Below are 288358 nucleotides of genomic sequence, written 5' to 3'. Positions count from 1 at the left end.
TGCTATAATGCATTTTTTAGTAATAGTTTTAGTAAATTTGTAAAAAATCATTTTAAACATTTAATAAAAAAAAATCTAATTCCAATTTAACATTTTGTAAAACAATTTCTTTTGAATTATAAATTATATGATTTGCTTACTTGATAGTGACCTATTTATAGTACAAAATCTGAAAATAATTTTAAATGATAAATATGCAGCTTTGCTTCTCAGGTCAATGTATCTTATTTTAAGGTTACATGTATATACAGTATAATATGTTATTCTGCTACTAAATCATTATGTACCTCCTCATGATTCTTCTTCAGATAGACCAGCTCCTCCTTCAGCCCTTCGATCTGCATGGTGAGGTCTTTTCTGGTGATGTTGAGCTCACCAAGCACCCTCTTCAGGCCGGCAATGTCTGCTTCCACTGACTGACGCATGGCCAGCTCGGTTTCATATCTGTCACAAACATGCTCTTTAAAAACATTGGACACAATACCACCTCCAAACTCAGGTAAAACTGATTCAATGCAACACTCATGCTATTGTATCCATTCTCTAGTGTAGAGCTGTTTTACGAAGCTTGCTATAATTTTTATAAATAATTTCTGCAGAAAACAATTAACAGTTAAAACAATGTTGTAAATGTTATGGTCACAGATATAATATTATGTCAAAAGTTCATGGTATAATATGATACCTTTGGGGTTTAAGACCACCAGCTTTATTTTAGTATTATTGAGATAATATTATAGTTTTTATTAATATTTTGAATTAGTTTTTTCCCCCAGGTTTTATTTTTAAGTTTTAGTAATTTAGTAGTTTTTGTCATTTTTATTATTATTATTTTTTTTTTATGTCTGTATAGTTTTTTTTATTAGTTTTAGGACATCAAGTTAAACTAAATTCAAATGAGAAATGTTGCCTTGACTTCAGTTAAAAATTATTTTATTTTAAGAAACTGTTTTATTATTTTATTTTATTTTACTTTCCTTTACTTCACTATAATAACTGGAGACCACAAGAATAAAATGCTGCTGTTTTGCATTGTTCTATTACAAATTATATTGTTTTGATCTTTGAAGAATATGAAACATTTATTCTATATTCTATACATGTTTAATAAAAATAAATAAATACCAAAATCCTAAATTTCCTTTTCTGCGTACTGCATTATGTTGCTATCATTCGATTTTCTTCTATGCCTTGTGTTGAAAACATGCAATAAGCATTGAATCTGCTGGAAAGACTCACTTCATTTTGAAATCATTCATGGCCAGGCTGGTGTTGTCAATGCTAAGGTGGATTCCACCCTTCAAGTGAATGGCTGCCATGATCTGGACATATACACCCATATATTTGTTTTATATGTATATATATATATATATATATATATATATATTAGCTCTATATTTAGGATCTTTCAAAAAACATAAAATACCTTAGCCTGAAGATCCTGTATGGTGACAAAGTAGGCGCTGTAGTTATGAGCAACAGGGGAGGATTTGCCATCTAAGAACTGACGGATCTTCAGCTCCAGATCAGTGTTGGCCTTCTCCATTGAACGCACTTTGACCAGGTAAGCAGCCAGACGGTCATTGAGGGTCTGCATGGTGAGTTTCTCATTGCCAATGATGCTGTTGTCTGCAGATCCTGACGCACTGAAACCTCCAACAGAGTAAGTGGCCTTGGAGATGCGGACCCCTGAACCTCCTGCGCCACCGTACACGCTCCCGGCCCTCACAGTGCTCACGCTGCTGCTTCCCACGCTAGACGTGGATATACGCGTGGAGCCTCTAGAAGACATGTAGCTGCTGCGGGTGGAGTAGGTGGAAGCCATGTTGACCAAGACTTTTTCCGTCTGCGTCTGCTCTGGCAGGTCAGTAAATGAAGGAAGGAGAACGCCGGCTTCTTTTATAGAGTGAATTTGAATATAAGACACAAAGCCTGGAATTCCATGCATGTCATCTCACTGCATTCACTGGAATGATTCCAGACACCTTAAAGGTCACAGCTAAGGAGAAATGTAGGGTAAAAAACACTGTTAGCAAATCCTCCAGCTTCTGTTTGACTTTCGTGTGCATAAATGGCTGTACAAACACTGATATAAGATAATATATCAATTATAGCTTATAATATAAAGGTAATAAGCACAAATCAGCAGATTAGAATGATTTCTGAATTCAGCTTTGCATCACAGAAATTAATTGCATTTTAAAACATAGCTGTTATTCTAAATTGTAATAATATATCATAATATTACTGCTTTTACTGTATTTTGTTCATCAAAAAATGTAGTCTTTTTTTCTCAAAAGTAAATGCAATTGCTTTTTTTTTTTTAAGATGTTAGATAAATTTACTGGAAAACAATGTTTGTTTATTTTATTCATTTTTATATTTATTTTATTTTATTATAGTGCTGTCAAACGGTTAATCGCGATTAATCGCATCCAAAATAAAAGTTTTTGTTTACGTAATTAATGTGTGTATTCTGTGTATATTTATTATGTATATATAAATACAAACACATGCATGTATTTAAGTAAAATATGTTGTTTATACATTAAATATAGTTATATATAATATAAAACATAAGAATATAAATATATAATTGTATATACATGTAAATATGGTCAAAATATATACAGTATGTGTGTGTATTTATATATACGTAATAAATATACACAGTACACATACATATATTATGTAAACAAAAACTTTTATTTTGGATGCCATTAATTGCGATTAATCATTTGACCGCACTATTTTATTATTATCGTTATCTTTTGCATTGAAAGAAGATAAATAGTAACACAGGATGGTTTTGCAATCCACAAAATGTTTTATTTCACCATAGACACTTTCTCTCCTTTTTTGGATCAATTATTATGCATTATGGTGTTTCCTTTACTTTTTCTTGGTTGTTTTGTCATTGTTTAAAAATGCAAAAGTTGTTGAAATTCAGGGTAAAATTTTTTAGAGACAAATCCTGTGTAGAGAGCCCTGCAGCACAGCAGTTTTCATCCTAGAAACAGGAGTTTATAGACTTGTTTCCATTATTTTCAATAAGACCTAGATAAGACCTAGCATTGCCGCCTCCACAGGCGTGTTACCACAAAAATGAATTCTGCTTACTGACCAAACCACGTTTCTTTTATGGGCTTGGCTGGGCTGGGCTGGCATTTGAGGTTTCCGTATGTACAGAAGCATTCTGATGGAAAGATGAGGTTAATGCAAAGCTATGGTACAATAACTAGATTTGTTTGTTTGCCTTGTTATTTTAGTACTAAGTGAAATTTCTTTCATTCCAGATGAATGTTGATAAATCTTTCATTTCAGGTACCTGTGCAACATATTTGTCAAGATTGTGCAATGCCAACTGCTTTTTCACTGCCATTTTCATCAGAATCAGAATCAGAATGAGCTTTATTGGCCAAGTATGTTTACACATACAAGGATTTGTTGTAGTGACAGAAGCTCCACAGTGCAACAGAAAGACAGTAACAGGACAGGACACAGGTAATAAAAACAAATAACAACAAATAGCCAATAACCAATGTACAAAGCAGCAAAAAAAAAACATAATATATAATATAGGCAACTATGTATGTACAGGTCAAGTATGTGCAAATTAGAAATTATAAAAATAAAAATAAAATAAGTGAGTGTGGTGAATGGATAATGTATTATAGTTGTGTGTTCCACGTTTATTGTTGAGTGTTCATGAGATGTATTGCCTGGGGGAAGAAACTGTTCCTGTGCCTGGTCGTTCTGGTGCTCAGAGCTCTGTAGCGTCGACCAGATGGTAACAGTTCAAAGAGGGAGTGTGCTGGATGTGAGGGGTCCAGAGTGATTTTACCAGCCCTTTTGCTCACTCTGGATAACTACAGAGTGAGCTTGGAGAGTGGGGAGGGTTGTACCAAAGATTCGCTCAGCAGTCCGGACTACTCTCCGTAGTCTTCTGAGGTCAGATTTGGTAGCTGAGCTGAACCAGACAGTTATTGAAGTGCAGAGGATGGATTCAATGATGGCGGAGTAGAACTGTTTCAGTAAGTCCTGTGGCAGGTTGAACTTCCTCAGCTGGCGAAGAAAGTACAACCTCTGCTGGGCCTTCCTGACAATGGAGTCTATGTGAATATCCCACTTCAGGTCCTGAGAGATGGTGGTACCCAGGAATCTGAATGACTCCACTGCAGTCACAGTGCTGTTCATGATGGTGAGTGGGGGGAGAGCAGGGGGGTTTCTCCTGAAGTCCACAATCATCTCCACAGTTTTGAGCGTGTTAAGCTCCAGGTTGTTAAGACTGCACCAGACAGCCAGCTCCTTAACCTCCTGTCTGTAAGCAGACTCGTCACCGTCCTGGATGAGGCCGATCAGTGGTGTCGTCTGCAAACTTCAGGAGCTTGACAGAGGGGTCTTTAGATGTGCAGTCGTTGGTGTAGAGGGAGAAGAGCAGTGGGGAGAGTACGCAGCCCTGAGGAGCTCCAGTGCTGATGGTTCGAGTGCTGGATGTGAATTTACCAAGCTTTACTAACTGCTGTCTGTCTGTCAGGAAGCTGTTGATCCACTGGTAGATGGAGGTGGGGATGGAGAGATGAAGTTTTTGAAGCTTCAGGATGAAGTGCAGTCCCATGTTGACTGCATCATCCCGTTCTTCATTGACATTCTGCATCATCCCATTCTTCATCCCTGACTTCATTGACCCTTTACTGACCCGATGCTACTCAATATCTTATCTTGTCTTGTCTTGTCTTATCTTTGGACCACTGAATTGGACTCATTGCATGGGGTTTGATTAATATTGTTACTTTAGTATAGTCCGTTTGATCTTTTTAGTCATGACGCGAGTAATTGTGATGGGTGTGACTTAATTCTAATACTTCAGTAGAATCAGTTATTAATATTATTGCTTCATAGAGTCAGTGTGAGCACTGTGGTTAGCACTAAATGGCAAAAATGGCATATTTTTGTTTTCCAGTTAAAATATCTGAAAACCTTTAAAACAAGAAAAGTATACTTGATGAGCAAAACTATGTAAGATATTAAGACTTATTTTCATAGATCGTATCTTGAATGTGCTTTATGTTTTGATAATTCTTATTTTTTATTTATTATTATAATCTTATTTTTATGTTTGTATATTTTTAAAAATACACGTAATCCTGGCAAAATATCTACTCAAAAAGTGTATCTTGTATTAGGAGTCTTTATGTGATTTAACTGGAAAACATTTTAAAAAAGAAAATTTAAAAAACCAACAAGTCATTTTAAATTATATTAAATGAAATTATATGAAAGACATCTATAATGCGTCTATATGTACAATGCATCTATAAATACATCTATAAACCATGCTGGTTGTTGCTGGTTTGATGCTGGATTAACTAGTTGACACTAGGGATGTAACGATTACTGGTGTTGTGCCCAATTCTGACCCCTGCCAGATTATTACCCCCCTAGTATTGGTAGGTTTAGGGTTAGGATTAGGCAATCAGATAGCGATTTCAACGAGAGGGGTAATAATTTGGCAGGGGGTCAACGATAAATTATGATAAAATTCCCCACGTTTAGTATCACCGTTTCATCCTTTAATTATCTTCAAAACCGTATTCGATTACCGCGATCTGAACAACTCACGATAAATAAATACTGTCCAGCACAAAGCACAGTTTTAAGTAACGTTAACAGTCTCACGTGCGCACAGCATGCAGAGTAGTTTGAGTGAAAATAGGGCTTTTATTTTCATTTTAGCTCCATGTAAAGGAAGTGTTCTTAATCGCAATACTGCTTTGTCCACGGAGTTCACGGGAAACAGCTGTATTTCAGCTTTTCCATAAGCGCCACCTGCTGTCAGAGAGCGGATTTACAGAGACACATATATTCAAAACACATATATGTGAGATTTTTAATTCCTGCGTGAAATGAATGTTTACTCTCACTACCATTGTTTTTCTTTCATTTACATTTACATATACATTTAGCCAAAAGCGACTTACAATTGGGGACAACGGAAGCAATCAAAAAAAAAAAAAAAAAAGAGCAATGATATTCAAGTGCTATAACAAGTCTCAGTAGACTTAATGCAGAACACGTAGCTAGGTTTTTTTTTTTCTTAATTATATAATAAAAAGAAAACAAATAGAATAAAACAAATATTAGAAAAGCTAGTGTTAGTTTTTTTGTTAAAAAAAAGCAATAGAGTACAAGTCTAAAAGGGAGTTTTTTTTTTTCTAAGAATATTAGTAGAATAGAGAGTGCTAGAGTTAGAGGGTCAAATAAAGATGGAAGAGATTAATAAATAAAGATGGTAATACAGATTACCAGACTTGTGTTTGTGAGAACTAAACAAAAACCTACTGTAACCAAATTTTTATGGCATAAAGTTACCGCACAAAATTGTACAAAATAACAAGTTCTAAAATACTGGACTTGAACAAATTCTCCTACTTACAGTACTAGTTTGCTGAGTTTGTTATTCTGTGTGCGGTTAAAAGACGTGAGACGTGAATTACTTATTTTATCATATTTTTTCATTCAGCAGATTCTGTCATCAGTTTGTTGCTAAACTGCTGGGACATCAATCTTTTGTAGCTTGTTTACATGGTTCATGTTCTGAGCTTAGCTAACCTAGTTTATAATGTTGTTTGTCTGTGTGTGGTTTAAAACTATTTGACAATTTAAAGACAGTCAGCTTTATTTTAGTAGTCGTTTGAAAACATTATACACCTAATGTAATGTAAATGTTTCTCACCTGGATTTAATTGAGGATGTGGTGGGATTGGGATTGTGTTGGTTTCTTCTTCTTTGGATTTGATTTTGAGTAATTTAGCATTACACCACTTGCTCACTAGTGGATTCTCTGCAGTGAATGGGTGCCGTCACATTGAGGGCCCAAACAGCTGATAAAAACATAATAAATCACAAGTAATCCACACCACTCCAGTCCATTAATTAACATCTTGTGAAGTGAAAAACTGCGTGTTTGTAAGAAACATATCCATCTTTAGGCCATTTTTAACTTTAAACTGCCACTTCTGACCAAAATAAGAGTCCATAATCCATAACAAGTCACCCTCCAGTGAAAAAGTCCTGCCTGTCCTCTCGCGTCAAAATCCACAGATAAAACTGTTTTGGACTGTTTTCACTTGTAAATGGTGCTTGATCTACGTATTCTCTCCTGAATCAGACAAAACTACTTTTTCAACGGAGAAAGCAATATTATGGATAGCGAACTTGCATTTTAGCTGGAAGCAACAGTTTAAAGTTTAAAGTTTAAACTTTGTTAATAATAGATTTGTTTTTTTTACAAACATGCAGCTGTTTGCTTCACAAAATGTTATGGACTGGAGTCGAGTGAATTATTTGTGGATTATTGTGTGGATTACTCTCATTCTGACGGCACCCATTCACTGCAGAGGATCCATTGGTGAACAAGTGATAGAATGCCAAATTTCTCCAAATCTGTTTCAATTAAGAAACAAACTCATATACATCATAGATAGATAGATAGATAGATAGATAGATAGATAGATAGATAGATAGATAGATAGATACTTTATTAATCCCCGCAGGGAAATTGATTTGCATAAGCAGCCAAACATACACCATACGACACAAAATAAATACAACATGTAAATAAAATACAATATGTAAACAGGTAATTTCCCTTCAGATTTATACTGGGATAAATATATAAATATACTGGGATCAAATTTATAAACTGGGATAAAAGGTACCTTTGCACCAGAGAGATGTGTTATACAGTCTAACTGCAGTGGGTACAAAAGACCTTCTATACCAGGCATCCTCAAATCTGGCCCACTCCTGCAGAGTTTAGCTCTAACCCTAATCAAGCACACCTGAGCACACTAATCAGAGTCTTCAAGATCATTAGAAAATCACAGGTAGGTGAGTTTGATCAGGGTTGGAGATAAACTGCAAAAACAGCAGACTGGCCCTTCAGGGAAAGATTTGAGGAACCCTGTTCTATGCCGTTCACTATTGCACCGAGGCGAAATCAGTCTCCAACTAAAATTTCTCCGCAATGCCAGAAGCATGCCATTTAGAGAGTGGGTGGTGTTTTCCATGATTGCTAGCAATTTGGGCATCATTCTCTTCTACACAACCACCTCCAGAGGAACCAGATCCTGTCCAATGACAGAACTCGCTTTTTTGATTGAGTTTATTCAGCCGTTTAGCATCACCCCCTTTCATACCAGTGCCCCAGCACACCACAGCATAAAACAGAGAACTAGCAACCACAGACTGATAAAACATATTAAGCATTTTGCTACATACATTGAAGGACTTCAGTCTCTGCAGAAAATACAGTTGCCTTTGTCCCTTCCTGTATATTGCCTCCATGTTTTTAGTCCAGTTAAACTTATTGTCAATGTAGACCCCCAGGTATTTGTAGGAGTCCACAATCTCCACATTACCGCCACTTATACAGACGGGTGAGTTGTGTCTTTTTCCTCCTGAAGCCAATTACCAGTTCTTTTGTTTTTTTAACATTTAGCTGTAGGTGATTAGTTTCACACCACTCCACAAAGCTATTGATGAGTGCCCTGTACTCCAAATCATGCCCATCCCTGATACACCCAACCACAGCAGAGTCATCAGAGAACTTTTGCAGGTGAGAATGCCTTGTGTTGTACTGGAAGTCAGAACGTAAAGGATGAAAAGAAAAGGAGACAGAACAGTTCCTTGGGGAGCACCTGTGTTGCTAACCACCTCCTGTGACACACAGTTCCCCAGCCTCACAAACTGTGGTCTGCCTGTGAGATAATCAGTGACCTAGGAGATCACTGCAGCATCCACTTGCATTCCCTCCAGTTTTTTTCCCAAGTAATGCTGGATGAATAGTGTAGAAAGCACTGGAAAAGACAAAGAACATGATTCTAACAGTGCTACCAGCCCTGTCTAAATGTGGATAGATCCTCTGTAGCATGTATATAATGGTATCCTCGACCCCAACCTGGGGGCTGTAAGCAAACTGCAAAGGTTCCAGTGATGAACAGACCAGTGGCCTCAGGTGTGATAAGACTATCCTCTCCATAGTCTTCATTATGTGTGATGTGAGTGCAACAGGTCTACAGTCATTTAGCTTAGTGGGACAACCTTTCTTTGGAACTGGAATCAAACACGACCTTTTCCAAAGCAGAGGTACTCTCTCTAAACGGAGGCTCAGTTTAAAAAAGGTGCTGAAATATTCCACACAGTTGGTCTGCACAGGCTTTCAGAATCTTTCAGATGGGCTGAGGTTGAGTACATTTTTAGTACATTTTTGTTTTTGGGTGAGTTACTTAAAATGAAACATCTCTAAATTGCATCCATGTACAATAGATTACATAACCACTCACATTTTGTCTCTGACATCAGTTTTATTGCTGTAAATGCTCAGACAACCACCATATTCTGACAGCATGAGAGGAGCTAAAGGTCTGTTCTCCAACCAACATGAGTCTGGTGGGCTTCACTTAACAAGGGATGTTGAAGAGGACGAAACCACCGTCCCACCATCAACCACCTCTTCCACCACAGTGATCGCTGCTGTGTTGGTGGTAGTGATCGAGCTGGAGCCAGATCCAGAGATTGTGAGGCTGTTTGGAAACAAAAACACCCAACCAGTTAATCCTGTACATCTCAGTTTGTACTACAAATGTGGTCTTTCCAGCTTTAAACCACAAACTTCCACAGAACCCCAAACTATCATTTAAAAATAAAGGTTCCCAAGGGTGTTTTCACAGCAATGCCATTAAAAAATAATAATAATTAAAATCCCAAAGAACCTTTAAGTGAACAGTTCTTAAAAGAAGCTTAGTGTGAAGAACATTTTAATAACCTCTGTCCATTATAAAGAACCTTTTGTGGACTTGAAAGGTTTCATAGATGTTAGAGGTTCAATACTAACTGTCAACACTACTGTCCAGATGTTTGGGTTCAGTTAGGTTTTTTTTTTTTTTTTAAGAAATGAACAATTATATTCAGCAAGGATACATTAAATTGATCAAAAGTAACAGTAAAGAGACAACAAGATTTCTATTCCAAATAAATGCTGTTTTTTTTTTAAACTCTAAAATCCCCCAAAATCTATGAATAGTGCAATAAATAACTATAGGTATACGACCTTCTTATATTTATTGCATACAATCTTCTTATATTTATTGCATGTGTTGTTTACAATTATTAGAATAAGAATAATTATTTATGAAAAAACAAATTTATCATTTTATTTATTTTTTCAAGAAAAGAATGCTTCTCAGTCTGCATGTTTGCAAGAATATTCTAGCTTATGGAGAAGAGTGTGTAAGCTGCACAAACGTAGTCTGTGATTTACCTGCCGCTGGCTTCTGCATCCAGCAGTCTCCTGTACTCTGCAATCTCCAGCTCCAGTCTGGTCTTGATGTCCAGAAGCATCTGGTACTCCTGACTTTGGCGCTCCAGATCGGCACGAAGCTGCACCAATTGACCCTCCATTCCACTCACCTACAAGCCCGAAGGGAGAAGACAGAACTTTTAACCCCGGCACAGTTCAGTTTAAAGTCTTGTTAGTGGTTGGCTGCATTAAGAGATCTGTCTGTGAGATTTATGAGATTCATATCCTTATGCTCAGGAATTCTCACCTGTGCCTGGTAACCGGACAGCTGCAGATTGTAGCGATTCTGAGTCTCACTCAGGGTGCCTTCCATGGATGATTTCTGTGAGGTAGGGATAATGAGAGAAAGATATGTTAGCAGTAACCCAAACTAAGAATTAAAAAAAAAAAAAAAAAAGTTTGCCAACCAGAAAGAGTTCAAATACCTTTTCCCTTACTTTTGAATGGGTTTATCATTTAAATGTAACAAATGACTGAATTATTTGGCTTAAAAATTGGGTTTTTTAAAGTGAATACCAGTTGGTTTGTTTGTTGTTGTTTTTTTTTTTTCTAATGCACACCAAACCATGCTTTAAGTGTCACTTATGTGTGCAAATCTTCGAAGATTTTGGGCTGTACATTTCTTCTATATACTCACCATGGAAAGGAGAGACTGAAGCTCAGTCTCTAGTGACTGTACTGTGCTCTTCGCTGTGTTGACCTCAGTTTTTGAAGTCTGCATGGTCTCTGTGCTTGTTGCAACCTCTTGTTTCAAGGTCTCAGACTGTAAAAGAAGTGTTTTAAAACAATCGCTTAATTAAATGCATGCATAAGCCCAACGTAGGGTTAGCTGTGCCAATGTTTATAGACTTAACGGACATACACACTACTTCTCTTCAAAACACAAATCATCTTTGCAAGGTCTGATGAATTATTTTCTAACTTGTAGGTGTTTTGCCTTTCTTTCATGAACTATTGTTATTTTATTTCCAACATATTTGCGGTGGGCTCCTAGAGTGCATATGACTGTGTTTGTTATCAAAGAATCAAGTTATGGACTAAACCAACCTTCTGCTGGAACCAGCCTTCAAGGTCTCTCCGGCTCTTGGCTGTGACGGTCTCATAGTGCTCACGCATCTCAGCTAGAATTTTGGTTAGGTCTTCCTGTGGTGCCGCATCAACCTCCACATTGACCTGTCCACTCATTTGTTCACGTGAGGTCAAGAGGTCCTGAAGATTCATCATATATGATTTTCAAATATCTTCTCATTATCATTTGTTCATTCTTGGCTTCAAATGTCGTGGTAAGGAAATATGTTACAAAACAGTGACATCTAGAGCTTGAAGCTATAAAACACCTGTGTGACCTGACTGTCTAAAATATTTAGCTGGAACAATTCTTAGCCTAAATCTTGTGCTTTACGCTTAAAGGTTTTGCAATGATTTACTACCTCCTCATGATTCTTCTTCATGTAGACCAGCTCCTCAGTGAGCCCTTCGATCTGCAGGTTGAGGTCTTTATGAGTCATGTTGAGCTCACTAAACACACTCTTTAACCCTGCGATGTCTGCCTCCACAGACTGACGCATTGCCAGCTCGTTCTCATATCTGTCCAATAGAAAGGAACATTATACAGAAGAACTGTCTTTTATCAACATCAAGAATTTTGTTGCTGTGGCTGGCTATTTTTCTCTATTATACTATTTATAGGAGTTCATAACTAGTTAAAGAAGATTTTGAAGAATGTTGATGACCAAACAGTTGACAGTAACCATTGACTTCCATATTAAAAAAAATAAATCACTATTCTTCAAAATATGTTATTTTTGTGTTCAGTAGAATAAAGAAACTCATGTGTATAGCATATCTCATTACCCAAAAGCTGCTTGCAAATTAGTTAAGCAGTTATTTGTTGTTGTTTTTCTATAATTTCTGTACATTTCCATAACATATATGCTATACAAATTTATTGAAAAATGGAACAAATATTACTTCATTCTGAAGTCGTCTACAGCCAAGCTGGTATTGTCAATGCTGAGGTGGACTGTGTTCTTTTCCTGCATGGCACTCAGGATCTGCAAAAAATGTGAGCATTTTTTATGTTATTTACTTGTTTTATGGTAATAAAGATTATTAGGTTATGCAATTTTCTTATAGCAGTAAGCACAAAGTATCTAGCTAGACCTACTTTAGCCTGAAGGTCACCAATAGTAGCTTCGAAGGCAGAGTAGTTACGTGCAGTGCCAGTTGGAGAGATTCTGTTTTCAAGGAATTGTCGTATCTTCACCTCGAAGTCTGCATTGGACTTTTCAAGGAAGCGGACCTTCTCCAGGTAAGTAGCCAGACGGTCGTTGAGATTCTGCATGGTGAACTTCTCGTTGCCAATGATGCTGTCATCTGCTCCTCCACCTACGCCGAATCCTCCTCCAGCTGCGGCACCACCGAATCCACCACCAGCACCGAATCCTCCAAAGCCGCTTCCCGAGCCTGCTGAGGCCATGGAGCGAGAGGCACTGGAGATACGGACCCCTGAACCTCCTGCGCCTCCATACACGCTGCCAGCCCTCATGGCGCTGATGCGGCCACCTCCTCCACCTGAAGAAGAGAAGAGTGAGGAGCCCATTGAGGACCTGCTGGAAATGAAGCTGCCGCTGGAGAAGGTGGTAGCCATGTGGACGGTGGTTTGTGGTCTTACTCTGCTCTGGCTGGAGAGTGAGTACAATAGAGCAGATCAGAGTCCTTATATATGCTGGTAATGGGACTGACACTGACAAAGGAGGATGTGCTGACCTTATTTTCATCAAAAACTTGCTGACAGCAAGGAATCAGCTTAAGTGAAAGGTGATGCTAATAAGTAAAATTGACTGATTGATTGTACCCTCAAGTGATAGACGCTTGCATTCCCCCATATACCTTTCCTCAGATAAAAGGAGCTCTGTACATGTTTAAACTTTTATGGACGCTGCTTATTTTTCACTAATGTAAAGCCCCTCACACTCTTAAAACATGTAAGATCATCCTTATTGGCCAATAACTAACTGAAATGATGCACTCATTTCAATATGTTACTTTAAAATCTGAGGTACAAAATTTCAATGCTGAATTTGAACACCAGTTGTATTATAAAGTGATGTAGGTGTGTTGGAAGAAGCAAGTTTGGCTACAAAAAATGTGCAAAAAATATTTAATTGAACAAGATATGAAACTACATGGTATCCTGATCTCATTGTTAATTTAAGATTTGTCTAAAGCAACTTAATATGTCACAATTTTAATTATAAAGTGTGGATGCTTGATTGAAACATCTCATGTTTGTGCATGTACCAGTGTGCACTACACAGAGCAGCAGGATGTTTCCCACCAAGTTCAGCTTGACATTAAATTCCTCCCTAAGGCTGTTGAGCTGAAGAACAGATCTTTGTTTTATCAAGAGATTCATGATACATTTGATTAGTTCTCATGCTGTTAAATTTGACATTAGTTTGTGTCTGTATTTTAAAATTAGGTGAATAATTTTATTTAATAATTATAATAACTATGAAATATAAATGAGAGTGTTTGTCTGTGATGGATTGGCCATATGCTGAAAGAGACTACACAATCTCTGTAGAGAACAGGCAGTTTGGAAAATGGAAATTTAATAACAATAACTGAATGTAACTTGATTAGACAGTGTACCCAAGGATTAAAAACTCAAATTCATATTATTCAGTACATATAATACTTAAAAGAAATTAATAAAGCATTCTTAATATTCATACCCAATTCCATATTCACTAATTGGCATAGACAGCAACACCTAAATGAGTTCAGCTCACTTGAGCTGCAAGAATTAAGTGTCTGACTGCTCCCTATTTTTCATATGTTCAACAAGTCATAAACCATGTATCCATGTTCCATGTATATGCAATATACGCTATTAGTGTTGTCTGAATTCTGTGTGAATAAATTAATTCCCCAAATATGGTTCACTGTTGTATAGCTATAATGCACTCTTTATGGTTTCCACAACCAATGTACACTAGGAATGCTATAGCCTACAACCAATATATTTATTACTCACTAACCTTAAAGCAACATGATTTTGACTAATGCTATTGCTAATTGCTTGAAAAAGGGGAGTGGGGGCACTTGTATAAATTTTACAAGATGGCTTAGTCACAGCAGTACAAAAATGCAAAGATCTTGTTTGTGGACTTCACCAACGCTTTCAACACCATCATCCTGAATATGCTTCTGAATAAACTGACTCAGCTCTCCGTCCTCACCTCTGTCTGTCCGTGGATCACCAGCTTCCTGACAGGCAGGCAGCAACTAGTGAGGCTGGGAAAACTCACATCCAACACCTGCACCATCAGCACTGGAGCTCCTCAGGGCTGTGTTCTCTCCCCACTGCTCTTCTCCCTCTACACAAATGACTGTACCTCTACTGACCCCTCTGTCAAACTCTTGAAGTTTGCAGATGACACTACAGTCATCGTCAGTCTCATCCAGGATGGCAACAAGTCTGCTTACAGACAAAAGGTTAAAGACCCAGCTAACAATAAAAGGTCCCCAGAACATTCCCTGAATGGCCTCAGCGAACGTTCGCTACAGGTCCTTTTAACGTCCTTTAGTGTAAACATGTCATCAGTCAGATTAGACAAAATTTAACTACCCAAGGAATAAACACACAAGCAATAGTACTTCAAAAATACTTTTTATTTTTATAAACAATTTCTCTAGATATATATGCATGTGTGTGTGTGTGTGTTCCAGCGTGTTCCAGTTGCTGCGTGTTAGTTCTCCAGGTCCGATTCCACCCGTTCAGAACCTAAAATAATAATAGTAAAATTTACAAAAATCATGGGTTTAAACCTTGATTCATTACTGACATATACTAATATTCTATAAAACTGAATTGAATGACTCATTATCTATAGTCACTACATACTAGGCTCAAAAATGCACTTCACATGAAAGTGCCAGTACTGTCTGTAGCTCTGAAATTTCAATCAATGGAACCTTATTATGTAGGCTACTTGTTATTTGCCTGTCCACCTTATGTTTAAAGTTTTTTCTACCCCCAAATATTGAAGGTAAACCCTTGTCTGGACAGGTAAAAACATATTTAAATAATATTTAATTATAATAATTTGTTACATTTATTATATAGCGCTTTTCTAGACACTCAAAGCACTTTACATTGTAAGGGGGATCTCCTCAACCACCACCAATGTAATTATATTTAGCTTTGCTTCAGGGACATTGCACCACTCAAGCAGTGTTTTTTGATCCTTAAAGTGATGATGACAGAACTGCAGACTACAAGACTCACTGGATAGATCATCCATTGATAGAAAGTTTATGTGGATATGAAATCTGTTTTGTCCATATTCGCTTTTACTTTTTTTACATTTTGACACACAAACAAAAGGGAATAAAAGATAATAGCATCACTGAATATGAGTCAAATATTGCATATTTCTGTACAAATGAAAGTGTACTCATTGTTCATGAGTGATTATCAACTAATAATAGTATGTCAGGGGTTCTCAACTCTGGCCCTCAAGATCCACTGTCATACAAAGGGTGCGTCTCAATCAGCTTCATAGTTCACTAAGTTGTGAATTAATATATTGTGTACACAAATTCAGGCATTGGTAAGCACAGTGGCTCACTAGTGACTATTTCTGTCCTCATTGTACAACATCACTACTGACATTTATGCACAACAGTATAACTGATATCTTTTTTAATGCTATTTACAGAACATTATGATAAATACTTTGTTACATGTACGTGCAATATTTAAAAAATATTTTTTAAAAGAGATAAAAAATATTTGTTATCTGTCATAACAGGGAAAAATAGAACAGACACTAGACATGGATGAAGCTTTCTAGAGCGCATGTGTCGACTGCCCGAGTTCACGCACAACATCAAATGGAGTATACTTTGAAAGGCTACGCGTTCGACTAAAACAAAGTATACTTTGGGATTTAGTTTGTTCATGTGTACTTAGGGTGATATATCGAACACAATGATCATGCGCAACTCATCAGTAAAGCTGGTTCCGTGATTAGCAGATGAATCGCCTTCGATAATGAACTCGATATTGTGTAGCTTGTCAGTGAACTACGGCTCTGTGTATTAAATGGCGCTCCATTTGAAAACAGGTGATGGAGATTTACTACTAATCACAGAACCGGCTTTACTGACGAGATGCGCATGACAATCGCATTCGATATATATTGCCCAGCCCTATGTGCACTGCACTTGGTTGGAGCAAAACTCTGCATGTAAGTGGACCTTCAGAGACAATGATGAGATCTCCTGCAATATGTTCTGAACATGACGATTCAGAGAGGCAGGATGACTTCTAGATTGATGACTTACAACACTGGTGTCCAGTCCTGGGCATGGAGGACCAACATTCTGCAGAGTTTCTGGTGATCCTTGATCAGCTGCTCAGGTCTGCTTAATTGAGGTTGGAGCTAAACTCTTAAAAGAGAAAGAAGACAACCAATATACTGACACAAAGATCAAATTATTTTCAACGGTTGCTTTCTCGTGTCCATTGTAATTCAGCTCAGGGTTCCTACACATTTTCCATGTCAAAATCCATACTTTTCCAGACTCAAATTTCCAAACCTAATTGCCTAAATAAATGTAACAATTTTGCTCAAAAGATGTACACTTTTAGAAAAAAATGCTTTATTAAAGGTAAAAATAAATTTAAACTTAAATGAAAATAATTATTAATCACTGATGTGAACTGACCACACAGAATATGAAGAATATCAAAAACTGCAGCTGTCCACGGTAGTCAGATATCAGCACAATAACACACTCGGCAAAATATTGTCTAATTATCGTTATTGAAAAATCCAAAAAAATATTGAGATTTATTTTCAATATCGCACACCTCTAATGCTTACGCATTACAATTTGTAGTTTTATATAACCTATTTCCTTTGTGTATCACTGCCATCTTACTGTGAATAAAATGAGAGCATGGATGCATATGAATTAACAGAGATTTACCTGCTCAAAATTTTGCTGTTCTTATGGTAGTACCTCTAATATCAAGGTCTAATGTCCAATTTAACACATCCTCTGTGGTGGTGGAGAAAACATGACAAAAATTGGCTGATGGCATAAAATTTGCCAAGTTCAAGGGCACAGACTGGTACTGTAAAAAAAAATGCTAAATTTATTGTGTATTTTAATTAAATGAATGGTGGTGAGCATAAAATATTTATTTCAAATACATGACAAATCTGACCCTTAAACTTTTGAATGGTAATGAATGTTTGAGGTATTACTTACTAGTCATATGTCTCATAATGTCTAAAGATGTTCTTCGACAGGAGATACGCTCCAACTCTAGTGCACAGCCATCATCGTGGAAGAATCTAGGAACATAAACAATCTGTCACAGAGCCAACAATATGTATTATACAATTCGAGGTTTATTATATATAAACTACAGCAGAGGTGAAATGCAGAAAAGAAAAAGAATAATTTACAGAATATACAATATAAAAATAAATAAGAATGTACATTTTTACGTTTACTTATTTAGTAATGCTCTTACAGTGTTACTTATGTTTGGACATTAAAATAACTAACAAGCAAACAAACACACACACACACACACACACACACACGTGTGTGTGTATATATATATATATATACGAGCAGCCGAATCCTTACTCATCTTCAAGAAATGGCTAAAAACTCATCTGTTCCATGTTTACTTGACCCTCTAACTCTAGCACTCTCTATTCTAATTGTATTTGATCTATATGTCTTTTTATTAAAAAATAAAAATAAATAATAATAATAATAATCTGTACTGCGTTAGGCTAACCAAGGCTTGTAATAGCACTTGCACGTTGTTGCTCTTTTGTTGGTTTTGATTGCTGCTTATGTCCTCATTTGTAAGTCGCTTTTCTGCTAAATGACTAATTAAATAAACACACACACACACACACACACACACACACACATATATACATTTTGCAAAAGAAAATTATAAATGCACTGTGATATATGCAATACATTGTGAAAGATGCATATAAAGTTATTTAATAAGCTTTCTCAGATCACCTGTTTTCAGCAGCTCCCTTCAGAAATGTTTTAAATCAGGAACTTCTGTGTCGTAGAGGGTTTTTTCTGACACTTCTGAAATCACAGAACAAGTATCTATATGTGTTTAAAGATCAAAACCTGTTTTAAGTTTCAGCCCATTTTCACGCTCTGTGTAAGTGATGTATCCGATTAACTGTGCAGTGCATAATTTTAGGTTAATTTAATTAGCTTACTTCCATTCATCCATTGACAAATTGCCAGCAAAACCTTTATACACACACACACGTATATATATATATATATAAACGCTCATCTACACATAAGATGGCATTAAAAGCCCATACTTTCATAAACAAGAGCTCAAGTCTTACATTAACGTTACTTCCTATAGTTAGCCTGTTGCTAACGGACTTTTCCGAAGACACTAAACCATTCCTGTAAAGTAAAACGTGTCATTTACATGAAAGAAAGTGTCAGGAACACTTGTATGTACTATTTGTGTAATTTTAGAGACTAAATTTACCTGAAATTAGTGAAAACAACAGTGAGAGACGGCGTTTAGCTGTTTGACAGTTGAGCTACTGCCCCGTTTCCATGGAGACTTCCTCAGCTCGTGCGCCCATTAAAGCACGTAAGTCACGCAGAATGTACGTAAATATAATGTAATATAAAAATAATATAATATAATAGTTTTAGAAATGGTAAACTTGGCGTAGAAATAACACTGAAAAAATATTGATTAAAAACGCATGAATTCGTAAACATAGCCTATTTACACATGTATCACGAGGAACCATTTTTAAGTTTATATATATATATATATATATATATATATATATATATATATATATATATATATATATATATTAAATATATATTTAAATATATTTAACAGTGCCTCAGATATATGTCAGATCATTCATCACATGTTCATGGCAATATTAGGGCGATGTAGTGCGAAATAAACATGCTTCTGCAAAATTAGACGGACCAAACAAACCCCAATTTTCAACGTCGATTTTTGGTCTAAAATAAGACCATGACCGACTTGATTTAGCCCAAAAAACGACGTCTGGTGCTGGGTGGGGAATGTATGTATGCATGAATGTACCAAGAGCTTCTTAAAAAACAATAAACTCTTCATGTTAGCGCACACTTGGCGAATAAAGCTAATTCTGATTCCGATAACATGTAATAGTACTAAAAGTATGTTTGTTAACAGAGCTCTGCCATCGTTTAGTGGGCAATTTAAGGAAATGTAGGTCAAATCTTTGTAAAAATGCAGGTTATTAGTCTGGAAGCGTCGATTGCGTGCTCGACCACGAGAGAGCGCGCGCGCGCCCGACAGGATTTCTGAAAGTTTTTAGCGAGGTAAGAGACTTATATATACAAATAAATATATAATTTGTTTCAACACAAATTATATCACGTATTTTTTTAATAACGTTAAAATGCCTGTATTATTAGAAATCGTTCATGGGATTAACTTGATTCACTGAAGCTGAGCAACATTTGAATGAGTTTGACTACTAACGCAAAAACAAAACGTTATGTTATAGTCCAAGTGTGTTAAAAATGATAGTCTCTTGAGATGTACTACATTAGTCATGATAATACTTCTATTAAAGTTATAATATTTCCAATACATTTACTTAAATCGAATTTGTGTATTGGCTAATTGTACATTGTGACATTCACAACAGGCCTACTTAAATTCAAGATTCAAGATTTTTATGTGTCACATACACAATTATACAGAGTATAACCAGCAGTGAAATGTAGGTCAGGTCCGCTCCAAGGACAGTGCAATTATATAGAATACAAATATTAAGAAAAAGAAAAGAAGAAAAAAAAATAAAAGAATAAAATAAAAGATAAAAAAATATAAATGTGCAGGTCAGTATGTTGTTGACTTAAATAGTAATAAAGAGGAATGTGCAAAAGAATGTGCAAAAAAAGTTGTACAGGGTATTTAAATAGCAGCAATATGAGGTAGAATAAATTATGAATAGCTATTGATATAGTGGTATATACATGGAGTCATGTGATGTTATGACACTGAGGCCTGGGGCCTGGGGGAAGAAGCTCCTCCTAAGTCTCTCAGTTTTTGCCATCAGGCTACGGAAGCGCTTACCAGATGGAAGCAAAGTGAATAGTCTGTTACCAGGGTGATTTGAGTCCTTGATGATTTTGACAGCTCTATTTTTGCAGCGTTTGAGGTAGATGTCCTGCAGAGAGGGGAGGGCAGACCCTGAGATGTGCTCAGCTAAGCGCACAACTCTCTGTAGTGCTTTGCAGTCCTGATTGGAGCTGTTTCCATACCACACTGAGATGCAATACACTTTCTATGGTCCCTGAATAGAAAGTTTTCAGGATTGCTAGTGAGACCCTGAATTTCCTCAGCTGTCGCAGATGGTACAGTCTTTGCCTGGCTTTCTTAACCTGTGTTTGGATGCGTGTAGTCCAAGTCAGGTTCTCGGAGATGTTTACACCGAGGTACTTGAAGCTACTTGCCCTCTCCACAGGGGTCCCATTGATCATAAGAAGAGTGTAGGGCTGCTGCTGTCTCTTAGGGCTGTCACGGTGAAGGAATTTCCCCTGCGGTAATTTTGAGTGGTTCAATAGCGCAGTATGCGGTATTACCGCATATATATATATATATATATATATATATATATATATATATATATATATATATATATATATATATATATATATATATATATATATATATATATAAAATGTGTGTGTGTATGTGTTACGATGTAATGAGGTGATATTCAGAAACCGAAACTAAATCGCTTTGAAACAGAAAGTGAAGTAAACAGAAGAGAATGACAAAATAACGGTCTACATAACAAAACATAAACATGATAATAAAGTCGTTAGTCTATATAACACTTAGTTCTGATTCTCGAATCTGACTGACGATACTTTTTCTGTTGATATTTGCGTGGACGGGCTGTGAGTCAGTTCAGTTTCATTGTTTCGCCACAAGGTGGCATTAAGAGACTGTCTTTGAGTGAGTCTTTAAACCGTTCATTCAACTACACGTTCAAAAATGCTGATTCATTCAAAGACAGATGTAATGAAACACGCTGTGGCAATCATTTTAACTTTTAGCGCCACTTTTAAAGGCTCAGCTGACCTAATGCATCGATGCTAAGACAGATTTCGCTTTCCTTGGACATGACAACCTGTTTTCACAAATATACATGACTCTGCCTGAAGAACAGACGCAGGTAATCGCACGCGATCAGTCGATCTCTCTCTCATTCGCTGTCTGTTTAGGCTTGTTAAGTGTAAATTTACTGAGCCTCTGTACAAATCAGCATGGTACACATTGTTATCATTACTAATATTCAGTACACATGCACGAAGTGTAAAACAAGAAGGGTGTAACCTTAAGAAAAAGACTGCTCAAAGACGGAAATATCGCGGTTGTTGCATTCATCTGCGGTTGTGCTCGTCAATAGCGCGGTATTGCGATATTGCGGTTATCGCGACAGCCCTACTTGTCTCTTCCTAAAGTCCACGATCAGCTCTTTAGTTTTGCTCACATTCAGAGAGAGACAATTGTCCTGGCACCATGATGTGAGTCTCTCTACCTCATCCAAGTATGCGGTCTCATCGTTGTTGGAGATGAGGCCCAGAACCACAGTATCATCAGCGAATTTGACAATAGATGTGGAGCTGTGAGAGGACATGCAGTCATGCGTGTAGAGAGAGTAGAGCAGGGGACTCAGGACACAGCCCTGTGGGGCTCCTACGTTCAGAGTGATGGAGTTTGAGGTGAACTGGCCAACTTTCACCACTTGAGGTCTACCGGTGAGGAAGTCTTGGACGTGAGAGATGGCATCGTCCGTAGATCTGTTGTGGAACCGTTTGGGCGAAACTGAAGAGGGTCCAAAGTATCAGGGATGGAGGAGCAGATGTGGCTCTTTACAAGTCTCTCAAAAACCTTCATGACTATAGATGTGAGGGCAACTGGGCGATAGTCATTCAGGCAAGAGGGTTTATTGTTCTTAGGCACAGGGATTATTACGGATTTTTTGAATGAGGTGGGAACCACGGAGGTATCAAGGGACTCATTAAAGATAGAAGTGAACAAACCAGAACACGGCCAGTTATCCCATCAGGTCCTGCTGCTTTCCTGACGTTCACTTTCTTTAAAGTAAATGTTTACTTCTATAATATTTAATATTAAAATACAGGCATGACACCTATATGTATTTATTATTACTTTTTAAATTAATTAATTGATTTATTTATTTAGAGTCCTAGCACTCTTGGTGCCAGGGGCGAGAAAACACTGTCCCTTTGTATCAGCTTACTGTAGTTCTTCACATTTTCTTAACGCTTTATAGAACTTGTTAGTCCAGTGGATTAGTTTTTGTTTGATGTGCAATGGGTCTCAAATCCCAACATGTCATCTTTTAGTAGATTAAGATTTACCCTTACCCTTTAAAGTCATCTTGAAAATAACCCAAGGAAGCATCAATAAGGCAGGTCAAGAATTGAATGCCTGGGCTGTTTTTTTTTTTTTTTTTTTTTTTTTGGAAGAGGTAGAAAATTTGTCATCTTGTGAAAAGTGAACAGTAAGGTTGTGTAACTTATATTTGCTTTGGTTTTAACAGCTTTGCTAGTGTTTTGCCCTCTATAGCACAAAGTATAAATGACCTCATAGCATTGTCATTTTCAGATTTTCACATCCTGTTCCCGTACTCAGTAATGCATAAATGCCTACAAATATATGTGTACATGCCAGTGATAGATTTAATCTTACGTTTAGATGGCTGGTTCATTTTATTTATGTTTGCAAAGACATTTCCTTTGTAACTGAACTTAATTGAATGTATTTAATGATTTATTTTACCATTATTTTTCAAATTTATTTTACAATGTATTTTTCCTGATTTAATATATGCCATTTAATGCATCAGCAACTTTTTCTAATTAAAATTTTTGTACTGATGATTTAGCTGTCATTCCTTTTTTGTTATATATATATATATATTTACCTAAACTAGGCTAATACTAGCAGATCTATTCTTTCCATTTAAAATCTTTTTGCATAAATGTTTACATTGTGCTGTAAAATATGTCAAGAAAACAGAAGATAATAAGATACTAGAAATGCATAGTTTGTGCACAGCCAGTGCAGTTTATTGTTTTTTCATCACTCTGAGTTAGGATGGTTTTAAGACACAGTGTGGCTTGTAGACTGGGAGGATGAGCTGACCACTTTGCCGTCCACCACCTCTTCCACAATGGTTACCACTTTGCGTGTAGTCGAGGATGTGCTTGAGCTTGAGGTTGAGACACTGCAGAGGTACAAACAAATAAATTTTACACTACAGAAATGCCAGACAGGTATCCACATCTCACTTTAATTTTGTTTATTATAATAAACCACCACCGCTCATTGAAAAACAGTGATACTACAGTCTAAATGTTGTTATTAAGAGATTGTGTATTGTAGTTGTTGTCTCACCTTGTAGCCTCTCCATCCAGAAGTCTTCTGTACTCTGCAATCTCCATCTCCAGTCTGGTTTTGATGTCCAGAAGCATCCTGTACTCTTGCCCTTGACGCTCCAGATCAGCACGAAGCTGCCCCAGCTGCTCTTCCAGGCTGGTTACCTGGAACTGGTAGCCGGACATCATGGCACCATACCGGGCCTTTGTGTCTGCCAATGTGCCTTCCAGCGATGCTTTCTGTTGAGAGAAACTCAGTTATTCTGTGTTCTATGCAATGTGATGACCAGACTTTACAAGATTCATCTCTGCTTTCTTACCATACTGAGTTGCGACTGTAGCTCGATTTCAAGACTTTGGAGTGTGCGTTTAACCTCTGTGATTTCGGATCGGGATGTTTGAAGGGTTTCTGTGCTCACGGCAACTTCTTTGTTGAGGGCTTCACTCTGTGAGAGACGTTGCAAAGCAGGCTGACTTTTTGTTGGTTTTCAATAAAACATCAATAAAACCCTTTCTTTAAAGACATCTGATGTTACCTTAGCCTGGAACCAGGCCTCAAGTTCTTTGCGATTCTTGGCAGCAGCTGCCTCGTAGTGCTCACGAATTTCAGCCATGATCTTTGTCAGGTCTTCCTGTGGTGCAGCGTCTACCTCTACATTGACTTGTCCGCTCATCTGGGCACGTGCCGCCAAGAGTTCCTAAAGATGCAGTAACAAACCACTGAGCATTTTCATAACATAAATTTCAAGATGATCTACTGAGTGTGAACCAACCACCAACTTACCTCCTCGTGGTTTTTCTTGAGGAAGATCAGCTCTTCTTTTAGACCCTCAATCTGCATCTCCAGATCAGATCTGGCCATTGTCAGCTCATCCAGCACCCTCCTCAGGCCAGCAATGTCTGCCTCCACAGACTGCCTCATGCTCAGCTCATTCTCATATCTGTACAAAAAAGAAACTCATTTAAAAGCTTTAGACCTTTTACAGATGTCAAAAAGGCAGTTTTATGTTGCTAGTCACTTACTTGACCCTGAAGTCATCTGCTGCCAGCTTGGCATTGTCAATACTCAAGTAGATGCCTCCATTTACACCAGTGGCATGCTGAATCTTCAGGGGCACAGATTGAAAAAAAAAAAAGTCAAATTGCATTCCTGAGAAATTCAGTATTTTTCACATTCTCTGCAAATTAGGAACCATTGGATATTGAGGGATATTGGCACATAATGAATAAATGAAAAAGGGCCAAATTTAGATCACTCTTGCATTAATTGAGAAATTCAGTGTTCATCAAATGCTTTGATTATATGGTTTGCAAATGAGGAACCATGGGATATATAGAATTGGTTAATTTTTGTCTAAAGGTAGTTTAATGATTGACTTTATCATCATGTTTTATAGGTAAGTCACGTACCTTGGCCTGGAGGTCACTGATAGTAGCGTAATGGGCGCTGTAGTCACGAGCAGAGGGGGCCGTCTTACTATCAAGGAACTGGCGAATCTTCAGCTCAAGATTAGCGTTGGCCTTCTCGAGAGAGCGTACCTTCTCCAGGTAGGTGGCCAGGCGGTCATTGAGGTTTTGCATGGTGGCTTTCTCGTTCGCAGACACATCAATGGCATCAGCCAGGTTGAAACTACCACCGAAACCAGCACCACCACCAGCAGAGAAGGAACGAGAAGCAGAGGCTCTGGAGATTTGGACCCCGGTTCCTCCTGCACCCCCGTACACACTACCGGCACGCATGGCTGTGACACGACCAGCTCCACCACCAAAGTGGGAAGAACTTCCTGAAGACATGTAGGAGTGGGCGGAAGAAGTAGTCATCATTTTGAAGAAGGCTTGCTGTCGTTCCTCAACTCTGGCTGGAGAATGAGAGAGCAGATGAGTGAGGAGAAGTTGACCCCTGTTCCTTTTATGTGGACAAATGGGGGAGGGACCAGATGGATTGCCTAAGGGGATGGACCATACAACTCTTGCCCCATTCCCTGAGGCAGCAGGTGTGGCTGAAGGTCTGCATGGTATGTTAGCGTTTTAGAGTTTCTCTAAAATTCCTCAATAATTCCTTAAATTTTGCCCTAAGCATGAAGCCATGGATTGACAGAGACATTTTTTTGAGCTAACAGTTTTAATTAATTTCTTTCTACTTTAATGAATTTTTGAGTTAGTAATGCATAGTATATTGGCCATCATATCCTTTGTCTATTAAGTAAAAACAAAATAATATTTAATTAAATATATTCAGTAAACCACTGCTAAACGGGACCCTACAATATGTGTAGTTGGCCTATCTATTGTTAAACACAAGTAAAATTAAATGCTTTATGCTTTAAACGATTTTTTTTTTGTGCTGGACACATTCATTATTCTTTATGTTCTTTGCTCTACGTAGGTGTTTATCATTTCTTTATTCCAGTGGTTAATAATAGGCCAAATTTTAGTAATTGTGGGGTGTAAAAAAATTGTTTACTTTTTTCTACATTGAAAAGCAGTTTCCCTCTACACATGTTAGCTGGTGACACATAAAGCATGCACAAATGTGGACTTCCAAAGTGAGTATTTTTTGTGTGTATAATAATATAAATGATCAGATCTAGGCATTGATTAAAAATCCATTACCTAGTTTGCATATGTTTTATATGAATAATTTTTTTACAGATTGTACATTTAAACAATGCAGTTGTTGCCTCATGTCCTTACTGTTGCACCAAAATGAGCTATATTAAACACCAAGCGATTAAAAGCAGGTTTAGCATGTTTGAAGTGGGTTTCGGATGACCTGCTAATGATAATCAGACTTGTTGTGACATGTTGGAATGTTTATATTTCTAAATGCAAATAGAAAGTTTTATTTTTGTGTGCAGCAAAGTTGTGTTGTGCAACCTTTGAATATTTTGAATGTAGTACTGTAGAGCTAAGCACAGTGAATATTTATATTTAATGTGGTTTCATTCTAAAAATAAATGAATTTATTAAATATATTCCTAACATTTGTAGTTAGAGCTAATTCTTAAGTGATGATTTTTAGATTTAGCTTTCAGTTTTAATTAATTCTGACCAGTATTATGTTGAAGGTACAGAATGAACCCTGCTTTACACCTTTTGACCAACAGGAGGCAATGTCCAGAAACATTGTTGAGTTCCTCTCGGTTTGTAAATGTGTGGTCATGCAACAAAATGTATTTTATTGAACTACACTTGCTGCAGGGACAGTCATCTAGAGCAGTGTTTCTCAAACCTGTTTCTGGAGGCACGTTGTTGAATCAGGTATTTAATGAGGAAAAGTTTGAAAATATGTATTGTTAGTGCTGGCCTAGAGCTACCTGGGGTTATGTCCTTTGCTCAGGGCCACACTGGTGATGACCGTTTAAGGTGGGACCCTGCAACCTTTACCAGCCTATGTAAATTTATTGCACACAAAACTTTGGTGCTTTTATAAGCAAACAGTTTTAAATACACTTCATGCAAATGTTAATATTCATTCTTTTTTTTTCCATCCTGACCTTGGTCTGTTGATTACCTAATTTAATTTGGTGAGGATCAGAGAATCTTAGAAGTAAGGTTCACGAGTTCACATTTACATATATTTAGCACGACAGACTAAGAAGATCTGGCGGGAGCTGGTTTTGAGAAATCGCTTGTATGATAGGTCGAAGTTTGCGTGCTCCGTGGGAGCGGCTTGGCATAGGATGGGTAGGCCCGATCGGCCGCTGGTGGATTGCGTGGTTGGGCGCTCGGTCGGGAGGGCTCAAACCAATGCTCAACAGTGTGCTCACTGGGTTGGAACGAGTGAGCCCTACCGGCCAATGGAGGAGGAGCAGCGTGATTGTGGCCCTGACCAGGGGGGCCCCGAGTTGCCTTGAGTGGAGCGGCTCACAGAATCGGCGTACGGGCCCTGCTGGCCGTTAGCGCCTGCTAATCAGAGGACAGAGGGCGGGTAGCGGACCGAGAGAGCCCATGAAGCCTCTGACTGGAGATTAAGACGTCGGACGAGTGGGTCCTATCGGCCTGACGGGTAAAAAGAGTTTGGGACGTCCGACAAGGAGGACTCTCGCAACATCCGATGGGAGATCAAGACTCACGGCATTGGATGGATGAGCCTCGCTTGCGGGCGTCAAGTATAGGAGCCCAGCCGGGAGAACTCTCACCGACATCTGACGTGAGATCAAGACTCATTTCATCAGACAGGTAAGTCTCGTGGGGCTAGGAAAACCGGACTGGGAGGGCTCTCGCAGCATCCGATGGGAGATCAAGACTCGAGACATCAAACGTGTTAGCCTCGCCAGGCGGGGGAAAAAGATGTGAGGTTTGGCTGAGAGGTTTCGGACCGCGTTCGGCGGGTGGGACGAGACCTATGGCGTCAAATGGCTGGGCCTCGCTGACTGTCGGACGGAAGGTAAAGTTGGGTGGCCGGGAGACTCTCGCCGACGTCCGACGGGAGATCAAGACTTGCTGTGTCGGACGGGTAAGTCTCGCCGACCGTAAAATGGATATGGTAGTTTAGTCTGGCTGGGAGGCTCTCGTCGACGTCCGATGGGAGATCAAGACTCACAGCATCGGACATGTAAGACAGAAAGGTAAAGATGAGTGGCCGGGAGGCTCTTGCCGACATCCGACGGGAGATCAAGACTCGCTGTGTCGGATGGGTAAGCCTCGCCGGCCATAGGATGGAAAAGATAAGGTTGTCTCACCAGGAGGCTCTCGCGGCATCCGATGGGAGATCAAGACTCGCTGCATCGGAATGGTTAAGACTGAAAGCCAAGATTGCTTGGCCGGAAGGCTGCTTTAGCGTTCGACAGTGGTTCGATACTCATGGCGCAAGTAGGCAAACGTCACCGGTAGTTAAAAGAGAAACGTATTCTGAAGGCTCTTGTCGCATTTGATGGGAGATCAAGACTCACGGCGTCGGACAGGTAAGCCTCGCCGGTAGTTGAAAGAAGACCATCTTCGGAACGTTCTTGACGCGATCGACAGGAGTTCAATACTCGTGGCATTGGATGGATAAGTTTAGCTGGTAGTCGGCCAGAGAAGCAAGGTTGCTCGACCAGGAGGCTCTCGCCGGCATTCGACGGGAGATCAATACTCACGCATTGGATGGGCAAGCCTCGCTGTACGTAAGACGGAAGGGTAAAGTTGTGTGGTCGGGAGGCTCTCGCCGACGTCCGACTGGAGGTCAATATTCACGGCGTCGGACAGGTAAGCCTCGCCGACTGTGGGATGGAAAAGGTTGGGGTTGTCTGGCCGGGAGGTTCTTGCGGCCTCCGACGGGAGATCAATACTCACTGCGACGGATGGTTGAGCCTCGCCGGTAGACCGACTAAAGGGCCAAGGTTGCTTGACCGAGAGGCTGTTGTAGCATTTGACGGTAGTTCAATACTCATGGCACAAGTGGGTAGGCATCACCGGTTGTTGAAAGAAAAACATATTCGGAAGGTTCTTGCCACGTTTGATGGGAGTTCAATACTTGCGGCATCGGACAGATAAGCTTAGCTGGTAGTCAGGTGGAAAAGGCGAGGTTTGCTCGGCCGAGAGGCTCTCGCCGGCATCCGAAGCTTAGCTGGTAGTCTCGTGGAGACGACGGTGGTGTCGACCGAGGCGAGTTTGGCGCTTTTGTCGATCTATTGGCCGCCTTGGTGGCTGGAGTGGATTTAGGATTGAGGTTGGTTTGCGCGGTGAAGAGTAGATCGTGTAAATCCGCTTTGTTTACTCTCCGCGAGGACGCTACGTCGGAATTAATCAGCGTTTGCCTCTGGCTTAAATACGAACCACTTTCCGATCGGAGGGATTGTTGGCACGGATGATATTTGCGTCCGAATTATAAAAGGATGGAAGCGACGCCAGTGGAGGCGAGGTAGCCTCGGCGTCGAGCAAAGAGCAGTGGCCGCGACAAAGCACTGGAGCTCGGCGGCCGTGTCTGGCGGAGAAAGACCGATCATGAGGCCGGCAGATTGGCCGGAGGATCTGAAAAATCCTCAGTATAGGTCTCGTTGTTTGGAGTCTGAGATGTAATGGTAAAAGGTGCAAACCGATTGCTGATTATCTGTCAAATGCAGGGTGCGAACTACGGGGGAGCTAGGGGGAGCTCGGCTCCCCTTAATAAGACATGGGCTCCCCTGAAAACGTGATTTGAGAAATTCTGGGGGGGGTCTCAAAAAATATTGACTGTGTTATTTTGACGTGCAATTTCAGTTTTGTGTAATGTGATCATCGCGGATTATTATGTGTAAAATTGCAAAAATAGCATTCATTCATGCATGAGGGCGATTTAAACCTAATTCACTTCAATAAAGATAACTATACATGCTATTCTTGTCATGAGCATCAAGATGTGATTCATTTCACTCATGTTTAGTACGTTAACTCAAAGATTCCTAGAAAAAATTTAAACGTTGGATTCAACATTGGCCGTAGATCTGCACGCGCAGTCCTTGAAATCCATTCTGCAGTTAGCATCATATAGCATCATATAGCCACCATGGCAAAAAGAACACAAGGCAGTTTAATGGCACGACCGATTCACCTGCTGCAAGCCCTGTTAGCACACCTCCCTCCGGGATGACAACGCAAGAAGTCATTGCAAGTCCACGCGCAAGTGCACGAAACCCCCCGGCAAAAGAAAAAAAAGGCAGGCTCCCCCAAAATCCACGGTATAGTTCGAACACTGGTCAAATGAATAGTGGTATGTCAGCTGTATTTATAGCCGTGCATTGATTAACTTGAGTGTGAACCTCCTGTGTTAATTAGGCTAAGTATCTGACGCACTCCTCCCGAACCTTGTTAATAAAACATCATACAGCGCTTGGTAGTAACTGATTACATGCAATCTGGATTACGCAATCAAATTCCAAAAATTGAGTGCTGGTAACTGGATTATATTACTTAGTTATTTAAAATGTTCGCAATGAGATTACAATTACTTTTTGTGTTGTAGCCGTTTAAGAAAGTGTATTTTTATTTTATATTATTTGTTTCAATATTAATTGCTTGTGTTTTGTTTAGTTCAGTTTGTTAATTAAGAAAGAAAATTGTAAAGGTCATAAGGGCATGGTAAATTGGACTGTAGTACGCCGGAAGAAAGGGAATGGGTCAGACATAATTTTTTTGTTTGGTATAATTTGTATTTTAATTTTAATATATATTTTTTGTTGGTCAATTATCTAGCTAAATAAACAAGAAGGAATAAACATTTTGTGGAATGAAGTGCGTTCAAGACAAATCCCGCTACCATGCTTCCGCGGCCAAAATAAAAGGCCAAAACATGGATTACATGCTATTCATATAATGGCAGTAAATTATTCATAATCTATTGATTCTCGTTAATACTGCTTAAGGCTACTTTTTTTCTCTTTTAAAGTTTCCTTTCCAAAAATCTTACTGTGTGTTCACGATATAGAATGTTAATGCCAATAATTTTGCAATCCATGCTTGTGAATTTGTCCCTCAAGCAATTAGCCCATGTATGAAATAAATAATTATGCAAGTTACTAAACACTGGTGATGAATAGCTGTGAAATGTCTTCATCATATCCAGTGACCTTCAATAATTAAGGGCTGAACAAAAATATTTCAAACCTGGAAGACTTAAGGCGTGTAATGTCTTTGCTGTGTTCATGTTTATTAATGTTTGTTCATGTAATGCAGGGATTCTGAAACATTTTTGTCAGCCAAACTTGAAATATCCCTGAGGAAGTTAATATTTTAAGAATTTAACAAGACATTTGCATGTTCACAGTTCTCTGGTGTCAGTTAATGGTCACATTGACATGCAGGTAAAAAAAATAAATAAAAATGTCGGTTTTATAGTGTTCAGGTGTTTTATTTTGATTGATTTGTTTAAAAAAAAAAATTATAATAAATTTATGACTGAATTAATTAGTTTTTTTTAACTCACAAACCCACTGCCGTTCTTACATTAGCCCCAGTTAGGGAAACCTGGTAGAATGTAATGCTTGCATAACTTCATGATGTTGATATCAAATAATGGAATATATTTCTTTGTTATGTGTCTGTTTCTGTTCAGTTCCGTTTTGACCTTATTTGGTAGAACAGGATTTAGTTAATTCGTAATCATCATTTAGTCCTGTCATCTGTGTTTAATTAATTATCTAGTTTGCTCTATTGTTTCCGTTTCCTATATAAGCATTCAGTTTAGTCTTTGTCCCTGTCTCGTCTTGAAGTTTCGTTAATGCTGCTTACCTGGAGTTTTCTTCTGTTTCTTTTAATAAAGTTGGATTTTGTTTTGTATCCCGTGTCCGCCTGTCTGCCTGGGAAAGCATACGTGACATTCTTTTCCCTTGTCTTTTTTATATCAGTATGATATATTTATTGGTAAGTTTAAAACAAGTTAGAAGAGTCATCTAAAAGTAGTCACAATACATTACCTAAAATGAGAAAAAAAAGATTAAGTTGCTAACTATAATTTAAAATAAGTCTCACTTCCTTTAAGATATTTGTCATCAAATGTATTACTTAAAGTTATTAAAAATCAGCTATTTGGTAAGTTTTGTGAGGTCTTAAGATCAGCTAAGTTTATATTAAGTTCATACTACACTTTTATAACAGTCAACTTTTTATTCATGTTATTATAAGATAAACATCAGAGAAAAGAAAGGTGATGTCCATTAGAATAAAAACTAAGTCTGAACTAAATAAAATCTGTTGATTGGGGCTTGTTCAAATCACTTAATAAAATATCCTAATAAACAGTAATCCAGTAAGTCAATGGCTTTCAGAACTGAAAACATTCATTAATTTTGAAAAAACGAAAACCATTAAATGCATGCATGCAGTAATTGGTCACTCTATTTTTTTCTTATTTTAATGCTTTATATCAATACTTGCAATACTTGAGTAAGCTGTGTTACCCTGTTTATGAACAAAAATAGGAGTTTTGTTATGCTAGCTAATTATTGGTTTTCATAAGACTTTTTATATTTGCCAAAATAGGAGCTGATTTTATGCAAGGTGCAAATGACATCAAAACAAGACATACACTTTATTGGTTTTTCATCACTCTTTTGTTGATATATTTTGCTCAAGGGTGGTTTTAAGACACAGTGTGGCTTGTAGCCTGGGAGGATGAGCTGACCACTTTGCCATCCACCACCTCTTCCACAATGGTTACCACTTTGCGTGTAGTCAAGGTTTTGCTTGTGGTTGAAACACTGCAGGGGTAGAATACAAAGATTATTAAATTATGGTCACTTAAAAATTAGAAAGTTGATGTTTAATTTATGTGCTGTTCTTAAAGGATTTTGTTGTAGTTGTGTCTCACCTTGTAGCCTCTCCATCCAGAAGTCTTCTGTACTCTGCAATCTCCATCTCCAGTCTGGTTTTGATGTCCAGAAGCATCCTGTACTCTTGCCCTTGACGCTCCAGATCAGCACGAAGCTGCCCCAGCTGCTCTTCCAGGCTGGTTACCTGGAACTGGTAGCCGGACATCATGGCACCATACCGGGCCTGTGTGTCTGCCAATGTGCCTTCCAGCGATGCTTTCTGTTGAGAGAAACTCAGTTATTCTGTGTTCTATGCAATGTGATGACCAGACTTTACAAGATTCATCTCTGCTTTCTCACCATACTGAGTTGCGACTGTAGCTCGATTTCAAGACTTTGGAGTGTGCGTTTAACCTCTGTGATTTCGGATCGGGATGTTTGAAGGGTTTCTGTGCTCACAGCAACTTCTTTGTTGAGGGCTTCACTCTGTGAGAGGAAATCCATCGGAAAGCAGTCAGGTAAGTCATTTGTTGGATTTGATTACAATCTCTGCACATTTTACAGACTAATTCTCATTTTACCTTTGCCTGGAACCAGGCCTCAAGATCTTTGCGGTTCTTGGCAGCAACTGCCTCGTAGTGCTCACGAATTTCAGCCATGATCTTTGTCAGGTCTTCCTGTGGTGCAGCGTCTACCTCTACATTGACTTGTCCGCTCATCTGGGTGCGTGCCGCCAAGAGTTCCTAAAGATGCAGTAAAAAAGCATTGAGCATATGCCCCACATACGTTTCAAGAGGAACTATTAAGTGTGAACCAACCACCAACTTACCTCCTCATGGTTTTTCTTGAGGAAGATCAGCTCTTCTTTTAGACCCTCAATCTGCATCTCCAGATCAGATCTGGCCATTGTCAGCTCATCCAGCACCCTCCTCAGGCCAGCAATGTCTGCCTCTACAGACTGCCTCATGCCCAGCTCATTCTCATATCTGCACAGAAATGAATCCATTGTAAAGGTTTTGGATTCTTCATAGAATGCTTTTTTTTCCCATAGTGCAAGCATTTAAGTAGCAGACTCACTTGACCCTGAAGTCATCTGCAGCCAGCTTGGCGTTGTCATTGCTCAAGTAGATGCCTCCATTTACACCAGTGGCATGCTGGATCTTCAGGGGCATGGAATGAAGACGCATCAAAGTTACATTTTTAGATCTCTCTTACATGAGTACTTGACAAATGCAGTGTATTTTACACTATTTGAATAGGTTATGCATAAGAAGAATGATGATATATTCACAATTGATTAAATTTTTTCTAAAGGCAGATAATGATTGACTTGACTAAAATGTTCAATAGATTATTCACATACCTTGGCCTGGAGGTCACTGATGGTAGTGTAATAGGCGCTGTAGTCACGAGCAGAGGGGGACGTCTTGCTCTCCAGGAACTGGTGAATCTTCAGCTCAAGATCAGCGTTGGCCTTCTCGAGAGAGCGTACCTTCTCCAGGTAGGTGGCCAGACGGTCGTTGAGGTTTTGCATAGTGGCTTTCTCGTTCGCAGACACATCAACGGCATCAGACAGGTTGAAGCCAGCACCACCACCAGCAGAGAAGGAACGAGAAGCAGAGGCACTGGAGATACGTGTCCCGGTTCCTCCTGCTCCTCCATACACACTACCAGCACGCATAGCTGTGACACGACCAGCTCCACTACCAGAGACAGAGAAGCGAGAAGATCCTCCTGAGGACATGTAGCTGCGGATGGAAGAAGACGACATCTTTTTGATGGAAAGCTTGCTGTCGTTGTCTGCTCTGGCTGGAGAATGAGAGCGCGGATGAGTGAGGAGAAGACGACCCCTGTTCCTTTTATGTAGACAAATGGGGGAGGGACTGTAAAGAATGCCTTAGGTGATGGAGAGTGAAACCATTTCCCCGTTCCTCAAGGCAGCAGGTGTGGCTGAAGACAGATTTGAATGGTATGTTATCATTTAGAGTTTCACAAGAAGAAATAAATCAGGGGTTCATGTGAGTTTCAGCTATTGTTTTGTCAGTCTTTTTGAATCTGCAAAATATATTATACAAATATAACTTGTTGCTTAGTCACTGATGTCAGTTGCATTTTAGGTGGATATTCTTTGTATTTCTTTTCTTTCTTTTTTTTATTAACAACAATATATAAATCGGAATAACAACATATCTCATATTAATTCAACTTACCCCAGACCGCACCCAGCCCCCCCTCCCCCGCGGTCTCTTTAAAATGGGTTACCTAAGGATAGAAAAGTTAACAGAAATCCAAAGTCACAGGAGTATTTCGTAAAATTCTGACAAACAGAAGCCCTAGATATTAAAATTGATGGATTGTTAGAATTTTTAGAAGCACTTTTATTTAAAATGTAAAATTACATTTAAATTAGAACCTTACAAAATGAACAACAGTACATACATAGATCCAGTGTTTGTCACACGTAAAACTAAAGCTTCCTTATCTAACTCTTGAAATGAAACTATTTCAACCCTTTCTAGTAAACTTGATTTTTATCAGATTATACAGAACCTGCCCCAGGTATGATAAACCTCTTTCATCTACTGAATGTGTCAGGTTTTACATCAAACGGGCAGGTTTTCAAATTACATGAATTACATAAAGCCCTATTGGAGATATTCATTTGATTATGAAATCAACAGATCTCAGGGTTGTCCACTCCAGAGCAGATTATTCAGGTGGTATCTGTACATGTGGTTGGATGACAGTACAACAAACACTTTTTATGCGATGTTCATTAGATTCATTACAATGTGGGCCTCTAGTTTTTGTCAGAGAGTTGGACTTGTAACCTGAAAGTCGTGGGTTCGAGTCTCAGGTCTGGCAGGGATTGTAGGTGGGGGGAGTGAATAATCAACACTCTCTCCACCCTCAATACCACGACTGAGGTGAGACCCTTGAGCAAGGCACCGAACCCCCAACTGCTCCCCAGGAGCCGCAGCATTGGCTGCCCACTGCTACAGGTGTATGTTCACTACTGTGTGTACACTTGGATGGGTTAAATGCAGAGCACAAATTCCGAGTATGGGTCACCATACTTGGCCACACACCACTTCCCTTTCCCTTTCCTTTCCCTAGTTTTTATTTCTGTTCATATAATGCATTGATTATATTAACTTAGATTGAATCTGTTTTTACCCAATGTGAAAAATAACATATTAAACTGCTTACACCTTAGCCTGTATACCCACTGGGCAAATAACTCTGACCAATTTAATGACAGATACAAACAAGGAAGTGTTAGAGTTGGTCGTCATTCAAAGTGAACAGGCAAAGTAACTCCAACGGCATTTGAATTATGCAAAAATTCACTAATGATTGTACAAGAAACATCAAAGGTAATCAGTGAATCATAAATCATCTATATATATCGCATACTTTAACTGATTTATTTTTAACAAACTTGTTTTTTCGCTGTAGATCTGAATTAAATATTTACCCTCTAAGCTTTATCAATGCTCTGAATTTTGTGTTTATGATTTCCTTGGTCTGAAATGATATTAAGAATAAATGCATGTTAAACTTTATTTATAATGCTATATAAAACATATAAATATTTCTTAAGTTTTTTTGTAGAAACAATGGAAAATGGACAAAAACACTGAGTAGAGATGTCAGTTTAGAGTGGCAGAAGTTTAAGAACAGTTGTGATTACCTAAAGGAAAAATGCTTGTGGTATCAGATTACAGCTGCCAAACCTGACAAATACCATGCACCTGCACAGATATTCAAAAGCAGACAAGTTGTGATGTTCACAAATTGTATGAAGGACTCTACAAGCCACTACAATGTTACAAACTCTCATGGGATTTTACAACATTGTTCCTCCCAAGTATTTAGCAGTGACCTCTATAGTGAAAAATAAATGTACTAAAATGTATTTGAAATACATTTATTTCATGCTAAGTATACTACAAATATATTTATGTACTTAATAAAATACCTTGCAACTGTACTTTTAGTATACTAAACAGGCATACTTAAAGTCTGCTAAATTGGAACAACTAATTTTGTGCTCAATGCACTTTAATCTGTTTTAACTGTGCATTTGTTGAATGAGCACTGTGCTATGTCCGAACTGACTGCAATGAATTTTAAGTATAATCATTTTCTTTAAATTTATTTTAAATCAATTTCTATATCATTTTAAAATTCCTTGTTTTTATTATTTTTATTTGCATGTTTTTATTGATTTTTAATGTCTATTTCACTTTCTTTTATGTAAAGCACTTTGAATTACCACTGTGTATGAAATGTGCTATATAAATAAACTTGCCTTGCCTAATTGTGCGGAAGTAGTGCTGAAATCAAACTAAAGATATACTGAAGTATATTGGATTGTGCTAAAGTGGAACTATAGCAAGTGTACTTTAGGTACACCTTAAATATCTTGCATTTGAAGACCAATGTTATTCAAAGATCATACAGTCCTCATCCATAGTGACATTAAAACACCATTTTAGGCTTAATATTAAGAAATGTGCATTGTGCACAAGCGATATGTCAGTAAATATGTTAAAAAATTTGAACTATACTTGGTATGAAATGAATTAATTTAAATATACAGGTGCATCTCAGAAAATTAGAATATGGTGAAAAAGTTCATTTTTTTTCTTGTAACTTATTTCAATAAGTGAAACTTTCATATATTTTAGATTCATTACATGTAAAGTAAAACACTTAAAGTTTTTTTTGTTTTAATTTTGATGATTAGAGCTTACAGCTCATGAAAATCAAAAATCTGCATCTCAAAATATTAGAATATTTATATTTGAGTTTCAATAAATGACCATCCATACAGTATAAATTCTGGGTATCTCTTGTTCTTTGAAACCACAATAATGGAGAAGACTGCTGACTTGGCAGTGGTCCAGAAGACGATCATTGACACCCTCCACAAAGAGGTTAAGTCACAGAGGGTCATTAATGAAAGGGCTGGCTGTTCAAGGAGTGCTGTATCAAAGCATATTAAATGCAAAGTTGACTGGAAGGAAGAAATTGGGTAGGAAAATGTGCACAAGCAACAGGGATGACCGCAAGCTTGAGAATACTGTCAAGCAAAGCCGATTCAACACTTGGGAGAGCTTCACAAGGAGTGAACTGAAGCTGGAGTCAGTGCATCAAGAGTCACCACGCTCAGATATCTTCAGAAAAAGGGCTACCAAGCCACTTCTGAAACAGAAACTTCGTCAGAAGCATCTTACCTGGGCTGTGGAGAAAAAGAACTGGACTGTTGCTCAGTGGTCCAAAGTCCTCTTTTCAGATAAAAGTAAATTTTGCTTTTCATTTGGAAATCAAGGTCTGGAGTCTTGTGGTAGACTGGAGAGGTACAGAATCCAAGCTGCTTGAAGTCCAGTGTGAAGTTTCCGAAGTCAGTGATGATTTGAGGTGCCGTGACTGCTGGTGTTGGTCCATTGTGTTTTATCAAGTCCAAAGTCAAAGCAGCCGTCTACCACGAGATTTTAGAGCACTTTATGCTTCCATCTGCTGACAAGCTTTATGGAGATGCTGATTTCCTTTTCCAGCAGGACTTAAGCACAAGAAAGAAACAGACAAATATTAGCGTAGATGCCATTCTTCTTACGATGTAACGAGTACATGTGTTATGGGGAGTGTACCCGGTTCCGGTTGATCTAATTAATGCTGCCTAACAATCCTTTAATGGATTTGAATAATAGAAGTGTATTAGTGTGTTATGTGTAAACCAGGTTAAAGAAATGTGTCTTTAATCTAGATTTAAACTGACAGAGTGTGTCTGCCTCCCGAACAGCGTTAGGTAGATTGTTCCAGAGTTTGGGCGCTAAATAGGAAAGGGTTCTGCCGCCCGCAGTCGATTTTGATATTCTAGGTATTATCAAACGGCCAGAGTTTTGAGAATGCAGCAGACGTGGAGGACTATAATGTGATAAGAGCTCGCTCAGGTACTGAGGAGCTAAGCCATTCAGGGCTTTATAAGTAGTTAACAAAATTTTAAAATCTATATGATGTTTGATAGGGAGCCAGTGCAGTGTTGACAGAACCGGGCTAATATGGTCATACTTCCTGGTTCTAGTAAGAACTCTAGCTGCTGCATTTTGGACCAGCTGTAGTTTGTTGATCAAGCGTGCAGAACAACCACCCAATAAAGCATTACAATAGTCTAAACTTGAGGTCATAAGCGCATGAATTAGCATTTCTGCATTTGAAGTTGAAAGCAGAGGTCGCAATTTAAATGTTTTTGAGATGGAAAAACGCAGTTTTACAGATGCTAGAAACATGGCTTTCAAATGAAAGATTGCTATCAAACAGCACACCTAGGTTCCTAACTGATGACGAAGAATCAACAGAGCAGCCGTCAAGTGTCAGATAGTGTTCTTGGTTATTACATGTGGGGATTTTATGTCCGATAATTAACACTTCTGTTTTTTCAGAATTTAGCAGTAAGAAATTACTCGTCATCCAGTTTTTTTTATATCAACTATGCATTCCGTTAGTTTCTCAATTTGGTGTGTTTCACCGGGCCGTGAAGAAATATAGAGCGGAGTATCATCAGCATAACAATGAAAGCTAACACCACGTCTCCTGGTAATATCTCCCAAGGGTAACATGTAAAGCGTGAAAAGTAACGGCCCTAGTACTGAGCCTTGAGGTACTCTGTACTGCACTTGGCAAGTCAAGCCAAGTCACCTTTATTTATATAGCACTTTTAACAATGTAAATTGTGTAACATAATAAAAAAAACGTAATATTAATATGTAATTTAAAGAAATAGTTTAATTTAGATCAAAGGGAATCGTTTATGATTTTATAGGGATTTGAACAGAATCACTATTACGGCGATTCACTGAACGAGCCGTATAACAAACTCTGCACTGGATATTAAAATCCAAAATATAGTGAAAACACTATTTAATAGCAGAGTAACAAGATCGGCAGATTAAGACATTAACTTGTGAGCACAAAACACAAGATACTTCTCTTTTCAATATAAATCAGATTTTATTTATATAAACCTAAGACAAACTAATATAACACATTAACACAAGCATTCACACATTCACATGTTGCAGAAAGAGAGAAAGTGAGGAAAGGATGAGTTTAAGAGAATGAAAATGTGATATCCCAAGTTTCCAGTAATATGTGCTATTGCATAGACCTGAACAAACATCAATCACTTATTTAACCCTCGCTTTGAGTTTCTCAATGAGGCTAAAATTTATATTAACTGCACCGATTCAGTTAGAATCTGAAGGTACTTGCTTGCTTTGCTAAGGGAATCCCTTTTGTCGCAGTTGTTGCAGAAAAGGGGTTCCCCGAAGTGTCAAATTGGATGAGAGTTCAGTAGTCGTTGAAGTGACGTCTTGGGAAGCCGATGGAGTTGTGGCTGGTAAAAGTTTTGAGGCGGTCACAGATTCGAGTCGGAGACGAGGTGTGGCGGCAAAACTTAACGGAGTACACGAAACTCACAACGGAAAAGAAAATAAATTAAAGTAAAAGAATAAAAGGATGTTACGAGACTAGGTTGGTTTGCTTCTCATTGTGGCAGCAGCTGGCACGTGGGCCAGAGCACGCTCAAAGAGCAAAACGCAGTGGCAAAAGAGAAGGGAGAGAGCCAAGAGGGCATTTTTCAGAAGAAGAGAGAGTTTGATGGTGTTCTGAGTTTTTAAACTCGGCTTTCAGACCGTCCCATCTGGACGTCTTGGCCAATTAGATACTGTCCTTGCTCGGGGTATTGCTTTGTTTCTCCACCCCATCAATAAATCAACATGTTATCTGTTTAGTCAGAGGTCCGAACTTTACAGGCCCTTGCAAAGTATACTTTTGAACATGGTTTCTATAACAAGACTATGATACATTTGACAAAGAATTGATTGGAAGAAACATTTAAAGCATGATTTTCTCATACATACCAAACACGCCTAGGAATCCTTCAGCTATTCAATAATGATTAAAAAGACATACATAATATTTGATTAAAACACGATAGTCTAATATGTGGGTTACAAACATAATATGGGGTTCTGCATAGAAATGTCCATTTTAGGATGATTTTATGTGCATATGAAAAAGAAAGCATTTGTATAGTTCTATGGTGAATGAAGGCATGTTCTTTAGACAAAGCAATTTTGGTTTGGTCTGTCTTCTATGTGGGGAAGAAGTCAGTCTAAGGAAGCTTGTGAATTCAATCGTGGAACACGTGATGGCCATCTCTTTGACAATCAGTCTTGATTATTTGCCCCGAATTTGACGGACTCCTTCCTGAATTGGAATTATCAATAAGTGTTCTTTTGTCTCAAGGTTGTAAGCTGTTCTGTGAAAAAGCCAGAATCTGATTTATGACATTGTCCTGTTTCCTTGGGGCCTCTATGAATTCCAGCTCCTCAGGTTTCAATGTTCTGATGCATCTTAAATTTGTCTGATTCAGTCTCTGATATTCTACAATTGTGTCAAAGCAACTGCACAATATCAAAAAAGGAAAATAGTGTGTCAATAATGTAAAATGAAAAGATTAAAAAAAGATTTTCAGTTAAAGGCATTTCATTATTGAATTCAGTGATGTCATCATCCAGCTCAGTTCAGTTTAAATAGTGTCTTTGCAATCAGGTCGACGATATCGCTGGAAATGAAGTGTCCCCAACTAAGCAAGCCAGAGGCGACAGCGGCAAGGAACCAAAACTCCATCGGTGACAGAATGGAGGAAAAAACCTTGGGAAAAATGAGGCTCAGTTGGGGGGCCAGTTCTCCTCTGGCCAAACGAACCAGCAGTTCAATTCCAATTGCAGCAAAGTCAGATTGTAAGGGCTCAACTGGTTCCATTGGTCTTTCCCGCTGGCAGTCTAAGTGGCGGGGTCCTCACTGGGGATCTGTCTCTGGCGCTCATCTTGGTGTCCTGGTCTCCGCTGACGTTCAGGGCTGTAGAGGCCGTCTCTGGGTGCTGATCCACCATCTGATCTGGATACGGACCGGATCGGGTGGCTACGGTGACTGGGGATATGTCCATGACCGGGGCTCATCCAGGTGTACGGACTCCGCCGACGATCAGGGCCACATACATCATCTCCCGGCGCCGATCCACCATCTGGTCCAGACACGGACTGAGAAACAGAATAGAAACAGACAAATATTAGTGTAGATGCCATTCTTCTTATGATGTAACGAGTACATGTGTTATGGGGAGTGTTCCCTGTTCCGGTTGATCTAATTAATGCAGCCTAACAATCCTTTTACGGATTTGAATAATAGAAGTGTATTGGTGTGTTATGTGTAAGCCAGGTTAAAGAAATGTGTCTTTAATCTAGATTTAAGCTGACAGAGTGTGTCTGCCTCCCGAACAGTATTAGGTAGATTGTTCCAGAGTTTGGGTGCTAAATAGGAAAAGCATGTGCCGCCCGCAGTCGATTTTGATATTCTAGGTATTATCAAGTGGCCAGAGTTTTGAGAATGCAGCAGACGTGGAGGACTATAATGTGATAAGAGCTCGCTCAAGTACTGAGGAGCTAAGCCATTCAGGGCTTTATAAGTAATTAACAAGATTTTAAAATCTATATGATGTTTGATAGGGAGCCAGTGCAGTGTTGACCGAACCAGGCTAATATGGTCGTACTTCCTGGTTCTAGTAAGGACTCTAGCTGCTGCATTTTGGACCAACTGTAATTTGTTGATCAAGCGTGCAGAACAACCACCCAATAAAGCATTACAATAGTCTAACCTTGAGGTCATAAACGTATGAATTAGTATTTCTGCATTTGACGTTGAGAGCGTAGGTCGCAATTTAGATATGTTTTAGAGATGGAAAAACGCAGTTTTACAGATGCTAGAAACATGGCTTTCAAATGAAAGATTGCTATCAAACAGCACACCTAGGTTCCTAACTAATGAAGAAGAATTGACAGAGCAGCCGTCAAGTGTTAAATAGTGTTCTAGGTTATTACATGTGGGGTTTTTAGGTCTGATAATTAACACCTCTGTTTTTTCAGAATTTAGCAGTAAGAAGTTACTCATCCAGTTTTTTATATCGACTATGCATTCCGTTAGTTTCTCAATTTGGTGTGTTTAATATAGAACTGAGTATCATCAGCATAACAGTGAAAACTAACACCATGTCTCCTGATAATATCTGTTATGGGGCTGACGAGACGTGAGACTTGCGGATCCATGTGCAAAGCTTTATTATGAAACATGGTCAAGACAGGCAGGGTCGAATAACCAGCAAACAGGTATGTTGAGGGCAAGACAGAAGAGTGGTCAGTAAACAGGCGTGGTCGACGATCGGCGTACAATATCCAAACAGGGCAAGGCAGAGAGAATAATCCAGGAACACGGGCAGGAATCAAAACACAGGAAAACAACGAGGAAAACTATGAACAGAGAACGCTTTGTAGTGCAGACAGGCTAACAATACTCGGCAGCGAGCAAGAGCAAGTCCCAGGCTTAAATAGTGTGTGTTTGGGTGATGGTGATTGCGAGATGGTTCTCAGGTGTGGGCGTGATCAGTATGAACAGCTGTGAGTGATTAGTGAGTGCAATGGATGGTGGGAAATGGAGTCCAATGTGCTGTGTAGTGTGAAAGTCCATATGGTGAGCGGGTGACCTCTGGTGGTGAGTAAACGGAAGTGCATGGCCAGGATTCATAACATAGCCCCCCCCACAAGGAGCGGCTTCTAGACGCTCCTATACAATCAAGGAGGGTGGTGGAGCGGAACAGGGGGAGGGATGGAGGGCCAGATCCCTGCGGAAGTGGAGAGGCCGGGGATCGAGGCAGAGCCGGCAGGGCAGGAAACCAGGGCGGAGCCAGATGGCACGGGAGCCCACCAGGGCGGAGCAGGCGGAACAGGAGCCCACCAGGGCGGAGCAGGCGGAACAGGAGCCCACCAGGGCGGAGCAGATGACCACCAGACCGGAGCAGAGGACCACCACGGCGGGGCAGAAGACCACCGGACCCGAGCAGAAGACCACCACGGCGGGGCAGACGACCACCAGACCTGAGCAGAAGACCCTAGCCAGGAAGCAGACTGGGCAGGAAACCACGGCAGAGTCTGAGATCTGGGGAAAACAGAGACAGACAACACAGAGAGAGTCCCCATGGTCCCAGGGGCCGTGACAGGGCAGGACGGGACCAGAGCCCACCTGGGCGGAGCAGGAGACCCCCAGAGCCAGACAGCTAACCACCACCACGGAGCAGACAGAGCCGGACCCCACCAGTGTGGAGTAGACAGGGCAGAGGATCTCCACGGTAGAGCAGGCTGTTCAGGAAGCCATGGCAGGATCAGGGATCTGGGGAGAGCAGAGACAGACAACACAGGGAGAACAGAGACAGACGACACAGAGAGAGTCCCCATGGTCCCAGGGGCCATGACAGGGCAGGTCGAGAGTTCGTAGACGGTCTCTATGACCGAGACTGGGCAAGACGAGGATTCACAGACGATCTCCATAGCCGTGACTGGGCAGGACAAGGATTTGCAGACGGCCTCTTTAGCCGTGACAGGGCAGGGCGAGGATTTACAGACGGCCTCTTTAGCCGTGACAGGACAGGGCCTGAGTTCACAGACGGCCTGTTTAGCCGTGACAGGACAGGGCGTGAGTTCACAGACGGCCTCTTTAGCCGTGACAGGACAGGGCGTGAGTTCACAGACGGTCTCTTTGGCCGTGACTCGAGCTACAGGAAGTTCTGGAGTGATCTCTGTGGGGTGCTCAGGCAGCACGGACTCTGAAGGATCGGGAACGGCTCTCCTGGCCGTGACATGAGAACTGGATTCTCGGGGATCTGGATCGGCACTCCTGGCCGTGACTGGAGAACTGGCTTCGGGATCGGCACTCCTGGCTGTGAAATGAGAACTGGATTTGGGTGTAGGTGCCACCATTTCGGGAGGTTCTGCAGCCGAAGCCGCCACCTCTGGAGGCACTGGAGCAGACTTTTGAATGGAAGCGGCCTCCATGACCGTGACAGGGCAGACAGTGAGTTCAGGAACGGCCTCCATGGCCGTGACAGGGTAGACAGGGAGTTCAAGAGGGGGCGCCACCACTTCGGGAGGTTCTGCAGCGGAAGCCGCCACCTCTGGAGGCACTGGAGCAGACTCGTGGACAGGAGAGGCCTCAGGAGCACAGTGTGCAGCCCACACACTCAAAATGGCAACCGCCATAACGGGAAGCACTGAGGTCAGGGGAACAGTCTCTGTAACTGCCAGGGTTGAGGCCCTGGGAATGCCAGCTGCTCGCACCGATATCAGTTGTGGGTCCCTTATACTGGAAACCAGACAGGGAACTCGAAGGACTGACCTTAAATCTCTGGGTGTGACAGACTCTGGCAATCCGGCGGAGACGTGGTGTGACTCTGGCTGGAGCACTGAGACGTGGTGTGACTCTGGCTGGAGCACTGAGACGTGGTGTGACTCTGGCTGGAGCACTGAGACGTGGTGTGACTCTGGCTGGAGCACTGAGACGTGGTCTGGCTGGAGCCCTGAGACGTGGTGTGACTCTGGCTGGAGCCCTGAGACGTGGTGTGGCTCTGGCTGGAGCCCTGAGACGTGGTGTGGCTCTGGCTGGAGCCCTGAGACGTGGTGTGGCTCTGGCTGGAGCACTGAGACGTGGTGTGGCTCTGGCTTGACAGCGACGACGTGAGCAGGCTCTGGCTTGGCAGCGACGACGTGAGCAGGCTCTGGCTTGGCAGCGACGACGTGAGCAGGCTCTGGCTTGGCAGCGACGACGTGAGCAGGCTCTGGCTTGGCAGCGACGACGTGAGCAGGCTCTGGCTTGGCAGCGACGACGTGAGCAGGCTCTGGCTTGGCAGCGACGACGTGAGCAGGCTCTGGCTTGGCAGCGACGACGTGAGCAGGCTCTGGCTTGGCAGCGACGACGTGAAGGGGTGCTGTTGCTGCCGCCATTTTGTGAGTGAGTGAGGTGTCGCGTTCCTTCGCGACACCCACAGTAAAAGAGGAGCCCACACACAGTAAAGCATAGTCCATAAATTGACTGAGAGATGAGCGGGGACCCTCGCGGATTAACCTTGACCGGAGCGGCTGATTAATGCCCTCGCAAAAAAAATCTATAAGTGCATAGTCCGGCAGATCTGAAAAATAGGCGAGGTCTAAGTACTCCTGAATATAATCCTCGAGCGGTCGCGAGCCCTGCTCGAGGGTTAATAACAGTCATGCACAGTCCATACCTGGCCAATGTCCTCTTGAAAAGCCGCTGGATCCTTGTGTGTCCGAGTATTCTGTTACGGGGCTGACGAGACGTGAGACGTGCGGATCCATGTGCAAAGCTTTATTATGAAACATGGTCAAGACAGGCAGGGTCGAATAACCAGCAAACAGGTATGTTGAGGGCAAGACAGAAGAGTGGTCAGTAAACAGGCGTGGTCGACGATCGGCGTACAATATCCAAACAGGGCAAGGCAGAGAGAATAATCCAGGAACACGGGCAGGAATCAAAACACAGGAAAACAACGAGGACAACTATGAACAGAGAACGCTTTGTAGTGCAGACAGGCTAACAATACTCAGCAGCGAGCAAGAGCAAGTCCCAGGCTTAAATAGTGTGTGTTTGGGTGATGGTGATTGCGAGATGGTTCTCAGGTGTGGGCGTGATCAGTATGAACAGCTGTGAGTGATTAGTGAGTGCAATGGATGGTGGGAAATGGAGTCCAATGTGCTGTGTAGTGTGAAAGTCCATATGGTGAGCGGGTGACCTCTGGTGGTGAGTAAACGGAAGTGCATGGCCAGGATTCATAACAATATCTCCCAAGGGTAACATGTAAAGCGTGAAAAGTAACGGCCCTAGTACTGAGCCTTGAGGTACTCCGTACTGCACTTGTACTGCATTTATACAATTCTTCCTCTCCTATAGTAGAGAATGAGTGAAATTGTTCCTCAGGGGATCTATAGTGCACTATCTGATGCGATATTGTAGCTGACGGCTGCATGGTTACAATTTTATCTCTGATAGAATTGATCTTGGAAGTAAAGTAGTTCATAAAGTCATTACTGCTGTGCTTTTGGGAAATGCCAACACCTGTTGATGCTTTATTTTTCGTTAATTTAGTGACTGTATTGAATAAATACCGGGGGTTATGTTTGTTTTCTTCTGTAAGAGACGAAAAGTAATCAGATCTAGCTGTTTTTAATGCTTTTCTGTAGGATAGGGTATTTTCCCGCCAGGCTATACGAAATACCTCTAGTTTTGTTTTCCTCCATCTGTGCTCCATTTTCCGGGCTGCTCTCTTTAAGGTGCGAGTGTGCTCATTATACCATGGAATCGGACTGTTTTCTTTGATCTTCCTTAAGCGTAAAGGAGCAACTGTATCTGAAGTGCTAGAAAAGAGAGAGTCCATAGTTTCTGTTACATCAAGTTTTTCTGCGCTGCTGGATATGCTGAGGAATTGAGATAAATCAGGAAGATTACTTACAAAGCAGTCTTTTGTGGTAGAGGTGATGGTTCTACCATATTTGTAACCAGAGGTGGGTAGTAACGAGTTACATTTACTTCGTTACATTTACTTGAGTAAATTTTTTGAGTAACTAATACTTTTAGAGTATATTAAAAATTGGGTACTTTTACTCTTACTCAAGTACATTTTTAGTGAAAAAACGGTACTTTTACTTAGTTACTGTGGGCGACGCTCCTCTCGTTACTTTATCTTAATGCAATACGTAATAATAAAGATAAAAATGCTTAAATTTATTCCAAACACGCCGTCTACCTTTCTCTGGGCAACGAGCGATGTCCGTTCGCGAATGATTCATTCTTTTGAGTCAATTCTGTTCGAAGGCTCGATCAAACCAGTTGGCAAACCAGTGAATCAGTTCACGAATCTTTTTGAATGATTCGTTCAGTTCCCTGCCGCACGCTGAAGCGGTTCTCTCTCAGATAACAGAAAGTTTATGAACATTAAGAGCGTTGAAGACGTGGCTTTGGATCTACAGTCAGTTGAAAGAAAATCTGCAAAGGCTATGGTTTGCTAGCTATGAAGATCTTCATTAGATGAACACCGCGTGTGCTGTCGGTTCCACAGGTATAGATTCGTTTACAGTACACGAACCACTATGACATTACCAGTTTCTTGTAAACGTACCTTATACATTAAATACAATCTAGAATTAATTCATTAAATAAGCTGTCACAGAGTATGAAATGAACACCCGCCAAACCCGCGTTAGTTCCAGGAGGAATGCCTTTGCTTAGACACAATTAATGTTGATATTTTCACAATATTTACGCTTGCAGAAATAAAGGCCACATTTGTTTACATTTTGCGGAACAGACGGATGAAGATCCGTCATATGCATTTATTTCGTTATGTTCAGATGTTCTGTAGCGGTCATGTGAGGAGATTTCTCTCTTCTCCATGTCAGAGGTTATATACATACAAAATACATAATAATTAATTAATATACTTAATATACTTTAAAATATAATTTAATTCAGTGATGCAAATCTGAATCAGCTGTTACTCCAGTTTTCAGAGTCATATGATCCTTCAGCAATCATTCTAATATATTGATTTATTATCAGTGTTGTTGAAAAAAACCAGCATATGCTAGTTTGGTATGTTTTGAAGCTGTGATGCTGGTTTATGCTGGTCTTTTGCTGGTTTATGCTGGTCCTTAGCTGGTCATGTGCTGGTCTTAAGCTGGTCAGACCATTTTAGGACCAGTTTAAACCAGCATCCCATGCTTCAAAACATACCTATACCAGCATATGCTGGTTTTTTCAACAGGGTTTTGCTGCTTTTTTGGAACGTGACATTTTGTTCACAATTCTTTTATGAATAGAAAGCTGAAAAAACAGCATTGATAATAAATCAAGATATTGGAATGATTTCTGAAGGATTATGTCACACTAAAAACTGGCTTAAAGGCTGATAAAAATTCATTTGCATCACTGAAATAAATTACATTAAAAAACATCTTTTGTTACAACGGCACTTGGGTGTGTGTGTGTGTGTGTGTGTGTGTATTTTATCTAAATATCTATACATCTAAATAAAAATAGACTATATTCAGTATATGATCCAAAGTAGCGAGTAACTAACTACTTGAGTAGTTTTTTTATCCGATACTTTTTTACTCTTACTCAAGTAACTATTCAGACTATTACTTTTACTTTTACTTGAGTAAATATTTCTACAAGTACTTTTACTGTTACTTGAGTACAGTTTTTGGGTACTCTACCCACCTCTGCTTGTAACAAGGTGTAGAATTTACATTTTTAGCTATGGAGTTTACACAAGACTAGATAATGATCTGAGATATCATCGCTTTGCTGCAGAATTTCAACACCACTAACATCAATTCCATGTGACAGTATTAAATCTAGAGTATGATTTCGACAATGAGTAGGTCCGGAAGCGTGTTGCGTCATTTAAAGTAATGTATTCATCTGGTTTTAGCCATGTTTCTGTCAAACAGAGCAAATCTAGGTTATGATCATTGATCAAATTGTTTACAAAAAGTGCTTTTGTAGAAAGGGACCTGATATTCAGTAAGTCAAGTTTTATAAATTGTTTCTCTGTATTGTAAGCATTTTTTATTTGTTGAACATCAATTAGATTGTTACTCTTAATTTGGTTTGGATGTTTTCTGTATTTTCTAGTTCGGGGAACAGACACAGTCTCTCTAGTGTGATATCTAGGTGAAAGAGTCTCTATGTGCTGAGAATTAACTGATTTCTGTCACGCGAGGCGGCTAGCAGACGGTCGGTTTAGACAGTCTGTCTGCTTCCTGACCTGGGCCACAGTTAGTCAAGTACAAACCATATTTCATGAGCTGCAAGCTCTAATCATCAAAATTAAAACAAAAAAACTTTTGAAGTGTTTTACATGTAATGAATCTAAAATATATGAAAGTTTCACTTTTTGAAATAAGTTACAAGAAAAAATGAACTTTTTCACCATATTCAAATTTTCTGAGATGCACCTGTATTACTTTTTTTCTGTGGCTGTCGTATCTCTGACATGTTGTGTTGGATCAACTAGGAGAGAACAGTCTGCAGTCATTAATTATGAGGCATTCTCTTCAAGAAACTATTTGCTATTGTTTCTGTGGTGGTAACTACACTAAGAAAGCAAGCTTGCACTGCTCTGCCACCAGGAGTCATCTAATACTGAACTTGTTAATGAAACTGAAACACATTTTCATGCCATTATTTCCACTGTGTGCTTAAATTGTTAGATTAAGCAAAGGTCTAAATACCCCAAAGAAAGCTGTCTGTTAGCATCCCATTCACTTGCAGCCCCGGAAGCCTTCATTTCAGGGTCACTCACATGTTGCTTGCAAAAACATTGATTTCACCTAATTAAGGTAAGGTTGTCATTTGGGGAACAATAAATCCAGAAGAAAATGAGGATCTACTTGTAAAGTCGTTTATTAATCGAAAGGAAACATCAAGGAATACAGAGAACAAGAAGAATAGGGACAGGAAACTAACACCAAACAATGACTGACCTAAGTTATGTAGACTGTGTCTGCATGCTTTGCTGCCTTATGACTTTGCAGGCAGTGTCTGTGCATGAAGGTACCTCACAAAGCTCATGTCGAACAGGCTTTTTAGGCAGAGTAATGGTTTAATTATCTACAAAAAAATAGAGCAAGCTTTGGTAAGCAAATATTACAATAATAGTGATTTTTCACTATAAATAAGATCAAAAGTGGAAAAAGTTGATCAAAAACAACATACAAACTGACCATGCAGCTTTCAGACGCTATCTTTATTTTTTAGCTCAACTGTTGTGGAATGGCTTGCACTGGATTGTGGGATATCAAAGGTAGTGTAGGATATATCTGTGTTGCCTTAAAAAAAGCTCGAGTTTAATGTTTATTCAATTCAGTTGGATAACACTGTCAATGCTTCAAGATGTGATTAAGCTCTAAAGCAGATCTACAGAAGACAATAGTGCTATCATCCAGCTTAGTTCATTCCAAGTTTTGTTCTCATCTAATAGTGTCAGTGCAGTCATATCAGTTAGTTTGCTGAGTATTAGGTGTCCTTTAGACCCCAACCAAGCTAGCCAAAAGTGACAGTGACAAGGAACCTCGTCTTGTGGCAGTCTTTGTTGAGGATCTGTGCTGAGGCCTTGTTTGGTTGTTGTGGTCTTTGCTGACATTTATGGGCTGTGTTGTGGTCATTTGAAAGCTTAATTTAATTATGTAGGCTACAATGTAACTTCTCACGTGTAATGCATCAGTAGGCTAAGCTATGTAAGGCTAACTTAAAATAAAACATATCAAAGTACCTATTTTTTCTTCTTTTGTAGCTCATACGAAAACACATCACATCCAGTCCAGATTACACTGTGGCAGAGGAGGATACTCATTATGGATTGTATACAGGGAGCTGATTCCACATAGAGGTCTGTATATATATTGACACTGTTTTAATTTCATGTCTTTAATACAGTATGTTGATAGGTGACAAGTATGATAAGCACACATTGTGGATTCTGAGGGACTTGAATGGGTAAATGCACAGCTGCAATCATCTCGAGAGCTGAACCCTGCATCAAACGCCACAAAAGCATGCTCAAATTGAAGAAGCAAGCTCCCCTAAGAAGATGCTGAATAAATCAGCATGGCTAAGTCTTCTGTATGTACAAAGCCAAAGGTCGTCTTTGTCCTGACCCAGTGGTCTGATTGAGGGCAAGCTATCTAGATTGCATTGATGGTCATATCTACAGATAAGGTAGATTTGTAGGTCAGTATCTCATTGCATGAAATTAAAATGTCTGTATTAGGATTGTTAAAACCAAATGATCTGTTACATAAAAGACCTACCTGCACTACATAAATGTGCAGAAGTTGTGTGTCTATTTTTATACTTTATCTACCTCTAAAAGGTGAATATTACTTACTTTATACCCACTCTTTAGGGGTAGATAAATTATTAAGGGGTTTAAGCCGTAGTAGCCCTCAAGTTAACGTTTTTTTGTTTTTTTTGGCAAAACATTTTGTTCATTGATACGAGTGGACTTTCTGTTAACACACATTTAAAGTTTTTTTAAAATATAAATTATTGATAGGCAGTGTTTTGAAAAAAAGTGTAAAAATCTGAATCTGCACACTTTCTCACACCTTGTTTTTGCACACTACTGTTAGTGATCTGTAAGTTTTTTTTGTTTAAATTGTGACTTTAAAATATGAATATTATGAAATATTATTACAATTTACAATAACTGTTTTCCAAGTTAGTCATTACTCAGGTCTTCAGTGTTACATGATCCTTCAGAAATCATTCTGCTATGATGATTTGGTGCTCAAGAAATATTTCTTATTATCAATGCTTAATATTTTTGTGGAAGCCGTGATCTTTTTTTCAGGATTCTTTAATGAATAGAAAGTTGTATATGTGTGTATTATGTATTTAATTAGCTTAATTTAGTTTAATTTTTTAAACTTAAAGTTAATAAAAGCCAGTGTTGCCAAACATTCTTGGCAAAGCTCAAGTTTTGTATGAGGCAAATAACAATTATGATAACTTCAAATAATGAATTTGATTCATATTAAAACATTCAAGAGCAAAATAAGACTCAAACACAAAAGCACATTTAAACCAGTTTATTGATTTTTCATCACTCGGAGTTGGGTTTAGTCATCTCAAGAGTGGTTTCATCTCATGCTGGTTGTTCTTGTTTGAAATCTCACTTGGTCATAGCCTGGGTGGAGGAGATCACTTTGCCGTCTTTCACCTCCTCTACAATGGTGACCACTTTGCGTGTAGTTTTGGATGAGGCTTGTGTGGTTTGAACACTTCCGAGGATGGGGGAAAACAAAGTTATAGACTAATCCGATTCTTAATCTCACAAATCAGGAAATAAATGTCTAAATGTTAATGTCTCACCCAGAAGCCTCTCCATCCAGAAGTCTTCTGTACTCTGCAATCTCCATCTCCAGTCTGGTCTTGATGTCCAGAAGCATCCTGTACTCTTGCCCTTGACGCTCCAGATCACCACGAAGCTGCCCCAGCTGCTGCTCCAGGCTGGTCACCTGCATTTGGTGACCATTTAACATGGAGGAGTAGCGGCCCTGTGTTTCTGCCAAAGTGCCTTCCATCGATGATTTCTGTTGAGGGAAAGTTATTATTCTAAAGGCCATGTGATGCATCAAATTAGCAGATTTCAAGATTGACCTGGTCACCTGCTTACCATACTAAGTTGTGATTGTAGCTCGATTTCAAGACCCTGGAGTGTGCGTTTAAGCTCTGTGATTTCAGATCGGGATGTTTGAAGGGTTTCTGTGCTTGCCACGACTTCTTTGTTGAGATTTTCGCTCTATGAGAGACGATTCACAGTCAGATAAGTCAACTGGTTTTGGTTTTTTTTGACAAACTTGGACTATTGCGATGTTACCTTTGCCTGGAACCAGGCCTCAAGTTCCTTGCGATTCTTGTTAGCAACACCCTCGTATTGGTCACGGATTTCAGCCATGATCTTTGTCAGGTCTTCCTGTGGTGCCGCGTCTACCTCTACGTTGACTTGTCCGCTCATCTGGTCGCGTGCTGCCAAGAGTTCCTAAAGATGCAGTAACAAACCACTGAGCATTTGCCTCATCAGGAAGAATAACGGGTTTATTGAAGACTGTCAATCAAGCACCAACTTGCCTCCTCGTGGTTCTTCTTGAGGAAGATCAGCTCTTCTTTTAGACCCTCAATCTGCATCTCCAGATCAGATCTGGCCATTGTCAGCTCATCCAGAACCCTCCTCAGGCCAGCAATGTCTGCCTCCACAGACTGCCTCATGCTCAGCTCATTCTCATATCTGCGCAGAAATCAATCCTTTAAGTAACACTTAGGCCCATTTGAGATGTTAATAGTCAGCTTTTCTCTTAGTTATGTGGACTTACTTGACCCTGAAGTCATCTGCGGCCAGCTTGGCGTTGTCAATGCTGAGGTAGATGCCTCCATTAATACGAGTGGCATCCTGGATCTTCAGGAGACAAGAATATAGACAAATTAAGACATCTCTTGGGAATTATTTGAGTTTAGTTGTAAAATATCTCTTGTTTGTCATAATAACATCCATCTCTGTATATCTACAAAAGTGAAAGATTTAAATGGTTATCTCGTACAAAAAAACAAAACACTTCTATGTTTATTCTACTAAACTGCATAGAGTCTGCTGCTTTATTTTTTAGCACATTATTCATATAAAGATAAGTTAAAAAGATATATTAGTAGTTACTAATGCTGTTTAAATTTTTCTTTTTGACGGAACCACATACCTTGGCCTGGAGGTCACTGATGGTAGCGTAATAGGCGCTGTAGTCACGAGCAGAGGGGGACGTCTTGCTCTCCATGAACTGCCGGATCTTCAGCTCAAGATCAGCGTTGGCCTTCTCAAGTGAGCGTACCTTCTCCAGGTAGGTGGCCAGGCGGTCATTGAGGTTTTGCATAGTGGCTTTCTCATTTGCAGACGCATCAATGCCATCAGACATGTGGAAGCCAGCACCACCACCAAAACCAGCACCACCTCCGTAGCTGCCACCTCCATAGCCGCCACCTCCGTAGCCGCCACCACCTCCAGCAGAGAAGGACTGAGAAGCAGAGGCGCTTGAGATACGTGTCCCATATCCTCCAGCTCCCCCGTGCATGCTGCCTGCATACATGCTAGACACACGACCACCTCCACCACCACCACTGGACCTGGACATGCGGGATCCTCCCATGGATCCTCCCATGGATCCTCCAGAGGACATGTAACTACGTGAAGACATGATTGTAGAGGAGGCTTGCTGTTCTGTTCTCTGACTGGAGAGGGTGAGAAGTGAGGAACAGATGTCCAGTGATCCTTTTATTTGTATAAACGAGGGAGGGAACGATGGATGGGCGTAGTGAGTTATCCAAGGAGGTGGAGTGGGAAACAAAGGCAAACACACTCACATTATAGGCATTTTGCCATAGTGAAGTCAGTGCCAAAGTAGTATGCATAAGTTTTTGATTTGCACAGCACTGTTCTTGGTCTAATAGCTTATTTGAGAGACCTTTATGCACTCAAATTCTACCTTTTTTGGTCCACCATCAACATTCTGTTGAAACACATTTGATTTTAGTATTCATCATTAGTATATCACACATTTTTATTAATTTTTTTTTTTTTTTTTTAGAAAATTACAAAATTCAAGATTAACTATTTGAACCTGAGTGGAAAACAGTGCCACAAATAAAATAACTAGAAAAGTGAGATTTTCTTGACCTCAGGGTGCCAATACTGAGACACACCCAGAAAACAAGCTGCAGCAAAGTCACGGCTACTGTGTCAGTTATATCATACTACAACAATGCAGTATAAAACATTTCATATCTTTTTATTTTTCATATCTTATTATTTTAGATGTTTAATGTCTTTATTGTTTAAAAAAATAAAAATAATAATTTAACAGGCATTTATATAACTCTTAAACCCAAGCATTCAAAATCCTAGTTGTTTATTCATCTCAAGTGATGCATTTTGTTTGGATTACATCATTTCTTTACACCATGCTTGTATATAGTATAAAGACTTGTTGCCATGGCGACAAGAACAAAGTACAAAAACAAATAAGTAGCAACCAGAACAAAAGGGAACAACTTTTAGTGCAGGCGTTGAGACAGTAAATTTTGATTTGCCTGATATGAGAGCAAAAAGCTTTTTAATGATTAAGCTTCTGCTGATTGCAGGGAGTGTTCTATAGTGAATATATAAAAGTTGGATAAGAATCGCCTTGTACCATAAAAACTGAGCAGGAGGAGTGACCGAGTAAGCAGAATCAGAAGCATTTTTAACTCTTTATTATTTGATATGTTGCTTGATGCATAAATAATTATGCTATATATTCTAAAACAAAATGCTGAATTGGTTTATTTAAAACACAAGCTATTGGATCTTTTCTAATTGAGTAGTTTTCCAAATACGTTTTGAAATGAGTGTGAGAGGTTTTGAAGTGCATTGCCTAAGTTGGTCTACATGCCTTTCCGCTCCCTAACTTCTGCTCCACCCATTTTGGCTCACATTAATTCAGCTTATATGCCAGAAACCACAGTTTCACGCTTCGCAACAGGATTATTTTTATTTTACAAAGACTCGCTTATTTTAAACAAACAAAGAGTTTATGACCAAGGTTGTGTCCGTATAGCATCATTCAGATAGTAAAAATTCATATGTATGGCTACGACTAAGTGTGAAATGTGTAGGAAGAGACTCGCCTCGGAATAAGTATGAACTATTATTGGACTCGATAGTAAGGTAATTTTTAAGTTGTCAAAAAGGGTGGTCCTCTTTCACAAGTTTAGTGTAAATAAAGTACAGGGAAGTGTCAGAGAAAAAGACAAACGTTTGATGATATATCTTTTTATGGTAGCCTAGCACAATTTACTCTAACATGACAAATAGAGGAGTGTGACATAAAGTCTAACGCCTGAAGTGAGACAAATAATCTCTTAAATCAAACACCTGCTTCCTATTAAGTGCAGCACAGTAATTGTATACACTTCGGTAATTTGTCGTTCCTCTCTGAATTATTCAAAGACAGTTATGTGCAGCTGGTAAATAGGGCTTGTCTCTTTGTAGTTGTTCTGTACAATTAAATATTTATGTAAACATAAGTTACTTGAAAATAGAAACACCTGTGTTTTGTTCTATTCATTCAATGTTATGTTTGCAAATTGTTGCGATGATTGTAATATATTGCACTTTGTGAGTCATATATTTGGATTTAATTAATGCATTAAAAATATTAAGAATCTTCTGGTATTGAATTAAGTAATTCAAATATGACTCACATAGTCAACAAAGAACTAAGTTTATAGTTTTGTATCTCTCTGTGTAGCGTTTGATTTAGCTTTTTTCCTCCGATTGAAATGCATTCAAAAGGCATGCTTTTGTTCAATGTGTCTTTCTTTGCCTTCTGTTGAGCTTTTCGTTGCAGCGCTATTGTGCCGAGCCTTTCAGTGAATGTGACCCTTTGTGAGCCTGAACTAGGTGAGCATTTGAGGACAAAGGGTGTGTTATATCAATACAAAGCGCAGGTTAGGTAACATCTAGAGACTAACAAGGGGACAGATTCCTTAATTTTTCTCCCTCAGGGTTTGACAAGTATATGCAAGAATGAGGGAGACTGTGTTCGCAGAGCCCTCCGCCCTCCGCCCTCCTGTCAATCACTCTTGATTCTTTTCAAAAATTCATAAGTGATCTTGAGCAATTCTTTTGTTGTTCTTATGATTGCAATTACATGATATTTTATGTATAGTTATAAGAGCTCATGTGTTCCAAATATTTGTTCAGTTAATATTTTGGTTGGTTTTTATAGATGGAGATCTACAAAAAAGTTCTTTAATTGGAATGGTGTGCTTTATTTGACGTTAAGCTAAAGATATTGTACATGCAGATTTAATGATCTCACATAAATCCAGAGAATAAATGGAATAATCTTACGAAAAATACGTTTATTCAAGCGTGCTATTAGTATACTTTTATTAAACTAAAATAGGAAAGTATACTTTTAGCCTACTTCTCAGAAATATACTTAAAATTACATTTAAGTATACTTGTACTTCGAAAAAGTCTAAATATATTTAAGCTATACTTGTGCTCCTAGAATTTGTGTTTTCATTATTATATGGTAGTACATATCTTCTGTACAGAATTAAAAAAAAAACACAAGTGAAGAAGAAACTGAACCAACAGATGCTTCCACATGTAATCTAACACGATCATAAAACAGCATCAAACCTGTGTAATATTATTGTCGACCAATGAAGTGCTAATAATGACTGTCAAGCTTTGGGGTAATCGATCAACTCCATCTACGTTTTGATTATCATTCTGAATCCAATTCATAGTCTTTTTCAGCTTTTTTGTTCAAAATGTTATTTATTTTTTATTTAAGAAGCTTACCTGCATTCAAGTGTTTAAAAAAAAATGCATGAAGCTGGAATAAATGTTTTTTTTGTTTACAAGCAGATACCCTGTTCTTTATTTTGATGTTTTGTATGTTCAGATATTCATTAATTACAAATTAATACCTAAATAGGGACATAGTAGTATACTTAAAGTATGATGTAAAGTTCACGTAAAGAAAACTTACGAGTATATTTGGAGTATAAAACGACTAAACTAGTAGTTTACTGAGACTATACGTCAAAGTGTACTAAAAATGCTACAAGTATTTAATTAGTAAACTATCAGTATACCTATAAGTTCACTTTTAGTATAGTTGCAGTACAAGCTAAAAACTTTGATGTAAACTAGTTGTGTACTCAAAGTGTACTACTGTTATACTTAAAGTATACTTAAAAGTATATATATATATATACTAGAAAGTGGGCCAATTTAGTCCCAAGGAGTATTGAAATACTTTACTTAAGTATACTTTACTTAAGTAAACTTTACTTAAGTATACTTAATAAAATAAACTTGAAGGATACTACTTTTTGGTACGGGTATAGATAGACTTTAAAAAATTATTTTTCGAAGTTGTTAATAAAAACAAGTTTATTGGAGTACATTTTACAAGGAAATGCCATTTCAGTCTTTCTACTTCAAAAGTTTATTTAAAGTTACTTGCCGTATCTTTCTTTGCAAAATTAGTTTCTGCTCCATGTTTTAGTGTACTTAGGAATATCAAAGGCCAAAAAAAAAAAAAAAAAGAATAACTGAATTTGTGATAAGCCAACTTCACTAAATTATACATTTTCCTTTCACATTCTATCTTAAAATCCTTGTTGAAACATTTATTTCAGTGTTATTTGTCTAGTATGTCTGTATCTTAACTATGAGGCACCGAAGACAAATTTCAGGAATGTGCAAACAAAAACTTGTACAGACCTGTCACATAGCCCTGTGCTTGCTCTCACCCAAGGAGGATCTTCATGTTTCACATGATGTTTCCGACCGCACTGGGAGTTTCAAAGAGTTGTGTGGTTTTCAGAGATTTATGGCATTGCTGAATGGGAAAAGGTATATGCTTGTCAAGAGGTTCATTCACATTCTGCTTGCATGAAACCACCATATCATTAAGCAAAGAAGAGGTTTGGGTGTGTTGCATTGACAAAAGTGTGCCTTCAAATAACAGTATATAAGTCTTGCTCACGTAATGTTTGCAAGAATGTGGCAACAAGTATTGAGAAGTTTTCTATCTTTCCCCCAAGACGTCTGAGTTTAGGGAAAAAACACTCAATTGCTTGATTTTTATTCTTGAGTTTTAAGAGCTTTTCATTTGTAACCTATTACGTAAGTCTTAAAACATTGAGAGTACGGCGTGTTTTGAACAGAGGTTTCAGTTTGCTTTAGTTTTATTGGACCACCCAATCCCCGCCCCACTCCACCCACTGAAGCTCACATTACTGCAGCGTACAAGTCTAAATCTGCAGTTTAACCCTCACTGGGTGTTTCCTCCTCAAGAGTATTGATATTTTACATAGACTAGTTTACTATAGACACGCAAACTGATAATGTCTAAGGTTGTGACCCTGTGCTGGTGTCCCAAATTTATTACGGTATTAAACGGGATATTAAAATATTAGTTTGAAAATTTGAAAATAACCTCATTTGTTTCCTAGACCAATTTTGGGTTTGTTTTAGATGATAGCAGTAATTAAAAACTACAAAACTGGTACCTCAGGTACTTGTTTTATTGTACCTGAATTGGCTGTAATTACATTACAACAACATAATTATAATTCTATTGATGACACCTACGCAATATTCAAAGAGTACAATTGTGGTAAATACAATTCAGAATGAATCAGAGTTACTTCTACAACTGAAAAGAAGATTTAAAAAAAAAAAAAAAAAAACACCCGTGAGAAACTGTCCATGGCATTCGTTCATAAAGTGAATCTTTTATACTGCAGAACATTGAGTCATAACTGAGTCATTTGTTTACTGTAATGGGATCATGTTGAAACAAATGTCTTTTTGTACGAGCAATAACCTTTGTGAATCTCTGCACATCCTAGCTTTTTGTCAAACCATGCAGTAGCCAGAATTTAAATAGTTGCCAATTGTCATATTTTATGTTTTTCATTTGTGGAATTCTGACATTGTCCCTCTGTTTCTTGCTGTGAATGTGGTCTGTGAACCTCAGGTGATCGTTTGAGGACTGGGTGTGTCGGATTGATTCAAAGCACAGGTTGGGTAACATTCAGAGACTAGGGGACAGATTCTTTCATTCTTTCTCCCTCGGGGTTTGGCAAGTAAACAGCAGAAAAACTGCTATTGGTGATCTCCGCCCTCCCATCAATCACTCACCTGGTTTATTCACATACTCTACTATCAGAAATTCTTACAATGTTTTTTTTTTTTTGTGGTTGAATTAAAGCTTTCCGGGTTGATGTGGTTTTGTATCTTTGACTTTCCAGATGTGGTGAATGAAGCTGCAAGCTGATTTCTGCAATTACTATCTTTACCATTTCTGTTTTGTGCTTGTGTCACGTATAGAATACTAAATAAAGGTTCCTTACATCAATGGTTCTGTGAAGAACATTTAGCATCCATGGAAACTTTTCACTGCACAAAAGGTTCGGGTTCTTTAGATTATTTAAAATGTTCTTCACACTAAGAAAAATGTTTCTTTTAAGAACAGTTCACTGGAAGGTTCTTCTATGACATTGCGGCATAAAGCCCCTTTTGGAACCTTTATTGTTTTCCTATGCTGACATCTTTAATGTAGACTGTTTCGATACAAGGCTAAAAATCATCCAAAAGTGGTGCACGTTCATGACGTGCTCCCCGGATTAGTTTCATATCCTAAAATATACTTAAGTAATATTCTTAGAGCTTGTCTCATTTTGTCTGCAGGAGTTAGTTGCCCTTTTAAGGTCTGTTGTTGGAACCGTTCTGCAAGGGCAGTCCAACAGAGGAACGCAAGCCAATATCTCACACATGTGTCCAATATTTTTCACCATAAACCATCTAGCTGCATACTGCTGTTGGGCTTCCAGTTAATTAGAATGAAATGTGGAATATAAGACGTGACTTTTCCACTGCTGTTGCCGGGGAGGGAAAGGAACTGTTGCTTATACTTTCCGAGCATTAAACTGTGAATTTTGTGAATAATGTGTGAGCTCGCAGACCAACAAGCTTGCAGAGCTTGTTGTGATTGTCTGTTGGCAATAAAAAATGACTGCTGTAGGTACAATAACCCCAGTAAGTATTTGAAAATATGAGTGTCATTGCATTACACAGCAAAATATCAATATACACCAACACTAGCAATCAAAAGTTTGGGGTCAGTAAGTTTATTTAATGTTTTTTAAAGAAGTCTCTCATTCATAATCAAGAATACAGCAAAACCGTAATCTTGCGTAATATATATAACTCTTTTCTGTTGTATTTTATATTATAAAATGTCATTTATTCCTGTGATGCAATCATGCTCATTTGCTGCTCAAGAAACATTTTTTATTGTAGAAACAAAGAATCCTGAAAAAAAAAAATATAGAAATCTTCAGAAAACGTGTCTTTACTGCCACGTTTGATCAATTTAATGCATCCATGCTGATTAAAGGTATTAATTTAGTTTAAAAATTCTTACTAACCCCAAACTTTTTGTGAAGACTATATGCAAATACATTTCGTGCCTCCTGTAACATTTGTGTTTTTGACTCCCCATCAGTGTCTGGTTTAAGGGAAAGCTCATTTCCCTATAAGGTGCTGTAGTAATCTCAGAGTTGCAGGAACCTGCCCTTGTCACAACTGATGTGAAGTGCCAAAAGCAGAAAATGCTGTGAACCATAGCAATGCGCAAACAAAGGCTTAGTAAAAAAGAAATAAAACCAAAAATGTATGTTTAACCCTCTATTGCATGCATAATTGAAATAATGGGTTAAAACATAAAGCATAATGACAGAATATAAGAGAATTGGCCTCTAGATTTATATTCAAAATTTTCTTGAAGTTGCATAAATACTCAAAAGGTACCCTTGGTTTGTTTCCCTAAAGCAACATCACGAATTGAAGGTTACGTGCGAGTAAATGGTGATTTGTTAATGTATGCAACACTTGTTCAGACAAAACTCTGCAAAAACACAGTCTCTTCTAACTAAATAAGACCCCACAAGCCCTAATACAAACAAAGGAGCTTATGTGAGGAATCACTTTAAACTTTGGTGCATATCTTAAAAATAATTCTATCATCAAGCTTTATTTTGCCAATGAAATCTGTGCTCCAGCTGGCTTGCATTTGAGATGCTGTTACCAAAGCCTGAGCGGCAGGCAAGCGTGTGCTTTCTTACAGGAGATTACAGTGACACGTTCCTGCTGAATCATACTTGAATGGATTTAAAACCATTTCCACAAGAACAAGCGTACTCTACTGTCATGTACAGTAAAAATGACCACACAATTTGAGATTTTTACGGTTTCGATTTTATTTTCTTCATCCGTACACTTAAAAATAAAGGTTGTTTATTGGTATTGATGGTTCCACAAAGAACTTTTCACATCATAAGTTTTCAATTTTAATGGCTTGCTTTCACATACAATCTCAATGTGCCTCCAGAATGTCTCTTTATCCTAGAATTTTCCTTTCCACTCACCAATTATCTTCAAGTACTCTGAGCTCTATTCCCCTTCAGTTGGCTGTTTGTGACCATATAAACACATGCAGTTTCTTTAGCAAACAATGTGTTGTTTCTCTCAGATAATCCTGCACATAACTATAGCATCTCATTTGTAAAACAAATGCAGGTGCAACTGGGAGTGTTGCCACTGGCTATATCACCCACCCAGAAACATGTGCAACAGCATTTAGCAGCACCAGACATGAGGACTTCAAACTGTGGTCTGAGAGATTATCTTGTTTATTAAAAATGCACCACCTAAGCATTTTTGTCTGAATTTGAAATGTTCTTGCATTTCAGATTTGATTGTCTCTCTTGAGTTGAAGGAATAGATTACTCCAAAATGAAAATGTGCTCACCCTGAGGCCATCCAAAATGTAGACGAGTTTGTTTCTTCATCAGAACAGATTTGGAGAAATTTAGTGTTACATCACTTGCTCATTAGTGGATCTTCTGCAGTGATTGGGTGCCGTTAAACAGCTGATAAAAACACAATAATCCACACATAATACACATCACTCCAGTTTATCAATTAATATCTTGTGAAGTAAAAAGCTGTGGTTTATAAGAAATAAATCCATCATTAAGGCCTTTTAGCTTTAAACTGTTGCTTCTGGCCAAAACACAACTATACTAATAACACTTCCTTCAGTACAAAAGTCACATCAAAGCCCACCAACACATTTGTTTGAGCTGGTTATGCTTGTAAACTGTGCTTGATTTGTGCATATTTCTCCCCTGATTCAGATGGAAGTAACGTTTTGAAGTTAAAAACGTATTTTATGATATATAGCACACAGCGTTTCAATTCACAAGACATTAGTGGACTTGAGTCATATGATACTTCTGGATTATTGTGATGTTTTATCAGCTGTTTGGACTCTCATTCTGACGGCACCCATTCAATGCAGAGGATCCATTGGTGAGCAAGTGATGTAATGCTACATTTCTCCAAATCTGTTCAGATGAATAAACAAATTCATCTACATCTTGGATGGCTTGAGTGTGAGTAAAGTTTCAGCAATTTTTCACTTTTCGGTAAACTATTCTTTTAAGTCAAATCCTCCTGACTCAAACACAATAGCCTTCAGTGTTTCTGAACTGATCACAGTATCATGCCTTGCCTGATGAGTGTAGATAACCGAGTGATCCTGTGATCTTTCCTATCTTTTTTAAACAACTGCTATTGATTTGTTAATGTGGCAGAAAATCCTGTTGCGACCTTTACATGCCAAATTCATAACACAAGATGTTTTCTATCTGCTTAACACAACTAAGCCCCATTGATTCAGATGTTATCCCAAATCGGAGTCTTCTCCATCCCTTTGAAGAGCGAATCACAAAAGATAATCAGCACTCTTAAGGCGATGACAGTTTAGTACTTTATATTCATGGCAAATAACAATTCATAGACACAATCTGTCAACAATCCACCTGGAATAAACAGCAACACCAGGGTACACGTGCAAGAAAGTGGCAGTTTGAGTAGATCTTAACACACATTCATGCACTGATCTCCAGGATAGGTTGTCTTGCTGTGTAAATAACTGCACTCTCATAGAAACTTGCAAGCAAACGCACTTACATCTGCTCCGACCAGTTCTACTCGTTACATGCTGTCCATTCGTTCACCTTCCTCCCAGTTTGCATTTCCTGGAGAGGGTGTCAAATGTGGTTTTATATTTACAAATCATACCAAACTTTTGTCACTCATCAAAAAAGAAAAGAAAGAATGTGAATGCCTGATCTTCTAACTACACCTGTAATAATAATGTTGTCATGGAAAAGAAAAAATAAACACTTTTTCTTTTTTTTTTTTCTTTTTTTGCAGGCGTCATCTCAGCCCACCATGACACTGTGCGGTTTGTTTTCATAAGGTCACATTTCCTCATTGCAGTGCTTTGACCAAACACTGTATTCTTTTAAAGGGATAAAACTTCTCAAAACTTAAAATTATATCATTCATTCACTCATGTTGTTCCAAACTCATGTTGCTTTTGCAGAGCTCAAAAGAAGATATTTTGAAAATGTTTCAACTCCAAACAAAAAGTCAGTAGGGTCAAAAATAACACTGACTTTCTCTGTATGTAAATATCCTCAAAATATCTATCCCTTTAGCTACTCACACAAAGAAGGAAAGTTGCTTGAGTGAGCTGTGCTACGTTATATGCATTACTCATAAGCTCTTGTAAAGATTGTGACAAGGTAGTTTTCAAAGCTTTTGCACTGCATGCATATGTACAGCTGTAAGATGAAAACATAATAGAGACCACAGTATGCGTATACAATATGCATTAAATATCATCTCAGCTAATGCATACACTAGACCAAGCACTGTTAGTGTAAACATTGTCCAACATAAGTGCATGATGAATTAATTCATTAAGTCATGTCACAATCCCTGTTGTTCAAAGCATCTTTAACAAGCCCTAATGTCTTTAATAGCTCTGTAAACAAGCCAAAAGTGACTGTGACAGGGAAAAAAATCCTGGACAAAAACAAATTGAATAAAACATTATACTCACATTTATTACATTTGGCAATCTGAGTGATTTTAGAAAAGTGATTTAGCTTCACATGTGAATATAGGGCCAAAGCAGTTTCTTTTATTTTTATTTTTTACATTGATTTACAAATGCCATTTTTATATTAATCTACTAAGAACCAAACTGTAACTGCTTATTTTAAATAGAAAGTGTCTTCTGGATCAGGGCTTTGACATGACCATTGTGGGACATTGACCTTTTGGTCTGGATCCATTCCAGTGAAAATCTGGCCTTTTCCTAATGGGTGTAGTTTTTTAACAGACAAAAACTTGAGCAACATTTTCCAGTATCCGCTCTTGTATTTTTACAAGATTTCCTGTCCCTTTCTGGTGAAAACAGCTCCATAGCAGAAATAGTTTTTTGCTCGTCTTACAGAATTGAATGCTGTAAAAGATTTTGTCCAAATCCAGACATAGGGTACTTTAATGCAATCTGTGTGTGTGTGTGTGTGTGTGTGTGTGTGTGTGTAACTGAGCTATATTCATGTTTTCGCTCCCTCTTTAACAAGAGTCCTTGTTCACACACACAGAGACAGGCATTTCAAGGGAGTGTCTGATTATTGTTCCTGTGGGTGCTGTTGTCTACACCAGTATTTCTCAATCCTGAACTGGGTGTGTCATATTATTGAGACACCTCAAACAAACACCATTGAGAAACACTGATCAAATGATTAGAACAGTGTTACACACCCTTGATTCATTTATTTACCTATTTATTTCTATAATGTTTCAAATAATTTCTATGTGCACTGTAAGAAATAAATGGGGAAAGTCCTGGTAATTATCTGCTAGGACATTATCTGTGAGTTTACAGACATTTATTTAACACAATTAATGCAATACATAATTCAAAGAAAGTAAAACACCTATATAAAAAAACAATGTATAGATTTTTTATTTATTTACTGTTTTATTGACATTTTGGTGTTTCGTGATTTAGGCTGAAAGATCCTGGTTACCATAAATAGTTCTGCTAATGGAAATACAATAAAAGCACTGTGAAGCAAAAGTTGATGCAGTTAAAAGTTGAATACTCCATGCAATCTTGTGACTTTATCTTGTATTGTGTGCCTTGAGCAAAGTACTCTACTTAGTGATTATAAGGCAGAGAAAAGAAAAGCTATTTACCCCGGACCACATACATGCCATTTTTCTTTTGACTGTATTTTTTTATCAACGAATTGTTGTAATTCAGTTTGGTATATTTTGTAGGCTTTAAAAAGAGAGTTTGAACGCCTGCTTATCACTGTAAACTCACGTAGGCTAGTTTGACAAGATTCATCCATTCCATATGAACAAAGTTTGTTAAGTATTTGTACTTTGGCTTTTCCAAACACACTGATAACTTTGTCCCTCAACACCAGTTTTTACAGGCTGCCATCTACCGACTGAAAGTGTGAAACAAGAACATTTGATTCGGTGCATTTCCTCCCCCTGCTGATTTCACACTATGCGTTTTTTCTCTATATATTATTAACTGGTTGCATCAAGCATTACTCCTTTAGCACCTACTGCTAGATACTGTAACTACACCACTGCTTCTAAAAAAGCATATGCCTTAGCTGTGTATTCTGATGAAATGTTCTCTGCCATCGTATAAACAAGAAATGGATATAAATGATAATATGTAAGGAATAAATCCATAAAATAACAGAAAAAGTACTGGCAGCTCATTACACACGACATTATCCATTCATTTTATGGACATTTCTGTGAACTCTAAAACACAATGCAATTATGTAAAATTCTAAATACTTGTAAAACACCTGTAAAAAATAAATACGGAAAAATTCTAATTATACAGTAGACCTATATTGTGCCTTATTTTTACAGATTTTAGAGTGTATATATAAATATATATATATATATATATATATATATATATATATATATATATATAAACACACACACACAATGGCAATAGCCTATAATGAAATATATATGAGAAATAATTATAATTATATATATATATATATATCACTGATTCTTGAAATAAGGGACAAAACATGTCCCCCATCAAAATGTTACAATCTGCCTTAAAAAACAATAAATTGTTTCATTTAAAAAGGCTTTAAAAGTTGGATATGAAAGACTTGTGTATGTTTAGACCCTTAGTTTTGTATATATTTATATTATTTCATAGTAATTTTATAAAATACCGGCACTGTATTATGAAAGCCCATGCAAATGAACTCGTCCTCTGTAGAGGTCACAGTATCAAACTGCAAAAAAAAGGGTTTTAAAATGCCCAAAATGCACAAATATGAATATGAGATTAATTGGATGGCTTAATAAAATATCACAAATTACTTAAAGTGAACATTGCATTATTTTATACATTAACAACAGCCTTTCAAAATCTGTCATCAATTCATGTCAACTCCGTCAGATATTTTTCAAATTTGAAATAAATCAGGCATATTTTGGTCAGCTTTAACCCTGAGGACCCCCTTTGACTTCTTTCTGTTGATGGATGCAGCAGTCCAACACATGGTCTCGTATGTTTTAAATTTTTTTAAATATTCAGCAAACAAGTTGAAATCCCTGTGGTCACAGCTTTTATGTGTCAACACTGTCTTCAAAGTAGGGATGATTTTAATCAAGAATTTTGAAATAAAAGTTGGTATTTTGGTTTAGTTTAGTGGCAGCTGGCAACTGAGGAAAATCAAAATGGCTACCATCTATTAGACATGATTAAGTTGAAAAAACATGTTGTTTTGTCAACTCCGTCAGACGTCAACTCCGTCAGATATTTTGTCTGACGGTGTTGACATGTAAGCTGACGGAGTGGACAAGTGCTCCAAAATACTCATTAAGTAATGTATAACAACTACATAGCATGATAATATGATCTAAGTATACATGTTGATTGACTTAAAATATCTTAATATATTTAAAATATATTAAGATATTTAAAAATATCTTAATATATTTTATCTGTACTATAGGCAGACATGGCTAGACCAAAACTGTCAGTGGAGGAGCAAAGAAAAAGAAACAGAGAGTACCAGAGAAAAATGAGAGAAAGAATTAACAGTGACCCAGAAAACAGGGTCCAAAACAAAACAGTAAAACAAATTGGAGAATTAGGACCAAGAGCAAAGAGGCACCGCAGAAAGTACTGGAGGAAAGCAAAGAAAAGGTCCAGAGCTATGCAGAATAGACGGCTAAATTAAATAGACACCCCACCAGAAAGTCCTCTGGACCAGTCACAGAAAAACTCCTTTTTTCCTCTTCACTGAAGCCTTTTCAATCACGCAGTGAAACTACACGTCCATTGGTTCGTGCAGTGCGATAAAAAAATGAACCAGTGGTACGGTGGCGGTGATGAGCAAGCCTATGGCTATGCAGCCCGCCAAAGCCCGCCAAAATGGGGGGGCTTCTGGCTATATTAGCGGCCGCTTCGCTGCCGCAACTCAGATTTCTTCGAAAGAAGCGACTGAGGCGTGCAGCTCATAGCACGGCCAGGAACGCAGTACTCGTTCCCATATCTCAAGGAACCAAGGTTACATTAGTAAACGAGTACGTTTCCTGTCGATATTTCACTCGTACTGCATCGTAAGATGCTGTATGGGAACCAATACAATCCCGCTATGCTATGATGGGGAACGACTCAAACATGACTCCCATGGGAGGGCCCAGGGGAGTTAAAATTACACCAAGCACAGGCTGAGCCACCGGGTCAACCATGGCCTATGTGTCGTCCCGAAGTAGACACTTAGTGCTCATAATATGGACCTTCCAAGAGAAGGAGGGCCTTGAGCAGAAATGGTCAAGGAATCCCAGAGATAGCTTATCTAGCCAGAACGGCAAATTTTAAGCAGAAAGGACCCTGGCCTGCAAGGCGGGGGACGTCCAGGTTGTAAAACCTCATAAATATGGACGGCGAGGACCAGCCGGCTGCCTCACAAATTTATGAAATGGACACCCCGCTGGACCATGCCCAGAAAGAGGCGATGCCTCTGGTGGAATGGGCTCTGACTCCAATGGGGCACTGCAAGCCCATGGAGGAGTATGCTAGGGTGACAGCATCCACTATCCATCTGGAGATACTTTGCTTCGTAACAGGGTGACCTTTAGCGCGGTTACCGAAGCTGACAAAAAGCTGTTCTGATCTCCTGAACGAGGCAGAACGCTCAATGTATACCCTTAGGGCCCTGACGGGGCAGAGCAGGAACAATTCCTGGTTGTCCGTCGAGGGGGGGAAGCGCGGAAAGCGCTATGACCTGGGCTCTGAACGGAGTGGAGAGCACCTTTGGTACATAACCCAACCTTGGTTTCAGGACGACCTTGGAGTCGTTAGGCCCGAATTCCAGGCAAGCAGGGTTGACAGAAAGGGCCTGTAAGTCTCCTACCCGCTTAACCGATGCCAGTGCCAACAGCAGGGCGGTTTTAAACGAGAGCGATCTCAGGCTCGCAGATTGCAGTGGTTCAAACGGGGGGCCTCTCAAGGCCCTCAGCACGGTTGGTAAGTCCCAAAGTGGAACTGTACAAGGGCGAGGAGGGTTCAATCAGCAATAGGGGCATGAAAAGCGTAAAAAAAGCGTAAACTTTGACGGTGGATGGGGAACGCTGTTTGTCCAGCAGCCCCTGCAGAAACGAGAGAACCACTGGAACCTCAGAGGTGACCGGATCCAAATCACGGTCTTGACACCAAGCCGAGAAAATAGACCATTTCAGAGCATAGAGGCATCTAGTAGACGGGGCTCTAGCTTCTGCCATAGTGCTTAAGACACGCTCTGGGAGGACAAAAGGCTCCCGTTGAGCGGCCACACATGCAGGGCCCATAACTCGGGCCATGAATGCCACAGTGTGCTGTTCGCTTGAGAGAGGAGGTCCCGTCTCAAGGGAATGGGCCACGGGGCTGCTTCCAGCAGCTGGAAAAGTTCTGACACCCACGGCTAGTTCCTCCAGAAGGGGGCTATTAGGAGAAGCCTGTGCCGTTGTTCCCTGACTTGTCTGAGTACCTGAGGTAGCAGAGCGATTGGAGGGAACGCGTAGAGCGGAAGACTGGGCATCCGTGCTCCTCATAAAGAGATAACTGATCGTACTAGGACGTGGTGTCCCCTTATGTCCCGCAGGAAGAATTGACAGGCACGGCACACTGCTAGCATTTCTAGGTAGTTGATGTGCAGACCCTCCTCGGACCAAAGACCGAAGGCCGGTTTGCCCTCGCACAGCGCTCCCCAACCCTTGTTGGAAGCATCTGTCGTGACAACTTTCCTTCTGTGCGCCGTGTCCAAGATCACACCTCGCTTCAGCCAGAAAGGGTCCCTCCAACAGCTCAGGGCTGATACACAGGCCCGAGTCACCGTTATGCGATTGTGACCGTGATGCCAAGCTGCAAATGGAACCCTCTGCTTCAGCCAGAATTGTATGGGACGCATGTGAAGCAGACCCAAACGAAGCACTGGCGAAGCCGCTGCCATAAGGCCCAGCATTCTCTGGAAAGCCTTGAGCGAGTGGACGGTCCCTTCCTTGAAGGAGACCGCATGGCGCTGAATAGTCATGGCTCGTTCCGCTGAGACAGTTGCTGTCATCTGCACCGAGTCTATCCGGCCCAAACAGGCTGTTGGCTGAAACTGGAGCATCGAGGAAGGGGACCTTATCCGCCTCCATCTCTGTCAGCGTGAGCCACAGATGACGTTCCAATACTACCATGCTGGACATAGACCGCCCGATGTGATTTTCATGTGTGCCTTAAAGATCCTGTCACCATGTACTCTTTGTTTGAAGTTTGATACCCTTTCCCTTGATACTCTCTCCCTTTTCCATGTTAAAACTAGGTAAATATCTTTATTCAGTTTAATTCTCGATTAGTTTGTCAACTCCGTCAATTGTGTGTCAACACCGTTAGTTATGCGTCAACACCGTAAGATGGAGGTTTTTCATTTTTATAAAAAAATGTAGGTTTCATTTGTTCAATTAAGTGTATTCATGCATTTAAACACCAACTTATCTACATTTATCAGTGTCTTGTGTGCACAAAACCATTGATTGTATATATTAAAAATTAAAAAAATTGTAAACTAAATGACGGTAATTTAAAATGGCTAATTCCAAAACAATATTAAATAATATTAAAAGTGTATACAATGCAATTTATCACTTAACCTTGCTAAGGCACACCATTTCTACACACTTAAAGACTTTACAGTGTTGTTGAATTGATCAAACACATAAAAAAAACATTTTTGTGAGTCAGACGGAGTTGACAAATGTCAAGTTACTAAGTGAGTAAATGTACATTTTTTTAAAAAGTGGTTAAATAAAAAACCTGTTCCTTTTCATGGTATGATAGATGAGACCCGTGTTTATGAAGATATCCAATTCAAATTAATGTAGTATGGATTTTTTGTTTGTCACTTTTCAAAAGTACTTTTGTCCCTTATCTCAAGAAACAGTGATATATATATATAAAAGACAATAAAAAAACAGTTTTGTGCATTTAGTATTTTGTCATGTCATTAAATTTTTTAGAGCATAAGAGAAAATTTGAAAAATAAATTTTTTGAAAAATGATATTTTATTCATATGTTATGCCATGTCCTCTCTGTAGAGAACATCGAGACATTAATAGACAAATATTTTTGTTTTAATTAAAAATTTTATACCAAACTTTATATAGATATGATTCTCAACTATGTTATGAAAGATATCTTTAAAAAACATTTTTCTTTGCAAAATGTGTGTAAAATGGCCATAAACGAGTTTTTCCATTATATACAATGCATCTATAAACTGTATCTAATTTGCATATTAATATGTTTTTGGGGCAATATAGAATTAACAAATAAGTGCAATAATGGGCAAGATTTTCATAATAATATCTCATATTTAATAGGAATATTGATATTGATATTTTTTCCCTTTTCATTTGTTGTGTCTCCAAAAATGTGTAATAAACATGCTTTAAGTCCTGGTGTCCTCTACAGTGGTCGTGTATGAAACTAATATCCTGTTTCATAACAGAAGGTCATATTTTGATTTGAAACCTCATAACATTTTCCTGAGATGTTGATTTATGAATAACAATTTGAAAATTAGTCAGATTTAAATTATAATTTAAATGATATCATATTTCATAATGGTGTTACACTAAATTAATGTCAGCCATTTTTAAAGACACGGAGACGGAGTGGTCATGGTGAAACATCCAATCATTTGGTATCTCTGAAAAGCCCTGAATGTGCTCTGAACAGAACATCCAGACTTAAAACTGTGACATGTAATGTCTCAGAGAAATCGCTAAAACATAATGTCCTGAAGCTGGTTGCCTTAAAATTTTAAGTTGGCTCAACTTTGTTTTTTGTTTTTACAGTGTAGTCCACACAGCTTGTGTGTGTGTGTGTGTGTGTGTGTGTGTGTGTGTGATTTATAATAAAATGTAGCCTACTTTAATATGTTGCATATTTTAAAGTCACTTTTTTTTTCTTTTTTCTTTTTTTGAATGGGAGCCACTTGGGAAAGTACACTACTTAATGTACTGTACATCTATCGCTTACACCCTTGTTTTCATTTTAAAAAAGATTATGTCTACCCTGAATAAAGTTTGTAAACTATTTGAGTTCCTTCCTTTTTTAATGTTGTCAAAGGCGTAAATTAGAGAATCCGACCCCAATAATGTAAGTAGCCTACCACAAGCATAATTTTTATGCTGTGATTACTGTAAACAATTCAGCCCTCCTTTTCACCAGGAAATCATATTTTAATATAAGCGTAATAAATATCCATATTTGACCAAACGGTGCCGAAATATTCCCTGTTAGCAGGAGAGGCCTTGCGTTTGGGTGACGTCAGTCGGAGGCGGGGCTAAATAGAGCTGTTTTCCAGCGATTCAAACCCACTGTCGCCATTTTGTAAGCTCGGCAAACAGTACCGAAGCACCGAGTGAGAAGAAACCCCTTCAATAATCAGGCCAGATTCCCAAGAAGCCAAACCCGCGAGACCACCCGTTGTCGTCCGAAAGGAAAGGGAATCTTATCGTATGTCCGCTATCCAGAACCTCCAAACTTTTGGTAAGACTCGCGATCTCTGAAAACGTAACGTTAGTGTTTTATTGTGTGTGTGTGTGTGTGTGGTGGGGGGCACTGATGTCTAGCGAATAAATATTTGGATGACTTTTAAAAAATACTATTTATTTACCACATATCCGTTTAAAAGTAGTGTCGTATTTGAATGAACGTTTTGGTCGTCGAAAATCGCAACTAGGCCTCAGTTTCGTCTAATATCGATAATTCGCCTAATTAAAACACCATATCCGTCTTAAATCCAAGTTCTAAGTACTTTAGTAGATGTTTAGCGTCGAGTTTATAATTTTTTTATCTCGAATTAAATCGAGGTTGTGATTACCATTTTGATCGCCAGCTTGTTTTTCTGGACGAGATACAAAATGGAAGACGCCAGTCGATGACGGCTCATTTTTAGACTTATTTTTAGAAACATCTCGAGCCTTCTTGCGTTTGGATTAAAGCCGAGATTAACGACAACTAACACGTAAAACACAAACCGGTGTTTTATGTGAAAATAGATCAATCCTTTGAGAAATTGAACGGATCCGGTACACGAACGGTTAATGAGCAGCCAGATCAGACCCTGTTTTTAACGGAGATGGTTTGCTTTGTTCCAACATGTTCTTGTGAGGCGCTTACAGAAGCAGATCTTACATGCAGAAATATTTGAGGTGATTGAATTAATTAGGTTAGTTGTCCTTAATTTATGAAGTACATTAGGTGATCTAGTTAAAAGATTAACTTTGAGCTGTTTCAAGCAAAGCAGGAAATCTGATGCCACAGACATTGCTAATGCTGCTTGTTTATCTTTCCAAAGACCCCTTTGCTGATGCAACTAAGGGTGATGATCGGCTCCCAGGTGGGACTGAGGACTACATCCACATAAGAATTCAACAGCGGAACGGGCGGAAGACTCTGACCACTGTTCAGGGCATAGCCGATGACTATGATAAAAAGAAGCTAGTCAAGGCCTTCAAGAAGGTTGTCATTTAAGTCACTCTAAAATACTGCACATTTAATTGGTTTACGGATCGTTTTTAACACTCCCTTATTTGCATCTTCAGAAATTTGCCTGCAATGGGACTGTGATTGAGCACCCTGAGTATGGTGAAGTAATTCAGCTGCAAGGTGATCAGCGCAAGAACATTTGCCAGTTTCTCACTGATGTAAGTATGAACTCAATGGCTTTTGGCATGTAACCGGTCGGCCTTTAAATGGTAGTTGATTTAATCGACCCATTTCCTTCATTTCACAGATTGAACTGGCCAAAGAGGAGCAGCTCAAAGTCCACGGGTTCTAGAAGCTGATGTGACCTGACCCCTTCCCTCCCCCGACTCTTAACCCAACCTACCCTGTTGTTGTTGTTGTTGTGCTGCTGTCTCCCCCAGCAGCCCCCCTCAAGGAAAAAAGCTGAAAATGATTACCTCTGATTTGAGACTTTTTAGTATGGCACCCGTCCTGTTCAAGCATGGACAGATGACAAGGCAAATTATGCGGGATAAATGATTTTTGTTCCTTGTCCCCTCCTTTAGTCCTTTTAGTTCATTTTGTGCTGCTCTCAAGCACAAATTCCATGTAACTTTTTCTTTGTTTTGTACAAGGTGTTTCAATAAAACCTTCAGATGCCAATTTTTGCACAATCCTTAAGTTGATGGGCGGGTTGTAGATGGGGCAGTTTATGTTTTGATATTTTGATTTCTTGGTTCATATTTAAATACCACCATAAAGAATCTGCATATTTATTTCTGATGAGGGCCAGCCTGCTTCAGGGTTACATTGGTGTGCCGTTTCTGCACAAAGCACGGCAACCCCATCTTGTCTCATTACGCGACTCTTAACTGCCTTTTTACCCATGCTTTTCACAATATGCATAATTTCCATTTTCTAAACTTGTAATACCATATTTTGTTTTTGGTCTGGAATAAACGATATCCCATACTTTCGATGTTTGAGTTTATTAAAGTGGAAAATATCTTGAACGCAGTGATTGCTTTGGTTGTAATAGCAGTCAATAACAGGAAACGGTCGTGAATTTTGATTTATGCGGTTGTACTTATGAAAACATACTGTTTTTGATTGTGGATGGCTGGTTTGACCCAAGTAATTTTTTTTACTGGTTTGAATATTTTATTTAATTTCAGTTTAAATGTGATGGTGGCATATCGCAAACAAAACTTGTAGGCATTTTTGTATATAGAACAAGCTCAGAAGTACAGAAGACAAGGCATAACGTGAAGAAAAAGAGGCAACATGATCCGAGTTGTGGGTAAGCCTGCTGAAAGATTAATTTTAGGGGAATATAAGAATGAATCACATTTTTAATATGAACAGAAAATTTGCTTATTCTAGAGGCTAGGTAAATTTGCATTGTGCCATTTTTGAGATTTGTTACGCATTATATACAGTTCAGCTACAGAAAATACTCTTGAGCAACCTAGAAAATCTATATTATAAAGATAAGAAATTTGAATCTCTTATTCCAGTTCAAATGAAGTCTAAGGTAGTTTTTTCACTGTGACAGGCATATTTTGGTTTTATTTGAATAGTGAATTCTCTTGCACTACTCTGTAAATTTAGATCACTTCAGTTTAGACCAGTGATCCTCAAATCTGGCTCGCGAGAGCCACTTTCCTCATCTACCTGTGATTTTCTAATGATCCTGAAGACATTGATTTGCATGCTTAGGATCAGAGCTAAACTTTGCATGAAAATTGGATCTCGCGAGCCAGATTTGAGGATCACTGGTTTAGACTAATGTAAAAGCCTTATCTTAGTGGATAATCATCTTGTCCACTCCCTCTACTAACAAATATAATGTGAAAAACCATTTAAAAGTGTGGCTGTTCTCTCTTTTGCACAGCAGAGGGCATAACAGTAGTAAATATTACTCTGATGACATTCTATTATTTTGACTTCACTTGTGTATCTTGTATTGTATAATAGGGTGATGCATTTAAAATATATAATTGTTTTTATTAATTTATATAAATATTACAGCCCAGCAAAACTTTAGAGGTTTAAAACAAGTAGGCTAAATACACTAAGCAACTGTGTGTGTGTTCATCTATGACAGCAAGTACAAAAACAAGTCATGCAAGTCTAAAAATGAGTAAAACTAATAGTAATGTTCTATTTCTATAAGTAGATGACTAATAAACCAATCCTAAGGGAATCTCAGTCACGCAAAAATCTCTCATCCATGCTCTCTTGATGGTATATCAATACCACATATCTTTCTTGGCAGATTCAGCTGGAGCACTTAGACTAATGACTAATGTTACAACTGGAACACCAAAGTAAATCACACTTAGATAGTATCCATCAGTTTTCCAAACCACTTGTCCTACATAGAGCCGTTGGGATGCTGGAACCTATCCCAGTCTCTCAGGCCGAAGGGAAACACACTGGATGGACGGCCGGTCCATCACAGGTGCCATAGAATCAAGTATTAAATACAGGTTATGAACTGAGTATTGTGGAGATGTGGAGCGCCAATAGTGTAATGCCAATGCAGTTGTTAGCTATGAGTAGTCAAGATATTAGGGTTAGTAAGAGTATATTTATTTAACAGTTAATTTAAGGTCTTGACAGGCGTCGTAAATGATGGTACTAGTCTTTATTTGCACGGTTAGTATTTAGGGTTCTCCTTACTTCAAGAAACTTTGTGGTATGGAACTTTCTGCAATTTTTATTAACCTATGAACTATAAGATGTCCTTATTTCAAGTCGAGTCTAATAAATGATAATAATAATAAAAAAAAGATTTATTTCACTAACAAAATATTTTAATGTGTTGTGCACAGAAAGGTTTAGTAATCAAGGTTATTGATGGGAAATCAACTAGGATATTGACCTGGCGGCTAAATGCAATCAGCTAGTCCAGTCAATTGTGTGGGTTTAACCGGTACTGCTATAAAAACTCACTGTGAATAGCCAATTGAAATCATTATAACCATTTTATTTAATTAAATGGCAAATTAATCTATAATTAATTCTGTGTGTCTGGATGTAATCAAAAACAGTGTATGCTTGCATTGAATTAAAAAATGTGCTAGCCTGAGGAGTTGGACTTCCTCAGCGCAGTCTTAGTTCCCAAGGTTTGTCATCAATGTAAGTTTTTTCTTGCCGTTTGTCGCCTTCGGCTTGATCAGTGGGATTATAAGGGACTATTTGTCTTGTAAAGCTGCTTTGGATACTGTGAAAACAATGAACTGGATTACTTGTTATTCACAACAATATAGGCTATCCCATTTCAAGTGCAATTTTGCAAAGCAGATTTTAGTGGACATTAAAAATATTTTTTTTTACTCATAAGAATGGAAACTGGATAAGGGATTTCCAAACTATTTAGCCTCCACTGATCCACTGCAGGTAACTATAAATCATGTGGATGGCATTAAATGCCGTTGCATAAGCACAATGGAAACCTATAGCCTAACTTCTTACATTAGAGAAGCTAAGCATCAGCTTATCACATATTATCCTGAAATATTTCTCAATGACCTTTAATGTGACTGATCGCTAATCCGTGAAACCGATCGACAATTCACGAAAACGCAAGTAGAGACTAAAACAAAACTGAGTAAAACCGCATTTATGGCGTCAGAAGACTTCAGTAGCTATTCATGGTGGACTTGAAACATTTTATAATTGGATAAGCTAAAGAGTCTCCAAAGCTCGAAGGAACAGAAAAGGATGGCAGGCCTATTCACATTATAGCCTTGAGCCTATCGCAGTGCTCGTCTTGTCACGATGCTTATTGTGTTTTACTTTAGTTGATTATTTTTCTTAGCCAAAGCTAAACTGAATTTACCTCATAAATGCAGGACAGAGTGGATTCTATTAGACTGAAGAGATTTATATCGTTTTTGGCCAAATCTGTTTTAGTGCGTTTGTTTGAAATGGGTTATTGCCTTAAAATGAAGGTAAAATTACAACACCATTCAAAGAGTCATTCTTTAGGCCTATTATTATTTATTATCCTCAGGAAGGCACATCAAAAAAAAAAAAAAAACAGTAGGCCTATAGGTAAACAGTGAATATTGTTACAATGTATTATAAAATTTAAATATTTTCTATATTAATTTTTGCTGAAATATTTATTTTAGTGATGGCAAGCCATTATTCCAGTTTTCTACGTGATTCTTCATAAATACACTAGTCAACATTTGAACTGAATCGAAACCTTTCATCAAAGTTGTCCTAAAACCAAAATGTGTTCTTGTCTTAGGACAACTTTGAGGAACTTTTTTGATCCACTTCACATGTTGACTACTGTAGTAGCCTAATTCTCATTGGCTGATTTAGTGCTTAAGAACAATTTCATATTATTATCAGTGTTGAAAACAGTTGTGCTGCTTCATATTTTTAACCATTATTTTTATTTATTTTCAGGATTTTTTTGACGAGTAGAAAGTTCAAGAAAACGTAAGTATTTGAATTAGTTTTTTTTTTAGTAACAATGTAAAAGTCACATCTGATCAAATGCGCCCTCGCTGAAGAAAATTTACTTAATAAAAAAAGTTCAGATTAAATCAATCAATCAATGTTACAGTAGATTTAAGAAGTTTTACAAACTCAATTTGAAAGAACAACATATTTTTAACAGGAAAACAAAAATACTGATTACGTTTAATTATTTATTTTGCGGTGAAGTGACAGTTTGTTAATTCAGTGATGCTCTTTCATTCGAAAACCGCAAAATTATATCTGTTTAAAAAAAATTGTTTACCCGTCAGAGAACTGCCATAATCTGTAAATTGATGAATACTGTGTATGGAAAATTACAGTTACATAGAGAGCTGCCTCTTGCTAGTGTGTGTGAATTGCTATGCTGGTGTACTCTTTTCAGGGATCATGATTACAGTATAATGACTGCTATCATCATGGTGCAATTAAACATTTTCAAATTCTGGGATCAAAGAGAGAAGCTTCTCTTGAAGTCTAACTGATTCCTTTCCGTTATACACGAAGAGATGAGACGGGCCTTTCATGTTCATATTGCCTAGTCTCTCAAAATTAAACGGATGTCACTGAAACAAAATGGCTCGAGTGTGGGAAACATCTTGAGTTGAATGTTTGTTTGTTTCAAGCAGTGCCATGTTTAGGGCAACATCCAGGAAGCTTCTGTATAATTTTGTCATTGTTCTGAAACTCACTCCCAGCCGGAGAACTGGTGCTCGGCCTAAATGTCGGATCCATTTTGAATGTTAAAGCCACCAGAGGAAAGCCTGTTAGTACCATGGTGACAAAATGTTGTTGATCTTCAGTTGGTTTCGAGAAGCAGTGGGCTTTGTTACCGTGTAGAATCAATTTTTTTGATTGCATCATGTTTTTGCACGTTAGTTTTTGAGCTCTCATGCCAAAAGTTTAGGAATCTTTAGGAATATATGTTGCTTGAAATGAAAAGGTGTTGTGAATTCTGCATTCAGTTGCAAATAGGTTTGCAGATGAATTTACTCAAACATAGATAGATATGCAGCTCAATAGATTCTTTTTACACATGGCTGTTGATTATGTGCACAAATGATGCACAGGATTGTATTCTTTCAGATGCCTCTATACAGCCATATCTTATTTGACATCTTTATAAAGGAGTGACTTATTCCAGCATATATATTCCAGTAGTTTTGGATGGAGTGTCTTACAGTCTAATTTATTCCCTTGGGTAGTTATTAAAATATCTGTCTCCCAACCTTGCAAACACAAACAAGCACGGTAAGAGAACAAAAACTCTCATCCTTGACAGTTGGGGGCCCCCAAAAGACAGTTTGACAATTAATTACATTTCACAATAGCATTTTGATTTAAGTTATACATTCTAGTCCTGAATATGAAAGCATTTCATGTAGAAGCAATAATCCTTAGATAACAGCAACTCTTGAAATATGTCTTGAATTGAGACCATTTTATGGACAGGGTTAGCTGTCACTGCATCCTGCAGTTGGTATAAGTAGTAAAAAAGTGGCTTTGAAAAGTTTTGAAAAGGTGTTTTTATGTGGAAAGAAATTTGAAATAGGGAAACTCGTGGGCTATAGTTGTCACATAAACTAACTTTATTTCAGTAACTACAATTGTGTGTGTGTGTGTGTGTGTGTGTACTGGTATATATGGTTTATGAGGACACAAATGTGTATGACATGGGTACTACAATGTAAATATGGTTTATGAGGACACTTCCTGTGTCCCCGTAAAACAAAAGGCTTAAAAAACATACAAAACGGTGTTTTATGAAATTCAAAAAAAAAAAAAAAATTGCCAGTAGTTTCCTGTGAGGGCTAAGTTTAGGTGTAGGGCGATAGAAAATACAGTTTGCACAGTATAAAAACCATTACGCCTATGGAGAGTCCCCGTAAAACCACAAATTTAAGTATGTGTGCGTGTGTGTATATATATATATATATATATATATGTATATATATACACACACACACACACACATATATATATATTAGTGCTGTCAAACAATTTATTGCGATGAATAGCATCCAAAATAAAAGTTTTTGTTTGCATAATATATGTTTTCTGTGTATATTTATTATGTATCTATAAATACACACACATGCATGCATATATTTTGAAAATATTTACATGTCTATATTTATATTATAAATAAATATATTAATTTATATTATAAATAAATGTATTTAATATATAAACATAATATATTTTTCTGAAATATATACATATCATAATTTCTTCTATAAATTCTGTGGAAAAGCCCATACTAGGTTGTTTAATGGCAGGTTATTGTGACAACTTACCCCATATATACTGAAGCATGTTGTCACAATGTGTTAAATGAACTGTATTTTTGCTGGTATAATTACAGAATGTTTTTTTTTTTTTTGTGCCATGACTCTGAAAAATATTCTGTGGAGTGAAAAGTGTGACAACTCTGCTATATCTATAGTGTGCGCCATACATTAATGAACACATTTATTGTATTGAACGTTAATGCTAGGAGTTGATGCATAGTTTTCCATGCTGTGTACGTATGTGTAAGGCGAGAAATCCATATAAAATGACATTTTATTTTCTCCCAAAGCAAGAGAGCCAAAGTACTTGTTTTCTGACAGCATCATTTGTCATAAACCTTCCCTCCTGCAGGGTTAGAAGAAGATCTCAAACATTTTGTAAAATGTCCCTTCATGCACACTCATTTCAGTCATATGAAAACCTCTCCAGAACAGCACTTTAAATGAATAAACAGCATTCAACAACAGCCTCTATAATATTCACATCACAGTATGACACACTGGGACTGCATTGTAATTGTGGGTGAAATCTCCCCAGCTTCAAAGCGTTTATAATTGCAGTGTCAGCCAATCACAAATAAGCACCGTTAACGGCCAATTGTAGTGAACAGAGTTTGAGTGTTCACCACAATTAATAGGGTGGTACGGTGCCGTTAAGGGTAGAGACCCTTTGAGCTGTGTCTTTTACTGTGAAGGAGCAGATTTTATGTATATGGTTAGTAGGCCTATTAAAGTTCAGTTTTCTGTTGAAGAATTACAAAATAAGATAGACTTGCAACCTGGTAGTGCTATTAGTTTACAGTACATTGTGAAGTGCATTCCCTGTAGGAAAATCCAGCTTAAATGACTAGTTGTGAAGTAACTTGGAACATGGTGACTAGTTTCTAACTGGTCTTTTGTTGGTCAAAGCTGGGTAATTGATAGTCATTAGCAAGAACAAGTTGGTCATTAGTTGGTCAAAGCTGGTACAAAGTGGCCATTAACTGAGAGCTGGTCATGCTGGTCATTATTAGCTGACTGACCAGCTAATATTATTATTACTAAGTGGTAGCTGGTTTGTTGCTGCTCCAAAGTGGTCTACTAGCTTGCACTGGCTTAGACCAGCTTGAAACCAGCTAATTTTCTATAATGGATTGTTAATGGTTGGCCAACAGGTAGTTTCACATCAACCTCACATATGTTTTCACCGTACTTTAAATTTGGATAGAATCAAGTACATTGTTAACAGACAAAGTGGATAGGGTTAAAGAAAATATATTTTTTTGTTACTTTTTGTACACTTGAGGTGTTTGGCAAATATATAATTGTTTTCCTATAATTGGTCATTGGACTGGAAACTGTTAGCTGAACTAGTGTAATGTACAAACTTCATGCAGCAAACGTTCAGGTGAAAGTGTCAACCTGACATATACCTTTCTGTCAGCAGCTCTATCTTCACCAGAAAAGTGCCCGAGGCTCAGTGAGTGCAGCACTTCACCTTTCCTTATATCCATATCTGCACTGCACAATGGCAACTGAATAATTAAGGGTCTGGGGTGCTAATACTCAGCCTGAAGATTTTATCATATTTAGAGGTGAGCTGATGTCATCAAACTGTCTGCTTTACCTTCCCATGCAGTTTTTGCCATATTGCTATATCATACTTTTACGGAAGTCTTTAGAGGCCATGGATTATTATTTACAATAACAATAGTTGTTTTCTTGTTATCACAGTTTAAATTACTTGTGATCTCAACATAACAAAAGTTTTCTGTGATCACAACTTAATTTTCTCGTGATTTTCTTGTTAGTTTTAAAGGGGTCATCGGATGCAAAATTCACTTTACAAGTTGTGTGAACATAAATGTGTGTTGGAAGTGTGTGTACACATCCATCCTATAATGATAAAAATGTTTTTGTTTTTTTTAAATCCCTATTTTAAAATCCCCTTTCTCAAATCAGGCTGTTCTGAGATTCCTGTCAGAATGACATAGTTCTGTACAGACCGCTCCCACGACAAGAACATCTTACCTTAGACCCGCCCTGAGTGAGCTATCATCCGTCCATCATTGTGTCAACTCCGGTGCAGGGGAAGACAAGATGTCTCGGATTAATCCATTGAAGTGTTTAGTTGTTGGATGTAATAATGAATATAGCAGTCATAATTTACTCCTGACATCTGAACCGATGAAGATGTAGAGCAGGGGTTCTCAAAGTCTACATTCAAAGGTCCAAATCTGAATTTTCATCAGTGTCAAAGGTCCGGAACAATTGGTTATTACAAAACGTGTTTTTAATAAACATACATAACATATAACAAATAAACACTCATTTAAAAAAACAAAAAGGTTCCCTTTGCATTCAAAATACTTTAATAACAAGTGCAAAAGTGGCAAAACAATTAATTTAAGTGTCAGCAGTAGAAGTCGACCTATAAAGTTTTTTCTCTGGCCAATGCCGATATTTAGAAATCAGGGCAGCCTATGGCCGATATATGATGCTGATTTTTTGGGCCGATTTTGTCTTTTTTTCCCTTTATATCAAAAGAGAGTTTGCGTAAATGGTTATTGCAGGGCACAAGATAGTAATAGTATTAGTAGCCTAATTCATAGTAATAATACATGGCTCAAAACTTAAGCACCTTCTCAAAACAGTTCTGAAGCATGCTTTTTTGTTTATGTTTGCTGACAGACACCAGTGTTTCCCGCAGACTAGCAAATGCAAGTTGATTCTCTGCCAGCAGGAGGCGCTGTTGGAGCGTGATATATAGCTGTTTCCCCGGTAACGACTGTAATCAAATAAGCGCTACTTTATCAGCCATTACAGGAAAGACCAAATGAAAATTGACATCAAAGCTTTTCTGAAGAAAACGGACGGTTCTTTTAAAAGATACATTCATATAAAAACACCCGCGCAGCATTTTATTTTTGAAACGCGCAGTGCTCAGTTTATTCAACGAAGTATAAGCCTTTTGGAAAATCTATTTGTAGCGGTCAGTTTTGATATTGTGACAAGCCGCCACAAATAAATGTATAAACTGGGCACTGCTATAAGACAAATTGGCATAATATAAGTGATAGCAAAACAAAACAAAAAAAATTTAAATATTAGCGGTGAAATGTCGCCCGATTATGTCAAACGTCATACACTCACTGGATGTCATGATGACAACAAATGTCATGAAGGAAAAGTTTCAATATCTCGCCTGCAATTTCGGACCTTCTCCAAAAGACATAAAAAAATAAGAATAAATAAACAAATGATTTACAAGTTTAACGTGCGTTTATCAAAGTAGGAAATATAATTAGTGTTCTTGAAATATGAAATAGAAGCGGGTCCGGATTGAATTCCCTCCGGGTCCGGATCCGGACCGGAGTCCGGACTTTGAGAAGCACTGATGTAGAGGATTAACGCTACTTTCATTTTGAAGGGAATGCGCTGATCCCCAATCTACATACATGCATCTATGTTCGCCAGAATCATTTGTGATCCAGCTTTATCTACAGAAGAAGTGAGTAGAAGGGGTTTTATGAATCTTTGCAAATCGCCTTTCCTAATAATGTGCTAGTTAGCCAGTTTTGTGGCTGAAGTTTAGTATGCTCCATGGATATATATACCTAGATATACCTATATACCTATTTATGAAGGCAATATCATTAACACCAAGCATTTCTGCAGACCCTGTTGATCTTCTCCTGGAGTCATTTAACTCAAAAGTTAAGAATGTTATTGATGATATTGCCCCGATAAAGGTCAGCAAGAAGACGGGCAAACAAAAATCAATTTGGAGAAAATCAACAGCAGTTCAGAGCACGAAAAGACAATGCAGAAAAGCTGAGCGGATGTGGCGGAAGACGAAACTCGAAATTCACTATAGCATCTATAAAGACAGACTTCATGCTTTCAATGTGGAACTAGCCACAGCTAGACAGACTTTCTTTTCAAACCTTATAAACAGTAACTTAAACAACACTCACACTCTTTTTGCGACTGTTGAGAGACTGACAAACCCCCCAAGTCAGATTCCCAGTGAAACTGTTTAGAAGCTGATCTCTTAGAAGTGGTGAACGCCTCACTTCTTTCTGGGACTTTTCCAAACTCCCTTAAAACTGCAGTTGTTAAGCCTTTTCTGAAAAAGCGCAATCTTGATAACACCATGTTGAGCAACTATAGACCCATATCAAATCTTCCTTTCATAGGTAAGATTATAGAAAAGGAAGTTTTTAATCAGCTGAACAACTACTTAAACTCAAATGGATACCTGGACAATTTTCAAACTGGTTTCCGAGCACATCACAGCACAGAGACAGCACTCATTAAGATAATAAATGATATTCGCCTCAATTCTGATTCTGGCAAAATATCAGTGCTGGTACTATTAGATCTTAGTGCTGCGTTTGACACTGTCGATCATAACATACTTCTAGAGAGACTGGAAAACTGGGTCGGGCTTTCTGGGATGGCACTCAAATGGTTCAGGTCATACTTAGAAGGGAGAGGTTATTATGTGAGTGTAGGAGAGCATAAGTCTAAGTGGACGGCCATGACATGTGGAGTCCCACAAGGCTCAATTCTTGCACCGCTCTTGTTTAGCCTGTATATGCTCCCACTAAGTCAGATAATGAGGAACAACCAAATTGCCTACCACAGCTATGCTGATGATACCCAGATTTACCTAGCCTTATCTCCAAATGACTATAGCCCCATTGACTCCCTCTGCCAATGCATTGATGAAATTAACAGTTGGATGTGCCAGAACTTCCTTCAGTTAAACAAGGAGAAAACTGAAGTCATTGCATTTGGAAACAAAGATGAAGTTCTCAAGGTGAATGCATACCTTGACTCTAGGGGTCAAACAACTAAAAATCAAGTCAGAAATCTTGGGGTGATTCTGGAGACAGACCTTAGTTTCAGTAGTCATGTCAAAGCAGTAACTAAATCAGCATACTATCATCTAAAAAACATTGCAGGAATTAGATGTTTTGTTTCCAGTCAAGACTTGGAGAAACTTGTTCATGCCTTTATCACCAGCAGGGTAGATTATTGTAATGGTCTCCTCACCGGCCTTCCCAAGAAGACCATTAGACAACTGCAGCTCATCCAGAACGCTGCTGCCAGGATTCTGACTAGAACCAGAAAATCTGAGCATATCACACCAGTCCTCAGGTCCTTACACTGGCTTCCAGTTACATTTAGGATTGATTTTAAAGTACTTTTACTTGTTTATAAGTCACTCAATGGCCCAGGACCTAAATATATTGCTGATATGCTCACTGAATATAAACCTAACAGACCACTCAGATCATTAGGATTGAGTCAGTTAGAAATACCAAGGGTTCACACAAAACAAGGGAGTCTGCTTTTAGCTATTATGTGGCCCGCAGTTGGAACCCGCTTCCAGAAGAGATCAGATGTGCTAAAACATTAGCCACATTTAAATCAAGACTCAAAACTCATCTGTTTAACTGTGCATTTGTTGAATGAGCACTGTGCTATATGTCCGAACTGACTGCAATGAATTTTATGTATAATCATTTTCTTTAAATTTATTTTAAATCAATTTCTATATCATTTTAAAATTCCTTGTTTTTATTATCTTTATTCCCATGTTTTTATTGATTTTTAATGTCTATTTCACTTTCTTTTATGTAAAGCACTTTGAATTACCACTGTGTATGAAATGTGCTATATAAATAAACTTGCCTTGCCTTGCCTAGATGCCACATTATGGACTGTTTCTATGGGCCGTGATAAGCAAGCCATCAGCCATTTTTGGAACGGTCTGCAAATCTTTGAGCGCATTGACTGTGTGCGTCTACAACAGCAAGTTATATGCTTGTATATCTTTGAATATTCATTGATTATTATGGTGAATGAGAGATGGCTGACGCGTCAACGTATCTGGAGCGGTCGAATAGGGAATCTACACATATCTATGGTGTGCTCGTCACTCTACAGAAGAGAGGGGCGGAGTCAGCAGAGCTCACTAGCATTTAAAGCAACATGGACTAGAACAGTGTGCTGAAAACAGAGCTGATTTTGACAGGGTAAAGAAGGTGTTTTTTACACTACCATTGAGAAATTTTAACCAAAGTATGTTATAGACTTTTCATTAAGACCGTAAAAATTCATATCAACTTGTGTAAAATGGGCATCCGATGACCCCTTTAATAAGTATTAGACTGAACGCTATTGTGGCAGTGAAACTGTGATGAGTCATGCATGTAAGAACGTAACAATAGATATACTTTCAAGCAAAGTAATCATATTGATTTAAGCATTTTATAATTGTAAGTTAATTACTTGCCAGTAACGAACAAAAAACTGCACAAATTGTAGCGATCGCAAAGAAGTAAGGTCTTCACTGTCCTAAACATGTGCAATCTGGACCTATATGAACTAACACAGTAAGGAGTATATATATACCCCATCAGTTTGTATTCAGTTCTATACTGCCACCTAGTACCGCTGTTGTGTAACTTGGAGAACAACTATGTCGAGATCACAAGAAAATATTAAGAAAACAACTAGTGTCAACAGCACGAGAAAATTAAATCGTGATAATGAGAAAAAAACTTAATTCATGCCGAGATCACGAGAAAATATTAAGTCGTGATAACGAGAAAATAACTTTTGTTATGCCACGATAACGAGAAAATATTAAGTCGTGTTAACGAGAAAACAACTTTTATGTTGAGATCACATTAAGTCATGATAACGAGAAAACAACTTTTGTTACGTTGAGATCACGAGAAAATATTAAGTTGTGATAACGAGAAAATAATTTTTGTTGTGTCAAGATCACAAAAAAACAACTTGTGTTGAGATCATGAGAAAACTTTTATGTCAGGATCACAAGAAAATTAAGTCTTGATAACGAGAAAACTACGGAAGTTCTAAGCGGCCATGAATTATTATATTTTTTCTGTCTTGTTTTCTTGTGATCACGACTTAATTTTCTCGTGCTCTCGACATAACGAGTTGTTTTGTCGTTATCACGACTTAATTTTCTCATGATCTCGACATAACGAAAGTTGTTTTGTCGTTATCACGACTTAATTTTCTCATGATCTCGACATAACGAAAGTTGTTTTGTCATTATCACGACTTAATTTTCTCGTGATCTCGACATAACGAAAGTTGTTTTGTCGTTATCTCGACATAACGAAAGTTGTTTTGTCGTTATCACGACTTAATTTTCTCGTGATCTCGACATAACGAAAGTTGTTTTGTCGTTATCTCAACATAACGAAAGTTGTTGATCTCAATGTAAAAACCGTTTTCTCACGACGTAATTGTAGCTATCGTGAGAAAATAGAAAAAGAAATCCACTATACACTATCAGAATTAGTAAGTCTTGTGTTGTCCTCTTTCTATATATGCTTTCTATATATGTAATTTTGAGTTATTTCAGAGAACTGGCTTGTCATTGGTTGATCTATATTCTCTTCATTAGTGAAAGTCAAGATTCACTTGAACAATTCATGGCAAATTTATAAAAAGTCTAATAGAAATGTGTAGAAAATATGCTTGACAGTTTGACAACTAGATCAACCATTTTGCATTTACCGTAATGATTTATACGATGAACTAATGACTAGATGTTTTGAGGGGTAAGACTATTGCACAGAGAACTATATAATACATTTTGAGCAACATGATATTAGCAACTGAAAATGTAGGAAACCACAGACAAATGTACATAATCATTAGCATTAATGTACCAAAGCAATCGTAACTTGTTCAAAAGAATGAGAAACTGCTTTTATGATGTGCACAAGTGACTAGATGATGTGGAGGTTGAACAAGTAGTTTTGAGAATTTCATTTCTGATCTGAGAAATGCACCAAAGCCACTGAGAAAAACTGTAAGCTGACTTTGGCCCTTTTATCTATCCATCAAAAGTTCTGATTGGTGTGTGATACATTTTGACTCCTAGTGTTTCCACTTATAATTGTGTGCTAATTGAGCTCAAACTGTGCAGACTTGAGTAAACAATATTGAATGCTAGTGCTTTCTAAATGACCACATGGTGTAAGCACTGAGAAATGTAGGGATTTGTGTGTAGAGTTTTGCAGTAACAGTTCACCAAATCTGGCTCATGTGAAAAAGCAGGGGAATAGCGTTTATAGTTCAGCAAAATGGGTGCGCTTTTTGAAAAACGTTTTGAAATTTTAGTTCAAAAGCCTGGTTATAGTGTTTTAGCAATCGAGAAAAACTGTAATATAAGTTATGTAAACATTACAGGCTCCAAAGTTTGAGGACAGTTTGTATATGATCCATAAAGTACAAAGTGCAACGTCCTTATGAGAGACATTTTAATAGGTCTACATTACAGTTTTTCTCGATTTTCTACTCATTTCTATTAGATTTTATATATTTGTCATGAATTGTTCAAGTGAATCTTGACTTTCACTACTGAAGAGAATATAGATCAACCAATGACAAACCAGTTTTCTGAAATAGCTCAAATTTACATTTCATGAACCTTCAATTGAAAAGCATATATAGAAAGAGGACAACACAAGACTTACAAATTCTGAGAGTGGACTTTCTAATTTTTATTTTTGCCTTTGTGCACATATTTCTTTTTCTATTCTATTCACAATGACGTTGTAATGTGTTTTTTTTTTTTTTGGTCAGACCACTAGTAAAAGTGTAACTGTGAATCATATCCAGTCTTTTACAATCAATATCCCACATACAGTAATGTGTACATTTGTACTTTTGAAAGGATATATGACATACATAAGAAGTGCAGCCTTCTGCATTTCAGTACAGTAACTGTCATCCAAACTGTTGCCATAGTTTACATCAGGTAATACTAACAGAGTGCACTGTTATATTGACAACATGACTAAGCATTTTGCCTATCTTGTTTGTGAACAATGACACAAGGACATCAGGCATGCGAGAGGATTTTACTCCCGCTGCCTAGCCAGGGCCAGCCTGTGATGTTGAAGAGGTTCTTTGGCCTGTCCCAGACCAAAGATGGGATACTGGGGCAGAATAATTAATTTTGTTGTTGTTTGCTGTATTGTACTGTACTCTACAGTACATTAAATTGAGGAATAAAACATTTGGGGAGTACCACAAGCAACACTTATTACCAGTTTTTGTATCGTTTCGAATTTATCTCATCAGTGTGTAAAACTGTATTGTAGTGTGTGTGGTTTTGACTGTTTGTGTGTCATGTCTGAGAGCAAAGTTTGGTTTTTCAGCAAGATTGAGTTGTTTTGAGTGGAGAGCTTCATTTTGACCTGAACATAGGAAGTTTGGGGAATTGAGTTAGAAGTTATGGATTCGTGTTTACTGTTTTGAGAATACGAGGCATAGTTTCAAGAAACGTGTTTAAGCAATCGAGAAAAACTGTAAGAGTTTGAAAATGTGAGATTCACCCAACACACACTGTTTAAGCCAGTGTTGTTTTTCTCAATCAAACAGACAATTACGCACAATTTACACAGGCTGTTTTGTAGAATTGCTGAAGAGTTTAGCTTGTTGTGAAAAGACAAACCACCAAGGATAAAGCAGATTATCGCTATGCTTTGGTGATCACAGGTATTTGTTTCTATAAGCTGTAACTGTGAGTTGAGGTAATTCAACAATGCTTTGTCAGAGCAGAATTGGAGTGTATCTGCTATCCTGCTATTCAGGAGATTGTCGTCATAAGTCTCTCCTCTGCCCAGAACAGGATCATACAAGCAACATTTCCCAGTCCAATCGTTTCGTGCCCAGCTACCTTCACAGTTGGTTAATTACCTTCTTTAGAGATCAATATTTAATTAGGAAATGTTTTTGCCCATGGGGCAGTTTTAGACAGTCACCAGTCTGAGAGGGCAATCGCTTCACATTTAATAGAATCTAAATTCATTCATTAGCTGCGTTCGGCTCCTAATAAATTATGCTTTGATCGTCAGAAAGGCCTTCCTTTTCTTGTTAGTTGGGTTTTATGTCCTTTAGTCCAGAAATGATGTTTGTATATACATATTTCATGCTGGGATTATTGTTTCTGGTCTATATGAGGCTCTTGAGGATTTGTTTTACAGTAATCAGTGGGGTCTTAAGTGTGATGTTTGGCTGTTTTCTTCAGGTTCTCTCATCTTTTCTGACTCTAGCACCAGCTGTGTTCCTTGTCCACATAATTTTGTGTGTCATATTTTATTTGCTGTAATGTTTGTGTTTGTCATATTACCCAACCCAACACAATGGTGTTTCTTCAACTAAGGACACTTTTGGCACTGTGGACTTAGAAATGAAAGGGATAGTTCACCAAAAAATGAAATTTGTTACACTTATGTCATTTTGAAGCAGCATGACACCATTCGTTCTTCTGTGGAACACAATAGCAGGTATTCCAAAGAATCGCAAATTTTGCATCAACTAAAAGTCAGTGGCATCCAAAAGACATTGGACCATTTTTCAAAATATTTTCATTTCTGTAGAAGAAAGAACATCTTACAGGTTTGGAACGATGTGAGGACAAGTAAATGATGATATAATTTTCATTTTTTTGTGAATCGTTGCTTTAAACCCCGTCAGTTTTTACATTTAATTAATTTGTGAACTAGACATGGTTGTAAATAAGGTTTATAAACAATAAAAATAAGATTTTATTTAGTTATAAATAAAACAGATATTACTGGAGGATGCTTTAGAAGTAACACCGTTTCAGTTTTTCTGCTTTAAAATGTCACATTTTAATGCCTTTGTAAATGTTTGTGAAATTTATTAGCAATATCTGAGGGAAAAAAAATAGTTTCTACACCCTTTTTTCCCTCAGTGCATGATAAATATTAAATTGGTTTATGCTTATCTCACTCCTAGTTTATCAGAGGTTTAAAATTAAATAATGAAATTTTCATGATGGATTTTCATATTTTGCGAATGAACGTCTGGTGCTGAAATCTGTTAGTTTTAATAAAAAAAAGCAACCCCTGGGACACGAAAGCGACTGTAGCTGAAGCTAAAACACTCAATGACAGATTTGTCTAGTCGGTTTTTCCCTGTGAAATGTGACAGAGCATGGCCATGTGTTTGAATCCTAGGGAAGAGACATGATAAATGATACCCCGAATCAAACGCAAATCTCATCAAAGCAAACCGAGAGCCTCAGACAAAACTTGTGGTCATATAAATTTAAATGCTTCTATGAGGGCACCATGTAGTGGCGTATTTTTGGCATAGTGACAAATCATTTCTTCTGACATTCATTAAAGACTTCAAAGGAAAGCTTTCATCCCCTAAATGCTGCACATGTTCCAACTGGGAGACAAGGCTTCAGCTAAATCTGTGAAATTGCCTTGCTATCTCGGTTTCTGACAGCATGCTAATGTTCAATAATAGATGTGTGAGAACAAGACCCAAACTACATTTGAATGAATTATTCAGCTGCCCCCATTCGCCCCTCATCTGCTGCTTTTCTCTGCCCCTCCTACCGCTTCCATTATGTCTCAATTTTTTTTGTCAATTACGCAATAGCAATGTAGGCACCGTCTTGCAGAAACTGTCCAAATATAAGCTCTCTTATCCAGCTCCGCAGGGAGCTGTCATTATTTTTCCCTTGCCATCTACTGCTTTCGCCTCCTGCACTTATCTCCCTCCCCACACACGTCTAGCTGAAGCCCCCGACAGACTTCAGAAACTTCTCTTATTGCTATGTTCCCTGTGTTATTTCTCTCTCCCACTTTTTTTGTCCTTTGTGACACGTGTTTTTCATCTGTTCTCCTTCACTGGCAGAACGTACACTCACCTACTCATGCGCTTACTCATGTTTGTCCCCTGTTTGATGAGTCGCTATTCTTCAGAAGGCGAGACAACAATCGAAAAAAGAATGCATATTTAGTGTATGAAGGTTTTCAGAAAGGTCATATAAAGTAGCATCTGTTTGGTAAAAACTTGTTGTTCCAGACCTATATGAATTCCTTTTGATGAACACAAAAGAAGATATTTTAAATAGTGTTGTTGGTAACCAAACAGCAGATGGTAGCCATTGACTTCCACAGTATGGAAAAAAATACTATGGAAGTCAGTGGCTACCAAAAACTCTTTAAAATATCATCTTTTATGTTTAACAGAAGAAAGAAACTCACGTTTGGAACAACTTGATGGTGAGTGAATGATGACAGATTATTATTTTTTTTTTTGCGCAATGTAATCTACAGAGTAAATATCAATTTTTCATAATGTACATTACAATTTTGTGATATCTAAATTCACTTGTAGCATTTAAAACGAATAATTTGTAGTTATTAGTGGTTTATTTGAAAATGTATTTATTTATTAGGACAGAATAGTAAAGAATTTGAAAATTGTCCATTAATTGGTTAACAGCCTTAACATGAAAATGATTATCGGCTTGTTGGTATAAACATAATGTGGAATTTAGTTTTATTGCTAATTTGCAATGTGTAGTGTTATTTTAGTATTATTTATATAGTTTTAGTATGTATTATGTTATGTATTTTTCATAAAAAAAATGTTGACAATTTGTTTATTGATTAAAAAATATATATATTTCTATAAATATTCATTTTACTTTTAGTTTTAGCAATTTTAGTTTTCAGTTAGTTCAGTTAGTAAAAAGTAGGGGTGGCTCGATACCACTTTTTCAGAACCGATCCCGATACCAAAAAATACTGAGAATCTGCTGATACCGATATCGATCCGATACCTGAACATTATTTTTATTTTTTTAATCAGTGTTGAATTTTTATACCTCAATATGTGTTGACCTGATCATGACTTTTTTTGTGTTTCACACATAAATATAGACAACTTTATTGTAAAGAAAAACAACAAATGAATGCATATATAATTGTAATCTATGACAAAAATACTATTATAAACTAGGTTAGTGGATAATTCAGTAGCAAAAGTCACTCTAGAAAAATCATGAGTGCACAATTTTATAAAATCTAAAATTAGTGGGAAAAAACATTAATTAGTGGGAAACAAATAAAAGTGAATACACGCAGGACTAAATCTAAAATAATAATGTAAAATGATGTAAATTGCTCTTTGTATTGTTGTAAAATACATTAATGAAAAACAATTTATATATAAATACACTGCACAGTAATGAGGCAGAAATATATGATAGATAAGACGAACAAGAAATGCTATTAATAATTTTTCATTGTGCAAAAGTGTTATGATATGAAAGGCTCTAATTACAGAGGGGCACAATGCACGCAGCGCTCCGCATAGAAAGGTCAATTCATAGCACAAAGTGGAGAGATATTGATGCGTAGTGTATTAAATCTAATGATAGTTTATGGAGCATTTTCTTTTAACAGTTTTAAATTTCAGTTACTGTGCTCGTTAAGAACATAGAGCTTTCTAGTCCTGTGTAGTGATCTAACAGTCACCAACACGATTTTGAGAACAGCACAAAGAAAAAGTCCTGCAAGAAAAAATCCTTTTATGCAAAACCATTTATCTTTATTTACAGATCAAGTATAATATTAGGAACATTTAATAATCTTGCAGAGAGTTTCATCGTCTCGACTCGTAACCGAACGCGACACACAGTTTGAACGGAGGATGACAGACAGCCGCAGCGGAGAAAAGACTTCACGTGAACTTGACTTCAATATTCATCTCTACCTCACATTAAACTATGTAACGGCTTCAGAACACTTTAAATATAGTGCACAAAATCTTTATGGTGTTTTATAATGTCTTTGTGGCTTTTGTGGGGCTTAACAATAACACAGAATAGTATACGCACAATATCGGATTTGGATCGGTCTAGTCTGACCGATACCCGATCCGACAGAAAAATGCCAATATTGGAGCCGATACCGATACAGAATATCGGATCAGCGCACCCCTAGTAAAAAGTACTAGTTAGTTGTCATTTTTGAAGTTTAACTTTTTGATTTAATGTTTATGTTTTATTTCAGCTTTATTTCAATTAACAAATACATTAGCTTTACTTAACAGTAACAACACTGGTAACACGTTTTTGCTACTTTATTTATTTTACAGAGCCATTCACACTTACAGTGATTAAATTTACAAGTTACAGTGATAAAATTCCATTAGATGTTCTAGACTATTATCTGACAATTTAAGAAGGGTTTGCAAAATTGACATTGGCATATAACCAAACAGTTGTACATTTTTGATTACATCAGACACACTTTTACATAGGCTTTTGTTGACCAATGAAAATTTCTGGCAGGTGCGACCAGTTATGCTTTTGAAAATTGAGCTTCCAGCTTCATTTCAGACAGACCTGGGTCTTTCCTCACCCTCAAATCGCATCTTATGTATACGTTGAATTGCAGCTTATGTATACGTTGAACCCTCCATCGGAGCTTTATAAGTACTGTATATCAGTACCACACATACAAACTCATGCATTCAGAGTGCTACATTTGAAGCTTTACAATTGGATTATGATCCATAATTGAGGCCTTATCTGTGGCTAAATTCTCTCTTGGCCTTTTCCTAAGAGCACTTTTTTTTACCTTTCTATGCTCCATTGCTCATTGCTCATCATTGGTAATACGGTTCTCTACAAAGAGCAATCGGTATTGGTGGCAGCGATTTCTCCGAGCTCCTCTAACAGGGAAGCATGACATGCAGAGTGACATGTGAAAGACAGCCTCAGCAGGCATAATATCAGCTTAGTCTGCCCATGTCATCCAAATCCAGACTCCGTTTATCAGCACGGTTTTTCCCCTGAGAGTCAGAGTTCTTATGAATGTGGGTTTCAGCCATTTGGAAGATCAAAGTAATCTCTAAATACGAGTCTACGTAAATCACTTTAGTTTTTTATGGGCTTTTGGAAACTCATCTGCCCATTTGTCCTTGCTTGCATGAGAACAGTTATATATTTAGGTGTTTCACCGAGGCTGAAAAACACCATTGGGAGAGAGAGAAAATAAGAGCTACTGTGCTAAAGTGTAATATCATTTAATTAAAAATCCAGCTAAGCTTCTTCCCCATTAGGCGTGAAGTAACCTTAGCGTGTAGCAAAGAAATTCACCTCTAGCTGATACGGGTTTTAGTACATACCGCAGTCTTAAAGCCACAATTATACTTTTGAATATTTCATTTTTAAAGCTATGGTAGATGCTTTGGGTTAAAAATGAACAAAATTTTGTTATTGCGCAAATTCATGAAAAGCAGTGTTACCTAGGGTAAGCCTACAGTAGTGATTTATATTTTAAACATCATTCATCCATGCTTTAACTGATGTTATAGATCAACAAACTATTTCACTATTTACGAGAGTTCTTTCTTTGTGCACAAAAAGTATTCTCGTAGCTTCGTAAAATTACGGTTGAACCACTAACGTCACATGGACTATTTTAACGATGTCCTTGCTATCTTTCTGGGCCTTGAACTTGGTGGTTCCCTTGCTGTCTGTGGAGGGTAAGAAAGCTTTTGGATTTCATCAAAAATATCTTAATTTGTGTTCTTAAGTTGAATGATGGTCTTTTATTTTCGGGTTTGGAACGACATGAGGGTGAGTAATTAATGACAGAATTTTCATTTTTGGGTGAACTATCCCTTTAAATGCACACATGATACCGTAGTACTATGATTTAACTAAAACCTAAAGATCTATCTATCCATCTGTCCATCCATCTATGTCTGTCTGTTGTTTTCAATGATTTAAATGCCAAAATACCAATAATAGCCAGAACAAAAAAATATTTTATATACAATGAGGGACTTTTAATCATGGCTTATAAACAAACCTGAAACACAGCATATATTTGTATACTGCCTGTCTGTCTATCTACAGTATCTATCTATCCATTCGTCCGTCCTTCCATCTGTCTATCCATCAATCAATCCATCCATCTGTCTGCTCATCCATCCATCTATCATAATTATGGCTTTCTATAGTATAATAGTATTATCAAAAGGTATTAACCATGAAGGAACTGTTCCCGTTTTACCCCTTTAAAGTTGTGGCCTCTCTCTATATTCATACAATTTTGACAGTTTCTCATATGTGAGAAGTTAAGCAGCTGTTAAGGAGGATATTATGTATTACTGCTAAGAGAGCCATGAGTACTTTCATTATGTCTGAGGTCAATATCATTCTCTTTGCCTTTCCTGTCAATCCGTCAACACTGAAAACGCCATTAGAGACTTATGAAATGTTTGCTGTTCTGTAAATGTTCTTCTCTCCCAGAAGATATGAGCATCTCTGCTGTGTGTGCTTGAAGGAAAGAAACTCTCTAAGCCATCAGCGCTGCCGCGGAAAAGAGCAAAATATGTTTTTTCTTTATCATCTGTTGCGTTCCTTTCCTGTGAATCCCTGCAGGTTTACTAATGGTGCTATGTTTAGCAAATGCAAATGTTAACTTCTGCATTATCGAAATGGTTTATGAGTTATCGTTTGCTTTGATGCCATTCTAAATGGAATTTATCAGTATCAGTACACTTATAAAAACACCCAGAGGACCTTAGCAACCATACAATAATGCTTGACAACCACCCACTAGGGCTGGGCGATAAATAATATCCTATTGAGATCGCATTAAAATTTATGTTGATAAACTCTGGACATTTTTACTCTGTATTGATTAATTAACAACAGAAATAAACATGACAACAGTCAGTCATTACTGGTTGTGAGTCTCTGTTCTGTGTGTTTCTGTGTGAATGAATGGTGCAGTTTCATCTGATGCGCAAACTCAAACACACTCAAAAACTGGCGCTGGCAGTGTTTTCAGCGTCTGCGTCTCAATATATGAGGACATGAACTTCATCTCCAGAGCTGCTCTTAGAGTCACTTCACAAGCTTTTTGCCATCTTATTTGACAAAAAATAAGAATGCAGTTTTTTTTTTTTTGTAAATGTATTATGTTTTGATTGCAATACATTTTAAAAGATCGATTAAATGGTTAAAGTTTTGGTTATTTAATTTAATTAGATTTTTTTATGATGAATGTCTGAGCCACAGGAGCCGCTGAAACAGTTCTACTCCGCCATCATTGAATCCATCCTCTGCACCTCAATAACTGTCTGGTTCAGCTCAGCTACCAAATCTGACCTCAGAAGACTACGGAGAGTAGTCTGGACTGCTGAGCGAATCATTGGTACAACTCTCCCCAATCTCCAAGAACTGTACTCATCCAGAGTGAGCAAAAGGGCTGGTAAAATCACTCTGGACCCCTCACATCCAGCACACTCCCTCTTTGAACTGTTACCGTCTGGTCGACGCTACAGAGCTCTGAGAACCAGAACGACCAGACACAGAAACAGTTTCTTCCCTCAGGCAATCCATCTCATGAACACTAAACAATAAACGTGGAACACACAACTATAATACATTATCCATTCACCACACTCACTTATTTTAATTTTATTTCTAATTTCTAATTTGCACATACTTGACCTGTACATACATAGCTGTCTATATTATATATTGTGTTTTTGCTGCTTTGTACATTGCCTGTTTGGATATTTGTATATTATTCTTTTATTACCTGTGTCCTGTCCTGTTACTGCCTTTCTGTTGCACTGTGGAGCTTCTGTCACTACAACAAATTGCTTGTATGTGTAAACATACTTGACCAATAAAGCTCATTCTGATTCTGATTCTGAAATCATAAAACATGGAAACCAGAAAATAAACAAAATAAATAAAAAAAATGGCAAAAAGAATTTAGGGAAAAATAAAACCAATTTCATGGGGCCCTAAATTAAAAGGTAGCTCTGTAGAGTTTAATTGTGAACAAACTATTTTTTTACATTCATTCTCAAGATCTAACAAACATGTGGAAAGCATTTGCTTCCCCATTAATGGTAAATCAATATTGTGATATTGATATTGATATCGTATGATATGGAAAGAAATATCATGATAGTATTTTTGGTCATATCGTCCAGCCCTGTAAAACCCTAACATCAGTTTTGATTTGAGTTTTGCACAACTGAACACATATTCTTCAGAAAATGTTTGCGTCTTTATTCTGTTATCTTTGAGGATTGTTATTAGAAACAATGCTCGCTTTAAAAGGCCAGAATGTTCATGACTCTGCATTCATGCAAATTGCAATACAAACAAAAGCGAAATCCCTATAGTCCCCTTTATCTGCAGCTACTCTGAAGTGAGTCTCAAATGATAGTGCCATATTTATTTTTGTTTCTCTGGTTCACGGTTTTCTCTAAATGCACCATCCATTATTGCCACAATTTGCAGAGAGTGAGCAGCACAGGCAACAATGACAGAATGCTTTCGAACAATAGCAGCACACTTGCAACTTCCATAATGGCTACATGTTTTCAACTACAGAGGCAATTCACTGTGCTGTATGTGTGAATCCAACCTTTTGTGATATGTCGCACTGCGTTAGAGCCACAAACATGCAGTTAGTAATTTGACTCACATTGGACCTGGTCTATATTATCAGGCTCACTGATAGTTTTGAAATATGTTTATAAAATCTTTTTCCATTTTTCCAAATCCCACTGAAGAAAATATGATTGGCATTTGCAACGCAACGCTTAAGAACCATATGATGTTACAGTCTTCTTGTGTTTGCCAGGGTGTTGCTATGTGGTTGCTAAGGTATTTTGAATGGTTGCTAGGTGGTTGCCTACTGGTCCAAGTCTGTTTACATTTTCTGAGGAAAATACAAGTGACTTGGCAATGGAAAACGTGACTGCCAATAGGTTTGATGTTACAAGGCTGTTGCCAGGGTGTTGCTATATGGCCGCTAGGTGGTTGCCTACTGGCCCAAGTCTGTTTAAATTATCTGAAGAAAATGTGAGTGGTGTTTGCGAGTGCAAAACTTGGCTCCTACAACGTTAAGTAGGCTATTTTGGGCAGTTCTCTGGGTGTTTCTATGTCATTTCTGGGTGGTTGCCAAGTGGTCGTTTTTTTTTTTTGTTGTTGCTATGGGATTGCTAAGGTATTTTGGGTGGTTGCCAGGTGTTTGTTTTTCACAATTTCTGGGAAAAAAAAAGAAAAAAAGAATGACATTCATCAATGCAAAATTTGACTGCAGAGATATTAGATGTTGTGGGCTGTTGCCAGGGTGTTGCTATGGTATTTTGGGTGGTTGCTAGGTGCTTGCTTCCTTCCCCAAGTTTGTTTACATTTTCTGATGAAAATGTGAGTGACATTTGCCAATGTAGAACTCCCACAATGTTATTTGTTGTGGGTTGTTGCCAGGGTGTTGCTATATGGTTGCTAAGGTATTTTGGATGGTTGCTAGGTGTTTGACAACAGGCCCATTTCTGTTTATGTTTTTTGAGGGAATTACGAGTTATGTTTGCCCATGGAAAACGTGACTAGATGTTACATGTTTTAACTGTTGCCAGGGTGTTGCTATGTGGTTGCCTGTTCACCCAAGTTTATTTTTTCTAAAGAAAGAGTGGTTCCCATCATTGCAACACCTGACTGCCCAGATGCTAGGTGTTTTAAGCTGTTGCCAGGGTGTTGCAATAGGGTCACTAAAGTAGTTACTTAGAGTTTTTATTCACAGGCTTAGGTTAAAAGAGCCCACCTCTATGATAGTATATTCTCTAGATCTGGCTCAGGTCCATTCTTCAATGTAAGTGTCCTTTGGGATGTTTTTTTTTTTTTTCCACCTGTTTAATGTCTGTTGCATTAATTTAGCTCAATATTTAATGTTAGGGATTTGATCAACCCTTAAACATGTGCAACAGTAGAAGAGATGCTTGACCTGGCAAACACCAGTAATTAGTGCAAATCTTTTGTGTCTTAAATATAATCATAATACCTCCACTGATGATTTATTCATAATGCCAGTCCTCTGTGAGCTTGGCGTCTTTTATGTTGCAAAGATTAGCCGTTTATTGCAAAAAGCATAGCTGAATTGAATTGAATCTGACTAGAAGTGAACCTGATTCTGAAAACAGCGCAGATCTGCATTCACAATAGCATTAGGTAAGCCATAGAGCAAACCAGGCCAATCCTGCTGTGCTCTGTCTATTTACCCTGAAGCCCAGAGGCTGTAACAGGCCTGCATACTCCATAGCCAGAGCTGCTCTATGGCTACAGCAATCTCTCTCGCCACACCATCCTTTGTGCTTTTTTTTTTTGCCTCTCTCATTCTCGTTCTCCCTCCCCACCCCCTCACTGTCATTCTCTCTCTCACTCCTAACTGATTTCATACAACATGCATTTTCCCGCTTTTCGTACATGCACACACATTCGCACTTGTATGCGTGCCATACTTTGCTGCTATACTGCCCAAGTTTATTTAATCTTTTTCATGCCCATTCATTTCCACTTTTCTCTTGGCCGTCTTTGTTTCGTTATCCCTGCCGGGCAGATGAGCCCAGCTGCCACTCTGCAACGTGTGTGTGTTTGTGTTTATGGACATCCAGTATACCTTCCCTCAGCCATTGTCAGCGATGGCTTTTGAGCAGAGGTGGGTAGTAACGAGTTACATTTACTTGAGTAATTTTTTTGAGTAACTAATACTTTTAGAGTATATTTAAAATTGGGTACTTTTACTCTTACTCAAGTACATTTTTAGTGAAAAACGTTACTTTTACTTAGTTACTGTGGGCGACGCTCCTCTCGTTACTTTATCTTAATGCAATACGTAATAATAAAGATAAAAATGCTTCAATTTATTCCAAACACGCCGTCTACCTTTCTCTGGGCAATGAGCGATGTCCGTTCGCAAATGATTCATTCTTTTGAGTCAATTCTGTTCGAAGGCTCGAACAAACCTGTTGGCAAACCAGTGAATCGGTTCACGAATCAATTTGAATGATTTGTTCAGTTCCTTGCTGCACGCTGAAGCAGTTCTCACTCAGATAACAGTAGTGATGGGCGATACCACTTATTTTATTTTCGATCCGATACCGATATTTTTAAGCCCAGTATCGTCGATACCGATACCGATACCTTGACTAAACTGATCTTTTAAATTATTTAAAAAATATAATCAGTAATTATACTCACTTAATATTAGATTTTTTTTTTTTAACATTTCATAGGCTTTTTTGTTTTTGTTTTTTGTTTACACTCAGAAATAAAATAAATTGTATTTCAGCCCTTTACTGGGGCAGTAACCTCAAAGTGCACCTACCCTAAAAGGGAGCATATTAGTACCATACAAGTATGCATGCTTTAAGGGTAAATAACAAATGTGCACCTTTGAGGGTACCTCATGAAAAATAAACATTGTGTTCCATAAGTACTAAAATTATTATTTTTATGATAAATTTGTGGTTACTGCAGTTTTACTACAAATACTGTGGTAAACTGTGGTTACTGTAATAAAACCATGGTTAATTTTTGTAAAAGGCTCCCAGGCTGCTGTACTTCTAAAGGTGAAACTTTAGCATATTTTTTTATTAACAGCAATTACAGAACCTAACACAATCCATTTGAACTTTTAACAACCAGTTTAAATAAATTTACTTGCACAAACTAGCCTATTTAAAATAAATATTACATAAACCAAGTTTGGGGTTAGTAAGATTTTGTAATATTTTTTAAATAAACATCATGCTCACCAAGGTTGCACTTATTTGAACAAAAATACAGTAAAAAGAGCAATATTGTGAAATATAACCATAACCATTAAAATGACTATTTTCTATTTTAATATATTTTAAAATGTAATTTAAAATGCCTTTGTGATCAAAGCTGAATTTTCAGAATCATTACTCCAGTGTTCAGTGTCACATGATCCTTCAGAAATAATTATCATTTGCTGCTCAAGAAACATTTCTGATTATTGCTGCTTCATATTTGTGTGGAAACCGTGATGCATTTTTCAGAATTAATTTTATACATAGTAACAATGATATGTAATGTAATGATGTGGCAATGTTTTATAAAGATCTACTTATGCTTTTGGGAAACGTAGCTCTATTTGAACAAACACTGTGACTGAGCCATGAGTCACGCTGTCTGTGATTGATTGGTTTTGTCTTTCAACATTTGCGTTCCGATCGAGCAGGAGATCACTCTAACACAATTAGACTAACACTTAAAAGCTTATTTATGCACAGAATGTCTTAATAAAATTAGTGGTTTAAAAAAATGCAGTTTAGAATCGATATTTTTATGTGAGGATCGATCCTTTCGATACAACATCAGTATCGAAAGTATCGATACTTTAGGATCGATCCGCCCATCACTAGATAACAGAAAGTTTATGAACATTAAGAGCGTTGAAGACGTGGCTTTGGATCTACAGTCAGTTGAAAGCAAATCTGCAAAGGCTATGGTTTGCTAGCTATGAAGATCTTCATTAGATGAACACCGCGTGTGCTGTCGGTTCCACAGGTATAGATTCGTTTACAGTACACGAACCACTATGACATTACCAGTTTCTTGTAAACGTACCTTATACATTAAATACAATCTAGAATTAATTCATTAAATAAGCTGTCACAGAGTATGAAATGAACACCCGCCAAACCCGCGTTAGTTCCAGGAGGAATGCCTTTGCTTAGACACAATTAATGTTGATATTTTCACAATATTTACGCTTGCGGAAATAAAAGCTACATTTGTTTACATTTTGCGGAACAGACGGAAGAAGATCCGTCATATGCATTTATTTCGTTATGTTCAGATGTTCTGTAGCGGTCATGTGAGCAGATTTCTCTCTTCTCCATGTCAGAGGTTATATACATACAAAATACATAATTAATATACTTAATATACTTTAAAATATAATTTAATTCAGTGATGCAAATCTGAATCTTTATCAGCTGTTACTCCAGTTTTCAGAGTCATATGATCCTTCAGCAATCATTCTAATATATTGATTTATTATCAGTGTTGTTGAAAAAAACCAGCATATGCTAGTTTGGTATGTTTTGAAGCTGTGATGCTGGTTTATGCTGGTCTTTTGCTGGTTTATGCTGGTCCTTAGCTGGTCATGTGCTGGTCTTAAACTGGTCAGCCCATTTTAGGACCAGTTTAAACCAGCATCCCATGCTTCAAAACATATCTATACCAGCATATGCTGTTTTTTCAACAGGGTTTTGCTGCTTTTTTGGAACCTGTGACATTTTGTTCACAATTCTTTTATGAATAGAAAGCTGAAAAAAACAGCATTGATAATAAATCAAGATATTGGAATGATTTCTGAAGGATTATGTCACACTAAAAACTGGTTTAAAGGCTGATAAAAATTAATTTGCATCACTGAAATAAATTACATTAAAAAACATATTTTGAACGGCAGTTGTGTGTGTGTGTGTGTGTGTGTGTGTTTGTGTGTGTGTGTGTGTGTGTGTGTGCGTGTATATATAAAGTTTATCTAAATATCTATACATCTAAATAAAAATAGACTATATTCAGTATATGATCCAAAGTAGCGAGTAACTAACTACTTGAGTAGTTTTTTTATTCGATACTTTTTTACTCTTACTCAAGTAACTATTCAGACTATTACTTTTACTTTTACTTGAGTACAGTTTTTGGGTACTCTACCCACCTCTGCTTTTGAGCGAGAGCAGGCACAATGTACAGACGCATTTATCCCATAATGCCGTGTTCTACTCTGTGAAGAGTACTCTCACATTCAACCTCATCAAAGCTCAGCTACACTCCGCTCGGCTATATTTAAATGCTTTAAACGTACCAGTGAGGAAAAAAATAGCATGGAGAATCAAATCAGGAGCATAATGGAAAGCCAGAAAGTCCAAGTCCAAAGTCCAATTTTTAAAAGCTGCTTAAAAAGACGTTTAAAGTTTTCCTTACAATTACAACACAATTTATTAATTGTATATACATTTGCAGTTATGCAAGTATGATTGTAGTCATGTTACTGTCATAAATTGGCAGTCAGTCTCTCTCTCCTCTCTCTCTAATTAATTTTTTTTTAATGTTACATTTTATTTAACATTTTATATTACTATAAATTATATTAAATGATATTATATTTAATATGTAATATTTTTTAATTTTGTAACATTTTTATACATAGTTATTTTGTATTTGGTGTCAATAGATTTTTAATTATAAATAAAATTTTTAATAAACATTAAATGAAAAATATTTTATTTTTAAAATGATTTTATGTTGTATTTTAAATATTACATTTTATTCATCATTTTATATTAAATAATAAAAAACAATATCATTTTTTTTAATTATTGAATAAATATTAAATCATACATAATTTAGATTTTTAATCAATCAGATTATAAATAATAAATACATTTTTATGTTTTATTAAGTTATAATAATTTTATTTTTAGATATTTTTGTCTTACATGTTACATTTTGTTTAGGATTTTATATTAAAAATATAAATGATTAAATATATTATTATTCAATAATATATATTATATATTATATTACAACATAAAATATACATTCAAAATATTTTTTGAGTTATAAAGATAATAATGTTTAATTTAATAATGAAAAATGTAACAAAAAAGTATCTCATTTGACTTGTTTGAAATGGCACAGTATTCAGGTTTTATTTAATACATATGTCAGGTTCATTGTGTTTTGTTCGTACTGACCGACAGCTGTTACATCAAGAACTACATTTTAAGCTTGTATTGTTTTATAGTTCCAGTAAGTTAAAAGAACAATGCTCTGTTTTATGTAACACATATAATTGACTTCTCTGTCTGTCTCCCCATTTAACACTGTGCCCTCTGTGTCCGTGCGGATAAGTGTTGGGCTGTGGGACATATTCTAGCAGCACTGGAGTCTGTTTTAAAGGGGGAAACTCTATGAGGAACATTGTCTGACTCATCCGGTTTTACCCACAATCCATCCAAAACTGTCACTGTCCTTTTGATGGGGAGGACAAACAAGGTCTGTTCTGTCCTATCCGGACTTGTGCTGGGAATTTTGTCTCTATGTTACTGTCATGTTTATGTCTTCTAAGGATGAATCACTTTCTGCATTTCTCATTTGTGACTCGCTTTGGACAAGTGTCAGACAGTGTATTAAAGCTTTGTGAAGACGCCTTTTTTTGTGTTTATTCACAGCAGTTGAGCGTGATAATATTGTGATAACAGAGAATTACATGCTTTTCCTGTTAAAATGATATAGTGTAAGTCGTGACGTATTGTCAAGTATGGTGACCCATACTCGAAATTGGTGCTCTGCGTTTAACCCATCCAAGTGCACACACACAGCAGTGAGTAGTGAACAAATGCACACACACACACACACACACACACACACACACCCGGAGCAGTGGGCAGCCATGCTGCAGCGCCCGGGGAGCAGTTGGGGGTTCGGTGCCTTGCTCAAGGGCACCTCAGTCGTGGTATTGAGGGTGGAGAGAGCGCTGGACATTCACTCCCCCCACCTACAATCCCTGCCGGCCCGAGACTCGAACCCGCAACCTTTCGATTACGAGTCCGACTCTCTAACCATTAGGCCACGACTTCCCAAAACTTCCCAAAACAAATGTACAGTGCCATCCAAAACTTTGCAAACCGTTTCAATTACGATGTCTTTGTGTAAATGTGTTAAAGACCAGCAATAACTGTTTTCTTTTTGATTACATAATGTCATAATATAAACATCAGTGAGGCATAAACAATGGAAGTGAATGGAGCCAAATTGTAAGCATTAAAATACTAGCGTTTCAGTAGTATTGCCACAAGATGGAAACAATATTGTTAACCTGATTTTAGTGTGAAAAATTGCTAACGTTATATCCAATTTTACAGTACGTTGACATGATAACAGGATACTACAAGCCCCAAAACCATTAAACAACAGCAGAAGTGATGATTTAAACAGCTTTGCAGCTTAAATGATAGCTACAGTGCTTTCATAAAATTCTAAGTGTGATTTTAAATCTTTCAGAAAATTGGCCCTGTTTCCTTCGGTTATAAATTTTCCAATTTTCTTTTAGGATGATTTAAAAAAAAAGAGATTTGGTATTTTTTTATATTCTCTGAATTTAATTAAATATGTTTTCACAGTTATCAATGCAAATTCATCACAAAAAAATAAGAATTTATGCTGATATTGTCCCAAAGTCCACCTTTATCCCTGAATATACATTAATTACAAAATATTTCTGAAATAGTATACTAATACACAAAGTATTATAAATACACATTATCCAGGTTCATATATTTATCATTAATAAATCTGGTTTGTTTCAGTCACATTTTAAGTGAATATTGCTTGTTCCACAGCTAGCCATATTTTAACTATGTTTACGCTGACTACATTTAATTGTTTTCACAGTGAACAGTTTTATGCTGGTTATAAGCAATTTGAATAAAAGCATTCTTAAAATAGGATTATTTAGATAAAATCAATAGATGCAAATAGGAATAGATTGCCCCAAAATTAAACCTCTATCATTTACTCATCCTCAAGTTGTTTCAAACCTGTATGAGTTTCTTTCAGCTGTTGAACACAAAAGAAGATATTTTGAAGAATGTTATAGCTGACGGTACCTATTGACTTCCATAGTGTGGAAAAAATAACATAAAATGGTCAATGGCTACCATCAATTGTTCAGTTACCAACACTTTAAAGGGATAGTTCACCCAAAAATTCTGTCATTAATTACTCACCCTCATGTCGTTCCACACCCGTAAGACCTTCATTCATCTTCAGAACACAAATTAAGATATTTTTGCTGACCCTTTCTGACCCTGCATAGACAGCAACTACCACGTTCAATGCCCAGAAAGGTAGTAAGGACATCATTAAAATAGTCCATGTGACATCAGTGTTTCAATCTTAATTTTATGAAGCTACAACAATACTTTTTGTGTGCAAAGAAAACAATTTCATCTCTTCTGTGTCAGTCTTTGATGTGCATGTAATTTTATGTGCAGTTACAGTTAATAATGCTGCGTTCCAGGCAACCCGTAACCCGTATTTTTCCAACCTTCTACCTGTGAAAGTGCACTGGAACGGCAGTCAAACCCGTGACTTCCCACCCGTGAACTCGTACTATATCGATGTACTTCCAGTTCCGCGATCTGACGTCACATAGCCCGCGAAACAGCAATGGCAGCCCCTGCGGATATACAAATAACGTAAAATAAAAGATATAACAGCTTCTCTTGCCTTATGCGCCATTTTTTCCTCCTCCCGTTTCCTTCAAATAAGCAAGGAGTAAGCACCTTTGGCGATAGAAATTATAGAAATGATTGTAAATGAGCATACGCCCCATACGGTCCGCCATGTTTGGCGTGACTTGCCTGGAACGCTACAAAGTCGTGAGTCGGTCAAAAAGTGACTAAGCGGGTCACGTTATGTAAATATCCACAAATTTTTGAATGAATTAGTGGGGGATGAAATAAATCTACTGCTTTGTCTCCTCTGGAAATGTAGAGATAAACAAATAAAGCACATGTATGGAGACGCGCACAGGCTTTTATGCTCAAATAGAGAGATAGCTGAATGCATGTGCTTTATTTATCCCTGAGGGGCAATATTCACATCCACAGTCAGTCAGATGCATTTCCATTTCAACATATCGCTCTCTTTCATCTACAATCAAACGTTCTCACATTCCCCTGGAAGCTAATTTCCTGAAACAAGGCTTCGCAATTTTCTTTCAAGCTGACATAGCAAGAGATGAAATGTCACTGCCTCACCTTGTGTTTGCCGCTAATGATCTTTTGCACTAAACACATTGTTTAGTAATTATAAAAGAGCATTACATGCTCGCAAGCTGAAAGAGATGTGAACACACAGCCAAAACAAAGTTTGTTTATCTCCCATTGGAGGGCTGCTACATAATTTTTTTACTCAGGTCACTGCAAAACTAGGAAAAAAGTACCCTGCCCATTTGTTAACTAAGATAAATATTCTGGTTAATTTGATATGTTTTGAGTTACTAATAAGCATGTACTTTAAGCTCTATTAAACACACTTTACCGTGTTGAAATCTATTCTGCAAAATTACTTTGCAAATTGAATTTTGTTTTTTAATTTTTTGGAGAAAACAAAAATTCTTAATTTTGATCTAGGCTTATATAATTTCTTTTGAGCCTATAACTTCTGCTTGTAACTCATCCCACAAAGTTTGTGTTGTTGTTGAACTTATGATTTTCAGTTTTCACCTGGTGTCTGATACAATAACTTTGATTTAAAAAAAAATATCATATAGACTTTTTTATAATATCTGGGAATCAGGATACCATAAATGCACTGTTGAAATATTTGAGTCACATTTTATTTTAAAGAAGTTGTTTAGTCAGCATTAAGACATGCTATTTTAGTATAATTGAGATATTATAGTTATTATTAATATTTTGAATACATTTTTCCATTATATTTTCAGTTAGCATTTTAATTTTAGTTATCACTGTGCCTAATGTTTAGTAATTTTTCATATATAGTTTTTAATAATTTTTTTTTATCTCCGTTTTAGTTAAGTACAAATTAAACTAAATTGAAATGATAAATGTGGCCTTCGCAACTGGCTGAAGTAAGTTTATGTAATATATATTTTTTTATTTCCAATAATGAATTTCTTTTTTCTAACATTGTTTTTTGGTTTTAAATTATTTTTGTAATTTTTCATTTTAATTTTTGATTTTTTACATTAGCCTAATTATAATAATCCTGCTTAAGAGAAGAACATTATATTGATCGTGACAATAAAAACTTGTTTATTGTTGAAAAAAATTGTAAATTCAATTTTCTACTAATCAAAGAATCCTTAAAAATATCACATTTTCCCCCAAAAAATATTAGCCAGTACAACTTTTTTAACAACAATAATAACAACAACAACAACAACAACAATCTTACTTCATTAAATGATTTTTGCAAGGATCATGTGACACTGAAGACTAATAATTTAGTAATAATGCTGAAAACTCTGCTTTACATCACAGGAATAAATTAAAATGTAAAATATATTAAAATAGAAAACAGTTATTTTAAATTGTAATAATGTTTCACAATATTACTGTCTTTTTTGACCAAATAATTCAGCCTCGGCCATCATAGTCTTATTTAAAAAAATTAAATCTTACCAGCCACAAAACTTTGAACAGTAGAATAAATGGTGGGCTTTTCATTATTTTTTATTTTATTATTATTTATGATTATACATAATTCACCACCTATAAACACCACCTTACCAACTGCCTAGCAACACCCTGACAACCATTTTCTTTATATAAAATTCTCTACTATATCCTTAATAGATCATCTTGTGTAAATGCCTGACAACATGAAACAAATGAAGAGCTATAATGTATATAAAACTGTCCATCTAATGGTACAGTGCAGATTAACTCTGCGAGCCTGCTGAGTTGAATCGGTTATGAAAGCAGTGAATTGTGATGACAATTGTCTCAATAAGGGCAACTGGTAATTGGAGAAATGTATTAATCATGGAAAGCACCAGGGACGTTTGCAGCATGTGCAGCTTGTGGAGGAAGCTTCTCCTTGGCAACACTAGGCTATGTTTAGGCAGTGTGTGTCAGCGATTGTTCTGGTGATGGTCGATTGATTTGGGTCTCACTGGAAGCAGGCAAGACAACAGTTTTTGTCCAGAATATTGTTTCATTAAGTGCTTGTTTCGGTGTCTTCAGAGGATATACTGTATAGACTATATGAAATTCTTTTGGAAATTCTTACACTCTTAAAGGGATAGTTACCCAAAAATTAAAATTTGCTGTTAATTTATTCCATCCAAGATGCGGGTAACGTTTTTAATCAGTAGAACAGTAAAGAAGATTTTCAGATGAAACTGTGATTTTTCGTGATTCATAAAATGCAAGTCTGCCCATCTTTGAGAATAAAAAAAGTATATAAAGGAACACAAAATTAATAGCCCTGGCTCCTGATGATATATTAATGAAGTGAAGCGATCAGTCTGTGCAAGAAACTGAACTTCCTCTTCAGGAACTCGAGCTGCGTCCAGAGACGCTTTGGGGAACGCCTTCAGCGTGACCGGCTCTGAATACAAATGAAATCTGTCCAATGGATGGGGGGGACGTCACGGGCGAGGTGGCGTAATGACCAGCTGGCATAAAAGCATGTGCAGTGAAACCGGCGTCAGCTTTTTTCTTTCAGCTGGCGCTCTGTATCTCTGTGAGTATTTAGTGTTATCTGTCTAACATGGAAGCGAAGCACAATACGGGCTGTGTGTTCCTCCCTACAAACATTTTTTTGTGTGCGGGGGATACACACGGCTTGTGTGTGCTTTGCTTGGGAGCAAGACATGCGGAGGCGGCCCTCTAGGGGGCTGATTGCCCGCGCTGCGGGAGCCTTCCTCTGCGCGTGCTTTGCTCCCGAAAGGCCCTCCTCTCCAGAGGAGGGTTCTTTCTTTGGCGTTCCCCGCGGCGCTGGCCCCGCTTTCGCTGAGGCGGCGCTTGTGGGGTTCGCGGCGGGATCTGATGGAGGGATCGGAGGCGAGCGAGTCTTTATCTCCATCCTCACCTGTCGGATCCCATGACAGCTCCCCGAGATCAGAAGCCTGCCTTGTGGATACTTCCCCTCGGACAGAGGAGGTTGACACGGGAAACGCCGAGCATGTTGCACCCCCTCTTTCACCCCAATATGAGGAGCTTGTGGAGTGTCATGTCGAACCGCAGAGAGGGTTATACAAGCGTTTTCTGCAGTTTCAGACTCACCTCCACATCAGAGCCTGCCTTTTTTCCCCGACCTCCACACTGAGATGTCGAGGTCGTGGGGAAAACCTTTCTCGGCCTGCCTCTTCATCCCCTCATCTGATTACTACGGTAATGTGATGGGGACGAGTGAGCACGGTTACAGAGCGATGCCGCGTGTGGAACAGATGCTTGCGAGCTATCTATCCCCTGACGCTGCGTCGTCTCTGAAGGCTCCGACCCTGCCCACCAAGCCGCTGCGCTCAAATCGTTAGTGCTGGTGGGCAAGGGGTACGCGGAAGCAGGTCGGGTTGGCTTATGTCTGCACACCATGGTGGTGTTGCGGGCATGCCAGGCTGACTGCTCAAGGAGTTGGATGAGGGCGAGGGATTTAGTGCGGAGGACATTCGTGAACTCTGCAAAACGCTGATTTGTCTCTCCGCACCACCAAGGAGACTGCCCGTGCCATCGGGCGATCTATGGCAGCCCTGGTGGTGGTGGAGAGGCATCTTTGGTTGACCCTGTCGGATTTAAAGACCGCGACAGGGTCTTCCTTCTGGACGCCCCACTTCACCTTCTGGCCTTTTCAGTGACGCTGTTGACTCCCGCTGGAGGCAGGCGGTGGCGTTCCAGCGGTTTCCCCTCGCCGCTCTCTAGCTCATGGGGCTGCTGGGCGAGAGCAGCCCCTGCCACGTGCTGGCTCCTCGTATAGGCAAGCTCGCCTACGCGGAACTGGGGTCGGGACAGTAAGAAGGGTGCGCGGTCAAAGACCTCCCAGCCAATCAGGCGAAGAGGTCTTCGGCCAAAAAGCCCCGATGTGAGTGGACCAGGGCTTATGAGGGTAACCCTGCTGGGGTAGAGCAACGATCACCGCAGCGTACGGTGCTCGACTTCCCCCAGTGCCCTCAGGAGAGCGATCTGCTAACCCTGCCACATATGGTGTTCCAGGGCGCAGCGGTCTCCAGCGAGCACATATCTCAGTCTCTTCCGCTCAGAACTGTAGCGGAGCTGAGATACTCGCCACCCCTTCGGGGGTCTCTGGAGCAGCTAATTGATTAGCCGCTCTGATTACACCAGAGGCCAGTCTCGAGAGACTGGTTCCCTTAGTAGACTATTTTGCAGCGTGGAACTACTGCCAAATGTGTCTCAGTGGGTCCTGTGCACTGTAGAGAGAGGCTACAGAATCCAGTTCGGTTCTCGTCCGCCTCAATTCCAGCGGGGTGAATTCCACGTTAGTGGGCCCCAAGCAGGCTCTGGTAATGGAACAAGAGGTAGATACTTTCTTTGCGGTTTTGAGTAATGAACCAGGCTGGGAGTTTTTAAAAGCCTCAGGAATCTTTTGCAGGTGTTTAGAGTTAATTAGTTGATTCCGATGATTAGGTTAATAGCTCGTTTAGAGAACCTTTTCATGATATGCTAATTTTTTGAGATAGGAATTTTGGGTTTTCATGAGCTGTATGCCAAAATCATCAATATTAAAACAATAAAAGGCTTGAACTACTTCAGTTGTGTTGTAATGAATCTAAAATATATGAAAGTCTAATGTTTATCAGTACATTACAGAAAATAATGAACTTTATCACAATATGCTAATTTTTTGAAAAGGACCTGTATATCATCAGGAGCCAGGGCTATTAATTTTGTGTTCCTTCATATACTTTTTTTATTCTCAAAGATGGGCAGACTTGCATTTTATGAATCACGAAAAATCACAGTTTCATCTGAAAATCTTCTTTACTGTTCTACTGATGAAAAACGTTACATACGTAAGGAACTGGGGTTACATACGTAACCTAAGACGATTGTTTACAACATTATTACCTGTAATCCAGAGCCTCGGGAAAACAGTCCAGAGTGAATAATAAGAAAATAATCAGCAAATTTTCATTTTTGGGTGAACTATCCCTTTAAATCTAAAGGTTCTGTCTATTCCACAGAAGGTTCTTTATAGTGGAAAAAGTTTCTTTAGATAAGAAAAAATGGTTCTTTAAAGCACTGTTCACTGGAGGTTCTTTGGGGAACCAAAACTGCTTTTTTTCTATAATGTTTCTACAAAAACCCACTTTTAGATATTTATTTTTAATAGTTTAATTGATCTGCTCTCTGCATTTAGGTAAAACAAAAAAGAAGAAGATAGAAACAGTACTAATGCAAATAATTCTGTGGCAGAAACATACATCAACTTGTGCGAGGGAGAAAATTGAGTTGCAAAAAGTACAATTACTGTAAGAATTCCAGCTGATTGGATTCGGACAGAAATTTTGCAAGTGCGGGAAAGGGTTTTTAAAGCCTCCGATATCAAAAGGGGCAGGAATTATGGGTTTCACCATGGCAACAAAAGTGGAGCGCTTTCATTATGCCCCAGACAGCTGAGGGAGTTACTTAAATAAGAGAAAATGTGCATTTGTCTCTTAGTAATCACGGAGAAAGCGAAGCATCTCAAAACTGTGGCTGTGGGTTTTCAAGCCGTGGTGATTAGAATAACCTTTAACAGGCTCTCCGACAGAAACTCTTGATATAATGAGCTTTTATTACTGTAATATCCTGGTGCGCTGAAGACTGGATCTCAGATTCTCTTCTTTCAAGCAGCTGAAATCTTGATGCTCAATATGCTTTTTAATTTTTTTAATTTTTGCTTCTTCCAAAATGTGGCATGTTGCACAATCTTGTAATTGCATTGGTTTCAACTAGAGTGAAGCCAAGTGAAGAGACAACGTCTGTCTGATTTGGTAAACATGGGGTCTTGAGATGGGATGTGCTGAATCTGCTCATCCATCCATCCATTTGCCCCCCAGTTCAGAGGAAGAGGTAAAAATAAATCGGGCTTTGATTTATTGGATGTCATTTATTCTGCTAAATGATTTCTTTCGTACTATTTTAATTATGTGGCAAAGGCGAGATATATCATATGTCTTCCTTTGAGTATGGATCAGACACGTTTAACAAAATTAGATTTTAGATAAGAGTATTCATAAGGTCATCTTTCACTCCTTCTGTGACGTTTGTGCAGAATTTAGACATTGAATAGCTTCTATATAATTAATTAGAAGTAATATTTACCTATAATGATAATAAATATGTATTATTTTTAAATGCAACCAAGCATTTTGTCATGTCCCTGCTGGATGTTAGTGCACATGAAACTAATAAAAATGGTCTTCAGTCTACATTGAACCCCGTCATCATTGGCCATGAAAATTTGGGGTCCACCCTTATGAGACATCATTAACCAGAAGTGAAATCATTCTGCCGTTTAAACAATGAGATGCAGAACCAGGCAAATAATATCATTATTTTATATTTTGCAATGTTTATTGAAACAATAGAACAACAAATACACATTAAAGTCCCTCTGCAGTGACTAATTTTACTCCTAAAGGCTCATATATAATAATCAAAATGACATTTTTAGTTTGTTTTTTTTTTCTCGTGAAAAAAATGTCCTAATGCCTTAAACGCTACAAAGTGGCAAGTGGCAATAGGATATTGGATTAATTCAGCCATGTGTTTGAACAAGAAACCGAAGAAGAAGAGGAAGGACAGGAACGTCTACATGGTAATACATTCTATCACTCCCTACAATGTCGAACACATAACGGTAATTGATATCATTAGCCTTTGGCTTGACTACATTATCACACAGCTAATAATGTGTTGCAACAAACCATGTCTTGTTATATGCTGCTGATATGAAAAGCCCCAACCTGAATGTTGACAGGATTAGTTAGGCCTAGATGTTTGTGACAACAGGAAACAGGAATTTTTTTTTTATATATATATATATATATATATATATATATTTATTTATTTATTTATTTTTTTTGGAAGTGATTGCAGATGGTGGCAGGCTGGTGGCAAAGAGCCATGAAATAAATTCAGACATAACATTAGTAAAGCTGTTCTTTTGTCAGTTTGCAAATATCTGAATTAACAGTGACTTTTATGTATTTTTGTTACGTTTGCAAATTATGCAATGCGGACAATAGATAGCTGTAGATTTTAACGTGTCCTTTTATATTTGTTAATAAGATTAGGTTTCAATATAGGCTAAATAAGCAAAACAAAATTAAAGACAATGCATTAAGTGAAAAAAAGTGTTTTGTTGGGGGTAAATATGTGCATAATGTTGTGGGGTATTCAGAAAATTTATTGAATTAATTAAAATACATATAGTTGAATTATTACAAGAGCGCCCCCCCAAAAAAAAATCGTAGGCAACAAGACAGCAGGAATATGAATCTTAAATCTCGCACGATTCTCCTGATGTCTATCTACTACGCGAGCATTAATGGCCATCAGTCGCAATAGATGCGCCATAATCCTCAAATACTTACCGGTGGTGTAGAAACTGACCCGCTAGAGGTCCCGCCCACTCGCTCGCTCGTGCAACCGGAGACTTCACGGAGGGGTCCGCTGCTGTCAGACTCTATTGCTCAACGTTTGCCAGACTTGGATAAGAGTGGACGGAGGGAAGGGATTCACGAGCTGATTTTTTTGGAGACACTAGTCAGTGGATTGTGATCATTCTGTAAGGTAAATAAGTGTGCTGATGCATGCTCGCTCATTATATGATGACTTTGCCCCGGCGACCGAAGCCACCCTTCTCCCGTTAGATGTGCAGAACGCCGTTTGCACATGAAGGCATCATTGGAGTTTGGTGTTGTCATCTTATTGTGCAAGTGTGCATTGCTTTATTTCTTCTTTTTGTGCTCGTGCTCTATAACGGAGCACTTCTGTATCAAACATGACACGGGGAAGCTGGTTTAAAGCCCACCAGAGTTCGTCACACTCGATAGATGCGAAACATCAGGCGATGCTTTATAATTTCATCCCCCAAATTATTGCTTTCATTTATAATGTAGTATTGCTTTAGGCTATCGATTTTTACATGTTCAGCCTCTGACTGAGGAATCTAAACTTTGAGCTCACATTAGTAGGCTAGAGTGCGGATACACATGTTTGTATGAGCAAATTCTAAGTTTATCCAATATGAATCGAGTCTGGCGAAACCAGTTTCATCGTCAACTCTGTTATGCCAATAGAAATATAATTGCGTGAAATCGTAATCGTGTTTGAAATGTGTGAGCTCTTCAGGATCTTTGATTAACTAACAGATCTGACGTGACATCCGAGTTACGATTAACTGCTACGATTAATAGGCGAATATATTTACAATTTTAAGAAATTTAGGCTAGTAATTGTAAAATTGCAAGTTGGGTTGGTGTATTTTAATGTTTGATTCTATTTGAGTTAGTAAATTTACTTAATTTACGTAACCCAAAAGCAGCGATTAAGTCGATTTCTGTGGCAGCGAAGATGAAAATCCGCGATACGCCTCCTGATTTTGTGCATTTACGAAAATCGCTAATAAAAATAGGCTAGTTTCTTTTTTTTCTTATAATTAAACTAAACCAAATGCCTCCTCATACAATTTTTTAAATAATTATGTGTAGTGTAGGCCTACTGTATTTTCATAACTGAGATTATCAATAATTTTGAGCTACCATATACGTAGCAAAGACTTTTTGCGAACGTAGATGTTGTGAGCGACTACAGTTTGTGTTGTATGCTGAAATTAAAGTTGTTTAAATTATGTGTAAATTCTTGTCTGCCACTGTATCCAACCGAATAGTTTGTTTTTATGGATATAATTACTTTGCGACTGTTTAAAAACTGTTCTGTATAGTGAGAATGTGTCTAGTTTGAATAATTTGGATGTACTACATTCACCATGTTATTGTCATGTGAGTACTTTTGCCATTCACATATTCTTTCCTGTGGTTTCAAGGGATGGTAAAGTGTCCATTGGATGCGCACTTCGTAATGCCTACGAAGGTCATCCGCTATTTTGCCTACTGTTTCATGAATACTGTGAATTCGGGCAAAGCCTACAACTCTTTCACATACCGTTTTTCATCTACTATATAGTAGGGAAGTACATATATTCGGATGCTGCAAATGAATTCCAAACACTTTGCCACTTTGTTGTCCTAGTAACTGTAATGAGCATAGGTACTCTTAAGATGTTGTTATTTGTCAGATTGCATTGAGTTCAGGTCACTGTGTTGCTGCAAGTCATTGATGGTGTGAACAAGGTTATACAAGACTATAACCTTTCAGTGCATGCCTTGGTAATGTGCAGTTATTTATTATCAGCATTATCAACATGAACTTCTTTACAGCGCAGTTTCGAGTCAAGTTCACATAATTGATGGGTGGGTTTTATGGCATTTTGATTGACACAAGGCTTAATGGTATCTACTCGCTGCAAGTGCACACACATCCCAGATGCCAGTATTGCTTTCCAATCTTCGTTTTCTTCTTAGGGGAACATTTGCCATAGATGCCCTTAGAAATTCAGACAGGTCGATTGATACTTCTGGCCATGCTTGAGGTTAGATTCAACTTACTAGATGGCTTCTTCATATAAAATGGTATCAGCTTAATGTGTAAAAAACCCTTTTGTTTTTCTAGGTTTCTAATGAAGTCAATGCACGAAATTAAGAAACGACCAACAATTACAAATCACAATTTAGTTAATATCCAAAACAGCCAGTCAAGATGCTATTAATGTTATTAATTTAAACAGTGATGCAGTGGGCTGTATTTCTGATTACATGATTTACAATTATAGGGGTGAATGCAAATTTACAAAAACTATGATTTAATCAGTGCTGTTTTATTAAATAGTTATGTAATGATGAGCCCGGATGACAAACGAATTTATGGATGGAACAAAAATGGAGACAAAAAGTCAAACTTTGCATACAAACATGTTCATGCAGCATTAAAACAACAGGACACTCTATAATGCCAATGATTCCAGTGCTAGGCGACCCATCATTGATTTCTCACAGCAGTTGTTTATGAGGCCGATTTATTGCTCTTTCCATTGCTTGCAGAATGATGTTAAGGATTTTTGCATATTGAGATTGATGAACAGTTTCTTAAAGGAATAGTTCACCTAAATTGAAAATTTGCTGAAAATTTACTCACCCTCAGGCTGTCTGAGATGTAGATGAGTATGTTTGTTCATCAGAGCAGATTTGGAGAAATTTAGCATCACATCACTTGCTCACCAATGGATCCTCTGCAGTGAATGGGTGCCGTCAGAATGAGAGTCCAAACAGCTGATAAAAACATCACAGTAATCCACACCATTCCAGTCCATCAATTAACATCTGAAGTGAAAAGCTGTCTGTTCATAAGAAACATATATATAATTTAGAAATTTTTAATTCACACCATTGCTTACGACTAAAATATGAGTTCCCTCTCCATAATATTGATTTAGGAAGCATTATTATGGATTATGGACTTATATCTTGGCAAGAAGTGATGGTTTGAAGTTAAACACCTTACTGATGGATTTGTTTCTTACATGCATGCAGCTTTTCACTTCACAAGATTTTAATTGATGGACAGGATTATTGTGATGTTTTTATCAGCTCATTTGGACTTTCATTGTGACGGCACCCATTCACTGCAGAGGATCCACTGGTGAGCAAGTGATGTAATGCTAAATTTCTCCAAATCTGAATGTTTATCTACATCCAAGATATAAATTCTCAGCACATATTTATTTTTATTTATATAACTATTCCTTTAATATACACAGTATTTTACCTCTGCATTATGACTATGCATGCAAATCTCTCTAATCCGACAGGAAAACTAATGTAGACTGCATCTGCAATTAGTTGGTTTATCAAAGACATTTAAACCACTATACTCAGAATCGTGTTGAACTGATCCTTATTAATGATGAATGGGTTATGTTGTGCTCTAATGAATGCATGCACAGAGAGCTGCAGAAACTGAGCTATATTATCACGTTGTTCGCCCTCTGAATTCACCTTTATGCCCTCCGTCATAGCTCACATCTGGCATGATTGAAATATAGCGATGCCCCTTCAGACCTCCACTGAGACACCTGCTGCTCTTTACAGCCGGAGCTTGACAGAGGCTTGTGCAGTGGCATCCCTTTGGCACTGATGTTAGTGGAAACCCTGCTGCTCTGGTTCTGTGTGCATTCATTTTCTTTCCAAGACTTTTCGCAGAAAATAGCAATTAGAATCATTCTCTGACAGAAAATAAACCTTTGGACTGTCCTTTTTTTCTGTCAAAGAATGCACTGTTTTCTCTTTTAAAAGAAACACAGCCTTTGTTTCGCTTGTCTGTTGTTCTAGACAGCTAGAAATGGTAGTGAACGTCACAACTTTGCAGTTGCATAATCAAAAACAGAGTCTTCAGTGGGAAGTAATGTAGAGTGGAACTAATTCCAACCCTGTTCTTTGTAAATAAATGTCTCTTTCTTTCTTTCTTTCTTTCTTTCTTTCTTTCTTTCTTTCTTTCAAATGCACATGATGAAATAGAAAGTGAGAGTTTTAATTCCTTATTTATTCCTGTCAAAATGATGGAATTCTTATAGTTAAAACTACAACCATACCAATGTTATATAAAATAACTTAAATGTTAACTGAAATAAAATAGAAAATTAAAAAAACGTAATCTTATTTTTGATGTACACACACCAGATAGTTAGCTGTGATATTAGGGAAATTTATTATGAAAAGGAGTATAGCTCATTTTGAACAAAATTGTAAGTCAACAGGACAGTGCACAGTGGTGAACGTTCTGCTATAGAATAATTTGGTTTACACGTTTAAATTTATGCTTCATCTTTGAAAGTGTCATTGAGAGTTGTAGTTTATTGTGTTTGAGCTGATAGGAGTGGAGGGAAAGGGAAGGTTGGCACGCTACATTAGACATAATGTCAGTGCTCAGAGATTGCTGCCTCTTTATTTAGTGCCCTTAGCTCCTCTTCTTATTCCATTGACCTCTTGTATTTATTGCACGAGTGTATGTGTATACAGCAGTTATAAGCATTGCACATTCATAGCTAATTCTATACGTGTTCATCACACAACCTCTCCAGTTTGAGTCTAGGATATGACATTTACTGATACCATTTCCCCTTCTTTTCCATTTCATTTCTTGTCCTCCTGTGCTTTGCTATCAGGTGGAAATGTTTTCAGTATTTAGCACAAGACACTCAGTGTACATTTGTTGCCTGTAAATGCTGTTATTTATTTGCTATAATTTGTGGTTTGTTTGTATTATGTATTATGGAATTTACAATATTTTTATTTTTTTATTTTTTAAAGAGTGAGTGCTTTGCCTTTTATTTGATCAACTTTATGATAATTTTGTAATGTATACACACAATTTAATAATATATAATATACACTACAGATAAAAATTCATAATTAAAAGTAAATATATGTTTATATACATACACACGTTTTATTGTATGATTTAATAAATAAAAATACATGGTAACACTTTAGAATAGGGAACACTTATTCGCTATTAACTATGACTTTTCCCTCAACAAATTCCTTATTAATACAAACCCGATTCCAAAAAAGTTGGGACACTGTACAAATTGTGAATAAAAACAGAATGCAATGATGTGGAAGTTTCAAATTTCAATATTTTATTCAGAATACAACATAGATGACATATAAAATGTTTAAACTGAGAAAATGTATCATTTTAAGGGAAAAATAAGTTTATTTTAAATTTCATGGCATCAACACATCTCAAAAAAGTTGGGACAAGGCCATGTTTACCACTGTGTGGCATCCCCTCTTCTTTTTATAACAGTCTGCAAACGTCTGGGGACTGAGGAGACAAGTTGCTCAAGTTTAGGAATAGGAATGTTGTCCCATTCTTGTCTAATACAGGCTTCTAGTTGCTCAGCTGTCTTAGGTCTTCTTTGTCGCATCTTCCTATTTATGATGCGCTAAATGTTTTCTATGGGTGAAAGATCTGGACTGCAGGCTGGCCATTTCAGTACCTGGATCCTCCTTCTATGCAGCCATGATGTTGTAATTGATGCAGTATGGGGTCTGGCATTGTCATGTTGGAAAATGCAAGGTCTTCCCTGAAAGAGACAACGTCTGGATGGGAGCATATGTTGTTCTAGAACTTGGATATACCTTTCAGCATTGATGGTGCCTTTCCAGATGTGTAAGCTGCCCATGCCACACGCACTCATGCAACCCCATACCATCAGAGATGCAGGCTTCTGAACTGAGCGCTGATAACAACTTGGGTTGTCCTTGTCCTCTTTAGTCCGGATGACATGGCGTCCCAATTTTCCAAAAAGAACTTCAAATTTTGATTCGTCTGACCACAGAACAGTTTTCCACTTTGCCACAGTCCATTTTAAATAAGCCTTGGCCCAGAGAAAACGCCTGCGCTTCTGGATCATGTTTAGATATGGCTTCTTTTTTGACCTATAGAGTTTTAGCCGGCAACGGCGAATGGCACGTTGGATTGTGTTCACCGACAATGTTTTCTGGAAGTATTCCTGAGCCCATGTTGTGATTTCCATTACAGTAGCATTCCTGTATGTGATGCAGTGCCGTCTAAAGGCCCGAAGATCACAGGCATCCAGTATGGTTTTCCGGCCTTGACCCTTACGCACAGAGATTGTTCCAGATTCTCTGAATCTTTGGATGATATTATGCACTGTAGATGATGATAACTTCAAACTCTTTGCAATTTTTCTCTGAGAAACTCCTTTCTGATATTGCTCCACTATTTTTCGCCGCAGCATTGGGGGAATTGGTGATCCTCTTGCCATCTTGACTTCTTAGAGACACTGCCACTCTGAGAGGCTCTTTTTATACCAATCATGTTGCCAATTGACCTAATAAGTTGCAAATTGGTCCTCCAGCTGTTCCTTATATGTACATTTAACTTTTCCGGCCTCTTATTGCTACCTGTCCCAACTTTTTTGGAATGTGTAGCTCTCATGAAATCCAAAATGAGCCAATATTTGGCATGACATTTCAAAATGTCTCAGTTTCAACATTTGATATGTTATCTATATTCTATTGTGAATAAAATATAAGTTTATGAGATTTGTAAATAATTGCATTCCTTTTTTATTCGTAATTTGTACAGTGTCCCAACTTTTTTGGAATCGGGTTTGTAACATACTTCTAGAGAGACTGGAAAACTGGGTCGGGCTTTCTGGGATGGCACTCAAATGGTTCAGGTCATACTTAGAAGGGAGAGGTTATTATGTGAGTAGGAGAGCATAAGTCTAAGTGGACGGCCATGACATGTGGAGTCCCACAAGGCTCAATTCTTGCACCGCTCTTGTTTAACCTGTATATGCTCCCACTAAGTCAGATAATGAGGAAGAACCAAATTGCCTATCACAGCTATGCTGATGATACCCAGATTTACCTAGCCTTATCTCCAAATGACTACAGCCCCATTGATTCCCTCTGCCAATGCATTGATGAAATTAACAGTTGGATGTGCCAGAACTTTCTTCAGTTAAACAAGGAGAAAACTGAAATCATTGCATTTGGAAAGAAAGATGAAGTTCTCAAGGTGAATGCATACCTTGACTCTAGGGTCAAACAACTAAAAATCAAGTCAGAAATCTTGGGGTGATTCTAGAGACAGACCTTAGTTTCAGTAGTCATGTCAAAGCAGTAACTAAATCAGCATACTATCATCTCAAAAACATTGCAAGAATTAGATGTTTTGTTTCCAGTCAAGACTTGGAGAAACTTGTTCATGCCTTTATCACCAGCAGGGTGGATTACTGTAATGGTCTCCTCACCGGCCTTCCCAAGAAGACCATTAGACAACTGCAGCTCATCCAGAACGCTGCTGCCAGGATTCTGACTAGAACCAGAAAATCTGAGCATATCACACCAGTCCTCAGGTCCTTACACTGGCTTCCAGTTACATTTAGGATTGATTTTAAAGTACTTTTACTCGTTTACAAGTCCCTCAGTGGCCTAGGACCTAAATATATTGCTGATATGCTCACTGAATATTAACCGAACAGACCACTCAGATCATTAGGATCGAGTCAGTTAGAAATACCAAGGGTTCACACAAAACAAGGGGAGTCTGCTTTTAGCTATTATGCCGCCCACAGTTGGAACCAGCTTCCAGAAGAGATCAGATGTGCTTAAACATTAGCCACATTTAAATCAAGACTCAAAACTCATCTGTTTAACTGTGCATTTGTTGAATGAGCACTGTGCTATATGTCCGAACTGACTGCAATTAATTTTAGGTTTAATCATTTTCTTTAAATTTATTTTAAATCATTTTCTATATCATTTTAAAATTCCTTGTTTTTATTATTTTTATTTCCATGTTTTTATTGATTTTAATGTCTATTTCACTTTCTTTTATGTAAAAGCACTTTGAATTACCACTGTGTATGAAATGTGCTATATAAATAAACTTGCCTTGCCTTGCCTTGTAGTTAATAAGGTAGTTGTTAAATTTAGGTATTGGGTAGGATTAGGAATGAATAAATATTCAGCGACATCTTCAAAAGATTTTTTAATTTTGGTGCACATTATTCAGTGTTGATATGGCAGCTAGTAAATACTGTAAATTTGGTTATGCTAGCATGTGTGGAAATATTTAAACCATGTGAGTTACAACTAACCAATGTAAGTTTGTGCCCTGCGCTCCCCTACACATTTTATGAAGTTATTCATTCCCTGGGAATGAAACAGGGGCGGCGCTAGGGGTGGGCTAAGGGGGCTGAAGCCCTGAATGTTTTTATTACCATGCCTTGTGCGCATAAAGATTGAGTTTTCATGCGCATTAAAATAATTTCTATTAAACCAGCACTTGAACAGCAAAATGCAGCTGCTTTAGGTATCTTTAACTTACTGTAGCCTATAAATTCATAATGCCGGTATCCCCATCTGACAAAATTAGATTACTGTCACCGTATAGCAACAAATATGTTTTTAATCATGGTATTATAAGCACTGATTTTCTAGGACACACACACATTTAGAATGACTAGAAAATATGAACAGATTGGTTAGCATTTTGTTACGGGGCTGACGAGACGTGAGACATGCGGATCCATATGCAAGGCTTTATTACTAAACATGGTCAGAAAACAGGCAGGGTTAGACAGGGGCAAACAGGTATGGCAAGGGCAAGACAGAGCAATCTGTGGAGCAAGCGTGGGTCAACGATGAGCGAACAGTATCCAAAGGGGCAAGGCAGAGAGAGAATCCAGAGACGAGAGCAATAATCCAAACGGGGAGCGACCAGAGTCCAAACGGCAAGGCAAAGGGGTAAATCCAGGAAACAAAGGCAGGGTCAGACACGGCAAGATAAACAAGGCAAGACAAGACTAAGACTATGATAATGGCTCTGTAGAGTTGCTATCGCTATGCAAGTGATATACGCTAACAATACTCGGCCCAGAGCAAGAGCAAGTCCCAGGTTAAATAGTGTGTGTGATGGGGTGATCAGTGAATTCAGCTGTGTGATCAGTGTAATCAGCTGCGTGTCGTCAGTGCAATGGATTGTGGGTATTGCAGTCCAGAGAAGTGTGGTGTGAGAGTCAATGTGGTGAGTGAGTGACATCTGGTGGTGATTGTCCGGAAGAGCATGGACCAGATTCGTGACACATTTAATATGGTCTGTGGCAGACTTTACTAAGTGTCAGGGCAACAAAATACAATAAACAAGAAGTTAATATTAAGTGATTTAAATTGTGAAGAAAATATTGTCTTTTTGCTCTATTTCGCAAAAACGGTTCTAAACAAAGCCATGTTGTGCGTCTATTCACACAACAGTGTTTCATTACTGAAAGAATTTACCTTTTTTGAATGCCTTGAATCAGTGATTCGTTGATCCATTCATAAAAACAGTTTCTTCGTTCCTGAATGAATCAGTAGTTTTTAATGAACTGATTGAATAAATGGCTCAGTCATTAAGACAGTGGCTTGCTGCCACTGACTTGTACTTTTATTTGACTTGTATCCCGTGTATTCTGATACATAAATTAATGTCTCTGGGCTAACCCCCGGAACCCTAGAACCCTAGAACTGCCCCTGGAATCAAACCCATTAATTCAGCATTCTAGTACTTCGCTCTACTGATTGAGAATGCATTGTAAAAATTTTTGAATATTTTGAAATTTTGAAATATTTTTACTATTTAAAATAAATGTTTTCTATTTGAATATATTTAAAAATGTAATTTATTCCAGTCATAAAAGCTGAATTTTTAACATGATCCTTTAGAAATCATTCTAATATTATGGTTTGCTACTCAAAAAAACTATTATTATTATTATTATGTTGAAAACAGCCGAGTCTAATTTTTTCAGGTTTACTTGATGAATAGAAAGTTCAGAAGAACAGCATTTATCTGAAATAGAAATCTTTTGTAATTAATGTCTTTATCTTCAATTTAAAGTATCCTTGTTAACTAAAAGTAGTAGCTTCTATACCCCACCCCCCCAAAAAATTTAATCCATTCTAGTCTCTATTCTAATTCTATTTTATCTATCTGTCATCTTTTTTATTTAAAATATTTTTTTCTTTAAAAATGAACACTAGCTTTTTATATTCTATCTACTTAAAAAAAATCTGTATTCTATCTACTTGTTTTCTTAAAAATAAAAAACCTTGCTATGTGTACTGCGTTAGGCTAACTGAGACTTGTCATATGGCTTGCATGTTGTTGCTCTTTTGTTGGTTTTGATTGCTTCTATTGTCCTCTTTTGTAAGTCGCTTTGCATAAAAGCATCTGCTAAATAACTAAATGTAAATATATTAGAATGATTTCTGAAGGATCATGTGACACTGAAGACTGGACTAATGATGCTGAAAATTTAGCTTTGATCACAGAAATAAATTATATTTTAAATATATTCAAATAGAAAGCTGTTATTTTAAATAGTAAATATATTTCACAGTATTACTGCTTTTGCTGTATTTTGGATAAAAGAAATGCAGGCTTGGTGAGCAGAAGAGAATTCTTTAAAAACATCAAAAATCTTACTGTTCAAAATCTTTTGACTGTTAGTGTACTTGCTTGTTTTTGATTTTCAATATGTGTATGTTTTGCCATGATACAAAGTGCCCTGGGGGTTGTGATGATGCCCTTTTTTCAGCTAGTTCATCCTAATTTGTAACTTGTACATGACTTGTAATTTGTACTTTTAAAAAGAAAATGTTCAACAATTAAAAAGAATATTATCAGAACTAATGCTCATGAGTTATTGTGATTTTTATGGAGTGGTAAAAATCATGTATTACAGTGCTGTACCACAATTTGATTGTTTTTTACTGGTAAAAAATGTTCAAACTACATGAAAAACACTACAGCACTGATACTGTAAATGAGAATACGGTAATAATACTGTAAATGAAAATACGGTAATTATACTGTAAATGAAAATACAGTGATAATACTGTAAATGTAAATACGGTAATAATGCTATAAATGAAAATACAGTAATAATACTGTAAATGAAAATACAGTAAAGCCATTATTATACTGTAAATGCAATTACAGTAATAATACTGTAAACCTTTTTTACAGTATTTTACTGGCATCCAGCTGCCAGTAAGTTACTGTAAAATTTACAGTAATCTTTTTACAGTGTAGGGGAGTGCTATACGCAGAACAATACATGGCAATCTGTGAAAGGAAGTCCGTAGTTTAAGTTGGGTGTGTGATTGTGTGATAATTCTCAGGTGAGACAGCTGTGTGTAATTAGTGCAATGAATGATGGGAAATGCAGTCCAGGGTAATATATGACAGTCTGTCTGGTGTGAGAGTCGATTTGATGGAAGAGTGACCTCTGGTGCCGAGCGAATGAAAGTCCATGGACCTGTTTCATGACAGAATTAATATGCGCTTAATTAGTACTAATAAATGGCTAATATTCTAGTAATATGCATGCTGATAAGCAACTAGTTAAGAGACTATAAATAAAGTGTAACCAAATACATTTATGAATATCGAAAGTATTCAAAATATAAATTAGATAGAACACACACACACACACATATATACACTTAAAGGGAAACTCAACCCCAAAATGAAAATTTTGTCATTAATCACTTATCCTTATGTCGTTCCAAACCCGTAAAAGCTTCGTTCGTCCTCGGAACACAATGCGCGGCTGACACACTGCTGGCGTCGAGTGAAAATTCTCCAAAATGGCTATACGCTGACACAGAGGAGAAAAAGTATTCTCATCGCTTCATTAAATTCAGATTGAACCACTGATGGCAGATGGACTATTCTGACGATGCTTTTCATACTTTTATGGACCTTGACACTGCTATCTTACATTGTGTTCCGAAGAAATCGTTTTGGGGTGGAGTATCCCTTTAAAAACTTTTTTTTAAAACACTTTAAAAACTGGTTTTTTTTACATTTATATTTATTTATTTATTTTACGTTTTATTTGTAGAATTTAAGAAATGCTAAATATATTTACAGATATTAATATATACAAAACATAAAAAATATATAGGCTATATAGAAAAGTGTAAACACTGTTTTATTTTTTTAAGCATCCCGACTAGCCCAACAGTCAACCAATGGCGTGAATTTGCCAATTATTTTTCCAACTACTGGAAACCTGCTAATATTCCATTCATAAGAATGTTCATATGATTCTTCAGCAGACTGTAACTCATCATGTGTTCATCCAACTATATTCTCATCTCATTGCTGTTTTTGCTGTTTGTTTTCCTTCTTCCAGTCTTGTGTTCCTACTTGGAAAACTCTCTATTTTTATCAGTTTAATGTCTTTCCTGTTTCTTTGCTCAGAATGCATTACTGTTGTTGTGCTTGAAAACAGAGCGTCTGTTGTTCAGAATATGTTTGTGAGGGGATTTTAGCAAAGCGGAAGGACAGATCTAGAGAACACAGAGGATAAAGGATAAAGTATTTGTGACAGAAAGAGAGAGAGGAGCACAGACAGGGACCGTATGGCTGATGATCATCTGACCATATTTATGAGTTGCATTTTGTAAGTGCCATAGAAACCAAGCTATTTATACTACGCTGGTGGTCTCAACCAGACCGCGCCATTTACATAATGTAAAAATCTGTTCAGCTTTGGTTCGTGTCCTCCTTGATGGCTGAGGCTGACCCAGTTTTATGTTTGATGGTGTGGCAAAACATGGCATTATGTGCGAATGAATTACATTCTGACCACGTTATATATTCTTGTAGTGAGACCCCAGCTGATTTCATGTGTGGATGGTGCGGTTTCACGGCTTACACACATACACAGACTGACACACACACTTACGCAAGCGTACATGCACGGTTCATGTTATCTCAGGCAATAATTCGGCCCCATTGCTTTTACCATCTCGATTGTCAGGAACGGAAAGGCCGCCCCAGAGAAGCAATGGATGGGAAAAAATGGAGAAAGATAACCACAATGGATGGAAAAAGGAGTAAGAAGGTGACGATTATTGAGAATGCTAGGCAAGGCAGAGAGAAAGAAGGAGAGCGAGGTAGATAGCAGCGCATATGAGAGAACAGATGTACTGAATAAATCACTCAGGAAGAGGAACCAGAGATTCACGGCAGCTACTGTACGTATTGGCAGGAAATAGGCTTGTGTGTTTATGTGTGATTGACAGTTACGACAATTGTGATCCAACAATAAACATATTCATAAAACTTGCAGTTAGCAACTTTAGTTCTTGTAATTAGAAAAAAAAATCATCTCAAATGCAAATTGTAACTATTTCTTGAAATTGTGTTTTGCGTTTATTTTTTTTATTATTTCTCATAATTGTAGCTATTTCTCATAATTTGACAGTTAACTATTTCTTCAAATTGCAATTATAATTTTTATATCTCACAATTGTAACTGTTTCTCACAATTCGACAACACAAGTTTGACTAGCTTCTCGTAACTTTTTAGGCAAAAATAATCACAATCGCAAGTTTATTTCTTTAAATTGTGATTGTTTTTGTTTTATATCTCAAAACTGTAATTTAATTTCTTACAATTCGACTTAATATCTCGCTGTTGCAGCTTTATTTCTTGAAATAATAAATAATCACTATCGCAAATTGTAACTATTTCTTGAAATTTTGTTGTGTATTTTTTGTTTTGTCACTAGTGTAACTACTTCCCGTAATTTGACAGTTAAATATTTCTTCAAATTATGATTTATTATTTTTATATCTCACAATTGTAACTATTTCTCAAAGTTTGACTAGCGTAACTTTGTTTCTTACACCTGAGAAGAGATGATGCCAACCCCTCAGAGGACCTCAGAGGATGCCAACGCTCAGACAAAATATAAAATTACCAAATATTGCCATAAATTAAATATATTAAGTTTCTGCAATATATAAATATATCGTGGAAACTTAATTTCCTGTAGAGCTGCTTTGCAACGAATTGTATCGTAAAAAGCACTATACAAATAAACTTGAACTTGAACATTTTGACTTAATTTCTCAGTTGTAACTAATAGAATCACAAATTGCAACTATTTCTTGAAAGTGCATTGTGTGTGTGTGTTTGTATCTCACAATTGTAATAATTTCTCACAATTTGACATACAGTTGCAACTTTATTTCTTGTAATTAATTAATAATTAATTAATAATCAAAGGTTTTTGTGAAAATCGCAACTATTTATTCAAACTGCATTTTTTGTTTTATATCTCACAATTGTAGGTAACACTTTATTTTAAGGTGTCCTTGTTGCACATTACATGTGCTTACTATTATAATAACAAAACATTATGCATAATTACATGCAAGTAACCCTAACCATATAGTTAGTACATGTTGTTAATTAGTATTACTCAGTATTTAAATGTATTATTACACTGTAACAATAAAGTGTAACCCAATTGTATCTTTATTTCTTACAATTTGACTTAATATCTCACAGTTGCAACTTTATTTCTCACAATTAATCAGGCAAAAAATATTTCTTGTACTTAGGAAGATTTGCAATCATAAATTGCAACTATTTCTTGACATAGTTTTTTTTATATATATTTCACAATTGAAACTATTTCTCACGAATTTGCCATATTATTTCTTTTAATTAATTAGGTAAAAATAATAGCAATTTTTGTGAATTTATTTATTTATTTAGTTTTAGCTTAATTTCTTATACTTTGGCTTAACATCTCACAGTTGCAACTTTATTTCTTATAATCAAGTAAAATCTAAATGAATTTGTTGTATCACTCTGAAATATGCAAAACGAAATCCATTTTTATTTAATTAGTTCTCTAATTAAATCCTAGATCACTGCATAAACTATTATTCAATGCACAAAACCGACTATAATTAAATAAACTCGAATGAATGTGAGGTAGTGCTGTGAGACTCATCATTTGAGGTTTTCGTGTTTAAAAGTCGTCTCTGCTATGCCTTGAGTAAAATCTAAAAAACCCCAGCGTGCGGCAGCGTGTTCGGCGATGATTAGCTTTAAACAGAGGGCGTCTGTTTGCTATAATCTCTTAATGCATTGGCGTATGGAATAATTCCATATGCAAAACACTTGAGAATCATTGAACGTGTATGCTTCCAGGAGAGTGATCTGCATAGAAATGTGGTAGTAGTTACTGTGGTCAGATTTGTGTCTTTGAGGAAGATACCCAAATTGATGTCTGTTCAAATGATCATCTCTGTCGGTTCCTGTCACTGTCTCCTGTCTTCTCTTTAAAATCTAAACATGCATTTATGCATTTCTTCCTCAATTAATTCTAATGTATTATCTTGTTGAAACTAGGGGTGAATGTGTATATGTGTGTTACACTTAAATGGTTGTGCATTCTGTGCTATTTTTCAGATGCTGGTTTATATACACGTGCAAACGGCATTTCAGGTTAAAAACAGTTACACTTTCGACTAGTCCATTATGAAAATGTGTAGTTTTGCACATCCCTAGTGGAAACTCTCTTCCTCTCATATTACATGTTTTTTTTTTCTTTTACCGTCTCTCTATTCCAAAACTCACTCCAGCATCGTTGCTTGCACTCCCACTTCCTCTATTGTCTCAGTGAATCAAAGAGCCAGTTTAAAGTGCCTTTTTCGGTATGGCAGCTGCTGCCTCGGTGTCTGTGAAGCTAGCAAGACCAACGCAGTCAGACAACATGGCTGGCACCGTATGCCAACAGACGAGAGCAGCATGCTCTGCAGAAGGACAGATAATGAATTTTATTGTTCAGCATGGTTTGTTGTGTCCTTGCTAAAATTAATTTAAGCAAATAAAATACATCATCCATCCGGTGATTAAAGCGATGCCAAAAAATAGCAGCTTAATTGTCCTCATCATGGGGAACGCATAATGAAAATTGTACCATTGACCTTTTTTATGTTAACAACAAGCTTCAGAATTTAAAGACGTGGTTAAGGACATTCAATATAAGTTAATATTGAATATGATATTGTTTACCAAAGAAGGAGATTTTAGTCTCATGCTTCAGTAGGTTTGTTTACATGCACTAATTTTCAGAAATCCAATTAAATTAAAGTTTTGTTTATATGAACCCTAAACTTCCTTGTTACACATGTTGCATGTACTTACTGTTATAATAACAATAAATTATGCTCAATTAGTACATAATATTGTAAACTATGCTGTATTCACCCAAAGAAATTCAATTTGTCGTGTATTTTCTCCATGGGTGTTCTTGCTTAATAATAAATGTTCATCTTTTGATTATTGCTGTTGCCTATAGTAATTCTGTGTGTGAGTTTTAATTTCCAGACCATTTTAAGCTTGCAATATAATCATTTTTAAACAACAGATGACAAATTAAATAGCCCATCATGGTTAAAACGATGAACCCAACCAGCTGGGTCAAAATAACCCAGCATGTGTTCTGTCCAATATTTATCCAGTGCTGGGTTGCCAAATAACCCAAGTTGAGTTGTTTTTAACCCAGAATTTTTTTAATATTGCCATTGACTTCCATGGTATGGAAAAAAATAGAGATGTTCCGATACCCTTTTTCCCTTCCCAATACCGATTCCGATGCAATTAGAAATAAAACTTGAAAAATGCATATTAGTAATTTTAACTGAACTTAGGACTGGTGGTGGTGCTTTTTTGGTCATTCAAAACTATCAATAATACTGATAAGATAATAATCATACTATGAATTTTACTAAGAACAATATAAAACGCACTAAGGATTAACGAGCTGCTGGATTCAGCCTACGGTATGTCAAATACAGGTGTGCTGCGCATCCATTCAGATGATCTGAAAAATAGCACAGGTCACTTGACGGAGAGTGAAACACTGAAGCGCTCAGTCAGAGTGAAAATATATCTGTGCTTAACTTAAACATAGCCTCTAACTCACACACTGGTGAGTAAAATCTGACCATTTATTAGCCGGTGGCTAATATTAGACATCATTTAGTAGCCCAGGGTGAAGATTTAGTCGCATATGCGAGTGATTTACTGGCAATGTGCTAGCAGATTTGTATTTCTTCGTATTTGTATTTGAAAGAAACGGCAAGTAACACATTGAAATTCTGAAGCAGAAGTTTTTTTTTTTTTTTTTTGTACATTGCACTCCCAATAATCTTTTTTATTTACAACTTTGAAAAATGGACAAGGAAATTGGAAGTAATTACATATACAGATAAGTCTTACTATAAAAAGCACTGTTCATTTCAAATAATTGCATTTTTATTTAATTACAGATAACGTGATGTGTGTCTGAAAACATTACAGTAAGGGGGGGGGGGGGGGGGTGTTTATTGACTGACTGCCTCTTCACCTTTGTTGTAAGCGCCTTACTATGACTGCGATTGTTGCTTTTTCTAAACAATTGAGAGACAAGTCACAAAAAATGTTCTTGTCACAGATGCTGTCAATGTAGCTTAACTGCTGGTGAACCCGTAACGTTGTTTTTTAATAGGTTAACAGAGGCATTGTATGGTGATCACGACACCATCATCTCCCCAGGTGGTGTTGTCTCAGATGAGCAATGAGTAAATATTGCTTTGAATGAAATCTGTCATGTTACTTAGAGCTGCTCATTTAGGAAGAAACCCTGGAACAAACACGATTTTGAAATATTTTGGGGGTTTTCTGTCACTTTAATAAATCTTTGTCAGCTGTTTTCTTTCTGGTTACTTAATGAAAGAATGTGTTCAGAATTGAATACTAGCTTGCTGCTTATTAAAGTGAAATACACTGGGGAAAAAAATTATATAGAAAAAATTTGCTACACTAAAAAATGCTGGGTCAAATACAACCTAGCGCTGGGTAAAATATGGACGAACCCAGCGATTGGGTTGTTTCGACCCCGTTGGGTTACTGCTCAGAAGGTTGGGTTAAACATTTAACCCAACTGTTGGTTAAAAACAACCCAGCATGTGTTCTGTCCAATATTCACCCAGCGCTGGGTTGTATTTAACCCAGCATTTTTTAGAGTGTAGTAAATTTCATTAATAATAACAAAGAAACAGCATGTAGCACATTGAATGAAATGTAACATTTTTGAACTGCAAAAAGACTGAAATGGCATTTTCTTGTTACAATTTTTTCAGCTTTGGAGTTGAAAAGGGTTGTTTTGCATTTTGATAACATTTTGTGTAAAAATGTCTTCATATTTGGCAGCCTGAGCAAACACTGAGTCAATATTGCTTTCATTTGTCACAATTGTAATGGGAAGGTGACGTTAGGAGTGTTGCATTGTGGGATGCAATATTATGCTACTGCATATTGTGATTTGAGGTATATAGTGTACATACTGCAGATGTAGTATGGTAGTATGCAGTTACAAACAGCACAAACTGCGCACACTTTCCAACTGAGCTCCTAGGTAACTGATGGATCTGCTGGTTTCATGTTTCTGTTTCTTAATAAATATCCTCATTCTCTTTTGAGTACATCTCTGTTGTTCACGGCTCAATAACTCTTCTCCTGCTTCCTCTGTACCTTCCTCTCATTTTCTTTCATTATATGTGAACATTTCTATCTCCTCTTCTCCCTCTGTCCTAAATCGTTTTAATTCCAAACCTTGCCAAGAAACTCGCAGCCAAATTTCATTAGCGGCAGCATTTGCATTTTCTGTCAGCGTGTTACCATAATGCTGATTTTTAGCTGAATTAGTGTCGGCCGGTTTGAGAGGATTCATTTTTAAACTCTCTTCCTTGACGACGACTACTTCTCCTTTTTTTTAAGTGTTATCTGTCAAATGTTTTTGCCGAGCTCAATTTGGAGATTGTCCTTGCGGCATTAGCACGGTAGCACGCTAATGTAGTGGAGTGAGGTAAGATAGTGCTAGCGAGAGAGACAAAGTAACCTCTACATCAGCAGAGATCCTCGGCTAGAGATACCGTAAAATTGCCCTTGGCCTTGTAGCTCCAGCAGAAGACCGTGGTGTTTTATAGAAAGCCTTTGAAGGTGATAAGAAGACTGGCACCTGGAAGACGATATGTATCTGTTAGCGAACTCTTCAAGTGCAGAATTTCAGTGAGAGATTACACTTCACCTGACTGGCAGAATTAAATCTGAAATTGATGCCCAGTGCATTTTAAGTGTTTGCTCAGTTTTAATATATAGGTTTAAGTCAGTGAAGTAATGTGTTCTTGAATTTAGGAAATGTGCAAAAAGGCATTTTCAAAATAGACTAGCTCATGAGGTGAGATGCTGAAAAAAAGCAGTGAAACGTGATTCATAGATTCAGTAATATTGTGATTTTTTTTCTATTTTAATATATTTTAAAATTTATGATGCACGGCTGAGTGTGTGTGTGTGTGTGTGTGTGTATACATACATTCATGCACACACACATTTATATATATATAGGGTTATTTTAGTTTAATATAACGGAAATTAAAGTAAAATTGATTAATCGTGATTAATCACATTCAAAATAATATTAAATAATATGATACTACAATAACACTGATGTATCAACATCACTCAGTCAAGTTTTTAGATGACCCATCACTAATTTTATATCCCCTTCTTATCGGTACATTGAAATGCAGTTGATATTTTATCCACATAAGCATGCAAATATAAGCAGAACTATTGATTTAGAAACTTAAATACATATTTTTTTTATTTTATACACTGAATTTCAGAGCACAAGTAGCTTCATTACTTCAAGACCTTGGTATACTGCAGTGCAGTAAAAACAGCGAGAGATGACATTGCTTGGGATTTAATTACAGATAAATAATTCCTTTCTTATAATCATTCGGCCTTGTGTGCTTTTTTGACATTCCTTTTTTAATTAGCTCTGTTTTCTGGTAATTGCAGGTTAGTGTGTGTTGTGTAGTGAAATATGTGATTTCTTCAAAGCGCATTGCATTGCACAAATTCCTCAAAGTGGCAAAGAGAGCAGTTGCCAGAGCCGTAGCACAAGATCAAGACATACTGACGGATATTTTCCACTGTTTGCAGTAGCCTGGCTTGTCCAATATGATCTGCTTCACAGTCCACAGTCTAAGCTCATTTTCTGGTCAATAGAAGCAAGGTCACTGAAGTTTGTTCCGTCTGTGTCCTCATGCTACAGCAGTCATATGCACATCCGCTGCTCACTTTATCAGCCTGTGGTTTGTTCAGTATCTGCTCCTGTCCTGCATGATATCTCCTGCTGCATATGCTGGAGCTACGAGTGACCGATGGGGGAATGTAGCCATAACATTTCCATGACTGATGTGTATGAGTTTGACGAGAATTTCTTTTTGTGAATCACGTTCACTAGTCAGAATTCTGTTTTAAATTTAGAAAAGGATGTACATTTGAAAGAACTTCGTATAACTGTAATCGCCTATAGGCTGCATTTATTTGTTCACAAATACAGTAAAATCAGTAAAATTGTGAAATGTTATTATAATTTTAAATAACTGTTTTCTATTTGAATATATTTTAAAATGTAATTTATTCTTGTGATGAAAAGCCTAATTTTCAGCATCATTACTCAGTGTTCAGTGTCACATGATCCTTCAGAAATCATTCTAATATGCTGCTCAAGAAACATTTTATATGATTATCAATGTTGAAAACTGCTTAATATTCTTTTAGGAAACGGTAATTTTTTTTTTTTATCAGGATTCTTTGATGAATTGAAATACATTTCCGCATTTTTAGAAATGTCTTTTTTGATTGATTTAATCCATACTTGCTGAAATATTACCAAATCCCCCCCCAAAAAAGGCATTTTAGATCAAATTCCACTTCCTGTTGTTCCTATTAAATTACAGTTTAACTTCCTGTGTGATGTGGTCAGTTCAATTCAGACAGCATTCATGAATGGAAAGTGAGTCAATTCTTCAATTCTAAAATGAATGTATAGACAGACAATGTTCTAGTAAGTTATAGGTTTCAGTGGTTTTATTTGTGAATCAAGCAGTGTTTTCTGTTAAATGTCCTTGTTTGGTGTAATGAGTTAAGCATGATGGCATTTAGCTTATTAGGGTGTTTCATTAAGATGAATGAGAGTGCTAATGGTTAGCTTTCTCAATGTATTACAGACCTCCGTGGTCGAGCTGCTCAAACAAACAAAGTGAAGCACAACAAAGCCACAGTGTTTGTGCTTTTCTGAGACACACTTTACCTTCAAATAAAGCAGTTCTGATAGTAAACTGCATCCCAATATTAGGTAAAAATAACGCTAAGCTGTTTTTGTATTTTTTTTGGTGTGCAAAAGTGGTAGAAAATAGGGAATGACACACCAACTCCTTTATAGCATGAATTAGACCGTTACAAATAAAAAAAAACAAGTTTTAAGTTGTAAATAAAAGATTATCTGAGTTTTTACCTGAAGATACTACACTAAAAAACTCCTAACATCTATTTTCCAACTTAAATCATATTAAACTGACTTAAAAATCAAGTTGACTTTCATATAACTTTTTTCATAGAATTTTCACGTTAATTCATATAAATTTTAATTTGAATCTCAACTTATTTTGATGAGTTAATAAGAAAAAAACATTTTTACAGTGTATTTCATTTTTCTACTTCCAAATTTCATGTTTGATTCGATGTCAAGTGCCGTTTTCTATATGTTAAGTGAATAATTTTCTAAGATTAAGTGAAATGTGCTATCAGTTTCTAGGTGAAAATAGTTTCTACACCAGTGCATATGGAAGAAGCCCCCTCTCTGAGAGATTTTAGCTTTTCTGCATCGTCTTTCAATGTTAGTCCTGTTTTTGAGCAAACAATCCCTTCAATCACCAGATTTTGTCAGATTGCCCAATTAGTCCTTAAAAATGAACAAGGAAAAACCCCGCTCAGATATTGTTTACCACCCATCTTGGAAATTTTATTATGGCTCTACGCCCAGGTTTTCCTTTTCCACGTCTCCGGAGCAGCAGGAGGAATCCCTTTTAAATCCTCATTAAGCTGTTTTCCTTATAACTATGGCACAGCTGATTGAGAATTAATTTGCCTCATCTTCAATTTACTTGATCACGGTTGGCTGCTCACCTGGCTTGATTTTCATCGCTGATCTCCGTGGCAAGAGGCTGGAAGGACGTGCGGTGCAGGGTAATTACCTTATAGGTTAAGAGCAAGGAGACTCCTTTATTTTTAAAGGTTGTTTTCGTGAGAAACATTGTGGACTGGCCCAATGCGAAGGCCAGGCCTATATTAATATCTATTATTTGCCATAATTATTATTATCTGTTTTCACTGGTGACTGATGTTCATTAAAACCACTCTGGCATCACAGATTCATTTGTTTGGTCAACAGGCATCTTCACAGGTAAAAGGTGTAGGTATTTTCACCGTCTGCAAAGCTCCCTCTGAAATGTAGCTGTTACTGGCAGAATGACAGAAACACTCTCTGGAAACCTAGGCAACATGCTTTCATAGCCCTGTCAAACCAATCAAATGCCTCGCTCAGCGCTGTAGAAAATGGCGAGAAGTGCTGATGATTTGAGAGCTCCCGGTGTGATCATTCAATGTAGACCTGGTGTCGACAGATTCACAATGATGACGTACTGTGTGCTTGCCAAACCAGTCTTATCTGGGCTAAAAGAAGCTAGAGGCGAGATTGATCAGGAATCAATACGAGACCAGTTGTCCTCTTATTCTGATTTTGTAGAGTTAGGCTTGTCATTTGGTTTCAGTTGTATATTCGGTTCAGTCTGGATGATCGTGTTAATAGAAAACATCTTATGCAACAAGCTGAACAGCATGTTTTTTATTGCGAAAGATTTGGTTTTGAACATTTAAATTTGTCTAGTGCGAGTGTTTTTGAACTTGTTGATAAGGATGCCTAAGTATTATACTGTGGTAGAAAAGAACTAGAAAAGACTAAATGCTGTTTCCAAACATAAATACTTGACTTTTATATTTGAAGTTGTACTAAAACCAAAACAACAGTATCTGGAAGGAATTTATTATTTTAAGTTGACAACATATTATCCTCCACTTGCATTTAGAGTAATGTTAGCTGCATAATCCTGAATACTAACATTTCCAGTTTAGATCAGCTTTATAGTTCTAGTGCATTTCACAAAATAAAACAATAAAGAATGCCTAGGACCAAGAGAAATGCAAGGTTTTCCACCGGTTTTTTTAGAAAGCAGAACGGAACAAAATAATATAACATGCAACAAAATATATTTAAAAATTCTGTTAAATATAACATTTAAAAGTTTTGGGTCAATAAAAAATATTATTATTATTATTTTAAAATAATTAGTTCTTTTATTTAGCAAGGATCCGTTAAGTTGATCAAAAATGCAAGTAAAATAATTTACTGTATAATGCTCACAAAAGATTTCATTTTTCGATTTTGAACTTTTCTATTGATCAAAGAATCCTGAACTGTGTCCATAAAAATATTAAGCAGCACAACAATTTTCTTTGACAATAATAAGCAATGTTTCTTGTGCAGCAAATTAGCAGAATGTTTTCTGAAAGATCATGTGACACTGAAGACTAGAGTAACGATACTGAAAATTCAGCTTTGCATCACAAAAATAAATAACATTTCATAATACATTCAAATAGAAAATAGTCCTTTTAAATTGTAATAATATTTAGCAATTTTACTGTATTATTTGTTTAAATAAATGCAGCCTAGCTGAACATAAGAGACTTTGAATATGCTCAAAAACATCAAAATCTTACCGACTCCAAACTTTTGAATGGTAGTGAATATTTAATTAAGATGTTAATGTAAGCTTTGACAGCCTTTAAAAATATAATTAGCTTCAGTCGGAAACTAAGTGACCAGGCTGTGAAGACAACCTCACCTTTACGCAATTTGAAACTGACCTCAGTTGTTTTCATTGGCACAGTAGGGTTCATCCTTAACAGCCGTCCTGTGTTGGCGCTCGACTGTGTCATATCATTTCAGCCTTGCCAGGGTTGAAAAAGCACCAAGCTAGAGCTTAGTGCCGCATGATTACAAGGGCCTTATGGCAGTCTTTTTACGTTTGTACGTCGACGCTGCCTCAAGAGAGGCCCGCTCTTGCGTTTGCTGGTTATATTCCCATCTAATGTTTGTTTTTTTCTTTAACACGTCATCATAGGCAGACCGGGGGAGCGGGCAATAAGGAAGAACGGCAAATCTCACCAGGCTCATGCAAGGTTTGCTTTAAATAGCGTGTGTCTCTGGCTGTATGCAGACACCGAGGGTCCCTGGTGTGTGTGTGCGACGATGACTGAGAAGGGAGGGATTGTTTTTTGTACATCCACGGTTCAGTGTTTCACAAGCAGCAGCGACGCATCTCCTTCATCTGCGTGTCCGCCCTCTGCTTTCGCTCAGTGCTGCTAATGAGAGCGGATTATGGGGATGTGAGATGAAAGGCCTGTCAGAGAACTTGTGTGTGTGTGTGTATGTGTTTTGAAGGTTTAATAGGTGATCCCGGTGCACCCAAACCGTTTTATGTTTACAGGAGCAAAGGGAAAGCCGGCAGCTTCAACCTATTTGCAGGTAACATTATTAAACATGCCCTCACCCCCTGATTTGGGCTCGACTTTGTATGGATGTGATGCACAGGGTTTTTCATGGAATCATCTCTGTGGATTTTTCCCCAGTTGGGAAATCTTTTTTCTTTGAAGTGAAGAAGCAAGGCAACGCTGTCGGCAGATGCACGTCTGTCTGAGCGCCAGCCTCCAGCTCTATGGGATTTTTATTTTGTGTTTTTAATAGCCTTTAAATAGAATTCCGAATATTTTTCACAGTTTCGCTTAAGCAGCCCAGAAGAGATGAAACCTGTTTTGTGGTTAAAGTGAAGAAAGAGACTTTTAGATCCTCATTAAAAACTGTTAAAAAAACTTATTTTGGAGAGGAAGTAGAATGGAAAATCATTTTTCGTCCATGCGTTTTTGTCATGTTTTCCAAGATCTAAACAGCCTTAAAACAAGATAAATTGAGAAGTAAAATTGAATAGTACATTAAAACTTGTTTTTAGAGAGTGAATTTTAAATAGTTGTTTTTCATAACCCTTTGGCAAATTGTGTTTCTCTTATTTTAAGCATTTACTGAACCAAACTGAGTGAGGTTTATGAAGAAGAAAGCATTTTGCCACTGGGATGAGAAAAATAAACTTAATTCAAGATGCATTCGATGAAAACATCCTCATAAATTATGCAGTTTTCCTTACCAACTCATTTTATCTTGCTTAAAGATTGTGTAGTTATTGTTATTGGAAAACACAACAGCAATAAAAAAAAAGAAAATATTTTTTCTGTGCGTGTCTCACTAAAACTTTTTAAAAATTCTGTTTTGTGGATCTATTTCTTGTTACTTGAAATAAAATGTAATTCACATCTATCTATCTAATTAGGGCTGGGAAGGTTAATACATTATTATCACGTTAACGTGTTAATTAAAGCTGCCGTTCGTAACTTTTGGCGCTCTAGCGGTTAATAAACAGAATTACGTGCATGTTGCGGAAGAACATTGTTGCCGGAGCTACTTCTTTCTATTTATGTCTATGATGAATCACGCAGGTACCGGGGTTACTCCGCAGCGACACCTACCCGAACCAGTCTAAATAGTCTGAATATAAACACTTATTAAAGGTGTACCGTGTATTAAAGGTGTACTTATTAAAGGTGTAAACACTTATTAAACACCGAACCGTTATTCTCCTGCATCACACACACACGATGCAAATTTTAATCGCCAGCAATTGGACACTCACCGGCCACTTTATTAGGTACACCTTGCTAGTACCGGGTTGGACCCCCTTTTGCCTTCAGAACTGCCTTAATTCTTCGTGGCATAGATTCAACAAGGTTTTGGAAACATTCCTCAGAGATTTTGGTCCATATTGACATGATAGCATCACACAGTTGCTGCAGATTTGTCGGCTGCACATCCATGATGCGAATCTCCCGTTCCACCACATCCCAAAGGTGCTCTATTGGATTGAGATCTGGTGACTGTGGAGGCCATTTGAGTAAAGTGAACTCATTGTCATGTTCAAGAAACCAGTCTGAGATGATTTGAGCTTTGTGACATGGTTCATTATCCTGCTGGAAGTAGCCATCAGAAGATGGGTGCACTGTAGTCATAAAGGGATGGACATGGTCAGCAACAATACTCAGGTAGGCTGTGGTGTTTAAACGATCAATTGGTACCAAGGGGCCCAAAGTGTGCCAAGGAAATCCACCACCACCAGCCTGAACTGTTGAGACAAGGCAGGATGGATCCATGCTTTCATGTTCTTTACACCAATTTCTGACCCTACCATCTGAATGTCGCAGCAGAAATCAAGACTCATCAGACCAGGCAATGTTTTTCCAATCTTCTGTTGTCCAATTTTGGTGAGCCTGTGCGAATTGTAGCCTCCGTTTCCTGTTCTTAGCTGACAGGAGCAGCACCCGGTGTGGTCTTCTGCGTTCAGAGATGGTATTCTGCATACCTTGGTTGTAACGAGTGGTTATTTGAGTTACTGTTGCCTTTCTATCATCTCTAACCAGTCTGCCCATTCTCCTCTGACATCAACAAGGCATTTTCGTCCACACAACTGCTGCTCACTGGATATTTTCTGTTTTTCGGACCATTCTCTGTAAACCCTAGAGATGGTTGTGCGTGAAAATCCCAGTAGATCAGCAGTTTTTGAAATACTCAGACCAGCCCGTCTGGCACCAACAACCATTCCACGTTCAAAGTCACTTAAATCCCCTTTCTTCCCCATTCTGATGCTCGGTTTGAACTTCAGCAAGTCGTCTTCACCACATCTAGATGCCTAAATGCATTGAGTTGCTGCCATGTGATTGGCTGATTAGCAATTTGTGTTACCAAGCAATTGAACAGGTGTACCTAATAAAGTGGCCGGTGAGTGTGTGTATATATATATATATATATATATATATATATATATATATATATACACATACATACACACAGTGGTGGCCAAAATGATTGAAATGCTAGTATTTTCACCAGCTAAAAATGGTTTTAAGTCAGTTATTTCTATATTTTGCTGTAGCGTGTCAGTAGGAAATATCAGTTTACATTTCTAAACATTCATTTTGCCATTAATTGTAATAATCCAGTGAGATTTTTGGTTTTCAAAAGGAGTCTGACAACATTGTCATCCAGTCTGTCTGGAATGACATGAAGAAACAGAGCAAATTGAGACAGACTAAATCCATAAGAACTGATCTTGAAGAAAAAAATATAAAAAAATGTACAATATAGACAATTAAAAAAAAAACTATGTGGACAAATTTAAAAAACACTCACAAAACAAAATGACTAAAACTGTAAATAAAATCAAAGTAAAAACAAAAAAATATAAAAAAGAAAATTAAACTCTTAAGAAAAGCTACAACAGTAAATCAGTGATCTTAAAGGGGTCATATGAAGAAAAAGCTTTCCTTTCTCTTTGGAGCGTTACAAGCTGTTTGTGCATAGATAAGATCCCTGAAGTTGCAAAGACTTAAGTCTCAAACCCAAAGAGATATTCTTTATAAAAGTTAAGACTCTGCCACGCCCCCAACACTGTTCCAGTACAGTACAACACAAATATTCAAGTGTGTGCAGCGCATTTTACAGAGGACTACTTCCTGATCCTGGGAGAGAGTAGCCTACAATATGAACACTATGAATGGCTGTAAACAGCAATTCGCTACTGACTATTCAAACGCGAGTTTGGCATTTCTACGATCACAAATGCAAACATGGTGTTATGTTTACGCGACACAACTTGTAAAAAGACCGTATGAGGCATTATAATCAGTAATTATGTCCTCACCGAATGCAACAAATGCCTCGTTTATAGTGGATTTTATTGTTTTAGTCTCGTCGCGCCGGGACCATAGACTGTAAAAAGGCTGGGACACGGCATGACAACATGGGAAGGGGCGTAACATTTCCGTCACATGATTGAAGCATTCAGCCAATCACAATGATAGCTGGCCAATCAGAGCATGCCTCACTTCTCAGAATGATGAGCTTTGTAAAAATTAGCGCATTTCAGAAAGACAGAGCATAGAGGAGCAACAATAATGTACAGTATGTGGAAAATAATGTGTTTTTTGAACCTTGAACTGCGTAAACACATTGCATTACACCAAATACACAAAATAATGTTCTTTTTAGCAGCATCATATGACCCCTTTAAAACAGCCCGTCTTCTGAGCTGCTGGCTCTTTATTTGGGTCTTTAACCTTGAGCTGTCCTCAGGAGAGCTTCACTTCCTGTGCTATTTGCACAAATCTCATTGAGGCCAGACTCATCTGAGTCCAAGCTCGAGGGTCACACCCCGTGATTCCTTCCCTGAGAAGTTTATTGCCATGCTAAGATTTCCAGATGTCTCCACCCTCTGCCTTCGGAAACAGGAAGCTGCGAGCTCTAGTTCCCCTGATGATGTGAGTTACTCTCAGATGCTTGATAAAGATACCAGAGCTGGGTGGATTTCACAAAGATCTGTCAACATGATTGACGGCATAGCACTGCAAAATATTATATTCTTAAAATGTGCCAGCGCTACAAGACCAAATGCAATTTCGTGATATATTTTTCTGAAAACAAGCATAGCAAGTTGTTTCTTATTGGTTTTAATGATTTTTAAGGCATATTTAGCAGAAAACAAGGCAAATTACTTGTTTTTTTCAGATTTTTTAATACAGGTAGTTTGCAATTATATAATTGCATCAGCTTAATTCATACTTTATACAGTATGCAATTTCTGAATTAGCATTCAAAGTGACTGTTTTAATAACTGAAACTTTCTGCATACTTTTTTTATATGATGATATATAAATAATCCACTATATAACCCATAAGTATCTGTGTACATGAGAATGAAGTGAAATTAGTGTTCAAATCCCTAGTGCTTAAATTTAGCATTTTTCAGAGTTGCAAGTAGACCCGGATAGACCCCGACCCTCAAATCCATTTTAATTAACATGCAATATGTTTACAGCTTCCGTTAGAGTTATTAAGCTTTTTATAAACCAGGCTCTTCTGAATTATGCAAATGAGCCTTCTGTGGAATCATCTCCAATTAGAGGAAGCTACTTTACATGCTTTTAAAGAAATATTAGTTCATCATTTAACACTCAGCAATTATAGGCCGATCTTACATCCTTTTTAAGAAAAATTACTGAGAAAATAGAAGGGTGTTTTTCCTTTTTTTTTTTTTTGTCTGTGCAGCTTTAGAAAGTAAACTCTCCCGAAGTACTGCATTCACACTCTGATTGATTTATATACAGTAATTTGAGATGAGAAGAGAAATGATTTGTGGGGCAGAAAAAAATAACAGAATTTTCGTAAAATGCATGTATATGTCGGGGATTCTGATAGAGAGGACTCAAATGCAGAATGAGTCATCACAGTTTATTAAAGGGTAACTAAACCCCTGGTCAGAGCCTACTCCACCCACTGGCAATAGTTGAAAAATGCTGGAAAAGTGGGCAAAGCCCAGCGGAGATAGAGGGGACGTGGTGAGCTCGTGCAGAGGCGTGGTTAGTAAGTGCCATCATACGTCACAGGGGTATGCAACGTCCAATAAGAAAATTCAACTGCAGTAGCACCGTTCAACCTAAACAGGGCAGCACTCAGACGTTTTTACACCATACATTGTAGAATTAAAACACTTTATAACCAAATGTCAAAGCATTTACTCGAATCACTAAGAGAAGGTGAGGAGGGGAGTATGGAAGCCCGTTTCTGCCACTGAATAAAAAATTAGAAAGGTAATTGCGACTTTATATCTCACAATTCTGACTTTTTTTTTCTTCATAATTGTGACATAAACTCGCAATTCTGAATTTTTTTCACAGAATTGAGATAAAAACTCACAATTGCGAGTTATAAAGTCAGAATTACGATTTATAAAGTCACAACTGCGAGATAAAAACGTGCAATTCTGACTTTTTTTCCCCAGAATTGTGAGATATAAACTCGCAATTCTGAGAACATATCAGTCTCCTTTTACTCTCTATTTAAAATAAAATAAGTAAATGTGGTCTCTGTTGAAGATCTGAGGTGATCAATATCACAGCGCTGAACGTCACAGCACTGAAACGGCCCTAATTAAAGCTGTTAATGATCTCAGATCTACAGAAGTGGACTGGCCTCTCAGGCGCACCGTTTTTAATTGGTTTAGATCCTATCAGTCCAGCAGAAAGTTCTTTGTTACCTCATGAGAGCACTGATTAATTAAAACTGATATAGCATGTGAAGTCCCTCAAGCAATGTTTAGCATTTTTACAACATTTAACGAAAACAAAGAGACATAAAAGCCATCAAGATAAACCTTTAAAGTTTGAAGGTTAGGCTGCGTTATGTAATGTCAGAATCTCTTGCATTAGCCTGTTTGATTATTCAAGGAATATAAAACAGTATGTTTAAAGGAACAGTTCACCTATAAATCTAAATTTGCTGAAACCCTCAGGTAGTCCAAGATGTAGATGAGTTTGTTTCTTCATCAGAACAGATTTGGAGAAATTTAGCATTACATTCCTCTGCATTGAATGGGTGCCGTCAGAATCAGAGTCCAAACAGCTGATAAAAACTTCACAAAAATCCACATCCAGTATGTCAGTTACATCTTTTGAAGTGTGTTTGGAAGAAACAAATCCATCATTAAGGCACAATTGGGCAAAAAAACAGTCCATAATGCATAATAACACTTCCTCTAGTCTAGTTTTGGACTGTTTTATAACTGTTTTGGACTGTTTTCACTTGTAAATGGTGCTTGATCTGTGCAAATTTTTCTCCTGATTCAGACAAGATTACTTTTTCACTGGAAAAAGCAATATTATGGATAGAGGAGTCATATTTTTAGCTGGAAGCAACAGTTTGGAGTTAATTATACATCTTAATGATGGATGTGTTTCTTACAAACATGCATGTTTTCACTTGCCAAGATGTTAACTGAAGGACTTGAGTGGTGTGGATTATTGTGATGTTTTTATCAGCTGTTTGGACTCTCATTCTGACGGCACCCATTCACTGCACATTGGCGAGCAGGTGATGTTATGCTACATTTCTCCAAATCTTTTCGAATGAAGAAACAAACTCATCTACATCTTGAATGGCCTGAGGGTGAGTACATTTTCAGCAAATGCTTGGGTGAACTACTGCATTAACATATAGAAATAATATGTGACGTGGAAGTACTGATCATTTGTACTCACTCACAGACAGTCGGATCAGTAGGTTCCTTAGTCTGAGAAAATATTCATAATGTGCATAAATTATATATTCTGTTCCAGTTAATGTTTAACTATATTTTCTTGTACCTCGACCATGGCATATCAAATGCCATCCTGCAGAGCATATTTCTCAACTAAATTGGATTCATATCCAGAACCCAATATCCCATTGTAATGTTTTAGTTCGGCAAAGTACATTTCTGCTGTTAATATCAGAGAAACCCTGAACACGAGAGAGTTGAAAATGACTAGATATTGAAGCAGCAAGAAAAGAGAATGAACTCTAACAGGGAACACTGAACTGTGATCAATGCCATTCAAAGGTTTCGAGTTCTTCCTGTGAAATTCAGTAGGTAATCATTGAGATGATCCAGCACGTCTTGTATTTAAGAACACGGAACATCCCTTGAGGTTTTTTTAGTGTCCCTTTCATGCTATTGAATTACAGTGATGTTGTATTTCCCCCCTGCTGGAAATGTTATGCTCCCGCTGCGGGTCAGTCGCTGCTTACTAAGGTTTAAGGTCCTGTTACATCCATGTGGTGGAAACATGAGTGATAATCTTTATGCGACACTCTCTGCTGGAAGCCATAGAGGTTATATTCAGCACTTTTGTATCATTTCATTTCATGTAATTGGTCTCATTCACTAAAATTGCACATGGGATTCAAATTTGCTCTTATTCTTGTTCAGTCTAAGAAAAGTCTGTCAAAATAGGACCCTATGAAAGAATTCCTATATTCATAGGTGTTTTGAGCTTTAATCTCCTCTTTTTTGAAAGAAATGCATATTTTACTCAAGCATTAAATTGATAAAAAAAAGTGACAGTAAAGACATATTACAAAAAATGTATATTTAAAATAAATGTTATACTTTGAACTGTTTAACCATCAAAGAATTAAGAAAATAATTATTATTATTATTGCTATTATTGCTATTTTGCATTTGTAATTAAGTCTAAAATCATATAATGAGTTAAAGTTGATATTCTCTCCAGTTCATTCACCATTAGAAATGGAAGGGCAGGTTGAGCACATTGCATTGTGGGATACAGGAATTCACATATTTATACGACACATTTTGGCAAATGCACTTTTAAATATTAAGTTTACAAAATGGGATTCCCTAGTGATGCCATAGAAGAACCATTTTTGGTTCCCCCAAAAACCTTTCAGTGAACAGTTTTTAAACTAGCCATTTTAGTGTGAAGAGCATTTTAATAATCTAAAGAACCTTTTGTGTAATGGAAAGGGTCTATGGATGTTAAAGCTTCTTCATTAAACCATCAATATCAACAAAGAATCTTTATTTCAACAAGTTTATTAAGACATCCAAGCTTTCTTACTGTGCATAAATACTATAGGAATGTTTTAAAGTTGTAAAAAGAACAACAAATATTGCATTACCTGAAGATTTCACCTTAAGTTCAATGTGTTACTTGCAGTTTCTGAGTAATTATCAGTTTCTGAGTAAAAATTCTTTGTTTCATTGTGTAAATGTACTTCAGTATAGTAAATATAGGGCCAGATTTACTAATAGCTTGCACCAGCGAAAGCCGTGTTTTGGCGTTAAAATAGTAGGCTACTGTCAGGGTTTACTAAAGACGTGCAGTGAAGAATTAGCGCTGAAAAGTTGTGGATACAGTTATTTTTGCGCCTGACCTTATTGAATATGCATTTGTAGTAGTTTCCCACGCAAAATTTATGGAAGGAAAGTTTTAAAATGAATTACGCAACACGATTTATTAACGCTTGAGCTCGTCTATCGATATATAGATAGATAGGCTCTGCTAATTTGTGACTATGCTAATTTGCGCTGCGCTTGTTTGCCTATATTGTGTTGGTCGAGATGTAAATGAGATTGCATCCGTGTTCTTTTTGGGTTTTTTTGCGAGGGAAATTTTCACGCCCATTGGTGCTGTTTCGGAATTGTGCTCTCACGCTAATCACGCTAATTTGATGGAGTGTAAAAAATAGTGTGGTAACAAAAACCAAAAAAACGTATATAAATGTTGACATTCTCCTATACAAAATATGTAAAATGGTAAATGGACTGCATTTAGGCTATATAGCGCTTTCAACATCATCATAAACATATTAAACATCAGGCATTTACACGTGCATAGGGAAAAGTACTAACGTTACTTCAACAAAAAACAAAAAAACATAGCTAGCTAGCTAGCAAACTCTCGTGTGCATAGACAACCTAGCATTTTAGACTATTCTCTGCCAAGACTGTTCTATGAGATCTCGTTAACTGGGTACAATCTTCACACATCCAAGTGAAAAAAAACGTATTTACAATATTAAATCATACCACTTAAAGAACGATTTAATTGGAAAATCAATTGTAGCAACCTAGCTCTAGAATTGAGGCACACCAGAGTTCACTAATATCTTTAAAAAACACGACACAGTACCTTGAAAACACGACGATTTTTTTAACTAGCTAGTTTTCTGACATGACCTATAAATCATCGACAGTTTATTATTTTTTCTTACCGCTGACATCTGCATGGCGCGTCAAAATTGAAAAGTGAACGACGATACGGAAATTACGTCAATTTGACGCTACGGAAATGACGTCTGCTGTCCATCCACTGGTGTCCAGCCACTGGTGTCTAGCAAGAAGTGAGTCTGCGGGGCTGCAGCTGGATGCCCCTCGACTTCCTGTCTAAGTGTTGGAGCACGGAGTGCAGGTGACTTTGTAATTCGAGTCCTGGCGTGAGGTGACTCTCGGTTGTTATGTGCTGTTACATCGGTATCATCAGCTGCGCTCCAGGAGTCTGGCAAAACCTAGCTGGCTCCTGCAGATCCTCCTGCCAAGCTCCTGTCGTGAATTTGATTTTCTCAGCCCTGCTGAGAAGCTGAAAATATGTGAACGTGTACAGATGTTTCTATCAGCACGGCTCTGTCAAACTGAGAGGCTTTTGAACACAAACCTGCATTTAATTGCCATTTAACATGGGCTTTTCTTCTAAAGCAACTTGCTATGCATTAATTGAAAGGACAATTTGTTTAGTCTTTGCAATCAGCATGAAAACAAAATTTACCTTATTTTCTTTCTTAATACATCTTGTTGTGAATGATTCATTGGTGCAAGATATACCAAAGTAAACAGTGTTAGTCTTTGCAGTCGTTTATCAAAATGCATTAATGACATCATGAATGCACGTTATTTTTCAGAAACCTCTTTTCATGATCCAATCAATTTATGATGGATAATATCAAGCCCCATCACTCATCTTTTTGCTCATGAATTGACGCAAGTGGGTTGTGAGCACCATTTCTGCTGATTTTAATGGTGACGTTTGGCTTGTTTACAAAGTTGAAATTTCTTCTATACAGCTCAGTGTCTTGTTAATTACTTACTATTAGAGTATTTATTCGTATTTTAAACTAGCTTTATTTTTATAATTTCAGTTTGTATTTTAATGTTAGTTTTAATAATTTTGTTATAAGCTTTTGTATTTTTTAATATTTCTATTTAGCTTTATTTTTATTTCAGGTTTGTTTTTTAGTACTCAAGTTTTTTATTTCAGTTGTTACCAAGGCAACATTTATTTATTTATTTGTTTGTTTTTGGCTATTTTCTTTTTTTTATTAAATATTTAAAAACAAATAAATCATAAATAAAATAGAATAAAATAAACTACCACAAACCAGATACTGTCAGCACTGCTTATGAATATTGCAAGTATCAATATGACATACTAACACCATATAAAAACTGAGACAATATTTATTTATCAGAAAAGCAGTAAAAGTGGTTATATTGTAAAATATTACTACAATTTAATATAACTGTTTTCTATTGTAATACATTTTTAACTGCGACCGACTAGTTGGAGTTTTAGTTTTAGTAATTTTATGTGCTTTTGTCATTTTTATTAGTTATATATTTTTATATAACTAATATAAAAATATATTAGTTTTTTTATATTAGTTTTTTTTTTCACTTTTAGTAGTTTTAGTACTTTTCAAATTTATGAAAAAAAAAAAATTCATTATAGTATTTATATTTTATTTTAATTCAGCTTCATTTAAATTGCTGAAAATTATAGTTTTATTTTTTAGTTAACAATAACACCACTGATTCATTTGATGTTTAAGCAGTCCCAGATGTCAACTTCTGGTCAACTAGTCATCTATCAACTGACAAGCCAATTAGATTATTTATAGAGTAGTCCAGTCGTTCAGTCAACCGAATGATTAGTTGATTTTGAAAATGTGTAGTTTTGCGCATCATTAGAACATGCATTTATAGCATGACATTTGCTGCTACATGTAATGAATTTTATTTTATGCATACATCCTCACACATGCACATTCATATGACATACTCTCGCTGGCGGACTCTCAAATGCAAATCTGCCTTGACACTCGCATAATAAACACGAAGTACAGCAGCGTGTCACCGGAAGTCAGATAGCTGCTGACAGGTCTGCTGGTGCTGCAGTGTTCAGTGGCAAGTGTCCTAAAAACAGCAAAGACCCTTAGGTTCATCTGCTCTCTGTGTGTGTGTGTGTGTGTGTGTGTGTGTGTGTCCGGATCACAGGTAGCTATTGTAACACCAGAACAATGGCGACAGTGTAAACGGGCAGTGTGTGATGAACAAACCAGACTGAGATCTTCTGGAAGCATTAATCATCATCAGAGATGTTGTGTTGAGTCGTGGAGAAAGAGATATATTACATTGACTCGGACAGACCTTGGCCTTCTTCAGGACAATGGTCAAAAAATATAGACTTCCTGTCTTTTCCTCACAGCTCTTTATTTTAGACCTTTCCGCTGCAGTTTGTCCCTCACATCCAGAGAAAACATTGTCTAACAATCTGTCTAAAGTCTACATTCTAAATTTTTTCCTTTTTAAAATATTTAATTTTGTTAAAAATACTAAATATGCAGAGACAATCCTTTTATATTTAGTAATCAGGCATGTGATCTGCCAAATACAAAAAGAAGGAAAACCTGTTTTCCTCTCATTTAATATGACAATATAATAATAATAATAATAATAATAATATATTATTAGGGGTTCACGCATGTAGTGCTGAAACCCTATTGTAATTGTAGAGATTATTATTATTATTTTAAATAATAAATTAAATTAGTAAAGAAATATATTACTATTACAATTTTTATAACTTCAACAGTATATGATTCTTTTAATTTTACAGTATTAATCTACTATTATTGCAACAGCAATTTATTTCTTTATTAGTTTAGTTGTTAAAATTTAAAGATTTATTATTTAACAATTATTATTATTATTGTTGTTGTTATTATTAGTGTTATTTCAAATTATAAAAAATAAATCAATAAAAATATAGTATTTAATAATAATAATAATTATTATTATTTTATTTGACAGAAAAAGAAACTAAAATTTGAATACCAATATTCTTTGTTTTCAAACATTAAACCGTAGTTTTTATTTTGATAGGAAAAACTGCAGGGAGCCTTTAAAGCTTTGCATTTTACACAATTCTCATGTTGTAAAATATGCAAAGCCGTATTTATAAAAGTAAAAATAATTTTCCTGAGTAATTCGTCATGTGTAATAATCATATTTAGTTTAGTTTAGTTTTTGTTTTGAGCAGCCTGACTATTAATAGCTTGAGTTTGGGGGACTGCCTGTTTGTTCAGCCAATATCAGCATGTTCAAGAAACCTGTTTCAAATCATTTTTATAACATTTTTCATATGTTTTCCTTTAAACTGGTTAGTTTTCTTCTAGATTTGATGTCAGGAATTTGTCCAGTCCATGTCATTTTTATAACGAAATCAGTACTCATGTAAATTACTCTGAAATTACTCAGCTGTCACTAATAAATTACTGTACAGCAGCGCTTCTGAATGATTTTCATTGGATATGCTGCAAATTTACTCTTGACAAAGACATGCCTATGAAGTCACTCTATATGCATATTCACAAAATATGCGTCACTCAACTCTAAATTAAAAGCTTCAGCCTGGCCGAGAGCCTTTAGAAATTAAATGTCAGTATGTTCTGATTAGTATGGTTTTGAAGAGTCGGAGGGCATTTTTGCTCATATCCCTGAATTTTAAACCGTAGTTGGGGCCCTGTATGCAACATCTCATTTTTGAGATGAAAGCACTCAAGTGTAACTTTCTTCTTCTGCGCTGCCATCCTGATCACATGTGCTAGTCTTTATAAATACTCAAAGCTCACAGTATTCTGTGTCTGTATTCGTCAACACAATATTATAGGAATTGTTTCTGTCAATTCTGTCATTTACTCACCCTCATGTTGATCCGAACAGTGTGACTTTCTTTTTTCTTTTTATTTTGTTCATGCAGCTTTACTATATAGGAGTAGTTCACCCCAAAGTGAAAACTTGCTGAAGATGTACTCACCCTTAGACCATCCAAGATGTAGATGAGTTGGTTTCTTCATCTGAAAAGATTTGGAGTAATTACATCACTTGCTCACCAATGGATCCTCTGCAGTGAATGGGTGCCGCCAGAATTAACAGCTGATAAAAACTTTACAGTAATCCACTCCACTCTAGTCCTTCAGTGAATGTCTTGTGAAGCAAAAAGCCATGTGTTTGTAAGAAACAAATCCATCATTACTGTTTTTAACATTAAATGAGTCGCCTATATGTAAATACACTAGTCGTCTCAGCTGAATCAGGGGAGAAATATGCACAGATCAAGCACCTTTTGCAAGCTCTAAACAAATGTGTTGGTGGATTTTTATGTGAAAGGACAACAGGGGATTTTCACTAGAGGTATGGTTATTATGCATTATAGGCTCATTGTGCCCAGAGCCTAGAAGTTATAATGCCTTATTGATGGATTTATTTACAGCTTTTTACTTGGGTTACTTGTGGATTATTGCAAATTTTTTTTTTTTTATCAGCTGTCTGGACTATAATTCTGACGGCACCCATTCACTGCAGAGGATCCACTGGTGAGCAAGTGATGTAATGCTAAATTTCTGAAGAAACAAACTCATCTGCATGAGTCTTGGATGACCTGAGGATGACTTCATTTTCATTTTTGGGTGAACTTTTCCTTTAAAGTCGTCTGAAACTTTTTTGTTAGGAAATTGAATTCATTGTACAGTAACTTTTGTATCTAATTGGCACAAGTTGCCATCAACGATGTACAACCTTCAGATCAACCTTTTAATTTTTGGATGAACGGTGCCTATTAAGCATGGTAATTTGATGCAAAATTCAGTGGAATAAGGAAGACACAATACACATGTCGTCTTAAGCCTTGTTAACCCAGAAAACTTTTTTTAATTAATCAGTGCATGCATAATTAATGGGTATTTAATGCCTACTAGGCTAAATGTTTTTCCAGTGTCGTGCACAGCTCATTATTTTAGGACAAATTATTTTCTTCAGTTTTAAGGTGTTTTCTGACTGCTGGAGTGTTGCATCTGACTACAGTTGACCAGGCGGACTCGATGTGTGTGTTGATGTCTAGCTGTATGTTGATGTGATTAATGAGTGTGGAAAATGCAGGGCACGTGGTGTCATAACAGCAGTTAGCGAATCCCCATATGCCGTATGGAACTGAGGGACAGCAGCAAACTGTACTCATACTTGAATGTTTTATAAAGAGAAGCTGAAGACAAGAAAAGGCCAGGAACGGACAGAATACTAAACAGAGGCTCCTTTTTAAGCTGGATTCCATTTAAATCGAAATAGAAGGAAACAAAACAAGGTAAAAGATCTTGTAAGATGTGGAACCGTAAGGAAGTAGTTCAAAGAGGTAAAATATATTAAATCTATTAAATATTTAATATATTAAAATATATAAAATATTTTAAATCTCAAGAGTTTTTAAATTTCCTGGTTAAATAAAGGTTAAATTAAATAAAAAATAAATAAAAATGGATTAGTCACTGCTTTTATGAAAGAAATTGTGTCTTTTCTTGTTTCACGTTTTGATGATACGCTCTTGCAGGTGTTTTTATATTCTTATTAAAATTCAAGTCCTTGTCTTCTTTTCTGCATCACTAATACAAGAGAGAGAGAGAGTGTGTCTGAGTTATTTTTGTGCATTAGGATATGAAGATATCGACAGTCGGAAATCAAAATGTTCTTTCTATCACATTGTTTCATAAAGGCCAAGAAGTCATCATAAAAGTCAATGAACTGTATGGAAAAAATATATAATGCCTTCTATAATGCATTATTTTTAGTGGTATTTTATGTGGGGATTTAAAGAAAATTTCTATGAATGATAGGTAATTTTGTGCATTTCTAATTGTTACAAATTATTAATTATATTGTCGCTGTTAATTTTAGTGTTATTAATGTAGAAGCTGTAAGATTTAATAGTAAATATAATTCAACAATACATTTTATTTTAATAAAATTAATTAATTAATAATCATTATATATATATATATATCACTTATCACAGTTGTTTTCAGTGTTATTCATATAAAACTGTATGCTTTAATATATATAACAATTAAATAGTAAATGTAATATTTAAAGTTTACTACATATTGAAATATTTTTGTTTAGCAAATAAAATACATTTATTAAGAATTGCTATATATTTTTAATTGTTATATATCATTCATTCATTCATATTCGGTTGTTATTAATGCAAAAGCTATATGCTGTAATAGTAAATATCATTATCAAATAATTAATAATTATTATTTGAATATACAAATGATATGCTTTAATAGCAAATATTATAATTAAATAATACATTGTATCTTAATAAACTGAATACTTTTCTTAACTGTTAGTTATTTTCAGTGTTATTAATTTAAAATATATGCTTTAATAAATATATTTATTTAAATAAATACAATTCATAATTTATTAATAATCACTATTATCATGTTATTATATTAATTTAAAAAAATTATCCTTTAAATAAATCTTAAAGACAATAATAATTAAAATACTGTATTTTATTTTCATAAATCAAATCAAATTATTTAATTCAACAGCACATTCTTGGCGATGGATTCCAGCTTTAAATGGGGGCTCAAACCCTCCTGGTTTTAATAGTTAAGGTTCAGATTAGTTAAGACATGAATACAGAACTTCTCCTCACTATTTGTTTGTAAGGCTGGTGACATTCTTGTGAACGTGTCATGCATGATTTTTCCATATCGATTTTTCTTTCTGAAATTAAAGTGTTAAGTTCACGGCTCAGAGGCGTTGTTTTGCTCCTGAAGTGGGTCGGATGAAGGTGTCATCTTTATCCATCATGCCACTTGATCGGCCCTCACCTCCAGTCATCTCTGCCTGTAGTCTGTGCTATTTATAGTCATGAACGATGCAGATATTAAAAAACATAAACCTGCATTGAAAAGACTCTTGAGACTCTCAGTTCTTGGTAGGTCCCATCGACCTGCTCTGCTCAGACTGTGAGCTACAAATGAAGCATTGAAATTCCACTTTGGGGAAGCTACTATGATTTGTGCGATCGTTCTATGCAGTAGTTTTATAAATAGCATTGCCTGCTCACTATTTTTAAGTCCCAGTGGTGCTTTTTTCTCTAAACTGGTGCATGCTGTCACTTCACATTGCAGATCACTGCATTCATACTGCATCCCTCCTGTTCTCTATGCAGTCTAAGACTTTTCTCTGTGTTTTATCACAGGTTGAATTAAGGCTGGACAGTAGTGATGTCACTGCAAAGTAAGTTTAATCTTTTAAGAATTGCTAAGTTTCATGTTTTCAAATTTTCTTTTCATATTAATATATTTTCTTGAACTGACCTTTTTGGTTATACCTGACATAGCCTACTATGCAAATGTAAAGTGGCACGTTCAGTAGTAGAATCTAGTAGTCTGAGACCACCTGTAAAAATGCTCTGTTTTGCAATTTAATGTTAATTCATATTAATACAAATTAATAAATGATATTAACAGCATAAAACAATAAGTGAATAAAATTAGCATAAATCTCAATGTCACAGTATTTGATTATTTCATCCTTTATTTTAATAAGAGCAGCACATGAGCTGCATGTAAAAAACATTGATTTCACAAAGTCAGTGCCACTAATTTGCTCAGTAGTGACTCCAAAATAGTAATTAATTTAAGTATTTACTTAACAATATAATATAAACATCAATGTTGTATAGTTTGTTTAATGTTGTAATTTAATTTAATGTGTAATATATTTATACACATTAAATTAAATTAAAACAATTTGATTGGATAAATAGTGAGTGAATAATAATAATAATAATAATGTTATTATTGTTATTATTATTTTAACAGTTCATGTAGCCTTTAATTGTATAATATTTTGATCATATATTTGATAATGCTATAAAAATAGAATATAGTATTTATATTATAATTATACAGTATATTGATCATCTATTTCATTATTATATCAAAATTACAAGCATTATATATAATTTATTATATATATTTTACCAGTTAATGCAATGTAATCTTTAACCTCTTAACTGTCACCCATTCCCTCTGAGGGATGCCTAAATTCACTTCACTATATAACAAATAAATCCTAATCTAATCACAACAAACTATATATCGTTGGAAACAGAGGTGGGTAGTAACGAGTTACATTTACTTGAGTAATTTTTTTGAGTAACTAATACTTTTAGAGTATATTTAAAATTGGGTACTTTTACTCTTACTCAAGTATATTTTTAGTGAAAAAACGGTACTTTTACTTAGTTACTCTGGGCGACGCTCGTCTCGTTACTTTATCTTAATGCAATACGTAATAATAAAGATAAAAATGCTTCAATTTATTCCAAACGCACCGTCTACCTTTCTCTGGGCAACGAGCGATGTCCGTTCGCGAATGATTCATTCTTTTGAGTCAATTCTGTTCGAAGACTCGAACAAACCTGTTGGCAAACCAGTGAATCGGTTCACGAATCAATTTGAATGATTCGTTCAGTGTCGTCTGAAGCGGTTCTCTCTCAGATAACAGAAAGTTTAAGAACATTAAGAGCGATGAAGACGTGATTTTGGATCTACAGTCAGTTGAAAGCAAATCTGCAAAGGCTATGGTTTGCTAGCTATGAAGATCTTCATTAGATGAACACCGCGTGTGCTGTCGGTTCCACAGGTAACGTTATAGATTCGTTTACAGTACACGAACCACTAGGACATTACCAGTTTCTTGTAAATGTACCGATACATTAAATACAATCTAGAATTAATTCATTAAATAAGCTGTCACAGAATATGAAATGAACACCCGCCAAACCCGCGTTAGTTCCAGGAGGAATGCCTTTGCTTAGACACAATTAATGTTGATATTTTCACAATATTTACGCTTGCAGAAATAAAAGCTACATTTGTTTACATTTTGCGGAACAGACGGAAGAAGATCCGTCATATGCATTTATTTCGTTATGTTCAGATGTTCTGTAGCGGTCATGTGAGCAGATTTCTCTCTTCTCCATGTCAGAGGTTATATACATACAAAATACATAATTAATAATTAATTAATATACTTTAAAATATAATTTAATTCAGTGATGCAAATCTGAATCTTTATCAGCTGTTACTCCAGTTTTCAGAGTCATATGATCCTTCAGCAATCATTCTAATATATTGATTTATTATCAGTGTTGTTGAAAAAAACAGCATATGCTAGTTTGGCATGTTTTGAAGCTGTGATGCTGGTTTATGCTGGTCTTTTGCTGGTTTATGCTGATCCTTAGCTGGTCATGTGCTGGTCTTAAGCTGGTCAGACCATTTTAGGACCAGTTTAAACCAGCATCCCATGCTTCAAAACATACCTATACCAGCACATGCTGTTTTTTTCAACAGGGTTTTGCTGCTTTTTTGGAACCTGTGACATTTTGTTCACAATTCTTTTATGAATAGAAAGCTGAAAAAAAAACAGCATTGATAATAAATCAAGATATTGGAATGATTTCTGAAGGATTATGTCACACTAAAGACTGGCTTAAAGGCTGATAAAAATTCATTTGCATCACTGAAATAAATTACATTAAAAAAAAAATATTTTGAACGGCAGTTGTGTGTGTGTGCGTGTATTTATAAAGTTTATCTAAATATCTATACATCTAAATAAAAATAGACTATATTCAGTATATGATCCAAAGTAGCGAGTAACTAACTACTTGAGTAGTTTTTTTATCCGATACTTTTTTACTCTTACTCAAGTAACTATTCAGACTATTACTTTTACTTTTACTTGAGTAAATATTTCTACAAGTACTTTTACTTTTACTTGAGTACAGTTTTTGGGTACTCTGCCCACCTCTGGGTCTAAGACACCTAAATAGATATTTTACCACTTTTATTTTTTCAGGAAAGTAATAAAGTAATAGATTAATTTGACCTTTATCACAAAAAGTATTTTTCCGTTGCCTTATTTCCTATCACGTTTTAGAAATCATAAATAAAAAATAAGATATCTAATTAAATTGAATATATATATATATATATATATATATATATATAATATTTTCATATATTATATATACATATAATTTTAATTAGCAAATAATTTCTATGATAACACATCTGCCGACTCTGTTTGAAATGAAGCTCTAAGCCTTAATCAAATATTTACTAATATTCATGCTCATCTCCCGCAGTGAGTGAGGCAGACGGGGCTGTGAAGGTGGAGGAGTGGCAGCAGACGTTTTACACCTTAGACTCAGGCATTCAGTCAGGAGCCACCACCATTCGAGATGAGGACGAGTATGAGTGCAGTAAGAAGTACAGCGGCATTGCCAGCGCTGGCGAGAGCGCCACAGGTAACGTTCTCTCCAAAGGTCTCCATTCGCCTCTCCGGAACATTTTGATGAATTATACGACCCGAGGGCCTCTGAAATTCCACATTAGAGTCAGTGGCATTGAACCCTTCTGCGAGGGCTGTGACGTTCACTGGACTTGTGCAACATTCGGAATGTGTTCTTTTGTTTATTTTGGGATTCTGCTCTCTTAGACATAAAAAGTGCACAGTCAATTTGAGGCTATGCATTAAAGGGATAGTTCGCCCTAAAATGAAAAATTGCTGTTAATTTGCTCACCCTCAGGCCATCCAAGATGTAGGTGACTTTCTGTCTGCTGTAGAACAGTAAAGATTTTTAGTTGAAAATGCAGTCCTTGGTGATTCATAAAATTCAAGTCAGCAGCTATTGGCACTTTAAGAGTCAAAAAAGCAAATGCAGGCGACACAAAATTAATACCTGTGGCTCCTGATGATACAGGTGCATCTCAAAAAAAAATTTGTAACTTATTTCAAATATATTATTCATATAAAGTAAAATATTTCAAAAGTTTTTTTGTTTTAGTTTTAATGATTAGAGCTTACAGCTCATGAAAGTCAAAAATCCAGTATCTCAAAATATTAGAATATTTACATTTGAGATTCAAACACTTGGGAGAGCTTCACAAGGAGTGGCCTGAAGCTGGAGTCAGTGCATCAAGAGTCACCACTAGGGATGGGTATCGTTAAGATTTTAACGGTATTACTACTCTTACCGATACTGCTTATCGATCCGGTACTTTAACGGTATTCTTATCGGTACTTTTTGTTTTACTTTGTTTCTTTGTTCATATTCTTACAGTATCTTATCTTATGTATATAAAACACTAAAAATGCCTGCACTTCATCAATTTGTAAATGCACCAGTGTGCAGGTATTTTTAGTGTTTTATATACATAAGATAAGATACAGTAACGACATGAACAAAGAAACAAAGTAAAACAAACTGACAAATACAAGAAAACAAACACACAAACGAAATGAAATAAACAGTGCTTTCATTTTTCCATGAAGGTCTACTAATATTAATGTTCAGGTAAGTAATAGTTACAAAAGTAATCAAATGTAAATGAGCACTGCATAGTTTTCACTGTATGTACTGATAGATTTATGTTTATTAAAGCTATAACGTTGTTCAGATTAAGAGCTGTGGGTGATTTTCTCTTTGCATTTTGTTCTTTGATTAACATTGATGGCTCAAGCTCCAGTCTGATACTTTAAGACAATATACTGACACACATCGGATTTTCTCCCAACTGTTCTCGTCCACTTAAAACATAAAAGTGAAGACTCTCATAACCGGCCATTTTGACACATTGTGTGTGTATTTTTTGGCATATTTTTGTGTGTTATTTCGACGCGCCCGAAGCTCAAAGTGTACATTGCTTGTCCGTTTTGGAGCACGCCGCCGCGCAGGCACACGCGCGCACACACATTTCAGCCTGCTAGAAGAAATGCGGCTCTAATCCTTGGAAGCCAAAATCGAAAAAAAAAAAAAAATACTTAGCTTAATATAACAGCCACAGGCCTAAAGTGTGAGCAGATGTTTGAATAGTTGGTTCTCTCTTCTATCAATTAAACAGGACTTTCATGTTGCGTGTGCTGAAGCTCCTCGCGTGAGCGCGATCTGGCTTCTGAATTGCGCATAGCAAAAATGCATCATAGACAAATGTTTGAATATTATTGCACAAAAACAGCTGGCGACATTATTTATATATATATATATATATATATATATATATATATATATATAGAGAGAGAGAGAGCGAGAGAGAGAGAGAGAGGGAGCGCAACAATAAATGTATGTGTGTTTTCTTAATTTCTCCAATACCGACAGAAGTACCGATAACGTCAGAGCTTATCGATACTCCGGTCTTTCATAATTTAGCCCCGAGACCGATTTAATACCGAGTTTCGGTACCCATCCCTAGTCACCACGCTCAGACGTCTTCAGGAAAAGGGCTACCAAGCCACTTCTGAACCAGAGACAACGTCAGAAGCATTTTACCTGGGCTAAGGAGAAAAAGAACTGGACTGTTGCTCAGTGGTCCAAAGTTCTGTTTTCAGATAAAAAGTAAATGTTGCATTTCATTTGGAAATCAAGGTCTGGAGTCTGGAGGAAGACCGGAGGGGCACAGAATCTATGTTGCTTGAAGTCCAGTGTGAAGTTTCCACAGTCAGTGATGATTTGGGGTGCCGTGACGTCTGCTGGTGTTGGTCCATTGTGTTTTATTTAGTCCAATTAGGGGTGTGCGATATGACGATTTTTGATCGTGGACGATAAAAATGTCTCCACGATCTGCTTTTTAAGAAATATCGTAGTATCGCGCTACCGCGCACATTGTCAAATACAGTTCTGGCTCCTCCGTCTCTATATACTGTACAACACGACATACAGCAGTAGAGTTACTCAGACAGGACACTGCACTTATTCGCGATCGCAAAATTACATTATTTGCATACAAGCCTTGCTGGTTAAATGTTTAATTCGCGCGCTGGTCTGGCGTGCGCTTGTTCTGAGCGCATACACCTGAAGCACGCGCACTAAAACGCCTGTCTAACAGCGCCTGATTACTCAACTAAGTTATATTTTGCGCTAATACTGTCAAAACACACAAGGTTTACATACAGACTGAGTTGGTTATCTCTAAAATGAAAGTAAATAGTTAAGAGAGAAACGGATGCGTGCCTGTACTGTATATTAGATGCGTGCAGCTCTTAAAGGGACAGGACACTAAACGTGCTGTCGACTGTCATTAAAGGGATAGTTCACCCTAAAATTTAATTTCTGTCATTATTTACTCAGTGGAAAACCAAACAGTTGCTGGTCCACATTGACTTTCATAGTAGGAAAGAAAAATCCTATGGAAGTCACTGAGGACCAGCAACTGTTTGGTTTTCCACCTTCTTCAAAATAGCATTTATAAATGTTCAGCACAAGAAAGAAACTCATTCCGGTTTAAAACAACTTTTGAGTAAATGATGATATAAAAATACAACATTATGACAGAATTGACAGACAGATGACAGAATATTAATTTGTGGGGGAACTATTCATTTAACGTTAACAAAACAACAAAACGCAAAGAGAAAAATCACTCACTATTCTTGACTGAAAAACTTTAATACAGTTGCTTTAGGAATCAGTCTATGTAGTGTTTTATTTTTATATTTGTTCATTCAATTTCATTGAATGCTCTGCTAAATACACCTATTGTACCTGAAAATAAAGCACTGTTTGTTTTATTTGTATGTGTATTTGTAATGTGTATCTTTGTTCTTATTTTTTAATAAGAAAAATAAAATAATGACAAAGATTTTTTATCTTCGCCCACTTTGGCCTAAATATCTGCCATGCATCTTTGTCTTTCTAGTTTGGCTGTAATGCTCAGACAACTTGTAAAACCAAAATAGTAAAACTAACAAAGAATCGTGATAAAAATCGTGAATCGTGATATTTCTATAAAAAATCGTGATATGATATTTTTGCCATATCGCCCACCCCTAAGTCCAATGTTAATGCAGCCGTCTACCAGGAGATTTTTGAGCACTTTATGCTTCCATCTGCTGACAAGCTTTATGGAGATGCTGATTTCCTTTTCCAGGAGGACTTTAGCACCTACTACAGTGCTAAGTTGTTTGCTGACCATGATATTACTGTGCTTGATTGGCAAGCCAGCATGCCTGACCTGAACCCCATATGGAATCTATGGGATATTTTCAAGAGAAAGATGAGAAACAGTCGATCCAACAATACAGACGAGCTGAAGACTCAATAGTGCCTCAGCAGAGCCACAGACTGATCGCTTCCATGCCATTCCTCACTGATGCTGGAGTTTGTGCTAAAGGAGCCCCGACCAAGTATTGAGTGCAGAAATGAACATACTTTAAAGAACTTGAACTTTTCTGTTTTGCAAATCCTTTTTTTAAATTGATTTTAGGAAATATTCTAATATTTTGAGATACAGGATTTTTGACTTTCATGAGCTGTAAGCGCTAATGATCAAAATTAAAACAAAAAAACTTTTGAAATGTTTTACTTTACATGCAATGAATCTAGAATTTATGAAAGTTTCACTTTTTGAAATGTTACTTTTTTTTAAAACTTTTTCACAATATTAAAATCTTTTGAGATGCACCTGTATATTGAGGTCTTATGAAGCGAAATGATCAGTCTGTAGAGAAACTGAACATTATTTACAACATAATTACCTGTAATGCAGAGCCTCAGGCAAACGGTCTGGAGTGATGTATAGTTCGCAAAACAAATAATTCTTTCAAACCATTTCACCAAATCGGACTGAAGCATGTGAAACGGCTCGGGTTCGCGGCTCGGGCTGCACAGATCTACAAGTTACTCAATCAAAACACATTTTTCGGATGCCTGACAGTCACTCCATCTCGAAATGAGCCAAAATACCAGTGTACATGATCCTATGATGCTGGTTTTTGCTCTCTAGTTCCACCAACAGTCACTGAACTGAGGAAACAGTTCCGTTTGTTCACTTTATATGCTTTAGACATCCACGCTTTACATCATTATTGGTTGCTTTAATAATATAATTGCTTATATGTGATGTCATTGCATGATTGCATAAACAAACTAGTGAATTGAACAAGTTCATAGATGCGAACTATGCGAAAGAATCAGTTCACAAACTTTTTTTTTACCCATTTGCTCTGCATTACAGGAAATAATGTTGTGAAATGTGAATAATGTTCAGTTTCTTGCACAGACTGATCGTTTCGCTTCATAAGACCTCAATATATATATAGTCAGGAGTTCCCTGATATACTTTTTAAAAATTCTTAAAAACCAATAGCCGCTGAATTACATTATATGAATCATCAAAGACCATGGTTACAGCTAAAAATCTTCTTTACTGTTCAACCTCTTTGTTGGTCTGATGGTGAGTAAACTAACAGCAAATTTTCATTTTTGGGTGAACTATTCCTTTAACCGCTGCGTCACGGCTCAGATAATCGTATTGCTTTATCTCTACAAGATGCATTTTAAATGTACCTGTGGTTTTCTCATTATTCTTTGTTGTCATGGTGCATGTCGTCGTTTGTAAATATCTGGGGATTTTAAAATAGATTCTTCACCATGGCAGCATATGTGCTTGCGTAGTTTGCAAGAAAGCTGCAAATTTATTGTCCGCCCAGAGCCAGTGACATTTAGAATCTCATCCAAACAATTCAGTATGTTCACTTTTTATGGTTTGAACGTTATTGCTATCACAACAGAACCTCCGAAGACCCCTTTCTGACGCTCGCGATGCTTCCAGCATGGATTGCACTTTATTCGGAGAGTCACATGCATGCTCCCATTATTCCCACCTCTGGTTCTCTGCTGTCAATCTATTCTGTTATTAAATGTGCCCTGAACCATGTCTGTACTGCATCACTCTGCAAAATATAGTGTGTTACAGCGATAAAATTATTACATCCAAAATCTGATTGGAAAAGCCACGCTTGAGCTCTTATAGATGGTAAAATAGCCTATAAGTGCACACCTGTGACTGCACATTGATTCAATATTCATTTACCAAGTCTACATATCTGCAATATTAGGTACAGTCAGTTATTGTTAGAAGAAGTATTTAATATAATAATAATAATATATTCATTGGTCGAAGAAGTGATACATGTAATATTTAAAAAAAATATATAATAGCATTATTATTATTATTACTACGTGAAGCTAAAGTGTGATACAGAAAGTCCCAAAAAGTGTAGCACTGACTCAGAAACATCACTTTAATAATAATAATAATAATAATTATAAATTATTTGTTGAGAGAAGAGATTATTTTAATATTTTTAATACAATTATAACTATTATTATTATTATTTGACGCTGGAGCATATTTCTGAGCCACACTGTTACACTTTTTGGAACCTTTTTGTCTTAAAAATAGCAAACTTCACATTTAATATACTTTACAAATATTTTTTATGTTTTTTTGTAAAGTTAATTAATTATTACAAATTTTGTCTGTTTACAGTTTTATGCTACCTTTTCATATAATCAGTAAGATGCTTACAGTGATTTTTTTTTTTTTTTATAAAAACACCTCATAACAGTCATGTTGCCATTATTTATATAGCACTTTATACAGTAGAGATTGCTTCAAAGCAGCTTCACAGTGCTAAATAGGAAAGTAAAAGAATCAGTTATGCAGACTTCATTATAAAGGTTCGTTTCATTGAACAGTTTGAGTTTGCCTCTGCTATTAAGCAGCTCTGCAGTACTTGTGCCATTTACTTCAGTTCAGGTTGTTTTTCAATAGCATCAGTGCTGTCGATTCAATGATATTACGGAGTAATAAGTGTTAAAATGATTGTAATGCATCACCTTGAGGGGCTTGTTGGTTTAATTTGCCTCTTTCTTCATCTGTGCTCAGATATCGAGGCTCAGTACAGTCTAACTCGAGCTCAGCGAGTACGTGCGGCCATGTTCCCCGAGACGCTGGTGGAGGGAGAGACAGTGCTCACCTTGCAGAGCAATCCAGACCAGCCCACCAATGTGCAGAGACTGGCCGAGCCCTCGCAGCTCCTCAAAACAGCCATCGTCCATCTCATCAACTATCAGGATGACGCTGAGCTGGCCACTCGCGCCGTACCAGAGCTCACCAAACTGCTGGCCGACGAGGACCAGGTACCATGACAGAAGGGGAAATTAAAATATACGTACAATTATCACATTAAGTCTTTTCATTAAAAATAAAGACCTAAGACCAGGAATTGTGATAAAAGTGCTGAGCTGATATCTTGAATGATCTGGAGTAAAAGTACAAGTTTTGACTTGCTAGCTGTCATTCTCAAAGAATAAGATGGGGAGTGCATGTGATAAAATGAATTACCCTTTTCGTTTTGCAAGATGGGAAATAATCTCACAGGATGAACTAGAAATGTAGAAGGAGAAAGAGGGAATAAAGTGAAAAAAAGGACTGAAATGTGCAATATGATGTGAACAACAACTTTAGGATATGATCTATTTTCCAAGTTAAATTACTGGCTGCCGAGAGCATGCAACCATTGAAAGTCTAAAAATATTTTTAAATATTTTTCAATTTTTCTATTCATGCGGTGAGAATAATTTAGCATATTTTTGCATAATAACACTTTACAGTTTCTTATTTTGAGAACACATTTTCCAATTTTAAATACATTGAGCAATTTTAATACTATGAAGAGTCACCAGTTGTGAAATATGGTTCCTTAAAGGAATAGTTCACCCAAAAATTATTTACTGAACATTTATTCACCCTCAGGCCATCCAAGATGTAGATGAGTTCTTTTCATGGAGAGATTTGGAGAAATGTAGCATTACTCACTTACTAACCAGTGGATCCTCTGCAGTGAATGGGTGCCGTCAGAATGAGAGTCCAAACAGCTGATAAAAACATCACAATAATCCACACCACTCCAGTCCATCAATTAATGTCTTGTGAAGCGAATGTATGTAAGAAACAAATCCATCATTATGACCTTTTTTAACTTCCAACTGTTGCTTCCAGCTAAAGTACGAGTCGTCTATCCATAATATTGCTTTCTCGACTCTCATTCCGACGGCACCCATTCACTGCAGAGGATCCACTGCTGAGTAAGTAGGTTTCAAAAAGAAATAAACTCATTTACATAATAGACGGCCTGAAGGTAAGTACATTTTTAGCAAATTTAAAATTTTAGGTGAACTATTCCTTTAAATAAACTGTACATGATTAAACGGATATATCCAAATACCAGACTTGCTGCACAAAGTTTTTTTTGACATGCAAGCTTTTATTTTCCCATTGCAGGTGGTGGTAAATAAGGCAGCACTGATTGTGAACCAGCTTACGCGGAAGGAGGCGTCTCGCCGTGTGCTCATGCAGTCTACTCAGATGGTGTCGGCTGTGGTGAGGGCCATGCAGAACACCGGAGACCTGGAGACGGCCCGCTGCGCTGCCAGCATCCTGCACAGCCTCTCCCACCAGCGCGAGGGCCTGCTAGCCATCTTCAAATCGGGCGGCATCCCAGCACTAGTCCGCATGCTCAGGTCAGTGTATGCCTGAAGAGTTTGCACATCGTGTTTTACTTCTGTAATGTGACATATTTCCATGCCAGCCAGAATATAAGAAAAAAAATGTGTGGACTAAAACTATTAAGTAAAACATTACTTAATAAAATGTTAATTGTATCTTGAATCTTATTTTATTTCAGCCAGTTGGGAAGGTATAATTTTTATTTGAGTTTATCCGAAGAACTAAAACTGAAATAAAAATGAATAAACTAAATAGACATGAAAAAATTACTGAAACTAACTAAATTTAAAAAAAAAAAGAAAAAGAAAATGACAGTCTGTAACGGGGCGAATGAGACACGAGACGTGCGGATCCATTTGCAAGCTTTATTCAAAGGCGTGGTTACAAAACAAGCAAGGTTCATTCAGTGGCAAACAGGAACAACACAGGCAAGACAAAGAATCCTAGGGCAAGCGTGGGTCGACGATCGGCGAACAATATCCAACAGGGCAAGGCAAAGGGGTAAATCCAGGAAACACAGGCAAGAATCAAAACACTAGAAAACACACAAGGCAAGGCAAGACTATGATAACTACGTGGGCTCTGTAGAGTAGCTATCGCTAGCAGAGTGATATACGCTATACAATACTCGGCCAAGAGGAAGAGGAAGTCCATGGTTTATGTAGGGTGTGTGATCAGTGCAATCAGCTGTGTGTGTCGTCAGTGCAATGGATGATGGGAATTGTAGTCTGAGGTGGCGTGCAACAGTTAGCGTGGTGCAAGAGTCCATATGGTGAGCGAGTGACCTCTGGTGGTGAGTTAACGGAAGTTCATAGACCAGATTCATGACACAAACACATAGTAGCAAATACCAAATGTGTTTTTTATTTCTCTTGGTAAATATTAATATGTACTTGTTTCATGTGTATTATTTTAGGTTTTATTGACTGTATAATATATAATGTAATGACATAATAATATAATTGATTTTATTGTATATATAAAATCTATATTAAATATATAATAAATGTAATTAATATAACAAATATATTAAATTAATTATATTTACTTATTGATATATGATTGAATAATTAAATATTCTTATAACAAAACAGTAATTGTAAAGCATGAAATTGACTATTTCAACTAGATTTTTGCATTAAAATATCTACTTCATAAAAATCGCTGTTTGCTCCAAATTATGTTTTTATGTAAAATGATAAATATTAAAGCCATCTCAGAGAATTTAATATCAAAGGCTAATAAATATCACATTTTTATCTCTGAAAATGCAGATATCCAGTGTTGAATTATGTATCTGTGATATTAGATAAATGATGAATGACAGATGCTTTGCCGGTCTAATGCTTTCATGTTTTAATTAGTCCCTTGACTGTACATGGACAGACAAATGGTTTCGGTTGAATAGTGGCAAGCGTTTGATGGACGCTTGAAGTTCCCATGAGAGCCCTTAGACGGACCGTGCTAGATCATCACCAAACCAGCACTAACCAGCCTGGACTGGCATTGAAATTCATGCTGGTTTTAAGAAATCCTTCCGTTTCTGGTCTGGTCAACCTCCCGTTTTCTTTCCCCGTCATATTAAGCTTGGTGAGCGTGTTTAGCTCTTCTCTGATTGTGGTGCACATTAATTTGCACTGACTTCATTTCCTTACCTCTGGTGCATTTTGATGAACGCTGTGACTAAGCAATGCTAAAGCAGGACAGTGTGTCCATTTTCTGTATATGAAAGCTTCCACTGCACTGCAATGAGGGCTATAGCAGAGCTGTATTTTAGAGATATATTTGGACTGTGATGGGAAATTTACTCTGTCAGAAAGCCCATTTGCAGCAGATGTTGAGATAATAGAGTAGAGCAGGATCTTTATGACCATGCATCCAGGGCCGCTGCAACTTTGACACGGTATCACCATATTAAGTTACAGGGACAGTCTGCTCGCTGCAGTCTGTAGTTAAATGTCTTGCTCAAGGATGATATCTTAAAGATTGCTGCATGCAACAGCTTTGATAGCAGTCTAGATGTTGTGAATTCTCTGGTGTGAAAACACTCTTTTATGCTATAGTTTAATATGCACAGACGACTGGAAGCAAGCTATTTGTAGGCTGGTTTTTCTGTAGCTCTGTGAAAACATTGCTGTAAAACATCCTGATGGCAGGACTGTGTGTTTTTCTGCTAATTCTCTAATCGAGAACAGTCTAATTTGCACTGTAACTGTAAAAGTAAATGTAAACAATAAATATATAGTACTTTTCACATTGTTTTCAAACCGAGGACCGGGAGACTGGGGAAAATTCTGCGCAAAGAATATTAACAAATGCATTTAAATGGTATGAAATATAAAGCAAAAATGTAATTGTTATTGAACATTATTATATTCTAATTTCTATAATAACAATATATAATTGTATATAATAATATATAACAATATAGTGATTATTTATTTGAATAATAAATAGTATTTCATTTTATATAATATTTAATCATTAATAATAATCATTATTGTACAGTATTAATAGTAATGTCCATCTCATCTCATGTTAATTTGTTTTTATTATATAATCTATAATGATATCTTTAATAAAAATGTTTAATTTTGATGTTTTATTTTAAATAATAAACCAATTTTATTTATTCTTAATAGTTAATAAATAATAATAATAATCAGTATAATTGTATTAATAATAATGTTCATCTTTCCTTCCCCACATTGCGAAAAAGGATACATTTCTATTCTATTCTATTCTCTGTAAAATTATAATTTTGATATACTATTTATTTTCTATAATAAAAAATATTTATTAAAAATGAAAAATAAGAAGTATACTTGTATTATGTATTAATAATAATGTAGGCTATTATTAATCATTTTCATCTTTTGTTCCTTCCATGTTTTCAAGAATTGAATTTGTGTTGTATCATTCAACCATCGCCTTTTTTTAAGCAAACAATACATAATTAACTTTTTTAACCTTTTTTTAGTAAATGATACATAATTAACTTGGTAGTAAATATTTTTCAGATAATATTTTAATAACTTGTTTTTCAGCAACATATGATATGAAAGCTAATGAAAGCTTATATTTGAGGAATTGTGTCTCTCGCACAGGGATCATCATATATGGTGGTTCTGTGTGTTAAAATCTGTATGATTTAGAAAATGTTACAAATGCTCTATTCTTTCTTCAGTTCCCCTATGGAGTCAGTGCTGTTCTACGCCATTACCACGTTACACAACCTGTTACTGCACCAGGAGGGAGCCAAGATGGCGGTGCGTCTGGCCGATGGACTGCAACGGATGGTCCCTCTTCTGAAAAAAACCAACCCCAAGTTCCTGGCCATCACCACAGACTGCCTGCAGCTGCTGTCTTACGGCAATCAGGAGAGCAAGGTGTCATAGCATCACTAAACTTGAAGACTTACAGGGTGCTTGCATAGAGTATATTTTAGCCTTAATCTGTGTGTTTTTTTTTCTCTTTCCACAGTTGATCATCCTGGCAAACGGTGGGCCAGAAAGTTTGGTGTTCATTATGAGAAACTACAACTATGAGAAGCTCCTGTGGACCACCAGCAGAGTCCTGAAGGTGCTTTCTGTCTGTCCAAGCAACAAGCCGGCTATTGTTGACGCTGGTGAGTGAATGTGTGTGTTACATTCTTCTTTTTACTCTTTTTTTTTCCCCCTTTGTTTCACATTTATGAATTTAGACCCTAGAGGAATATTCTTATCTCTTTTCTTTCATTCCCAAGTACTGTTCTCTTGGGCGTTTTTGTATAATTTCTCTTTAATATCGCAATCTCCTTCTCATTTTGTCTGAGGATGTTGGAGGCTTTTTGCATATTTTCCCCACTTTTGGGGAACTTTTACAGTCATTCATGATTATTACATTATTAAGTATTTCTGAGATTGCTACGGATGATTTCCATTTGTTTTTCATGTAACAATTTATAAAAAAAAATCAAATTAACCATTATACACTTCGGGGTTGGTAAGATGTTTTTGAAAGAAGTCTCTTAAGCTCACCATAGCTGTATTTGTTTTGAGCAAAAATACATTAAGAACAGTATTATTCTGAAATATTTTTACAATTTAAGCTGTTACTGTTTTGAATATATTTTTAAATGTAATTCATTCCTGTGACACAAAGCTGAATTTTCACTCCAGTCTTCAGCGTCACGTTCCTGATTCAGAAATCATTCTAATATGATCTTTTGTAATGTCTTTAATGCCACTTTTGATCTTGCTGAATAAAAGCATTATTTGAAAAAAACCAAAAAACAACACTAACCCCATAGTTTTGGAAAAACCTTGATTTGCAAATCAATGGCTGATTCAACTTTATGAGCTTCTTTGCACAGCATGGCCAGAAATCACTACAAAATTGCTGTAACGTTTCTTTTTATTACTGTTCCTTGTCTAATATTTTCAAGTGTTTATGACCATGAAAGAGAGTGGAGAGTGCCAAATATTTTGGCGGAGAGAAGGGAAATGGGATTGGGACACATTACAAGCCAAACTTGAATCTGCATCATGAACACCATGACTGGACATATCAGCAGCATGTGTGTTAAACCGCTAAATTAGAGTCTCAACAATACATGATTTAGCTATTGAACTCAACTCAAGTAGATTTTCCATTAAAACTAATATTACTGGTGCAGTTTATGTAAAAGCCCACCTTTATCAAACCCGCCTGTAAGGACTGCTTCACGGCAGTCATGCCGTCGCTGTATGATATTACTTTATTAACGCTGACCTTTCAGCGAATGAATACTTAGATATACAACGACAAAGGTTGCGAGACTAAAATATCTCACTCTATCGTGCCTGCCAGAGCTGATCTCATAAAAGTCTTCACAGTTATGGCATCTTCCCATATGAGGCTTCAACGCTCATCTTTAGAAAGCGCCGAGGATCAGGTAGTTACAACACTGGATGAGAGGCAGTTTTCAAGGATGTCTCCTAATCTCCTTCCCACTTTTTATCTTCCTAAAACATGTGGCTTTTAGTTTATCTGCACAGACTCCAAAATACATTTATCCCTTTGGCAGACAATAGCTAATCCATGGAGAAATACAGCCTTCTTCTTCTTAGAGCAGGTTGTGTAGCTGGGTAGTTTTGTCCTTTCTTCTTTTTTTGTGGCTAAGTCCGATAAATATGGACTCTAAGCCTTTTTCTCTCCATTTGGCAGGAGGTATGCAGGCTCTCGGCCAACATCTCACAGGTTCGAGTCAGCGTCTGACACAGAACTGCCTGTGGACCCTGAGGAATCTCTCTGACGCTGCAACCAAGCAGGTAAAACGAGCTGTTTCAGTCTGTAGACCGTATGTTTGTTACAATGCTGCACTGAACTTAAAGGGACAGTTCACCCAAAAAATACAAATTTACTGTGTTTACTCACCCTCAGGCTATCCAGGATGTAGGTGACTTTTTTCCTTCAGTAGAACAGTAAAGCAGATTTGGTTAGACTTTATTTTAAGGTGTCCTTGTTACAGTTTAATTATTACGACGGCGTTTTAGTGCCACGTTAAAAAATTAAAAAATCTAAAATTACGAGATTAAAGTCATAATCTTTCGAGAATAAAGGCGAAATAAAATGAGAATAAAGTTGAAATGTTCCAAGAATGAAGATTAAAGTTATAATATGAGATATTCTAGCCTTTTGCACATGCAAATGGCCCGGATTGGGAGCACCGGCAGATATTCCAAAGTGTCAGCTTTCAAAATCTGTCAGTTTTATAGCGAAATACAAACAATATGCATATTATATTTTTCACACTCTTTAATGTGGCGTGACAGATCGCTGTATTCGCTTCAGTTTAAGCGGCATGTGAGTCAATCATCTTTCCGATTCCAATAATGAGACGTTATTTTCATTATAAATTAGGCTATACTGTTTTTTTCATGCCTTCTGTTCCTTCACTTTTAAATCTTGCTATAAACTTGAAATAAAGAGGAAAAACATATTTATCATTTGTATTTCATGATAAAACTGACAGAATTTGAAAGCTGTGTTTTTAAAAGCAACAAGGCACAAAATTATTGCGATTACTGTGTGGCTGGCGTGCTACAAACAATGAATGGAAGACGTTAAATATTATGTCCAATCATTTACTGTATTATACCATGAATCAAACAGTTTCTGAATAGTCACAAGCCTATAGGCCTACAGCTAATAACTCAGAAAAGAAAACAATATAAGAAAACAACAGGCTACATCTGAGGAATGAAAGTTTGGACGCCACAGACGTTTTTCGGAGTAGGTGGTGGAATTTTCACAAAGAAATCAGTGTTGAATTGATTCCCATAAATACAGCGATCTGATCATTAAAGAGCTTGAAAAACACATTATTGTAAGACGCATAATTTGCGTTTCGCTATAAAACTGATTTTGAAAGCTGCAGACTTTGTTTTATAGCCTATTAAAAGTACCAAAAGCACAAATCTGATTGCTATTGTGTCGTGGTGATGGCGCAGTGGATAAGACACATGCCTTTGGTGTGAGAGACCCGGGTTCGAATCCACTGTGAGACACCAATGTGTCCCTGAGCAAGACACTTAACCCCCTAGTTGCTCCAGAGGCGTGCGACCTCTGACATATATAGCAATTGTAAGTCGCTTTGGATAAAAGCGTCAGCTAAATGAATAAATGTTAAAAAAATGTTAGTTATTGGGTGGCTGGCGCACTACAAATAATGAGTGCAATGGAAGACATGAAATATTATTTCCAAGCATACTGTCCCCGCGAATATGACACATGGGATGATTTCTGCTAATAATCCCACATATTGTAATGTATTAAAAAAGGGTTAAATAAGAGAGCTACTATGGCGCCCCCCAAAAGAATGTTGATTGAGTGTGTGAGCTGATGTTACAATAAAAATTTGTTCCTCTTCAGTCTGTTAATAAATATCATATTCTTGATATTAAGCTGTTTCTGCGAGTCCTTAAAATTGACTCTTCCTCATCCCAGTAAAATGATGTGGCCTGAATCCTCCTAAATTCCGGTGGCCTGGCAACTTCTCCCTCTGCTCCCAATCCAGGCCATTTGCATGCGCAATAGGCTATACTCTCAAGATATTATAACTTTAATTTCTACGATTTAAATTCTCAAAACATTTTGACTTTATTCTCATAGTATTTCGACTTTTATTCTCAAAATATTACGACTTTAATCTCGTAATCTTAGATTTTTCTTTTTTTTTTCTTAATGTGGCACTAAAACGCCGTTGTAAATTATACATTTAAGTACTGAGTAATATTAATTAACCACATGTACTTACTATATGGTTAGGGTTTGGGTTAGGGTTACTTGCATGCAATTATGCATAATTTATAATATAATATAATTTATAATAGTAAGTACATATAACGTGTAACAAGGACACCTTAAAATAAAATGTCACGCATATTTTTTTAGCTGAAACCGTGGTCCTTGGTGATTCATAAAATGCAAGTGGTTGGTTTTTGAAAATAAAAAAAGCATGTCAAGGAACACAAAATGAATACCCATGGCTCCTGATGATATATTGAGGTCTTATGAAGCGAAATGATCGGTCTGGGCTAGAAACTGAACATTATTTACAACACAATAACCTGTTATCCAGAGCCTCAGTCCAGAGTGATGTTAGGTCTGCGAAAGAATCATTCTGTTGAACAGGTTCTTTTTAATGAACCGGTTGAACCAGTTCACCAAATCGGACTGAACCATCTAAAACAGTCTCGAGCAGCACAGATCTACAAGTTACTCAATCAAAACTCACTTTCGGACACCTTACAGTCAGTCCAACTCAAAATGAGCCAACATACTGTCCTATATGATCCTATGATGCTGATTTTTGCTGACTCATTCAGCGCTCCAGTTCCTCCAACAGTCAGTGAACTGAGGAATCAGATCAGACTCGGACCAAAGACCAATGAGCCGCTGATATGTGCATGTGTGAATCCAGCACTTAAATAAAGGGCCAAAATGAATGTTTTTATGGTTTCTCTTTGTTTGTGTAAATCGTTGAAGACTAGTTTATTCACTTTATGTGCTTTAGACATATAAAACATCCTTGTTTCATTTCATTATTGGGTGTTTTAATAATATAATTCTGTATACATTACATCATTGTGTGATTACAAAACGAACTGGAGAATCAGTTATTTGAACCAGCAACAAACTGAAACGTCTGAAAGAACCAGTTTGTGGAAAATAATCAAATTTCCCCATTTGCCTGAGGCTCTGGATTACAGGTAATAATGTTGTAAATAATGTTCAGTTTCTTGCACAGACTGATCATTTTGCTTCATAAGACCTCAATTGTCAGGAGCCACGGGTATTACTTTTGCGTTCCTTGATATGCTTTTATTTATTCTTAAAAACCAGCAGCCGCTGACTTGCATTTTATGAATCACCAAGGACCACGGTTTCAGCTAAAAATGCTATTCTCTACTATTTTTCTGAAGAAAAAAAGTCACCTACAACTTGGATGGCCTGAGGGATAGTTCACCAAAAAATTTAAATTCTGTAATTAACAACACACCCTCAAGTCGTTCCAAACTCCTTCATTCATTTTAATTTCTAATGCTTTTATAGTTCAGGCGACTTGTGGTTTTCATAATTGTTCCTCACCTCCACAAAATGTGTCCCTCATCACTGCTTCTCAGAATTCAGTGGCCCAGAAAATGCACATTTAATGATAAACAGGTTATCATTTTCGCCCTTATTATTAAATTCAAGGAACAAAAACAACTATTAGCGGCCGAGTCTCCTTCTGCTCGCACCGAAAGTGTGTAGAATTTAAACGTGTTGAGCAGTCTGTCTCTAATCCTTCACAAACTCGCGTACTATCTTATCTGGTTCTTTCACTGCCTTTCCTCTTTCATTCGTTTCTTATCTCAGTCTCATCCTCTTCTATCATGTCTTTCATTTGTGATAATTAGCTGTTATGACTGCCTGATTCTTGAAATATCGTGTTTTTATGTAAATCTTTTGCACTCTCACTGATCATTTATGATGTATTAAAAAGGTGAATGATAAAAGACTATTCTGGGTTCAGTACAAGTTTAACTCAGTTGACAGTTTTTGTGGCTTGATGTTGATAACCTCAAAAATGATTTCACTTGTCCCTCTTTTTCTTTAAAAAAGGCAAAAATCTGGATCACTTGCAATGGATGTGAATGAAGCTAGTTTGTAAACATTGAAACATTCAGTATTTTAATAGTATAGCCACAAGATGTACTGGAAATAAAATGCATGTTAACAGAGAAATAAATTAATACTTTCATTCAGCAATGATGCATTAAATTGATCAAAAGTAAAAGTAAAGATATGTATAATGTTACAAAATATTTATATTTTTAAATAAATGCTGTTCTTTTGAATTTTCTGTTCATCATAGAATCCTCAAGAAAATTACATTTTCACAAAAATGTCAAATCAGCATATTGAATGATTTCTGAAGGATCATGTGACACTGAAGTCTGGAGTAATGATGCTGAAAATTCAGCTTTGCATCATAGGAATAAATTACATCTTAAATTATATTCAAATATAAAACTGTTATTTTAAATTATTATAATATTTCGCTGTATAAATAGAAAACGTTACTTGATAAATATGAACTGAAATAAAATAAAACATAAGAAACTCAAACTTTGTTTTCAGCTAGTTGCCAAAGCAACATTTCTAATTTTTATTAAGTTTATCTTGATATTCTAAAATAACTAAAACTAAAACTGAAATAAAAAATAATAAAAAAATAATAAAAAGTATGTGGAAAATAAATAAACAAAAAATAAGAAACTGATAAACTAATAACTAATAAAAAAAATTACAAAAACACAACAAAAATTAACTACCGTGAAAATGGAAAATACAACAAAATACAAAAATGTGTATATATATATATATACAGTATATAATGTATAATACAATAATACATACTATAATACACTAATATATAAAAATACAATAATGAAAACTAACTTAAATAATAACATATAACTAACTATTAAAAAATGTCAAAAACACAGTATTACAAAAAAATAAAAAATGAAAATGGAAAATACAATAAAAAAACAAAAAAAATCAGACCCAGTCTTGTTTGATCTCCACACAGGAAGGTCTGGACGGTCTCCTGCAGATCTTGGTGAGCCAGCTGGGCTCAGATGATGTGAACATGCTGACCTGCGCTACTGGCATCCTGTCAAACCTCACCTGCAACAACGCGCGCAACAAAGCCCTGGTCACCCAGAGCGGCGGGGTGGAGGCGCTCATTCACGCCGTGCTGCGGGCCGGAGAAAAGGAGGACGTGGCCGAGCCGGCCGTCTGCGCCCTGCGTCATCTCACGAGCCGCCACCCCGATGCAGAGCTGGCCCAGAATGCAGTGCGTCTGCACTACGGCATCCCCGCCATCACCAAACTCTTGGGCCAGCCGCACTATTGGCCTGTGGTAAAGGTCTGTATGTGTTATTTAATGTGTGTGTGTGTCTGAAGAGCTGCAAATTTGAAAGTCCTCTCCACCGTTTAAATTTAAAGGTCAGATTTGAATCGTTTTGGGGCAGTTCTTGTGCGCCTTTGATGTGGAAGAACACTGAGACCTGCCTCTCGTGTTAAGCTGATTTGCTGCCGGATCTTAGTCATTGAGCGACACTCCTACGCTCCTCTGGGGCCTCGGCGTAATTTTGAGGACACTAGCTGGAACAATAAAAGAGCCCTCCAGCATCATATGCAAGGAGCTGCTGCCATACACAGACTGAGAGCTGTAAATCCCTGTATCAGGATGCCTGAAATAATTTTGTGTTATATAATTAAAATTATGAAGGTGAGGAAGTGAGGACAAAGAAAGAAAGGACAGTCACACTGATAGTTTTTTGGTAGTAAAAAGTCATCAGGAGTCAATGATTTTCAAGGAAAGTTGAGCAACAGAGACCATTGGTTATGTAATAAAATTTAGTAGAACTTAACTTTATGCAAATATTATGGTTCTACCAATGATGTGCTTTTGGGGCGGGACTCTCTGTATCAAGGCCAAAGGTGACGGGGGAGTGTTCAGGCACTTTAAAAAAAAGTGTGTGTGTGTGTATTTATATATATGAAATATTGAAGAAATGTTTCTTGAGCAGCAAATCAGCATATTAGAATGATTTCTGAAGGATCATGTGACACTGGAGACTGGAGTAATGATGCTGAAAATTCAGCTTTGCATCACAGCAATAAATTACATTTGAAAATATATTCAAATAGATAACAGTTATTTAATTTGTCATAATATTTCACAATATTACTGTTTATACTATAGTTTTGATCAAATAAATGAAGTCTTGGTAAACATTAGAGATTTCTTTGAAAAACATTTAAAAATCTTACCAACCTCAAACTTTTGAACAGTAGTGTATTACATTCCAAACCTTTGCCCTTAATATTTGAACATTTGAATATAAAAATTAAGCATTGCAGATGGTCAGTTTTCCTTTGCACTTCTAAAACAACTATCACATGCAGTAACCAACCAATTTCTTTTTTTATCTTGTTGATGCCTCCATGCTAGTCGAAGCCCTTGAAGCTTGGGGAAATCAGGAAGGTCGTGGTGGATGTAATTGACTGTCCTCGGCTTTCTGATTTGTGGTGGGCCGGACTCTGATTGTCTCTCTCTGGGCACGGGCTCCCGGCACGCATGATCTCCCGCTTAATCGTATCAGATCGCTGGAGCAGAATCGTGTGTGTGTGTGTGTGTGTGTGTGTGTGCTGTGTTATGTCCGACACGTGTGATTTCTAACAAAATCAACCTGGCCGAATAGGAGATCTTGAAAATATAAGCGTTTGCATTGATTATGTACTCAGCTGTTTTGTGTTGCTCTCCGCTGTGGTGCATTCAGTGATTTGTTTGTGTAGATGTTGTGCTGAGCAATACAGTAGTGCTTTTAGACTTATATTGACAGCATCAAACCGCAATGTTTTTACATTTTCTCTGTCATTGCCGTTGTTGAAATGCAGTCAGGCATTACTGTATTGCTTAAATGAAAATGTCCAATAAAAGGTATATTAACAAGATGATGTGAGAACTGAGAAATGTTAAGCGGCTAATGCGATCTCAACAGGTCTGTCTAAAAACCAAATTGCTTTTATTTAGTTTACTGATATAACTTAATCTCATATGCATGTACATAATTTGACACATTTTTCAATAGCACTATTCAACTTTTTTTTTCAGCTGTAAAATATTTTAAATGTGGAAAACTACTCAGTACGCCTTTAAATAATGCAGGAAACCATGAGAGACAGATCGTACTAAGAAAGAAAAAGCACAAAGGAGATCTTTTTAATATAGTTTTTTCATTTTCAGTTTTGGGATTTGGAGAGATGTTCACTTAGGCCTACTTTTTATACTTTGCTTGCTATTTTTCTCAACAACATCTTAAACTGTACTAAGATTTGCAAAGATACCAAAGTCAAGTCACATGTCAAAATGAAATCAAACATTTTTCATAGAATTCTTATAAAAGCAAATTATCTGAGCTATTCTATTCAAATTAATTGTTTTCATTGCTTTATTTTCACTTTAATGTCATTTTCTTTAAAGGCATTTTAGGAAAACATCAGATAACGATGATATTTAAATGAAACGGAGATCTTTTTTTTTAAAGCAACAGGACAGTTTTTTAATTATTTTTTGATATTTAGCTTTTTATACCTTGCCTCTCATTTTATTTTTTGTTTTGTTGTGATTTATTTTAAATTATTTTCAAATGAATTTTTTTTTTAACTAGCATAATAAAGCAATAGCAATACATAAAAAATACACTAACAAATAGGTTCATGACAATTTTCTGAACAGTACTTAATTATATGCATTTTTTGCACTGCGATTAAAAGTCAAGTATCTTAATAAGAACTTTGTTGAAATTCTTCTAAAACCAAATTAATGAATACTTTTCTAGTAATATAGTTGTAGCTTAAGTATTGTAGTAGTGTGGCCCAATGTTATGCAATTTATAACATTTAGAACCAGAACTATTTATTTTATAACGTCTTTTATGTAGAAACCAGAAAACAGTTCAACAGTTTTACAAATGGAATTGATGCTGTAGTGGATGGGTGGAGAGAACAGAGCACTAATGCAACACACATGAGATCCCAATGTGTGGAATGCATTGCATCATGGTTATTTGGAGGCGTTTTCAGCACTTGACATGGCTTGTCGTCCCACCCTGCGGAGATCTGCTCTATCAGCCGGCGTTCTCTAATCAGCAGAGGAACATTGTTGACTAATGATGCGTTATGAAGGAGGCCGTATGAAATTAAGCATTTATACAGCGCTCTTGGTGCACAGATGGTTAGGCAGAAGTAAAATGACAAACACTTTGCATCAATGCATGACATTTCTCTGAACTATATTGTGGAGTGACATACAGGTGATTTCACAGACAAAGACTCGCATGTGCATCGGTGCATCCATAAACGTTTGAGGCTGCATTCAGTCTCACATCAAGCCTCAACCTAAACTTTGTATTCAGCTCAAATTTGTAATTAAAAAAGCATTATTGCTGCAAGTAACATCGCTCGGTTGCCATCATGTTGATGTCGGTGCCTGGCTTTGAGTCGACAGTCAGCACTTTAGGATTTACAAGAGTGAGTCACTTGTTAAAGATGATGAAAGCTTTGAGGAATGGACTTACAATGAGCTGCACAATGATGAATTCGCAAAACAATTGAGTTTAGGTTCAGATTATGTCTTTTTGAAAAGGTACGGCGCCACAAAATTGGGGCACGGTGCATTGTGTTTATGAGACTTTAGCTAAATCATCACAAAGGAGATCTTTTTCAAAATATTTTTTCATAGGCCACAATAAGATTCATAGGATAGCAAGTGTTTGAATTTCGAGAGACATTTACTTGTTTTTCATACCTTGCTTCTCAGATTTTTCTCATGAACTGTGATCAGCTTTGCCAAAATACAAAGACTAAATTTCTGATTAAATTATTCACAATTATCTGAGCGATTTCAATGTTTTTACTTACTATTTTTTAGGCATTTTTAGAAAAATCATTAGCTAAAGGTCATGTTTCTATGATTTTCATAATATACTTCATTATATTTCAATATGAACTCATCAAAATTCACATCAAAATCTTCCAGAACCAAATTATCTGAGATAATCTGTTCCATTTATTTATTTATGATATTCAGATTAAACATATCAAACTTTTATTTAGAGCATTTTTTTTATTATTAATTTTGCAATCACAATATTGTATTTCAATTATTAGAACTATTAAAAATTTCACATCAAATTCTGAACTATTTTGTCTTATTTATTGTTTGCTCGTTTGTTTGTGTATTTAAACTGTGATTTTTTTTGTATTAAAAGTTTGATTTAATTTGTTTATTTTCTCTGTGTTGAGCATTTAAAAACATCAGCTAAAGGTGATATTTAAAATATATATATTTCAATATAATCTCATCAAATTTTACATCAAATTTTTCAAAAAACTAAATATTTATTTATTAATTTAAATTATATTCAACACATTTTTATATTCAGCAATTTTTATTAACTTTGGAAACCACTGCATTAATCCATTTGTGAGCATATGAAAGCATTAAGAAAATACAACAGTAAACAGTAGTTAATTATATGCTTTTTTCGCACTGTAGGCCACAGTGGGCTTGATTCGTAACTTGGCCCTGTGTCCGGCCAATCAGGCGCCTCTGAGAGAATCTGGGACAATCCCTCGACTGGTCAACCTGCTATTGAAAGCTCATCAGGAAACTCAAAGACACGGCTCAGGGGCCCAGCAGACCTATCAGGTGCGTTTGGAGCTTTTTATACCTGTGCATGAATTCTTCATATATCCTCTTTATTCACCCTCAAAGGGAGGTCAAAATACAATCCAATTATTATCAAGGTCCCAGTCTTTGGCATAGACCAGGTCCCTTAGTATTATAGTTAATGTTTTCTTCACACTTTTACATTTTTTTTCACAGGATGGCGTGCGAATGGAGGAGATCGTGGAAGGCTGTACAGGCGCTTTGCATATACTGGCCAGAGATCCCATCAACCGAGGGGAGATCGCCAGCATGCAGACCATTCCTCTGTTTGTGCAAGTACTGAACCAACTTATGGCAGTCCTGGCAGTGAAAGCGGTTCATCTGTGTGTGTGTGTGTGTGTGTGTGTGTGTTGTGATGTGTGGGTGTTGCGGGCGATGACTGCCGCTGTCGCATGTGTGTGTTTGTCTGTGTTTATATATTACGCTACCAGTGTCGGTGAAGCTGCATTTAATTCTTATTTTTTTTTAAGTACAGTCAAGCTACTCGTTTGAAAAAGTATTTAGCTATGCAACAAGCAAAAAAAAAAAACTTAAGGGTGTGATATATTTTCAAAATACATAACTATCAGATGATAACTTTTGTGTTTAAAGACACATTTTTCTGGCACAACAACAAGCAATTTGAGAGGGGTCCTAGTATTAAATTTGTAGAGATACATACTAATTAATAAAGTCAAATTTATATCATGTATATAGAATAAAACATAATGATAAAAAATAGTATTTAATAAAATATTTCACAAAAAAAAAAGATTAAACTGAAAGCTAAAAAGACTTATGTCCAGTGCTATAGCGTTTATTTTGAATATTACATAAATTGTTTATATACTACATTTACTATTTACTTTTTATTTACTACAGTATTTATTATGATAGTATACTATACTACACATACTATATACTATAGTACACTTTATTATTATAGCATACTATATACCTTGTTATTGTATTTATTTATTTCAATTGACTTTATTATATTTTCATTTTTAGTTGTAATTTTAGTTTTTATTAATAGTATTTTTATGAAATAGTAATGTAGTAGCATTTTGTTGCTATTTTTTGGGAGAATTAGCTTGATACTGAAAAAGCGACAGTTTTAAATGTCACAATACTGAAAAATACTGTGAGTATTGTCACTAATTTTATTCGCTTCCCAAAACACTGTGCATTATGCTACAGTTACTTCAGTACATGCTTTTGTACAAAGTAACTTAAAAAATAGGAAAGATTTACATAAGATGTGCAAGACTGTTTAGAAAATTACAACCTTGTAATGAGATGTAGATGTTGATAAAGCAGTAGTGAAACAACAGAGATGAGTTTTTTATGTGTATAACCCCTCTCGTTCTTTGACTTCCTCTTTCCTGTTAGCTTCTGTACTCCTACGTGGAGAACATAAAGCGTGTGTCCGCTGGTGTTTTGTGTGAACTGGCTGTAGATAAGCAGTCTGCCGAGATGATCGACGCAGAAGGAGCATCTGCACCTCTAATGGAGCTCCTGCACTCTCCCAATGAGGGGATTGGTGAGTGATGCACATCGAGACAAAGTTTAACGCCACACCTCAATACGGCAAGCTGTTTTAACATTTAATGTATAAAACATTCTAGAAAAGCACATTGTTTAGTTGTTATTATGACTACACAAATAAATGTAGCCCCTTTGCAGTTTCAAACAATGCCTTATTCTTATCTGTATTTTTTACTTCTTTTCATGGTCATCAAGAATAAACGTGACAGCACCAGTGCGGTCTTCGACCCCAGGGGGTTAAATAGATACTAGTAGTTACTTATTACATACTAGTATTTTTTCTTTAGATACTAGCTCTTATTATTAGATACTAGTATTAAATTGGTACTTTTTTGATTAGCTTCTAGTTCTTCTTCAATAGATATTAGCACACATTTATTAGATACTAGTACTTACTCCAAATGTTCCTAGTATGTTTTTTTTTTTTTTTTTTACTAGTAAAGCTTTTAAATGAACTCTTTTGTGGCCATTCTGACTAGTCGTAAGACAAGTTAAAAAGCAGATGTGACTAGTATAATAAGATTTTTTTTACCAGTAACAATTACAAAAGGTGCTACTACCTAATGAACAACTACTATCTGTTAAATAGTAGCTAGTGTCTAATGAAAAGTGATAGTATTTAATAAATAAGTACTAGTACATAATGAATACTTACTAGTAATATTGAAAAAGATATGAGTCACTATTTTAATACATGCTTTTGAGAACTGAGTAGTTAATATATGAATATATGAACAGATCCCCATGGAAGTCAATGGTAATAATTTGAAATGTGTTACTAGTAACAGTGGTTACCAATAGTTACTAATCTCTATTGAAATAATTGCAATTATCTAATAAATAAGAAATGAATCAGACCTAGTATTTTTAATAGGGGTGTGTCAGTACACAAACATGACGGTTCGGTACGTACCTCTGTTTTGACGTCACAGTTCGGTATGGTTTTGGTACAGCAGGAGGGAAAAAACTAAACATTTTTTAATTAAACAATGGGTTACTGAACAAATTGCTTTTTCTTTAAATAAATTCTATTACAATTAATTTTTCCTAGGGATAAAAATCCATTTCAGCTCCTGCTCTAAATCATAACAACAGAGCCCAAACATAAATTCAATTTCTATTTATTTTTAGCTATAATAATCAACACTCAAATTAAAAATGTGTATGCAAACATGTAAACTGCACATAATGCAGTTTTTAAATTAACGTCTAAATGATAAAATTTAAATTTTTTTGTTGAAATACAATAATAACCCAGTGGCTTTCATAACTTGTTTCATAAAAGATTTATCTAAACATAAATTTAAATAATTAAGACATCACTAACAGGTAAAGTAAAATATAATGAAGTATATAGTCTTAATATCCCTCAAAATGTTCTTCTCTAGACTTCATTTCTCTAGCAAATAATGAGCTGGGAAAACTGATGAGTTGCCTGTGGTAAATGAAATGCTACAGTACATTTTGTTTACAAGCTGTTTTGTTGACGTCTTTCCACGATTGAAACACTGATTGAGTGATTATGTTATATGTTCATTAATGTTTATGTTAAAACTAGTAATAAAGAGGTAAGAGATTATCTTGCCAATGCTCTCACTCGCGCTTCGCTCTGATAAGGCTTCTATACAGCGATTTGTTGTGCCACATCAAAATACACCAAAATGGCATGTATTGTCTGAATTTCCTGAAAAAATTTAATGATTTGTTCGGTACACACCACCGATATATACATGTACCGTTACACCCCTAATCTTTAAAAACGTAATAGTATCTAAAGATTAAGCACTAGTGGCTAAAGAATACATACTAGTAACAATTGAATAAGTACAAGTACTTAATGGAATAGATACTAGTAGCTAAAAAATAAGTACTAGTACCATTAAAATAGATACTTGTATGTTTTAAAGATTAAATGTTAAAACAGCTTGCCATACCTCATGACTAATTCCATAAGTGTCACTCTTTGTTGTTAAAACACAGAAAAGAGCCATATGCCATTGGACAGATCATAGTTTGTACTGTGCAAACCTTCCCTCTCATTTTGCATCACACTCCAAGAGGAAATACTGTAAGCTGATACAGAAAACTGACATCTCTGAGTTCTTCTGTTTACAGTATCACACCAGCAGCTTTCATAAACCACCAACACTGCTAATGACAGTCTGTGGTAGACAAACACTGTCAGAGATGTCGCAGAATGTCGTTATGTTGACTTTGGTACCACACTTCAATATAGAAAAGGAGCCGAACACACAAGAGACCACAAGTTTTCAAGTGAATCCTCAGCTCGACACTTGGTTTCTCACGTAACGTGTAAAATGGCTTTTAGTCTCACAAGTTGAAATTTTCACTTTCAGGAATACATTTGGGCAATAGTATAGACTAATCTGGGCAAGAACAGTCTTTTTATATATAAGAAGGCCATCTGACTGACATGTGACACTACACATCACTTGATTTGGTGTGACATTTAAGGAAGGCAATGTGTGTTACATTATGAAATGTAATTTTTTTCAGAATACTTTGATGAAAATAAATTCTAAAAAACAGCATTTAATTATAATAGAAATCTTTTGTAACAATGTAAACGTCTTTACTGTCATTTTGACGTTTTTAATTGTCATAAAGTATTATTATTAGTGCTGTCAAACGATTAATCGTGATTAATTGCATCCGAAATAAAAGTTTTTGCTTACATAATATATGTATACTGTGTATATTTATTATGTATATATAAATTCACACATACAGCATATATTTTTTAAATATTTAGACGTTTATACATTTATATATTCACATTTGTGTATTTTATATTATACATAAATATATTTAATATATAAACATAACATATATTTCGTAAATATATACATGCATGTGTTTGTATTTATATATACATAATAAATATACACAGTATACACACTTATATTATGTAAACAAAAACTTTTATTTTGGATACGATTAATCGTTTGACAGCACTAATTATTATCAATGTATGAATGTATTAATGTATGTCTATGTATGTATTTATTTGTTTATTTTCTTTCCACATTTATTAAGTAAATATATTTGGTACATTATGTAAATTAAATAAAAATAACAATAATAGTAATCCATAATAATATGTCAATAATTATCATATCGTATATCAAAAAATCTGGTTGTAATCATTCTCTCTTCCTCAGCCACCTATGCTGCGGCCGTTCTCTTCCGCATCTCTGAGGACAAGAGTTCAGACTACAGGAAGCGTGTGTCGGTGGAGCTCACTCATTCCCTCTTCAAACATGACCCTGCAGCCTGGGAAATGGTGAATATATTTATTCAGGAGTCACACAGCACTCTAGCACACTCTCAGATTAGTGCACATTATTATTAATGAGATAATTTCGAATTATATATGCCGTGTCAATTTTTAGCAATCCTAATGAAATAATTATATTGATACGGCATAACTGACGACAGACCTTTCAATTATTGAAAGTTAATGCAAACCAAGTTGGTAATTCAACCCTGATGTGAAACAGAGTGTACATTTGTTTTCAATAATTCAATGTTTCAGTGTCAATTTAGTTTCTTATACTGCTATCAGTTGTATGATTGTCAAATACACATTGATATTTTTTGGTGTGTAGATCAGGAAAAATGGCTCAGAAAAGTGACGTTAGTTATCAGAGAAGCGTCAATTTTGCAGATACAACTTGGTTTTATATTTTTTAAATTCAAAGACATTTAAATGTCCTTTTGTGTGACTAGTGTCCAAAAGGTTTGAAGTACTTTTTAGGTCAATTGTGTAATACTATAAACAGTTGTAAATGTAAATGAGATGGATACGTATATAAGGAGGCATACAGTATCTCACAGAAGTGAGTATACCCCTCACATTTTTGTAAATATTTTATTATATCTTTTCATGTGACAACACTGAAGAAATGACACTTTGCTAAAATGTAAAGTAGTGAGTGTACAGCTTGTATAACAGTGTAAATTTGCTGTTCCCTCAAAATATCTCAACACACAGCCACTAATGTCTAAACCGCTGGCCACAAAAGTGAGTACACCCCTAAGTGAAAATGTCAAGATTGGGCCCAACTAGCCATTTTCTCTCCCCGGTGTCATGTGACTCGTTAGTGTTACAAGGTCTCAGGTGTGAATGGAGAGCAGTGTGTTAAATTTGGTGTTATCGCTCTCACTCTCTCATACTGGTCACTGGAAGTTCAACATGGCACCTCATGGCAAAGAACTCTCTGATGATCTGAAAAAAAGAATTGTTGCACTACATAAAGATGGCGTAGGCTATAAGAAGATTGCCAAGACCCTGAAACTGAGCTGCAGCACGGTGGCCAAGACCATACAGCGGTTTAACAGAACAGGTTCCACTCAGAACAGGCCTCGCCATGGTCGACCAAAGAAGTTGAGTGCACGTACTCAGCATCATATCCAGAGGTTGTGTTTGGGAAATAGACGTATGAGTGCTGCCAGCATTGCTGCAGAGGTTGAAGGGGTGGGGGATCAGCCTGTCAGTGCTCAGACCATATGTCGCACACTGCATCAAATTGGTCTGCATGGCTGTCGTCCCAGAAGGAAGCCTCTTCTAAAGATAAACTTATTTGGTTCAGATGATGTCAAGCGTGTGTGGCGGCAACCAGGTGAGGAGTACAAAGGCAAGTGTGTCTTGCCTACAGTCAAGCATGGTGGTGGGAGTGTCATGTTCTAGGGCTGCATGAGTGCTACCGGCACTGGGGAGCTACGGTTCATTGAGGGAACCATGAATGCCAACATGTACTGTGACATACTGAAGCAGAGACTGGGCCGCAGGGCAGTATTCCAACATGATAATGACCCCAAACACACCTCCAAGATGACCACTGCCTTTGCTAAAGAAGCTGAGGGTAAAGGTGATGGACTGGCCAAGCATGTCTCCAGACCTAAACCCTGTTGAGCATCTGTGGGGCATCCTCAAACAGACGGTGGAGGAACGCAAGGTCTCTAACATCCAGCAGCTCCGTGATGTCGTCATGGAGGAGTGGAAGAGGACTCCAGTAGCAACCTGTGAAGCTCTGGTGAACTACATGCCCAAGAGGGTTAAGGCAGTGCTGTGGCCACACAAAATATTGGCACTTTGGGCCCAATTTGGACATTTTCACTTAGGGGTGTACTAACTTTTGTGGCCAGCGGTTGAGACATTAATGGCTGTGTGTTGAGTTATTTTGAGGGGACAGCAAATTTGCACTGTTATACAAACTGTACACTCACTACTTTACATTGTAGCAAAGTGTCATTTCTTCAGTGTTGTCACATGAAAAGGTAGAATAAAATATTTACAAAAATGTGAGGGGTGTACTCACTTCTGTGAGATACTGTATATGTCCAAATGAAAGTGAATGGTGACCACAGCAGTCAGGCAAGATTGTCTGTGAAAAACAACTTAAATTTCGGTCTGATTCTCACACAAAGCTTCAGAAGGCTTGAAATATAGTGCATGAGTCAAATGAACCACGTTTATGATGCTTTTATATTTCGTTTTTGGCTTAATTGGAGCTTGATAGACCCAGTCCTCAATCACTTTCTTATATGGACCAGAGCAGCTCAGACATTCTGTTAAATTTCTCCTTTGGTGTTCAAAAGTAGAAAGAAAGTCATCCAGGTTTGAAATGACAAGTGTAAATTAAAGTGTAAAGCCATTTAAAATAGCTGTTTTCTATTTGAATATATTTTAAAATATAATTAATTCTTGTGATCAAAGCTAAATTTTCAGCATCGTTACTCATCTTCAGTGTCACATGATCCTTCAGAAATCATTCTAGTATGCTGATTTGATGCTCAAGTTACATATATTTTGTTATTTTCTGGTATTTGAAAAGTGTCTATCATATCCTTGTTCTATATGAAAGAAACTTTTAATGATTGTGTTTGCGTTCATATTCTTTCAGGCACACGCCGCCATGCCACTCGACCCTGGATATATACCAGATGGTGAGTTGAGAGCCCAGCATATTCACTCACTATCCTTCTGCTTTAGTACGCAACACCACCACAAATTGCCTATTTATCCGGCACATCTCGCTGCATTAGAGCGAAGAGCATTAAAATAAAATGCCACATGACAAATGAGTTATGGCGTGCGTATGTGTGTGAGAGAGGGGTCAAAGACGAAAAGATAAAGAGAGACAGTCATTGAATTCACATTTATCAAGCACAATAGGGGTTTGATTGTGTTGCTGTCAGTTTGTCCCGTGAAATGACAGAATGCTGCGTTCCTCAGGGAGGGAACATTAAGGATGCGATGTGCTGTTCACTCATTCGTCGAAATTGGAAATAAAAAACAACCTACTGAAACCAGATCACCCTGTTTGAGCCTCTTATGCAGATATTTTAAACACTGACTCTGTTCAGCCATAAAATATCTGAAGAACACTCCGCAGTTTGTAAAAATAAGCAAAACAAAGCACTAACAATGAAAGTCTACAATAAATACATTTGTATGGACAACTTAGTCTTTAGCAAGAGACTATAAACTAATTCAGAATGAGAATGTAAGAATGATTCTGTTCATTTAATTATTATTTTATGAGGAATAGTGAACAGGCTGTTTCATGGAATGTTTAAATAATAAATTATAGTACACATTAAATTAAATAATAATAATAAATTAACAGCAACAGTTCGTCACCTTAAGTCTGACTTTGTAAGTCTAACTTGACCTTTTTCACTTCACAATTGTTCCCTGCAGATCTTGGACTGTTTACAAAAATCTACTGAAAATAATAACAGCTGTAATATTTTGTCTTGCACAAAACAAACATCATTTTCCGTGTACTATCACAAATATGACACGTGAAGTTTGAGGATGAGCGTGTTTTTCTACCTGATTCTTGAGGCATTTCTGCTCTGGTCTCAGGGGTGTGTGTATTTCTGTCTGAATATTGGTGTATTAACAAGTGTGACAGTTGGATTCAATGAATTTGTTCCCCCTCGGTCTGTATATATATATACAGTGGGGGAAAAATTATAGATCCCCTGCTGATTTTGTACGTTTGCCCACTGACAAAGAAATTATCAGTCTATAGTTTTAATGGTAGGTTTATTTGAACAGTGAGAGACAGAATAACAAAAAAAAATTAAATCCAGAAAAACGCATTTAAAAAAAGTTTTAAATAATAATTTAAATAAATTGATTTGCATTTTAATGAGTCAAATAAGTATTTGACCCCTTCGCAAAACATGACTTGGTACTTGGTGGAAAAACCCTTGCTGGCAATCACAGAGGTCAGACGTTTCTTGTAGTTGGCCACCAGGTTTGCACGCATCTCAGGAGGGATTTTGTCCCACTCCTTTTTGAAGATCCTCTCCAAGTCATTAAGATTTCGAGGCTGACATTTGGCAACTTGAACCTTCAGCTCCCTCCACAGATTTTCTATGGAATTAAGGTCTGGAGACTGGCTAGGCCACTCCAGGACCTTAATGTGCTTCTTCTTGAGCCACTCCTTTGTTGCCTTGGCCGTGTGTTTTGGGTCATTGTCATGCTGGAATACCCATCCATGACCCAATGCCCTGGTTGGCTTCAATGCCCTGGCCCTGACGGTACATGGCCCCATCCATCGTCCCTTTGATGCGGTGCAGTTGTCCTGTCCCCTTAGCAGAAAAACACCCCCAAAGCATAATGTTTCCACCTCCATGTTTGACGGTGGGGATGGTGATCTTGGGGTCAAAGGCAGCATTCCTCCTCCTCCAAACACGGCGAGTTGAGTTGATGTCAAAGAGCTGGATTTTGTTCTCATCTGACCACAACACTTTCACCCAGTTCTCCTCTGAATCATTGGCAACGCAACGCAACATTTGGTGATGAGTTTGCGGCTCAAGGTCTGCATTTAAAGTCACACCAGAGGTGTTCAGCTGGGATCAGGACTTTGCTTTATGCAGACCAGTCAAGTTCTTCCAAAACTCACTGAATCAATCATTTCTTTTTTAACCGTGCCTTATACACAGAGGCACTGTCATGTTAGAATAGAAAAGGGCCCTGTCCAAACTGTTGCAATAAAATTAGAAGCACACAATTCCCTAGAATATCATTATATGCTTAAACATTAAGATTTGTACTCATGGAAATTACTAAAGTAGTCAAACCTGTTCATTAGAAGGGGGTGACCCAATACTTTTGGCAATATAGTGTATATACAGTGCCCTCCAAAAGTATTGGAACAGGAAAGACAAAATTGCTCTGTTGGCTGTGGAGTCAATACATATACAAATATGAATAAAAGATGAATATCTAACATCGAATATCTAATATCTATGAATATCTAACACATCTCTCCTCACAGGCATCTTCCCCACAGCATTCAAGCAGGCTCAGGTAACCCCACTGATCAAAAAACCAACATTAAACTCTTCTCTTTTAGATAACTACAGACCTGTCTCTCTCCTTCCATTCATAGGGAAAACACTCAAACGAGTTGTCTTCTACCAGTTCTCGCGGTTTCTTTCACAGTACAACAAACTGGATGCTAAACAGTCAGGTTTCAGGAGTGGCCATTCAACAGAGACTGCGCTACTTTCAGTCACTGAAGCCCTGCGAACTGCAAAGGCTGATTCCAAATCGTCAGTCCTCATTCTGCTGGATCTTTCTGCTGCTTTTGACACTGTCAATCATCAGATTCTCCTGTCTACCCTCTCATCACTGGGCATCACTGGGATTCCACTTTGCTGGTTTGAATCCTATCTCACCGGTAGATCCTTCAGGGTGGCCTGGGGAGGGGAGGTATCCAAACCACATCAACTGGTCACTGGAGTTCCTCAGGGATCGGTTCTTGGACCCCTCCTCTTCTCCACATACACTACATCGCTGGGTCCCATCATACATGCACATGGCTTCTCCTATCACTGCTACGCCGATGACACACAGCTCTATCTCTATTTTCAACCAGATGACCCAACGGTAGCTGCACGGATCTCAGGCTGCCTGGCGGACATCTCGGCATGGATGAAAGAACATCACCTACAGCTCAACCTGGCAAAGACGGAACTTCTTGTCTTCCCTGCCACTCCGACTCTACAGCATGACTTCACGATTCAGTTAGGCTCATCAATGATTACCCCATCAACTTCGGTCAGAAATCTTGGTGTAATCTTTGATGACCAGCTGACCTTCAAAGAGCACATTGCAAAGACTGCTCGATCCTGCAGGTTTGCACTACACAACATCAGAAAGATCAGGCCCTTTCTGACAGAGCATGCCGCGCAACTTCTTGTCCAGGCCCTTGTTGTTTCTAGACTGGACTACTGCAATGCTCTTCTGGCTGGTCTGCCATCAAACACAATCAAACCTCTACAAATGATTCAGAATGCAGCGGCACGACTGATCTTCAACGAGCCCAAAAGAGCGCATGTTAAACCTCTCTTCATCTCCTTGCACTGGCTACCAGTGGCAGCTCGCATCCAGTTCAAGACACTGATGCTTGCGTACAGAACTACCACAGGCTCAGCACCCTCCTACTTCCACTCACTATTACGAACCTACATCCCCTCCAGAAGTTTGAGATCTGCTAGTGAACGACGCCTTGTGGTACCATCACAGAGAGGCTCAAAATCACTCTCCAGAACATTCTCGTTCACCATTCCTGGCTGGTGGAATAATCTTCCCACCCCTATCCGGAACGCCGGATCCCTGGCAATATTCAAGCAACAACTGAAAACTCATCTCTTTCGGCAGTACTTGACTTCATCCTAAACTCAAAAAAAAAAAAAACACAACCTTTCCCTCTATCTTTCTCTCCGCTTACTAGCTTGTACTTATTTGAACAATGACTGAGACTTGGTGTTAAGAGCACTTCCTCTGTCTGATTGCCTCTTCAAGATTAATCGCGTTTTGTATTGCCCAATTGTAAGTCGCTTTGGATAAAAGCGTCTGCCAAATGACTAAATGTAAATGTAAATGAATATGAGACAAAACTACAGAATGTCACATTTTATTATTGGGTGATTCAACACATAGATGTTTTTACCAGCTAAGAAGTTCAGCACTTTTAGAGTTTCATCCCCCTATCTGATGTGAGCGTATTGAAACAGTTGCCTCACAGGTCTTTCTAAGTGATCAGCTGTGTCCTGTTGCATTAATTCTTCAGATATTAACAGCAGGGAATGTGTCGTATCAGTTATATCCATTACTTCTGTATTCTGAATCTTGCATTCGATGATGACACACAAACCAGGATGAAGATGAGAGAGCTGACTTTGAGAGAAAAACAAGCAATTTGGATGCTAAAAGAAAAGAGGAAGTCAATAAGAGCTCTAGCAAAAACAAATGGCATGGAGAAATCAAGAGTTTGGAAACCACCAGCGACACCACCAACCAACAACGACCTGATCGGCTGAGAAAACAATAGTGGTTGATGACAGACAAATCATAAAAGCTGTGAAAATTAACCCTAAAAGACGTGTCTGTAAAATCACCAACAACTTCTAGAAAGCTGGGGTGATGCTCTGACAATCTACTGTCCTCAGGAGACTTTGACACAGAATTACAGATGCTACACAGCAAGATGCAAACCTCTGACCAGCACCAAAAATAGAAAGGCAAGATTAGAGTTTGCAAAAAAGCACAAAGGTGAGCCAGAAGAGTTTTGGAACTGTGTTTATGGACCGATGAGACAAAGATGAACCTTTATCTAAGTGATGGGAAAGCAAAAATGCGGAGAAAAAAAGGGAACTGCAAATGATCCCAAGCATACAGCCTCATCTGTAAAGCATGGTGGAGGTGGTGTCATGGCATGGGCATGCATGGCTGTCTCTGCAACAGGCCCTCTCAACTTTACTGATGACTTAATGTATGATGACAGTAGCAGAATGAATTTGGAAGGGTACAACACCATCTTGCCTACCAATATTCAAGAAAATGCCACCAGATTCATTGGGAAGTGCTTCATATTGCATCAGGACAATGACCCAAAACACCCTGCCAGTTCAGTCAAGGAATTTATAAGGGCAAAGAAATGGAAAGTCTTAGATTGCCCAAGTCAATCTCCAGATTTAAATCCAATTGAACATGAATTTCACCAGCTGGAGAGGAGAGTAAAGGCAGAAACTCCCCAAAACAAGCAACAATTGGAATTGACTGCATTAAAGGCTGGGAAAAGCATTTCAAAGGATGAGACCAAGAGTCTGGTGATGTCTATGGGTCACAGACTCACTGCTGTGATTGTGTGCAAGGGATCTGCAACTAAATAATAGCTTTTAATCTTGTTTATCTGCCTTATGTTCAGCTGTCCCAATACTTATGCTCACATCAATGAGTGGGATGAACTCTAAAAGTGCTGTTCTTTTTATTTGGTAAAACACGTTGAAACGGCTAATAATAAAATGTGACATTCTGTAGTTTTGTCTCATATTCATCTTTTAATCATATTTGCAAATGTCTTGACTCCACAGCCAACAGAGCAATTTTGTCTTTACTGTTCCAATGGAGGCCACTGTATATATATATAATGTAATATTTCATTATAAATTTTGTATACATTTCTTTTTATTTATGTACAGTTTTTTTTAACAATGCACCAAATATTTATTATTAATTTTTTTTTAAATAAAAAAACAAAACAAAAAAACAACAAAGACAAAAACAACTGAAATATTTAGTTTGCACATCATTACTGTAACTTTGAATTCTCTCTCTCTCTTTCTCTCTCTATGTAAGATCTGGATGCAGTTTACCCTCCATATGGTTACTCTGATTTACCCATGGATGGCCTCCCGCTGGACGCTGAGCTACATGAGCAATACATGCCAGAAATGACCTATGACCCTCGACAGGTGTACCCAAATCCTCTTTAACACTGCCAGCAGGTTAGCTTGCACACACTTCCCCGACATCCAATTCAGAGTCTCTAGTGGTAGATTAACTCAACATTATCTCATTCTTGCGATTGTTTATTCCTGAATAAACAAAAATAACAACAAAGATGTTCCTCTCAGTCTTCAGGTCAAATGAAGTGGATGATGAAGATGGAGACTACAAACCAGTTTGTTCCCTGTGGAAAAAAAATGCAGAGCAGGGCCTGAACTGTGCAGTGCTCGAACGAAAGAAGAACAAAACACACAACTTGCTTTAGTTCACCACCGGTCTGTTTGTGACGTGAACTCTAAGCACTGCCTAACTCATCTTGTTATCTTGTGCTACTAACAGAGTGACAAAGCCTAAAAGAGTGGTGACGCGATAAGCATGTGATCATAACATGTACATTTTATACTTTATATTGTTTGTCCAAAGATGTCCAGAGAACTCCATCCTAGAAATGTAGCATAGCTAGCTAGCGGCTCAGCCACACGAGGGTTCGTTTTCCTTTGCATTCTGTGTATTTGTGGCTCTGAGGCATTGCTACTGAGTAGAAAAAAACTGAACACAGTGCACTGTTTTCTAAAGGAATGATTAGCATTATAATGATCGCTTTTCCCACCTTGTAGTTTTAAGTCACCCCTAAATAGTTTCCAGCTAGACTTTCAACACAAAATAACCCCATTATTATTATTACGCAGCTCTCTGGAACACTCTATTCTGATTGGTCAAATTATTTTACGATTATGACTGGTCGACTACATTATCCTTTACTTATTTACACCAGAGTATTCACTCTCTTATGCCCTCTTTATATAACATCCCTTAGACTTTAAATATTTTTTATACAAAAACTATATTGTTTTAAATCATTGTATATAGACAGATATAAATGTGCTAATCTTTGTTTTGAATGGCATGCTGAAGTTTGTGTCATATGACTGATTATGATGCAAGGGATCTTACACATGCATTTGAAAAGCATTGTAATTGGTGTGAAGTGTGATTGCTGATTGATGAAATTGCAGTAATTGTCAAATATCATTCATTAACTGTAACTATAGTGGAGAATTTAACTTCATGATTGCAAATCTGCCTGCCATCTGTTGGTTTATAAGGAACATGTATGTGCCAAAAGTTATAGTAGTTACATTCATGAAGACTGTTCTGGTACGGTTGCCCCTGTTATGCTCAAATCCTTTTCAGCGGTGGTGTTAGTATCAATCATGCACTGTAAAAAAAATGATGTTGACTTAACTTAAAAAAAATTGAGGAAACCCCTTGCCTTAAAATGATTAAGTAAATAATAATTTAAAAAAATAAGTTAAGTGAACCTGACAATTCACTTAACTTAATTTTTTTTTACTTGATAATTTTAAGGCAAGGAGTTTCCTCAATTTTTTTAAGTTAAGTCAACTTATCACTTTTTACAGTGTTTTAAAGGAATAGTTCACACAAAAATTTAAATTTGCTGAATATGTCAAGCCGCCCCAAAATGTAGATGAGTTTGTTTCTTCATCTGAATAGATTTTGAGAAATGTAGCATTACATCACTTGCTCACCAATGGATCCTCTGCAGTGAATGGGTGCCGTCAGAATGAGAGTCCAAACAGCTGATAAAAACATCACAATAATCCACTAGTAATCCACACCACTCCAGTACAGCAATTAATGTCTTGTGAAGTGAAAACCTGCAAGTTTGTAAGAAACAAATCCATCAAGACATTAACTTAAGTCCATTGCGTCCTGCTAAAATACGAGTTCGTAATCCATAATATTGCTTTCTCCAGTGAAAAAGTCATCTCGTCTGAATCAGGAGAGAAATATGCTCAGATCAAGCACTCGTTACAAGCAAAAACAGTTCTAAACAAATGTTTTGGTGGATTTTGATATGAGAAGATAACCAGGGATAGTTACTGGAGGAAGCATTATTATGGATTATGGATTTATATTTTGGTCAGAAGCGACGGTTTAAAGTTCAAAATGCCTTATTGATGGATTTGTTTCTTACAAACAGATTTTTGCTTAACAAGATATGATATGGACTGGATTTATGTGGATTACTTGTGGATTATTGTGATGTTTTTATCAGCTGTTTGAACTCTCATTCTGACGGCACCCATTCACTCGTTGGTGAGCAAGTGATGTAATGCTGAATTTCTCCAAATCTGTTCTGATGAAGAAACAAGCAACATCTTGTATGGCTTGAATGTGTGTAAATTTGTCAGCAAATATTTAGTTTTGGGTCAACTATTCCTTTAACTTTTAAGCAAATATGTTGGAGTTGTCCTATTGATTGGCAGCTCAGTCTGAGAAACAGAATAATTTGGTTAGTTACGTGGGCTCTTCATGTCATGGAGAGATTTGTGATTTTTCTGCATATTAAGTGATAATTGCACTCCTGATGATGCTGTCATCAATCATTTCAACATGCCCACCTGCAAGAAAAAGAAAAAGAAAAGCAAACAAAAAACATGCACGGAATGTCAACGGGAAATCACAGTTAATATGCATTTTGATTAGTTTGATTGTGTTTTTTGTTTGTTTTCAAATAAATAAACTGAATTATATTAACTGTCTCAGCTCCTTGACTTTTATTCAAGGTGAAGCATCTACAGTCATAAATTTACTAGCACTGTATATAAAAAGTTCTTGTGTCATAATTTAAATGACTCCTTGACAGATCATATGTTAAGCACATTTGGCCAGTGGCCGAACATAAATGTTATTGAGGTTGAAACGCTGAGACATTTATAGATACCATCATCACACAATAAATGACACACTTATCCAGGCTTGCATTTAGCGTTTCGTTAAAGCAGTTTTAATATATATAGTCAGTTCAAAAATAAAATTATTTGCAAAGAATTCCCAATAATCTACATGGCACTCCAACCTAAGGCCCATCTGGTGCATTTTACTTGCCCCTCTTTATCACCCACATTAAAAAATACTATAGTAATTTATAGTAAATACTATATTGTTTTCGAAACATACTATAGTAAAGTACTTGAATTAATTTGTTGTGGTAATTCTATAGCTGCTGTGGTAATATAAACTAATTACTTTATCCAATACTGCACTAAGTTTTCTACAACTATAGGGTATTATAGTACAATACACTACAGTTTACTGTAGTAAAAACTAAAGTAGGCCTATACTTTATTACATTTAACTATAGTTAATACTACAGTATGCTGTAGCTTCCATTAACAAAAATGTTGTACTAATAGTATACAGTATAATACACTTGGTTCAAAAACAATATAGTATATTATAAATTACTATGGTATTTTTTCAAACTTATTATTCAAAGAAAGTTTGATGTTGTGAAAGTTGTTTGAGCCTAAATGCTGAGAAAGCAATTGTAACGCATTGTAAGTTGAACATAATTTTCTTGTTCTGAAAATGTGCAGTTAATGCGCATATGACTGTGAAAAGTCATATCTATCAAAATAGTTAATCTTATAGCACCACCACGTGTCAGCATTTGGTTTTGGTTTGTGCTGTTTTCTTCCTCGGTATCGTAAAATAGCATTGCTTGAATTAAATATGCACGAGATTCTGCATTTGAGAATCGGTTTTATTGGAGATATTTATGGTAATAAAACTGCAACTGAACTTGACAGCTTTTGCATACATCAGTCGCAGTGACATGATGTTGGGAAGATGATAATATGGCTATTTAATGATCTGTCTGCTTGATTTTGAAGCATCTGAAACAAAACATTCGCACAAAACCTTTTTTTTTTTTTTGCATTGTGTAAATGTGATTTAACCCCCAAAATTATCATGTTCACAGGGTCTTATATACATAACCTTGTATAATATAAATATATATATAATTATAAAAAGGGATACAAACCTACGATAAATTTGAGCGAAAAAGAATATAATAAAAACAATAGGATTTTAACTAAAACAACAGGGTTATAATAGAATAATCCAAAGCACTCAGTTTTTTGCTGCTTTGCGTGCAATTATTTAATAAAGCTTTTTTATTATTATTAAAGAAGAATGATTGGAACATTACAAAAAATATTAACAAATAAATCCAGATACACAAAATATAAGAGCAATCTTAAAGAACAGCGTTTAAGACGAGAAAAATAAATAAATAAAATAAACAAATAACCACATAGAAATAATACAAACAAAACATAGAAACAACTAACAATAGTTCAAGTTTTCTTCTTTTTCCTTAGGACAGTTTCAAAGATTGCTATACCAGAAAAAAAAAAAAAAAATTAAAAATTCTCCATGAAATCAAAAGCTGTTTTTAAAATCAATAATAAACATTTCTCGTCAAGACGTACAGTGACGTAATTTCCGGTTTGAACGGGGGCGTAGCAAAGCAGTGTGATTGACGCGCGAGATCATGTATGAGGGGAAACCGGTTTGCCAAAACATCGGACATTGCGGGAAAAAGTAGGCACAAACATTGTATTACTAAATTACATAAACACGTTATGCCAGGTTTGACCGACGGAATATTTTCTTCACGCACCGTCGGCCAGTAACTTTACGGCAGGAAACGTCTTGACGTGATGGACGCACCTGCCAAGCTAAGCTAAGCTAAAGCTAAAATCGAGCTAATTCACAATCAAAATAAATATGCAAATAAAACACGAGACGTGCATTTCATTGTCATTTGATTAGCGATATTTAATGATTTTGTAGTCAACGAAATAAGATAAAAAGAATATAATTTACGGGTTAAATGACCGTAGCTTACAGGCCGTGTTTACATACTATATAATCTAGTTTCATCTGAATTATCATTGTTCCAACACTAATTTATAGTATAATAAACTGCTAACTTTATTCTAGCCATCATGGGCATCAGAAATGCGAACGTCCCATATACATTTATATGTTTTACAGTAATAATAATTGTAGTTAATATGGTTTACATTCTGTTTTTTTCTAAAACAGCGAAATGATATCGAAAGAAATACTGATAAGACTCCGTTATGAGATGTTATCTGTTGACTTATTAAATAAGAGATTTATGATGTAATGCTGAAGAATATGGATCAGTGTATGACTGTTTGTAATGATAAACATCTGGATTGTCTATTTGGACCATTAACTTGGATAATATATAGTGTGTGCATCAATTTCCAGCAGTTATGAATCATGAAGTACTTAAGAATCACTGATTTCTGAATGTCAGATTTAGGAAATTGGATATATATTCTGTATATATACCACAGTTTTATAAGTTTGTTTTTGTGGAAATTAGTACTTTTAGTCAGCAAGGATGCATTAAATTTATCAAAAGTGACAGCAAAGGCATTTATAATGTCACAATCAATATATTCAAATAAAAACAGCTATTTTAAACTAATAATATTTTAGAATATTACTGTCCTTACTGCATTTCTCATAGGAAAAATTAGTCTAGTTCTTCTGAGTTAACCCTATATAAGCACATGTTGTGTGTGTGTTAAAGTTATAGTCAGTTTGATTGACAATTATTTTCTGTTTCTATAGGTAACTGTCTTCATGAAGTTTTAATTGTCACATACTCTCAGCTGTAAACACCGGACAGAGATCGAAGATGCCCATTCCTCCCCCTCCCCCTCCACCCCCCAACCTTAGCCAGGTAAGTACTCTCTAGTTGGCTGGTAACTTTATTGGGAACCTCAAAAATATTTACAGTATGCTCTATGCAAACTTCATCTGCTTCTGTGAAAACTTGACCTGAACAAAAAGAAATGCTCGGTTTTTCAACAGGCAAACGCAACTCCTCCTAAGCTGAGCCGAGATGAAGCGAAGGGCAGAGGGGCTTTGCTCTCTGATATCTGCAAAGGGACCAACCTGAAGAAAGTTGGCGTTGTCAATGACAGGAGTGCACCTATAATTGAGAGTAAGTGGAAGACACCTTAGAATAGCATGAATTTGATAGGCCAGCAAACGTGGTACATCACTGAATTCTATTCTGGTTTTTCAGAGCCGAAAGGAAGTGGTGGAGGCGTGTCCAGCGGTGGAGGGTCTTCTGCACCGGTCCAGCCAGTGGGAGGGTTGTTTCAGGGTGGCGTCCCAAAATTACGACCTGTAGGAGGTGTGATGATTGTTAAAAATGTTTGTTTTTGGTCTATTTAAAGGAAAATTCATCCAAAACTTTAATTGTTTTAACACCCTCTGTTGTGCTCTATATGCTGTTGGTGCTCAAATGAGAATTTGAAAAATATTCACATTATGTTTAGCTTGTACCAGTGATAAGACAAGCTGCACTCTTGAAAATAAAGGTTCCGAAAAGGTGTTTTTGCAGCTGTGCCATAGAAGAACTATTTTTGATTCCCCAAAGAATCTTTCTGTGAACATTTCTTACAAGAACCCTTTTTAAAAAAAATCGAAAGATCCTTTTTCCACTATAGACTCTTTCATCGGGCGCAAACGCCTGGCCTAAAGTTAACTTCCAGTCTGTGTTTGTTTATCGTTCTGGCTAGAGGCACCGACTACAAACGCAGTTAAAGTTAAGGTAAAGAGTAGTCTGAAGTTGGGCTCAGGTTGTTGTGCTGTGGGATGTGTTTCCCGTACATTGATTTATTTGTGGCGGCCTGCTGCCACAATATCAAAACTGACCGCAACAAATAGATTTTCCAAAAGGCTTTGACTTTGTTGAATAAAAGAGCACTGCACGTTTCAAAATCAAAATGCGGCACATGTGTTTCATATCACTGTATCTCTGAAGGAAACCAACTGTCTTCAGAAAAATTTCGATGTCATTTTCATTTAATCTTGCATGTACTGCCTGATAAAGCAGCATTTTTTTTGTACAACCATTACCGGGGAAAAATCTTTTTCTTTCTATTTCGTGCATACGCAGTAATGTTTATGTTGTTGCCTTTGAAACAGTCTATAAAGAACCTTTTGTGGAATGGAAAGATACCATGGATGTTAAAGGTTCTTCTTGGAACCGTAGATGCCAAAAAGAACCTTTACCTTTAAGAATGTGTATATTTCCTACTTGATTTTTTTTTTTTTTCAAAAATATGTGCTCATTCATTCTGCAGTGATCATTGCCTAAAAATATGACTGATATATGAGTAATGTGCCAGTGTTTCTCAGATATGCAAAGGGAGTTTCCTCAAACTAAACTCACACCTTGTAATTATGGTTGATTCTTCTTCCGAACCGGTTGTGTTGCAGATGGTTCTGCGGGCAGGTCTGGGTTGCACCCTCCTGGCACTCGTTCTGCTGCACCTCGCCCACCCAGCAGCCACGATGACCCCGACAGTCCCTCTCAGCAGGCCTCTCCTCCGGAGTCTGGCCGTTCCCAGAGACCGTCCCTGCCTGATCTCTCCCGTTCCCCCGGTGGAGGCAGCAGCCCATCTACAGGCATGAAGCACAGCTCTTCTGCCCCACCTCCACCACCCCCCATGTCTCGGCGTGGAAACGCTCCTCCTGCCCCGCCGCAGAAAGCCACAGCGCCCTTGTACAATCGCGAAAAGCCACTTCCACCGACTCCGGGGCAGCGAGGACCCTCTCCAGCGCCGGTCCGTGAAAATGCACCACCTCCACCAGTGAAACCTCCTCTCTCACCTGCAAGCAGCCGCTCGTCTTCATCCTCTTCTTCCTCCCTGGCTCCGCCGCCGCCCCCTTACCGTCAGCAGTCTGGGGTTTCCAATGGCCCCTCCAGTCCTGTGAATGAGGCAGCCCCGGAACTGCCCCAGAGACACAACTCGCTCAGCAAGAAGCCTTCAGCAGGTGGACACACACCGACACGTGGACATGCGCCACCTCCACCACCGTCACCCACCCCACAGGCTGCCAGACCCCCTCCTCCAGCACGAGAGCCCCCAGGACGAGGAGCAGGTGAGCTCTATTGTCTGTGACATTTATCTAATTTACTAAAATTAATTATTATTGTTTTAAACTACACTACTATTTAAAATAGATGTTTATGTTTTTGAATAAGGTCTCTTCTGCTCACTAAGGCTGTATTTATTTAATCAAAAACACAGTAATAAAATAACAGAAATATTACAACTTTATTCTTTAATATATTTTAAAATGTTATTTATTCCTTTGATTTAAAGCTGAATTTTCAGCATCATTCTAGTATGCTGATTTGCTGCTCTTAATATTAATGTTAAAAAGGGTTTTAAAAAATGCTTAAAAAATATTATTTGTGAAAACCTTGATCCATATATTTTTCAGGATTCTTTAATAAAAAGATCAGCATTTATTTGAAACATAAATCTTTTTTAGCATTATAAATGCCTTGCACTTTTGATCGATTTAATGCAACTTTGCTGAGTAAAAGTATTAATTTTATTAAAAAAACAAATATAAAATGTAATAACTGACCCCAAACTTTTAAACCTTAGTGTTTTTCTTAGTGCTGGGCAACGATTAATCACATCCAAAATAAAAAAATTGTGTGTACTGTGTATATTTATTTTGTATATATAAAGACTCACATGTACAGTATATATTTTGAAATAATTTACATGTATTAACATGCATATATTTATATTATATATAAATATATTTAATATATAGACATAACATATTTCTCTTAAATGTGTGTGTAATTATATATACATAAGAAATATACACAGTACACACACATATGTATGCAAAATTTTTTGGATGTGATTAATCGTTGCCCAGCACTAGTTTTTCTAGATTAAATTTTTAAGAATAGTTGACACAAAAACATTTTGTCATTATTTACTATTTAATTTCTGTTTAACACGCAAGTAGAATTTTGAAGCTTCCCTTTTTCATACATCTGTCATTGAAACCACATCTCTCAGTTTCCTTAAAGGACACCACAAAATCACTATAGATATAGTTTATAAGATTAAGGCCCTTTATTCTGAGTCATGATCATATTTGTGTGAGGATCAGATCGAAATTTAAGCCTTCATAAGTCATAACATCAAAAAAGTTGGAGTTGGCATGTCAACCCCAGATTAAATCATATGGAGTTGAACTATGGTGCATGAGAATTATAATTTTAAATAATTTGTCTATTGTTGTTTGTCTTTTAGTTATTTGCTAGTTGTTTGAATATGACTGCTTTCTTTTTCTAGCTCCTCCAGTTCCTGGGCAGCCGTCACGAAATGGCCGAGATGCTCCTCCGCCGCCTCCACCTCCTTACCGGACTCATGGCACTACCTCGGATGTCCCGAGCCGAGGCAAGCCCCCTCCTCCCCCCTCCCGCACACCAGCCGGACCCCCGCCCCCTCCCCCGCCCATCCGCAATGGACACACTTCCATTTCCCGTTCCTTTGTAGGTGAGTCCTTCAAGCTCAATCTCACCCCGCACCTGCCCTCACATCCTCATTTCAGCATCCTCCGTTCATGTAGAGAGGATTATGTTCTCTCCAAATTTAAACTTTGACGCTGTGCTCATCTCATAGAGCAAGAGATGGTTTTGTCATGTGAATGACAGAAAGACTCACAATGGCCCGTTTTTATTCTTGGGCCCCGGTAATTTGCAAAATAAGTCAGCACCTGTTAAACCGGTTCTAAATCAAGAAATACTCTGATTCATTTTCATATAAAAACAAGTTACTCATTTAATGAGTTCACAGGCATCCACAGTCGCAGCTGTTACTGAGCCATTGCATATTCAGTGTATGACGATGCTAACAAGATAATTGCATCAAATAATTAAACTTTTTAGACAATCCAGTGGCATTATTAGTAATGTGCTTATTCGTTCTAAGATCATCGATAATGTAATTGTGGTTTGTCAAGCCCCTTTGAAACTTTAGTACAGTCTGTGTATCGGTGTTTTTGGCAGATATTGGTATTTTAAAAAAATGTACGCATTTAGCACACATTCTTATCTAGAGTGACTAACAAAACTGCTTTAACATCACATGAATGTCACTTAATAAAAAAGAAAGAAAACAGATGTCATTTAGTTTTGTTCATTAATGGAGATGATTTTGTCCAGAGTTACATCAAAATGAGGAAAGGCAGTTGGTTATAAATGATCAAACCATAGTTTTAGTGATAAATGTTAAGATTCAAGATTTTTATTTGTCTCACACAATTATACAGAGTATAACCAGCAGTGAAATGTAGGTCAGGTCCGCTCCAAGGACAGTGCAATTATATAGAATACAAATATTAAGAAAAAGAAAAGTAGAAAAAAATAAAAGAAAAAAAATATATTTAAAGGATTTTATTGGAGAATTTGCTGTGAAAATGCTGTTGCATAATTAAAACTGCTCAACTAGCCTAAATCTTTTTTTATAGTTTTGTGAAATATAAGAGAAGTCATACATTTTTTGGATTAGAAATCACAAAAATAAATGTGAGAAGACCTACATTACTGTTCAAAAGTTTGGGTTCAATAAGATTTTGAAAAGTCTTTCTACGGCTGCATGCATTTGATCAAAAGTACAGTAAAAACAATATTGTGAACTATTTTAATTGAAACCTTAAGTGTCACATGATCCTTCAGAAATTATGCTGATTTGCTGCTCAAGAAACATTTATGATCAATGTTGAAAACAGTTGTGCTGTTTAATGTTTTTTGTGGAAACTGATAGATTTTGTTCAGGATTCCGTTCAAACATCATGATAAGCCTTTGCTGTCACTTTTGATCAATTTAATGTGTCCTTGTTGATTAAAAGTGTTTCTTAAAATAAATTCATACTGAACCCAAACTTTGCATGGTAAGTATACATTATCATTTTCTGTAAAAAAATTAAAATGCTATACAAATTTTTTATTTGTCTCTTCCAACAGATGATTTTGAATCCAAGTATTCTTTTCATCCTCTGGATGACTTCCCTCCTCCAGAAGAGTATAGACACTTCACTAAGATATACCCAAGCAAAGCTAACAGAGGTAAGCCTCAAGAAATGGTTCAGTCTAGCAGTTTGGTCCAGAACCACACAAGCTTCAACAAAAACATATAATGTATCTGACAGTGAGCACAAAGCCTCTTTTGATCACTCATATGCTTTCATGAGCTTGTGTAAATCTTCAGTAGCTTTATCACACGACTCTGCTGAATGCTTTTGTCTGATGATTTGGTACTGGTACGATATCAAAAGTGATTTTTGTACTCAAACTCATACGTGCCTCTGTTTGTTTGGCAGTAATGAGAGGAGCCCCTCCTTTGCCACCTGTTGGGAGATAAACACTGTGACCAGTCACTCGGGCTGCATCGGCGACGAGGGTTCTTCACACAGACCCATACGCTCATAAACAGACAATCTCACATGCACATCTAAAGACACAAAGCCTGTACCTTATTAACAGCCATTCCCCCATCGGATAACATACCTCTACATTCAAGCAAGCTCCATCTTTTGTCCGGTGCGGAAGGTCGTTTTCACTCAGAAAAGAGTCAGATGAAGGAAAGCATTGTATTCCGTTATCAATAAAGGCCAAATTTATTTTAGTATATTCCCTTGTACCTAGGTAGCATTGCACATTTGGAGAGCTAGAAGTGGCCGTCAGAGCCTGTATGTAGGTAAAGCATAGCACTTGAGACTGGAAGCGGAAAGCATGTCCCTGGAAAATGTCTTCACTACGTCAGGCAACATGTTGAATGTTTTGTTGTTGGTTTTTCCTCTCAGTCGCTACCCCATGTTATTCACTGTGAATAATCACTCGGAGCAGAAGGCGTCTGAGTGTGAGCTGAACTGTAAAAACTGTTAGCTTTAGATGTTTTTGTCTTTTGTCCTTTGTCCTGGTCGTGCCCCTTTCAGGGAACAGCCATTATCTTTAAGTTCTCTCAGGGGATTTGTTGGACTTCATTACCCTCCGGTAAGTTTGTGAACGAAAGGTCCAAAAGTGCCAACAGATGCTCTGCCATTAATAAATCAGCAAGGCTCCTTCAGTCGTAACACATCCTCCTTTGGGAAACCAGTAGGTCGATTGCCTTTTATCGTTTGTTCTAAAGATGGACCATGGAATTTTTTTCAAGTTTGGAGTTGTCGTCCTGCAATACTTCACGCACTTTGTGCCGCTTTGTGAATCCTGGCTTTTCTGTAATTTTCCCGTTACAGGACGGCACGGCTATGCTGCTTGCGTTATGTTTTTGATCTGGTTGAAAGCAGGCCTTGTCCACATGCTGCCTACGGACTGGTTTTGTAGGGCAGCGTTGTGTCAAAGAAAGCCTTTGATGGTGCATTTTAAGAGTGTATGAACTTGAACTTTTCATCTCTTTGTAAAAATCAAGTTCAGTGCATGCTGCTTTTTTGGGACAGACCTCCAATATAAACGTTGGGTAAATTTGCATGTAAAGCCGCAAAATTGCTTAATTTTCTTCTGTTTTTTTAACAATGCATCTGCTCTTTGGATGACAGGACCATAACCAAGGGTTCTGGAACGGTTGTCTTATACTATATAGTATTGCTGCAGAAATGTGGTACCTAGTCATTTCATTACCAGTTATGTTCATCTAAGTGATGTTTGCAGTCAGCCTAGCCATGCAGGCTGGTACTGATAACCACAGACCAGTTTATCCACAGCTTGTTCAGTGTCATATTGTTAGATCTTCCTGTTTGTATGTTCATGTTTATTCTCCAGAGAATAGACTGCATTTCAGATCTGCAGAAGAGCTAACTTTTTCATAAATGGAGTGTAGATTAGATGGACAGTTGTGAACTTTTTTTCTTCTATTTGTTGTTCTGCCTTATATTTACAGATTAACGTGTCGGTACTGGATTTGTAAAAAAAAAAAGAAACTGTGTATTTACAAGTACATAGAGAGATATGGTAGTTATTAATCTATTTTTAAGTTGTAAAAAGCTTGTAATATAGTAAATAATTTCAGGATTCAAATGAAATCTCGGACTAATCATTACTTGATGGAATGTCCTCGCACATGAATATGGCCGAGGGTGTTTTCTTAGACTAATACTTGTCTTTAAATAGCCTACTGTCTGCCAGCAGGTGTCAGTGAACATGTCTTTAGAGGAGCATAACTTACATCGAGCGAGCGAGCGAGAGAGAGAGAGAGAGAGAGGGGACTGTCATTGTCTGTCTTTCGGATGAGACGTTAAACCGAGGTCCTGACTCTCTGTGGTCATTAAAAATCCCAGGATGTCTTTCGAAAAGAGTAGAGGTGTGACCTCGGCATCCTGGCCAAATTTCCCCATTGGTCTCTGACCATCATGGCCTCCTAATCATCCCCTTACACTGATTGGCTTCATCACTCTGTCTCCTCTCCACCAGTAAGCTGGTGTGTGGTGGGCGTTCTGGCGCACTATGGCTGCCGTCGCATCATCCAGGTGGATGCTGCACACTGGTGGTGGACGAGGAGACACCACCCCTCACAATGTAGAGCGCTTTGAGTGCTTAGAAAAAGCAGAAAAGCGCTATATAAAATGTAATGAATTATTATTATTATTATTGTCACCATTCCATGCTTAACTAAAGCCTGTCCACACCTGTTGAAATAAAGCTGAGGAAAAAACATGGCCTAAGAATGTGTCATTTGTCAGGAGCAGACTTTGACGTAATAAAGTTTTGCCATTCTTACTGAAAAAAAAAAAAACTACCTTTTATGTAAATGATCTGGGTAATCTCAACCCTGGTTGTGCCCCCAACAGATTCATCTGTCAACCTGCATGTTTGGGTGAGAGAAATGTAAAGTTTGATAAATTGCTTAACATCCCTGCTGGAAAGGAAAAAAAAAGTGATGGTTTTTATGGTTATAGTGGGACTATATTTCACCGCAGAAGTGTTATTTTCTGTGAATGCGCAAGACAAGCAAATAACTAAGAATAATAGTGCAGTAAACGGTAAAGCTACTTGAGGTACAAAGTGTGTTTATGATTATGATAATACATTAAAATTAATTTATATCACATACTAGTTAGCAGTATTAATCGGCATAACGGAATGTTTTGTACAGTTAAAATAACTGAAGTGGCCGATACCTGACAAACTTATTGGCTGCTCCCACCTTTTGGAAGTCGTGGCCTAATGGTTAAAGAGTTGGACTCGTAACCCAAAGGTTGCAAGAGTCTCGGGCCGGCAGGGATTGTAGGTGGGGGGAGTGAATGTCCAGCACTCTCTTCCACCTTCAATACCACGACTGAGGTGCCCTTGAGCAAGGCACTGAACCCCCAACTGCTCCCCGGGTGTGTGTGTTCACTGCTGCGTGTGTGCACTTAGGATGGGTTAAATGCAGAGCACAAATTCCAAGTATGGGTAACCATACTTGGCCACGTCACTTTCACTTTTGTAACAAATTAAATAAGGTAGGCTAGGCTATGTAAGGTAGGTTAGACTGGTTGGTGTTAACAATGGGTGGTGGGCGTTTAATTGTTTCAAGAGAGCAGAAAAAATAGAACAAAAAGCACAAACTACGCAAAAATTCAGTAACTGACTTGAGGTTATAATTATGAAGTTAAGATTTTTCATAAGAGGTTTGTGAAACCGACTGTGCTTTTAAAACTTTTTGTGCAAAATAAAAAGCATTGAGTGAGAACAACTGGTAGGCCTACATTATAGGCTACTCTTCTACATTAGTCTACATTACTTATTTACTAGACTAATTTTTTTCACCTCACCTATAGGCTACCATGCAATTTGTTGGTTCTATGACAGATTGCTTGTGATGTTCCTCATGTGTAAGTCACTGAATAAATAAAAGCGTCTGCTAATGCATAAATGCAATTTAGCCTGGGGAGCACATTGTCTTTACTAAAGAAGAAAGTGTTTTATTCGGACGTTTTTAAAAAAAAAAAAAAAAAAGTCATGACATATCAGTAGGCACTTATCAACACATTTTAATATCCAAAAATCAAAGCGTCCTTCAGCGCCTCGCCCGAGAAGTGCGTCAAACATGCTGTACCTAAAAGGCTTCTTATGGACGCACCTGAGTCTAATACATTTTGACGCTCTCGACTTTTCCAATAGGTAGAGGTAAGTCAACGTATTTTTTCTGTTGAAATAGAAAATACATATAGGAAAATATGATGATAATTGAAGTTTAATAAACAAATATAGGCTACATGTGACCTGAGTTGTGTTTTTATTGAAAGAAACGAAAGGCCAACTGAATTTCGTGTTATTTGGACATCAAACGGAACATTTAAATTGCCATCCAAAATGAAGTTAAAAGGATGTTACGGCATCTTGATCAACTCTTGACTAATATTTGACATCAAACCTGCATTTTAGTTTTGTTTAGTTTTTTTAGCTAAATGCCTGAAATAAGGTCTGTGGTTAACACAAACCTAAGATATTTTCACATCTTATTCTATGACATAAAATACATCAGTAATACCTCTTGTGATTTTTATTTTTTTACTTGTCTTCAAAAGGCTGTTGCTAACAAGAGTGGTTAAATGGGACTACAGAGATTGATAGGGGCATTCAGATAAACTCACTAGTCTATTTTTATAGCCCCCTTTGTAATCACACTCTTGTAATCTATTCCAACTTTTAGGGAATATTTTTTAAACAAAGACTGAAAGAGCTGTCGGAAGCTTAATGGTGGTGGCGTTGAAGTCGTGACTGTGGTGTAGTTCATTTATCCTACATTTAGTTTTTACTATTTTATGTAGGCCTTTAAAACTTAATAAAAGTTGCATTTTTGAAGATTATCACGATGGACAAAACATGTAAAATCATAAACTTGGTCACAGATCTCATTTTCTGCAGTAATCCAAAAACCAGTGGAAACATCCTATAGGTTTTTTTGCGGATGGAGCCATGTATGCCATCTTGCTATTATGCCATCTTCCGGGATGGTCTACAAAAATAGGCTACGTCATCACTGCAGCACCCTATTTTATGGAAACCCGTTTCCGCCACTGAATAATTAAAAAAAAAAAAGGTTATTGCGGCTTTTTATCTAACAATTCTGACTTTTTTCACAGAATTGTGAGATAAAAACTCGCAATTGTGAGTTACAAAGTCAGAATTACGAGTTACATAGTCACAATTGCGAGATATATAAAAAAAATAAAAAAAATTTCTTCCTCACAATTGCGAGTTAATATCACGCAATTATGAGAAAAAAAAGTTAGAATTGTGAGATAAAAAGTCACAAGTACCTTTTTAATTTTTTATTCAGTGGCGGAAACGCTCTCGGTTACTTGCATAACCTCGGTTCCCCGAAATGAGGGAACGAGACATTGCTATGGGAAATACATTTTCCTCAAATACTACTGAAGCCTTATTGAATCACACCAGTGAAACGCCAATGGCGTTCAAGCATGCGAAATATGAGCGGCAATTCCACTCTATATAAGGCAATGCTTGTACGTCATCCATTCAGAATCTTTGACTGAAGCAACTTGGCATTCTAAGATCCTGAGCTCGGTGACACGGCAATAAGAGCAATGTCTCGTAAGAGCAAAAGTTACGTAAGTAACCAAGAGCGTTCCCCTTCAATTTGGTCACTCCACATTGCGATGGGAATGTATAAAATCCTGTCGTGTCACAGCGATGAAGCCTGGCTCGACTAAGTATGTCAAGTTTCACATACGGAGCCGTAATGAGGGCGGCAATGATATTGGCACTCTTGGTAAACACAGCTTAGGTCTACAGGACCTTGTCGAAACCATGTAAAAGTCAGGGGGGACGCGGCAACTAGATGATGTCGTGTCACACCAGTTAACTCCAGAAAATGAGTTAAGAAAATGGCTTCGGCGCTTTCACATATAGATTAGTTGAAATTTTTTAATTTCAATAAAATCATGTGTTATGATGCACGGCCGTAGCGGTGCTCAATAAGCAGAGTATGATGGTGATCAATTCCTAAAAGATGTGGTGAACTATAACAACATTGTGATAAACTCTTAGGGACAGCACTGAATTGGTGGTTCGTCAATGCAGGGTGTATACCACCTACTCGAAACCACTGATACACATCTCAGATCATAGCTGAGGCTGAGTAGGCGCGTGCGCTGCTCGCACTGACAGCACATGCGAAGCAAGTTATAAAACCTCACGAAAGTGCTGGGTGACGACCAGCCTGCCGCCATACAAATGTCCTGAATAGACATGCCATTGCCCAGGCCCAGGAGGACACGAGTCCGCGGGTTGAGTGGGCCCGAACCCTTATCGGACATTCCGCGCCCTTAGAGCTGTAAGCCAAAGCAATTGCGTCGACGATCCAGTGTGACAGCCTTTGCTTGGACACAGGCAGTCCTTTTGTGCGTCCACCAAAACATACAAATAGCTGCTCCGAGAGTCTGAACTGTCTAGAGCGCTCGATATAAGTGCGCACTGCAAGTACAGGGCACAGCAGGAGTGTATTAAGCGGCTCCGTCCCGGTCAGTGTTTCGGGGCGGAAAGCAAATAGTGTTATGACCTGCGCTTTAAATGGAGTCGAAAGCACTTTAGGCACATAACCTTTTCTAGGCTTCAAGGTGAGTCTGCAATCACCTGGCCCGAATTCAATACACGAGTCGTCAATTGAAAGCGCCTGCAGGTCTCCAACTCGCTTAACAGAGGCCAGCACGTGCAGGAGCGCTGTCTTGAGAGAGAGCGCTCACAAGCTCGCTGATTATATGGGCTCAAACGGGGGTCTCATGAGAGCGTCAAGCACAAGCGCCAAGTCCCAAGTGGGTAGAGTAGAAGGGCGAGGAGGGTTCAGCCTTTTTGCTCCTTTTAAAAAACTTATGATCAGGTCATTTCTGACGATCGGGCGATTTCCGACGTATGCATGAAAGGCTGTTATAGCGGCCACATACACTTTCAATGTGGATGGCAAACAACCACTATCAAATCACTCTTGGAGGAAGGCAAGAATTATTGGTATTGGGCAGTTGATTGGGTCTTCGCCCCGCGATACGCACTAACTTGAAAAATCTTTCCATTTATGTGCGTAAAGACGCCCCGTGGAAGGATCCCTAGCCTCAGAGATAGTGTTCAACACGCGCTGAGGAAGTGCATCTGTTACTGGCAAGCTCCGTCAAGCGGCCAGACATGAAGGCTCCATGACTCTGGATTTGGGTGCCATATCGTTCCTTGTGCTCGAGAGAGGAGGTCTCTCTTCAATGGGATAGTCCACGGAGGGGCTTCCAGCATCTCCACCAGTTCTGGGAACCACGGCTGATTGGGCCATTTCGGTGCCACTAACAGAACAGATTCCTTTTCCTCTCTGATTTTGCAAAGCACGCGAGGCAGACGTTTCACTGGAGGAAAAGCATCCACTCCCAGGGGAGAGTGTGTCAGCGAATAAAACAGCGGGCAGTGAGTGTTCTCTGCTGATGCGAAGAGATCCGCCTCCGCCCTCGCCGAATACACTCCAAATCAATTTGAGGGAGTAATCTCCACTCCCCGTGGATTACCCCACCCCTCGACAGTAAATCCGTGTCATAGTTCAGGCGTCCGGGATATGTACTGCCCGGATGGAGAGGAGGTGTCGATCTGCCCACAGAAGGAGGTCTCTCGCCAGCTGCAGCAGTGGTGGCGAGTTCACACCGCCTTGGTGATTTATATACACTACCACTGTCATGCTGTCCGTCCTGATGAGAACGTGATGTTGAAGAATGTCTGGGAGAAAACACTCGAGTGCTAGGTGTACAGCACTCATTATGTGCCATGACTTCTCAGTTTCTGACCATGTCCCGAAGGCTGGTCTGCCATCGCATACGGCTCCACAGCCCGTGCTCGATGCATCTGTCGTAACATTCTTTCTCTTGATCACTTGGCAAATACGAACACCCCGGCGATACAGTGTCATATTGCGCCAAGGGGTCAGCGTATGCAAACAGTCGCGCATCACTTTGATGCGCAAGGTGCCCATGCGCCATGCGTTCTGTGGCACCCGGCTCTTTAGCCAGAGCTGAAGTGGTATGTAGGAGCCCTAGATTGCACACTGTCGAGGCAGCAGCCATCTGGCCAAGCATCCTCTGAAAACATTTTAACTGGGAAGAACGACCTAATTTGAAGACTGCGAGAGAGCTGATCAGTTTTTGTGAGCGCTCCTCTGACAGACGCGCTCGCATATTGATTGAGTTCAGTTTCACTCCTAAAAAGGAGATGTTCTGGCTCGGTACCAGCATCCTCTTTTGCATATTTACAGTCAGCCCTAAGCTCTGAATATGAGCGAGGAGTCTGAGTTTGTCGCTGAGCAGCGTGCTCTCTGATTGGGCCAAGACTAGCCAGTCGTCGAGATAGTTCAGGATGCGCATTCCGCTCTGCTTCAGAGGAGAAAGAGCATCGTCCATGCATTTCATAAATGTGCGAGGGGCCAGACATAAGCCGAAGGGCAGGACCGTGAATTGATACGCTATCCCCTCGAATGCAAATCTCAGGAAGCGCCTGTGGCGGGGGCCTACCTGAATGTGAAAATAAGCATCCTTTAAATCTACGGAGATAAACCAATCTCCCGTTCTGATATGTGAGAGGATTTGTCTCAGCGTAATCATTTTGAATGAGCGCTTTGAAAGCGCGCGATTCAGCGGTCTCAGGTCCAAGATTGGGCGGAGTCCGCCGTCTTTCTTTGGCACCAGAAAATAACGACTGTAGAAGCCTCTCTCGCGGTCTGTGAGGGGCACTGTCTCTACAGTGAGGGCAGTACGACCCCCCAAGCGGCGCCTCTGCGTGGGCGCGACCCAGGCAGGAGACGCACGATTCGTGGGCATCAGAAGATTCGATTGGCTCCGTACAGGAGAGGCAATCACGAGTCATCTTTGCTTCCGAAGCTCACTGGGGGAGAAACAGCCTAAAAACAGCCAAAAATATAAATGTAACAACACTTTAGTTACTTTGACTGTATTGCTCTGGCAATGAAAATAGTTTAAAACAAAGGCCAACAACATTTACTGGTGTCTCTCCATTTCTGAATGAAACTGCTTTTTAACGCCAATGATTCAGTCACTCATTTGTACTTCTTTAGTTCCTGAATGAATTAGCGTTTCTGAATGAATCAGTTGAACGAATAATTAATCTCACTTACAGTCACTTGCCACCACCTACTGGCATAATGATTTAGCGCAGCCTGAGGAAATAGTTGAGGCGTCTAGTGTGCATCACAGAGAGAGTTTTGGTCACAAGATGGTGGATTCGCAGAGAAGTACCATAAAAAAAAAAAAAATTAATACAGGAATTCAATTCAAGTCCAACTATATTATTTAATGACTTCATGACTGTATTTGTAATTTTACAGGTAGGATCAAGTTACAATATCTCCAACAGCACATTTTTATTTTTTAAAGTGAAAAGCTAGAATTTAGTCTGAAAAATTCCTTAATTTATTAGTTCTCAAAATGTATTGGTGCTACTCTCCATTTTACTCAGGAAGCCTCATGCATTAATGCCAAGATCTTATCATTAAATAGTCCATAGTGTTTGGTCCCTTTTGTAATGTTGTTTGTTTACTGGGAATTGTTCTATGCAGTTAAAGTAATAGTAAATAAAAAATGTACTTCTATGTTTGTATTACACTTCCTTTGCTCATTATTAGTGCTTTGTTATATATTGTATTATGTTGTTCCATTCAATATAATCTTTATAATTAGCTTTGCTTGAAAGGTTTGTATATCTGCTTGATCAGGTCATATAATTACACATATTCTCACATACACCAACTAAGCATATTAGTATTGAGTTATAAGTCTACTCAGAAGGTATCCAAACAAACAGATGGATTTTCTTTAAAGAAAAAAAGTAGAAGGGAAGTGAAGACTGGAAAGGAGCAACTACAAGGACTTTCTTTGAAAACCTGTCTGTCAAAACTAGAAGTCAAGTCTGAAACTGTATTTTTAAATGAATGGGTCACAGTTTCCTCATGAAACTGGTTCGTATAGTAAGAGAACTGTTTCTTTTTTTTCTAAAAATGGTTTCATGCTTTGCTAAAGCTATCATAACACGTGAGAAAACAAGCCATTTTAGATATGGAGATTACTGCCTTGATGAAATACTATGGAGAATGAATCAGTACGACAAGTTATGTGGACTTACACAGGGCTGGTTTCTCAAAACAAATTTAATTTTATTGTTCTATTTAATTTAATAAAAATTTTCTGTCTAGTGACCAGACCTCTTTTTTTAATCAAATGAATCATTCAAATTACACCTTAAAACATTTTTGGATACTTAAGCCCCAATTAAATAAGTATAAATATCTACATTATAATACAAAATTATATAATTATAAACAAACACACTTTTCAGTCAAAACATTCAAGAATTTGTTAGGTTTCAAAGAAAGAAAGAAGATTCAGACACTTCTGCATTCAGGAATTATGTTGAGCGCTTGAATTGTCGTCGTTTTGGACATTTTGGTCATCATTATTATTTTGCAGATTCTTAAGTGTGCTGCCAGCTTTGTTAGGGAGTTGAGATGAAAGACAAGGCCTAACATATCTTTACTTATTAACCCTATAAATACCACAGGAAAGGCTGTAGGTTAATTATACAAGTGGATAGCACCATCTTCTGGCTGCCCATCTGTGACAGGGTTCCTGTTTCATGCTTCTGGAGAGTCACTTACCTGCAGAGTTTAGTTCCAACACACCTGGCTGTCATTTTTAAGTAAACCCAAATACATTGATTAGTTGATTCAGGTGCAATTAAATAGTGTTGTTGAAACTAAACTCTGCAGAAGAATGGCTCTTGACACAGAGACATGATAAAGCCTCTATTCCATCTTTGTGTTCCAGAGGTCTCAACAGGTTACGTTATTACGACAATGTTTGAGTCTGTGCTGAACTGCACAACTGAAGCATTTGTCCATTCATTGCCCAGCAGATCAACGTTGTCATTTGCCTATCAAAAAAAAAAAAAAAAAATCTACATAGTCTTCACAGCCTATTGTTGTGTTGTTTCTGTTTCTGCTAAATGAGTAATTAAATAAAATGAATATTTTTACTTCTTTTTTTTCTCAAAACATTATTGCATTTTGTTATAATAATTCTGAAATTGTAAAGATTTACTTACATGGGGGTCTGTTGTTGTTTCTGTTGCATCCTCTCTTGTGATTTCCATCGCTGAAATGGTCAGAAAAAAATGTATATCTATATTTTATATATTTATATATAAATACTAAGCAGGTGCATCGGTAACTACTGACAAGTTGCTTATTGAACAATTAAGTGTATGATATAACAACCAGCCTCATACAATAAAAATATAATAATAGTAATTATAGAGGTCTTACTATGCCATGACCATAATTTCCAGGAAATCACAGGTAACATTAATATAAGCAGTGCACCACAAACTAGTGCAATCACCCAAATAAGGTCTCTGAAACAAATAAGGAAATTGTTAGACTTACTGAAGCTGAGATATGTTATCAGTTAGTATCAAATAGATCCAAACAGATGTTAAATAGTATGTTTTTCGTATATTTTGAACGTACCTGCTTTCATAAGTGCTTTTGGGTTCAAATGTCAGATGTGGAGTTGTTGATCTGCTGGTTAGTGTTGTTCTAACAGTACTACTGCTGTGAGATGGGTCATTTTTTGAGTTCTCCGTTGTGGTTGGATAGGATGAGGACTGTGTCGTTGAATGAAACTGCTTTGAAGTCTGGTCAGTTTTTTCTGTCTGAATCGAAGTACTGTCAGGTAATTTTGATGTTGTGGGTACAAGTGTTGCTACTGAATTATGGTTGTGTACATCAAAAGAGTTCGATGAAGTGAAAGATCGTGCTGTCGTAAACGTGAAAGGTCCTGTAAATAATAATAATAAAACAGTCATATATGATGCATATTTGACACACTGCTGCTTGTTTTACTAAACTACATTTTATATCAGAGCAGGAATTTGTTGTATTGCTTTACCCAGAAACTCATTGTGAAATTCATTATTTCATTGGCATGTAATCATATTAACTTTAAAGGGGAAGTGTGTAATTTCTTGAATGTTATAATACTAAGCACTCAGGACATAAGAGCCGGCCCCAAAAATGTAAAAAAATAAAAAATTATAGGCTATAAAAAAACTTTTCTTTCTTTTTTGGTTACCCCTACATAGCAACACTGGCTCAACCAATGGCATGAGTTTGGGGCGGGGCTATCCGTTTAGCCGTCCAATGACTGACGAGGGAGTTTTCGACAGACCTGTTTGAAATGTGATTTAGATCATTTTTGCAATTCTGTTGAAGTGCAGTCGCAGAAATGACAGAATTTTACCAATTCTGTGGGTAAAAGGTCCACTGTTCAATGCCAATAATCTCACAAATTCTCACAATTGAGAGTTATAAAGTGAGACTTGTATGATATAAAGGCGCATTTGCGTGCTGTAAAGTCAGAATTGCGAAATATGTATCACTAGACAAATTTTTTTTAATTCTAATTATGCAATGTCACGTCTGGTGAGGATGTAGTGTTAATCCAATGTTTGTGTTAATTATATGTGAGATGTGATCATTACTTGTGTTGGCATCTGTAATGAGTTGTCTTGAATCAACATTGATATGAATGGGAACCTGCACTTCCCCAGCCATACACCAATACCAGCCTGCATCTGTCTTCTTCAGTCCTGTCAGTGTCACTGTATAAACGCCATCATTTGTATCATTTATCTGTAGAGCTGCACCAAGGGATGGCTCTATATCCTGAGCTGTTTGACAGGAGTGCAGATCTCCACTTCTGCACCATTTTCTCTCAGTAACATTGAACTTGTCACTGTAGAGACACTGTACAGTAACATTGCCGCCCTCTTCACCTAACACCATGTTGCTGGCCGCTGACAGATCTGGAGTACCTGACAATAACAACAAAATCAATCAGTGAGTTAACTGATAAGCTCATTTCATATGTCTTGTAGTGGTACTCAAGTAGCTATATCAAAATTATTTACCCTCAGTGACGGTAAGTTCTAAAGATGTTCTGGCAAAGGAACCTCGTATTTTGACTGCACACCAGTAGCGGTTTGAATCACTGATTCGCAGGTTTGTCATCGTCATGGTTGTTACCAGTTCATCTGGGCTGTTGTAAAAGCTGATGCCTGTTCGCTTCTCTTGGTTGGTAGGTTGTAGTTTCAAGCAGGTAAGCCAGTTCTTGCCTTTGTACCAGAACTTTGGTAAGTCCTTGTGCAGCTGATGGTAGTGACAGGGAATGGTGACAGATTTTCCTCTTTGAGCTGTTATCTTGGTTACCGTCCATAGAGAGTTGGTTCCTGTGAATCACCAAATTAAAATATTCTCTAGAAAGATTTTCTTTGGAAATCTCACCCAGAATTTTTTACAGAAATAAATATCAACAATATGAAATGATATAAGGGTGAGTAAATTATGATTTTTGGGTGAATTGTTCAAGTACCTTATATAGCCTACAGCCAGGTCACCAAATCTGACTAGGCAGTATTGGAGGTTACCAAACTCATTTGCCCTCTCTATTTCACACACAATGGCTTTAATGTTAGCCAAATCCACACTGTTGATGTCTAGTCTTCTCCGTTTAGAAAATAAAAGCATTTTGGTTCGACGTAAACAACTGCAGAGCAGGGTCGCCAAATATGACAAGGCAGCACAAGACTATTGAAATCTGTTACCCACTTCTACTTCACAAAGAATCGCTTTAATGTTACCCAAATTCACTCTGGTGATATCTAAACTTATTTTATATCCCAAAAAGCATTTCAGTCTGACATGAACAATGCCCTGCCGTCATGCCGGCTTTTTGCGGGCACACTGAACTAGGGCCAGCCCACACCTAAAACAGGCCCAGTGTGGGCTTGCCCCGGCGAGGCCCACAGATTTGGGCTCACCACAGGCTCTCTGTGAGCAGCCCACACTATGCCCACATTAATCCAATGATGGCCCAGTGTGGGCCAGCCCGTTTGGGCCCAAAGCAACTTTTGTACCTTTGGGCCCATGCAGGTTTGGTGTAGGCAGCCCTGTAATGCAACTAGGAGAATACTAACATTGATTGGCCATTCTTTGGCCAATCAATTGAACTGGAATGGCTCAAACCAAAAGAGACCTTTCCAGAACCTGTAGTTTCATATAGGCCAGGGGTCCTCAAATCTGGCTCACGAGATTCACATTCCTGCAGAGTTTAGTTCTAACCTTAATCAAACAAACCTGAGCATGCTAATCAGTGTCTTCAGGATCATTAGAAAATCACAGTTGGGTAAGTTTGATCAAGTTGTAGCTAAACTCTGCTGGAAAGTGGGTCTCACGAGCCATATTTGAGGTGTTACAGACATGAGCCTGTTAACAAGAATTTTATGGGCAGTTCTCTTCCTTACCACTAGGGATGCTAGAGTGTTTTAGGTTTCCTCAAGTAAAGCCATGTGGGTAGAGGGAATTAGCAATAACAAGCAGCAGTAGCCACCCACATGAAAAAATACTATAAATTACTAAATTTATTTAAATTATAGTATACTGTAGTATATTATAGTATTTACAGCACTTTGTTAACTTATACTACAGCATACTGTAGTACTGACAATAGTAAGTTTATAAACTGTAGTAAATTGTAGTACACTGCAGTATATTATAGTATTTCGTCAAAAATACTATAATACACAGTTTGTTAATTTATACTACAGCATACTCTAGTATTAACTATAGTGAGTTTGTAACTGTAGTACAATTTAAGTTTTTACTATAGTAAGCTGTAGTAATACTGAACTATACTGTAGTATTTCTACATTTTATTAATTTATATTATATCATAATGTAGTATTAACTACAGAAATAATCAATGAGTTGCTATAGGATAATATGAAAATACAGTGTGTTCTGGTGCTAAGTAGAAAGAAAACACTAGCACTAGCACACAAGGGTTGCCTTCTCCAGACTGCAAGTTTCTTGGTTTCTTGTGTACCTTTAGCTGCATATTTTGGGTTATTATCTTGTTGGAGGCATACGGTATGCACATGAGACATTTGTGTTTAATTTCAACACTCTTTTGGAGGAATTAAGCATTTTTTTATTAACTGTAAGAGTACCAAAGTCGTGGTACTGTGGGGAAGTCGTGGCCTAATGGTTAGAGAGTCGGACTCGTAATCCAAAGGTTGTGGGTTCGAGTCTCGGGCCGGCAGGAATTGTAGGTGGGGGGAGTGAATGTCCAGCTCTCTCTCCACCCTCAATACCACGACTGAGGTGCCCTTGAGCAAGGCACCGAACCCCCAACTGCTCCCCGGGCGCCGCAGCATAAATGGCTGCCCACTGCTCCGGGTGTGTGTTCACGGTGTGTGTGTGTTCACTGCTGTGTGTGTTCACTGCTGTGTGTGTGCACGATGGATGGGTTAAATGCAGAGCACGAATTCCGAGTATGGGTCACCATACTTGGCAGTATGTCACTTCACTTCACTTCACTTCACCAACAAATTTGTCCACATCTGTTTGTATCTGTGTTAAGTCACCCAAAGTTCAGACTGGACTGGACTTGTGTGTTTGTCAGTAATCTTTGCCTTTCTTTCAGATAGTGCTACCAGTAATTGTGCAGAGGCTGGAGAGTCTTCTGCAGTAAGGACTGCCTGTGCTAGGCCCTCCTCCAGCCAAGTCAACTCCTGATGCTTGTCTGCATCAATAGAGACATGGGCCTGAAAACATTCAGTGACTGGGGTTCAGTCATCAAAAGACACTCCAGTTAAGCCGTGCATCCCAAGAAAGACTTAGGATAAATCAAGTAAGACTCATTAACAATTGTAATTAAGACACAAAAAAAGTGCATTTACCAGTAATAAATTAATGTGTGTGTGTTTGTGTGTGTTTTCTGGGGGTGCCAAGGCCAGACTCCCATTTCTGCTTGACAGCAATGTAGGGCAAAAGTTAAACAATGCAGCCAAGGAAAAAAAACAAATTACTTCTTAAGATGTTGTTTGGTGGTGTTTATTTTAAGGAATTTGCATGCGTTGTATTAGTATATGTTGTAGTATCCTATACTGGAGTGTTAAAAAATTACTACAGTAATGGCTAAAGTAAATTGTCAATATTACTATAGTAGGATTACCACAGCAAATTACCATTCATAAATTAGTACAATTTACTGTAGTACCTTTACTATAGTATGGTTCAAAAACACTGTAGTATTTACCAGAGAAATTTTACAACATTTTCTATAGTAAATTTACTATAGTATTTTTTCATGTGGCCAGCATGGCTCACCTGCTAAGCATATTGTGCTGTGTCCTGGTTGGGAGATGTGTAATTTCAAGCCCAGTCTAAAGTAAGGAGTTGATGTTTTTTGCAGAGATGTTACCTGTTTGTATGGCCTTTACATTTCTTAATTTGCTAACTTTTATTCATTTATTTTTTTGTACTTTTGTGTATTTACATTTTTGGCAGTATGTAGCGGTATTAAATTGAATTGAATGTTTTCTATTTTGTATTTAATAAATTGATTTGAAATCCCTTTGACTACTGTACATTTTTGACAATACAGACATTAGTTATGTGGTGACTGCATCCATTTCAGATGTATAATAACTGTTTTCCCCAAAGACTTAAGTTATAGTAGCTGTAAAGTATTGATAGAAAAACAGATGTATTGTTGTAGATCAGGGGTGCCTAGCCTGAACTCTGCAGGAAGGTAGATCTCCAGGACCAGAGTTGGGCACCCCTGTTGTAGATTAATAGTGCGGGCCCTGTGTGGGCCTAGTGTGGGTTTCCTGGGGGCTAAGTGAGGGCTGCTCGTGCAGGGCCAGCGCTAAGGGGCCAACCTTTTGCCAATGAGCAAATTCTTAGGGGCCCTGCGCTGGCAGCCCGCTGGGGGCACTTAGGCTAGCCCTAAGTGGCCTGTTTGCAGGGACTGCACACATACAGTGGGGTCACCAAATCTGGCAAGGCCACAAAAGACACTATCGAAATTTGCTACTGTCTTTTTCACAATTTAATATTACCTAAATTCACCCAAACTTATTTATTTTATATCCTAGAAAGTATATTTCTCTGATGAGAACAGCTGCAGATACAAGGCAGCATTATGTCACCGTTTGTTACAACCATTTATTTCACACACACAAATTCTACAGCGACCTCTAGACCACTATGGAAGCCTGTTTCCGCCAATGAATAAAAAATAAAACAAGGTAATTTGCGACTTTTTATCTCACAATTCTGAGATATAAACTCGCAATTCTGACTTTTTTTCTCAGAATTCGGACTTTATTCGGACTATATTCGGCGGTAATGGTACTATCCAACCGTGAGCGCAAAACACAGAAATAAAGAATAATGAGTCATTTTTATGTTTGTTTAAAAATCATATTCGGACGCAACATTCATCTAGTTCAATATATAGTTCATCTATAGTAAACACGGAGAGTGGTTTAATGGTGCAAGAAAGTCCGAGTTGTGAGAAAAAAACTCAGAATTGCGAGAAAAAAAAATTCAGAATTGCGAGAAAAAAAAAGTCAGAATTGCGAGTTTATATCTCAGAATTGCGAGTTTATATCTCAGAATTGCGAGTTTATATCTCAGAATTGCGAGTTTATATCTCAGAATTGCGAGAAAAAAGTCAGAATTGCGAGAAAAAAAGTCAGAATTGCGAGTTTATATCTCAGAATTGCGAGAAAAAAAGTCAGAATTGCGAGTTTATATCTCCGAATTGCGAAAAGTCAGAATTGCGAGTTTATATCTCAGAATTGCGAGTTTATATCTCAGAATTATGAAAAAAAGTAAGAATTGCGAGAAAAAAGTCAGAATTGCGAGTTTATATCTCAGAATTGCGAGTTTATATCTCCGAATTGCGAGAAAAAAGTCAGAATTGCGAGTTTATATCTCAGAATTGCGAGTTTATATCTCCGAATTGCGAGAAGTCAGAATTGCGAGTTTATATCTCAGAATTGCGAGTTTATATCTCAGAATTATGAAAAAAAGTAAGAATAGCGAGAAAAAAGTCAGAATTGCGAGTTTATATCTCCGAATTGCGAGAAGTCAGAATTGCGAGTTTATATCTCAGAATTGCGAGTTTATACCTCAGAATTGCGAGTTTATATCTCAGAATTGCGAGAAGTCAGAATTGCGAGTTTATATCTCAGAATTGCGAGTTTATATCTCAGAATTGCGAGTTTATATCTCAGAATTGCGAGAAGTCAGAATTGCGAGTTTATATCTCAGAATTGCGAGTTTATATCTCCGAATTCTGAGAAAAAAAGTCAGAATTGCGAGTTTATATCTCAGAATTGCGAGAAGTCAGAATTGCTAGTTTATATCTCAGAATTGCGAGAAAAAAAGTCCGAATTGTGAGATAAAAAGTCGCAATTACCTTGTTTTATTTTTTTATTCATTGGCGGAAACGGGCTTCCATAAGACCACTGATTTCGACACAACACGTTTTTTATAGCCTGTTCTTTAGGGTGCTTTCACATCTGTAGTTCGGTTCATTTGGTCCAGACCAAAGGCAAACAATTATACATTGTAGCTATTTTTAGCCGTTTTAGTTCCTTTTCACACCACACTGTTTGCTCCGGTCCGAACCAGCTGAAACGAACCAAAATGCAGTCACGTGACAACATCCGCTTCACTTGTTGGCTAGATGTGTCTTTGAACGCATTCCCTAAACTGCTTTTCGATTGATCAGGAAGAGCATGCCGGAAAATTCCAACGGTGCTCCCGGAAGTAAACAAAGACAGGAGTAAAATGCAACAGACAGCACACTGCTATTTTGAGGCTCCGCACCTCCTCACAACCCCAAGTTTGTCCGCGACCTGCCATGTTAAACTGCAAACTGTCAACAAACACTTCCTCATCCTATAATGCACAGCGCAGCTGACTACGGCAGCTGGTTTAGTCCAAAAATGCGCAGTTCTTTTTGCGGTTGGGTCTGTTTAAGGTCGGATCGCTTTCTCACCACAAACGAACCGCTCCTCTTCAAGGAGGTCTCGGTACGCTTGTTTGGTCCGCTTTTGGTGCGCACCCGAGTGCTATTGCTGCTTTCTCAAAGCACCCTAAAGTAGCCTAGCTACCTATCCGGCCAGTAGGTGGGATTGTCGGTTGACTGATTTCGACAAACTTTCATTAATTCAAAGCGCTGATGAGGTAATAAACTGATGAGTCTAACTGCTTTACAGTTAAATGTAAACAACCCAGCGACCTATGTTTTTTTCTTCTTCTGTGTACCATTAATGAGAAGAAATCTGCTTTGTATTCGACATGCGCAGTGTTTTTATTAGTTTGCTTTCAAAAGAACAATTGCAGATAGGCCTAATACACAAACATAGCCTACTATGCCATGGACTATTAGCCTGCTTACAAGAGAATTCACAAGTCAGTGTTTCATAATGTCAGATTACACACCGAAAAAAGAGCATATTTGGTGAGGACACGTTTCAAATTCCGCTCTGTTGTAATATCAGACGAGCAGAATTACGCAAAAATCACATTGACGTCAGTGAATTGATGAATGCCGAAATTATTATTTTTATTTTTTTACTACTAAAGAAGAAATATCCAGGCTACTACCAAATCCTTTTGTTAAATATGTTTTCTTTGGGTAGGCTATGTTGTACATTTATGATGTTATTCTAACTATTCATCTATGCTTTTATACAGCTTATTCTTTTAAAATGTTTATTAAAAGCGAATGTTCACCAGTTAGCCTATTGTAATAGCCTATTAAATGTATTTTCAAAAACATATGTTTGACAAAGCAGTAGCCTATAATATGAAAGAACCCTACCTTAGAATAATGTAATGAACCAACACAGGTTTAGTACACAAAATTCAATTATTTTCTCTAAAAGGACTTACCTAGGACTCCTAAAAGCAGCACTGTGGTTCTTAGCAGAAATGCCATGCGTCTAATCAAATAAGTGATTATTGCTGAGGATCAAAAATGCTAAAACTTCTTCACATGTATCCCTGACTTTGTATCCCAAACCAGGCTTACTTTTATTTACCACGGTGGATTTCAACATTTCCTGCATATTATTCTTTCCTGTCATCCTTCCCCTTTAGAACTTAGCTGTTTGGCCTCAGATTGTTCTGAACATTTACCTCAATAATAAGGTTTAAAAAAAAAAAAAACGATGTCATTTAATCATAAAAAATAGTTTTAACGTTAAATTATGTGATGTTTGGTATAAAATAAATATGCTTCCTTTCTAAAACCCAGCAATATTTCACGAATATGAATTTAACAAAATGTAAATGTAGATTTGTATTAGTTTTATAAGTTAGAGCTCAAGCTTTCAACGTCTGCTCCTGAAATCCGTGACTACATGACGCTGTTGACAAGGTTTGTGCCTAAACTATGCCATTTATAAATTTCCACCGGGCATGAATGGTTTTACACGCTCCATTTGAAATGCAAAAAATACAAATAAAAAATAAATGAATATTGTCCTTGGTTAAAACACCTCCTTGATTTCATTATAGTGTTAAATTCAATATGGCATCTAACCTGATTAAGTGTAGGCCTACTAAAATAAAATCCTTTAGCCTACAGCTCTCTTACATTTCATTTTGTTGAGAGAGGTTGATCCTTTTAAAGGTCTCTGTTTAGGTTGGGTGTTTGAATGGGCCTAATTTCTTTTTTCTTACATTCGAAGTAAGAAATGCAGACACAATTTAATTAAAAATTAGCCTCAGGGCTTGAAAGAAAACACCTATATTTATGTGAACTAGAGTTGAAATTTGACTCATCTTAAAAGAGTGATGTGACGATTGTGCAAACAGTCCAGTTTTCCAGTTCATACAGACTCATATGGCCAGTTTAAACTCGCTGGTCTCTTGTTTGTGCAAACTGGGAGCTTAGAAACAGACAGACTGACTGACAAAAGGATTGACACAGTTCCAACCGCCAATTCAAGCTTTTTCAACAGGACACCTTTCCTCAGCTCAGAGCTAAAGTTTTGTTTTTATCACTTCTTTTTTAATTTGTTTGTCTATGTTCCTCCTCCAGGGAGCAGTCATGAGACGTTCAATGCATGTTCAATGCATGTATTATGCAATCTCAGTTTTCTCAGTAATGTTTACTGTACTCTTTAACGTCTCAAATATCACTTCAGTCTATACAGTGATTGACTTCTATGAATTAAAGTGTTTTTCCTTTATCCAATAACTAATAGGCCTACCTAGACCTGTTTTTATATAGCCTATTATTTTTCTTTAAAGCGCTTTGATTTAGGCTACACCTGTAATCTTTGTGATTAATGATTAAATATTTATTCTTTATTATAAGTAAAAGCTGACCAAGCTATAGCTCCTATAATACGTATATATAAAAATGTGGCCCTAAAAATTATTTGGACAATTACATCACACTTATTTTAAATGAGATGCGTGATAGAATTGAACAAGAATCTCACCGAGTAACATTTATTTTGAAGAAAGTTAGCAAAAACATACATTTGTAAGCAAAACATTTCGCAATAAGTTTGTTAGAATCAAAATGATTATAAAAAAATACTGTTGTGAATCGTGATAACATTCAAATAAGTGTCCAAAAGTGTTTAAAAGCTATATTGGGCCTTATTGTATGTAATAAACATGCTTATTCATTCGTAAAAAATAATTAAATAAATACATAAATTATATATCAGTTTCACTTTTTTTAAATTAGATTATTTATAACTGCTCTAAAACAAGGACACTGCTATCGTTTACCTTTGACATTCATTTGATGCCTTTTTCATTCACATGCATCTGAAGTCACTTCATCATGGGATGTCAAATTCTTAAGCTCTGCAATAACGACCTACTCTAATAATTTGACCTATTACCTTATTATTGAATATTGCACATTTCTAAGATGCATCACTGCATTTTATAATTTTGAAATAGTGAACTTGCCATGCTTTTTGCCAGCAATTTATTTAATTTTACGTGTTTATTGCCACTCACTGCTTCATGACACATCCCTGTACTCGGGTCCAACTGGGTGATGGGTAACACCTGACCTCACAATGTCCAGCTGTATCATCTTTCTATGGGGCATTTTGTTGTGATGCTATCGCATGATTTTCCATGTTGTAGTACAAACATCACGTAGATGCAAGCTTGTTGATCGCTATCCTGAGAGTTGACGTACTGGCACAAGTGTCCCTGTTTCCTCTCTCTGATTGGTCAGCATCGATATCGACGTAATGCCGTGGGCGTGTCATTGTGCAAGAACTCAAACTTTAAAGAGTTGTCAACAACAGGGGTCTCAAGACAAGACAGCCCCCGACTGAATACTGCACGCGAGGATATACTGAAAATCTCTGACAACATACAACGTTTTTGATCTTCCAAGATGAAGTTTGTAAGATATATAATGAGGAATGCCGCTTTGCTAAATGCACCAAAGCATATTGACTACTACGCGAAATTTTCTCCATCGCCTTTGTCAATGAAGCAGTTTCTGGATTTCGGTAAGTTAAATAAAAAAAATTCAATTCAAGTTTATTTGTATAGCGCTTTTTACGATGCAAATCGTTGCAAAGCAGCTCTACAGGAAATTAAGTTTCCACAATATTTTTATATATTGCAGAACCTTAATATATTTAACTTATGGCAAAATTTGGTAATTCTGTATTATGTAAAAATTATAGGCAAAATATTTTTGCATGCAATATTGTTTGGTGCACACTGAGCATTAATGCGTGTGTATTGCACCATAACATACAATATTCTTTTTGTTATAAAATAATTTAGATTGGTTTCTTATTGAAGATATTTAAAAACTAGAGTGCTTGACGCTCGAGACCGTTCGCGTTGCCTGGATGGGGTTGCCATAGTAACAGTTCGCTGCTCGAGCGTTTTTAGTAAGGACTGAGATTATTTGTAACTTTAGCCTGCTATATTTAAGCACAAAAAGTGCACCGTTTTATTTTTTATATATCTTTTTTAAAAGTCTTTAAGGTTAGCTCATAACAGTGCACGAATCGAAACTCAGCAGAAATTTGTAAGAAACTTAAGCCATTCAGTAAAATGCTGTTTTCTCAAGTTTCTTAATATCTGAGTTTATTTAACTGTATTGCAGAAAAGTGGGCATTTAGCTGAGATTTCAGACTGTCACTATGTCTTTTCAGGATCCACAAATGCGTGCGAGAAAACATCTTTCGCTTTCCTCAGACAAGAGCTCCCAGTCAGACTAAGCAGCAGTCTGAAGGAGATCAACCTTTTACCAGACCAGCTGATAATGACCCAATCCGTTCAGCTAGTCCACAGCTGGTAAGTCCATGCCCTGGCATATCAGACACACACACACACACACACACACACAAAAGGTATTAACTAACTTTTGAAAAGTCCCATCTGTCTTGTAGTTTGAGTTAACAGAATATACATCTTGTAGCCTAATGCATTGCTGAACATACTCACCATCATTAAAATGGTTTATTTTACACGTGTGCATTATGTAATGTGTCTCAGCCTGATGTTTTCCAAGTAGAAGCCACTACTACTGTACATTACACACTCAGCAGTTTAAAGTTCAGAATCAAGCCTCATCCGGTTTCCATCAGGATACAACTTGTAGCATAATCTTAGGAATCATCTTCGAAAACGTGCTTATAAATACTTGCTTACGAGCCTATGCAATGCAGTTTGGTGTTGAAATGCCGTTGCAGACCCTCACTTGTTTACTAGACTGTGGGAACGTTTATCTACCGGATACTGTGGTTCACTTCAGAAAGTGAAATATGAGAAGACTTGGCGCGCAGACTTGTTTTCGAGAACTGACTTGGAACAGTATGTTCTGGTGAGCTCGAGAACAGCAAGGAAGGAGAAACCCAGGGAAAGAAGCAGTTAACATTTAAAAAACAAATGAGGAAATCTATAGTAAATATTAATAGCTAATATATCTAAAATAATTATAGGATAAAATATTTATATATATATCATTAAATATTTTAAATTAGATTTTTAATTATTATATTTTGTTTTCATTTTAATTTGAGTAATTTATGTGCTTTTGTAAGACTTTATCCCCTGGTTTCACAGACAAGGTTTAAGACTAAAGTGCGAGTCTGAGCTGTTTTAACTGAAATAAACTTGCACTGACTGATCATAAAATATATCAGTGCCTTTGTTTTGTCTTGAGATGCACACCAGTAATGTTTTTTTCTAAGACATGTTAATAAAAATTACTGAAATTTCCTAATCCTGGTTTAGTCTAAGCCCTGTCTGTGAAACCGGGCCTAAAAGTTTAAATATTTAATCTAATGTTTATATTTTTTATTTTATTTAAACTTTAATACTGAAAACAATTTTTAATAGTTTTAAATTTACTTTAGTTTATTTCAATTTCAGTTTATTTTCTAATCATTTTAGTACTTAAACGTATTTAAATTCCTTGCCAAGGCAACATTTAAATTTAAATTAAGTTTAAAATTTGAATCTAATATTTATATTTTTTCATTTAATTTTATTTCAGCTTTATTTTAACATGGAAAACAAATAGTTTGAGATAATTTAATCAGTTTTATTTTTATTTCAGATATAGTTTTAGTAATTTTAGTATTTAAATGTATTTAAGTTCTTTGCCAAGGAATTTGTTTTCTTAATTTTTTGCATTTTTAAAAATTGCATTTTTAAATTTTATATTTCAACCCCCCCTAACCACACTGATAAATCCTTAAAAATGGCAAATCTTTCCTGCAAGCGTGAAAACATAATATAGGTAGAGGGTGTTATTGGAGATGAAAAAGTGTGCAGTGGCATTAATAAAAATAAATAAAAAAATAAACATGAATGTATAGTAGTGTACAATCTTTCATTCCCTTTGTCTTCTCTCTTACTTTCTCAGGTTTGTCCAAAGTCTGATGGACATCCTAGAATTCCAAGGCAAGAGTCCCAATGACCCTAAAGTTCTTGCTGAGTAGGTTCTTCAATCTACATACTTCATCTATCTCAGAATATGAAAGAAATATTATTTAAAAAGTACAAAACAGCAGGATTCATTGTGTTGTTTTGCTGTTTGTCTCCAAAGATTTGTGGACACTCTGGTGACCATCAGGAACAGGCACAATGATGTGGTACCCACCATGGCCCAGGGTGTCATCGAGTATAGAGATGCATTTGGGGCCGATCCTGTGACATGTCAGAATATTCAATACTTTCTGGATCGCTTTTACATGAACCGCATCTCCATTCGCATGCTCATCAACCAGCACAGTAAGTTAATCTTGTCCTAAATCTTTGAGCTAGTCCTAATACCTGGACTTGGCATCAATAGTCGCTTTCTCAGCACCTACAGGTCATTAGATCTTGAATAATCCGGCCTGCTCTTCTGAGTTAATTATTTACTGGATATGAGAGAATGATTAGCTTGCAGTACACCTCTAACCCTCTGTTCCCTTTTATTTCCTGCTCTATCTTTAGCTCTGATCTTTGATGGCTCTACAAATCCAGGACATCCCAGCAGCATCGGGTGCATTGACTCCTGCTGTGACGTCACAAATGTAATCAGAGGTGAGTGCTCAAATGCACTGTTATTGAGCACATATTACCTTAGCGACAAGTGCAAATTCATTACTATATCATGTGTTCTGCTTTAGATGCATACGAGTGTGCTAAAATGCTCTGTGAGCAGTATTACCTCGGATCCCCAGAGCTGGAGCTTAGAGAGATAAACGGTGAGGAATCAGATACGTTCTTCATATGGTTTTGTGCGGCATAAAATCATTTAATTTTTGTCCCAAACTGCATTATATTTTATAATATTTGTTCTCTGTTGCAGCAAAGAACAAGTCACAGCCAATCGAGATATCCTATGTTCCTTCTCACCTCTACCACATGGTTTTTGAGCTCTTCAAGGTAGGCATGGTGCTTTATTTCTGCATAATGCAGACGCATATGGAATGATAATCAGATTTAGATTATAAATAAGTCATTGTTACATCTCTTCCACTCTAGAATGCAATGCGGGCTACTCTTGAGAATCATGAAACAAGCAACATGTTGCCACCAATTAAAGTTATGGTTGCTCTAGGTGGAGAGGACCTGTCAATCAAGGTAAATGAGAATCCCAATATGATGATTTTAGAGAACTTTGGCAGCGAGAATATCTTTAACCTATAAAACTCTTAATTAGAAAATGAGGTCACACCACCGCCTTGATTAAATCATTCTTCGTTCCTTCCTCACACTGTTGCATCGCCCTAGATTCAGCGATAACTGATAACGTTATATAAACTGTCCTAAAGATTAATATTCTAACCACCCTTGATCGAGATCATTTGTTGCCATAAACGGAAACCAGCTCTGACTTGTATTAACGATACTGTTTACCTTTGACCTGCTGGTGGCTAAAGCATGAAACAAAGCAGTCATTGAACCGCAATGCCAGTAACAGTGTTTATAAGATTATATTTATCTTCTTACAAATACACAACAGTCAATCCCTCAAACTTAGTCATGTAACCCACACATATTTATCATCTGATGTAACGCAGCTCACAAAACACATCATTGTTCTCTAAACATTCATGTTTCATGTTCCAGATCTGTGACATGGGCGGTGGCGTTCCTTTCAGGAAGATTGATAGACTTTTTAGCTACATGTATTCAACAGCGCCCAGACCTACTATTGGTGACCATCAGCGGACCCCAATGGTAAGAGCATAGGACACTACATAATAGCATGTGCGCGTGTTTTTTCATTTAAATCTTAAAGTCAAACCTGCCTGTTGTTCCCTCAGGCTGGCTTTGGTTACGGCCTTCCCATCTCCCGCCTGTACGCACGCTACTTCCAAGGCGATCTCCAGCTTTATCCAATGGAGGGCTATGGTACAGATGCTGTAATTCAGCTGAAGGTAAAGAGATTCTCAAAAGGGTTAGCTTGCATAAAAAATAATCCTCATGTTGTTCCAAACCTATATGAGATTTTTGCTCAGTTATCATTAAATTGGCTGCATCATTAAATTTTTTTTCCTCAAAAGAAAGTAAGTCATATGGGTTTGGAACAATGAGTAAACCACGACTTTGCACTTTTAGTTGAAATATTAAACAAACAGCAAGACGGCAAATCATAATGAGAGTTATCTGTTGAGGTGGTTGACATTACTCATCTGTCAGTCTTCAAATCATTAATCCAGTCTTCTTCCCACAGGCCCTGTCAACAGATTCAGTAGAGAAGCTTCCAGTGTTCAATCAAACCGCCTTGCGCCATTACAAATTCAACCAGGAAGCTGATGACTGGTGCGTCCCGAGCAAAGAGCCGCTGAACTTAGCGGCATACAAGGCTGCAAAGTGAAACACCGGAGCTGGTTGCCTTAAAGTTACGACAAATGCCTTCAAGAGATTGCCAAGATAGGCTGGCATTTTGAATGCTCGCATCCGGGGACCAGTGACAGCATCTCCCAATGCTCTTTGAGTACTGTTGTCTGGGAACACTTAGACTGCATGTGGCCAGATGCCAAACAGTAGTGCTGCTGAAGTTGGTGTTTTTCAGCAAAAGCTCAGGGATGAAGAGTCCTGTGCGAGTGTTAAGGCCTGGGGGGGCGAGAGGTGATTAGATGCACGTGAACCTTATTGAAGCAGAGTTAAATCTAAAAACAGATGGAGAGAAGTGTATGTATTGCAAAGAAATAAATACTGAAGGCAGAAGAAATTTAGCTTGGATGAGAAGTGAGACATATCGGAAGTCAGAAAATATGTATGAATTGTGAGATGTCAAAATAAGGAAGATGGCCAAAGGTGTATTTTACCTCTGTCAAGAGGCTGGACAGTTTGAAATCATACTTGATGTGTGATCAACACTTACTATTTAAGAATGACCACAAGATGTGTATACTCAATGTTGTGTTCACAATATTTATCACTATTAAAAGGACCTTTGTAGTTTGAGTTTTTCATATAAAATAAATCTGATATTTTATCATCAATACGCATAAGCTGTTGTTATTGTAAACAGAGTATTCCAGTGAAATAACGTACATGTAATTATGTAACTGAAAACATGATGTAACCTACCTGTGAATGTGCACAAAAACAGTTTATGTTGAAAACTAATGTTTGAAATCATTTAATTTTATTACCGTCATTATAAACACTTCTTTGTAGTGCAAACAGTTTTACCTTTACTTTACTGTCCTTGTAGATAGTCAAGTCTCGCACAGGAAAGAAGGCTTGTTCGACTGCAGAAAACACATCTGCCAATTTCTGGCATTCATTTTATAATCTCTGTCTAAATACTATTATTCATACTGTGAAGACCTGACAGACATTTAAAGCTCTAGCCCTGTTTATTCTGGTGCAAAAGGGATGAGCGTAATTCATTTTATAGGAGAATAAAATTAAGTCACGGCTATGATGGCGTTAAAGTGACTTTAATAAAGAAGTCATTTCTGCTCCACAAGCCTGATCAGAGTTGATAATGGTGTTTTGCCTTGAGCTCAAAACACAATGCATGTAGCCTAGGCCTACGTGCTGTTTTCCTTCAGTCTACATGACCTGTTTATGGACTGTGATTAAGATTAAGCTAATGTACGTAAAATATAGTTCTTTGATTAGGCACGTAGCCTCACTATGAGTAACTGTGGCAATCAGTCACGGCACTGTCATAAAAAACACGGCTGGGACGTGAAAGGACACGATCCAGAATGCATCCATGTGTGCACCTTACACAAACGCTTAAATCCAGCCTAGATCTTCACAGGGCAAGGGCCTGTTTTGTATGCCAAACAGAGATAAAGAAGATAAAAAGATTGTCTGTATAGCTTTCCAAAAACTTTGACTAGAGTTTGGCTGGTCACATTTCTGAACTAGTGTGGTTGAAATGGTCTAAATTAATTCATCTTGTTTGGATATGCTCTTAAAATGAACCTTAACTAAAGTGATGCACATTGTCTAGAAAAACAACAAAGGCACGGCATTTAGGGATTATTGTGATTTTTTTTAACATTCGGGTGATAGAGATAAGTTTGTCAATATTAATGCAGGAAAACTTACAAATTAAATGGGACGAGAGCAAGAAAACATTAATGGACTGATTCGTTAACGCATCATATCGTTACGGTCAAAACCTTGACTCAATGCTGTGCCCTACTGAGTGCAAGTGGAACTGCCAGCCAAAGTTATAAGAAAAACAAAAAAACAGGTCATTTTATAAAATGACTTCTATTTTTATTGTTAGGTAAAGCAAAAAAAGCAAACACAATATATTATAAAAACAATTACAATTATTTAGTTGTTTAGTAAAAGAGACAAAAGTTAGTTTTTACAAAGTTAGTTTTTTTTAAATGATAAATCAGCCTCAATTGATATTTCTATAAAATTCAAGCAGTTAAATGACATCACTAAATCGTCCCGTGTTAAATAGATTAATGCACATATGGTGTCAGATTAAAATAAACAGTTGTTTGCTTTTTTGACCAATGACTGCAGTTAGTCATTTTAACATTTTAAACACTGACTGAAAACCCTGAGACCAGACTCTCTCAATGAAATGGAAACTGCATTACAGCTTGTATTACCAATGATCAATGAATGTCAGTTGATGACAGGAGGTAGGAGTGAAGATCAGGAGGACACCAGTTTCTCACAGATCCAGGGCAAGGACATGTGGCAGGGTGCGTCATACCAGCTCTTTGTAGCCACACGGCTTAACACAGTTGTTTTAATCATGTAGCCACAATCTTCATTAATATGGTTGTTGGGCTCACCATCTTCCCAGAAGCTATGGAGGAAAAACAAGGGTGTTTCTATGGGGGTTAAACAGTCCCAGTCAGATAGCCTGGTTTCCTTAAGATACATAGGCTTTTAACCAATGGAAGTAGCATCATTTTTAAAATGACAGTAAAGCAAAATAAAGTGAAGCTAAAATATGTAAGGTTAATGAAATTTCTCTTATTTTATGTTATTGTTTAAAAGGGACATTGCATTTGGGAATTTGTTATTCCCTGTATAAGTCCACTTATAATGCTAGTTGGGTCATTTCTGGGATTTCAACTTGGAATATACAAGTTTTTCAACTACATGTGATTCAAAGTCTAAATAGCCCACATCATTAGGCACATATCAAACCTCCAAAAAAATTTTATTTTCCCACCTCAGGCATCGAAGACCTTTTATTATTTTCAGTTTTATTCAGTATGTCAGTTTTTTATTCAGCTTTAGACCCCGTAACGGACAAAATGGGATTGGTTTAAAAAGATGTTTAACAAAACATTGGTTTAACAAAATGTAACATTTATCATAATTGTCACATTTTTATAGTACTGAAGCTAAAAATACACAAATTGTGTGTCTACGGTCTCTTTATTTTTGCTAAAATATTTTTAATTTAAATTTTTAACTAAAACTACAATTTTATTATTTTAGCCCTTATGTCAGATAGTAATCAGCATGAAATACTTTTGTTCCCTATATTTTTCTAAAAACATTAATGTGACAAGTTGTGATGGGGTTGAAGACTATAACACATTTGAAGGGATACATTGCCTTAAATTTAAATTTTGGGTTTTGTTTCTCTCTCATATTGTCCCCCTGTTTCTGGGTCAACAAATCTGCATGGCCATCATTGTCTTTCTGCTGCAAATGTGGGTGCAATTTCTGATGTATGATGCTTGTCAACGTTTAAGTGGACACATTACACCAAAAATTCTATTTAAAACAAAAATATGAGTTATATATATATATATATATATATATATATATATATATATATATATATATATATATATATATTGAAACCGTGACTATTTTATATTTTTTCATTAAAATTATTAATAACTCAACCCTATCACAAGTTTACAACCCCGTAAAAATAAGAAATACATATATTTGTGACGGGGTTGTGATTTTTCACTCAAAATGGCCACTGCTGCTCATGTACAAACCCGATTCCAAAAAAGTTGGGACACTGTACAAATTGTGAATAAAAACAGAATGCAATGATGTGGAAGTTTCAAATTTCAATATTTTATTCAGAATACAACATAGATGACATATCAAATGTTTAAACTGAGAAAATGTATAATTTTAAGGGAAAAATAAGTTTATTTTAAATTTCATGGCATCAACACATCTCAAAAAAGTTGGGACAAGGCCACATCTGGGCACTGAGGAGACAAGTTGCTCAAGTTTAGGAATAGGAATGTTGTCCCATTCTTGTCTAATACAGGCTTCTAGTTGCTCAACTGTCTGGCCATTTCAGTACCTGGATCCTCCTTCTATGCAGCCATGATGTTGTAATTGATGCAGTATGTGGTCTGGCATTGTCATGTTGGAAAATGCAAGGTCTTCCCTGAAAGAGACAACGTCTGGATGGGAGCATATGTTGTTCTAGAACTTGGATATACCTTTCAGCATTGATGGTGCCTTTCCAGATGTGTAAGCTGCCCATGCCACACGCACTCATGCAACCCCATACCATCAGAGATGCAGGCTTCTGAACTGAGCGCTGATAACAACTTGGGTTTTCTTTGTCCTCTTTAGTGGCATCCCAATTTTCCAAAAAGAACTTCAAATTTTGATTCGTCTGACCACAGAACAGTTTTCCACTTTGCCACAGTCCATTTTAAATAAGCCTTGGCCCAGAGAAAACGCCTGCGCTTCTGGATCATGTTTAGATATGGCTTCTTTTTTGACCTATAGAGTTTTAGCCGGCAACGGCGAATGGCACGGTGGATTGTGTTCACCGACAATGTTTTCTGGAAGTATTCCTGAGCCCATGTTGTGATTTCCATTACAGTAGCATTCCTGTATGTGATGCCGTGCCGTCTAAAGGCCCGAAGATCACGGGCATCCAGTATGGTTTTCCGGCCTTGACCCTTACGCACAGAGATTGTTCCAGATTCTCTGAATCTTTGGATGATATTATGCACTGTAGATGATGATAACTTCAAACTCTTTGCAATTTTTCTCTGAGAAACTCCTTTCTGATATTGCTCCACTATTTTTCGCCGCAGCATTGGGGGAATTGGTGATCCTCTTGCCATCTTGACTTCTTAGAGACACTGACACTCTGAGAGGCTCTTTTTATACCAATCATGTTGCCAATTGACCTAATAAGTTGCAAATTGGTCCTCCAGCTGTTCCTTATATGTACATTTAACTTTTCCGGCCTCTTATTGCTACCTGTCCCAACTTTTTTGGAATGTGTAGCTCTCATGAAATCCAAAATGAGCCAATATTTGGCATGACATTTCAAAATGTCTCACTTTCAATATTTGATATGTTATCTATATTCTATTGTGAATAAAATATAAGTTTATGAGATTTGTAAATTATTGCATTCCTTTTTATTCATAATTTGTACAGTGTCCCAACTTTTTTGGAATCGGGTTTGTAGTTTAGGAGAGTAGACCATATATGGCAGCAATAAAATAAGCACATTGTATATACTTATGGATTAAAACAATGTTGAAAAAGTAATAATTTTCCATCTTAATTTTATGTGACAGGGTTGAGTTGTTAAGCTTGACAGAACCCTCCCTGACTATAACATGCCTCAAAAATATGAATAAAAAGTATGATACTACTAACTATTTTCTCCACCACTATCAAAGAGATCTGAATGATGTCATTTCTGGTAAATGAGGTCACATATGAGTGGAGTCTAAAGTATTATGGGCGTAGAATCGTTAGTGTGACAGGGTTTCAGACCGAGGGACATAACTTTAAACTCAATTTTTTATAAAATATTTTGCATTTTTTGGGGGAAAAATATTTTTTACAAGAAAGGAACACAAATAAATGCTTACATTGTTGCCAACAATGCACATTTTCTTAATAATTTTCTAAGTAATATCTCTGGGACATGACAAAATGCTTGGTTTAAGATAGATATAAGACATTATTTTATGCTAAAAAATATTAAAACCCAATAATTATTTTTATTCATTATAATGGGCATCCCACAGTCTTGTGAAAAGCTTCTAACAATTAATTTTGGTGAATCACTACTTTAGAAACTCTGAAATATTACCGAATCCCAGGAATGACCTAATGTTTCTTGCACTCAAAATATTTGTAATTATATTTTTATATAACCATTTTCTACCCTGATTATTTTTATAATATATTAATCGGGCTGTGATAAGACCTTTAAGACCACATAACTGCTTTTCATAAGATAAAATAATAAAATAAAATGAGCACAAAATAAAAGAAAAAAATATTTTCTGTAATAATTTCACTATAATAATTAGATAAGTAAAGGGTAAAATATACATTCCTGATTCCCAAGTAGTCACTAAAATTAATTAATTTCTAATAACCATTAAACACTGAGAATTTATAAATAATTTTGAGGATATATAAATGATAAGAATATTATTTTATGCAAGGTCCGTTTTTTCTGTTTTTCTTTTTTCTTCTTATTGTTTTTTTTAACAAAGAGGAAGAACAGACAGTAAGGATGAGATGATTCAGTGTATCACCACAAGACCTCTAGCCAAAAGGGAAATGAAAAACTATGATTCAATAGTTTTAATTCCATGTGAGATGTCATAACACTGAGTTTTAAACCTGTAAAGATATTACATTTGATATTCTTACCCTCCAACTAGTTTAGTCCCGTCCACCCAGTACCAGTCATCTTCTACTTTTTCATCACTTATGCCAAACCAGTAAGCGTTCCAGTATCCACGGGGCAGCAGGTTCCATATGAACGTCTTCATCAGGTTAAAAGGTCAAATACCATTATAATCAATCAAAAACACTTTAAGAATCCATTGTAATGACTCACATGCTTCAACTAAAATCCCTTCCTCTTTTGTATACTCTTGGCCAATAGTTGCTGTTCTATTTACACAAATATTGATGTCTAAGGTCAGTGTTACTTGAGGCCATTAGATGTGCAGCAAACATATCTGCATACACACACACACACACACACACACACTCCATGACATAAATGCAAATGAAAGAGCAGTCATTACCTGTTCCTCAGCTGTGAGGATGATGGCCAGATGTCCACCTTGTCGCCTGCAGAACGCCTGACTGTCCGACCAGCTCCTTCTGTATTCTGAGACGTAGTAACAGCTGCCATTAAAGTGTTTCCAGTCTTCAGTACAGGGACTTTTTGTTGGCAATGGAGTGGTTTGTGTTGCAGGGCTTGCCTCTAAAAAGACCCAACATTTTAATGTTATGAAATGCAACATATTGTTTGTTGATAGCACAAATGCACGTACTTGCACCTCACTAACCAAGCTCAGCAATTCTGTTTTTCAATAGCTTCCGTTCTTTCTCCAGTTCACTCTTTTCCTTCCTCACAGCCTGCAGTTCTTCAGTCAGAGACGATATGTTAGCGCAGCCCTTCTGCATGTGTGATTCAGCAGCGCTGGACAGGGAATCCTGATCAGACGAACGTGTCTTACCTAAAACACAAGAAAAGGAATAAAAGCAGAAGCATGTTAACGATAGGGTATAAAAGAAACAGGGGATTTCAAGTGATAAAAATAGAAAGATTACGATTATAACGCAAGTTTAAAACGGACGTTAAAATTAATTTTCTAAGAATTTTGCATATTCACTGAATAAAAAATTGGTGTAGAAATCATTTTCACTCCTGGTAAATTTCACAATTACTGTAATCATCAAAATAAACTACCTTTTAAAGTTAAAAGACTAAATAGTATTTTATAGTAGAAGCTTCTTTAAGTTTACTGTAATAATTTACAGTTTTTTTAAACAAGAAATGCAGGTTTTTAGGAAATGAACTGTGTAATTTTTACATTTAAAAAAAAGGGAAAAGGGAAGTGGTGTGTGGTGGGAAATTTGAGCTCTGCATTTAACCCATCCAAGTGTACACACAGTAGTGAACATACAACCGGAGCAGTGGGCAGCCAATGTTGCGGCGCCCGGGGAGCAGCTGGGGGTTTGGTGCCTTTCTCAAGGGTCTCACCTCAGTCATGGTATTGAGGGTGGAGAGAGTGGTGGTTATTCCCTCCCCCACCTACAATCCCTGCCGGACCTGAGACTCGAACCCACGACCTTCAGGTTACAAGTCCAACTCGCTATCCATTAGGCCACGACTGCCCCAAATGAACATTTCCATAATGCATCAAGTTAGATGTTTCCTTGTATAATTTTCAGAAATAGCCGATGAAAGAGAATTTGTTTAATATATAAGCATCTTTACAGAATACACTGAATCAAATTGAATCTGGAAATGTGTTTTAATGTCCAGACCTGTTAATAAACAGACTCACACCAAAGTCATGTAAGTGAGAAATGAGAAGTACCGCTGTGAACACTTGTGACCACCAGGATCATGAGTAAGATGAGGCAGAAGGCAGTCAGGCATGCCGTTGCCACCTTGAAGGGATCTTGGCAAAATTGCTTTCTGCTTTTATCTGGGTTCTGAAATACTAGAAAGAAACAAATAAAACAACTGGATTTACAATATAACAACTGTATTAAAAACTTGCAAATCTAAATGCACAATTTTACAGTACACAATAGTAAATGAATGAGTCATGTTCATATGACATTTTTTGACAAGAAATATAAACTTTTGAAGGCTTTCTGGAATACATGTGGTCCATTTCAGTGAATCATTTACAGTTTTTTGCCAGGCTAACTCAAACCCTGAGAGTATTGATCAGTAGACTACGTTATCAAATAATGGTGGATGGTTGTCAAGCTGGAGTTTCTAGCATAAAACCTCAAACATTTACACAACTGCAGCATCTAAAATTAAACATTTGTTCAAAAATGTAATGAACATGCATATTCAGCAATGTAATTATTTAACAAGCAACCATTGAAAAACACATGAATATTGGCTTATAATATTAATTAATAGTGCTATGAATAGGCACGCTTTTCATATAATGTCTGTGATTGAATTTTTTGGAAAAAAAATCATCTGTTGGTGTTTTGAATTAGAAAACTGAATCGGCAATAGCTTTTTTTCCCAAAGCATTTGCCAACACATCTAACTCATGTATACTTTTCTCAAGTGTGTGTGTGTGTATATATGTATATTGCAAAAACCAAAGAAAACACACCTACAGAGTGAAGTCTGGTTAGACTAACTTAGTGCGCGTGCGCATTTAGAGTGCGTTCAGTCTATTAATATGCATTAAGAATGATCATAATTCAAGATAAGGGGGCAGAAAATGTATATATTTATATACATTCATATAGTTAATCAATATCACACGAAGAGTGCCGTTTTTTCTTTAAAAAGATTACAAATGTGATATTGATTTTATTCAACAGTTCAATAAACAATAAGATAATATCAAGAGACTTACGTTTTAGCCACCATATTTCCTTCCTGAATGAATAAATGATTTGGTTCAATCGCAATAACTCACTTATTAACAATGACTTGATGCCACCTACTGGTGATTTTAATTTCGCATTTTCAGTATCTTTTCATTTTTAAAATAATTTCAAATATCAGTATTCAGCATTTCATGTTTAAAATATCAAAACATTATTTATACATGTCTAACTGCAAGCTAAAACATCCCATGTCCCTCTTAGCTGCATGTGTAAATACATCTAAATGCCACTTCATATGCATCTTCTGTAAAGATTAATTTTATTGATACTGATTTCATTTGTTTAGTAAATGTATTATTATAATTGACTGATTAAATGTAAGAATTTGACTAAAAAGATGATGCACACTTTTAGAAAAATAATTTTATAAAAGGTAAAAATGCCCATAAAAGGTCAAATCAATTAAACTTATTGGAAAAGATTAATTTCCATCACTGCTGTGAACTGACCACACAGCATATGAAGAATATCAAAAACTTTAGGAGCCAGCTGTCCACGGCAGTCCTAACACAATATCTGTAACAAGACGCGTGCAAGCTTACAGGCATGGTCAATAACAGGCAGGGTCGGACAAACAGCAAACAGGTATAGAGAGGGCAATACACTGTGATTGTCATACCTGAATATCGCACCTCTGGACTGCTGCAGTCATCATCAGGTCCGTCGATGAGATTGCTGTGCATTCCCTCTCTGTTTGCAGACATTGCTCAGGTTTGCACACTTTCACAAAAACATGAACCGCTCTGAGTGTCTCTGACCGCTGCAGTGCTTGCTCTTTAAATCAGAGACATGTGTGCTCGCGTGCTGAACGATGCGGATCGGTTGACATTGCAGTTCTTTTATGTCACAAGCAATTCCTCAAAATAGTTTTTCTGTAAAATCGTATGACTCAGCCTGACTGTGTTCATTGCACAGTTGCATTTGTTTTAATGACTGATTAGCCACTTATTGCTTCATATTTGTTGAGTGTTTTTTTTTTAAGATTCTGAAAGTTCTGTTGAAATGTGGGGTAAGATGGGGGAATGAGGCCCCTTAAAGAGATAGTTCACCCAAAAATGAAAATTGTCAACATTTCTGCGTTCCTCGTGTCATACCTGCCCTGCATTTCTGCTGTGAAACGCATGTTGGTATCCAAACGGAGCTCATTAAAGGACAATAGGACCCGATTCGGTGACCAGCATTCTTCAAAACATCTTCTTTTGTGTTCCACAGAAAGTCATACAGGTTTGGAATGACAATAACATTAGTTTTGGGTGTACTATCCCTTTAAAGTCCGTGTGTTTTTCTTTATATTGTAACAATAAATAAATACTTGCAGCAAAAAAATATAAAATTAAAAATTATATTTGCAGAGTGTTAGTAGGCCAATTTTAAGACTATTTTAGCACAAGTAAGCTGTTGTTTTCATTGCCAGATGCATGTTCAATATTTGCTCATAGAGCAAATATTTATTCCTCAAGTTGGAACTGTCAATCTGGACCTATTCTGAATACAAAGAACATTTTCTTCAAAACATTTTTTTTCCTTTCACCTCCTCTTTCCGTTCCTTTTCTCAGTAGGAAGAGAATTACACTTTTTTTATTTTTCAACTAGGCCTATAACTAGCGAAGTCGAAGTCGAACAGACTTTGTACATTATTTTCTGGTGAGAAATACAGCTAGCTTGATACTGTAATGGAATTGAAATAACAGCTGCCAGCAATTCTGTTTATGGAAATTAGCCTAATATGTTTTAAATAAGTAGAATTGACCATTAGCCTACATTCTCACCGTATCTCACTCCATACTTCTTTTAAGGATGCAGAAATTTCGCTCACCCAGTTAGCTTGCAGCCATTCTCTCTGCCATACCTTCGACATACATAAATTAGTCGATACAGGTACTCAAAAGCATAATAAGGAGGTTAAATAAGTATTTTATCTATTTTGAAAATACACAGATAGCTAACAAACTTAAGTATATTCAGAAAAAAATTCATTTAATTTAAATGAAAAGACTTTAAAAGACAAAGTACAGTTTTATAGTGCCCATCCCTACTCATAGAACAGTGTGGTTTAACAAATTAGTAGCTATAAAAGCCATTAAGGTGTGATTAATTAACCTTGGCAAGGCTAATCAACAGAAGCACTCAATAAACGAGATGGTCCTCACTGCAGAACATAAGATCCAGGGGGTGTGGTTGGATCTAGATCCAACTCCTCCCACCTTACATTTACCTAAACCTACCCGTCTCCACCTCCTGATCCCTAAACCCACCCATCCCCACCCCTAAACCTACCCATCTCCACCCCTAAACCTACCCATCCCCACCCCTAAACCTACCCATCTCCACCCCTAAACCTACCCATCTCCATCCCTAAACCCACCCATCCCCACCCCTAAACCTACCCATCTCCATCCCTAAACCCACCCATCCCCACCCCTAAACCTACCCATCCCCACCCCTAAACCTACCCATCTCCACCCCTAAACCTACCCATCTCCATCCCTAAACCCACCCATCCCCACCCCTAAACCTACCCATCTCCATCCCTAAACCCACCCATCCCCACCCCTAAACCTACCCATCTCCACCCCTAAACCTACCCATCCCCACCCCTAAACCTACCCATCTCCACCCCTAAACCTACCCATCTCCATCCCTAAACCCACCCATCCCCACCCCTAAACCTACCCATCTCCATCCCTAAACCCACCCATCCCCACCCCTAAACCCACCCATCCCCACCCCTAAACCTACCCATCTCCACCCCTAAACCTACCCATCTCCATCCCTAAACCTACCAATCTCCACCCCCTAGATGTAGATCCAACCCCGCCCCCTGGATCTTTGTTCTGCAGTGAGGGGCTACTGCAATAAACCACTCATGTGATAAATCGCAAATAACTAAGAAAAGAAAAAAAGTGTCAAAGATCTGTAATTCTTTGTTTCTGTAAAACATTAAATAAAACATTTTGTAAATAGCCTATGTCTCAGTGATTCCCATGTCCCTACAAAGTCAATGGGGCCCTATGTTTTTGCGCATCAATGTTGTTCAGATTATCGTCTTTTGTGTGCAGATTAAAAAGTAGCCTAGGTCATTCAGGTTTGGAACAACATGAAGATGCGAAAACGATTAAATGATTTTATTTTGGGGGTGAGCTATTGGTTCGAACAGTGTCAACATACAGGTTAGAGAGCTTTTATCTGTAAGGATTCATGACTGAACCAGAAGGCGGCGCTGATATAAAACATACACACTTTAACCACTAGATGGAGGCATATACGTCCTCCAGAACTGCCAGAAAGCTCCCAGTAGCCCCCTCACTGCAGAACATCCAAGGGGCGGGTTTGGATCCACATTCGGATTGGTAGGTTTAGGGGTGGAGATGGGTGGGTTTAGGGGTCAGAGGGTGGAGGAGTAAGGTGGGAGGAGTTGGATCTAGATCCCTGGATCTTGTGTTCTACAGTGAGGGCCATCTCGAAAGCTGAACCTTTCAAACAAGGAAGGGCCCAAAGCAATAATATGAAGCAGGGTTAAGAAATGTCTGTGACAAAAACTTACATTACACACTTACTTATTACATTTTATTAAACGTATTATTCATTCATCAGTTACATGATTATATGCACAAATTACAAGTACACAAATTAGACAAGGGATCAGAATTTTTGTTTAAATTAATTAATTTTTGCTCAATGAGAGACAAAATAAATAAATAAATACAATGAAACAAAACATATATTTCCTGAATTTTCAATGTATGTTCTGTAGTAAAGTTTTAAAGTAATAGTTTTTTGATTGTGTATAAAAATTTAATTAATGACTGTGTGCTTTATTAGTATATTTGAATAAACAAACAGAGCATTCTGTAGAAGTAATCCATTTTAATATTTCAAAATTGATTTATGCTCATAAGGGGTTAACAACAATTATTAGCTACAAAGAACTATTGCTAAAAATAGAACGAAGACTGGAGACTTGACTTGGATTTGGACCTCAGGGACTTTTGAACATGTCTGCTTCACACTGACAGATCACCCCAAGCAGAAGTCAGTAAAATGCTGCGTCTGAAACCTTGGCCAAGTACCTGCCCAAAATGTATGTGACATCAGATAGATTATACTTTGCTTTCGTTAGCATGCTGGTTTCACACATTTTTTTTTTTTAAGCCACAGAGCCTGAGAGCACAGGTTCAGAAGCTGTATAAAAACAATCTACCCTCAAAGAAAGTAGAACATTCCTGAAACTTCTACCCACTAAAATGAGCTGAGACAGACCTCCGAGTAAAGCAGACAAACAGATTCATGTTTTAAAAGCACTTGTAAGCCAGGAAGAGATTTTGAATTATAACAAATAGAGAAACAAACAGCAACTGTTCAGTGATATTAAAGATATAGTTCACCCACAAATGGAAATTCTGTCTGATTTCTTAAAGCTGCAGTCCGTAAGTTTTGCCTCTTTGTCGCCATCTCTGTTTGAAAACCTGCAATAACAGCTGTGTGCGGAATTATCTTCCTTATGTATGTGTGGCAGTCAGTCACCACACCGGTGGGGATATTTACTGTACTTCGCAATCACAAATTCTAGCCTCCGTCTTGGAATATATGACCCAAATAAGAATTTTCACCATATATTGCCATCTGAACAAGTAAGTAACAAGTCTGCCACATTTGTTCTGACCAACTGAGGAAAAAATACTACAATAAATCGCGCTAGCAATGGTGATTTAATCTAAAGACTGGTTAGCTCATATCACATCAAACCATGCAAATTATTATTATGTTATATTTTATTCTCAAATTATTAATGTTAACAACATCAGCATTGCGTGACTGAGTAGGCTATAGTGTGTATTAGCGTGTAGATTTCAATTTCTGTACAGCTAATCTAATTGTCATACCATTCAAATTTCATATTAAGAAATTCTTTTAACCCAAAAAGCAAACTATGCTCCCTTCGAACTGGTTTTCTTTAAAATACAAATCTTGTGTAATCCCAGGCTATCTGTAATCAGAAGCACATTTAAAACAGGAATATCATTTAATTTAATTTACGTGTTTCATAAACACATAAGCCTTTCTGGATTACAATCTGCCATCAAAATGATAAATGTAATTATTCTATCTGCTGTGAGAAAAGGCTATAAATGAGCTGCCACCTGCAGGATCCTCACATGCGATAGCCTACTAGCCGGGAAAACTTCTTTATGTTTACAGACGTGATGTAATGATGCAGTGCCATGCTTGCGAAAACCTATTTTACCACTCAAATTAGAAAACGTTATTATAAGGTAACCGTTGTGAATCGGGCTAAAGTAAGGTGATAGTTTTGAACACTGGCTGGTTATGTACTTGCTCAAATATTGATTTAGGATCATTTTTAACCAAAAAAAGTTACAGACTGCAGCTTTAATGGGGACTGAAGCTTTCAAGCTTTTCAAATGATGAAAAGGACAAGTTCAAATGGTAAGAAATAACGTTCATATGACTTATGCACTATATTCAAAAACTTCTGAAGCCAGACGATTTAGCTTTTTTATGTTAAATAAAAAATCATTTTAAATACCAACAATCAAAATAAAACACTTACAAAAAATATTTTTAAACCATTAACCAATGTCAGAGAACTGTGAACATGCATTTTCTATAATTGTTACCCAATTATTAACCTGTTACCTTAAAATCTCAGTAGGTACTTCACGTAAATGTTTAAAGTGAAAGGTTCGACTGACAAAAAAAGTCTGCATTACAAGTAAATAAGGCATAACTTCGTATTGAAAGACAAAGCACACAAAAATTAAAAGACGATAAAGAATTAGGCTGTATCAATACATTATTGCTATAGAAAACATTCTTATTGATGATTATTGTAACTATTGGTTCCTATTGGAACCTATCTTTAATAGTGGACTGTATGTATTTGCATATACTCAGACTGTTGTAATAGTAGTACTAGAGAAGCAATGCACAGTTGATGGAACTTTTGTTTGTATTCAAAGCATCTGTACACGGCTTTACGCTTCTGACTTACCCAGAACAGACACCACAGCGACCTGCGAGGAAACGTAGCGGTTGGTCTTTGCATTGGAGGCCACACAGCTATAGTTTCCACTGTTTGTTTCCTCTACATTGGTGAGGGTGATGTTGGCCATGGTCTTCTGAGGCATCGCCTCCCCATTAAACATCCACTGGAGCTGAGCGGGAGGGTCAGACTGGGCTGAGCATGTGAAGGTTAAGTTAGAGCCTTTCTTAAGGAATGAATCTGTTGGAGTCTGTGTCATGACGACTTCCTCTGGGCCATCTAGACAGATATGGAAGAAAGAGACGATGTCAGGCAAAGGTTTATTAAAGAGCTTGCAATGCAGCTATGTTTATGGATTTTTTGATGAATTTAAGACTAATCCATTTCAAAGGCTTAGCAAGAAATAAGCACTTTTCACTTTAGAAGAATATCAAACGTTGTTCCATGTTACACCATTTCACATCCCCAATTTATCAAGATTTTGGAAATGGCATGTTTAAATGAGGAGGATGTATTTGAGTATCAGAATGTGGTTATAGTTTCAATTCAGGGCAATGATTCTTATTTCAACTACTTTTAGAAAACAATGATAGTCTAAGACTCAAGAGACTGGTGCATGAAGTGAAATTACTTCATGATCAAACCATGCACTTGCAGATACTTTCAGAAAAGGTTTGATCAGTTCAGGATGTAATGCACACATGCACAAACAAACAAACAAACCCTATTTTAAAACATTCATCCTCTTCCTGCTGTTCACAGGCTCATTCACAACCCTATTTTATCTAAGCTCAGCCTGCATTTTTTCCTGCACCTGCAGCAGAACCTGTCTGATCTAGAAAGTCTCTTCTGAGCTCTGCTGTCATGTGTGCTCTCTAGTGCACACCATCTGCAGAGATCTCAACTGATATGCACTGGTTACCGGTTTCCGCTGACTGGTACTGCTGGAGTATTGCTCAAAACATGCAGTTTTGGTCAATTTAGTACTTTACTGCAAGTACTTGCATGCACAGAATTGTGCAAATGTATGTGTGAAGACACATAATTAGTTTTGTTGTAAAATCAAGGTTATGGAACACAATTCCATCATTAATGGAAATCCATGATTTTCATTGGAATGGAATTGTCATTATTGTTACATGCCTCCTGTTTTGTGAACCTTGTATTTTTGTTTTAAGGACTTCTAAGTTACTTCCTGTCTGGTGTGTTCTTGTAGTCGGTTTGTAGTTTTTCTGTTAATTAGCCTGTCATTGTTTCCATATTAGCCCTCTGTCTGTGTTTTGCCTTGCACTTGCGCAGTCGTTGTTGCTGGTAAGTTTGGTTTCAGTTCTGCTCTGTTTCTGCTTGTGCTCCTGGTTTTGGTTCGTTTTTACTTTGTGTTTTTGTATGAGTCATCACTATTATCCATTTGGGTTGATTCAATCATATCATATGTCGTTCTCTAAAACCAAATGCAAACTCCATATCATCCAAAAATAACCCACTGTTTGGCTGGGAGTTATCGGTTGTTTTGTTATTCAGTGCATCTCTAATTTTAACTAATGCTTTTAACAATTTTTTGCAGGACGTGAACCTTCAACCATTCATTCATCTTCAGACCTTCAAACACTAGGCTTCACCAACCAGGTGTCTAGTAACTATACAATAAACCTGGATTGCACTGGATAGTCAACACTTACCAAGAACCTCAAGATCAATTTGTCCAGACAGTTGTTTTCCGTTAGTAGTGACTATATTGAGAATATATTCCCCTTCATCCTCCTTCACCAGCGGCCCAAGCTGAAGCTCACACATCGTCTTATTGTAGATGATTCTGCTGGCATATTTCTCTTCAATGTTATCTGTGTTTGTTGATGGGACACTTGTAATTATCGGTGCAATTACTGATCCTTTGTTGAAATTCCATGCTACGGTTAGAAAATCCTGTGTTGAGGTGATTGTTGTCTTGAAGGTCACATATTTACCTGGTTCAATGAGGTAAAGAGAAATCTTAGTTCTTAGAATTCTAACATTTAATTAATAGCTTCATACATTTTTTTTATTAATATTTTCATGTAGTGACTTTTGATTTAATGAACAGATGGTGGAGCAACCATTCACTGAAAGTAGGCTACTCAGATACTATTCTTGCACCTTGAATACATGCGAGTACACAACAGGTTTGCTTTTCACAGGACAACAAAATGGCTTTATGATGGCATACATTTTATAAAATAATATATTACTAATAAATAATTTATTAAACGATAACTGCTTTCAAATAATAATTTTAAGGAAAAAATAAAATGGTGCCAGACTTCTAAAGTACCAAATTACTGACAACAATTCTTTTTTCAGTATCTCCAGAGAGTTACAGAACAAAATAATTTTTTGCCATGGATAAACCATACACCGACTTACCGATAACGCCGTTTGTTTTGTCGTTCAGCATCCTATAGCAGGAATGATTTTCAGTCAGGACTAGATTTTAGTCAAAATCCAGGATAAACATAAAACCACACATTATGTCTTGGTGTTAGTTAGATCCAGAATTTTTGTTTTAAGAAATTCAAAATTCAGAAGTCTGAATGTGATGACGAATAATTGTTTTTAACTTACCAAGAGCAGTCAAAATGAGCAAAAGTAGCCTAAAGTTATAGAAATCCATATGTGGACTACATAGATGTGAGTCCCTGAGTGACTCTGTAAGAACTGGAGAAAGTTCAACCTGTACTCTTCTGATGCCATTCAGTAAAATAAAACAATCCACTTTCACCACTAGATGGAGGCATACACATGCTCCAGAACAGACAGAAAGCTCAGCCTTTCAATCTCACTCAAGACCACAGCAATGATTATGAATAAATTTGTAGGGCCAAGAAATGTCTCCTACACAAACTTAGGAGAAAACACAACCAAACTGAAAGTCATATGACAGCTTTATGCGAGAAACAGACTGACATTTATATAAATATTCATAGATAATCAGCTTTAATGTTAATAACAAAATCATTTTTTTTAAATAAAAAGACATTTTATATTCTCACAACAATTTTAGTGCATTTAGATCTAAAAACAACTTTGCTGTTGAACATGTAACGTTTGAGTGAGATATTTTTGTACTTATATTTGAGCCTTTTTATCCCCATGCCACAGATGTCATCCTGTTGTGTTTGACCCTGGTTGTTTTGATAAAATATGAAAGCGTGTATTTCAGGGTCAAGAATGAGAGGAGGTGATTTATATATTTTCCTCCAGAATTTCTAAACACTCACACTGCTGTTAGTCTTCATGTCAGAGCCATTCCATCTGAAGGACAGGTTTATAATGTACAATCATTACCGTCATTATGACGAAGTTTCTGTGCTGTTTTCATTATGGGAAGACGATGAGGCACCAAAGTGTTCTCATATGATAGCTGATGAAGATACTTGCACCCAGCACTACTACAAAAAACTGAAAAATGTCAAAAGGAAAAAAATAATGTTTAGATAAAATGTAATTGAGAAAATGTAGTCACTTCATATGTTCATATATTTTAAAAAATATACTCAATATCAGTTCTAAAGGGACGACAGTCATGCATCATTACTATTGCTCATTCTAAAGGATTAATTAAACTTAATTGACATTAAAATGTAAACGTCTTGAAATGTTGATTTTGAAAACCATGTCAATATATTTCAATCAAGGTTTTAAAACGTTTAACCAAAAGTTAATTAGCATGATTATTATTTTATTGAAATACATTATTAAGGCCCATATAATGATAACAACCATAACTTAAAGTTTTGTGAATCTTTCATACAGAAGCATGATATAGCTAAAATATATATATATATATTTTTTTTTTTTTTATACCAACATCAGTCCTGATAATAACTAATTTTAACCCTTTAAATGCCAGTTTGTTCAAATGCAACTGTTGTTTTTATATAAAAAATCTATTATAATTGTTGTATAATTAAGATTATTATGTTACTATAATCATAATTATTTTCCATATATTAAATCCCAAGCAGAATTTATTTTGGTAATCATTGACACAAGTCTATGATTACTGTTGCAACAATATTAATTTTGATGCATCTTTTTTTTTTTGTGTGTGTGTGTAGTGTCAGGTTAAAAAAAAACAATAGAAAAACAAATTCTGAAAAAAAATTGTACTTATGGTAAAACAGAGTTATGAATGGAAATAAGGGTAAAATATTACAATTCCAATACAATTTTTATAAAAAGTATGCTGTTTGTGTTACCAAAACCAAAATGAAAAAATAAGTGATTGCTAAGTGCACAACCTTTGTCCTTAATGGAAAGCTTCAAACTAGAACGACACAAGAGCGATCTATGACCATATTCGCTGTGAAAATAAATTAAGCTAATTCTAATGGAGGCTAACATTAGTCCCTCATAAAACATTGATTTAACCTCTCAACCATGGCCAAACAAATTGAAAGCTGTCTGGCATGTGGGCAGCGTAGCCTTTTGAAACTCGACTTATTAAATGTCAGATCATACTTACCAATATGGGATTTTCCTGCTGCTGATTTGTCGCACTTTTGATCACTCGGCGATCTACATCTGTACGGAAAACATAGTTACTGGCATACAGGCTCTGATTACTGAGACCTACAATATAAAACTGTGCCAACCTTAACTTTCAGTACTACATTAAGTGTTCTACTTCTCACAAATAAACCACACTGTGCCTGCAGAGATGAAGGCTGTTTGCATGGCAGCAATGGCAGACCGAGGCATGTGAGAAACAGTTTTGTGGGTTTCAGTGGAGGAAGTTACCATTTTGTGCAACAGATTTATATACTGTGTATATAATAAGCTACCGGTTACACATTGAGATTATAAAATACCAAAGCTGCAAATTATAAAATGACACTATAAACCAGTCTGAGGTTAAACACTTGTGGAATCAAATCAGATATACTCAGAAAATCTTTCATGTGGTTAAATGGAATGCAAATTTGGAACCATATAAGGAAGTAACGGGATGTGTAGACAAATTCCATACTCGGAATTTGTGCTCTTTAACCCATCTAGAGCACACACACCTGGAGCAGTGGAGCAGTTGGGGGTTCGGTGCCTTGCTCAAGGGTCTCACCTCAGTAGTGGTATTGAGGGTGGAGAGAGTGCTGGACATTCACTCCTCCCACCTACAATCCCTGCCGGACCTGAATCTCAAACCCGCGACCTTTGGGTTACAAGTCCTTTCTAACCATTAGGCCACGGCTGCCCCGTCTTACCTAACACTCATTAAGAGAGACAGCTCTACGACATATCAGAACTTAACGCCCCAGCCCATGTCACAGGCCAGGGAAGGATGCTGCTGGGCAACAGGGCCCAAAGCAACCCCCCCCCCCCCATCTCCCATCTCCCCTCTCCCCAAACATCAGCCATCCCCGGCCACTACCTACATGCCGCACTTATATATTTATTTATTTATTTACATTTTTAAAGTGTGGATGTGTATATGTCTCAGCTAGTTTGTGATGCATTAAAAAAGTGAGACATGTAGTGCAGCCCAGGTCAGGGACCCGGCCCACCCACATGGCCCACTTGCCCTGTATGTAAATTAATTTATTTTAATTTATATATATATATATATATATATATAAATAAATAAATACACACACACATATATATATACACATATATATATATATATTTTTTTTTATCATTTTCCCATCGCCTCCTTATAAATATACACATGCACAGGTTCGTAACAGGTGTGCATACATTTCAGCTGATATGTGATGCATTAAAAAAAAAGTGAGGCATGCAAGTCAGAACCACCGTGGTCAAGTGGCAGTGGAAGCGACAGCTCAGGGAGACAGCGGGGAGACACAAGCCCCACCCACCCGTATTGCAACTCCACCACACCAGATACAGACCTGGATGCCATAGCCTAATGGGGACCGAAGGCCAAACAAAAAAGATGATGAAGAAGAAGGGGAGGAAAAAAAAAAATCATCTTATCGATGTTGTCCTCCACCCCTTCCCAAAACTCAAAGATTAATATTCAAATTAAGTTCAAATAGTAGTTTAGGTGGGGATGTGTTGTGATTGGTCTCAGACAAAGAAGGTCAACAGATTTATGACTGCTGGAGGGTAATGAGAGCTGACCAGAAGGGGTGTAATTCTACTGTATTGTGAGATGAACTGGATAGATTTTCCATCGATTAATAGGTTTTTCCAGGATGCAATATGTATGGATTTTCTTGATTTCCAGTTCATGAGGATAGTTTTCTTGGCGATAGCTAGTGCTACCAGGAGTAACTGACTGTTTGTATTGTCTAAATTGATTATAGATATATCGCCTAGTAAACAAACTGATGGAGAATTTGGGATGTGACATTCCATAGTGACATGATTCAGTGACTTTTTCCCAAAAATGTATAATTGGGGTACAATACCAAAGGGTGTGAACATAAATATCTGTTTCATTTTGGGTGCAATATGAACATGTTTCTGAAGTGAATCCCATTTTAAACTATTTCTGTCCGGTTAAGTGAATTCTGTGAAGTATCTTATACTGTATAAGTTGCAAGTTGGCATTTTTTGTCATAAAGTAGATATTTTTGCAGATTTGTGTCCAGAAAACGACATCCGGAGCAATAGATAGGTCTGATTCCCATTTAGCATGTGGTAAACTTAATGTGTTGTCTGATTTGAATATTATTCTGTATATTTTGGAGAGTAGTTTTTTTTGAGGACGATATATTAATTAACTCTGAGATTAAAGGTGAAATTTCTAGATTAACGGTTCGAGTGTTGATTTTTGATTGGATAGATTATTTGATTTGTAGATATTCCAAAAAACTATTACTCCCGATGCTGTATTCCTGGACCAAATATGAAAATGGGGCCAGATTATTTCTATGAAAGATGTGTTGGAGTTGTTTTATGCCCTTTTCTACCCATGTGTGTAAATTAAGTGGCTTTTTATTAACTGTATAATCTGGATTATTCCAAATGGAGGCGTATTTAGATGGTACAAGAGGAGTGTTTGTGATTTGGTGAAATTTCCACCAGGCTGTCAGAGCTGCTGCTATAAAACAGAAGTGTTTTTTGATTGTCTGACTATAGAATGGTAAATCTGAAATTAGAATATCTTTACAAATTGTTTGCTCGATATCTAGCCATATGTTTTCTGATGAGTTTGGGTGAATCCATTTGTATATCTGTTGAAGCTGATTAGCCAGAGAGTAGTGGTAGAAATGTGGTGCTTCCAATCCTCGTGTTTTTGGTTTCTGTAAAGTAGCTAGTTTAATTCTTGGGGTCTTATTTTTCCAGTGAAATTTGATAATAATTGAGTCTAAAGATTTAAACCAGGTGAGGATGGGTTGTGTTGGGATCATTGAGAATAAATAGTTTAGTTTAGGGAGTATAGTCATTTTGATTACTGATATTCTGCCCATAATGGATAATGGTAAATTCATCCAGCGTTGAAGATCATCATTTATTGTTTTGAGTAATGGGCTGAAATTAAGACTAACCAGCTCTGACAGCCTGGGGGAAATATTAATGCCTAAATATGTGATGTAATTGGTGCATAGAGGGATAGGTGATGTCTGGGATGTCACATCCAAGCTATTGTGATTTAATGAAAGAATGGAAGATTTACTCCAGTTGACTGAGTATTCAGAAATGTTCGAAATAATGAATCAATAAGTTTAATTGTTTCTTGTAATGATGATGAGGGATCTTGTAAATATAGTAATAAGTCATCTGCGTAAAGACTGATTTTGTGCTGTATGTTTAATGTTTGAACTCCTTTAATGTAGCTGTTTTGGCGGATGGCTGCTGCTAACGGTTTGATAAAAATGGTGAATAATGAGGGAGAGAGTGGGCATCCTTGTCTAGTCCCGCGGTGCAGTGTGAAGCTACGTGATGTTAGTCCATTAGTGATGACAGTGGCTGAAGGTGATGTATATAGAATTTTAATCCAATTAATGAATGACTCCCCAAAACCAAACCTCTCTAATGTGGAAAACAGGAATTTCCAGTTGACCCTGTCAAAAGCTTTTTCTGCATCCTGAGTGACTATGATGGCTTTTGCTTTTTGAATTGAAAAATAGTACATTAAGTGAAATAGTCTGCGTGTATTGGTGGATGCTAGTCTACCTTTAATGAAACCAGTTTGATCTGGGTGTATTATGGTGTGACCTTTTCTATTCTATGGGATAATACTTTGGCGATGATTTTAATGTCAGCATTGATCAGAGAAATCAATGAAGAAAATAAGAACGAAATCAATGCGGGAATATGAGTGATGGACTGGTGAGAAGAACGAGTATTCTTTAGCGTTTGGGTGTTGTAATCGCCAGCCATCGCCAAGACCAAAATCACTCATGAACTGTTTTATGGTTTCTGCAGATTGCCAAATGCGTTTATTTCTTAAACTAGATCTATCTATTGCTGGGTTGAGAACTGTATTAAAATCACCTGCTATTATGACTGGACAATTAGAAAGATTTGAAATAGAAGAAAAGAAGTTTTGAAAAAAAGATGGGTCGTCTGTGTTTGGGCCATATAGATTATCAATTGTAACTGGGCTATTATCGATTGAAATATTTATAATAAACGTCCCTGGGGGTCTATAACAGTGGTATTATGAATAAATGAGATTTTTTTACTTATTAAAATGCAAACACCTCTTTGTTTTGAATTATATTGATCTGAGAATAAATGACTGTACTTTGATGATTTAATTTTATCTTGATCTGCGTCTGATGGATGTGTTTCTTGCAAAAGGCATATGTCTGCTTGTAGTTTATTTAAATGGTTCAAGACTTTGACCTTCTTTGCATGAGAACCAATTCCACAAACATTCCAGGTTAGAAAATTGATAGAAGACATGTTATGGAAAGGAAATGAATATTACTGTATGAATGTATGAGTGCCGTGCATGTATAGGTGTGAGTGTATATATTTATGGAGTTATGACTGTATGTACATGTGTGTGCATAACATGTTAATGTTGTTGGCAGACGAACAAAACTGAAGAAACAAAAATGACAGTGTGTATGAAGCAAAACAACAACAGCAGCAGCAGCAGCAATACAAGGAACATTAAATACTGACATAGTGTGAAACAATGATATTATGTTGAGACCAAGGTGCAACATGAGAGCTAATATCATGACTTAAAATGTGGTAAAGAGAGAGAGAGAGAGAGAGGAACTGGGGAGCAAGGTAAAGGTGATCTATTTTTAAATTCATGAACAACAGTTACTTATTCGGAATTGAGAGTGAAGAGTTCAGAAGAGCCAGGGGGTAATGTCTTTATCACGGTATAACTGTCCATTTATGTAAAGTTTGTCCACAGAGATAGTTGCCTTTTTTCCTTCATTCATAATTTTTTTCGGATTGGGAAGAGATGTTTTCGACGCTCGAGAATGTCCTTTGGATATTGATAGTTGAGTCCGTAGTTTGTGTCTTTGAGTTGTCTGCCTTGCCTCTGAACCAGTTCTTTTTGTTTATAATGTTCGAATTTTGTGATGATTGGATGTGGATTGCTGTTGTTTTGGGATCTGATCTGATGCACGCGGTGGAAAGTGATATCCTGTTCAGTTTCAGATGGTAATGTCAGCTGTTTTATCATGAAGTCCTTAACTGAGTTTTCGGGGGCGTCTGGGGTTTGTTCCGGAATGCCTGCGAAGACTAGATTGCCCCTCATGCTTCGCGATTGTAAGTCCAGAATGCTCTCTTTCATGGTTTTGTTTTGTGTGACAACGGAGGTGAGTTGAGCGGTAAGAGAGTGAACGGAGTCCTTTAAAAAATTATTTTCTTTGGTGAGAGTGTCTATCTGTTCTTGACTGAATTCTAAGCTGTGTCGTAGTTCTTGAATGTCCTTGTGTATTACTTCTATTAGCGCAATCCTTGAATCCAGTCCGGAAAGTTTGTTTTCAGTGGAGAGTAGAATGTCGCTTACCGTACAGCATGGCGGTTTAGGTGATGTGGATGGTGTTGTACCTGTGCAGGATAGTGAGTCTGGACGGGGTCTTTTGGAGTTTGGAGTGAGATTGCCTTTACCTTTTTTGTTGTCGTCTGGTTTGTCCTTGTTCATGGTGCTGTAGAGTCTGTTGTAATGCGTGTCGATGTATTCCTCAAGGTAATCCAGGTTGCAAAGCGTTATAGTCCAGTTCTGAAATGGAAGAAAAAATGCAAAACGAGAGAGAAGAAAAAGAGATGAAAAAATGAATTAAGTTGTTTAAGGTTGTAGTCTAGCAGCGGGGAGCCGCCATCTTAGATCATGCACCTGATCTCGCCCGAGCTCTCGTGCTACACAGCCACCCCCCCCCCCCCCCAAAACAGACACACATTTCACAAAACTAATATTATTAATAATATTATTTTTACTTGCCCTCTTCATTGTCCTCTAACCTCTCCCAGTTTTGATGAAATCATTATTATTAAAATGATTATTATTATAATTATGATTAATATTTTTATGGTTATTATTGTTGCTAATAACATTTGTTGTCTTTATTATTACTATTATTCGTCTTTATTTTTATTTATTTATTTTTTACACTACTTATATCTGTTATCAATCAATTATGATGCTATTTCAGTTGTATGCTTCCTTCCCCAACCCTATACACAATGACACACACATGCGTGCACACACACACACACACACACACACACACACACACACGTATGCTAACAGACATATGAATGCAAATACAGGAGTTAATCAGAACGGACTTGTCATGTTGGCCATCAGTATATATGTTTATTTGTCTGTGTTTCTGCATTTTGGCACATGTGAATATTGTCACCTTCTTTACTTAGTGTTTTGTTTTTTCTTCTCTTATATGTTTGATCTATGGGGTTCTGTATTTGGTACATGTAAACATGGTCACATTCTTTACTTGCATAATAAAAAAAAAAAAAAAAGAGGCAGCTCTAGATTGGAAAAAGTCTTAGCTCTCTAGTTCTTGAAAAATGTTTTTGTTAGAAAACAGTCACTTCTAATACAATAATATAAAAATGTATAATTAAAAAAAAAAACCTGTCTATATTGCAATGCTATATATTATAATGTAGAGATAAATTTACTTGTATAAAATCACATTTATTCAAATTATGTAAAGTCACTAATTTTATTAATCAGGCAATATCAAGCAAATCATGCAAATATATATTCCTCCTCAACATCACCCTCTTTATTCACCATATTACAATATAGGTCATAGCTGACTGTGGAGACGTTCAGTTTCAGCTGAAAAATTACTGGTGTCAGTTTCCTGTGACAAACACAAAACCAAAGTACAGTTTGGAGTCATACAACACAAATAACACATACCTGCTAAAAAAAAACAGCAGAGAAGAAACACAAGAGTGCTGTCATTAGGGCGTGAGTTACGGGTGCGCTAGGAGACATTACGCAATGGTTCTTGAGAACAGTTGAAGGCATTTATCTTTCAAATAACTATAGATCATACCTTCCATTTACATGACTGTGCAGTCGCCGTCTAGTACATAAGATCACGAATAAACACTATTTATTTCTTAAGAATCCTTCACATTGCAATGCATATACCGTCAAACTATGACAATTCAAAATCATCTGACCACAAGATCAAGACTGATAATTCCCCATTCTCCATGAATCACAATCATTCCACACAATGCTTTACAAAGAAAAGTAGGTTCTTTCAGAACCACTTCGCATAGTTGATGCAAAATGGTTGTTTGTTTTTGTTGGTCAAAAATGAGTTGTTTTTTTATTATTAAATGAATGTACTATATTTTAGTTCATTTTTTCTTCAATATTTTGTGTTGTAGGGGATTTTATGGTGCTAAATTATACACTCACCAGCCACGTTATTAGGTACACCTTGCTAGTACCGGGTTGGGCCCCCTTTTGCCTTCAGAACTGCCTTAATTCTTCGTGGCATAGATTCAACAGGGTGTTGGAAACATTCCTCAGAGATTTTGGTCCATATTGACATGATAGCATCACACAGTTGCTGCAGATTTGTCGGCTGCACATCCATGATGCGAATCTCCCGTTCCACCACATCCCAAAGGTGCTCTATTGGATTGAGATCTGGTGACTGTGGAGGCCATTTGAGTAAAGTGAACTCATTGTCATTTTCAAGAAACCATTTTGAGATGATTTGAGCTTTGTGACATGTTTCATTATCCTGCTGGAAGTAGCCATCAAAAGATGGGTACACTGTAGTCATAAAGGGATGGACATGGTCAGCAACAATACTCAGGTAGGCTGTGGAGTTTAAACGATGCTCAATTGGTACTAAGGGGCCCAAAGTGTGCCAAGAAAATATCCCCCACACCATTACACCACCACCACCAGCATGAACCGTTGAGACAAGGCAGGATGGACCCATGCTTTCATGTTTTTTACGCCAAATTCTGACCCTACCATCTGAATGTTGCAGCAGAAATCGAGACTCATCAGACCAGGCAACGTTCTTCCAATCTTCAATTGTCCAATTTTGGTGAGCCTGTGCGAATTGTAGCCTTCGTTTCCTACTTTTGAACATTGAAAATGTTGGAAAATGAAATTTCCAAAATAAGCTGTCATAAATCTTGAAAGCCTTGGCGCAGACTCAGATACCTTTTTTTTTTTAAAGAAGGTACTTGGAAGATTATTGCTGAAGTGAAAAAAAAAGGTGAAGAAAAAATAAGTTATGGAAGTTGAAGTTTAGTATTATGGAAAAAAATGCACAAAAAAAAAAAAATTTCAATCGTATATGAATTTACCAAAACATGTTTTACTCAAAATCTGAGAAAATCAAAATTTTGTTTGGGTGCAGTACCAAATGTTTGCACTTTGAAATTCACTTCCCATTTGTATCCAGTGCAGTCATTTTTGACTATTTTTTTTTCAGAACCATTTAACCTTCTCGAATCAGGCCCATTATTTTGTGTTTGTGTGTTCAAATAAAAAAGGCCAAAACCATTACCAAGTTTCATACCATTCTGATGAATTAAAAATAAAATTTGTTCAAAAATGACCGAAGAGTTAAACTACATATATGTAACCGGGCTACTGTACTTACTACAGGAGTAAATCAAATATCACCATACATCTATAACGAAAAGGGGTTCTTTATTTGTGACCACGTATGCAAAGACCGTGGCATTAATGACAGAGATTTCCAGTTGTAGGCAAGATCAAGAAATTAAACATATACTAAGGAAAACAATAAAAGGATCCCAAATGTCCACCAAGGAGTTAGCGGGGTTTTCCCCCCTCTTTTACATGGCAGGGAGTTCAAAGTTAACAATATATAGCATATCAAATCAAAATAAATAATACAGGCGACTCAATGTTGTTCCCCTTCCCAGTAACTCTGTCTCTTCTCTTACAAGAATTTAGTCAGGATCACTTTTGTGACAGTCTCCCCTTGCAATTCAAACGACCGTAAATAGATGTAAATAAAATACACAAGTACGAGTTTCCTTGTCAATACCCTGATAAACAACAGTAGTGGCTGATGATGCTTTTTGTTGAGCGTTGAACCGCACTATGAGATCCGCGGAGCCATCGCTCACATGTGTCCTCAAGTGTACTCGCTCTCCCCTGCTCAATCTCCGTCACTACGGACTACCTGGTCCCGCCCCGTGAACCTTCCCCGCACTCGGAGAACCGAGAAATCCAACCAATCACTAACCAATCCAAACAGTTGAACAACGGCGCTCTGAAACTACACCAGGGATTCTCTTTTTTTCTAACGGGCAAACCACAATGCCTTCCCGCTTGCGCAGGTTCACAGATCAGCAATGCCGCACTCTCAGGACAAAAACACTTTTTCTCCTCTCCCTACGACACTGCACAAAGCACGCAAGGGCATCCCAAGTGGCAGGGAGGTGTTATCACAAACACTTTTTTTCCCTGGTCACACTCTCCCCTGCCATAAGTCAACGTCCTCGTGGACTTTCCTTTTAACCGTCCGCAGTACCTTTCAGTTTTTCAGACGTATACATTACCATGCCGGCCAAAACTTGAGACAAAACGTCTGGGGTGAAGGAAACTGCATTACAAACTGACTTGGGCAAGCCATACGGGTCACTGTGTTTACCGGCTGTCTGCCTTTGAGACCGACGCAGCACCGGGACTGGTATTCTTGGCTCAACTGGGGAAGCCAACTTACTCCTCGGGGTAGGGACTGGACGCTTCCTAACAGCATCTGGAACCAAGTCCGTAGGCATCACCAGGTCTACCCCCCCTCTTCCACACTCCTCTCCACAGCCATTATTGTTTCATCAGCACTCTCTTGATCTCCAACCTCAGGTACATCCAAAACATCTACCGGTGTACTGGAACATTCTACACATTCATCTCCTGAAGGTAGGGATTGCCCCTCCGCCGTACGCCATGTCTCCTCCACCACTACACACTCGACATCCGGAGACACTGATGTTTTTCCATCTGATATACTAGCCACTTCTTTCGTATAGCGTACTTTGCTACGCAGTGCTGGCACTGGGGTTGGTTGTGGACAAGGTTGAAGATGCGACCGATGAACTCTTTTTTTCCACACCACCTCCGTCTGGCCCCACCACGTATGTGGTTCCTAGAACATCCTTCACTACGTAGACCTGTGGCGCCCATGCATCCTGAATCTTATTTCTTCCTGCCGGACGGTGCCTCAAGTACACCTGCTGTCCAATAGCGATCTTCGGGCAATAAACCTCACTCTCATGCTTGGCAGTCCGTTCTGCGGCTTTTTTCTCTGCATACTCTCTTGCTCTAGCATGAGCATCCTGGAGACGCTCCCTGTGAACAGACAACCAGTTGGTTTCCATGCCCTCCTCGGAGTCCTGTCCCAACAACGCATCAACTGGGAGGTGTGGTTGTGCACCAAACAACATGTAATATGCGGAATATCCCGTGGAGGAGTGAGGCGTAACGTTATAAGCATAAACCAATTTTGGTAAATGTTCAGGCCATCTCTTCTTGTCGGGGGGAAGCGAGCGCAGCAGGTCATGTAGAGTGCGGTTAAACCGCTCACAGTGGGGATTCCCTTGCGGATGATATGGGGTGGTCCTCGACTTCCGTACTCCAAACAACACGCAAAGTTCCGCAATGATTGCGCTCTCAAAGTTTCTCCCCTGGTTGGAGTGCAGTCTCTGCGGCACTCCATACTTGAGAAACCACTCTTTCAGGAGCACCTTAGCGGTGGTATCCGCCTTCTGATCACGGGTGGGGAACGCCTGACAAAACTTAGTGAAGACATCCGTCACCACCAGGACGTTTTCTCGGCCGTCAGAGGCAGGCTCCAGCGTGGTAAAATCAACAGCTACCACTTCCAGTGGTCGGGAAGCCAGAAAAGGGGTCCAGGATGCCCGAATCCTCGGCTGCGGCAACTTAGCAAGCACACAGTGATGACAATTCTTCACCCAGGTCTCTACAGCCTCATGCATCCCGGTCCAATAGCACCTTGGCTTGAGCAAGCTCAGGGTGCTCTCTATTCCCTGGTGTTCCATTTGATCATAGACACTCCGTAGCACCTGCTCAACAAAGCAAGTGGGAAGTAACAGCTGTTGACACTCGCCTAGGAATACATCATCTACCACACGATACAATAACCCGTCATCTTCCTTGAGTTTACCCCACTGTTTAAGCAACGACCACACTTGCCGGGGCAGTCCCCTTCTCTCGCGGGCTGAGGGCTTCCTTCTGGTATGCCAAAACTGCTTCAGTAGTTTCATGGGAGGATCTGTATCTTGAAGACGACAGAGCTCCTCCTTAGTATATCCAGGTAAGGTCGGAGTGTTTCCAAGGGCGGAGTCTGGGCTAACTTTCCCCTCTGCAAGCTCCCCTAGAGCTGGTCCCACCACTGTGAGATCTGGGTCTATGGCTGTTCCCCCATGCAGCTCGCTACAAATGGCCACACAGCCATCATATGCTGTATCTTCGGCCACTACCTCCACCTCATCCAGCCCCGGCCTACGGGAGAGAGCGCCCGCCGCTGTATTACAACGACCGGGTCGGTAGCAGATCTCGAAATTAAATACAGCTAGTTGTGCCGCCCAACGCTGCTCCACTGCTCCCAACTTCGCAGTGTTGAGGTGACAGAGCGGGTTGCTATCGGTGAGAACAGTGAACCGAGACCCCAGCAGATAACCCCTGTACTTCTCTACTACAGCCCACTTTAATGCCAGGAGCTCCAGTTTCATGCTGCTGTAGTTGCGGTCATTACGTTCAGCGCCTCTCAGCCTTCTACTTGCATAGGCAATTACTTTCTTTTTCCCATCCTGAAACTGGTAAAGGGCAGCACCCAGGCCCAAATTACTGGCATCTGTCTCTAACACGAACGGAAGGGAAAGTCGGCATATCCCAGGACTGGAGCGCTGGTCAGCTCCTTTTTAAGATGTTCAAATGCTTGCTGGCATTCAGATGTCCAAGAGTCTTGAAAGACCTTGTCATATTGGGACCCACTGCCCTTTTTAGTGCACAAATTCACAACGTCGTGCAAAGGTCCTGCCACCTTGGAGAAGCCCGCGATAAATCGGCAGTAATAACTGCAAAACCCCAAAAAGGAACGCAGTTGCTTCACTGTGCTCGGCACTAGCTACTGCACTACTGCACTAAGCTTGTCAGGGTCAGGGCCTACCCCTTGGGCCGAAACCTGGTGTCCCAGAAACCTCACCTCCGCTTGGAGAAAGTGGCATTTTTCCACTTTAATCTTCAATCCTGCTTCTCTTAGGCGGTGGAGCACTGTTTCAAGCCAAGACAGGTGAGCCTCGAATGTACTCGAATAAACCAAAAGATCATCCAGGTAAACAAGAACCATTTGGAACACTAAGTTACCCATTACGGCCTGCATGAGTCTCTGAAACGTTGCCGGTGCGTTACAGAGACCAAACGGCATCCGCACATATTCATACAGTCCGAATGGCGTGACAAAGGCAGTCTTATACTGATCTTTTTCATGCATCGCTACTTGGTGATAACCACTCGCCAGATCTATGGTTGAAAACAATTGGGCATTACACAGTGTGTCTAGACTCTCGTCTACCCTCAGCAGGGGAAATGCATCCCTTTGGGTCTTCGAGTTCAGTTTCCGGTAATCTACGCACAACCGCAGACTCCCGTCAGTCTTCCTGACTAGGACCACCGGGGACGCATTTGGGCTTGAGCTCTCCTTGATAATCCCCTTCTTCAGCAATCCGGTAATATGCTCCCTTACCTCCTCAAACTGGTTGGGGGGTATACATCTGTATGCTTGAGCAACAGGCACGCCATCGGACACAGGGATCTCGTGTTTCACCCGATCAGTGTACCCGAGATCCTCATCACGCACTGCGAACATGTCCGCATACTCCCTCAACAATGCTCGCAACTCTGCCTGCTGAACCGGAGTCCCACCTATTTGTACCCTGTCCAAGGGACACTGCCAGTCACCTTTGGCCTCCGTCATCGACCTCACGCTGACAGTGACTTCCTCATGATCTCTAGAAATCCATCGGAATTCTATGTCACAGGCCCCACGGTCCACCTGATGACCTCGGGACAGAACCCCAAGCCTGGCTTTTGGAGGAAGCCACACATCTTCCAGTGCCAGATTCAGAACCCGGACAGGGAACACCTGTCTATCAGCCGACACCACCGTGGGCACAAGAACCAAAAGCCAAATCAAATGCCATTGACCCTGGTTCAAGCATGATCACACCCTTCGTCATGGGTAGCTTCTTACTGGCTCTCGCCTGAACCATGGCCACAGGCACACGTGTTCTATATCTTCCCGCTAATCGGACTGTGGAGTTTGCTCGGGTAAGTGACTCCCCATGCACTATTCTAAAAGCATCTCGCCAATCTGAGTCTAGTGCTCCCGCTAGGGCACTATCAAACTCAGCCAAGAACAACTATTTGCAGCGCTGAGAAATATTCATACCGAGAATGCCTGGAAGTGAATGATCAAGTTCTCCATCCTTCTGGTCCCAGACTATCAAGAATCCGCAGCCAGGTATCGTTACTCCCATCACCTGAATAGCCAACTCGACGTATCCCAAATATGGGAGGGGCAGTTTATTAGCAGCTGTAATCTGCAACCACTTTGAGGTGCTGTGCATATCCCTATCCTCCCCATGTAAGTGTTCTCTAAAAAAACTTTCCGCCAATGTGCTCACATTGCTGCCCGTGTCTAAAAGACACTTGACACTTTTTCCCCCTATGCTGATCTCCACCTCAGGGCATTGGCCCACGGCCCGTTCCAAGAACCGCTCCTTAGTCAGTGGGCTGCTGCTTGAGCCATGGACACCCCCTCTCATTGCTCGGCTCTGCGCAATGGAGGGACCCTGTTTCCCGGCGCCATCGTTTCTGTTGCGACAGACCCCTGGCCTTCCTGATTGTGCTGTGTTGTGCACTGGCGGGCTATATGTCCCACGCCCTCACACCTCAAGCAGATAGGCTGACCATCCCGAGTGTATCTGGGCCTAACCGGAGCCCTTTGGGGCCTTTCAGAGCCTACATTGGTCCTTTGTGTTGTAAGGGTCCGGACTGCATTAGTTAACTCGCTGATGGCTTTTCCCTGTTGTGCAATGGCTTTCACAACATCTTGTAAAACAGCATTCAAATCCCCTGAAGAGGACGCTGCACCCAATCTTGTGGATCCTATACCCCCCTCACCGGCCAAACCAAGCAGGTAGCGACTTTTAGCGACACTCATCCCACGTGGGTGCTCTTCCGCGCACCACAAGAGAGCCTCTTCCCTCACTTCGAACAGCGTCACACGAGGCTGGTCCCTCACCAGCTTACGCAGTTCTCGCCGGAGTGTGGAATCCCTGACTCCTTCCACGAACTGATCCCTTAACGCTAGCTGTGCATCAGACACCGCATTTGGCGCCTGCCTGAGAGCTGCATTTAACATTGTCGCCAAGTTATGCGAATACTCCCTAAGATCCTCCCCCTCTAACTGTCTTCGAGCATAGAACGCATGTAACAGCTGAGGTGTAGTCCGCTTCTCCCGGAATGCGTCCCTCAAGTACGCAAACAGCTCCCGAGGCCGTGCATCCTCCTCCCCCACACACAATTTAACTTCATCCAGAGCCGATCCCCTCAGGTGTGACAAAATAAAATCTACTTGGTCCTCTTCACTTAGTCCCCTTACCCGTATAACTCATTCGAGTTCCTCGATAAACTCATCAACGGTCTGGCAATCTTTACTAGCGTCACCACAATAAGGAACAATTTGCTTTTCTCTGGGAATATAGACGTAAGACCTGGTATTAACAGTGCTCAGCCCAGCGAGTGTCGACATCACCTGATCATGTCTCCTTCCCAGCTCCTGTATTTGTGACCGTAGTTGTAAGAATGCGTTACCTCCCTCCCCATCATCAGCCCTAGATGCAGCTCCATCCCCTGGGCGATCCTCCTCCTAGGTGGCTCCCTCCTTAGAAATGTCTGCCTCCATGACCCTATGCTTCGGATATAAAGAGTCTCAGTCTCTGTAAAGTTCACACACAAACAAAGTCTGATGCAGCTCCCTGATTCCAACAGGTCCTGGCACCCTAGCTCCTGGTTGTCCTGCAGCCCGTCCTTGTGCCGTGCACAGCTCTCCCTGCAGCCTCTGGAACGTGACCTTCCTTTGCCACTACCGTTGCTTATCCTTCCCCTTAGTTAACCTGAACAGGGTTTTCAATTTTCCTCTTTGTTTGTTTAAAATAAAACCAACGGCACTCCCCACAAGCGGAAACCTCCTGTGCGAAATTTACCCCACTCCTGGTCCCAAAGAGATGTAACCGGGCTACTGTACTTACTACAGGAGTAAATCAAATATCACCATACATCTATAACGAAAAGGGGTTCTTTATTTGTGACCACGTATGCAAAGACCGTGGCATTAATGACAGAGATTTCCACTTGTAGGCAAGATCAAGAAATTAAACGTATACTAAGGAAAATAATAAAAGGATCCCAAATGTCCACCAAGGAGTTAGCGGGGGTTTCCCCCCTCTTTTACATGGTAGGGAGTTCAAAGTTAACAATATATAGCATATCAAATCAAAATAAACAATACAGGCGACTCAATGTTGTTCCCCTTTCCAGTAACTCTGTCTCTTCTCTTACAAGAATTTAGTCAGGATCACTTTTGTGACAGTCTCCCCTTACAATTCAAACGACCGTAAATAGATGTAAATAAAATACACAAGTACGAGTTTCCTTGTCAATACCCTGATAAACAACAGTAGTGGCTGATGATGCTTTTTGTTGAGCGTTGAACCGCACTATGAGATCCGCGGAGCCATCGCTCACATGTGTCCTCAAGTGTACTCGCTCTCCCCTACTCCATCTCCGTCACTACGGACTACCTGGTCCCGCCCCGTGAACCTTCCCCGCACTCGGAGAACCGAGAAATCCAACCAATCACTAACCAATCCAAACGGATGAACAGCGGCGCTCTGAAACTGCACCGGGGATTCCCTTTTTTTCTAACGGGCAAACCACAATGCCTTCCCGCTCGCGCAGGTTCACGTATCAGCAATGCCGCACTCTCAGGACAAAAACACTTTTTCTCCTCTCCCTACGACACTGCACAAAGCACGCAAGGGCATCCCAAGTGGCAGGGAGGTGTTATCACAAACACTTTTTTTCCCTGGTCACATATAAAAGCCAAAGTAGCTGAAGAGCAGCACTTAAACTACTACATCTGCGGAAGGAGAAACACAGCAGGCCCACAGGAAGTCTGTGAATCACACTGTCTTGTTTACTGAGCTAATGGGTTAAAGAGTAAAGGAGTGATCAATAATTGGGAGTATGCTTTCAGTTCTGAGAAAAGAGCCTTGTGCTTCTCTGTCCATTGAAACAGGCAAAAACACGTATATTTTAAGAAACAAAAGGAAATAAAACAGAATTAGTGTGGTTTTAAGAGTCATTTTCCCACAAATTGACAGAATGCATGTCATACATGATGTGTTCATTGCATTGACATGTAATTGTGTAAGTACACACACACACACACACACACACACACACCGCCTCTGTGTGGTAGAGTGTCTCATTTTGTTTATTGCTAGTGTAAGAGAGCTTGCCCTCTACTGTTGCATTCCTCAGTAATTACCTACAGCATGTTCCGTCCTGCTGCCGCCTGTGCAACACTCCAATCATCATATAGAAAAGATGCTCTAGTCACATTAAGCTTTTAGGCTGCATCTTCTATTACCACTTTGGGTCAGACATCAGTGTGGGGTTTATTAAATTGGTCTTAAAAGCCAACATTGGTCACACACAACCGTGGATATACCAACACATCAAGTATACCCACCTAAATAACAAGAAATTAGATTTTTCTTAAAGGACGCCAGACTGTTTGATACCTCAAGTTAGCATCAGGTAGCTAATTAGCTAGCCAGTTATCATCAGCTAACTTTTGTTTTTCAAATTATTATAATAATAGACTATTATAATTTTGTAATTCATAATTATTGATTATATTCTTTTTTAATTTTAAGCTAAAACGGCCTGTACTCTGATTTTGCTGTAAATGTTTAAAGCAAATTGCTTTGTCAGACTGGGGGGCAGTTTACCCCACCCATGGGGTTGTAAAACGCCCCCTTGGCACGAATTGAATTTTTGTTAAAACATGAAATAACATGAAAACTCTGGGAATTTTTCCTACTTGGTTTATAATTTATGTCATTGTCACTAAAACTATGATCACTTTTCTGAGCACATTTAACTTTTGTCTCACTGAAACAATAAAACACAATCTTTGGGGGTGGGGGGGGGGGTGCCTCCAAAACATGATTTCATTTCGTAATGTTCATGAAACATGCAGAAGGTTGCTCTGAGCAGAACAAATATCAGATGAAGTGTGTCGTATTGTTTTTATCCACTTTTAACTTTAATATTTGGTATGTGCACCTTTTGCAGCGATTATAGCAGCACATCTCTCTGGCATAGTGTCAATATATTTCCTGATAACTTCAACATTAATGTTATCCCATGCCTTCTGCAAATCAAGCCAAAGGCAATGCACAATAGATATGTCCAGTTTATTTTCCAACTCGCGCCAAATTTGCTCGAGAGGGTTGATGTCTGGACTTTGAGGGGGCCAGTCCATCATTTTCAGTGTCCCAGTAGATTCCTTCCGTCGCAGGTAATTCCAGCAATAGTTTGTTTTATGGGTATTGTAATGTCCAATTCAACAAAAACAACTGAAACCTTTTAAATATACCAAGTGTTCTAACAATTTTGGCCACCACTGTATATTATACTATATATAATGATTTTCATTTCCTTTATTCAAAACATAATTTTATGTTTTCTTCATATTTTTGTGGTTTTGTGAGATTCATTCCAATAGCTATCTGTGGTGCGGTTCTGGATTTGACCACATAAAGGTAAAAAGTGAGGTGGTTGAATATTTGCAGGGATTTTGGATGAAAAGTTTTTCTTGACAACATTGTCAGCTGGTTTTTGATAGGTGTCCCACCTGAGGGAAGTCCTGCCAGATCTGATTAGAAACTTAAGTTGCTTAGGGATGAATGTCGGTTCTGTGAATCAACTACGCCTAATTAAGCAGCTGAAAGTGTCTCTTTACAAATCATTATGCATTGTTATTTTAGAGCATTCGTTATCATGATGAGTGTCCTCGCTTGAGTTCACCGCAGTCTGAACTTCTCCTCACCCATCCTTCCCTTAACTCAGCTCACTCAGAATGGTCAATAGTAGAATGCAATGTTCTGCATTAATGCAAGTGATATTTACAGTCATGTTTGGTATCATTTGAATTGTCTCAGGGCGTCTGGTACAATGGCCTCATTCTTACAAGAAGTAGACTAAAAGATAATACAGATCCTAAGAGTTTAGAGATGTATTGCACACTGTAGAGGGTGGGTCAGTTCCCAGTACCTTTCATGCAAATTACCTTCTGTCCCTAAAGGTGTTAACTCGACTTGATTAAAGCAAATTCCAATTGTTAGTTCCTGTCTCCACCTTTCGGAGGTTAATCATGACCTTAATTGAACTGCCTTAATTCTTTGTGGCATAGATTGAACAGGGTGTTGGAAACATTCCTCAGAGATTTTGGTCCATATTGACATGATAGCATCCAAGTAATTTTAACCACAGACCTTGTTTTACTCGTAAATCTTAAATCAAGAAAATCTAAAAACCCATTAGACATTCCTGAGGGAATCCATATCTCCAAAATGCTAGTTTACTTCCAGATCCCATATGGCAATTTATTTATTTTTTTAAATGACCAAAATATTTTAAATAGCCAATAATTGACAATATATTTAGTTAAAAAAATGTATTACAAATGAATATTATACGATTTCTCGCTCCAGTCCGTCTGCTAGCTAAAAGACAGTTGTGAAAGTGAACGCCTCTCTGTGTTCATGACAGGAAGTCAGTGCATGTTCAAACATGTCAAACAAATTGTGCCGTATATCATACACTGAACAAATACATATAAGGAGCACCTACTCATACAAGTATCTTAAAAGCTGAAATTGAAGCGAGCAAACCTGAAATGAACTCAGATGGGTTATTTCTAACACAATACAGGCCTATTATTTCCCAGTTGATGCATCTAATTATTTACTGTTTTTACTGTTTAACAGTACAGTTACTATAACTGTTAAAACATATTTAAAAAAATAGAAGCATTTTCAGTAAATTATCATAGGTTTGGAGAGTTATACACAATATAAACGTGTAGCTGTTCTTAAAGGGACAGTTCACCCAAAAATGAAGATATAGCCTATATGGGTTCTTAAAGATCTTAATTCGCCCTTCACAAATAAGCCCCTAAAGGTCTTAAATTCATAAATCGTGCCATTAAATAAACTGAAAAAAAAAAATCATTCTCAGTATTTGCATCTTGTTTTCCATGCAGTGCAATAACATTCTTAAATCAAGATACATTTACTTGAGATGCAAAGTGAAGATATGAAGTCTTGTTTTCTGAGAAATTTAACAAAATTAAAACAACAACTATGTGAAAAGGCAATTTTATCTGTTATATCTGTTCTTATTTTTATAATAAACTCACTTCATTTTGATGAATTTCCTTGTTCCCTTCCATTTATTCCTTACGTTTCTTGGCCTCAAAAAGCCTTAAATTGACCTTCTCAAAAATGGTTTTCAATACAATATTAGATTTTCATAAGATTTACATTTATTCATTTAGCAGACGCTTTTATCCAAAGCGACTTGAGGAATACAATAAGCGGTTCATCATAAAGAGGCAAATAAATGTGGAAAGTGCTTGCAATACAAAGTTTCAGGCTTTGTTCAGATTAGTACAAGCTAGACAGGGAGAGATTAAGGACAGAGAAAACAAAGGTTTTTTTTTCTTAGGATGAAGTCAAATGGTGATGAAAGATGAGTTTTCAGCTGTCATTACATGGACAAAACACTCAAACACTTTTTAAAAGAACGACATGAAGTTGAATAAATGACATTTTTAAATTTGAGTCAACTACCTTTTTAACACTTTGCTTTAATCAGAAAATTACAACAGTTCAACCTTATTTATTTACTTATGCATTTATTAGATGCTTAATAAAATAACAAATTTGCTAAATCAGGATGAAACTAATCCAGTTATGTGCTATGAAAACTAACCCTTGGCATCCACCAAAGGTAATGACAGCCTTTAGGACTTGCACAAGCATGCTGGCGAAATGTTTCGACAGCGAAATTCAAAAAACACACAACACTGTCATGCACCTCCTCCACACGCATGTGACGGAGCCACTACAGCTAAATTACTGGTTCACACAGAATACTGCAGGCAAACAGGTTTGTAACTTAATGGAAGAAAATCTCCTCCCCTAAAAGCTTGACTCAGAGACCGATACGGCAGAGACACAATGAGAGCGTGTCAGGGGAGGGGAGCTATTGTGTGAAGCCCAGGACAAGAGAGGGGCGAGAAGATAAAAACCCGAAAGACTTCATTCTGAAGCCTTGGGCTGTTTACTGAACCGTGAGCAGGGATGGTAAAATACAGTGACCACACACAAACCACACACATAAACTCAAACAATCAGCCCGGGACGATTTGTTTGGGTGGGTTTGGGCCAAAGGAGCAGGCTACAATATAAAGGACCTAACTGAGGGATACCAGGTTTTCACCTTCCTGACCGTATCACAGATTGGGTGTTTTTTTTTGGTTGTACATGTGAACGCCTCTGAACTCACTTGTGGACATGCAAATTCAAATGCAGGCAACACCCATGAAAAAAACCTTACCATGGTAACCATATACAGTATACCAAAACACCAGTTAGTACAGTTACAATAACTACTGCAATCTAAAACAAAAAATGCTCTCTTTTTTTGATGTATAAATAATATTTGTTTAATTTAGAAACAATTGGTGTAGGTGTAGAAACAATTTTTACATTTAGAAATGAATAGTAAATTTCACAATTACATATAAATGACAAGAAACATTGAATTAAATGCAAAATTTAAAAGTAGAAACACTCAAAGTGTTTTCTTATAAAATATGTCATTCAATGTGTTACTTGCCGTTTCTGGTGAAATCTGAGTGAAAATTGTTTCTAGACCAATTTTTCCATAGTACTTTGCTAGTATCACAAATAAATACAAAGAAATGGCAGGTAACATTAAATAAACATGACATTTTGAAGTAGAAATAGTATTTTCTTATCAAACATACTTATAATCTTTAACTACAACTTGGAAAAATCTTCATATTTAAAATTTTTTAAATGTAATTTTTTTTTTTACAGTGTGTGATCTGTTTTTTTTTGTTGTTGTTGACATTTACATGTCAAATACCACAGCTTTTGTAGTTATTTATCTATAATATTCTTTGGTTACCATGGTATTTTTCTCACTATTCAGTATAAAAAAAGACCTGTTCAAGCTACATACTGTACAAACATACTCATTGAGGCCTGTGCCACATTGGATTATATTTCTGTGATGATAAATTGTGCTTTATGGCCAGTGGGAAAGCAGTCATTCATACTTTGGGTTACAGCACACATTCAGTGCATCAGTCAAGGAGTGTTGGGGAAACACCAAAAGCCTCAACAGAACGGCAGGCGTGGCTCTCGCAATTCACAACGGGCTGTCGTGGCACTGACTAAACACACATTTTTCTTTTTTGACATTTACATTTATTGAATGGGTGCACACATTCAAGTCGAGTCTCGGTGAAGGTATTAAACACCTCAGCTTTAAGGATCTTTGTGTTGACTTAAGACCAATGAACCCGCTCAACTGGTCACATATGAAAGGAGACCTGTGCAATTCAACACAGCTCCTTCACACCAGCCCAAGAATAGTGATATTAACGTCCATAAAGAACTGTCTTCAATAGAAAAAAAGAACTGCATACAACATTATGATGGTAAACACTGTAAAGCCCATGAAAATAAAATCAGTTAAACAAATAGACTGTACGCATTTTAACATTTACTGTCTTTCTCTTTCATTAAAATGGACCAAAAATATTGATGATTCATCCTGCACTACACAGATTTTTGTCCAATCATATGCTCTATTTGTACATTTTTATAAAGATGTGATCTCTCTCTTTACCTTTTTTTTAAAGAGCACAAATAAATGAGACAAAAACGTGTCATATTCATAAATTTATTCCTGAAGACTTCTAAGAAATCTTACTAAAATGGATGTATAACTTGTTTCCGTTAACAGATAAAAAAAAAAGGTAATTGTGACTTTCTCATAATTCAGATTTTTTTGACTTTTGACTAAATGCAGAATTGCAAAATATGGTTGCAAAAATTGCTAGACACGAACGCAGAATTGTGAAGAATTGCTAGATGTAAACACAGAATTGTGAGATTTAAAGAATTCGGAGAAAAAAAAAATTAGAATTGCAAGATGTAAACGCTGCATGATATAAGTGCAAAACAACGCAAATATAAACTTGCAATTCTGAGAAAAATAGTGAAAATTGCAAGACGTTTTAGTGTGAAATAAAGTCGCAATTACCTTGCTTACTTTTTATTCCATGCCAAAAAAACAACAACAACACTATATTGCGAGATAAACTCAAATTCAGAGAAAAATGTCAGAATTGCAAGATAAAATCTTACAATCTTACAAAATCTTACGGGGGCAGTCGTGGCCTAATGGATAGAGAGTTGGATTTGTAACCTGAAGGTCGTGGGTTCGAGTCTCAGGTCCGGCAGGGATTGCAGGTGGGGGGAGTGAATAATCAACACTCTCTCCACCCTCAATACCACCACTGAGGTGAGACCCTTGAGTAAGGCACTGAAACCCCAACTGCTCCCCAGGAGCCGCAACATTGGCTGCCCACTGCTCCGGGTGTATGTTCACTACTGTGTGTACACTTGGATGGGTTAAATGCAGAGCACAAATTCCCAGTATGGGTCACCATATTTGGCCACACACCACTTCCCTTTCCCTTTCCTTTACTTTATATTCCATGGCGGAAGCGAGCTTCCGTAAAAAAAAAAAAAAAAAAAAAAATCAAAAAAGTCAAGTCTTACAATTATTATTTTCTTGTTAATGAATGACAAAAAAGTGGGGCAGATCAAACATTCTTTTTAAACACATAATATAACAGTTACATAAAAGCAAAACACTTGAAAATAAATTATATATAAAACATGACTGCACTGCACTTTAAGAGAATATAAACACCCTGTAAACAACCTGAGAACATTTCACAAATGATAGATGTTGTTTGGTGACTATTCAAATAACTAATGCACTGTACAGCATTTGCGCACAAAAACAGTTACTTAAAAAAAAATTCAATTTCCATTTCAAATTTGATATCCAATTGCATTTTAAATTCTATCCGGTACAAAAACATATTTCACATTCAAAACACCTGATATTAGCTATGGCAAAGTACACAAGGATAAGACACTGTCAAATGGTGTCTGTCTCCACAGTGTGGTACAGTACAAACTAACCGTTAATTCAGTGTATCTGTGGTCAGACTCATATGATTACTGGTCTCTCCACACGAACAGCCCAGACCACTAAAAACACACGCAGGCTGCCGGAGATGGAACTGTCTACAGGTTTGCAGGAAGTTATAAATCTCAGCATTTTATGATATTTGTGTGTTTTAATGCAAAAAGGGAGTACAAATATATTTAGTGAATGTGTTAGTGTATTTTTGCTGTCGATTTGCACATACATATATATTAAGATGGTTCTGAATGGTGCTTGCGTACATCTAGGGTTAGAAGAAAGCGTGGGCAAGGACGTGTTATAAATCAGATTTGCCCATGAATATTGTATTGTTCGCCTCACAGTCCTTGCTGAAGTGGATGCTGGATATTTCTATTTGGATGTTTGTTCACTTAGCCAATAAGGCAAAAAATAAAATAAAAAAAATTCCATGGCCAATATATATTTTAAATATATGTTAAGATTATATTACACATATTAGCATTATTATATTATATAATGTGAAATAATGAAATATATTTATGAAATTTAAAACATTCCGTTTAAACCTTCAAATGCCAAAATATATTACAATATATACTTAAAAATAATACTCTTAATTTTTTGGTGAATGCATGTTTTTATATATTTTGGACAATATATAATATATAGTGGAAAATATATTTAGGCAATATACAATAAAAAAAAAAATCTCAGAAATATATAAAGAGCTAAAATTAACTAAAACCTATTAAAATATATTTATGCAAATTTATCAGCAATTTATTTAACTTGGCCATTTTTGTCTATTTTGAAATACAATTTAAAATACACATATTTGTAATATATATTTTCCATATTGGAGCAGAGGCTTTTTGCTTTTTTTTCAGCCATAACTCTTTAAATAAAGATTATTTCCAAAAAAATGAGGGGATCAACTTAGAAATCTCTTAAAATAAATGGGAAATATCAGGAATGATGGTTGCTCCGCCCCTGTACAAACAAACAAAGACAAGCTGAGATCCTACACAGATGCATCTCTATCTAGAGAGATCTGAGCAACATCAAACAGATCACTACAAGATCACTGTTTTGGTCCAAGAGAAAAACTAAACAATGAAAGAAAGAATCAGTATCAGACATCTGTTGATTAGAAAAAAATAAAAAATTCTCTCACATACTGGAACACAATAATTAACTTAAACGTATTAATACAAACACTTTTCAGTTTTAAACTTCAGATATGTTTGTCAACTCAAGGTGATTTTGAAAACCTGTTTTAGAAATCCATTGGAATCCTGATTACAGCAGGACGAATCATTGTGGGGACGCCCAAGGACAGAGTAGCAATTTCGCTGCAAAACTGTGGTATGTCGTTGTCCGCAAAAATGCATTTTTTTCCCGCTTCGGAGTTCAAGCATGTTGGATCTTGCCTTACTCTTAAAATACAATGTGTACGGCTCACTAAAAGACACGGGAATAGATGAGGGGTTAAACAAAACAAAAAAGTGTAGCAAAACATGACAAAGGTGTAAGAAGCTTAAAGCCTGCATCTGATCTCCAAGGCACGCTTTGCCACGAATGACCTTCCATCGACAGCTCAACAGAGCCTTCGGCTTCAAGTCAAGTTGGCCCCGCATATCTTCATTGCCTTGGGACTACCGAGCATGTTGAACAAGTCTTAAATGGAGGAGGAAGAACAAAGGAAGCTGTCCACTTCAGCCAAGGGAAGGAAGAGTCTCGCGTCAACCTCTATTGTGTCCATAAGATTGGGGTACGTTTGCTCAGGCTATAACAGAAAAACAATGGACATCTATAAACACGTTGAGCTCCTGAAAGGGCCAAACCGTCAGGTTTAAGTCAATTGGCAGTTTTTCCAGTTGCCTTGAGAGAAGGCTTTTGCAGATAAAGACTGATAAATGGCTGAGGGGTTGGTCTTGAAGATATGCTCTGAGGAAGAGATGTACATATCTGGTTACCCACGTAATGGATTTGTGAGTGCAAGCAAAAGCAGACTGACAATACTTCCAGCACATCAACGGCACAGATATTCCCCATTTGCCATTAAAATAACACAACGGCAAGATTAAAACAGGCTTCTATTGCAGAGAGCTTCCCACACCCAGTGAATAGACATGAAAACTAGTTTTCTTGCGACAGCAGAGCCACTCCTTTGTTAGTCCTTCAGATCGAAGCATATCCCTCCTTTCTTTTAAGCATATCTTTGTGAAAGTGTACAGAGCGAAGTCAATTCAAGTTTATTTGTATAGCGCTTTTTACGATACAACTCGTTGCAAAGCAGCTGTACAGGAATTTAAGTTTCCACAATATATTTATATATTGCAGAACCTTAATATGTTTGACTTATGGCAAAATTGGGTAATTCTGTATGCAAGTCAGGCACTTAATCAACACGTGCTGCCAAAACCAATACTGACATGCAATAAGGAAGCCTTTTGAAAGCCCGGAAGTATCATGCAGGAAAGTCAACAGCCTCAAGGCATTGCATAGAGCTAGCATGGAAAACAACAACAACAAATAAAGCTAAATAAATAATGTTAGTCTGCTGTAGCGAAACAAAAGATGCTATGCACTTACCGGGTCACTTCAACGTCACACATCTCGCTTTAATATGGAGATGTAATGCTAAAAAAAAAAAAAGGAAGTAATTATGTCATGTCATTACATTTTTGCATACATGGAGGAATAAATGAATGAAATAAACCACTAGGTTATGAAAGAACGGGGTGTAGTCACTATAGGTAAACACAGACACAATGACTCTGCATAACTAAAATAAAACCTCACAAGTGACTGAAAACTCCACTTACTCTTACAGCATAAAGGTACATACTGTATCACACACTAACTTTGGGTAAAAGCCTATTTTTAATTTGATTCAGTTCAGTATTCAATTAAATATAACTGCACTACCATTCAAAGGTTTGGGGTTGGTAAGATTTTCTTATGTTCTTTGAACAAAAGTATTTTATGCTCAACAAAATTGATCAAAAAATACAGTAAAAACAGTAATATTGTGAAATATTACCACAATTTAAAATAACCATTTTCTATTTTAATATATTTTAAAATGCAATATTCTTGTGATGGAAAAGCTGAATTTTCAGCAGCTATTATGGTAGAAACTGAGAATTATTTCTGTTCTATGAATGTAAAGTTTAAAAGAATAACATTTACTGTAAATGGAAATCTTTTGTAAAATTAGAAATGTCTTTACTGTCTCTTTTGATAAATTGAAACCATCTTTGCTTTTACTGACCAAACACTTTTGAACAGGAATGTATATTTTTCTGCCCATTTTGCATTTATGTTTTCAATGAACTCTTTCAGTTCATTCTGGCATTGCATTCTCTGCAAAGTATGACTTCAAATTAAATAAGGTAACTTAGAAAGCATAAGTTTGGGGTGGTGCACACATGATGCCTAGGTAGTGCTGTCTAGGTAGGCGGTTCACAATGTTTTGGAAAACAGATGATGATGTTATGATGTTGCACAAGCATCAAAAACCTGTTAGTTACAAACAAATTACACATATCATGTTCTTCTTCTGTTAATGTAATTACAGAGTGAACCATATATTCTTGCAAAATACATTTCTGTTCCAGTGACAAAAAAAACAATATCTGAACAACTCATGCTATGACAAATAGGTCAAGCCCTCTCAGCATCAGTGAGACTTCATTGACATGATAACAGAGCGAAATAAGCAAGCAGCAAGACAGATAGTTGTGCAAGGCTCAAACTGCTGCAGAAATGCTCAAAAGGGTAAGACGTGTGTGGACATGACTGACATTCCAACGATATTCCTCAATGATCTCAATTGAATTCTCCTTCGGATTCCTTCGTTGAGATACACGAGAGATTTGGATTAAAATATAATTATATAGCAGGTAAATGTAGGTAATTATGTAATTTCATCATCATTTTTATTCACCTGAATAGAAAAGTCAATCAAAGAGACTGACAGTTAGGCAGTCTCAAATTAATGATGAGAAAAAAAAAAAGGATGTTCTTCACAAATGTCTTATTTATGTTTATATACTTATTAATGTACTTATATTTAAATATATACATATATATCTGTTGACAAAAACATGCAATCCATAGGTGGTCTAAGAGAAAATGCACTACGGTTGTACGTTATCTATGACAGACATCAGAAAACAAATGAAGGGGAGTTGGCCTTCACTCCCTCCCAGGATGCATTTGTCACAGATGAAAAACTCGAATTGCAACTTCCAGTTAAAGATCTGATACATTTTCTTAGTACAACTCTTTTAGATCTTTACACAAACTTTGCTTTCAGAAATTGAAACACATCTGAAAATTGAAAAAAGAAATGCAATGTTCTACCTACACCCGGTTGGTTTTGCATTTCTGTGAGTCGTGCTAGTTTCTTATCAAATAAACATCTCTCTGTTATACTAATCAGTTGCATTTGCATATGATATCCCTCAAAGCTTAGTTTTGCATTTCCAGTATTTCCTGTCTTTCCATTTTCTACATATGCTATCACATTTAGATAGGAACACAAGCCTTCTATGAAATTATCAGTATGATATGAAGCTCTTGTAGTGATTAGACGTTTGTCTAAACAAAACAGATTTTTCCATGTACTATCATCTCTCTGATAAAATCAATGTCAAATTTTTATAGACTAAATTTAAAAAACATTGTCCTCTAGATTCTTTATCATCTCAGCACAAGATAGAAATGTAAGCTGCTGTCTGGTTTCAAACTCGAGCGTAGAAGGGTTGGGTGTGGAAGGCTTGGAAAACAGACCTCACCACTTGGGAGTATTTGGCGGTAGAACATTTGAAGAAGGGAAGAGAGTAGAGAAGAGAAGAGACAACCATTGATTTTAGAGCACAAAGGCAATAAAACGTCCATAGAGCAAAAGTAAATTCAAAAATGACAATTCAATGTCATTATTTAGCTCAATGTTATTCCAAACATTCCGAATACGCTGTTGCGGAACACAAAAGATATCGGAACTTTCAGATATGGAATACGTGAGTCATACAAGTCAACTACTTTGTGTTTTTTCCTGTTTGGGTTTGAAACAGGTTTTGGAACGACACGTGACTGAGTAAATAATGACAGATTTTTCAGTTTCATGTTAACTATTCCATTAACAGCCCATACTACAGTTTTCGTGCAGTAAATCAGCATATTAGACTGATTTCTGAAGGATCATATGACACTGAAGACGAGTAATGATGCTGAAAATTCAGTTTTGCATCATAGGAATAAATTACATTTTAAAATATATTCAAATAGAAACAGTTATTTTAAATTGAAATAATATTTCACAATATTACTGTTTTTACTGTATTTTTCTTAAATAAATGCAGCTTTGATGAATATAAGAGAAAAATCTAACCCACCCCAAACTTTTGAATGATACTGATGAATAAGTGTGAATGTTATCAAATACTAGTGCTTAACAAAATTACATAGTTACATACCAAAGGCAAAACTGAATAATATTGCCACATTATTACCGCTGTTTCATCGCACTAACACCACTATAAAAGACTCGAGTTACGAAAGAACAATAATCACTTCATTCCATTTTAAACTGCCCCTTTGGCAAATCAATGTGACTAGAATGGAATCAGGAAGTGGCAGAATGCATTATATCTTACAACACGTGGGCTGAAGGTTTACTGATTGACACTGTCATGTATCATGTCACCGAAACCACCCCCGTATCCGGTGAGGTCAAAATGTTAAGTGGTGAAGTTATTTGCATAATGTCATTGCCTAATTGTTAGGTTAAACATCTGAGGATGCAAAACATGAGAAGAATGGGACAGCGGCGACATGGAGAGTAAAGATCTACAGTACAAGCTGTGAATGTGAAGAGAAAGAGACAACTGACAGCTTTTGAGGCTTAATGGTGATTATCATACACAATCGCTTCAAATCAAACCTACATTTATATGCACTAGATTCATGAATGTGACGGGAGGGTAGAAGAATGAATTTTAGACTCACTCTGTATTTGACTTTTTCTTGCACTTTATAATACAAGCAATGATGATCACGGCCACAAGCACGCCAATTACAATCCCAGCAATTGCTCCACCAGACAGGCCCTCATCAACCGCACCGACCTCTGCAAAACAGGAGGTGTTTAGATTATAGACCAAACACACACACACACACACAACAAATTAAATTCACATACTGTATCTAAACATAAACAGGGCCTAAAACTATCATTCTACTTCACCTGCCAATGGCCGGTGACTTGAGAAAATTTGCTGGCCATAATTTTTTTTTACCATCCTATGAAATTGTGTGTGCATTATTTCATTAAGAAAACAGGCCAAACAAATTGGGGAAACGAATTGCAGTTTATTGTTATTATTATTTTCACCAAATTAAAAAAAATTAAACAAATCAATAAAGAAATATCATGATAAAACCTTATGAACTACAAAGTATTTCAAAATAATTTACATTTATATAAATTATTATTTCTAATATCATTAACAAAATTATTATTAATAATAATTATTATTATTGACATTAAATAAACATTTTACTTAATATTCACTCTAAATAAAACAGTTAATTTTGTCATTAAAATAATCAGATTTTTGCAAATAATTCGGTTAATCTGGCACATTACAAGCCATTATTCTCAAATTGAATTGGCTGACATATATCGGTCTAAATCTAGATATGAATTTCCACTCAAAATTTATATTAATCAGTAGGCACTCTTAGTGGCCTATGCGAATAATGTCATAATCACTAAACACTTGATAAATACTACTTATATAATATTAAAATAATAAAAGCAATATATAATAATACTATATTAACAATTTATAATCTCATAGAATTAAACTACTATAATATAATATGATGTACATTAATGTGAAACATAAATACTAACTTAAGATTTAATTAATAAGTCTTGCCAATATATCAGTATTTGAATTACAAGAATTGTATACCGATAATACCTTTACCGATAAACTTAAAATGCCAAGATGTGGATTTTCTGTTTTGTGAGCTGAGAATGGGAGTGAATTCTTGAACTGCCAGGTTTACCTGTGACTGCGAGTTTGTGTGTCGTTGTTTTCGTCATTCCTGTGATGGGGTTGAATGCCTCGCAGGTGTACGTGCCACTATCCGTGACTCTGGCCTTGGCAATAATAATGTCTGCCTGGCTGACATTCATTACTGTACCATTGAGCTTCCATGAGAATGTACTGGGAGGAACAGAGTCTGCAGAGCAATTTAATACTGCAGGTTCTTCAAACTTCACTGCATTCTTCCCTTTAACGTTCACACTTTCTGGACCATCTGAGGGACATCAGAAAGATTGGCTCAGTTAGGAAGGTCACATTTACAGAGTAATACAAACAAAACGTCAGTAACAAAACAAGCAGAAAGGAAACCACCACCATTTATGAACAAGATAGGCTAATGTTTAGACAAGACAACAAAAGATAAGTGATACACGAATCACCATGTCCTAAGCAGACATGACACGTCTCTATCCTCCAAAGTGAAATACTACCCAAAGTGCCAAAATCTCAGTCATTGTGCAGAACAGCTTGGATCTTTTGGATACTTACAGTTGATCACCATCACATAGGTGCTTTCGTCTTTGTTGACTTTGTTCTTCAGTTGGCACTTGTAGTTGCCAGCATCCTCTTTAACAACTTTAACGATGGTCAGAGTTTTCTTGTCAGCTGAGAGAATTATACGGTCACCAGAAGTCACAGGTTTGCTTTCCTTCAGCCATTCCACGCTTTCGGTTTTTCCAGCAGCTGCTGAGCAGGTGATGTTGACCGTGCTGTTGCCAGCGATGAGAAGTGATGAGGAGCTAGAGATATTTGTTCCAGATAAGGCCTCTAGCAGAACACAGCAGAAGAGAAGACAAGTAATATATGATGCATTCAGAAAATGGACCCTCATATTCAAAATTCAAAAAAATGTTCACCAAGGCTGCATTTATTTGACTAAAAATACAGTAAAACAATAATACTGAGAAATTAAAATAACGGTGTGCTTTTTTAATATGAATTTACAGCATCATTACGCCAGTCTCCAGTGTCACTGGAGAAATTATTCGAAATGCTGGTCTCCTGCTCAAGTAACATTTCTTATTTTTTTATAAAAACAGATGTTCTGCTTAATATTTTTGTGGAAAACTGTGTTTTAGGTACCTTTGATGAATATAAAAATCAAAAGAACAGCATTTGTTTGAAATAGAAATCTTTTACGGTCACTTTTGATCAATTTAATGAATCCATGCTGAATAAAAGTACCAATTTCTTTCAAAAGAGAAAAAATATACACAACTTGAACTTTTGAATAGTACTACATAAACGGCACATAACTGGGACCACACCACTATGATTGGTCATTTTAAATTTCAATTAGATGGTGGCTTTCTAAGTGGGTGAATCTTTCTTAAAAAAAAGACGCAAAGACAATTACCTCTAAATCACCTTTGCTTTACCATTGCTTTCAAATCTGCTGAAGTAATTGACTGTAAAGCAGTTTGACCAATAACGTGCAGGCATTCAACAAAATCGACCAATCGTGGCCTGCGAGCAGACGGGAGCTACAAAGAATATTCAAATCAATGCAAATATGCATACATATAATGTATGAGCACTGTAAAGAGCATGTCAATAATAAAAAAAAAGATAAAAAGGACAGACATTTTGGAAATTTAGAAATCCCTGCCAGGACGTGTGCGCAAAAAACAAGATCTATGGTCAACCTAAAATCTGGCCGTGTGAGATATCTCAACAGCTTCATTCACCAGAAATGCATTTGTAACCCAAAAGATATTAGATGTCGTTACATCTGTTTTGCATGAACAGTTTGCATTAAAATTTTATACAAAATCAATGACACAAAAACGCATTACGGTTACAACTTTAAGATCAACCCTGCACTGACAGATCACTCTGGTATTCTGTGAGTGAAACCTTAGCCGAGCAGTACCTGCCCAAACTATAGGTGACGTCAGACAGTTTGTATTCTGCTTTCTTTAGTGTGTGAGTTTCTCACACATGTGGAAACACCTTAGGGGAAGGCACTGTTCTTTATAACAGCCACAGAGCCTGAGACCACAGGTTCAGAAGCCATGTACAATCAATCTGCCCCCAATCAAAGAAAGCAGATTTCTTGAAACTTCAACCCACTAACATGAGCCGAGGCAGACCTCAGAGCAAAGCAGACGAACAGGTTCATCCTTTAAAAGCACTTGTAAACCAGGAAGCCATTCTGAATAAGATATAGAAAAACAGCTGTTGCTTGGTGATGTATAAAATAATATATTGTTCACCCGCAAAATGACAATTCTATCATAATGTCATTCCAACCTTTTATCTTTTTTTTCAGTGGCAAGGCCAAATTCTGAAGAGGGACCAGCTGATTTTTATTTATTTTTTTCCATGCAATTACAATGAATGGGGGCCTGAAGCTTTCAAGCTTTTCAAATCATGAAAATGCATCTTCGAAATATAATAAAAGCAGTTCATATGACTTATGCACTATATTCTAAATCTTCTGAAGCCATACAATTGCTTTGTGAGAAACTAAATTTAAGTCATCATTTAAACTAGTTTTGTGAACCAGATCTATTAATAAATTGAAAACGTTCATTAAACACACTAGCTGAGGGAAATGACAAGATTTTTTTGTCTCAATAATCCTTATGGTAGGATTTCGGAAGATTTGGAATGTAGTGCATGAGTCTTATTTTTTGGCAGTCTTTGTGTCCTTTTTGAAGTTTGAAAGCCTCAGTTTGTTGTAATTGCACTGGAGAAGTGCAACCAGCAGCAATTCACCTTTTGTGTTCCAGGGAAGAAAGTTGTGCGGGACTGGGATAACATGAGTAAATAATGACTTAGAATAACCATTTCTAGGTAACATTCAACATTTAACAGATCTCAAGTCTCATTTCAGTTTCGTTTCCATTGCCCTTTTAAGGCAAATGTACTTGTTCCTCTTCCAGAGTACTTTTTTTTTAACCCTTATCTCACTTCTTGGCAGTGAAGTCACCATGGTAAAGCGTGTCTATCTCCGTACTGCTCCACTGCTAATCAAAAGATTTCAACGGATGTCTTTACTTACACTTCTAAAATCAATGGTGGTTCTATGCAGCACCATTCAGAGGTTTTAAACAAAAAGTCCTCTCTCTTAATAATCTATTTTTTACTAGATTGTTCTTTACAGAATAAATAGTTATATTTTAAGTAAATATGGTTTAAAACATGTTAATTCAACTATATATAGAAAAAGGGCCTCTCAATATGCTTTTCTGAAATAAGCATATCCAAATTCTAGCTTGCTATTTTGCAACATTTATTCAAATACAAAATATGCAAGAACATCATAGCTTGCATGATCAGTGATTTCCTAAAAACATTTATCATTACCAATTTGATTTGAGAATAAAACAAAAAAAAAATAACATTTGTATTGGTGATTATTGGAACTACTGGTTCTTATTGGAACCTATAGTCTAATAGTGGGCTGTATATAGCATTTACTCAGAGTGCTGTAAATGTAGTACTAGAGAAACAATGCACAGTTGAGGAAACTTCTGTTTGTATTCAAAGCATCTGTACATGGCTTTACGCTTCTGACTTACCCAGAACAGACACCACAGCGACCTGCGAGGAAACGTAGCGGTTGGTCTTTGCATTGGAGGCCACGCAGCTATAGTTTCCACTGTTTGTTTCCTCTACATTGGTGAGGGTGATGTTGGCCGTGGTCTTCTGAGGCATCGCCTCCCCATTAAACATCCACTGGAGCTGAGCGGGAGGGTCAGACTGGGCTGAGCATGTGAAGGTTAAGTTAGAGCCTTTCTTAAGGAATGAATCTGTTGGAGTCTGTGTCATGACGACTTTCTCTGGGCCATCTAGGTAGAAGGAAAAAAGAACAAAACGTGATGAAAAGGAGGCACAAGTGAAGGTTCATAAAAGGCAGCTATGTTTTATGGATTTTTGATCAATTTAAGATTAATCCAAATCCATTTTTTAAGAAATACAATTCTAGTTTTTGACATCAAAAGCTCAACAAGAAATTTAAGAATTTAGGTTTTTACTAGAAGAGAAACATCAAAAGTTGTGCCATGTTACGTCATTTCACATCTTCCATTTTATTAAGATACTGTTAATCTCATCTTTAAATGAAGAGGATGTATTTTGAGGATCAGAATTTGGTTATAGTTCAAATTTAGGCCAAAGAAAAATGTTTTTAGAAAGCAGTGATAGTCTAAGACTCAATAGATTCTGCTGCAGTGCATTTACTTTATGACCAAACCATGCACTTGAGAGCTGACCTGTAAATGCACGCATGCACAAACAAACGCCATTTTAAAACTTTCATCCTCTTCCTGCTGTTCACAGGCTCATTCACAACCCTATTTTATCTAAGCTCAGCCTGCATTTTTTCCTGCACCTGCAGCAGAACCTGTCTGATCTAGAAAGTCTCTTCTGATCTCTGCTGACATGTGTGCTCTCTAGTGCACACCATCTGCAGAGACAAAGAGTGCAGACAGTAAAAATCAAAGACAATCTCAATTTATCTCCACTAGCACCAGTGCTGCTGTGGTAAATTTACTGCAACTTTACTGCAAGTACTTGTATGCACAGATTGTGTAAATTTATGTGAATCACATAGTCTTTGTTGTAAAGTCAGGGTTATTATGAAAGACAATTC

At 37.3% G+C, this 288358-nt stretch overlaps 13 protein-coding genes across 18 annotated transcripts in view; 4 read left to right on the top strand and 9 right to left on the bottom strand.

Moving 5' to 3' along the window:
* Positions 1–13013, bottom strand: part of LOC306847468 (uncharacterized protein) — a gene marked incomplete at its 5' end in the record, with an annotated part of 14433 nt that extends 1420 nt beyond the window's left edge. The window contains 10 exons of the mRNA XM_079381413.1: positions 288–444; positions 1240–1322; positions 1427–1932; positions 8524–8641; positions 10611–10685; positions 11001–11126; positions 11411–11572; positions 11794–11950; positions 12335–12417; positions 12531–13013. Of these exons, the coding sequence (XP_079237539.1) occupies positions 288–444; positions 1240–1322; positions 1427–1932; positions 8524–8641; positions 10611–10685; positions 11001–11126; positions 11411–11572; positions 11794–11950; positions 12335–12417; positions 12531–13013 (1950 nt within the window). The remainder of the gene's footprint in view (positions 1–287; positions 445–1239; positions 1323–1426; positions 1933–8523; positions 8642–10610; positions 10686–11000; positions 11127–11410; positions 11573–11793; positions 11951–12334; positions 12418–12530) is intronic.
* On the bottom strand, positions 8248–10562 carry LOC306847339 (keratin, type I cytoskeletal 13-like). Its single transcript, XM_079381238.1, has 2 exons — positions 10325–10562; positions 8248–9587 (listed from the first exon to the last, which is right to left on the bottom strand). Exons 1-2 carry the CDS (start codon positions 10462–10464, stop codon positions 9461–9463), a joined length of 267 nt encoding a protein of 88 aa, XP_079237364.1. The 5' UTR covers positions 10465–10562; the 3' UTR covers positions 8248–9460.
* Positions 13014–23555: 10542 nt separating the features above from the next.
* On the bottom strand, positions 23556–25864 carry LOC306847336 (keratin, type I cytoskeletal 50 kDa-like). Its single transcript, XM_079381235.1, has 7 exons — positions 25304–25864; positions 24917–24999; positions 24678–24834; positions 24430–24591; positions 24214–24339; positions 23913–24133; positions 23556–23742 (listed from the first exon to the last, which is right to left on the bottom strand). Exons 1-7 carry the CDS (start codon positions 25715–25717, stop codon positions 23619–23621), a joined length of 1287 nt encoding a protein of 428 aa, XP_079237361.1. The 5' UTR covers positions 25718–25864; the 3' UTR covers positions 23556–23618.
* Positions 25865–31488: 5624 nt separating this feature from the next.
* Positions 31489–35586, bottom strand: LOC306847337 (keratin, type I cytoskeletal 50 kDa-like). Its single transcript, XM_079381236.1, has 9 exons — positions 35542–35586; positions 35313–35364; positions 34466–35052; positions 34180–34262; positions 33932–34088; positions 33684–33845; positions 33463–33588; positions 33162–33382; positions 31489–33051 (listed from the first exon to the last, which is right to left on the bottom strand). Exons 3-9 carry the CDS (start codon positions 34871–34873, stop codon positions 32934–32936), a joined length of 1275 nt encoding a protein of 424 aa, XP_079237362.1. The 5' UTR covers positions 34874–35052; positions 35313–35364; positions 35542–35586; the 3' UTR covers positions 31489–32933.
* A 17066-nt stretch (positions 35587–52652) lies between these two features.
* On the bottom strand, positions 52653–59349 carry LOC306847335 (keratin, type I cytoskeletal 50 kDa-like). 3 transcript variants are annotated; one of them, XM_079381234.1, is made up of 9 exons: positions 59175–59349; positions 58910–59027; positions 54330–54855; positions 53952–54034; positions 53710–53866; positions 53459–53620; positions 53255–53380; positions 52951–53171; positions 52653–52859 (listed from the first exon to the last, which is right to left on the bottom strand). In XM_079381234.1, the coding sequence occupies exons 3-9, from the start codon at positions 54819–54821 to the stop codon at positions 52751–52753; spliced, it is 1350 nt and encodes a 449-aa protein (XP_079237360.1). In that variant the 5' UTR covers positions 54822–54855; positions 58910–59027; positions 59175–59349; the 3' UTR covers positions 52653–52750. The 3 variants fall into 3 exon arrangements, with proteins under 3 accessions (XP_079237360.1, XP_079237359.1, XP_079237358.1); XM_079381233.1 differs by lacking the exon at positions 59175–59349 and having other exon boundaries at positions 54330–54895; positions 58910–59103; XM_079381232.1 differs by lacking the exon at positions 59175–59349 and having other exon boundaries at positions 58939–59047.
* Positions 59350–73009: 13660 nt separating this feature from the next.
* On the top strand, positions 73010–75184 carry LOC306847338 (eukaryotic translation initiation factor 1b-like). Its single transcript, XM_079381237.1, has 4 exons — positions 73010–73209; positions 74021–74184; positions 74268–74369; positions 74459–75184. Exons 1-4 carry the CDS (start codon positions 73179–73181, stop codon positions 74501–74503), a joined length of 342 nt encoding a protein of 113 aa, XP_079237363.1. The 5' UTR covers positions 73010–73178; the 3' UTR covers positions 74504–75184.
* Positions 75185–75435: 251 nt separating this feature from the next.
* On the top strand, positions 75436–198376 carry LOC306847680 (junction plakoglobin-like). Of its 3 annotated transcripts, XM_079381779.1 has the most exons (17): positions 75436–75469; positions 78598–78630; positions 156475–156512; positions 159433–159594; positions 166016–166269; positions 167414–167652; positions 170826–171027; positions 171122–171266; positions 172826–172929; positions 177741–178079; positions 182280–182432; positions 182610–182729; positions 183825–183975; positions 187163–187284; positions 189908–189950; positions 195667–195815; positions 195945–198376. In XM_079381779.1, the coding sequence occupies exons 3-16, from the start codon at positions 156500–156502 to the stop codon at positions 195801–195803; spliced, it is 2184 nt and encodes a 727-aa protein (XP_079237905.1). In that variant the 5' UTR covers positions 75436–75469; positions 78598–78630; positions 156475–156499; the 3' UTR covers positions 195804–195815; positions 195945–198376. The 3 variants fall into 3 exon arrangements, with proteins under 3 accessions (XP_079237905.1, XP_079237904.1, XP_079237906.1); XM_079381778.1 differs by lacking the exons at positions 75436–75469; positions 78598–78630 and adding an exon at positions 115847–115967; XM_079381780.1 differs by lacking the exons at positions 75436–75469; positions 78598–78630; positions 156475–156512; ... (3 more) ...; positions 195667–195815; positions 195945–198376 and adding an exon at positions 157630–157925 and having other exon boundaries at positions 182610–183194.
* Positions 198377–200135: 1759 nt separating this feature from the next.
* On the top strand, positions 200136–223013 carry LOC306847215 (WAS/WASL-interacting protein family member 2-like). Of its 2 annotated transcripts, none has more exons than XM_079381041.1 (8): positions 200136–200232; positions 201301–201412; positions 201544–201676; positions 201761–201871; positions 202963–203628; positions 204855–205058; positions 206528–206629; positions 222082–223013. In XM_079381041.1, the coding sequence occupies exons 2-8, from the start codon at positions 201368–201370 to the stop codon at positions 222171–222173; spliced, it is 1353 nt and encodes a 450-aa protein (XP_079237167.1). In that variant the 5' UTR covers positions 200136–200232; positions 201301–201367; the 3' UTR covers positions 222174–223013. The 2 variants fall into 2 exon arrangements, with proteins under 2 accessions (XP_079237167.1, XP_079237168.1); XM_079381042.1 differs by lacking the exon at positions 222082–223013 and adding an exon at positions 206884–209204.
* LOC306847217 (uncharacterized protein) lies at positions 215818–226488 on the bottom strand. Its single transcript, XM_079381045.1, has 7 exons — positions 226353–226488; positions 219509–219826; positions 219080–219412; positions 218067–218376; positions 217863–217951; positions 217643–217692; positions 215818–217471 (listed from the first exon to the last, which is right to left on the bottom strand). The coding sequence occupies exons 1-7, from the start codon at positions 226396–226398 to the stop codon at positions 217379–217381; spliced, it is 1239 nt and encodes a 412-aa protein (XP_079237171.1). The 5' UTR covers positions 226399–226488; the 3' UTR covers positions 215818–217378.
* Positions 226040–234531, top strand: LOC306847218 (pyruvate dehydrogenase (acetyl-transferring) kinase isozyme 2, mitochondrial-like). The gene is made up of 11 exons (XM_079381046.1): positions 226040–228955; positions 229616–229757; positions 231334–231405; positions 231517–231701; positions 231909–231998; positions 232085–232162; positions 232267–232343; positions 232443–232541; positions 233031–233141; positions 233228–233341; positions 233638–234531. The coding sequence occupies exons 1-11, from the start codon at positions 228838–228840 to the stop codon at positions 233779–233781; spliced, it is 1230 nt and encodes a 409-aa protein (XP_079237172.1). The 5' UTR covers positions 226040–228837; the 3' UTR covers positions 233782–234531.
* A 13-nt stretch (positions 234532–234544) lies between these two features.
* On the bottom strand, positions 234545–243703 carry LOC306847214 (C-type lectin domain family 4 member F-like). Its single transcript, XM_079381040.1, has 6 exons — positions 243388–243703; positions 241718–241843; positions 240680–240850; positions 240413–240594; positions 240030–240145; positions 234545–236205 (listed from the first exon to the last, which is right to left on the bottom strand). Exons 1-6 carry the CDS (start codon positions 243470–243472, stop codon positions 236049–236051), a joined length of 837 nt encoding a protein of 278 aa, XP_079237166.1. The 5' UTR covers positions 243473–243703; the 3' UTR covers positions 234545–236048.
* A 2620-nt stretch (positions 243704–246323) lies between these two features.
* Positions 246324–253458, bottom strand: LOC306846905 (cell adhesion molecule CEACAM6-like). Its single transcript, XM_079380596.1, has 7 exons — positions 253274–253458; positions 252027–252207; positions 251371–251930; positions 251173–251232; positions 250452–250736; positions 248782–249051; positions 246324–246838 (listed from the first exon to the last, which is right to left on the bottom strand). Exons 3-7 carry the CDS (start codon positions 251417–251419, stop codon positions 246786–246788), a joined length of 717 nt encoding a protein of 238 aa, XP_079236722.1. The 5' UTR covers positions 251420–251930; positions 252027–252207; positions 253274–253458; the 3' UTR covers positions 246324–246785.
* Positions 253459–277254: 23796 nt separating this feature from the next.
* The window catches only part of LOC306846904 (cell adhesion molecule CEACAM5-like), a 13351-nt gene continuing 2247 nt past the window's right edge, over positions 277255–288358 (bottom strand). Inside the window, exons 5-10 of the mRNA XM_079380595.1 lie at positions 287286–287555; positions 284248–284526; positions 283718–283972; positions 282650–282770; positions 279227–279274; positions 277255–278578 (exon numbers count right to left, since the gene is read on the bottom strand). Of these exons, the coding sequence (XP_079236721.1) occupies positions 279256–279274; positions 282650–282770; positions 283718–283972; positions 284248–284526; positions 287286–287555 (944 nt within the window). The 3' untranslated portion in view covers positions 277255–278578; positions 279227–279255. The remainder of the gene's footprint in view (positions 278579–279226; positions 279275–282649; positions 282771–283717; positions 283973–284247; positions 284527–287285; positions 287556–288358) is intronic.

Source organism: Barbus barbus (assembly GCF_936440315.1).
Source record: "Barbus barbus genome assembly, chromosome: 27".
NCBI lineage: Eukaryota > Metazoa > Chordata > Actinopteri > Cypriniformes > Cyprinidae > Barbus > Barbus barbus.
This window is presented reverse-complemented; position numbering and strand designations above follow the sequence as displayed.

Bases quoted from the DNA above. Each gene is read 5' to 3' on its own strand.
- LOC306847214 (XM_079381040.1), bottom strand. From the start codon at position 243,472: ATGTCTGCAAACAGAGAGGGAATGCACAGCAATCTCATCGACGGACCT. The intron at 240,851-241,717 runs GTACTTCTCATT...CTTGTGTTTTAG, and splicing joins GGTCACAAGTGTTCACAGCG to GTAAGACACGTTCGTCTGAT. The intron at 240,595-240,679 runs GTTAGTGAGGTG...GGGTCTTTTTAG, and splicing joins AAACAGAATTGCTGAGCTTG to AGGCAAGCCCTGCAACACAA.
- LOC306847680 (XM_079381779.1), top strand. The intron at 172,930-177,740 runs GTAAAACGAGCT...ATCTCCACACAG, and splicing joins CTGACGCTGCAACCAAGCAG to GAAGGTCTGGACGGTCTCCT. The intron at 178,080-182,279 runs GTCTGTATGTGT...TTCGCACTGTAG, and splicing joins ACTATTGGCCTGTGGTAAAG to GCCACAGTGGGCTTGATTCG.
- LOC306847218 (XM_079381046.1), top strand. From the start codon at position 228,838: ATGAAGTTTGTAAGATATATAATGAGGAATGCCGCTTTGCTAAATGCA. The intron at 232,344-232,442 runs GTAGGCATGGTG...CTTCCACTCTAG, and splicing joins TGGTTTTTGAGCTCTTCAAG to AATGCAATGCGGGCTACTCT. The intron at 233,142-233,227 runs GTAAGAGCATAG...TTGTTCCCTCAG, and splicing joins ACCATCAGCGGACCCCAATG to GCTGGCTTTGGTTACGGCCT.
- LOC306847337 (XM_079381236.1), bottom strand. From the start codon at position 34,873: ATGTCGTCTTCTTCCATCCGCAGCTACATGTCCTCAGGAGGATCTTCT. The intron at 34,263-34,465 runs GTATGTGAATAA...ATGCCCCTGAAG, and splicing joins TCAGTGACCTCCAGGCCAAG to ATCCAGCATGCCACTGGTGT. The intron at 34,089-34,179 runs GTGAGTCTGCTA...ATTTCTGTGCAG, and splicing joins GCAGATGACTTCAGGGTCAA to ATATGAGAATGAGCTGGGCA.
- LOC306847339 (XM_079381238.1), bottom strand. From the start codon at position 10,464: ATGGAGGGTCAATTGGTGCAGCTTCGTGCCGATCTGGAGCGCCAAAGT. The intron at 9,588-10,324 runs GTAAATCACAGA...GTTTCCAAACAG, and splicing joins GATGCAGAAGCCAGCGGCAG to CCTCACAATCTCTGGATCTG.
- LOC306847338 (XM_079381237.1), top strand. From the start codon at position 73,179: ATGTCCGCTATCCAGAACCTCCAAACTTTTG. The intron at 73,210-74,020 runs GTAAGACTCGCG...ATCTTTCCAAAG, and splicing joins CCAGAACCTCCAAACTTTTG to ACCCCTTTGCTGATGCAACT. The intron at 74,185-74,267 runs GTTGTCATTTAA...TTGCATCTTCAG, and splicing joins TAGTCAAGGCCTTCAAGAAG to AAATTTGCCTGCAATGGGAC.
- LOC306847336 (XM_079381235.1), bottom strand. From the start codon at position 25,717: ATGATGACTACTTCTTCCGCCCACTCCTACATGTCTTCAGGAAGTTCT. The intron at 24,835-24,916 runs GTAAGTGACTAG...TTTTTTGTACAG, and splicing joins GCAGATGACTTCAGGGTCAA to ATATGAGAATGAGCTGAGCA. The intron at 24,592-24,677 runs GTAAGTTGGTGG...CTGCATCTTTAG, and splicing joins TCAAGAAAAACCACGAGGAG to GAACTCTTGGCGGCACGTGC.
- LOC306847335 (XM_079381232.1), bottom strand. The intron at 54,035-54,329 runs GTATGTGGTTCC...TGTCTCCTGAAG, and splicing joins TCAGTGACCTCCAGGCCAAG to ATCCAGGATGCCACTCGTAT. The intron at 53,867-53,951 runs GTAAGTCCACAT...ATTTCTGCGCAG, and splicing joins GCAGATGACTTCAGGGTCAA to ATATGAGAATGAGCTGAGCA.
- LOC306846905 (XM_079380596.1), bottom strand. From the start codon at position 251,419: ATGGATTTCTATAACTTTAGGCTACTTTTGCTCATTTTGACTGCTCTT. The intron at 251,233-251,370 runs GTAAGTTAAAAA...ACTAAAATCTAG, and splicing joins GCTCATTTTGACTGCTCTTG to TCCTGACTGAAAATCATTCC. The intron at 246,839-248,781 runs GTAAGTCAGAAG...CATTTTGGGCAG, and splicing joins CGCTGTGGTGTCTGTTCTGG to GTACTTGGCCAAGGTTTCAG.
- LOC306847215 (XM_079381041.1), top strand. From the start codon at position 201,368: ATGCCCATTCCTCCCCCTCCCCCTCCACCCCCCAACCTTAGCCAG. The intron at 201,413-201,543 runs GTAAGTACTCTC...GTTTTTCAACAG, and splicing joins CACCCCCCAACCTTAGCCAG to GCAAACGCAACTCCTCCTAA. The intron at 201,872-202,962 runs GTGTGATGATTG...GTTGTGTTGCAG, and splicing joins AAAATTACGACCTGTAGGAG to ATGGTTCTGCGGGCAGGTCT.
- LOC306847217 (XM_079381045.1), bottom strand. From the start codon at position 226,398: ATGGCATTTCTGCTAAGAACCACAGTGCTGCTTTTAGGAGTCCTAG. The intron at 219,827-226,352 runs GTAAGTCCTTTT...GGTGATTCACAG, and splicing joins GCTGCTTTTAGGAGTCCTAG to GAACCAACTCTCTATGGACG. The intron at 218,377-219,079 runs GTAATGATCACA...TATTATTTACAG, and splicing joins CATTACAGATGCCAACACAA to GACCTTTCACGTTTACGACA.